The sequence below is a fragment of the Sphaerodactylus townsendi genome, linkage group LG11 (assembly GCF_021028975.2).
Source record: "Sphaerodactylus townsendi isolate TG3544 linkage group LG11, MPM_Stown_v2.3, whole genome shotgun sequence".
Taxonomy (NCBI): domain Eukaryota; kingdom Metazoa; phylum Chordata; class Lepidosauria; order Squamata; family Sphaerodactylidae; genus Sphaerodactylus; species Sphaerodactylus townsendi.
This window is the reverse complement of record NC_059435.1, coordinates 18,373,819-18,662,176: the sequence shown is the minus strand read 5'-3', so window position 1 is coordinate 18,662,176 and position 288,358 is coordinate 18,373,819. Positions and strand designations below refer to the sequence as shown.

General features: G+C 46.1%; 1 protein-coding gene across 1 annotated transcript; it reads right to left on the bottom strand.

Annotated features, from left to right (window-relative positions):
- Nucleotides 1–97,043: 97,043 nt before the first annotated feature.
- On the bottom strand, nt 97,044–262,356 carry GLI3 (GLI family zinc finger 3). Its single transcript, XM_048510456.1, has 13 exons — nt 262,320–262,356; nt 250,680–250,785; nt 200,775–200,977; nt 192,740–192,886; nt 179,914–180,115; nt 159,151–159,367; nt 157,325–157,441; nt 154,532–154,672; nt 115,402–115,551; nt 112,531–112,695; nt 108,860–109,150; nt 101,907–102,234; nt 97,044–98,749 (listed from the first exon to the last, which is right to left on the bottom strand). The coding sequence occupies exons 1-13, from the start codon at nt 262,354–262,356 to the stop codon at nt 97,107–97,109; spliced, it is 3,747 nt and encodes a 1,248-aa protein (XP_048366413.1). The 3' UTR covers nt 97,044–97,106.
- Nucleotides 262,357–288,358: the final 26,002 nt, after the last annotated feature.

Genomic DNA, 288,358 nt, shown 5'->3' with positions numbered 1-288,358 from the left:
TTGCAAATAAATTAGATCCTCTGAAGAGGCCAGCCACAGATGCAGGCGAAACGTCAGGAGAGACTGCTGCTGCTAGAACACGGCCATACAGCCTGGAAACCACACAGCACCCCAATAATAATTATTAATCAAAATATTAAAGCATAAAGGTTAAAAACATGCAAAGCTTTCCAGATGGCAACTGACATCCCGACTAAAATTTTTGTCCTGCTTTTCACTTGGTGAGCATTTTGGTATGAATTCTTCCAGTTGGGAGACTGAAGCATTTGCTGCCCTTTTTAGTGAAAAAGTAAATCAAAGACTCCAAAGAAGAGAGTTATCTGTTCATACATTCCAAAGAGGTGCCTTTTTGTTGTTTGACCTTCAGCACCACACTTCCATGGTGAGGCCAATTTAGCAGAAGCCATTTCCAACGGGGTTCTCTGAGGCAGCTGTTATAGTTTAGCATATCTCCAAGCCAGGTGGAATAGGAAAAAGCTTGCGCTGTCCCTGCTGTAGGAGCTCCCAGCTCTGACATTCTGTATCTCGGTTTTACCAACTTACTTTTTGACATAGTAGATGAGGATCCATTTGAGACTTGTGTAGTGAAATCACACTCAGCCATTTTGCACCGTTTAAATTTTCTGTGACTGAGAATGTAAGCATCTCTCAGTTTTCTATTAAGGCAGAAATTTACTTTATGATGTTGTGATTATTGTGATCTTCTTGGGTGCAGTTTTTAGAAGCCATGACGGATTATGCACAGCACAAATAAGACGTCCTCACTCTCCCCTTGCCCTGCCAGACAGCAATGGCAGCGGCAGGGTGAGTCTGCGCTGCACTTTTAAGACGTTGGTTCCCCAACTACAGAGTACAGCTCCAGAGTGGCTTGTGACCATCTTGCAGATGTGTGACATCATCAGAGGGAAGGGGGGAGGAGGAACAAGGTGATGCATCAACGCTTTCCTCTTGAAAGATGAAACTGGGGGACGTAGTGGCTTACAAGGTTAAGAGCTCGTGTATCTAATCTGAAGGAACTGGGTTTGATTCCCAGCTCTGCCGCCTGAGCTGTGGAGGCTTATCTGGGAAATTCAGATTGGCCTGTGCACTCCCACACACGCCAGCTGGGTGACCTTGGGCTAGTCACAGCTTCTCAGAGCTCTCTCAGCCCCACCTACCTCACAGGGTGTTTGTTGTGAGGGGGAAAGGGCAAGGAGATTGTCAGCCCCTTTGAGTCTCCTGCAGGAGAGAAAGGGGGGATATAAACCCAAACTCTTCTTCTTCTTCTTCTACCTCTTCCCAGTAGCAGGAAGTTAGCACATCCCCTCCTCCCCTCCTTCAGCCCACTCATTCCCTTACTGTGGTAGAGAAAAACCCATGCTCCCAGGTCAGCAGCCGAGGGCAATCTTGGCCTCTCCAACCCACATCATTGGTGGATCTGATTTGGATCCTGGCCTAAGGCTCTACCAGAGATGCAACTAGCTGCTAGCCATCAGTGACACAAGAGACAATGCACGTAGTCTTGGCTTATTGCTTCTTGGACCCACACCGGTAATGGCCATTCCTGTGGAAGTGAATCCTAAAAGGAAGAATAAGTGGAGAAATATTGTTTATTTATTTATTGTTTGGACTTTTATACCGCCCCATCCCCGAGGGGCTCTGGGCGGTGTACAACATAAAATATAATTATAAATAAATTACTAAAACCTTTAAAACAGCGATAACAGTAATAAAAGACGTCCGGACAACCCCATTTTTAAAATCCTCCCCAGGAGAGGGGGACGGCGAGTCCCATTAGATGATAGGCCCAGGTGTAAAGAGCCAGCTGGGGGGGGGCACCATTTCAGTGGCTGGTCCCTGCAAAGGCCCGGCGGAACAACTCCGTCTTACAGGCCCTGCGGAACTCACTGAGGTTCTATTCATGAGGTTCTATTCATGAAAAATAGAGCCCAAAGTGACGTTTGGTTTGCAAGATCTGAAACAAGGAGTTGAATTACCATGGTTAGGGTGAATTAGCACCCCCTAATTGAACTTTTTTGGCAGTATGTATAGAGACGTAGCCAGTGGTGGGATTCAGCCTATTCGCACCAGTTCGGTAGATCCGGTAGCTAACTTTTTGTCTAGTTTAGAGAACTGGTTGTAATCTCATCACTGAGTCCTTTTGGAACCGGTTGTTAAATTATTTGAATCCCACCACTGGACGTAGCTGTACAACTTTGTCCAGTTAGGATATCCGTACAGTAGTAAACTATGTCCCAAACTGCAGCCATTTACTGCTTGCTTTCCATACACAAAAAAGCACCCAGGGTACAAAATTATCCCAGACATCTATTCATTTCTTCATTAAGATTTTTTTAAAACCTCATATTGTGGTAAAAGGAGTAGAAAAATATGTTCAAAATATTACAAATTACTGATTATAGATGTTTCCCTCTAAAATCTGTGGAAGTTTCGGTTGTCCAAAGTCTCACGTTCTGAATGTATTTTTTATTGTTGCTATTAAAAAAAATACAGCTTTGCAAAGCCATACTAGTGTGAGTTATTCAATATGCAACAGGGAAAAGGTGGATTTATGCAAAAGAAACACACTGCCTCATTTCAAAGTATGTTTTCAACCTCTGGATGTTTTAGTCCTGTAACACACCATAACTTCCGCCACCTCAAATATTTCTGTTTATGAAGAAATTTTTAATCCAAACATACTTTGTGGTAGAAATATATCATATACGCAATACGTATAAGTTACATGCTTCATTCTGAATCCAGTCTTGGGGCGAGTTTCCTATCCCAGTTACATCTTTTTTGGTAGAATGCTTAGGGCAGTGGTTCTCAACCTTCCTAATGCCGCGACCCTTTAATACAGTTCCTCATGTTGTGGTGACCCCCAACCCTAACATTTGTCCATTTGACAGATGGAGAACACTGGTGCAGTGAGTCTTAGGCAACCCCTGTGAAAGGGTTGTTCGACCCCCAAAGGGGTCCCGACCCCCAGGTCGAGAACCACTGGCTTAGGGGCTTGGTCAGAGTTTCCCACAGAATAGTGAGATCTCAGGGACAATTCTCCATTTTGCATTATTGCAAAGGGTATTCATAGGCTGTTTCCGCACGGGTGGAATACAGCGTCCCAGGGACGCCAAAAACAGCAGCGGCGCAACGTGAAGCCGTTGTTTCCGAACCTCTCTCCCTGAGCGAGGCATTTCAGAAACAGCGGCTTCCAAACGCTGCCGTGCAAACGGCAGCGAATGGAAGGCACCATCCCCCCCCTTCCCAAACGCCTACCTTGTCTCCTGGCTTCCGGCTTGTTGCAGAGGCCAGGGGACACGCCCCCCTGGCCTGCGACTCCAGAGCCATTGCTCCAGGCTGTGTGTGTGTGTGGGGGGTGTCCCCTGGCTTCTGCGACGAGCTGGAAGCCAGGAGACAAGGTAGGCATCTCGGGCGCACGGGTGTAGCCTCAGCGAAGCGCTTCGCGCTCACTCCTGTCGTCCTCCTCCGGGCCGCCCATGCGAACGGGTCCCGGTAGGTGCACATTGGCATTGTTTATGCCGACGCACCCCCGCACTGTTGCGGTGTGGAAAGGGCCAGGGTGTCAACAGATCTTCTCCATGGAGGGCTGTCAAATCTATGTGGCCACTAGAGATCTGCTGCCATTGCAGGTGATCTCCAGTCAACCAACATTATTTCCCCTGGAGAAAATGACTGCTTTGGAGGGCGGACTCTGGCATTATCCCATGCGTTCCCTGGCTTCCCCAAACTGTGCCTTCCCCAAGTTCCACTCACATAATCTCCAGGTATCTCTCAACCCTGACCTGGCAATCACCTCTCCATGATTTCCCCTTGCAGTTGCCATCCCCCCTGCTTCTAGAGGCCTCTTTGCTGTTTTTTCCCCCTGATAGCAGTAGGTACACTGCTGTAGCATTTGATCATGATTGATGACACTGTGCACAAGCCCCTCCCAAACCCACTGCAGCTTTGGAACAGACATGGAGCTCCATGTGAAATCACCTATGACTAAAAATGGTTATGTGCTTTTAGCTCTCTCTGTTCTTCCAAACACCAGCAGGTCAAACTAGATGTGACATCAGTCACAGATCTTAGCTTGTATTTTACAGGTGAATAGCGGCCTCCATGACCCAGATTTGGACTGGGGTCTGGGAAGACCATAGAGAGGGGGCCTTTCCCCACTTTCCCCTCGGCCGCCTTTGCTGCGTGCAATTCCCAGCGCGCGGCATCCCTGGCGCACACCCAGGGGTCATCAAAAGGCGCCCTTTGCAAGAGCGCCAGGGATGCCTCGTGCTGAGGGGGCGCGACAGCGGCAGCATCGGGGCAGCTGCGCTGTCGCCGCCCCTCTCGTAGGGAGTGTCGGGGGATCCTGCGCTACTCTCCTCAAGTAGCGTGGGGCTTAAGGTAAGTGGGGAAAGGCCCTGGGTTTAACTGTTCCACTCCTGAATGGAATTGGCAATCAGATCTATAGCCCTTGCTTTACACACACAAAAAGGTTCAATTAAAAGGTTGCAGCTGCATGGGGAAGGACAGTGAAAACATGAAGGGGCCATTCCCTTTCTTTTCTTCCCATGCCACACTTATCCTAAGCCAGTGATGGCAAACCTTTTCGAGACCGAGTGCTCAAATTGCAACCCAAAACCCACTTATTTATCGCAAAGTGCCAACGCGGCAATTTAACCTGAATAACTCCCTCGAGCAGGGGCCAGCCTGCTGTAGCCTCCAGCAAGTCCTGCATGTGCCGCTCTGGGCCTCTAGCATCTCTGCTGCCTGCCCCCCCCCCCCCCCCCGGGCAGCAGCCACCTGGAGCACAGGCACCAGGCCCACCAGCTGAGTCCTCCCTGCTCGCTGAGGTGCATGCACATCAAGTCCAGCGGCCCAGGCCAGCCTAGATGTGTGTGGGGGGGCAATCCCCCCCACATAATGAACTCTGTGCACACGTGCCCACAGAGAGGGCTCTGAGTGCCACCTCTGGCACCCGTGCCATAGGTTCGCCATCACTGTCCTAAGCAGAACCCAGTATTGCTGTGATTCTCCTTTAAAAGATGTCAGCATGGATCCCCTTACTTTTTGTCTGTTTGGTCTTCCAGTTAGGTTGAAAGCTTGCCCACTATTCTCACCAGGACCTCCCTCCGCTATTCGGTATCTCTCTCGGACCAACAGTTATGTCATTCTGGAAATCCCTTTAAAATTGGAGTGTAACGATATGTTTACATCTCTGTCCTCTGAACCGGACTGCGCAATAAATGAATCAGATTTTCCAGTAGCTTCAGCAGCTGACTGAGAAAGTCAACACTTCAATAGCAATATCCTTTGGTGGGGAGTTTTCCCGTTGCTAATAAGTGAATCATATCCGCGTACAGTCACCAGATTAAATCAACAACCAACTCTTAGAATCTGAATTGGCTAGCCCTTCTAATATTTTGCCCAATTTAAGTCTCCCTTCCACAAGATAATATGAGCAAATAATGCTGTGGGATGAAATAGACTGTGGGAAGAAATAGACTCCAAAGATCTGTCCACCTTCTGCCTTCAAGTGTGATAAAATTATGTTTAAGAAAGTAAATCCCTTCACACACAGAAAAAGTTCTCCCAGGGCAAAAAATATATGCCAATGATACATGCATAGATTAATCCCGCCGAGGTCTTGTAGAGCAGTGATGCTGGCCCGTTGTAATGCTCTCCCATCAGCTGTGCTATCAGGGACGTTTGCCAAAACTCCCTATCAGCAAAGGCTCTGTGCTTGCATATAATGGGGACTGTCCAGACACTATCTATATATATATATATATAAAGCTAACAGTGACTTTGTTAGTCATGCCCTAATGCCGAAATGGCTGGACGGATCGCCTTCAAATTTTCACATGACATTCCTCCTTGTTGCGGGCAGGTAATCGGATCTTCAAATCGCTGAAAATCCATACCTGAGCCAGGTAAAACGTCTTTTTCCTGGCGCACCAGGCCATGAAGCTGGCTGTGTTTAACTGCCACCCTTAGAATGTTCGTGCAGCATGTCTGTGGCCTGAGGGGTTGGTTCGCCCTTAGAATGTTCGCGCAGATGGCCAGAGATAGCAGTGAAAACTGTAAATAGGTAATACTGGTAGGTAATACAAGTGGAAGTGAAACACATACATACTTTGCTGTGTGAGACATCAGGTGGGGTTCCTCCCCCTCACACGCAGGTAACTTTCACTCTCTGTGCCTCACCCACTGCTACCACACAACACACATACTCTCATACACATCCAGCTCATCCTCACACACCTCACTCTGCCCTCCCTCACATCCAACCACCACTTACCCACGTCCTCACCCATATCTGCCACAGCTCTCTTTTACTAAAAGCGAGCTGGAGTTTGCCTTTTTCTTCTAAGAAAATCTGTGGGATGGGGGGAAACCAACACTACTGACTCCGCTTCTTTTGCACATGGCCCTTTAAGAACCCAGGGAGCTGGCCTCGATCTGAACGCCTCATCACCCTGCCTCTGCTGCCTGACTGGGATAGCCTGCTTGCCCCAGTTCTTCCTTACCCAAGCCAGGACTGTGCGTGTCAACCAGCCTCATGGACAGCGGGATTCGCACTCTGGACAGTTCCGTTGTGGAATGGAAAGGGTTACTTTATACTAAAAAAACAAGACACCACCATATAACAATGTGAATTGAAAAGGGAAAGAGGGATTCCATTTGACCACCCCAAAAGGCTATGCTGCGGATCATTGGACCTACATGGACATCTGTGTGGCTATGGACTGTGATGGGAAGGGACAACTGTTACAGCAACATCGGCTAGGCTCCAGCTAGTAGTCATATTTTATTATATTGTCCCCTCCTCATGGCACCTAAAACAAAATAGCTATCTCCACTGTTAGCAAAAAAAGAGCACACATCCGATTTGCAGGAGATCATCTTTTTATTAGATAACACCAGTAGCGAGGTAACAGATCCAGTAGCCAAATTTCTTGACCTATATATAATCCAGAGATCCAAGTGTTAACTTACCTAATTCCTTTCTCCCCCTCTCCCCCTTGTTTTAGCTTTCAATTCATGTATTCATATTTATTCATAATTTTATTTTCATTACTTGTTTGGTGACTGAATTCTTCGTTGATAGAATTGTATTATTGTGCCAATAAAGGTTGCTGAGTTGAGTTGAGTACATGCACAGATCGTAGTCTGAATACTCTTTAATGCAGAGTAGTTATCCTTGACAATACAATGGTCACGTTCTTGTTCAGGATTATTGGAAGTGTGGTAACCATCTGGATTTTTTACCCTTCGTGATGGGCATATTCTCTCAATCCATCTATAATTGATCCAAAGCCATCTGTTTGAGAATCAGTAACCTAGAGGACTTCCAGTGGAATGGTGTTTACTTCGGTTGAGCCTCTGTGTGCTCCCAGACTACAAAATGCTGATAGGGGCTGATTTTCCCCAAGTTCTTATATTTTGCCTCCCCAGATATTGAGGACCTTAAATTTGACAGGCGAGCTAGGAGGTTTGGATTTTCGACCCACAAGTTTAGAAAAAATCCAGGCTCAGCAGTGTGAGCTGTTGTGCTTTTAGAAACAGCCTCTCCCCTTCTTTTTGTTTTACTCCTTGTTAACCTTTCCTGATCTTCTTTATTTTTACCTTTTCTTTATATTATTGTTGTTGTTGCTGTTGTTACATTTGTTATGTTTGTTCATGTTTACTTATTTTTTATTCTTTAACTTCCTTTTCCTTTCCTGTAATTCTTTGTCGATAAAATAAAAATTGTGTGAAAAAAATAAGAGAATCAATAACCCCTAGAGCATACTTACCATTATATTTTGGGGTTGGGTCCAAAGGTACATGTGCACAAGTCCATGATCCTTCCACTCAAGATTTCTGAGGGCAACCAGTCAAGATGCTGACCCCCATACTGAATCACACACTTTTCGTGAAGATCTCTTGACCCTCGGGGATAGAGCTTTGGGTGGAGCTGTGAAGATCACAGGAAGATGGAAAGTCCCATTGCACAAGTAAACATCCCACTTGGAGTTCATAGAATCAAACCCACAGGCTTTAATTGTTGTGACCTTTACATGATCTTTGAAAATAAGGGGAAAGTGAAGGGGCAGAGAGTCAGGGTTCAAAAACAGCAGAGTTTTTCCAGTCCTTGAATTCACCAGCCCTTGAATTCACTGCATTCCACCTACAGTACAATCATCATGCTACAGAACATGCAGCAAGAATCACGTTCATTGTGTTTGTGGCAGCAGTCCTGGAAAGGTGGGGTGGGTACTGGTGGGTTGGATCTATGACTACCTTCTACCAAGTCTCCCTCCCTCTGAGAGGCAGTGTGGGGTAGAAAGCCAGCGTGTCTTGGGTGAAAACTCTCAAATGAGCAGGCAGTTACATAATTAAAATTGGTTTTGTGTATTGTCGAAGGCTTTCACGGCCAGAATCACTAGGGTGTTGTAGGTCTTCCGGGGTTGTATGGCCATGTTCCAGTCGCATTTTCTCCTGATGTTTCACCTGCATCTGTGGCTGGCATCTTCAGAGGACCTCTTTCTTTCTTTCTTTCTTTCTTTCTTTCTTTCTTTCTTTCTTTCTTTCTTTCTTTCTTTCTTTCTTTCTTTTGGCTACCCCATCTCTTTGTTTATAGAGTTCATTATCCCATTGGAAGTAGATTGTAGTGAGGCAGTGTTGAAACAGGGCTGTGATGTCCTTAGGGAAAATCTGGTTAATGAGTGTGATGGTGTCTGCTATGGGGACCTTGGTGAATAGGGAGACCACATCAAAGCTGATCAGTTTGTCATTGGGGTTAAGTGTGGTAAGTCCAACATGGATTTGTAATTGTGCAACCAGAAATTTTGCCAAATCATATGTAGGGGAGCCGATGGTTTTATTAAAGAATGTATATTTTCATCAAATAATTTTTTCAAATGGCAATCAGAGATGTATCCAGTCACAGATGATTAAGTCATGTGGTTGTAAAAAGTGTCATTGACCTGTTGATAACAGTCTGAGAAAGGGCTGATAGCCTTTCCTAGGAATTTGATTGAATCATCAAAGAAGCTTATATTGTGGGGGAGATTCCATGAGCATTGATTATCATCCTGTAAACTTTAGTCATTGTTTATTGCCATGAGTGTGAGGAGCTCTGGAGGGCCACACAAGACTCCTGATTGTTGCCCTGGAGCATTCAGGCTGCCAAATTATTTCTTCTTGAAGGTACATAGAGAAATATCTGTCTTAATTGAGATTCCCAACCTATAATATCCATATGAATGAATTATGTCTTCATCTCTAATGTCAGAAGGCCAGAAGATCTTGGGGTGCAAAGGCATGGGTCTCATTAGGGGGGAAGGCTAGGCAACTGTGGGCATTACGCTGTCTTGCCTTAAAGACAAGAACTAGCACTTTGTTATATTTGATCATAATTTAACATAATTTGTTCAACCACTGATCACCTATGCTTGCAAGAATTAATATAAAACATTGGCGCAGGGGGAACTTTGCATACGTCTGTCATGGTATGTAGCCAGTTTTGTTTCTTTTCAATTTCACATGTTGTCACAATCATTGGTTTTGATTTTGCCCCATTTTCTTTGCTGATGTTAATGAGTTCCTTATGCCATTCCTTCGCCTTTTTTAATGCCATTTACACATATAGCCCATTTCCTTACTGTTTATATGTCATTTTATGGTACTTGTCATCTACACATAATAGATACAAAAATAATGTTGAAGATGTGTTAATGATAACAAGAAAAAGTATGTGTGAAAAAAGCACAAAATAACATAGATTCTGTTCCCATAAAGCAGAAATAAAATGAAAGGGAACATGTTTTTTTATAAATTAAACCCTTACAAAATTCAGCATTATCTCTACTAGCACAATATTAGTAGTCTACCAATAAGAGTACCAGAGATGTACAGCTGTCTCCTTTCAAGCAACAGCCACTGCCTATAAAACAAATATGCTTATTCTTTAGTTCAGTTCTTCATGATTCATTAAATTATGCCAAAATCTCAGACTTGACTAGGGGTACTTTATATTTTTGATATGTTCATATTCTGTTTTTGAGACAAAATGTGGGGATGTTGTTAAAGATTAAAATCAAGTTGCTAAAATTCAATATGTTCATATTGTTAGCAAACATAAAACAGACATACTGAATTTCAGCATGTTCATTAGAGAACACACAATCCATATACTAAAAAAATTAAGGAATCGGTTTTTAATCCCTGAAGCTGACAGCATCTATAACTTGACAATTTGGGGAGGGGTGTCGGGTGACTGTAAAATCTACACTTTTGCAAGGGTGAGAAACTCCTCCCCAGTTTTGGTGACTTCCACAGTTGTCCAGTTTGTTTGGTGACTGAGTAGCCCACAACTCTTGGGCTTCCTACTTACATAGTCAACCACCTTTCTAACTCACAATGGTACTTCAGTGGCAACTCAGCACATGGAATTGGTATGACAAAAACGTTTCTGCTAAATTTTTAGACAAAACTAATTTAGATAATTTCCAGTGGGTTAGATCCAACCACCTTTTCTGTTGATTAAAAAAGGAAGGGTTAGGGTCTAACCACACAAAAAGACAATGCTTCCTGTCTAACCACCCAAAATGACAATGCTGGTACCATAAGACCTGTGTGTACAAAAGTCAGATAGAATGGTAACTTTCGTATGGAAGAGTACTGAGTGAAGTAGAGTTTTAAAAGTGTGCTGGATCCAATCCATTGCTATTTCACCACAGCTATAGGTAGTTGCTTCTACATCTTTCTCTCTTTGTATGTGTTGAGGTTAGTATTTTTCAATAAATTTGTGAGTTGTGTTCTGGTTGTGTTCCAGAGTCTAAATCTAACTCCAATCTCATTTATTTGACACTGGTCCTTTCCACACAAACTATTTAAAATGCTTTGAGGCAAGAAACAAAACATTTCCTCCACTGAGTTCTGCACTGTTTTTACCCTCAAACGTTTTATTTCCAGCCTCAAAACATTTTAAATGAATCCCCTTTTAAAACAGTTCTCTAGCTGAATCATTTTGAAAATGTCTTCAGTTGCTGATTGTATTGATTGTATTGCCCATGCTTCTCTCTTTCCCTGAACTTCTTCCTTGGCGCCATTTTCTGAGGCATTTTCCCCACGGCCCATATATCCTGGGATAAGGAAGTGAACCATCTCGGTTCGACCATGATTTCCGCATGGCTTCCGGGTCTGGCTCGCCCCGCGCGATTTCTCTTATCCCGCGCCTTTCAAAAAAACGATGAAATTGACGGTTCTTTTTTTAAAAAAACACACTGATCCCGCTCCCATGCAAACACTACAGGTGGATTGGTTTATTTTTCCTGCCTCGCCGGCTGCAAACACTACAGATGGATTGGTTTATTTTTCCTGCCTCGCCGGCTGCAGCCAATCAGAACAGCAGAAAAACGGAACTGTTCACACATGCATGGCAACGTCGTTGAAGAAAATGAAAGTAAACTGGGGGCAGCACACAATCACCTGGAGTTCTTCCTCCTGCCTGAATGTGCTGACAGGCTGCCATGAAGAGGAGGAACCGAGATGAAAACATCCCGGTATGTATGATCCCGGTTTTCCCTTGGGATATTTTGGCTGGGGGGAAAACGCCTCAGTTCCCCCTCACATATTTATTTGCAGCATTTCTGTTTGTTCTTTTATGGGGGGGGGCAATCTTCGAAGCATCAAGCATATGAGTATAGACTGGAGCACAAGGCTGTGAAGCACTGAAGTATTGATCCAATACAGAACTGGGGGGGGGGGCGGGGGGCGGAATGGAAAAATCATGTAATGGCTGCCAGGAATTATTTTGAGGGGTGAGTGCAGACTGCATCTTTGTAAAGGGGGTGGGCATTGAAAGTGTTTTTGAAACATTTTAAGGGAATTTGTGCAGAAAAGGCCACTATCTGGTTTGTTAATATGTTAGGGGAAAACATTTCTCTGTGGAGAAAATTGGGTTAGCTGACTTTTAGCCTAGTGTCAGCAAAACATTTAAAAGTTCCAAAGAATGTGAGAGAGACAGGGTGGCCCTCTTTTCCATTACCATCCTATCTCCCATGTTTGATACATATTGGAATCATAAGTGCCATCTTCTTGAAAACGTTCTGTTCCCATTTGCCACAAATATTCCCTTCCTTTTCATCTTTTCCTTCCTCCAAATCCATAATAGGAAAGCCACAAAACAGTCTTATTTTCGCCTCATCCAAGCCCATCTCAGCTCACAGGCAAAGACTGCCACGAAAACCGCAGTTCATGAAAACAGATAGTGACGCAGGCTCAAGAATAAACACAGAACAATGCAACAGTCTACAAATTTGCGCCTTGTGCTACAGAGGCACAACGGAAACTGAAATTTTGTCTTCTGCTATGAAAGTTAGACTCTGTTGGGATCTAATAGTTCCCTTCCAAAAGCATGGCCTTTGTAAGTTTTTCCATCCTTGACTCCCATACAGAAATGAAGCCAAGTCATAGCATTCCCGCTGTAGATGGAGCAAAATTTCATCCAAGTTGGGGGGGAAATGCCATTTTGATCAGGACTTATTTATTGTAGACTTAGCCATTCATTATCCATTACTTTGTTCTTAGTATCACAAAATCATCTCCCCTGTAGGCAATGCCTAACAAATTAGCCAGAGAAATGACACTAGAAGGTTTCTTTCTTTCAACTCACTTATATCCTCCTTTAAGAGAAAGAGAGAGAAAGAAAGAGAAGAACGCTAACCGTAATGCCAGTAATTAGGTGTGATAGGATTTTTATTACAGTGAGATTTATTACAAATGCTCCGGTGGGTGGTACCAAATGTTTGAGCAGGTTTTCGAGTCCGTCCGAAATTTATTAAATATTGGTGATTATTATTGCAGGTTTCTGTTTTGGGGTCGCCAGGCTGATTTATTTGTATGAAAACCAAAAGGAAACATATTGTAACACTTTCAGTGTTGTTCTTGTGGTAGTGTTTCATAACATACAGTCGGCCAACGGCCTCTTAAAAACTCTTTACACTTTGAACAAAGAAAGAAGGAGGGAAGGAAGAGCAAGGAATGGAGGAGTCGAAAGGTCTGAGGCAAAGAAAATTCAGCATATTTTTTCTAAAGGAAATCTGTTTTTTTTCCATACCGAGTGCCAGAAGCTGTGCTCCTATATGAAAGTTTCTCAACTTCTAAGTAACATTGAATTAAATGAAGATATACAGCAGTCTCGAGCCCTGTATTGAGAATCTCTGTCCATGCAACCTATTGATCTCTACAATCAAATGAGGTAGTGAGGTCACTCATGTATCATCATCACTGGATGACAGCAATCTTATGACAGCTTATGACACTGGATGACAGCTGTCAACTTACAACCAACTTATGATGACCCAGTAAGCGGCTTTCAAGGCAAGCATGAAGCAGGGGTGGTTTGCCATTTTCTTCCTTTGCAGTCTTCCTTATCAGTCTCCCATCCAAGTACTAATCCTGCCTAGCTTCTCAGTTCTGACAATGGTCACGTTCTTGTTCAGGATTATTGGAAGTACTGAAACAGCAATGCAATTGTAACCAGTTACACCCTTCTAACTTCAAATTTAGAAAGGGAGGGGGAGTAAACTCTGCTTAGGACTGCATTGTAAACATTGCAGGAAGATCACCTCTTCTTTTCTGACATTTGTTTCAGTGGAAGCAGTTCTCCCAATCAGCTGCAAGTCATCGCCAGCCCAAACGCAAGTGCCACCATATCTTTGTGCTATGGAAGCTGATTAGCTGGTGTCTTATATTCTCCATTGTTGGAAGCACAGTCCAACCAGAACAGCTTGGTTGGATTTGATCCCTAATTATCTACATCCCAATATATTCCCCAAAGAGCATTCTGCACAGCAAATAGCAACTTGCTGGTGGCCCCTGGCCCGAAAGCTGTCCAGTTAGCCTTAACTAGGGCCAGGGCCTTCTCAGTGCTGGCCCCAACCTTGTGGAACACTCTGTCAAGTGAGACTCATGCCCTGCAAGACTTTAGTTTTACAAGGCCTGTAAGATGGAGCTGTTCTGCCAGTACTATGGTTGAGGCAGCAACAGTACCTATCCACTGAGCTGCCTCCCTATACCTTTCCCTTTTCTTTCCCCTTCCCTTTTCCCTTTCCCTGTGTGAATGTGGATTTTATGGAGGAAGCACAATTTTGATTGGTATGTCGATCCCTCTGAGGACACTGCAGTGCTGGGACTGATAATGTTTAGTTGATTTTTATTGTCATTTTAATGGCGTAAGCCTCCCTGAGTCTGCATAGGGAAGGGCAGCTTGAAATTGAACAAAATTAATAAATAAATTATTGATCAACAGCATCTCTATTTCATCTAGCCTGGGCTTCAGTTTGTTGGCCCTCGGTGCTACGGAGGATGCATTCCCTTGCCAGCAACTGCGTACTTGAAATGTTGAAGAATTGGAAGCCTCGTCCAAACCTTGAAGTGGCTAGAGATTATGCGGCTGCCATACTGCTACGTTGCCTCCAGTGGGAGTCAGAACACCCCCCCCCCCTCAAAAAACCCTCAAAGCCAGAAAGCCTTCCATAGGACTCAATAGACTGATGCCATCATTTTGGGTGGTGTGCGTTTGAGGGCCCAGGCACCACAGTCCCAGACCTAAACCCTGGGTGGAAACTGACTAACATCAGTTCCAACCCCGGGAATGCCCCAGCCTGCCCACCCCTGTGCTGGCATCCAATCAGTGTTGCTCTGTGGCAGCCCCGACTTCCGGGTGTCATCACAGTGGAGCTGAGGGGCAGCTGGATGCCAGCACTTTTTTCACTGTGCCAGCGGCGCTGCCCCTTAAGCTGCAGAGTGGGCAAATGTGTCAGTGTGAGGCTGCACCCCTTCCCCAAGTTCTCCCTCCCCCCTGGATGGGGCTATAAGAAACAATAAGGATGTGGAGGAGTTTGTATTTATATCCCATCTTTCTGTCCTGTGAGGAGACTCAAGGTGGCTTACAAGCTCCTTTTCCTTCCTCTCCCCACAACAGACACCTTGTGGGGTAGGTGGGGGTGAGAGAGTTCCGAAGAACTGTGACTAACCCAAGGTCACCCAGCTGGCATGAGTTGGAGTGCACAAGCTAATCTAGTTCACCAGATAAGACTCCGCCACTCAGGTGGAGGAGTGGGAAATCAAACCCAGTTCCCCAGATTAGAATCCACCTGCTCTTAACCACTACACCATGCTGAAAACAATGGCAGTAGCCATGAAAAGAGGAGCTGGGGAAGAAATGAAATTGCTTTCATTTTTTTAACATCCAAGCCTTAATATTTGGAAATACGCTGTAAGTCTTCAGATACCACTCACATAGCCTTTAGAAAACAACAGAATTGGGAGCAGGCCAAAGCTCTTTCCATGGCAGTACCCCTTATTTCATGATCGTTTTGCAATACAGTTTATATTTGCCTTTATTTTGTCATATATTTGCCTTTATTTTGCCAGGAGCAGCAGTGGCGTAGGAGGTTAAGAGCTCGTGTATCTAATCTGGAGGAACTGGGTTTGATTCCCAGCTCTGCCGCCTGAGGTGTGGAGGCTTATCTGGGGAATTCAGATTAGCCTGTGCACTCCCACACACGCCAGCTGGGTGACCTTGGGCTAGTCACAGCTTCTCGGAGCTCTCTCAGCCCCACCTACCTCACAGGGTGTTTGTTGTGAGGGGGGAAGGGCAAGGAGATTGTAAGCCCCTTTGAGACTCCTACAGGAGAGAAAGGGGGGGATATAAATCCAAACTCTTCTTCTTCTTCATTTAAAATGAGAATCTGAAGCAGTCATCCAGATGTATTGTCGAAGGCTTTCACGGCCGGAATCACTGGGGTGCTGTGTGGTTTCCGGGCTGTATGGCCGTGTTCTAGCAGCATTCTCTCCTGACATTTCGCCTGCATCTGTGGCTGGCATCTTCAGAGGATCTGATGATCTTCTGAAAATGCCAGCCACAGATGCAGGATCTGATGATCCTCTGAAGATGCCAGCCACAGATGCAGGCGAAACATCAGGAGAGAGAATGCTGCTAGAACCCGGCCATACAGCTCGAAAACCACACAGCACCCCAGTCATCCAGATTTTTAAAGGGGCAATCTGTAGTCGAGCAATGCCTGACTCTCCAGACTAAAAAGAGGTCACCTTGTATCGTGGCCTGCCAAAAGCCCATGTTTTTTGCCATTGTGTGTGATGGTGGGCGACAGCTTGGTATTGCAGAACTTGCCTATCTTTTACTCGTGCATTATAGCACTGACATTGAATGATGACTTGTGTGGCTATTTGAGAAAGGCTGTAAGGCAGTTGGGAGAGAGAGTGTGTATTCAGGGATCATCTGGATAAGCTCAGACTGGAGCCAACGGTCTCCCTTTCTCCGTGCGTCCGCCGCAGGTTTTCTTTTGCAGAGTTTTTCAAGGAACGAGAAGCCCAGATGGAGAAATAGGAACATCATGCATCACTGACAAGGGCGGGTGGGGAAACTCCTCTGTACTGCAATATCCCCTTTGCGGTGGCCAAGTGCTGTCGTCAAGGAGCTTTCCAGGGGCTGGGAAGGAAGAGGGCTGACTGCAGCCATTGTGTTTGTGCAATCCAAAATCAAGGAGAAGAATGTGGAGAAAACATTTGTCATGTAAACAATGAACTGTCTGTAGAAGATGAAGATATGCATAGTGACAGGAATCTCAGAAGTCAAAGCCACTGGCTAGCAAGGGAGATTTCTACAGAAGTGAATTTATAGTTGAGGATGTTGACTTCAATTTGCGTCGCCTTACTGGAAAAGACAGACTCCGCTGTAAACAAAGAATATACAATAGTTTATTAGACGCTTTCATTGGCGGGAGTTTAGGATCCATCGTAGAAGGGCAAACCTAGAACAGATTTCCTGTAAAGTGAGCTGGAGATGGCCTTTTATCCTCTGAGAACTCCAAAAAGCACTAAGCTCTTTCGTTATCTTTGTAACCATCTATTTGGTTTCTTCCTGAAAAGGACTTGGACAGATTATACTTACACTTGTCACCAATTTTCACGTAAAGTGAGCATGGCAGTTCTGGCTTGAGCAGAATGTTTGAGGATTTTTGAAGGAAAGAAGCAAAAATTCATCAAGACAAGCGACGTTTCTCGTTTTAAGGTGGGTGGAATGGTCCGCAGATTCCTCAAGTAGCCTTTGTGGCTCACTTAGGTGGATTCGGAAGATTCTGCTCAGCAGGAAATTTGGGGGTTTCAAAGGAAGCTAACTCTAGCAGACTTTCTGTCAGTGAACCAAATAATGAATTTTTGTATTGTATGTTAAATTATCCTCACATGTGTGTGTGTGTGGGGGGGGGTGTTGACTGAGGCTTGGTTCTCACTAAGATGATAAAGTTGAGTCTGAGATACGCCACGCAGGATGCAAGTGAGGCCTCAGCACAGAACTACTTTTTCAGCCGCTTGGCTGAGGACTTTTAGATTCTGGCTGCGAATTCCTTTTCTCTCGGACTGTAATTCCCTGCTCCACCGTCTGCTCTCTGACACCCATTCCAACCCCTGGTTTTCCATAATTGAAGAAAAAATGGCCTCTATCGGACTGTCAGTGGATTCACTTTGCCCTTTGTCCTATTCAGAAGCTTATAGGAAATTAAAAGGTCAACTATTGGATAGAGAGTTCTCTACCCTAATCACAGCAGCCAAGAAAACGTGCTCCCCCCTGTATTTTTCTCTCCCATTTGAATGGGGCCACTTGGCACACTACCTGTATTGCTTCATAAACCCTGCTCAAAGGAGAGCCATAATGCTCGCCAGGTTTAATGTTATGCCTTCTGCCTTGTTACATGGCAGATTTAATAAGCAAGAAAAGGCTAAAAGATTGTGCCCATGTAATGATGGCTCAGTTGAATCTCTGGCCCACCAATTACTTCACTGTCTCAGATTCAAGGAAATCAGATCCAAGTATGTGAATCTCACTCCTTTACATTTACCCGATCTCCCCGATCTATTTAGATTACACTACTTGTTGGACAACCCTGATCCTTCTCTCTGTATGATAGTGGCAGACTTTCTTCTGGAAATTACTAAATGCCAGTAGATTTCCTTCGTCCTAACATGTATATCCTGTATTGTATATGCTTTTTAATCTGTTTTTTTATTATTGTTGTACTGCTGTCTATGCCACTAAAGGCTTGCTTTAAAAAAATGTTTTTCTGTGATAATTTCAGAGGTTTCCCCTTTCAAAATACATCTGCTGAGAGCATTTTTATGAAGAAGAGAAGGAGGAGGCAGAAGAGGAAGAATTTGGAGTTATACGCCACTTTTCTATCCTGTGTAAGAAGTCTCAAGGTGACTCATAAACTTCTTCCCTTCCTCTCCCCACAACAGACACCTGGCGAGGTTGGTGGGGTTTAGAGAGTTCTGTGACAACTGTGACTAGCCCAAGGTCACCCATCAGGCTTCATGTGTAGGAGCAGGGAAACAAATTCAGTTCGTCAAATTCAGTTTGTCGTCCCCACAAACTGCGTCTACCTCTATGGCCTCCCCTTCTGACATCATGTTCTTCTCTCCTGGCGACCGTAGCAGCCCGCCCTTCATTCATGATTCGCCCCACAGCCAATCAGAACGTGGGGAAAACGGGAATGTTTGCGCATGTGTGGAAAAGTTTGCGTGGAAAATGCAAACAAACCGAGCTCATGCAAAATTAACTGGAGAACTTCATCCCAGTCTTAACGCTATAATGGGCAGCCATGTGAAGGGAGAAACTGAGATAAAAACAACCTGGTATGTATGATCCCGGTTCTATTCCAGGATATTTGGTCAGTGCAGAAAACGAACTGCCAAATCTTTAAGCACAGCTGACTTGAATTGGGATCCAAGATGGCGACACCGGGGAAAGACGCTAGCTGTGCTGCTACGAAAAAACCGTAAATTTACCTTGATTCTGCTGCTGTTATATATGGTTTTAAATAATTTTGACTGTGTAGTTAACAAGTGCCTGCAGTTGTGAGCTGCTTGAATCTGTGTCAAGGACAACTGTGGAATTTTGGAACCTAATTGAGTGCCTATCTTCAGATTACTGTGTGGGCAGCCTGTTAGTGATTTATGCTTGAGACCCCCACACTTTGCTCTCTTGGTCTCTAGACAGGCGGGGAGTTTAAAGCAACTACTCAACAACTAACAGGATTTCTATCTACCTAGTGGAACTATCGTGACTGGGTTAATGGCAGCTAGGATGATTGATCCCGGTTCTATTCCAGGATATTTGGTCAGTGCAGAAAACGCCTACTACATACAACAGGTTTGCAGAGGTGTTCCAGAGGTGTTTGCAGATGCTGAATTCCCGAACCAAAGTGGAGTATGCCTCACTGACCAGAACAACAGTGTCGCTTACGTTGCTGCAGTTCATCTTTGCACATTTAAATGTTTGTCACTTTTCAGAAGGCAAGAGTCACTGGAAAAAACAATAATGCTAGGAAAAGTTGAGGGCAGCAGAAAAAGAGGAAGACCTAACATGAGTTGGATTGCCTCAACAAAGGAAGCCGCAGCCCTTAGTTTGCAAGACCTGGGCAAGGCTATTAATGTTAGGACATTTTGGAGAACACTGATTCATAGGGTCACCATAAGCCAGAAGCAACTTGATGGCCCTTGGGGCATCACACACACGCATGTGTCAATTTACGCAACTCTAGATGGATAGTAAGCAGTAGATTGCTATCCTCATAACAACAACAATGTTGGTTACATCAACTATTTGCTACTGGTATACAGTGCCTACCTCTGCCAGTAACCTGTGGGTTCATGGTCATCCAAAGTCAAATGACCTGTGGGTGATTTATAGAGAGATGTCGTAGTTTTGTTATCGATTGCCAGATGGTGTGACAATTGAAGGCTGTGGCAACCTATTGGAGTCAGATCAATTGTTCACCCATTTCCTTGTCCCCTATCCCTTGTTCTGTGTTTGGCACCACCCCAACAAACTCTGTGTTTTATAGTGATGTGTTGATACTGTATGTTGTTGTGATGCCTGGGTTCTGTTAGTGGGTCTTCAGTCTGGTCTGTGGAGAGGTGTATGGGAAAGGCACTTTTGATGAGTTCATTTGGACTACACCATTGATAAGACTCTGAATGTTTGTTGCATTTATCTGTCTTTTATGGACAATTGCTTTATTGTAATTTGGTATGCCAATAAAGGCTTGTCTATGTTAGAAAGGTCTATGTGTCAATTTAAGCATTTTGTTTTCATATCAGCAAAAACAAACAAGATGAGATAATGTTCCATTGCATTTCAATGCAAACATGTAAAGATTCTTTAATTTCACAAATGCTACTTACCCTGCAAATGAATTGTCTTGGCATGGGGCAACAGGGTTCTAGACCAACGCTTTAATTGAAGCCCTTTGTGTGCGTGTGCGTGTGCGTGTGTGTGTGTGTTTAAAATGAAGAAGACCTGCCGAAAAAAGAAATTGTTATTGCAGCCAATTTAGGGACCTTCTGTCTTGAAAATCAACTAAAGACACTTTCCCACCACAACTTTCTTTCCATTATTACAAACTTGCATCAAGTTGTGTTTGGTTTGGTGTTTGGCCAAATAAAGTTTCTTGGGTCTCTGTAGCACAGGGTCTGACAGAAAGCATAACACAGAAAATACGTTCTATATTAAGCCTCTTTTCCCTTTTCCACCTTTTTCCCATCAGAAAATGTAAAACCAAAATATTGGTAATATAAATCCTTCTCCATTCCAGTTTTCGCTCTGGTTATTTATATGCTTTAAAGTTGAGGGTCCAAAGTTAGTAAATCTTTGTAGATGAACTTTCAGGCTGCTTTAGGAGCTTTGCAAAACAGCAAAAGATTGGGTTTTTTTACCTGGATGTTATACAGGAAATCAGATGCCAATGTTGCAGTAAAACCATTATTATTGTTATGATCCCATCAGAGTACATGTCACTTTAGAGATGGACATAAAACAGAGAAGTCTATGCCCCAAGGATCTACAAATTCAATTTAAATTCTGATAGACCAGTCCAGTCCAGTCCCTTTATTAGGCATATAATCAAGAAAATGTCAAACATTTCCAGATACACTAAAAAAATCACTCATTGTTACATTGTAAAACACGCCTTAAAAATATGGCAACTGCTTCCGAAATTTCTACACTGGAATTGTTCAGGAGCTTAAACATTTTTCTTTTAGCGGAGAATAGTGTGAATCCTGTTAGTAACAGTGCCCACAAGTCAATTCTAAAGTTGTTATACTTTGAACAATACAGCAAAATATGAGAGATTGAGTCCGATGTATAGGGACAGTACCGGCAGCGACGTTCGTTGTGTGGAATATTGAGAAAGCGCCCTTGGAGGTAGACTGAGGGAAAGGAGTTGCATCTCGCCCTGGTTATGACCCATCTACTCTTGTAATCAACTAGTTGTTCCAGATATACAGCTAGGCTTGTTTTCTGGGGAATGATCCCGAGGTACAGCAAGGAGCAAGAGCTTTGTGCTGTGCTCAGGAGAAATTGATATTCCATATCATATAGTCTGGTCTTTAGACGATGATAAATCTCCATGGCGATAAGCATATTCAGAGACTCCCATGAAAAACCCAAGAAGATTTTTTTTTCTCAATATGCAACCACCATTTTGAAAGCTGGAGCTCCCTCATTTCTAGCAAGGTTAAACTTTTCGGATCTGAACAGAAACATAAACGCAACCAAAACTTGAATGTTATAGCCCATGCCCTAGTTTCCAGAAATTCTGATAGTAGGGAAGACTTAAGACAGTGGGAAGGTGAAGGAGGGACAAGAGAAACAGGCAATGGGGTATCTATCTATCTATCCATCCATCTATCCATCTATCATCTACCTACCTACCTACCTACCTACCTGCCTGCCTGCCTGCCTGCCTGCCTGCCTACCTGCCTGCCTGCCTGCCTGTCTGTCTGTCTGTCTGTCTGTCAATCATCTATCTATCTATCTATCTATCTATCTATCTATCTATCTATCTATCTATCTATCTATCTATCTATCTATCTATCTATCCATCTCTCTCTCTCTCTCTCTCTCTCATCTATCTATCTATCTATCTATCTATCATCTTTCTCTCTCTCTCTATTTATCATCTCTCTCTCTCTCTCTCTCTCTCTCTCTCTCTCTCTCTCTCTCTCTCTCTCTCTCTTTATTTCCTGCTCTTCTCTACAATGGGGTCCCAAAGTGACATCTATAGATCTCATCTCCTCCATTTTATTCTCACGTCATTTTGTGAGGTAGGTTGGGCTAAGTCTGTGTGCTGGCTCACAGTCACTCAGTGAGCTTTCATGGCAGAGTAGGGATTCAAACCTGGGTCTCCCAGAATCTAGGTTGACGCTCTAACCACTACACCTCACTGCAACAACTCTGGCAAGTTAGGCTGTAGGAAGGAAATAGAAACTGGAGCAAGTTGTTGCCAGGATCAAATAAAAGAGCAGAATCCTAGCCTTTATTCTTTTTTGCATTGTAACATGAGGGCTCTTCCTTGTTAGAAACTGATCAGGGGCGATAGGCAACATGCTCATAAAATCAAACGAAAAGGGGCCTGCCCCATGGCTGTTCCTGGGTGGCCAGCTGTTCAGAAGGGTTCTCTGCAGGGAAGGATCTCTGGATCTCTGTGGGTTTTTTAGTTTTAATTTGGATACAATGTATACCTTAATAAATTCAAGTCACACAACCAAGTCCCCAGCAAGGCTCTCATCGGGGATGTTGCATAAGGTCATGAAGTATTTTTCCCTTTTATCACCAGCTACAGTTGCTATATACATTTGAGGTGAGAAGGTTATACGTCGGCTGTCTTTTGCACCTCTTTTCGGTGCTGAAATGCTCCCAGCAGAACGTTTTATCCCATTTTAATGAACTGGCTGGTCTTCCACCACCTCCTAATATCCAGCTCCATTTTTATAGGTCACCAGACCATGAGAAAATGTTTCTTAAATATTCCTTATTGTAAATTCTCCCCTCTGATCACACTTCCAGCCCTGGCCTTGTCTTAAACTATCCCTTTTGCCCATAGTTGTCTACTTCTAGCTCTCACTTTGACCTCTTCTAGCCAAATGATATGGGACCCATTCTCTCCATGTTTCTCCATCTCTTCCGATCCTTTAATCCAGTGTTTCCCAATCTTTTCGAGGTCAGGGTACCCTTGACCTCACTCTAAATATCTCACGGTACCCCTGCCGCCACCCTCCACCTTCCCCTCCCATTGCCCCTGCTTGCCACCCCCCCCACCTTTCCCTCCCAGGGTGAAGGGAAGCACTGGGGGTGGTGGCAGATGCTGACCTTGTGGCAGGCCCTGCCCCATGGGCCAGCTTCATGTCCTTGCTGGCGCCGGTGTGAGACACCACAAAAATGAGGGGGGGGGCGTAGTGTTGCCGCGGTACCCCTGAGACATGCTCACGGCACCCCAGGGTACCATGGAACCCTGGTTGAGAATGGCTGCTTTAATCATTCCTGCTGTCTGAAGTCCCACCAACTTCCTGTCAATTCAAACTATGTATAATCTGATGGTAAGACTCACAGCAATAGCTCCACAGTTCAGTTCTCCAAGCCTGACCCATCCTTAGTGCTGTTGCACTTCTGATGACTGGCATTAGCTGATCCTAAGGTGGGGCAGCTGCCAGGGCTCAGAAACTCTGGTGGGGCCCACAGCTGCTGACTAAGGACCCATCAGGGGTTCTGCTGCAGGGCCTACACATCTCCTGATACCTACACTCACAGCCTTCCACTGCCTGCGGGTGCTGTAGTGGCCACTTTCTTGGCTGCATATGCTGCCTAGCATCGTCAGGAAGGGCATGTGGTTGCCGCACAAAGCAGCAGTGCTCCTGATAGCCGTGGCAGTGTCCCCCTGCTGTACCCACTGACCAATAAGGTCAAGGAAATGGTGTGCAGATAGTGCATGCTTGCATGCAGAGAAGAAAGGCTGGTCTGGTAGTCAGCATGGAAGGCCCTGGGCACTCTCTGCTGAGCCCTCCCCTCCAACCTGGAACTAACAAAAGTAAAGTCTGGTCTGAAAAGGAATTATTTTTTTCCCTTTGTGGTAGCGAGAATTGCAGCTTTGGCCACCACACGCCCTTCTGGACCTCTGAGTCCTAGTGAAGTGTAACCAGATGAAAATAGGCTATGTTTGTCCAAAAAAAAAGAGAGAGAGAGACAGAAGCATTTGGATTTATATCTTGCTTTTCTCAACTGCATGGAGTCTCAAAGCGCCTTACAATCACCTTCCCTCCCTTCCTCAGAACAGGCACCTTGTGGGGTAGGTGGGACTGAGAAAGCTCTGAGAGAACTGTGAGTGGCTTGAGGTCACCCAGCAGGCTTCATGTGGAGGAGTGGGGAATCAAACCCAGTTGACCAGATTAGGGTCCACTGCTGAAGTGGAGGAGTCAAATCCCGTTCTCCAGATTAGAGTCTACCGCTCCTAACCTCTACACCTCTGCAGCCAAGAATGCTACAGAACCAGTACACAGCATCAAACAATATATTTTTTTTCCAAACACCAAGATGTTGGACTTTGTGTAATTAATTCAAAGATCATTTTCATTGCAGTAACCAAGAAACTTCCTTAAAGGATACAACAGCCCTCAGAATGGGATAGTATGGTGTCATCATTGGCATATAAACTAATTGGCCTATAATTGTCCAGACATGCTATTGGGTCTTTCTTATAGACTGGTACTATTATTGCTTTTTTCCAACTGGCTGGGAGCTTACCAGATGCATTCTCTGCTGTAAACAGTGTAGCAATTAATGGGGGCCACCACTGTTGGTTGGACTTTAGTAATTCAGCTGGAACAAAATTGGCTCCAGTCACTTTACCGTTTTTGAGTTGATCAATTAGCTTGGCCCCTTTCTCTACCTGTACTGGATTCCAATGGGGGATAGTACAAAGGACGTCTTTAAACGTGGAAATCATCATCTAACTCTTAAGAACATAAGAAAGAGCCTGCTGCATCAGACCAGAGTCCATCTCGTCCAGCACTCTGCTACTCGCAGTGGCCCACCAGATGCCTTTGGGAGCTCACATGCAGGATGTGAAAGCAATGGCCTTCTGCGGCTGCTGCTGCTCCCGAGCACCTGGTCTGCTAAGGCATTTGCAATCTCAGATCAAGGAGGATCAAGATGGGTAGCCAGAGATTGACTTCTCCTTCATAAATCTGTCCAAGCCCCTTTTAAAGCTATCCAGGTTAGTGGCCATCACCACCTCCTGTGGCAGTATATTCCAACTCTTACTCTTACTGTCTGCAAATAGAGCTTTAATGTGGCTTTTTCAGACCTTTAATGGAATAGTGTGACTGGGGGCATTGATACCCTGCATTAAGGAGCCATTTACAAGTCTGAACAATTGTTTCAAGTTAGATTACAACTGTATATCATGTTTCTTGTTCAAAAGGCAGCAGCTTCAAGCCATCAAATGAAGATCTGGATCATTATTGCCCAATGCAAATATATCATGATCTACTGTTACCTTACATGTACATACCATTATAAAACCATTTTAAGCATCCCCACTGCCATCAACTGATGATTTTATTGCCACACTCTCTGTTTGTTTTGTTTTGTTTTAAATGGTGGATATGGTTTTTGTAGCGGGGCGCTCTTACCATTACATATGAAAGTTAATCCATTGGGTAGAGATAAACTCTCCCTTGAGGTCTCTCTCAGCAGCACATCAAAACAGAATTACTGACACCTAGAGGGGGGGGGAAAGTGAGTCATTTCAGATGGCTAGATCCATTTCAACACGTAATCCTTTAGGGCAACTCCTCATAAAAATGAACACTTCTTGTGCAGTTTTCCCATCTCTCTCAGGCACATCTGCCGGTATTCTGTAAATCCCCCTAGAACCTCAGAAGTGGCATGTTGAATTAAACTAGTGATCCACCTAGTCCAGCATCATGTTTCAGCATCCTGGCCAACTTCTTGCCTTGGCGAGCCCACAAACTGTACAAAGGACAAGGCATCTTCTAATATTGCCTCTTAGCACTGGTATTCAGAGCCTTGCTTTCTCCAGATGTAGATGTTCCCTTTACTTACCATTTCTGCCATTAATGGACCTGTCCTCCTCCATGAACTTATCTTCTCCCCTGCTAAAGCCATCTATTCATGTGGTCATCATTACAATGCACTGGCAGTGAACTGCACAATTACTCTTTCAGCAAATAAGTAATCCCTTTTGTCTACCTTGATCCATTACCCATCCATTACCCAAGGAGCAGCAGTGGCGTAGGAGGTTAAGAGCTCATGTATCTAATCTGGAGGAACCGGGTTTGATTCCCCCACTCTGCTGCCTGAGCTGTGGAGGCTTATCTGGGGAATTCAGATTAGCCTGTACACTCCCACACATGCCAGCTGGGTGACCTTGAGCTAGTCACAGCTCTTCGGAGGTCTCTCAGCCCCACCTACCTCACAGGGTGTTTGTTGTGAGGGGGGAAGGGCAAGGAGATTGTAAGCCCCTTTGAGTCTCCTGCAGGAGAGAAAGGGGGGATATAAATCCAAACTCTTCTTCTCTTCTTCTTCAAAAGGTGCCCCTGTGAAAAACGTGTCTAATAAAAAGACAGACGTCACAATGTGAACACGAGTATCTATCAACAAGACCATGCCTACTGCCACGATCACCTTACTATAACTGGAAGAATTTGAATAGGGATATTTTTCGGTGTCATCATAGTCATGTAAAAGTACAACCAATAATATTTAACTTTGCATTGGAGACCAGGTAGATAATGATGTTTTGAATTCTTGGTCATTTTTTAAATGCATACAATACACGTAATGTTGTGATCAGCATGCAGAAGGATCCTTCACAGAACTGGGCGGTTGAAAGAAGCCCAGCTGGGATTTGGCAGACCAGAATTTAACTTGCTGAAAGTACAATGGCTGCTGAAGAACATTTTGTTGTGGGCCTGCTAAGACAGAGGCACGTGCTCCAAGGCTCACGAAGAGCCACATTTGCAACTGCTATATTTGCAAGCCACATTTACTTCCATCCCTCCACTTCAGAGAAGAAGAGTTTGGATTTATACGCCACTTTTTTCAACCGTTAAAAAGTCTCAAAGCAACTTGCAAACTTCTTCCCTTCCTCATTCAGACAACAGACACCTTGTGAAGTGGGTGGGGCTGAGAGAGTTCTGAGAGAACTGTGACTAGTTCAAGGTCACCCAGCAGGCTTCATGTGTAGGAGTGGGGAAACAACCCTGATTCACCAAATTAGAGTCCGCCTCTCATGTGGAGGAATGGGGAATCAAACCTGGTTCTCCAGGTTAGTTCGCTGCTCTTAACCACTATGCCACCCTGCTTGTAGCCTACCCATTCCTCTGGGGCAGATGGGAACCACCTGCCAACTACTTGGCAAAGACCTTGCCCAGTTTCCTGAAATATAGGGCAGGTGCCACATTGCGGAATAGTGCTCAGAAGAGTCACAGGTGGCATATCAGACACACGTGACTCCCAAGTGACTATCATTGTCTTAAGGTATGCCAAATTTACCAGGGAACACATCGTGCAATTAGAAAAATCTGGACACCAAAAATGCTCTATTTATTAGATCCATTAGGGTGTTGTTCTAACCCAGGGGTCTTCAAACTATGGCCCTCCAGATGTTCATGGACTACAATTCCCATCAGCCCCTGCCAGCATGGCCAAGTGGTAGGGCTCATGGGAATTGTAGTCTATGAACATCTGGAGGGTCATAGTTTGAAGACCCCTGCTCTAACCCATCATGGAAGCATCTCACATGATCACCATGACATATGGTTGCCCTGTTTATGCAACAAGATGTGTGTCATTCATGGTACCTTGGGGTGAATTGTTATTACTAGGGGTTTACTGTCTCAAATTAGGCTGGTGTTTCTATGCTCTCCTAGTATGTTACCTCATGGGAGAAGGAAATTTGGACCACCATGTGCTATGCAGCTGTATAAAGCCAGCTCTGTTTACAGGGGTTTTTTCCCTTTCGACTGTAAAACCTGTACTGTATCATAGTCTCCTGGTGCTTGCCCTACAAATTCACCTCATAGACCTTCCAGAAGGTTGTCATTTTACCTCAGAAGGCAAACAGGCTTGACATTCAGCCAGAAAGGATTACAGCATAATCCAATTCACAGGGAGGGCAGTTTCTTTTTTTAAACGGCACTCTTTTTCTGACATGCAGCCAAAAATGAATAAACGTTGCAAGAACGGTGAAATGTTTTTAGAAGAAATGGTGATGGACTTCGAAGGTTCATTTTCTATCAGTGACTACCCAGTGGAAAAGTGAACTTGATTTTTGACGGAGCAAATTAATGGACGGGGAATACTTTGCTTTTGTTATTTTATTAGAAGACTGGCAGATGGCAGAACTACCACAGTGGAGGGGAATCCCGAAACATCAAAATTTATAAGCAAGACAAAGACTTGAAAACAGACATCCTAAGTCAAACAAGTCAAAAGGAAAATAAAAAACTTCTAAATTATTTTTTATTTCATGACTTTAAATGATTTTTATTGCTTTGGAAGGAAGTTACAGCAGCAGAGAATGATTGAGTTCCAGCTAAGTCCTACTTGGTCATTTCCGCACGGCAAAATCATACCTGTGTACAACCAGGTTTTTTTAACCTGAGTCTGTTTTATCTGGGGTGTCCATTCGCATGGTTGCCCGTTTTTTGAAGGAATCCAGTGAAGACTGCGAGGAAATGCTCCAGTTTGTTTCGCACGAACCCAAGACTTTTGTATTTACATTGCAAGCATATCTGAGCATGCCTGGTGTCCCGTGTTCTGATTGGCTGTTGATTTTTTTGAGTGGCAGTTTGAATGAACATCAGAAGGGGAGATCAGGCAGCTGGGCAGGAAAAATAAACTGGGTCTGCTCCTGATTGGTGTTCGCATGGTAGCAGGCTCTAGCAGGGTCACCCCACAATTTTTTAAAAGAACCTCCAAACTGGTGGTTTTTGAATCCCCTGGGATGAGGGAAATATCATGGTGCAAACCCGCTTTAGGACCAGCAACCATACAAACATCTCAGCTGCACAGGGATATTTTTCTTGCTCAACCCAGGATATTTTAACAGTGCAGAAACGATCCTAGTCTCAGGACAAGAGTTAAACAGTGGGATGGTTCTCCCATTGAAACTGATGAGTCTTAGGCCCAATTCTTATCTGATCCAAGCCTTTGGGGGAAGAGGGGAGAAGGAGAATGGGGACAGTTGCTCCAGGTCTTCAACATCAACACAGTTCTTTTTCTCAGTGTCAGGTCCATTTCCTTGCCAGGCACTAGTAGCAGTCAATGAAAACGTAACTCCAGATCAAAAACTAATTTCAGGACTTCTGTTAGTTCCGCACGTCTGTTAGTTCCAAGGACGTACGTTTTTGGGCTTTTGACTTCAGTGGAGATCTTCTCTTACTGTCCTTTCCAGCCTGCAAATTTAATCAGTGTGCAGGCCATTAAATCATTTCACCCTTTTCTTTTTCTAACGTTCAGCAAGCAAAGCAATAGATTGATTAATAGATTGACTGGAGGAAAGGATAATGGAGTTTATTGTCTTGGCCTCTGTACTGTCCCACATGGCCAACTGTGAAGCATTTTAGATAGCATATTAAGAGGGTACATGCATAGTCTTGCAAACCTAACCGTGGAGATTGCAGATGCCATTAAACCTAAAAGGTTCTAAATGGTAATGTCTTTCTGATAGCGGTACCGTTGAAATCTGGCCACCAGGGCCTGGATAGCTTGACTCCTTTGTACAGGCAGGAGAGCTTTACCCACATCTGAATCTAGGACCATACCTATGAAGTGCAGGAGTCAGTTTGGATTTGGCTGCACTGACCACCAGCCCCAGGGTCTGGAAGACAGGGAGGGCAGTTGCCAACTGGCAGTGGAGATCAGCGGCTGCTGAAAACACCCTTGCTCCTTGAGGTGGCAAAGGAAGATCTGGAAGGTGGCAAAGGAAGATCTCCTTCCTAGTCAGATGACCTGGGTGGGGAAAGTAGCTAGTCCAGGCCTGTGGCTGGGGGAGGGGAGTACTCGCTAATCAGCTAAAGATCTTAATATACTATCTAAAATGTTCCATGGTTGGCCCTGCACAAGTGCCTGTACAGAGGACCACTCAATGAACAATAGTTATGGTCAGAAACACTTTTTACCTGTGAGACCATCACCCTAATGACTGATCTTCAACCTGTTTTCCAGGGAGGCTGTGGCATTCCACCACCCTATTTCTTGATGCAAACCTGCTTCCTGAGTCTTAATCCTGACTTTTCTCCATCTCCTCCAAGCAACAGGTGCTTCAGTCGAGAACTTCTCTCTGGAACACCACTTGAGGCACAAATTGCTAAAAGTATAAAGGCAAGCAGTGAGGATTTCTTCAAATATTATCAAGAGCAGAAAACCAGTTAGAGAAGCAGTTGGGCCATTGTATGATAAGTTAAATGGCTGCTTATGGAAGATGATGAGATGGTAGAGAAACTTAATTTGTTTTCACAATAGAAAATGTGAGGTCCCATCATCATAGTTTTTTTTTAAGTGTCTGAAGAATTGAGTTAGATTTCAGTGTTGAGAGATGAACTTCTAGGACTACTAGGTAAACAGAAAACTAATGTCTCCAGGTCCAGATGACATACACTTGAGAGTGCTTAAAGAATCTGGATGTGAAACTGTTGATCTTCTAAATGGTATATGTGTTATGTTGCTGAAGTCAGCACATGGGTTAAGGTGGTCATTAGACATTATATATTTGGAATTCTGAAAGTCTTTTGACAAGGTACCTCACAAAAGAGTCCTGAGTAAGCTTAGCAGTTATGGAACAAGAAGGAGGAGGAGGAGGAGGAGTGTGAATTTATATTCCTCCTTTCTCTCCTGTAGGAGACTCAAAGGGGCTTACTTATTCCTTGCTCTTCCCCCCCTCACAACAAACACCCTGTGAGGTAGGTGGGGTTGAGAGAGCTCCATAGAGCTGTGATTAGCCCAAGGTCACCCAGCTGGTGTGTATGGGAGTGCACAGGCTAATCTGAATTCCCCAGATAAACCTCCACAGCTCATGCGGCAGAGCAGGGAATCAAACCCGGTTCCTCCAAATTAGAATGCACCTGCTCTTAACCACTACGCCACTGCTGCTCCATTTAAGACAGGCTAAATCCATAAAGGGATGCAGCCAGCAGAAATAAATACAGATTTTCTCTATAGACGGAAGTGAGCAATGAACTTTTGCTGTCAGAAAGAATTTGCTGGACCTTCTGTTCCCCACACTCAAACCAAACTTCTTGTCTACCAAGAGCACATGATTTGCCCAAACTTGAATGTATACTTACATCTTGGTCAACAGAGGTTTATAGATATTTTTGTGGGATGGGTAATATGAACCCTTTTATTTATGTTAAGGATTTAAAATTAAACAGATTGCAAGTAGAAGCTGAATCCTAAACCATCTGGAATAGAACAGTGTGTGTGTCTGCAGCAGACATTCTTCCAGATCTAATAGGAAAATTCCTGTTTACATGTAATTCCTGTTTCTTTACCAGACAGCCAAATCATGAACCTTAAATGACCCTCAAGGGTTCTATGTAATTAGTGTGATTAAATTCCCAGCATGATTTTAGCACCAGAGATCAAAACCACAAATTGCCAAGGATTGCAGAGGTTGCAAAATAACACAATTGACATGATTATTTTGAGGGCTTTAATTGTTTCTGAACTATTACCTCAGGGCATGGTCATAATAGATTGCCAGTTGCTGTTTTCACTGTAAACCATTACAGAAATAGTTTAGTTCCAAAGGAAACCTTGACTGGGCTTGTTTATTTTTTAAAAACAACCCCTGTGGGTTAAATCAAGGGGTTTGTTGTAATGGCTGCTAATGAGAACTGTTATGTCATGTTATAGTTTCTATATCTTGATAGTCTTTTGCTCTTGGAGTGCTCGTTTTTTTTTCCCTGATTCATCCTGGCATAAATTACTCATCCTTAATCCAAAGTATCTCAGAGGATGCCTCTTTCTGTATAAACCTTTTTAAAACACAATTTAGAAGAAGAAGAAGAGAAGAGTTTGGATTTATATCCCCCCTTTCTCTCCTGTAGGAGACTCAAAGGGGCTTTACAATCTCCTTGCCCTTCCCCCCTCACAACAAACACCCTGTGATGTAGGTGGGACTGAGAGAGCTCCATAGAGCTGTGATTAGCCCAAGGTCACCCAGCTGGCGTGTGTGGGAGTGTACAGGCTAATCTGAATTCCCCAGAGAAGCCTCCACAGCTCAGGCGGCAGAGCTGGGAATCAAACCCGGTTCCTCCAGATTAGATACACGAGCTCTTAACCTCCTAAGCCACTGCGTAGGGCAAATAAGATAGTAGGACAGGAGATGGACAGGCTGGTCTAAGAGAGACAAGACAGAGGAGCGGTTTGGGGGGGAGGGGAGATTGTAACCAATCAGTGAGCAAGTTTACCTAAGGCTGTAGTCCTGTGCACATTTAACTAGGACAAAACCCTATCAAACACATTGGGGATTATTCCTAAGTAAACATCCCCCCCCCCCCCAAATTGCATCTTTGGCACTGCCGGCCCCTCCCAGCTTTAAAATTGAGTGCCACCAACATGGGTTTTTAGATTGTTGCTGTTTGAATTGTTATGCTGCTTACTTAATTTTATGGATTTTAGATGTGTTTTAAGTATTTATTACTGTATACTGTTATTGTGAATCGCCTAGAGCCCTTCGGGGATGAGGTGGTCTATGACATCTAAAGTAATAAACAAACAAACAATCACACACACACACGTCTTCCTTGTCATCTTGTCTTTCTCTCATAATTCCTTTCCCCCCTGCTGTTTTCCCAAAATAGAAAAATAATTCACTGTAAACACTGTAGGGGTGACATTTTTGAGGGACTTGTGTTGGTTCTATCAATATGTCTAATTCTGGATGTAGCCAAAAATGCACATCCATAAAACCACACAATGGGTCCATGGACAGAGAGGGAAACCCCCAGGTTTGCTGAAAGTACAAAAAGGGTTTTAAAATGTTGCGAGGAAAGGAGGTGAAATTAAATTTCCCTGAAATGGAGAATGCTGCCTGAGATCTTGCAGAATCTCTAAGATCACAGTTATCATTGAGAGTTGCTTAATAATCAAAATGCTGGAACTATGGCTTAGACAAGGAAGGTTCGGCAACAGTGATTGGAAGAGGAACACAATCATTAGTGGGGGCAAAGTAGAGAAAATACCAGGAAGAAAACCTGAGGAGGTGTGGAAAATAGGGCAGGGGGTAAAGGTTGGGGAAAGAGAGGTGAGAAATGGGGGAGAAACGTCTGCCAAAAGATGTAGAATAGGGAACATCTGAGAAAAGAGGGTGGAATGAGGGTGGAACGACGCCTGTAAAGAGATAGAGTGAAAAACCTGAGGAAAGAGAAAAAACCTGGAACAGGGGAAACAGGTTTGAGAAGAGACTGCAGAGAAGCTGAATGAATTCTTTGCATCAGTCTTCACCCAAGAGGAGGTGAGGAAAATTCCTGCACCTGAACCAGGAGGTGAATCCGAGGAACTAGCGAAGATAGTGGTAGACAAGGAAGAAGTTCTGGCAGCCATTGATAAACTAAATGCTACCAAATCCCCTGGCCCAGATTGCATTCATCCAAGAGTTCTTAAAGAGCTCAAGCATGAAATTGCTGATGTTCTCACATTAATATGTAACTTATCCCTGAAATCAGGCTCCATCCCTGAAGACTGGAAGATGGCCAATGTCACACCAATCTTTAAGAAAGGGTCTAGGGGGGGACCCAGGGAAATTATGGTAGCCAAAGTCAGTTTGACATCTGGTTCCTGGTAAATTAGTAGAATCTATCATTAAAGATAAAATTATTACAACATGTAGAAAAGCAAGACCTGCTGGAGGAAGGAGGTCCCAGATGGCTTCTTTGTAAGAGGCAAGTCCTGTCTTACAAACTTGCTAGAGTTCTTTTGAGGGTGTGAAACAGACATGTGGATAAGGGGGGGAACCAGTGGACATTGTCTACTTGGATTTCCAAAAGGCTTTTGACAAAGTTCCCTCACCAGGAGACTGTTGAGAAAACTCAGCAATGAAGGAATAAGAGGGGAAGTCCTCCCTATGGATTAAAAACTGGTTGAGGAACAGGAAACAAAGGGGTGGGTATAAATGGGAAGTTCTCACAATGGAGAGAGATGTAGGGAGTGGAATTGTCCTCCCAAGAGATCCGTGATGTGGGACCAGTGCTCTTTAACTTATTCAGTATAAAATGATCTGGAAGTAGGGGTGGGTAGCGTGGTGGCCAAGTTTGCAGGATGATACCAATTGCCATGTAGGGTGGTGAGAACCACAAAGGATTGCCAAAAAAGAGCTCTGCAAGCGGACCTTGATAGAATTAGGTGAGTGGGCTAAGAAATCGCGAAAATGCAGTTCAATGTAAAGCAAAATGTAAGGAAATTGATACACATAGGGGCAAAAAAATCCAAACTTCACATACATGCACATACAGGGGTCCAAAAAAGTGCTATCAGTCACAGACCAGAGAAAGGGATTTGGAGCATCTTAGTTGATAGTTCCATGGGAATGCCAACTCAATGCATGGTAGCCAGTGAAAAAAGGCAAACTCTATGCTGGGGATAATTAGGAAAGGAGTTGATAATAAAACTGGCAGAGGGGATTGTCATGCCCTTATATAAAGAAAACAGTGCAGATGCGACCGCGACTTGGAGTACCTGTAGTTCCAGTTCTGGTCGCCACATCTCAAAAAAAGGATATCGAAGAGATAGAAAAAAAGGGTGCAGAGAAGGGGCAACGAGGATGATTGAAGGATTGGAGCACCTTCCTTATGAGGAGAGGTTGCAGCGTTTGGGACTCTTTAGTTTGGAGAGGAGACGTCTGAGGGGGGATATGATTGAAGTCTATAAAATTATGCATGGGGTAGAAAATGTTGACAGATAGACTTTTCTCTCTCTTTCTAACTAATACTAGGAACCAAGGGGCATTCATTGAAAAATGCTGGGGGAAGAATTAGGACTAATAAAAGGAAACACTTCTTCACACAACGTGTGATTGGTGTTTGGAATATGCTGCCACAGGAGGTGGTGATGGCCACTAACCTGGATAGCTTTAAAAAGGGCTTGGACAGATTTATGGAGGAGAAGTCGATCTATGGCTACCAATCTTGATCCTCCTTGATCTCAGATTGCAAATGCCTTAGCAGACCAGGTGCTCAGGAGCAGCAGCAGCAGCAGCAGAAGGCCATTGCTTTCACATCCTGCATGTGAGCTCCCAAAGGCACCTGGTGGGCCATTGCGAGAAGCAGAATGCTGGACTAGATGGACTCTGATCTGATCCAGCAGGCTAGTTCTTATGTTCTTATGTTCTAGAGACAGACACTTGGGAAGAAAGTGGAGATGGGGGCATAGAATTTCCATCCCATGTGAATCTGGCAGATCCATACTTGTAAATCCATAACAAGTCACTCATGCTAGTATCATATGAGTGTATGAATAAATGTATAGATTGAAATACTGATAACAAGCAGCATTGTTCTTGAATGCTGTTTGAAGCTGTACCCAGAGCAAATGGTGCAGGCGTCCTCTTGGTTTGCTACCCACTATTTTGAACTTGGCATCAATGAGGACATAACTCTAGAACAGCCTCTTCCTGTCATGTGACTGTGATGTCACAGCATCATTGGAGCCCATGCTGCCCCGTGGGGTTAAAAGTGGGGTTGAAGTGAGGTTGAAGAACACTGCTCTATATTATCAACAACAAATGTCAAGATGCAATTAAAGTCTCTGTATCTGGAAAAACCACTGTTAAGATGGTGTTTCGTTTGGAAAACAAACCTAAAGTCTTCCCTCCTAAAGAATTGTCTGCTAAGAAGAGCCTTATTAAACACAACGAAAAGAAATCGCTGCCTGTTCTACCAGCAGAAAGGATAAACTCTGTGCTGTGTTTTCCCTTAATCTCCGTAATAAATGGGGATGGGATGAGAATCTCAATAACAACAACAGCATGTGCTTCATGCACCGTGACCGGACAACAAGTTCTCATTTTCCCAAGCACCTCTTTCGGCAGGAAAGGCCCGTCTTTATGCGTGGCAGAGCCAGCCTTGTAGAATTAACATAGTCCCGAACAGTCTGCAAGTTCTTGGCCCAAGATACGTTGAAATAAATCACGGAAACTGCAAAGTATGTTGGTACAATAATAACAGTGGGTGACTGTAATGAAACCAACGTTAACTGGTCAAATAGCACATCTGGGATTATTTTTGAGAAGCAGCGGCTGAAGAGCATGAAGAATGGCTTTTTAAAAAGGCAACTTATTTTAGGATTTTATAGGGAAGCCCCAACTTGCATAGAATGGCAGGAGTTAATATATCATTTGTGAACATGGAAGCTTAATTTGATGAGCAATAGGTGACATGTTTTATAAACTAGGTAGGAATAAGCACAGACCACCCAGAAGTCCTCGTTTTGCAAATGAATGGGAGTTGTGTACCGGCACAGATGTGGCTCCATTTATTTAAGCAGGGTGTGACAAACTGGCAAAGAGAGATTCAGGGAACCAACCAAAACAGTGCTCCAAATCAACCAATAGGAGCTGTGTACTGGAGATGGTAAGATCTGGCAAGAGGAAGTTAGGTTTCATGCGTGAAAGTTAGGTTTCGAGCGTGGACAGAAACGGGTTACTCTATAACAATTCTGTTGCAGAGATATAAGGAGAAATGCATGGGACTTTAAAAAAAATGAAAGCTGACAATTGAGAGAATAAGTTGCACATGTTGTTATAGTGTATTGATAAATCAATTCCTGGTTAAAAAAGCAAAAGAAGAACAGTATTTGGGGGGGGGATGCTTCTGGGAGACTGGAGCAGGGAAATCTGTCATGTGAAAATGCCATTGCCATTGTCGGCTTGGCTTCTGCTACTCCCATCACTGGTAGCGGTGACCTTAACTGGAGAGAAGGCCTGCAAAGTGCCTCTGAAGCTGCCAGCAGGGCAAGTAATGGCACTTAAGCTGGGGACCAGCTTCCTCTCCCTCCATCACATCTTCTGCTGAGGTCCCTTCCCTCTCCAGACCCTGAGTTTTCCAGGCTCCACCCAAAATCTTCAGGAATTTTCCATCCCAGAGTTGGTATTGGGAGTGTATGAAAAAAAAAATGGGTCCAAAATTCCAGAATTTAAAAAACCCACCCTAAAATGAAATCCAGAACCGGTAAGAATACTTCTGAAAGTTCAGGATAGTGAAACTTACTAAATTCTGCATCCCAAATGAAGGAAGGTCCATTCCACACGTTACAAAAAAGAGGTCTGTGGGGTGTCTTCAAAAGAGGCGACTGCCTCTTTTCACTCTGCAAACCCGAAATAAGATGTCCAGGGGACTTCTTAAAAAGAGGCAGTTTCTGATGTGCTTTCCAGACAGCAAAGGTGTCACAGGGGAAAAGACGTTTTTTCCCCCGCCCAACTGTTTTGCTCTCTGGTCAGTTTCATCCTCAGCTTTTGCCCAAAATTTTGGGTGCAGCTGAAAGGATTCTTCCTGCCGCCTTTTGCTGAAGGTTGCCCCAGGATGTTTGCTCTGCAAGCCGTGATCACGGGTGTCTTTTCAGCCCAAAAAGTACATAGTGAGCTATTTCCATAGCTATGCAGACACAAATACGAGAATCTTAGCCTCCCAAATGACATGTCTACTTACTACTGAGAAGCATTGGGCCCTCTGCAGACCAGAAAAAAGTAGGGGAAAACTAAGTTGGTCCATGAAGGGCAGGTCAACCCACCGCTTCTCAATAGGAGGTAGACAGGTCTTCTGAATGGCTAAGATGCTCGTCTGCATGGCTACGGAGATAGCTCATCATATATATATTTTTAAATAGGAAAACTATATATTGCCAGAATTGGCAAGACCAGCTGAGTACAACTATGTACTTTTGGGGCTGAAAAAAAGGCACCAGGGATTGGAACCTGCAAAGCAAACATCCTGGGGAAACCTTCAGCCAATGGCAGCATGGAGAATCCCTTCACAAAATGTCAGGTGCGAGCTGAAAGTGAAACTGACCAGAAAGCAAAATGGTCGGACAGGAAAAAATAAGATGCTTCCTGAGCTCTGCATTCCACACAGACAAGGCAGGAGATGTCTTGCAGGTGCTGTGGGGGGGGGGTGGTGGTGGTGGTGGTGCACTTGAAGCATTCTCCAAGAAAGGTGCCTTGAGCTAAAATAAGGTGTCCTGAGAACACCTGGGAAAGAAAGCTGTGTGGAGTGCCTTTCCAGGATGCCTTCTCTAGTGTCCCCAGTAGTGTCTTATTTAGGTTGTGTGGAACAAACCATAATTGTTTTGAACTGCACATCCTTACTCTGGTGTATAACTTAGTTGTAGCTTAAGTCTCTAAATGTTATAAGCTTGCCTGAGACAGTGTTTTCCTGAGGCATGTATTACACAAAACCTAACATCCCATTTGTCCTGACTCCTGATATTTAACGCCATTGTGTGTGCTCTTCTGAATCTTCTGGACCCCCTGAACCAAACATCACCAAACTTGGGTGGTATCATCATGACAGTCTACGGATGGGACCCTGAAATTTTGGTGCTGCTAGCTTTAAAAATGCACCGCCTGCAGGCCGAAATGCAAAAAACCACCAAAAAATACGCCCAAAAGCCCAAATACCTTGCATTCGGATTCGTTCATCTTCATGTAGGACATATTTGGCCTGATTTTGGCCCGAATATGGCCGAATTCTCCCAGATTCAGCCCGAATCTGTTATCTGTTGCTCCCAAATCTCCAAGTCTATTGGTAACCTTTGAAAAGTAAGCCAACCCATGCCTGTCAGTTTTACCTTAGTTATCAACCAAGCTTGACTAGCTTATATTCAGGCCAGATCCCTTCAAACCACCTTATCTGTAAATTTCCCACTGGTAATCTTGATGCAGTGTGGTGGGTGGAAACTGTATTTTGCTAAAGGGGAAGACCCTGCATGGGGTGGTAGCTAGGCCCGAGAATTCCAAGATTGTGTTGGTCCTTGGGTAGGCCCTTTCCGCACGGTGGTGGCATGGCTTTATTTACAGATAATTTATGCCGGTGGAGGTGTGGGAACTGCTTGCACGAGCAGTCCCGGCTCCCTTCCTAGCCAGAGAGGCGGCTCCGCATGGAGCCGCCTCTCGGTCACCCTCCCCCACTCACCTGCCTCTCCAGCATCGTTCTGGAGGGCTGCAGGGACCCGCCTACGCTGCCCTCCGACCCCTGGAGGTTGGAGGACAGCGTGGGCGGGTCCCTAAAGTCCTCCAGAATGATGCTGGAGAGGCAGGTGAGTGGACCGACGGGGAAAGGGGCAGCTTCCCTGCGGTGCAGTTCGCACCGTGCCGACGGGAAGCTGTCCCTTCTCAACAACCTCGCTCATGGTGCGAGGCGGAGCGAGGTGGGAAAATGGCGGCTTCGCACCACTGGGGGGGAGCAAGTGCCTCCTATGTGAACAGCTCCCTAGGGATGGTGTTTTTGCCGTCCCTAGGACGCTGTTTTTGGCCCGTGCGGAAAGGGCAGTACGCTGCTTGTGTTAGTCCTTGGGTACACTGGGCACCCAGCTAAGTATTAAACCTAAGGCTGAAGCTTCAAGCAGTGAGAGATAGCAAAATAAATATGATATGGAGCTGAGGAAAAAGCGGCCTCCATTCACAAAAACATGTGGGTGGGCTGTGATTGAGTGGAAGAGCCTCTGCTTTCAACACAGGTCCTAGGTTTAATCCTCAGCATCTCTAGTTAAAAAGGACCAGATAGCAGATGATGTGAAAGATCTCTACCTGAAACCCCAGAGAGTCACTCCCAGTCCGAGTAGACAATAATAACCAAGAGTCTGATTCAACTTCATCTATGTTCATGCATCTTACATGTATCCCCTGACCATGCAAAGTAGCAATACAGTGCAATATGAAATCTCCCTAAAAGGGATCCTTGCTTCAAAGACAGTTTTAAAAGCAAATTAGCAGAACAGCCTTGGTTAGAACTGAAGCCTTGAAAGAGGAAGTTAAAGAGCAACTCGAGAAATTCACATCCCGTAAATCATCAGAACCAGAGAACATTCACTGAAGGGATACGTGAGAAATTAAGTGTGAAGTAGCTGAGGTATTGGGGAGGAGGAGGAAAGAATGGCTTATATGTGTTTAAATAGAGCTGTTATTCCTGGAGATTTGCAAGCCTGCCTACTGTACTTATTTTTAATAATGAATCGGAGGAACATCCTGGCAGCTCTCACCTCAAACCAGGAAACTTCCTTTCAGTACAGAGAAAAGTTGCCGTGAATCAAGTCAATGCTAAACCACTACAACTTTGCAGAATTTATGGCTAGAAGGGCCAAACCCACACAGCCTCTATATGGAAAAGTCATGTCTTTCCTTTCCTGTTAGAAATATCTGAGAAAAGTAACTACTTTTTTGTGTTAGGTGGAAGTGCCCCTTTGAATACATACACACACTTAGATTTTCCCTGAGCATTTTAGCAGTAGTGTTTCATTGGCTATCTAGCTGTATGAAACAGCTTAAGAAACAATTAACGGTATGGGCCAATTTCAACCTAAATTAGGCACTTTAAGTCATATTGATTTCTATGGGAGAGAGTCAGCACAGATTTCTTAATATTGCAGTACTAAGAACTGTAAGATACTTGTTGGGGAACAACTCCCACTTAACACAGTGAGAATAAATATATTTAGTATTTTCCTATATCACCCGTCCCATTGATATGTATGGGACTTGACTGTGCTTTGGTGAGACTGTCCTTTTAAAAAATTACGATACAGTAGTGATTCGTGGACTACTGGATTATTGGCATCTATCTAACCTCGTTCTTGTTGGAAGAAATATCTTTTATAGTGGGTTTCTTTTTCTTTTTCAATTTATTTTAAAGAAGAAACAAAATAGGGAGGACAGTAAAATGAAACATAACCTATTATACAAATGAAAAACACAAAGAAATAAAAAATGAGCATATCCGAAGTTATTCAAAGACCAGAAAAGATACTAATGCCATTCACATTTATTATATATTCCCTATTTAAGTATTTCCTTTGCGCGCCATCATCTATTCATATACTTTTCCAAATTCTGACAGAATTAATCTAATATTACCTGCCGTACACGAGATGAAAGATGACCATTCTTTTCCAGATGGAGTGAAAAAAAGCACGTTTCCTCTTGTTTTTCTTTCACCACTGAGACTTCTGCCAAGGTTAGACAGCATGAAACCAATCCCACATCTGAATTTCTAATAATTCCCTAACTGTACCAAAACAACCCTTTCACTTTTGTATTTAGTTGTTATTAATTGTAGTAATTGTATTAAATGATTATTAAGTTTAATTTTGGTGATATGCAGGTTTTATGACACATATAGGCCCCTTCCGCACACGCAGAATAATGCATTTTCAATCCAGTTTCACAACAGTTTGCAAGTGGATTTTGCTATTCCACACAGCTACAAAGAGCATTGAAAGCGGATTGAAAGCGCATTATTCTGCATGTGCGGAAAGGGCCATAGTCTGACATATAGTTGTATCCCTAGCCCTTTCTGCACAAATCTCTTAAAACATTTATAAAATGTTTTCAATCCCCTCCTGCAGGCAACACCAAGTATAGCCATCTATGAGTTTATGAATGCATTGTGTATAGCAGCATTGGTAATATTTGCAGCAAAATGGCAACAACAGCTCAGAATCTGTGGAAAGCACAGGGCAGGGATATGACTTGAGGATTTCTATTAAGGGGCAGCAATGAGCTTTCACGGGAGGGCTTATTTTATGTAAGGTCCAAAAGTCTGCTCTTGGTTAGGCTAAAACTGAAAATGCTGAAAAATTCACTTACATTTTAAGAAAATTTGTTGTGATTACTTGCCTCATTATTTCTTTCTTTATACAGCAGTATAAAGCAGCAGTGGCGTAGGAGGTTAAGAGCTCATGTATCTAATCTAAAGGAACCGGGTTTGATTCTCCGCTCTGCCGCCTGAGCTGTGGAGGCTTATCTGGGGAATTCAGATTAGCCTGTGCACTCCCACACAGGCCAGCTGGGTGACCTTGGGCTAGTCTCAGCTTCTCGGAGCTCTCTCAGCCCCACCCATCTCACAGGGTGTTTGTTGTGAGGGGGGGAAGGGCAAGGAGATTGTAAGCCCCTTTGAGTCTCCTATAGGAGAGAAAGGGGGGATATAAATCCAAACTCTTCTTCTTCTTCTTCTCTTCTAGACCCATTTTTCTCCCCAATGGGAATCCAAAGAAGCTTATGACATTCATCTCCCTTCTCTATTTTTTCCTCACAGCAACTATCCTGTGAGGTAAGGTAAAGTGAGAAAGAGCGGGATTAGCCCTGCCACTCAACAATATTCTATGGTAGAACAAGAATTTGAATCCAAATTTTAATCCACAACACCTCAATGGCTGACATATAACACCCAGAGGAGCAGATATTCCTGTGGAATTGTCACAGATGATCCAAAATAATCACATTTGCAAAACTGTATGCATACGAGGGGGGAAGGGCAAGGAGATTGTAAGCCCTTTTGAGTCTCCTGCAGGAGAGAAAGGGGGGATATAAATCCAAACTCCTCCTCCTACTCCTACTCCTCCTCCTCTTCTTCTTCTTCTTCTTCTTCTTCTTCTTCTTCTTCTTCTTCTCCTCCTCCTCCTCCTCCTCCTCCTCCTCCTTCTCCTTCTCCTTCTCCTTCTCCTTCTCCTTCTTCTTCTTCTTCTTCTTCTTCTTCTTCTTCTTCTTCTTCTTCTTCTTCTTCTTCTTCTTCTTCTTCTTCTTCTTCTCTTATTATGCTGAAAAATACCTGAAGGAAGATTCAGACCGGAGTGTGGAAGACAGTGCAGCCCAGGAAAGTTATAGGCAACTAGGAAGAGAGCCAGCTTTTCATCACCAAAGACAATGCGATTCTGTATTACAGCTATCAAATGGTTCAGCAACTCCAGTGATACTGAAGGACTTGACAGAACCACTGGAATGAAGCACAGGCATGACCAGTGATGAGTGAGCCAAGTTTAATATTTTTTCTGTCTCTCACACTTGAAAACATCTTGTGGATCCAATGAGCTAAAAGCTGGAGCTTTCCTTTAGTCAACGCAAGGATCTCTTGACCATTAAGCATTGTAACTGTCCAACCAAGTACACCAGAGACAGAACATAGATACTAGGGCTTTTAGCAATTGGAGGCCTACAAAGTGGAAACACAAAACACAGCATCATAAGGTTGAAAGCGACTCCCATCAGCAGTAAGTTCAATTTCTCTGAATTCTGGCAGGAAGCACTGATTGTACAATCCATCAAAGCTTTAAAAACGTCCACTGAAGGAAAATCTTTATAAATCTTATTCCGTTGTCTCGATTTCCATACAATGCATTCCAAAAATCTGGTGGATGTAACCCATCAGAATTGGGGGTGGGGGTAAATGTACTGAGGAAAAGTCAAGTAGTAACTAGTTACATGTCCTTATTGTTGACCTTCCGGGTTACTGAAAAAATAATTGAAACAGTATATACTGTTTCTATATTCTACGCTTATCAGCTTCTAGAAAAAGCTCAAATGGAGACGGATTCATGTTTCTCTTATATACGATATCTTAGAGTCTGGGAAACTGCAACTTTGTCAAAACTCACTAATGCATAAGTAGGAAGACCAATGAAAGCTAAAATTGTGCCAAGGCAATGTTCTTTAGTTGAACACAGGAATGATAATACTGGTGTGTTATCTTTTATCGTGGTTGTGATATTCTGCTTGTTGTGTCACTCTGCTTGTTTTAAATAAGATATATATTCCTTCCCTTCCCCTTCCCCTTCCCTTCATCCTTTAATATTCCTTGACCTTCTTTTCCCTTTTCTGTTCTTCCCCCTTCCCTATTTTTTCCTATGGATGAGCAGTAGACAAGTTTGGGCTATGTAGTTTACTAGAGGAAGGTCCCTGTAGAGATACCGATACCATCTTTGTTTTGCCTGAACTGCTGGGAAATTTTAAGACTCTCTAATAATGCCAGTCTTTAGTCAAATTATAATATTATAAGGTTGTGTAGAAATGATCTGATTTGATTGACGAAACTATACTGTTGTTATTGTTTGCCACTCTGAGCCTGGCTTGGCCAGGGTAGGGTGGGATAAAAATCTAAAATATAGTGAATGTTAAAAAGAAGTATGGGTTTCCCTGATACCTACGCTGGAAAACATTTGTCCTTTGTGTTCTAAAATTGGAACCAGTCATGATGAGAATAAAGGACTAAGTTAAGGTGATCAGATGGTCATCTTTGTGAACTAGGACTGGCGGCCGCAGAGTGCACTGCCTTCTGGGGTGTTCCCATTTCCCGCCTGTGACAGGGCGGGAAACGGGAGCGCCCCAGAAGGCCATGCGCTCCTGCGGCCATGTGCGGGAGGCTGCCACACTGCCTTGCGCCCCAGAAGGCAGTGTGGCAGCCTTCCAAAAACCGGGACACTTGAATAAACCCGCAGGACGCGGGACAAGTTGTTTTAAGGCGGGACTGTCCCGCCAAAAGTGGGACGTCTGGTCAGCCTAGACTAAGTTCAGGAGACTTTTCACTGGAGCCAGCCATCTTAGGCCAGCTTTGTCCCTTGTCTTGTGTTATTTGTGCTGTAAAGAGAAGAGAAGCCCCATAGTGATTGTTCATGTTGATGGCTGAGGTTGCTCTGCAGCTGCTTTGGGGGGAATGACTAGGTCCGCTCATCCCAGGGAAGCCCATTTGTGCGCCCCCATGCCTACAGTTTTCCAGCAGCCTTATACTGATGAAAAGGACTCTCAATGACAATAGGGGGAGGGAGGTCTTTTAAAACAAATCTAGTAACGCTTTTGTTTGAAACTTTGCTTGCAAGCCACCTTGAGTAACCATATTAATAAAAAGGTGAGATAGAAATCCTCTAAATAAATACCCTGTGAAGGAGAACAGATGTTTCATATTTCAGCAGAATTCATCTTCTGGTAGAATGAAACCCAGATCCAGAGAGGGCAGTGATTTAAAGTTGAACAAGAGCTCACATAGCGATAAAGCTAGTTGACAATACAGATAGGTTTCCCTCTTCGAGCCTTTTAACACATCAAACAGCTGTTGACAACAGTTATTAACAGATGGTGGAGTGCAAATGACAATAAATATTTGTGATTAGATGGCTGATAGAACCTCTTTTCCTATTGGTAACGGTGAAGGTGGGCCCCTGTGCAAGCACAAGGTTGATGAGATGATGTTTCATCACTACCTTTTAGTAGGCAGACTAAGGCCGTTTCCACACGGCCATGCTGGGGGTTGGGTTGGCGTACATGACACCGACCCAACCCCCCTGGGGCCGTTCGCACAAATGGTCCCAGTAACAAACGGGAAGATGGCGCCGCGGAGCACCGTTGCCCGATTGACGTATCTTCCCTGCGGCCGTTCGGCGTGTCGCCAAGGCCAGGGGACACACCCACTGCCCTGTGTGACCGCTCCAGAGTCACAGGGCAGGGGGGGCATGTCCCCAGGCCTCGGCGACGCGCTAGACGGTCGCAGGGAAGGTAGGTCAATCGGGCAAAGGGGGGAGGGCTGGCGCCTTCCAGCCGTTGCCGCTCGCACGGCAGTGGCTGGAAGCTGCCGTTTTCCAACAATGGGAAAATGACGTGGGAAAATGATGGCTTCGCTCCACTGGGGAGGCGCGAGGGGGGTGCGGCTGCGAAGCAGCTACGTCCCCCATGTGAACAGCTCCCTGGGGATGGCGTTTTTGCCGTCCCCAGGGCGTTGTATTTGGCCTGTGCGGAAAGGGCCTATGTTTACAAGGTGGTTTGCCATAGCCTTCCCCAGGAGTCTACGCTTTACCCCTAGAAAGTTGGGTGCTCATTTTACTGACCACGGAAGGATGGAAGGCTGAGTCAACCTTGAGCCACCTGTCTGAAGCTGACTTCCATCAAGATTAAACTCAGACCGTGAACAGAGCTTGGACTGCAAGAATGAAGCTTACCACTCTACCCCATGAGGCTGGTGTTTTTCTCCAGTGCAGACCTCGAAATTGGCAGCCAGGTTTTCAAGAGGTCATTATGGTGGGTTCTGAAAAGCTTCCCATGAAGGTCCCACAACAACCAAGAAGTGCTCATTAAGCATTCTCGAAAACATGACCGCTTTTGCAGCCACCGAGTCCAAAAGAATATGGTTCAGGATCCACCGAAGTACTGCTCCAACCATTAACAATCAGTTCAGTCGATTTCCATCAAATGGCACCCATACGAGATACCAGGAAGAACAAGAGCTTGCCCCCATCTTTTGAACCTGCGAACAATTAAAAAATATATATATTTGAAATATTACCCCGTTGCACGGATCTGTGTTGCTCCTGACAGGCTGCCAAGTTCCAGATTAAGTGTAAGTCATTACTGAATGTTTTCCTCACATGGGAATGACTGGGATTGCTTGGTGTTAGTTTTGCCCTCCAACATTAATTCCAATTACCTCAAAACGCAAACATGCTCGAGTTTCCAGCAGATGACATTTCTCTTTGACATCCAACATCAAAGCAAGCAAAATAAACACAGGACAGTGACAGCATTAAGCCTCTAGTCATTTTTCAGAGCAGCTTTTTTGTTTTGTGTTTCTTTCTTTTTCTTTTTTTTCATGTTCTATTCCAGACGGGTTCCTCTTCTACAGGAGATTAGGGTGGGAGGATTGCAGCGCTTCAGCCTGATGAAAGCATTTTCCTTTCCAATTCTCTTAAAATAAGTGCAAGGGCAAGAGCGAGGCAGAGCAAGAGAAGAGGGAGGGAACGTCTGGTTTAGATCAGGGGTTGGCGTTGCGGTTTTTTAGAAGCCCTCTCTCCGAGACGTTCTTTGTTTATTTTTAGCTTTCTTCTGCATGCTTGTGGATGATGCATTCATGTTTTCAAACTGCCCTAATTCAAAGGGATCGGTAACTTGGCAATTATGGCAAATTTTGTGGTGTGCCTAATGAACGCAAATTAAGATCAGAAACTGAAAAAGTTCAGTGCAGGCTGGGTAGTTAATGAACTGCTAGGTTCATCTTGTCAGATGTTTGGTGCCCAGAAGTTTTGATGATGCTACTAGTGCTGCATGGCTGGTTCTGGGTGGGTCACTACAGAGGACTTCAGGCTTGAATTGCAGGTTCTCCATCCAGCTCTCTCTCTCTCTCTCTCTCTCTCTCTCTCTCTCTCTCTCTCTCTCTCTCTGTGTGTGTGTGTGTGTGTGTGTGTGTGTGTACCTGCAATTCAAACCTGAAGTCTTCTGTAGCGACCCATTCTATAATTCCACAATATATCTATATATATAAAAATCTAACAGTGTGTTTGTCCCTGATGGTCTCCCTCAGAAGCTGCTGGACGAATCGCCCCCAAATTTTCACAGGACGTCCCTCCCTGTTGCGGGCAGGTAATCGGACCTTCAAATCACCGAAAGTCCATACCTGAGCCAGGTAAAACGTCTTTTTTCTTGGCGCACCAGGCCATGAGGCTGGCTTTGTTTAACTGTCACCCTTAGAATGTTCATGCAGCCTCTCTGTCTGTGGTGTGGCCTGAGGGGTTGGTATGAGGGCTTAGAATGTTCATGCAGATGGGCAGAGATGAGCATTGAAAACAGTAAATAGGTAATACTGTTAGGTAATACGAGTGGAAGTGAAACACATACACACTTTGCCATGTGAGACGTCAGGTGGGGTCCCCCCCCACACACACACACATGCAGGTAACTTTCACTCTCTGTGCCTCACCCACTGCTACCACACAACACACATATTCTCATCCACATCCAGCTCATCCTCACACACCTCACTCTGCCTCCCTCACATCCAACCACCACTTACCCACTTCCTCGCCCATATTTGCCACAGCTCTCTTTTACTAAAAGTGAGCTGGAGTTTGCCTTTTTCTTCTAAGAAAATCCGCGGGGTGGGGGCGAACCAACACTACTGGCTCCGCTTCTTTTGCATGTGGCCCTTTAAGAACCCAGGGAGCTGGCCTTGATCTGAGTGCCTCACCACCCTGCCTCTGCTGCCTGACTGGGAGAGCCTCCTTACCCCAGTTCTGCCTTACCCAAGCCAGGACTGTGCATGTCAACCAGCCTCATGGACAGCGGGATTCGCACTCTGGACAGTTCCTTTGTGGAATTGAAAGGGTTACCTTATACTAAAAAAAAAAAAAAAGACAGCACCATATAACGATGTGCATTGAAAAGGGAAAGAGGGATTCCATTTGACCACCCCAAAAGGCTATGCTGGGAAATATTGGACCTGCATGGACATCTGTGTGGGTTGTGGACTGTGATGAGAAGGACAATTGCCACAGCAACACGTGGCCGGGCCCGCTAGTTCAGTATAAAACAACTAGATATGGTCATGTGATTTCAGTCTTCATTTTATTCTCCTTTCAAACCAGTGTCCATAATATATGTTGGATATACATGTACACAGTTTGGGGAGTGGCTGTGGATCACTGATAGAGCATCGGCTTTTCATGCAGGTTTCAGGTTCAATTCCTGTCATCTCCAGTCAAAAGAACCCAGAAGTAGATGTGAAAGACCTCTCTGCCTGAGACCATGAAGAGTAGCTGCCAGTCTGAGTAGGTAATAGTGATCTTGATGGGTTGAACTTTGTTTTTGTATGCGGCATAAGCAGGAGGAATACTGTCTGTGCAGAAATGGAAAACTTCAGCTATACCTACAATTGAACAATGGTGGGTGAAAGGGATGGAGAGGCCCAGATGGCCAAGTTAACTTCGCTACTTAAAGAGAAAAACTTAGGCTCATTCCGCACATGAAGAATAATGCACTTTCAAACTGCTTTCAGTGCTCTTTAAAGCTGTACGGAATAGTAAAATCCACTTGCAAACAGTTGTGAAAGTGGTTTGAAAACGCATTATTTTGTGTGTGCAGAAGGGGCCTTAGAAGTTCATGGGCAATTGGAAACCCTTGATAAAATATCTATACAAAACAGAAAAAAAATCGATGACTAGTCGTTCTGAAAGTTAAGGACTGTTAAGATAAGATCCAAGTGAGACTTTTTATCAATAACGATGCAAAAGATTTAATTTTATTTGGATGTGTAATGGCCAAGTGCTGAAAATGTAGGGTTTAAGGCTTAATATTCAGTGCAGAGGAAACCGGAAACATCTATGAAGTTAGTAAGTACTTTATTTGTTTCAAATTCACACTTTGGATTCTGACTTGAGATACAAATAATAATTGTTACTATCACAAGAAAATAATGACCTTGATGGACAAAGGATTTGATTCAGTATAAAGCAACTGGATACAGTCATGTGATTTCAGTCTTCATTTTATTCCCCTTTCAAACCAGTGTTTTCAGAGCCATGCATTTGTCCTGGTTTCTCAGTTGTGTTAAAAACTTGCTTTTCTTTCTTTCTTTCTTTTTTTCTTTCCTTTCCCATCCCAATGCCCATAATTTCTTCCAAAAGTTGCATGGGCCTTACAGGCCAGGATCTCCATTAATACAACAGTTACATGTGGAATGGAGGAGGACCTTTCTGATGGCTTGGGAAACCATAGAAGAAGGCAGCACTAATTTCTCTGCTGCCTTCTCTCCAAATGTGATTGAAATGATGCAATTACCAGGACTGCAGTCACCCCTATGAATGTAAGATGAATCAATAGAGGTCCTCTTCTAGGGCCAAATCAACCCACTTAGACTGCTGGAAAAAAGAAGGCTCTACCTGCCTTTGGATCTTCAGCTACCAGTATGCCAAAGATGGCCACTCCCACCTTTCGAGACCTATTGCATTAGATTATCCTAACTTCACTGTGGCTTTCTGTTCCTTGTATCACTTCATGGACCCACCTTCCCATACCTTTATCCTACCTGAGCGATTTCAAGCCTCCAAAAATTTCCTCATTGCTGCCAAGGAATACCCCATCTTTTTTTTTTTCAAATTCACATCATATTGACAACAACAACAACCTTTATTAGGCATATAAAATAGGCTCTAGTATGTTACTAGACATTTGTAATGTACAAAGCAAGAGTAAGATCAAAACACAGAGGAACTGTGTCTAGCATTAGATGTTACTTACAGAGTTCCATCACTTGTAAGAGAATTTTTTGCAACTTTTTACAATCTGTATTGTTTAACAGAAACCCCACAACAAAATTGTCAGAGTCTCTTCCATATTTGTCTAGGACCAGCCAAAGAGAGAAATTCTTGATATCTACATATCTTGGACAGTCAAGTATAATGTGGGCAAGGCAAGAGTCTCCACTTCATTTTTGCAGCATGGACAAACCTGATCCTGGAGAGGGATAGATAAATAGCGTCCCTTCATAATGGCAGATGGGAAAGTATTGCATCTGGCGCTTGCAATAATCCATCTCTGTTGGGGTTCAGTTAATAGTTCAAGATATTTGGCTATATGCCCCTGTTCAGGTACTATTCCGAGAGAAAGGGGAGATCATGATTTATTTACTTGCCCCAATAAGAAATTGTATTCCTGCTCTAAAAGTCTACTTTTTAAGGTTCGGAATATCTTGCTGGGTGACAGCATACAAAGATCTTCAAATAATAAACCTAGAGAGCAAATGTTTGATTTGAGTAGTTGATACCATTCAGATGTGAATAGGTCTGGGAGCGCAGTATGTATTATCCCAACTTCACTATGGCTTTCTGTTCCTTCTATCACTTCACGGACCCGCCTTCCCATACCTTTATCCCACCTGAGTGATTTCAAGTCTCCAAAAATTTCCTCAAGGAGTACTCCATCTTTTTTTTCAAATTCACATCATACTGATTTCAGAGATTTGATGCATCTGTCACTCTACACTCAATGGGATCTCAATCTGTTTATTTTTGTCTGTATGTTAGTACATTTTTGTAACCTGTTAGGCCAGTGTTTTGACACTGCTGTGTTTTCTGCTTGTGCCTCTGTTTATAGGAACTTCTGAGTGTGGGGAAGACTGGGTTGGGGGTCAAATTTTCCTCTATTGTTTCCTACAGGTTGGGAGGAGGCACCCCCTTTGGGGGCTCATAACATTGGATCTTCTGAAATAAACTTCACCAAACTTGACATTTCTTTGAAGGAGAGTTACCTGCAGCTATACTTCAAATATTGAATAGCACTGTCCTGGGCCCAGTGCTATTCAATATTTTTATCAATGACTTGGATGATGAAATAGAGGGCATGCTAATCAAATTTATTTATTTATTTTATTCTTTCGATTTGTTAGTCAACCTCCCGGAAAGGCTTGGGGGAATGTACAACATTTAAAATATAACAACAATAATTGAAGATTTAAAACAAAGGGCCTTTCCCCACTTACCTTAAGCCCCGTGCTACTTGAGGAGAGTAGTGCGGGGTTCCCCGGCACTCCCCACGAGAGGGGCGGCGACAGCGCAGCTGCCCCGACGCTGCCGCTGTTGCACCCCCTCAGTGTGAGGCATCTCTGACACTCCTGCAAAGGGCGCCTTTTGATGACCCCGCGCAGAGCACCGGGTTGTGGGGATGCCCGGGCGCGCGCCAGGGATGCCGCGCGCTGGGAATTGCGCGCAGCTACGGCGGCCGAGGGAAAAGGGGGGAAAGGCCCAAAGACACAGATGGCAATAAAAGCCCTCCCCCTTCCATTAACCATTAGCTCTCTTTTAATGGCATCATAAAAGCTAGGATGTTTAGAGATGCTCAACATTGCAAGGAGGTTGCAATAATCCTAGCTTTGAAGGGCTATTTGCAGATGACACCAAATAAGGAGGAGGAGTTAATATCCCAGAGGACAGAGTCAGATTCAAAATTACCTGGACAGGTTAAAGAGATGGGCCAAAGCTAACAAAATGAACTTCAACAGAGGTAAATGTAAGATACTCCACTTAGGCAGAAAAAAATTAAATGCTCAGATTTAGGATGGGTGACACCTGGCTTGACAACAGTACATGTGAAAGGGATCTGGAAGTCTTAATAGACCCCAAGCTGAACATAAGTCAGCAGTGTGATGCGGCAGCCAAGAAAGCCAAATGCAATTCTGGTTTGCATCAATAGGAGCATGGTGTCCAGATCAAAGAACGTAATAGTACCTCTCTATTCTGCATTGGTCAGACCTCACTTGGAAAATTGTGTTCAGCTCTGGGCACCACAATTCAAGAAGGGTATTGACAAGCTGGAATGGGTCCAGAGGAGGGTGACCAAAATGGTAAAAGGTCTGGAATCCATGCCCTATGAGGAGAGACTTGGGGAGCTGAGTATGTTTAGTTTGGCAAAGAGAAGGTTAAGGGGTGACATGATAGCCATGTTTAAATATTGGAAGGGATGTCATGTTGAAGAGGGAGCAAGCTTGTTTTCTGCTGCTCCAGAGACTAGGATCTAGGAGTAATGGGTTCAAGGTGCAAGAAAAGAGATTCCATCTAAACATTAAGAGGAACTTCCTGACAGAACTGTTCAACAGTGGAATACACTTCTTTGGAGTGTGATGCTCCTTCTTTGGAGGTTTTTAAACAGAGACTGGATGGTCACCTATCAGGGGTGCTTTGATTGTCTTTTCCTGCATAGCAGGGGGTTGGAATATATGGCCCTTGTGGTCTCTTCCAACTCTATGATTCTATGGTGCCTCTAACTTGAAAAAAACTCAGAGGCTTGAAAATATTCCCATAGGCTGAACTAGAGCCCAAAATGAAACAAACCCATTTATCAATATTGATATTCAGGTTTTTTCAGTCCAATGAACCCGAAGGAGAAGGAGGGAGAGGAAACTGGCACCAGCAAACAGGTGTTAATCAGCAAGCACCTCTCTTCCTTTTAAATGTTATGTTATACGGGAAGATCTGGCCTCCAAAGTTCTGAAGTTTTGGATGCTGATTTACTCCCACAAAAAAAGTCATTTAAAATTTAAAGGGACCACAGACGACAAGCAGATGATCATCTGGTAGACCATCTTCTGGCCATTATATCCCTATCCAATAAACCCAAATTCAAATGTTCCTGGTAAAAAAAATTTTTTTGATCACCCTTAGTAGTTATATTTAATTTTTTTGAAGCATATAATGAAAAATTTTTTTTAAAGGTCCACGTTATTTAGTATACCAGTGAGTCTGTTTTGTTAACTTGAAGTCCATCCTGACAGAATACATGCACGGACTACACAAGGACCATCTTGGATTATTAATTAAATTATTGGACTAGGATCTGGAACCCCAAGTTGTAAGTTACTTTGGGTATCCTTTGTGGAGACAAGTGTCGTATCTAAATAAATACATCTGGAGATCTGTTGCGATCTACTCACAAATGGCAGCACCCTCACAAACCCCTTATACTTAGAGTGGAGGTGCTAGTCCATGCTGTCTGTCTGGGTCATAAGTCACTGTTGGTGATACCACAGCGCGTGATACCTCTGAAATGGAACCAATGCGTCTGAAATGCCTACAGAATATCCACAGTGTTGACCCAATGATCTCCCCAACACCCCCGTAACATTTTTATTCCTTGCACATGGCATGTAATGAGCATTTTTTTGGTGTGCTCATGTAAAGTATGATGCTTGTGGAGGGCACATAAAAGCCTGTGTGCTGTTTTGTTTTTTTTAAACTTAAATCATGAGAACATGGTCACCATTGACAGAAACCGCCGGATCACTACAGGCCATGGCCCATGGCCTAAGCATCCTGTGGGAAAATATGGAGATCGTGGCCTAATCCCAAAATTCCTCACCTTCCCCAGTGCTAAATGACATCACCGTTTTTAAAGAGGCCAAGATGGTGAGATAATCGAACCTGTCAAGATGGAGGGGTGATAATGGCTAAGCTTTCCAAGAGGACCTCTACTGTTTGGTGTCACTGAAGGAATAGCTCTTTTCATTGCCCGTGGCATGAGGTCCTCGCTTTATACGAGCCCATTAAAGACTTTTTACGGCTCTAAGTAAAGCAAATAAAAATAAAATAACAGCAGTCCTCAGTTGGGCCCTAAAACACTGTTTCATTAAACTTTTGTAAAGTGTTTTCCACCACTTCATATGGGTTTCTAGGGGGGTCTTTGGCTTGGCCTTGTGGATCACCTCCCAGTATATGGAGGAATTCTTCAAGGGAGTGTTGAATCCATGCCAATGAAGTCTCCAACGCAGAGACATGCAGGGCTTCTATCTGGTAGTGTTCACAACAAAACGATTCAAGGTCCTAAGGAGACAAAACGATGCAGTCTCCTAGCTGCCCACATCACCTGCATCAGGAGACATTCTGCTAGCCAAATTTGTCAAGACAGCTCATGTTTCTCAGGAATGGTTAGACCTGCCCTTCAGCTGGAAGAGAAATGTTGCTGGAACCAAAATTATTGCTTCCTAAAGTGCAGTAATGTTTAGGTCAAAGGGCATGCTGTAGTCTTGAAAATCTGAAGTTTGTAGAAATGTGTCCTCTCCCCCCCCCCCCTAACATCAAGGACCTCATCAGGGCAAAGCAAGCTCTTTGAAACACCCATTGATTTAAATACTATAGTTCTAGTGCACAGGTGTCAAACTCGCGGCCCTCCAGATGTTATGGACTACAGTTCCCATCATCTCGATGTGGTCCATAACATCTGGAGGGTCACGAGTTTGACACCTATGTATCTAGTGCATCCCTGAAGCCTGTCTTTAAATTGCTTGGAATAGCCACCAAGCCTCATACTGGTGTAAGGCAGAGGCATACACACAACTTGCAGATGTACCGGCCTAGCATTTCAGTGATGCCACAACAGTGTAAACTTGGAACCCCCGAGACTAGACCATCAAAAGGTCCAGAAAGGAATGGTACCAGAGCGCATGCTGAGAGAGTAGTGGGGTTTATTCCATCTTTCAAATCCTCTCTGTTCATGTTACACCTCTGGAACCAATGTGGGGTTTTAGGGGCACAAATACTGTTGTAAGTATAAATATTCTCATCTTTCACCGTGGGAATGAAAAGCAGAACTGCCCCATCAGCTTCCTACCATGCCTACACAGCCACAACAGAGCTTAGGGTTCCTACTAAGTCTGAAGCCACCCACTGCTGTTTTAAGCATTCTTTGAACCCCAACCAACTTCTGTCTCAACTGATAAGGCGAGTGGCATTGGACAACCTCTCGGGATTCCTGGCTCACACACTTAGAGCACATATGAGGGGAACAATGGTGGGAACTCTAAAGAAAGGGAGCTGTAGAGCATCTAAAGATGCTCTATCTCATGAGTAACACCAAGGAGCAGAGGAAGCTGGAAGAGCATCTGTGTACGGACACTCTCTGTCATCTGTAGCTTGTACAGTGTGCAGAGAGCTTAAACATGTAGACGGTTCGGTGTTATTGTTGGACTTTACTTCATTGCTGCTTAATTTTTTTAAAAAAATAGAGCTGTATTCAGATAATCTCAAAAGCTTTTCTGCTGAGTTTCAATTTCTGTCTTTGGTCTCCCCAGTTTTGCAGTAAAACTGTGAAGGCATTGTGTATGTAGCTTTCTAAAACACTGTGTTGTTGTTTTTTTAAAAAAATGACAATTTAAAGCAGATCAAATGTAGTGTATTTTTTCAAGGCAAGTTACATTTTTCAGTGGAAGCGGGACTTAATTTTGGACCCAAATCTGGATGCTCTCAGGGTTCAGTCTGGGAGCCTAGTGATCTTTGTAATTTGGTTTGCAGCCATCATTAACTTGGATCCATCATTAACATCCTCCTTTTTAAAAAATCAAGAGCAAGCATTAAGCAGCTGTTGAGATAAGAATAATTAAGAACAATGTATTTCCTTGTACAGCTCCTCAAAGGATAACTGAACAAAATGATTGAGCATCTAATTCAGGCCACACACAAAAGATGGGCAATATTTAGTAACTTTTCAAAAAGGCAAGATAAGCTAATTTTGCTTTAGAACAAAGGGAGGTCTCTGGGCCTTGCATTTGTCAAAGGAACATACAATTTTTATCTGGCATGCATAATCGCAAAGAGGAATAACAGGCAAAAGACATTTAAGCATCTTATTGAAGAAGAAGAAGAAGAAGAAGAAGAAGAAGAAGAAGAAGAAGAAGAAGAAGAAGAAGAAGAAGAAGAAGAAGAAGAAGAAGAAGAAGAAGAGTTTGGATTTATACCCCCCCCCTTTCTCTCCTGCAGGAGACTCAAAGGGGCTTACAATCTCCGTGCCCTTCCCCCCTCACAACAAACACCCTGTGAGGTAGGTGGGGCTGAGAGAGCTCCGAGAAGCTGTGACTAGCCCAAGGTCACCCAGCTGGCGTGTGTGGGAGTGTAGCATAGAGGACTGATGTCCTGAGAGGAATGGCAAAAATGACTCAGAAGGCACGAGCCGGACCAAATTCAGCTTGGTTTCTGCGCTAATCTCCATTTTAGTCTACTATCTACTAACAAAAGTTTTAAATATGAACTTCAAACCAATCTAACATAGAGATTGTTAGAGATTTGTACATAGAGATTTGGATGACACTTCTGCTAAAAATCTGCTGGTGAGTTCAGTCAATTCCTGTTCTGAAGTGAAACATTTATTGGATAACATTTTTTTGCCTTCAGTTGTCAATGGGTAAATCTGCAGATAATTTCATACGGAACCACTGCCCAATTGGAACCATATTTATTAGGATCTGTATTTTAATTCTGCCAGATCTCAGTCTCTGAATGTCCCATGTAGCACTCCAAATGTGAATTCGGCAACAGAAATATTATAACTTCAGTGCAGAAGGGGCACAAACTTTGCTGATATTGACACTGACTTTAAATCTGAAGGTTGGATCCAGCTGCCTTTCTAATTTATATCATCTTTAAAAATCCTCCATTTTCTACCCTCTTTCCCCATTACTTTTATTCATGCAAGTCCAGAGATACCCAGTAGGGGTGTGCATTATTTTTTCTGGCATTTTTCAGATTCAGGCGTATTGGATGTGAAAAGTTTTGGAACAGCAAGCTGAATACTCATACCACTATTTTGGGGGAGTGGGTTTTTTTTTGGATATTTGAAAATTTTCAGCTCCATTAATGTTTATGGTGATTGGGGTAGGCTCGGGGGCAGAGGTGGGATTCAGCAGGTTCTCACAGGTTCACGAGAGTAGGTTACTAATTATTTGTGTGTGCCGAGAGGGGGTAACTAATTGGTGATTTTGCCACATGATTTTTGCCTTAGTTACGCCACTCCTCTCAGCAGTAGCGCGCAGAACTTGAAGCAGTCTAGCAGGAAGTGCACCGGCATGCGTGGCAGCCTGTGCCTGCGTGCATTCGTTTCCTGGCCAAGGACCGGCACAGCAGCTGCATCCTTATCACAGCCCCTCCCAGGAATGCCCCGCCCCCAGAATGCCTGGCCACACCCCTGTCGTGCCCCACCCAGCCCCATTGGCGTTATGCCACAGTTTGAATCCCACCACCATGGGATCCTGTTACTAAAATTTTTGGATCCCACCACTGCTCGGGGGGTGAGGTGGGGGTGCTGTTTTTCAAGGTAGAGGAAACAACTTTGCAGCATAGCTACAGGTGACTTTCCTTAGAAAAAACCCCATGCTTGGTCAATTTTGGATCAGGGATCCAATTTTATGGGTCCCAAAGAAGTTTTCAGTTGTTTCCCTTCCCTGGAACCCAGCAAAGCACCAGCCAAGGTAAACTTAAAGGGAGGATTTTAATATTTAAAGTCCAGTTGCCAGTCTCATGAATGGGATTTACATTTTTTTAAAGATCTTTTCCCTCTGCACCCTTCATGGGCTGTGGAAAAGCTGAAAAACTGGGGGGAAAGCCAGCTTTTTGGAGCTCAGTTTTTCATCTTCATTCAGATAGCTAGTTTTATTTTGGCTGAAAAAAACCAAAATGACTTTTTTCAGCTTCGTTTTGGTTCAGTATATCTGAATGCACTCCCCTAATACCCAGTATAGCTTCTTTTGGTGGCCAAATAGTACCCTTCCTTCCATGTTCACCAAGAGATGACCTGATTGGATCCCATCCAATGAGTTCACACATATAGATAACCAAATGCTTTCCTCCCCACCAATCCCTCCAAGGAAATGTCCTCATTTTCATTTTATCCTCCCAACAAGCACATGAGATAGGTTAGGCCAAGAGAGAGTGACTGATCCGAGGTTACCTTATGAATTTCATGACAAAATGAGAATTTGAACCTGAGTCTTCCAGATCCTAGTCCAGTACTCTAACCACTATTACACACTGCCTCTTGGTAATTTGTTATACAGTTTTTGTAATAAGAAAGGTTTTGCCATGTCCAGTTATGAAGTCAAATGATCTTCTATATAGACTGCAGCTTCATAGAGATGGAAAACGTTACTGTGCCATAATTTCATGTACCATGTAACGATGTCTTCCAGCGGTCACTTTTGGATACACTGGTTCTCAAATATCCAATGAGCTTTCATTTTTCATTGGACATTTCACCTGGATGAACTCTCATGAAATACTCAAAATATAAGGCAATTCCGGCTTCTAATTACAATTCTTTTCCCTGGACCCCATTTTCCCGTATGTCCGCTTACACATGTATCATCAAGAAAATAACTTGTTTCTAGAAGTTGGCTCCAAAGGATTTAAAGTTTAAACATTTTGGGCCAAATTTTCCTCTCGCTTTACAGGAATGAAATTCCCACAGTTCAGAATTTGCTCCACACATCAAGTCAAGGAGCTTATCTTGGAAAAGTAAATGATTATTTTACAGCTGGAGGTCAAAAGACCAGCCCCGCTTTGTTTTTCGATTTCCTCGCATTAATGCTCAAACTGAAATTCCTAGTGCTCCCCGTGGCTTTTCAACCAACCGGATCTCTTTATGTCCTCCACCCATCTAATTAAGGCAAAGACCCCCACTTGCCTGAAGGAATCAATTCATTATTGTTTTTACAACACAAAAATCTTTACAAGGTTACAGAGAATCCCCAAATGTGTATGTGTGTGCCTTACTACCTTGTCATATGGAGATTATCCCATTGATTTTATTATAGTTTAAAATCATAATGAAATATTTATTTACCCATAATCAGTTCCATCTGTCCATTACTGGTCATGTCTTTCCTTGTGAGAAAAGAGGTTTTCTGCTCGGTATATTAGCCCAATTTCTCTTTCGATCAAAATTTATACTCTGTGGTATGCTAATGCGGTTCTCTTCAAGGAGTGATCCCTGTGTCAGAGGCTCATTCCGCACATGCAGAATAATGCACTTTCAAACTGCTTTCAGCGCTCTTTGAAGCTGTGTGGAATAGCAAAATCCACCTGCAAACAGTTGTGAAAGTGGTTTGAAAATGCATTATTTTGCGTGTGCGGAAGGGGCCAGAGATTCATGTACCTCTGAAACCTCATCTTCTCTTTGATATATTTTTGTTTTAAATATGTATTTGGGAAGCCTAACAGCTACTTTAGACACCTCTAGAAGAACCTCGGCCTTTTTGTACTGCTTTTGAAATTCCTCTGTTTCAAAAGCAAGTTTCCATTTTGTTCCCTCCCACACACCAAAATCCCCTTTCAGACCAAAAGCAAACATGTTCAAAGGAAGATTAAGTGAGGAAGAATTAGCAAACGGGGTTTAGAACTCCAACCAAGGGGAAGAAACTCAGCTGCAAGCATCTGAAATATTTCTTTGTTTATTATATTCCGATGTCATCTCTTCAGAGTTCAGCTCAAGGCAGCTTACAATTTTAAAAACCCACAGTATTAAAACACAAGCTGTGAGACATAAGCAGCATTTAACAAAAAAAAAAACTATTTGAAAAGTAGAAGAGCAGACTATTAAATAGCTGAAAAGATCAACCCTGTAATTAAGCTTGAGTAAAAAAGGTATGTTATCACCTAAAAGAAAGCAAAGTATGTTCTAGGTGAATCTCGAAGGGGGGGCTGTTCCAGAGCTTCCGTGCCGCCGCAAAAAATACCATCTTTAGTTGCACCTCCCCTTTGAAAGTGTGGGCACAGAAAACCAGCTCTAAAAGGCATATCTTGTCCAACAGACTGGACAGTATGGGAGGAGATGGTCCTTCAGGTAGCCTGGCCCCAAGCTATTTAAAGATAATAGCCAGCACTTTGAATTGTGCCAGGAAACAGATAGGTAGCCAGTGTAGCTCTATCAGCACAGGGGGGATCAGTCCTTGTGACTAACCCTTGCCCACCACAATTCAGACCAAGAGGAGGAGGAGAAGGAGGAGGAGGAAGAGGAAGAAGAAGAAGAAGAAGAAGAAGAAGAAGAAGAAGAAGAAGAAGAAGAAGAAGAAGAAGAAGAAGAAGAAGAAGAAGAAGAAGAAGAAGAAGAAGAAGAAGAAGAAGAAGAAGAAGAAGAAGAAGAAGAAGAAGAAGAATTTGGGTTTATATCCCACCTTTCTCTCCTGTAAGGAGACTCAAGGTGGCTTACAAGCTCCTTTCCCTTCCTCTCCCCACAACAGAAGGTTCTGAACTCTTTTCAAGGCCAGCCTCATGTAGATTTAGTCATCTAACCTGGAAGCCTCATGTAGAGTGCATTCAGTCATCTAACCTGGAAGTGTTCAGAGCATAGATTGCTGTGGCCACATCACACTGTTTCAGGAAGAGCTGTAGCTGGTGATCCAGATGCAGCTGATAAAAGGCACTCTGTACCAAGTATGTCTCTTCCTCACTGAGGTCCTTGAATACTGGCACAGTACTGTAGCTTTGGCCCCAATAGCTCCACTACTGTCTCCCATCACCCCGTAGTAAGGGTGCTGCTTTCCCCTACTTCTTCATCTGGGCCCAGTGGTTGAGGTTGAGATATTTTTGTGTCCTACCTTACAAGCCACGACTACTCACTGTAGAAGTGATAAAATCTAAGCGTCAAATGATTTCAACGGCACGTTATCCACCAACATGCGGACCATTTGTTTTTAACTCCACATGCAACTGAGACTTCAGAAAACAGACCCAGTATAAAACCAGCCTTTTACCCATCACCAACCTCTCTTGAGCAGACGGATCTTCCTTCACGGCTTTCCTTATCCATTCCTTCTGTCCAGTCGCCGATTCTCTGTAACACAAGAGAAAGCTTCTGTTGGTGATGCAGCAACAGATAGAATAGAACCCACTTTCTCCCAGAGGCATAGCTCAAGAGGGTCAAAAGAGCAAAACCGATCCCCGGAGTTCTAACTACCCTGAAGGACAGATCTTTCGCGCAAGCTACAGTGGTACTGGTGCTTCTTTTCTCCCTTTGGTTGTAAATCAAAGAGCCACTTGCGTGAAATCAACAGTGGCGAGAGCACTGCGAAACTGGTATGAGTTGGAGGCTGAGCCCCGGCATGTGGTGGAAAGCGAATAGCTCAGCCAGCGAATGAATATGATGTGGCTTAGTGCAACCGTGCTACAGGAAATTGAGCCCTTCAGCACAGAGCATGTCATATTAGGTTAAACTCTTAAAGTGATTGGGGTGTAAGACAATCATTTAATTGAGGGGATGAAACCAATCTGGAGACCAAATGTTGCAGCGCAAGAAAAGACCTTTCAAGTTTAGGGCTCGGGATGGCATGCACATTGCCGAATGCAGATGGTAAGATTTCAGCGCTAAGCCCAAGAATGTTTTCACGGAGAAGCAACTGCACACTTTCCATGAAGATATACAATTAAATATGATCCCAGCTAAAAAGCTAGAAGCTAAATGTCACCCCATCCCTTTCCCTACTGCAGCCTGTTTCCAACATGGCTGTTTTCCATGTACGTTCCCAGGTTCTTCTCCTGATGTTGCCTCCTAGTACTGGTTTCAGAGGTTTGCTGCTTCTGTTTATAGAGGTTCTTTTTATGCACCATGGATAGTAGCCATTAAGGGATCACGGCTCCATAAATCTTTCTACCCCCTTTTGGGGTCATCTATACTTGTGGCCATCTCTATGTCCACGGTCAGTGAATTCCACAATTTAAATAACCTGAGGAGTAAAGAAGTATTTCCTTTTGTCAGGCCCTTTCCGCACGGGCCAAATACGACGCCCTGGAGATGGCAAAAACGTTGTCCCCAGGGAGCCGTTTGCACAGGGGGCACAGCTGCTTCGCAGCCGCTCCGCCCGAGCGGCGCGAAGCTGCCGTTTTCCTACCTTGCTTCCCCAGCGAGGTTTATGGAAAACGGCGGCTTGGAGCCGCTGCCGTGCGAACGGCAGCAGCTCCAATGCGCCTTCCCTCCCCCCGTGTCCGGTCCACCTACCTGCTCTGCGGCCCTCCAGCGCATCACCAAGGCCTGGGGACACGCCCTCTCTGCCCTGTGACTCCGGACCGGTCGCGCAGGGCAGGGGGGTGTGTCCCCTGGCCTCGGCGATGTGCCGGAGGGCCGCAGAGCAGGTAGGTTGACCTGACGACGGCGCGGCACAGCGCAGCGCCGTTTTCCCGGGAGGTTCTGGGACCGTTCATGCAAACGTCATGTATGCCAACCCAACCCTTACCGTGGCCATGCGGAAACGGCTTCAGTCTGGACCTGTTACCTACGCACTTCAGTGACTTCATCAACAGCTTCAGAACCACGCAGTTCCATGCAAGAAGGCACTCCAGACTATGTTTTCTTTTTGCTGTTTGCTTTACATGGGACCAGTATATTTTCATTACTGCTCAAGAGGCAGTTAAATGGCTGCTGCCTTTTGCCCAAGTGGGGAATGCCATTTTTCTCACCTTTCTCCCAGTTTAGATACTGTTTTGCACCCCATGATATCTAAGCTAATTCTCTGCAGTTTGCATGCACATCAAGTTTTTTATGGTGATACTATAACTGCAGACTTTGGGCTTTGTGTCAGTATCTTGGGAACTTACCCCCCGCCCCCCGCCCCACTTACACTTTTCAAATATTGAACTCAAAGGGGCTTACAATCTCCTTGCCCTTCCCCCCTCACAACAAACACCCTGTGAGGTAGGTGGGGCTGAGAGAGCTCCGAGAAGCTGTGACTAGCCCAATGTCACCCAGCTGGCGTGTGTGGGAGTGCACAGGCTAATCTGAATTCCCCAGAGAAGCCTCCACAGCTCAGGCGGCAGAGATGGGAATCAAACCCGGTTCCTCCAGATTAGATACACAAGCTCTTAACCTCCGACGCCACTGCTGCTCCTAGTGCCCTCCTAGTTCTGTTAGGTAGGCACCAGGATCCAAGCAGAGCATTCTAAAACAAAGATGGTCCAGCATATGGCAAGAGGTTTCAAGAACATGTAAACCTGCACAGTATTGCGGCATTTTGCTTGTTCTTGATGATGAATGTTACACGATTTTTCATGTTCTCATATCCCAAGTAGAAAACATTAGGAAAACGTTCATCACTCAAATCAGATGCAGTTTCTTTTATGGGATGTAGTTTTTTGTTGATTAATTTTGTCTTAAGTTTTATTTTAGCTTTCTTTATGTAGATTTTTCTGTATAGGGCTGGGATAGTATAAACGAAGAGTATAGCCCAACCAAAGCAGTGAATTGTTCAAGGGCATTTTGATCAGGTGCTGAGCTGAGCTGGGCAAGGCTGCCGTGAGTTTTCTTACATGCATCCAATTCTGTATAGAGGCCAGAACTAGGCTGTGCAGGACTAATCAAATATCGTTCCTTAAAGATTGATCCTATACACACTGGAAAACAACACAAAGACATTGGCAATATAATTACCATGTTTTACATCATTATTATTTGGGGGGGGGCTCCCTTCCTTTGGGGCTCCAGGCTGTTTCCGCACGGCCACGATGGGGGTTGGGTCGGTGTACATTACGCTGACCCAACCCAGGCAGAAAGAACTGGTCCCTTACGAAACGGTCCCGGTTGCAACAGGGAGGACGGCGCCCAGCATCCCGCTTGGAGCTGCGCCCAGTCCCCCAAACGCCTCACCACTGTGTCCCTCCGGCCTCTGGCTCGCGCACAGGCCAGAGTACGCCCCCCCCTGCCCCTGTAGCGACAGCTCAGAAGTTGCAGGGAGCAGGGGGCGTATCCCCCCAACCTGTCTCGGCTTGCTACCGAGACCTGAGGACATTTTGAAAGGGGAGGGAATAAAGCCTTCCAGCTGCTGCCGTTAAGCCGCGACAGCGACTTCCTTGCCAGCTGAAGGGAGGCGAGGCAACTCGCGGCAGCGGCTTTCTTGATGTACACCCCATCTTGAACAGCTCCCTGGGGGTTTATGGTCCGTGCGGAAAGGGCCTTAGTTGCATTGAGACGTTAGTTAAGGAATTTTTTAAAACACAGATTTGCTTATGTTTTGGATTTCACTCCATCGTTTAATGACTAGATTTTCTTTCTGTGATAACCACTGTACTCTGTGTCACCAAAAGAAAAAAAACCAAAATTGGGACTTCATTCACCACATGTTGGTTTTTGTTTTAGAAAATCTGTTGGGATCCTAGTGCCTTCCTAGTTCTGTTAGGTAGGCACCAGGATCCGAGCGGAGCATTCTAAAACAAAGATGGTCCAGCATAGGGCAACTAAAATTACAATTCTAGTTTTTTTTTTCTTTTGGTGAGACAGTGTTATAGGCAGGGAACAGATTAAAACCAGAAAGTTTTGGGCAGTAAGCCTGTGTACATTTACCTGGGAGTAAATCCCGGAGAACTCAGGGGGGCGGGCTTACCTGCTTAGGTAAACCCAGCTAAAATTGTCTTGAAGAGAGTTCAGAATGATCTTTCCATCTGTGGCGGTCAAATATAAAATAAATGAACAGGAAAAGAACCTTTCTTCTCTCCTGCTGCGCATCCTGCACCAATGACAGCTTCTGAGTTGCTATAGTAGTATTGTTAGACCAATCAGGTGACAGATCAAATATGGTTAATTGTCCTCCTATTTCACTGTATTAAATCATTGTAAAAATAAATGGTAAATTATAAAACTCTAACCCCATTCCCACAAATTGGGAGTCAAAATGTCCTCCAGAGCCAAAGTTAAGAACATAAGAACAAGCCAGCTGGATCAGACCAGAGTCCATCTAGTCCAGCTCTCTGTCTCATCAGCATGAAAGTCTACTCCAAGTCATGTGCTCCAAGATGCTAAATTCTCTAATTGGCTTTCTGTAGTCCAAAGGAAAATAGAAGCTTCTTTACACTATCTTCCGGCTAAGGAGGCTTACGTTATGAGGCTTCAAAGTCCAACCTCCTCCATTGGGAACTCCCTAATGGTGATGGCCAGAAAGACTTGTTCTCCCCTGAGCCTCCTTATTCCATTTGAATATAGAATAGAATAGAATAGAATCTTTATTGGCCAAGTGTGATTGGACACACAAGGGAATTGTCTCCGATTGCGCCTTAACAGTGTGCATAAAAGAAAAATACATTTGTCAAGAGTCATAAAAGATTTTGACACTTAATCATGTTGTACAGCACTTAATGATTGTCATATAGGTCTAGTAAGCAATCAGGGAAACAATGGTAGTAATGAAAACATAAAAATGTAAAAATCATAAAAATAAAATAAAATAAAATGTAATAAAATGTCAGCACAATTTATAGTCACTTCAGTCATAGGGTGGGAGGAGATGGGTAATAGGAATGATGAAAAAAGTGGTGCAGTAATTATATAATAGAGGTATATAATAAATAGTTTAACGTGATCGAGGGAATTATTTGTTTAACAGAGTGATGGCATTCGGGAAAAAACTGTTCTTATGTCTAGTTGTCATATGGCCATATGGCCAAATATTTGTCGCGACTGTTTAATCCTACACACAGGAGAGCCGTTGCTTTAGCAAGATTTAACGTCATGCCCTCTGCTGGATCTGGCAGCTAGGTTATGCTCCTGTTTGCTATACCGGGTCGAATCTGTCCAGCATACAATCCTGCTATGCCCTAAGCACAAAGAAATCAGAGCCAAATATTCCCCGTGCATTCCTCTGCTCTTGGATAACAGAGATCCTTTTGTGAAAATTCCAGCTCCGGTCCTGTGTTTAATGAAATGATAGCAAATGTCTTGCAAGAGATCATGCTCCATCAACACATCTGTCTATGTTCTGGAGTCTGCTTTGCTCTACAGGAGGCAGTTATTTGTTTTATTTGAATTACTCTTGAATTATGCCAATGAAGGCTTGCTGTTGTTATTGTTGTTATCTTTTAAGAGTCTCAAAGTGGCTCACAATCACTTTCTCTTCCTCTGCCACTTTGTGAGGTAGGTGGGCTGAGAGAGTTCTGAGAGAACTGTTGACTGTCCCAATGTCACATTTCCAGCTCCTTGTGCAGGAGTGGGGAATCAAACCTGGTTCTCCAGATTAGAGTCCACTGTTTATGTGGAGGAGTGGGGAATCAAACCCAGCTCTCTAGAGTAGTACCTGCCTTTCTTAACCACTACACACTGCTGGCTCTCAGAGCACTAGAGGGGGAATTATACCTTATGCTGCAGGAAGTACTTCCAGTACAAGGCAACTTTCTCCAGCCTTGGGAGCCTTCTTTCAAATTGCATTGGGCAAAGAGCCACTTCCGTTGGCTATGCTAGGCTGCAGTCCCATAACCTCAGTGGCCGCTTACCAAATCTGAAATGTCCATGTCTTCCGTTTCCCTGTGATATCTTGTCTTTTATCACTCTGTTATTAGAGGCTGCAACAATTTGCAAAAAAGACTTGGAAGCATCAAGCAAACATAGGAAAACTGGCAAGAAATCTTTCATGGTTGGATGCTTCAAGATGAGCCTATAAAATTAAGCAAGGGTGACTAAGAGGCCTGTTATGGTTTGCAGTGCATTCATTTATTTCTGGTAATACTCTGAGGCTCTGCTGTTCGATCAAACATTACATTGTAGGTAATCGGCAGCTGTGAGAAACATCATAGTAACATCTAATACCAGTTTCAGTAATAATACTATATTAAGAGATGGGATGGTTTCCCCTTCCTTTTGAAGAGATGGGATGGTTTCCCCTTTCCCCTTCCAGGAGCAGCAGTGGCGTAGGAGGTTAAGAGCTCATGTATCTAATCTGGAGGAACCGGGTTTGATTCCCAGCTCTGCCGCCTGAACTGTGGAGGCTTATCTGGGGAATTCAGATTAGCCTGTGCACTCCCACACACGCCAGCTGGGTGACATTAGAGCTGAGTCCACAGCTTCTCAAGGCTCTCTCAGCCCACTACCTCACAGGGTGTTTGTTGTGAGGGGAAGGAACAAGAAGATTGTCAGCTCCTTTGAGCCTCCTGCAGGAGAGAAGGGGGATATAAATCCAAACTCTTCTTCTTCTTTTGGTTCTTCCCCAGTGCAAGCTCAAGGGCGGTGGGGGTTGGTCACTCCAAAATATATATATGCCTGTTGCCTTCAGGACCCGTGCTGTGTGGGAGCAAGCTGAACATGAACAGCCCTCGTGTTGAAGCGCCCCAAGCAGGCGCTTGGATAGGGACCAGTCTTGTTCTTTCCACAATCTCAAAATAAGCAGGTACCTAAACCTTAATTTTTAGCGTTCTGAAATGAACGAATAGAACTCATGTACTGGAGTGAGAACGCTGCATGCTAGTCATTTAATACAATTGATCTGAGTACGGAATTTCAGAAATTAAGTTCCAGGTTCCGGCTGCTGGGTAACAAGATAGCATACAGCCCAAGCTAAAAATGTCTTATTAAAGACTGACAGAAAGTCAGGAAATATTTATTGCATTGAAGAAGAAGAAGAAGAAGAAGAAGAAGAAGAAGAAGAAGAAGAAGAAGAAGCAAAAGAAGAAGAAGAAGAAGAAGAAGAAGAAGAAGAAGAAAGAAGGAGGGAGGAGGGAGGTTTATATCCCCTTTCTCTCCTGTGGGAGACTCAAAGGGGCTGACAATCTCCCTTGCCCTTCCCCACCTCTAACAAACACCCTGTGAGGCTAGGTGGAGTGGAGACTGAGAGAGCTCCCACAGCTGTGACTAGCCCAAGGTCACGCAGCTTGGCGTGTGTGGAGATTGTACTGCGAGGCCTAATCTGAATTCCCCAGATAAAGCCTCCAAGCTCTCAGAAGCTGACAGAGCTGAGGAATCCAAACCAGTTCCCCCAGATTAGACACACGAGCTCTTATCCTCCTACGCCATTGCTGCTCTTTGACTGATTTTTTAAAAAACCACTGATTTAAAAATTCTGCATGCAGCCATATTATGATTCTCTTTAGTTTAAGGCGTTTATGTTTGCTTTAACGTTAGAGACCTATACAACAATTGTTCCTAAATGATGGGTTAATATCAGCCCTGCATAATTTGTGACCTCCAAAGCCAGGTATGATTCCTACCCACTTCTGTGGATGAAACATGCATTAGTCACGTACTGGATATTTTCCCCTGTTTTTGCCCAGAAGCAGCAGCTAGGTTGATCATGGCTGAAGTAGGCCACTATGTATAGTCAGTGAACTTTGTTTGGCTTAGTTCAGTGATAGAGACCGAGTGCCCAAATTGCAACCCAAAACCAACTTATTTATCACAAAGTGCCAACACGGCAATTTAATCTGAATACTGAGGTTTTAGTTCAGAAAAAATGGTTGATTTTGAGGCATGCGTTACTCGGGAGTAAGCTTGGCGGTAGTAGGTGGTTTTGCTTTGAAGCAACCGTGCAACTCTTCCAACGGGTGAATCACGACCCTAGGAGGGTTTATTCAGAAGCAAGCCCTATTGACAGCAACCGAGCATCCTCCCAGGTAAAGGATTGTGCTTTAGTTCTTCACATGTTAATCAGTGGGGTTTAACAGCACTTAACAGGGTTACCTACACTGCTTACCCAAAACTCGGTCTTAGGTTTAATGCTAATAGAGCCCAGCATTGAGCCAACCCTAGGCGTTATTGGTGAGGGGTTGGGGAAGGCCCACAAAGAGGGCTCTAAGTGCCACTTATGGCACGGGTGCCAGAGGTGGCACTCAGAGCCCTCTTTGTGGGCACACGCAAACAGAGTTGCCCCCAACGCCCCCAACAGAGTTCGCCACCACTGGCTTAGTTGGCTACACTGCCAGTCAAAGACGGGCCATTGGTTTAAGTTCCCAGAACCCTAACAAAAATGGAATAATGAGATACAAAGATGCTGCCGGAATATTGCAGGAGCGCAAATCTTTCTGAAGCTCTGTGGCAGGCATATCACCCAAGGAACTCTTGACTCTTAAGCACACACATCTTACAGGGGATAAAATTCTGCTTGTCTCCATTCAGAAGTCACAGATATTCTTTCAGGACTGCCAGTGTCTGAATTCACATCTCGTTTTCTTGAATGTTTGAACGGAGCTCTAACTAGAGTTTTATGACGAATGCTAAATATTTAGACCCAGATTGGAATTAGGTTTTTAATTAAAGCTTCTTTCGAAAAATCCCAGCAAAATTTGAGGTGAATGCTACAAGTTTTAAATGGTACTACCCAAATGAGGGCAGGTTTACCAAAGTTCAAAGGTTTGTGACACCCCTGTTCTTTTGAGGACAGATTGCTGTCGCACACGTATACATAGATAGTTCGGATTTAATTTGTTGCAACTGCAAATAATTCAGAACACATCGTAGTGGAAAGTTGTCAAAAGACATGTATGCAACAAATATGCACCCCAACCATAATTCGTGATCTCGTGTTCTTCAGCAGTATCATTTGTATATACTCTGTGCTTGCCGATTAAATCCATACGCACAACAAGGAATTTGCAGATTTTAGCACTGACCTCTCCCCCATATCCAAAGAAAATTTGAATTTCCATATCCAAAGAAAATCTGTTTGGTTTTTTTGTTCCTAAGTGACTGGAGCTACACATGGATTTATGTGGTAACGTTCAAAGCTGCACTCATTTTCATTTTAATTTCAGGGCAAACCTCACAGCCAGCTTTGGATTCTTTCAAAATTGCTGTCTCTTTATGACATGAAGCATGTCTGGTGGTGGGAAGGGGGGGGGGGAGGGATGGCATAATTTCTGAGATTAAAAAAGACAGGACTCTCGCCGCCTTGTGTCAGATGAGTGCTGGGGCCCAGAATGCACCTCGCTGTAGCAAATTCAATTGAAACGGGCAACCTTCACAAGCTGGCCCTGGGACGCAAATATGGGAAATTCTGTTTCGATAACCTGAGATCAGCTCTTTGAAAATGAAGGATAGCCCACATCCAGCTGTTCTATATCCAGTTGTTCGCTGCAGTATTTCTGCCTGCATCTATCTGCGTGCAACTCTGGTTGCTCTATTGAGCTAGGCACTGCGTGGTCAGCATTCACCCAGTTCATAGTCCCCCACCTGGCTAGATACTGGAGCATATGCTATCTAGCTCAGGAAGGGCCAGTTCTTTGCGGTTGAGTGATAACGGGTGAGACGAATCAGATGCTTCCAAGCGTCTCCACTGGATATTCGTTTATCCTATTGCCCTCTGATGGATTGAAATGGAACTGCTCGCATATTTCCTGTTCCTCTTCCAGACCAACGCACGCTTTCAAAAGAGTCTTGCAGGCTTTCATAAACGTTAACAGAAATTCCTTCAGGGTACAAGCCAAGATCTTTGCTAGTGATGTGCCCTATCCTTTTTTGTCCCCGCTCCCCCCCCCACACACACACACACACAACCAACGCTGCGGCTGAGTGGGGCATTGTGGTAGCTGCGCACAGTCAACCACAAATTTGTTCATTCTGCATGCATGCAAAGTCCAAAACCATTGGGAGCCAAATCCACACGCTCCATTCAAGAAATCAGGCCTACAGCAGTGTTACGCAACATGCGGCTAGAGGTTGGCCACTGTTGGAAGCAGAAAGTGAAATGTACCAGATTCCAGCCAGCTAGCCTGTTTGTCCAAAAGAAAAATGTTTTCCACAAGCTGTCAGCAATTAGCTTCCTCCCTGAAGTGGGTCTGTTGGCGCTCCTCTGTTGGCTTCCTGTTTTCACACGTCTCCCGTCAATTTGCTACACGGGAATGCATGAGGGAAATGTGCATGTCCCGTTCTGCATGCAGAAGTGTGAAAAGAGCCCGTACGCACGGTTACTCACACCTTCGCTGTCACGACTTCCGTAACGTATGAAAGAACAGTGGGGCTTACGCAACGGCTGGCTTGTTGCTGTCCTTATATCGCTCAGCCCCTTATTTTAAAAAAAACCGTTGACACATTTAGTGCTTCTTAAAAAGATTAATCGTCTAATTACAAAATAGACTTTAAAAGAAAAAAGGCAAAATTTAAAATAAAATAAAAAGGAAATAGGCGTCTGGTATTTTTTAACTCCCCCCACCCCCACCAACATGGTCACTGTGCCCACAAAATTCCCTTCTGCCTATAAAAAAGAGAGAGAGAAGTGAGTCACACAGTCTATCTTTGTGTCTTGGGAGAATGAAGAGGGTCCCCATAAAGGCAATTTGTGGAAGAGTTGGGAGAGAAACACAGAACTTTCAAGGTCAGCCAGAGGCTAATGAGGGGATTTTAATAGGGCGATTGTATTGCCCCAATTTCTGCCATCAAAGCCAGTCAAGAATGTTTATTTCTGAGGGACTGTAACCAGCGAGGCTCCGGTCATATTGATGGGCAATGCTGCCAGATAGCTCAAGGATGTTCAACATAATATGGACCTTTTTTCTCCCTGGCTGGTTGGGTGTTCACAGAGATTTAACCAAAATGTGGGTCCCACAAGGGACACTTTTAGCCCTCCCCCAAGGGCAGGGACTCTGCTGTTTTATTAAGTGGGCCTGTCAACCAATGATGATTGAGGACTTGCATGTTCTCCATTTTTCCCCCTCTTCAAAGATGCCTCTCTGTAAGCAAGCATTTTAACATTATTTAATTAGAAAGGCACCATTCCTGTCTCGGGGCAGCTCAGTGGTTTGGGGTTTTATCCCCCGTTCTCATCCTCTATTCCAGGGAGCAGTGGCAACCGTAAAATTCATATTGGGCTGACAACTTGGCAACTGACAAATCAGTCTGAGGAGGATAAAAATTTTTAAAATTGCTACCAAATAATTAAAAAGAACCACCAAGAGGGCTTAATATGAAACAAAACATATATCTTCCTTTGTTCTGTTTGTTTCTGTGAACATGGAAGAGGTCCCCCAGTCTGCTAAGCAAGAGGTCTTTAACCCATGTATTGGGATTCTCAAGTGGGTCTCAGAATCCCATTTTAAAGGGGTTTTTTTGAAGGACGTGTTTCTCATCAGTTAGATGAGGGTCCATGCCTCCTGCTGCTCTCTGTACATGAATCAAACCAGTAAGTCCCCTGTGTTTCGGGTCCCTTACCATCTATGGGACCTTTTTCCTCCCTCTTTGGGAGGGTTTTTTAAATAAGGGTTTTATTGCTGATGCCGTTTTATTATATTGACCACTGTGTTTATTTTAATGGGCTTTTAATTGTATATGTTATATATTTATGTTGTTCACTGCCCAGAGCCTTCAGGGGTAGAGCGGTATATAAAACTCAATAATAAATAAATAAATAAATAAAGTCAAAATCATCCAACATTAGAGAAGATTCCTTTGTAGCACAGGCAGGTTCACATATGTCCTTTCCGCACAACAGAAATAAAATGTAATGAGACTGGAAAATAAAACATTTCCTATGGGATTTCCACACAAGTTTTTGATCATAACGTCTGGCAAACATTTTATTTTTCCTCTAAATGTTTTATTCCAAAAAAAGTGCTAAATGAAGGACTTTTTTTTCCTGAAGCCATTTTTAAAATGTTGGCGGCTTGCGGTGCAGATAGCTGGAAACATTTTATTTTTCCCACCTGACTGTAAAGCTGTCACTTTTGTTTTCTCCATTGCTCGTGGCCACCATTTTCTGCAGCAGTTTCTCTGTGCCGCCTGCCCTTTTCTGATTGGTTCCCATGGGTATTTCCTTCAGTGGCATTGTGGCTGGCTGCCACTTCAGTGTTTGAAGTGCACGAATGAACATAGGTTTGCCTGCTGATTATGTCTACGTGTCATTTCCCCCCTTTAAAAAATTTTCGGTGACGTTTCTTTGAAGCCACGTAGACTCCGTAGCTTCAAAGTAGCTCACTGAAAATAAAGAAAGGGGGAAATGACACGTAGCCATAAACAGCAGGCAAACCTATGTTCATTCAAAACAGAGTTCATTCATGCCTTTCAAACACTGAAATGGCAGCCAGTCTCACTGGCCGTCAAAAGAACTGTTTTCTCCTCAAATGCTTTATTTGCCATGTTATGCGGACAAAAAAAGGCCAAAATGGTTCTTTTTAAAATGTTCCCCAAATGATTGAAATAGTCTGTGCAGAAATGGCCACAGTCTGGCTGCTCCTCTTCCTTTAACATTATTTATTTATGGAATTCATACCCCACCCTTCACAACCAAAGCTAGGCTCACGGTTTGGTGATGTTTCGTGACTTCCTGCGGTAAGCTTGCATCTCCATGGATCCCATGGTATTGTCTGGAGTTAAAATTTGGTACTAGTTCAGAAAGGTTGAAGACCACTGTTCTAATTCTCCTCCTGGCATACTCCCCCTAGGTCAGCGCCCAGCCAGTCATCTTGTTGCTATGGTAGCCACGCTACTGGGTACTCAGCCATTTCCAATTATATAATGACCCACCAATCAACTTCTCGAAGAGCCAGATACAGCAGTTTTTCAGAACACCAGAGATCTGACAGGTAGATATCTGGGAGGAAATTTGGCACGTGTTAGCATGCCATTTCCAATAATATGCAATGGCTGATCCTTCAGCAGGCCCCAGGCTAACAATGTTCCACAAAAAGAAAAAAAATGCTATGCATTATGTCCCAGGGAAAACTTACCGCAAGGAAGTGCCTGGGAGATCAGATGGATGTGCATGGCACAAGATGGTGCCACTCCTGCATGAAGTGCTATCACATGGAAGTGCCTTTTGGGGCATGTGTTCATGTTTGACCAGTGGGATTTGATTCAGCCTTCATTTTTTGCAACTGGCCAATTCTACACAACAAAGCTACGGACTTCAGGGTATTATCTTAGCACTTGCGCACATTTTCAGAAGGCATATATAGAAAAAAATTGACAAGTGGTCAGGAGTTCAACTGCCTTGATAGTCAATAATGTCAAGGACCAGGGAAGGCTGAGCAAAGGCAGACCAAGGGGAAACTGCACCCGGTGTGCACGTGTGCTCTGCGCCCCTGCCGTGGCATTACCTGTCCTGGCCCCAGAAAAGTGCAAACTTTTCTAATTTCACAACTGTCCAGGTTCCTAATGTGAGAAAAAACCAGAAAGCCCCGCCATATCCCCTCAACAGACTGGCCACACCTCTGCCGCTGCTTCACCCGGAGCGTTGCGCCCCCCTGTCCCATGGGCGTTACGCCACTGAAGTTGAGTGTACTTGAATAATATGGTCATGGATTTGGCACAACCCAGATCAGTTTAGGGACTCTCCAAGAACTCTGACCTGTGCTCTCATTTCTGTAAAATTCTCATCTAAGGCAGAGGCAAGTGGGCTGCCTCCAATATGGCCAAGTCTGGACAAACACACACAAAGAGAAACTCCAAGTAAACTGGAATCCTTTTTTTCCACAAGCCTAACCCTTCCTCCAGTCCTTCCTGAAGAGGGCTTCTTTCCCAATGACCCACATAAAATACATCCTTTATTCATTTGTTTAGAAACTTTTTCCCAGCAATGATAGTATGTGGTGTGTTCCAAAGCACCTGGGCTTTTAGATAAATCATCCCGTGTTGGCTTTAGAAGTTACCTTTCCCCAGAAATGGGAGCGATATCCAGCTTGTCCTAGTTCCTTTAGCCTCAGCTGATGCGCTTCATCTGCCTCGTAAGCTGAAGCTGGGCCAAGCTATCTTTATCTTTTGACAGAACGGCAGCTCCGTGAGCGCAGGGAATTTCATGTGACACTTCCCACACAGCAATCCGCTGTCCAGGCAGGAAGTCATTGATCAGTGGGTTTAAGGCCATGCGTACAAGAAATGAATGCGTGTGGCCTAGTGGCCCTTGAATAGTGTGCTAGGATGGCATTACCAAATCAAATGAAGGATGGGATTAGAATGCAAAGCGTGGGTCAGGTCTTGTTTAGAAAACCTGCCCGTTCTTTGGAGAAAAAAAGAGCTGAACAAACATTTGGAACTTCAATAATCTCTTATTACAAGCAACTTAGAGGAAGTGGTCCTTTTAATGCCCCCCCCCCCCCCAAATAAACATAAAATCTCAAAAGTCATTGGGTACTGTTTAGGAATCCTCTAGAAGAAGAAGAAGAAGAAGAAGAAGAAGAAGAAGAAGAAGAAGAAGAAGAAGAAGAAGAAGAAGAAGAAGAAGAAGAAGAAGAAGAAGAAGAAGAAGAAGAAGAAGAAGAAGAAGAAGAAGGAGAAGAAGAAGAAGAGGAGGAGGAGGAGGAGGAGTTTGGATTTATATCCCCCCTTTCTCTCCTGCAGGAGACTCAAAGGGGCTTACAATCTCCTTGCCCTTCCCCCCTCACAACAAACACCCTGTGAGGTGGGTGGGGCTGAGAGAGCTCAGAAGAACTGTGACTAGCCCAAGGTCACCCAGCTGGCATGTGTGGGAGTGTACAGGCTAATCTGAATTCCCCAGATAAGCCTCCACAACTCAAGCGGCAGAGCTGGGAATCAAACCTGGTTCCTCCAGATCAGAATGCACCTGCTCTTAGCCACTGCTCTTAGCCACTACGCCACTGCTGCTCTAAAGTATATAAGAAAGCATCCTATCTTGAGACAATATGGTTTTTAACAAGACGGGCGATTGTACAGTAAATGATTCCTTTAGAGAACATGTTCTCACTTACCCCTTTCATTCTAAAGCGGTTTATAAAGCGAACTGAAAAGATCCTTATAATGCAAAGTAGACTTATTGGGGAAAGAGAATAAGCTTCTAACTGAGCCTCTAAGCCCCTGAATGGCCTTTTGATAAAGATCAAGTGATTGTTCATGCAAAGGAGGGGAGAAATTGGGGCAGTTAAGTTAGAGAACTGATCTCAGTGGTAGAACTGTGGTGACCAGCCTACTCATATCTGCTAGTTTTGGGGCTGATCTCCATAGATCGAGATCTCCTGGTTTTACAACTGATCTCCAGACAACAGAGATGGGTTCACCTGGAGAAAATGGCTGCTTCAGAAGGTGGAAGGTGGCATCATACCCCACCGAAACCCCTCCCCTTTCCCAAACTCTCCCCTCCTCAAGTTCCACCACAAAAATCTCCAGGTACTTCCCAGAGCTGACAACCTTAACTACTGTGTTTCACGGTGTGCTCTCTCATTCCTTTCGGTTATGTGTGTCAGACAACTATGAAATACACCGACATCTCTCTGGCTCCAACTCTGTGCCTGCACAAAGATTATTTAGTGTTTTCTTGGTATATTGTTGGTACAGCTTAACAACAGAACCTTCTGTGCATAAACAAGTTATCGACGTGAAAACTTGAGGATCTCAGAAAACTCTGAAATGGGTAAAGAAACAACAATCATCTGTGCCTGTTGAGACTTAGCTCCTCCAAAATTCATTCATTCATTCATTCATTCATTCATTCATTCATTCATTCATTCATTCATTCATTCATTCATTCATTCATTCATTCATTCATTCATTGACTTAATAAACCGCTTAATAAACTGCTCTCCCCCGAAGGACTTTAGACTATTATAGCAAGGCAGCTGGAGCTGAAAACTGTTCATCTGCTGACTCATAGTCATGCAACTGCTGCATAAATGCCATAAACCCACTTGATGAGTTCAAGTACGGCCACTTCTGCATGGCACAATTGTACTGGGTTACAATTGGTATCTTACATCCCAGGTCTATTTTATCCCGGTTTCTCCCTTTGCATGGCTGCCCATTTCTGTGAAGGAATCGAGTGAAGACTGGGAGGAAATACTCCAGTTTGTTTTGCATGAGCCCAGGTCTTTTGTATTTACTCTGCAAGCATATCCACGCATGCGCAAACGTCCCCGGTGTCCTACGTTCTGATAACATTGTTATTTTCACAATGTTATTGATTTTCATTTCATAAAAATGCCAAATCTTTTTTTTAAAGAGCACTGTCATCAAGAGCTTTATCATGCAAATGATTAACCAGGGGTTTAGAAAGCAGAATGCTTTTTAAGGAATCCTTAGTTTAGCAAATGAGGCTTCTGATCAATCCCAACGTGTGCCTGGGAGAAGATTGCCACAGGGAGTCCATTGAGATGTTCATGTTTCTCCAGTCTTCAGCCTAGTATTAATTGCACACTTCAACGCTTCTGGCTGTTACTGCAAACAAGAGAAATGTCTTTTCCAAGTACAGAAGTATCGTGGGTTGCCAGATGGTCACAAAAACACTGGATGCATTTGCCCATGATTTTTTATTAAAAAAGGAAATTGCCCTCTCCCTTTATAGAGGCTTGTGAGCCACTGAGCCACTGACATTTTTAATGGCATGTAGGTAAATGAGATCTTCTTAAGCTTCTGTTAAAGTAATAGGAATTGTATTTTTTTTGCAAGGCAGTTCTATCCAGGACCTACTCAATCCTCGACTTATGCACATTCTACAAAATTGCAACATATTTATTGCTCTAATCTTTGTTCTAGAAGTCTTTCTTGCAGTACATCATTTCAAAGAAGTAAGGAACATGGGTCACATGGTAGAGGTATATAATATTTTTTAAATAAATCATTGACATTCTATTGCCTTATATGGTGGAATTATTTAATGAATGCTTAAATCAACATAGTATCCGTAGCTCTTGACTAAAAGGCAGAGGCTATTCTTCTACCCTGAGTTTCACAAATTGGTTCATACTGGGTTAATCTCAGTTTAGAATACAGATTATAAGCTGTGTCTGTGTCCCTCTCTAAGACTGCTTAAGATCAGATGATGGCAAGTCAATTTTAATTCTTAAGATGCAAAACAAGAAATGCCGGTTCTGCTTTCTGATCTGCAAGAGTGGATTTCTGCAGAAAACCCATCTGCTTGTTTGAATTTCAGCCAGTTCCTTTTGCATTGCTATTCTTTCCATATCTTACATGTTTCACCCCAGTAAAGGCAGTACTTTTATTTATACATTACTTTCTCTCAAGGATTATATGCTTATTTAAAAGTAAGAATTGCTTCTAAATAAATCGAATAGGACTAGGATGCAGGTTATCTATGCACATTTTGCTCAAATTTGTACTGCAGTACAGTGAAACCTCAGTTTTCGTTGATGTTGGTTATTGTCGGTTTCGGTTTCGTTGATTTTTTGTGTGAAAATGTTGTCTCAGTTTTTGTTGGTTGCCTCGGATTTCGTTGGATTTCACCGCTTTCATCGCTGTGCCACATAACCTCGTTGCTAATTTCCTATGTATGGAAATCATTGCCTCAGTTTTCATCGGTTTCGGATTTTGCCGATTGTTTTTGGACGGATTACCGATGAAAACTGAGGTTTCACTGTATGGATTTTGTAGTCCTATGTAGCAGTTTCGCAAATTCACACATGGATTTACATGAGGCTGAGAATGCATATAAAAGTAAATGTACTTTTACATAATCTTTTATGTTGGCATTTGGCAAATAAAATAATTAAACTGTCATCCAGCTCATTCACCCCTACATACAAATACTTGTTAAATGGATAACCAATTAATCATTTAAATGGATAACCATTAAATGGATAATGGATACTTGTTAAATGGATACTCAAATAGATAACCAAAATAGATAACCAAAATAGATAACCAAAATAGAAGCCAAGGCATCATGGCAAAAATAAAACGCCAAATAACATAAATATGTAATGAGCATGAAAAGAAAGATAAAAGGAATAAATGGGAGGAAAGACAATGAGGTGAATTAGGGACTATAACTTATGGTGGACTTTAGAAGACATTTCTTTAACATAAAGGTTAATGAGGAAAGATCAGATATGCTCAACTGCCTCTTGTATCTGTCTTTTACACGTTTATTTAATAAATGCAGTAAATCTATCAATGCCTCTGTTGCTGGAAAATGTGTTCCAGTTCATAGCAACAGTAATTGGTTAAAAAGAATGGGAGAAAGAGACCCACATGTGAGAGATTTACATTGCAAATCCTATACAGAACTTAAACACGAAGACACATCTTATCTTCTGTTAAAAGACCAACTGAACACCACAATTTGTTGTGCACACTGTTTAGTCACATTGGGTGGGTCTTATTCAAAGCTATCAGAATCATAGAGTTGGAAGAGACCCCCAGGGTCATCAAGTCCAACCCCCTGCAATGCAGGAACACAATCAAAGCCAACAACTTAACAGTATAGAAAAGCCATGTAGAATTTTGCATTCAACCAGTGTGGTTGGTTCTGAGTACACTGATTTTCAATTAGCTTAAATTTAAAAAACAAATTCTGCATAGGATCGCACAGTTTGGCACCTTGCCATCAGTGATACTTGAGAACATTTAAGGTTTGTCTGAATCAGGGGTAGGGAACCTGCAGCTCGAGAGCCGCATGCGGCTCTTCTGCCCTTGCACTGCGGCTCCACGAGCCGAGCCGCTGGCCCCATCCTTGCCCACCCTGCAGGCAGCAGGGCGGGTGCACCAACTGCCCGCGGCCGGCTGGGCCATGCCGCGGACTTCCCCTCTTGCCTGCCCCGTTGGAGCGGGGCGGGTGCCACTGGCCCCATCCTTGCCTCCCCTGCAGGCAGCAGGGTGGACGCATCCACGCGCTTCTCAGAATGAGCGGAGTAAAAGGTAAAAACCCCCAATATATACAGTGTTATCTTTATTTTAAATGCCAAAACTTATTTGCGGCTCCAAGTGTTTTCTTTTCCCGTGGAAAATGGGTCCAAATGGCTCTTTGAGTGTTAAAGGTTCCCTACCCCTGGTCTGAATGAATCTTCATTCTAATTCACCCAGAGGTCTCCAAACCAGGGACTCTGCAATCAAAGTTGTAGTACATGCTATTCAGTCTGTCACACCAATTCTTCCCTCTGCTACCTTTTCTTAGTGGGTCGTGGAAGAACGTTCACCTCCAGAATGTGATATCTTAACAGCCCCTCCTCATTTAAATTTTCACAAAGGGAACGCAGAAGGCCCAGGTGCATCGGAGTTCATCTGTGCGCTTAAAACTAAGCCATTCTTTGGCATTTTGGATCAGGTCCCTAAGTACAGCCTCAGAAAAGTTAAATAGAAGTTAAGAAGGAACAGTGAATTCCCAGCCAATATTTGCCTTGGGTGAGTTATTACTACAGTTACATCACGACTTAAGCAGGTGCAAGGAAATGTCTCCTAAAAGTGTATACTCCAGAGAAGTTGGATCAGAGGAAGCAGAGCAGGGGGAAAGGAAGGAAAGGGTAAGGTGGGAAGCAAAGGAGGATGTATTTCTTTGTTCTGGGATGCAGCCAACTAACTAACCACCCTTAGAGTTCTGTGAACCCCAAGAAAGATACCATATGTTTGTCATGGTTAGACTACTTTTTTAAACCCAGGGAGTCTGTTAATAATTTAAGAACACAGGTTTTTTTTCCGCCCCCCCCCGATCCAATGCCAAGTTGACCAAAGTTTTTACAACACAATGAATTCATTTCTGCTGTGGAGTACATTAACAAATGGGCAGTGTTAAGTTTGCATTTGGGAACTTCCTGGATGTAGAATTCAAGCCTTTCACTCTTGGGCTGCCGCTTCAGTTCCCACATCTGTTCTGGGAACTCCTGAAGAGGCCCCACGGAACCAAGTGACAGGGATTTAGCTTCCTGTTGGATATCTGAACTGCTCTGTAAGGACATGCGGATTCTGGCTGGTAGGATATGTGAACTTCTCTGTTTTGAGCATTTTCTGTCTTTCTCCATTTTTGAGACTAACTCGGGAGTTTCAAATGAAGATGTAACTCCAAGCAGGCCATGTTCTGAGGGAGGGAACTGGACCACAGTGGGAATGGCCCCTCCCATTGCTGTCCTGGCCCCACCTTCCTCTACCTGCCTTCAGCCTCACCTATCCAAATGTCTGCCAGCCACCACTGGTCAGACAAAAGAGTGAGGTAGGAAATTTCTAGGTAAATAAAACACATAAATACAGTTTTGGACTTTGGGTCAGTTTGAAGCACAGTTTGCTGAAAACGGATTCCCTGCTTTTTGAACAGAGCAGCCTCCCTATTGGCCAATACTGCATCTAAGCACAGCTCTGTTTGAGGAAAGATATAGCATTACCGAAGTGGATCATTACAGGAGGATCTGACTCCCTCTCCTGTGGGCCTCAGCATCCATACCATAAAGGCTGAGACACAAATCCAGTGGTGGGATCCAAAAAATTTAGTAACAGGTTCCCATAGTGGTGGGATTCAAACAGTGGCGAAGCGCCAATGGGGCTGGGCAGGGCACGACGGGGGTGTGGCTGGGCATTCTGGGGCAGGGCATTGCTGGGCGGGGCTGTGGCAAGGACGCAGCTGCTGAGCCGGTCCTTGGGTGGGAAACGAATGCACGCAGGCGCAGGCTGCCACGCACGCCGGTGCACCTCCTGCTAGATGCTTCAAGTTCTGCGCGCTACTGCTGAGAGGAGGGGTGTAACTAAGGCAAAAATCACATGGCAAAATCACCAATTAGTAACCCCCTCTCGGCACACACAAATAATTAGTAACCTACTCCCGGGAACCTGTGAGAACCTGCTGGATCCCACCTCTGCACAAATCCCTCTGATTTGTAGTTGACTACTGTCACTCAAGATCACGTCCACTATTTCTGAGGCCAGTTTTACCTCAGATGTAGGTGAGGCAGTTGCCAAACAATCATCTACTTGATCTTCTTGGGCCCCACTATGTTTATCACAGGGCAGTCTTAACCTTGAGGACTTTGGGGCAGCTTCCCTGGGCCCTTCACTGGGAGCCCACCCATGGAGGTGGGGCTGATAATGCCCCTCCCTGAGTAATTTTGGGATTTCATCCTCAAGTTTTGCCTGGGGCCTCAGAATCACTATCTATAATTTCCTGCCATCACCGGACCTGCTAGTCCTTACTAGCCATGAAAGGCAGGATGTGGAAAAGATTGCTTGCCACACGTTACTCCTTACAACATGAACCACAAGCCTGTGTGTCACGGGGGTGGGACAGGGTCAGTAGTCCAAGCACGTCTGGAGCATGCTATCCTCATGGCATGACATAGCTTTGTGGGGTATTTTGAAATGAGGCAGCATTTCCGCTGTTCTTCAGAAGCAAAGGGAGTCAAAGAAATGGGAAGTTGAATAGTTTAGCAGAGTCACCGAGGACACTGAAGTAGTCTGTTATCTGACAAGGAGTGGAAAGATGAAATGAAGCGTTCATGCAAAAATGTAAGTCCTCTGCCAAGGCTTACCACAAAGGGTGCTGGAGACCTTACGTGCACTCTCATCCGCGACGAATATGGACGAACAAGGAGGATTTGCAGAAAGTAAACAAACCAACATTTCCCACAGAAGTCAAATGCCTAGCTCTCCACAGTGCTTACAGTTACTTTGAGTCACATAGTTAACAATAAAGGCCGTTCGTCTCAATGACATTTCGCTTTGGAGATGCTTACATGCATTGTAATAGTTTCTAGAAATGTGCAGGAAGGAAGAACGCTGTCTTTCAAAGATAACCTTTGACTTGTGAGCCTCCAGTTTCTTCACAGTTCCTTCACCAGAACGGCTCTGCCTACTATCAATATGACAAACAGCCTGGAATGAGTTTTGTCTGTTATAAACCGGGGACCTCTTATTTTGGCAGAAATTCTGTGCTGCCTGGGAGGTCATCCTGCTTTGTTTTTGAAGGAGCAAGTGACAATGGGGGTCAAAAGCGCCCACTGTCAATTACGTATGATACACCAGGCATTATTTCACTTTGGCTCATTCAGCACGTGCAGAATAATGCACTTTCAAACTGCTTTCAGTGCTCTTTGAAGCTGTGCGGAATGGCAAAATCCACTTGCAAACAGTTGTGAAAGTGGTTTGAAAACGCATTATTTTGCGTGTGCGGAAGGGGCCTTTGAGAAACAGGTTGTTGGATTAGATAGACTGTTGGTCTCACTACCATGATTACCATGACTACCATGATGTCTGGCTGTCATGGGTTTTCCTGTTTATGTGGCCATGGTCTGGCCACACAGTGCCACGCTGTGCCATGGAGATAAACACGTCTTACCGTGACATGACTCTGAAGATGCGACCATAGATGCAGAAAAAAACATTAGGAGCAAAAACTACCAAACCGTGACCATACAGCCTGGGAAACCCACAACAGCCAGTTGGTTGTTGTGGGTTTTCCGGGCTGTGTGGCCGTGGTCTGGTAGATCTTGTTCCTAACGTTTTGCCTGCATCTGTGGCTGGCATCTTCAGAGGTGTATCACAGAGGGAAGTCTGTGACACACTGTGTCCAGTGACACAGATGCAGGCGAAACATTAGGAACAAGATCTACCAGACCATGGCCACGCAGCCCGGAAAACCCACAACAATCAGTTGAATCCAGCCGTGAGAGCCTTCGACCACAATAGCCAGTTGATTCTGGCCATGAAGACGTCCGGCTACCATCATGGTCTTACTGGCAGAATCCCTTTGTAAGTAGCTACTTATTTGCCAAAAACAAAACAAAAACCATCTTTACCTTTCTAACCTTCAGAACTACCTATTGCTGCATGCTTTATCAATCTTGGAGCATCTAGGTTGACTACCAGTTATCTTTTAGTCCCAGATTAAGGTTCTGAATTTGACCTATGAACTCCTTCACAATCTGACCAACATTTTTCCTAGAACGCCTTTCTCTACATGACACCATCAAGGTCTTCAGAAGAACATTCTTCTGTGCTCTCTGGTTACGGGACTGCAAGGCACTTTCAGCAAAGAAATCGGGGCTTTGTAAGTACAGCCCCAAAGCCCTTCTTTAGGATCTATCACCTGGCCTTTCGACTGAACATTAAATGTTTTAGGCTGCCATAGAACCTTTGTTTGTTGCCTATTCTGGTGGACTGGCACATCTTGGGCGTTTTCCCCACAGACAAAATATCCTGGGATAGACCTGGGTGAACTGTTGTTCACCGCCCTGAGTTCTTAGGGGGAGGGCGGTATACAAAACTAATAAAATAAAATATATCCCAGGGTGTTTTTATCCTGGTCACTCCCTTCACACGGCTGCCCGTCAGTGCGTTCAGGCCAGAAGGAGGAACTCCAGTGAATTATGCACAAGCCCCTGGTTTATTTTCATGTTCCACATGAACGTTTACATTTACGTCATTTACATAGTTTACGTAATTTGCATAGGTTTACGTAGTTTGCATAGATTCCGTTTTTGTGATGTTCTGATTGGCTGCAGATAAGGGGCGGGGGAAACCGGCCTGTCTCATGCCGTATTTGCATGGGAGCGGATTGGCGTGGGCTTTTTCAAAAGAACCACCAATTTTATCGTTTTTTGAAAACCACGGAATAAAGCAAATCTGGCGGGGCAGGCCCGAGTGACACCCAGAAGCCATGTGGAAGTCATGGCCAAACTGGGATGGTTCACTTCTTTAACACAGGATATATTTTCCATAGGGAAAATGCCTTGGGGTTGAACATTTTTTAATGCTTTTAAGATGTTTGGGGGTTTTAAGGTCCTACAGTTAATACAGACCAACTCAAGGTCATAAAATACTTTTTCTCCAGGCCAAAGTGGTCCAGTGATCTCTCTCCTCCCCCCCACCTTCCTTTGGGCATAAATCAAGGGTCATTGGGGGAGTGGAGGGAGGGAAGTAGCTGTGAATTTCATGCACTGAGGAATCTGGGTCCCTGTGTTTCTATGAGAAAGGTGGGATATAAATGAAGTAAATCAATAAATCTTTATACTTTGTGTGACTTGTGTGACACCCCCACGTGACCAAATGGGGGGTGCCCAGGGACATGTCAAAGGAAATGCAAATCCTCCTAGCCAGAATCAGTGCCATGGTCTGCTTGCAGCTTTTCTACTAGGCACACTGGTGTTAGACCCCTTCCGCACATGTGGAATAATGCACTTTCAATCCACAATTGTTTGCAAGTGGATTTTGCTCTTCCGCACCATACAATCCAGCTGCAAAGTGGATTGAAAGTGGATTGAAAGTGCATTGTTCTGCATATGCGGAAGGGGCCTTGGTGACTTTTGCACAGTTGGGAGGGGAGGATCAGCTCAGCCAGGGCTAGTGGCGGGGGGGGGGGGGGGGGGGCTGAGCCCTGCAGTGAAATACTATGCCATGCAGCATGATCTTGTGGATTCTGATTCCTAGAACTGACTTGCTAAGTTGGGCTAATTGCACACATTCTGGTTTTTCTTTTTGCTGGATGTTTTTGTGATAACAATTACAATGAACTGTGATTGATATTATCGCTTAGGCCAGAAATTTCTCCTCGCACCGATGTTATAAAGTTTACCACACTTCTGTACACTTAAAATATTTTCACCTGCTGCCTTAATTTGGCCTGGTGAGAAGCTCACCACAGGGTCTATTTTATACTGGAGATACAGAAATGAGAAAATGCAGAAAAAATTGGCTGGGAAAACCTGTGGAACAGTGTCTGTGGCCACATTTGTATACAACCACTAGATGGCACTATTCAACAAATTTTCATTTCATGCTAAAAATCCATTCCCTTTTCACACATTCCTGTTTTAGCCTAAGCATCAATTAAGACGCTACCTTGAAAGATAAGAACAGGTCTTCTGAGGGGCACTTCACTGGGTTTCCTTTGCACTAATGGAGATGCCTTCATTTTCAGTACTTTTGAAGAACTGACTCATATCCAGTAAACTACTTACTGCAATATGCTACAGCAGCCCAACATTCTTTTTTGATACCTCACGTTGGACAGTCTGCACAAATCCCTGAAAACGATTTGCAAACATTTTCACCCCCACAATTTGTCCACACTCAACCCCTTGAAAACTCTGTGGGCGTCATTTTGTGGTCATTCTTTTTTTTAATAAGCTTCTTACCGGTAGATCCTCTGGGCAGAGGCGTGGCTACGGAAAATGGAGCCCGGTGCAAAATCTGAATCTGCCTGGGAGGTAATCCTGGAATCCACCCCCAAACAGCATCACTTTCAATGGTGTTTAAACTAGAGAGCCCAAATTCTCCTTTTAAATCCACCTTAGAGGGAGAATCTGGGGTCCCCAGTTAAACAACATTGAAAGTGATGCTGTTTTGGGGTGGATTATCCCCCACCCTGAAAAGCATCACTTTCAATGTTTAAACTGGGGACCTCAGATTCTCCCTTTAAATCCATGCCTGGTGTCAGGGGTGCAATTGTTAAGTTAGCAGCACCAAACTTTCAGGGTATCTTTAGGAGACTCTCCTAATGATACCACCGAGGTTTGGTGAAGTTTGGTTCAGGGGGTTATGGTTTTGGTTCAGGGGTCCAAAGTTATGGACTCCCAAAGGGGGTGCCCCCTCCCCCATGGTTCCAATGGGAGCTAATAGAAGATGGGGCTACACATTTAAGGGTCCATAACTTTGGACCCCCTGGACCAAACTTCACAAAACCTGGGTGGTATCAGTAGGAGAGTCTCCCAAAAAATCCCTGAAATTTTGGTGCTGCTAGCCTAACAATTGCACCCCCTGCAGTCTAAAAACCAAAACAACACCTAAAAATATCAAAAAAAATCACAAACGGGGCGGAGCTTCGGACATGTAATAGGGGTTGAACCTGAGGACCCCGCCCCCTTACCTATGTCTTTGATATCTAGGGATAATGGAGCCTGGGGCATAATCTGATTTTTCTTCTGCGCCCCCATCCTCCCTGCTCCATTTTCCCTAGATACAATGGGAGGAGGGAAAGAAATCAAGCCATCTGCTGATCTCACAGAGGAGTACCCAGGTCTACCACTGGGTAGGCAGGCAGGGGCCCAGATCTACCACTTGGGCAGGCAGCAAGGGGCCCAGGTCTACTGCTGGGCAGGCCAGAAGGGGTTGAGTCGGCAGGCTGGCACAGGCTCTGGCTCCGGAGGGTCAGCGCCCTCCCTCGACCTAATGTGCCTACCTTAGATGGAGAATCTGGGGTCCCTAGTTTAAACACCATTGGAAGTGATGCTGTTTTGGGGTGGATTATCCCCCACCCTGGAACAGCATCACTTTCAATGTTTAAACTGGGTACCTCAGATTCTATCTTTAAATCCATGCCAAAGGGGGTGGATTTAAAAGGAGAATCTGGGGAAATTTGGGAGGGGGGTGCCTGCTATCAGGGGTGTAATTGTTAAGCTAACAGCACCAAACTTTCAGGGTATCTTTAGGAGACTCTCCTGATGATACCACCCAAGTTTGATGAAGTTTGGTTCAGGGGATCCAAAGTTATGGACCCTCAAAAGTGTACCCCCATCTCCTATTTCATTCATTTAGCCTTTATTTGGCATAAACAGTATAAAAAGTATAAAATCACATCTAAATCGCATCAAAATACAAACTTGCAACATATAACAAATTAAGTTGATTCCATCTCCTATTTGCTCCCATTGGAAATAATGGGGGAGGGTGCACCCCCTTTGGGAGCCCATAACGTCGGACCCCCTAAACCAACCTGGGTGGTATCATCAGGAGAGTATACTGAAAAATCTCTGAAATGTTGATGCTGCTAGCCTAAAAACTGCCCCCCTGCAGGCCGAAAACAGAACCAAAAATGCAAACGAACCTAATTTTTTGCACACACACCACACGTGACCAAATTGGGGGGGGGGGAGGCGCCCAGGGACATTTGACTGCCTATGTCCCCATAGCAGATATGCCCCTGCTACTGCTACATCTACTAACTGGCAATTCAATTAATCCCATTCACAGCTTGCAAAGGACTCCTCCATATGAGCACTGGAACATGGGGGGAAATTATGCTTCAATTCATTTGCATGGAAATCCTTCTCATATTACAAGTCCAAACAGAGGCGTTGGGGGCAGGGCGGGGCAGGGCGGGGCGGGGCAGGGCAGGAAATGGTGCCCAGGGCAACACCTGCTCTGGCTCTCCCCCATGCCCCCTCCCTGCATCCCACTTAATTTAGCTGATGGGAGCCTGCCACAGACTGCCCCTCGGCCTGGCCCACCCAGGAACCTCGGCCGGCTGAAGGAGCAGCCAGGTGGGGTGGGCTTGAGGGGAGGGGTGTGGGGGGGTCTGCCAGTCGACTGGGGAGTTGTGCAGAGACGCCAAGGCAATATAGCAGTGGTGGCGAACCTATGGCACGGGTGCCAGAGGTGGCACTCAGAGCGCTCTCTGTGGGCACGCGCGCACAGAGTTCATCATGGGGGGGGGGAATTGCTACACACACACACACACACACACACACACACACACACACACACACACACACACACATCTAGGCTGGCCTGGGCCGCTGGGCTCGATTATTAGCATTAAACCTAACACCTAGTTTTGGGGAAGCAGTATAGGTAACCCTGTTAAGTGCTGTTAAACCCCACTGATTTTCATGCAAAGAACTAAACTGCGATCCTTTACCTGGGAGTAAGCTCAGTTGCTGGCAATGGTGCTTGCTTCTGAGTAAACCCTCCTAGTGTTGCGATTCACCCATTCGAAGAGTTGGACGGTTGCTTCAAAGCAAGACCACCGACTACCACCAAGCTTACTCCTGAGTAACGCATGCCTCGGAGCCAACCGCTTTTTCTAAACTAAAACCTCAGTATTCAGGTTAAATTGCCATGTTGGCACTTTGCGATAAATAAGTGGGTTTGGGGTTGCAATTTGAAACATGCCTACTTCGGCTTTAGAGCTGAACAGATCTTTTGTTTCTCTTGCTATTGTATGTATGTTAAGACTGGGTGTGGCCAAAGATGCAAGTTAAAGGCCAAGAGCTGGAAGGTTCTTGGCTCACATCCTGTTGCCTCGTGACAGCCAATCAGTGCAGCCGGTGCTTCAGTGTATTCTTTGTTTCTGTAGCGGATGTTTAAACTGTTTACTAAAATTTTACTTTGGTAAAATTTTACCAGCCAATATGGCAGCGTTGCTGGGTTCCCCCTGGGTGATGAGGGAGTATGATTACCATACACAGGTTGGGAAACTTCCTGGAGATTTGGGGGTGAAAGCTGGGGGGGGGGGGACAGGGGCCACAGTAGGGTGTGATGTCATGCAGTCCCCCCTCCCCACCCCAAGCATCCACCTTCTCCAGCGGATCTGATCTCTTGCATAGAGATGAGCTGTAATTCTGGAGAAACTCCAGGTCCCAATATCCAGTGGTGTATAGCAGGTAAGTTCCAAAACACAAAGATATATCCTGCTGATACACAAGCCTCAATATAAAGTGCAAAGTGTGTTTATTGTGCTATCCGCGGGATATTTCTTTGTGTTTTGAAACTCGAGGTCCCACCAGGAGGCTGGCACCCCTATGATTTGAAGAAGAGTTTGGATTTATATCCCCCCTTTCTCTCCTGTAAGGAGACTCAAAGGGGCTTACAACCTCCTTTCCCTTCCCCCCTCACAACAAACACCCTGTGAGGTAGGTGGGGCTGAGAGAGCTCCAAAGAACTGTGACTAGCCCAAGGTCACCCAGCTGGCGTGCGTGGGAGTGTACAAGATAATCTAGTTCACCAGATAAGCTTCTGCAGCTCAAGTGGCAGAACGGGGAATCAAAACCTCCAGATTACAGTGCACATGCTCTTAACCACTACACCATACTGGCTCCCCAGTGGGGGAAACACAAGGTTAAAAACCCTAAATCAATCAACCAATCAAATGTCTTGAGGCTGGCCTTTTGAAGAATACACAGAGGTAGAAAGCAATGTATAGTACACAGCTCTATCCCCAAGCACTGGACTTTTCCAAAGGCTTGTGTCAGTTCAGAAACATGTTTGCTCATGAGTTCTGATGCGCACATGGGGCTCTCCCACTCATGAAAGATCTGGCTCATTTATTTTTTTAATTTTCAACAGGCCTTCTTTTAACTGGAGCTGCTGGTTGCTGTCCCCTGGGATGTTCTGCCACTTGAAACCCAGAGCTCTGGATTGTTGGATCTTCTGAAGCAGCAGTGGCGTAGTGGTTAAGAGCAGGTGCACTCCAATCTGGAGAACCGGGTTTGATTCCCCGCTCTGCCGCTTGAGCTGTGGAGGCTTATCTGGTGAACTAGATTATCTTGTGCACTCCCAACACATGCCAGCTGGGTGACCTTGGGCTAGTCACGGTTCTTTGGAGCTCTCTCAGCCCCACCTACTCTCAGGGTGTTTGTTGTGAGGGGGGAAGGGAAAGGAGTTTGTAAGCCCCTTTGAGTCTCCTGCAGGAGAGGAAGGGGGGATATACATCCAACTCTTCTTCTTTCTGTGTCTATCTTCACAATCATGGTGGCTAGAAAGGTGGCAACCGTTATTTATAGGTAACTCTTGCCCTCCCCAAGTCACTTTTAAAGATGAAGAAAAAAAAAAGCAGGGAACTTAAGTACAAACAATGTTTTTATTGACACTGTAAGAAACATTTTATTCCTTGTTACAAAAGGGCTAAATGGTTCTGAAAGCCCAAGTACAGCTGATATGTACACAGTGCTACAGACCCTTCCGAGTGATCTAAGGCTCAAAAGAGCATCAGACCATAAATGCAGGCTTATCAAACAAAGACCACTAAGGTCCCTTACATCTGAACTCTATTCCTACTTTATGTAAATGTATTTACATATTTTTTTTTTAAAAAAGAGAGAGATTACGCTTTTTATAAAAGTAAAAAACAAACAAAAAGCTGAGGTGGAAAAAAAATGAACATGGGTGTTTTTTTAAAAAAAATCTTACAGACCTGCAGACTGACAATAGTTAACTTTCCCAAATAGAACATTGAGTTCCTCCGTGAACAATAATATGCGAATGCCCAAGATTCACAAGACAGCATTCTGGACAATCTTATTAACACTGGTTATGTGCTATTTGCTGAATTGTACACATAGCCTTAGAACTAAAATTTGGCACTATTTTTGGTCGCAACCCCTCTGTGCCCCCCTCCTCCCATTTCATCAGATCAACTCAAATAAGGCACATCCATTACAAGAACAGAAATACTATTGAATGGTTAACGTGTACAGCTTGACAGCGTACAGGAGGACACATCTGTAGGGTTTATTCATCCAACAGCCTCGTGGCATTATTGGAAAAGGAAAACACATTTGAAACAGAAACAACCAAAGATCAGACGCTTACACTGAATACATAGTACCGTATTAGGACTTCCACTCAGCAAACACAGGAAGTCAAAACTGCAGCTTCAATGTATAACTACATTGCGTTGGGGATCACAGATATGCTGAGGTGCTTCTTAACTGGCCAATCATAGCCTTCGGACTGCAGATTTAGGTATAACATGATATTCATTTTGTATATCCCAACTGTACCTTGTGTAAACAACTGATTGGATCGAATATAACAAGAGCCCTGCTGGATCAGACCAGTGGTCCATTTAGTTTGACATCTTCTTTCACACAGCGGCCAATGAGTTGCCCCAAAGGGTCAACAAACAGAGGCCCCGGGCTTTCCCCTTAATGCTGCCTCTTACTTTCTGGAGGGTTCCTTGACCATGTATACAGAACCTTCTGTCACCATGGCTGGTACCCATTGATGGAGCTATCCTCTGTGAATCCATCAGATTCTCATTTCGAAATAATCTATTGCTCATGGTGATCACCACATCTACTGGAAGGGAGTTTCACAACTGTGGTGGTGGTTACATCGAGCAAACTGACACACCCAGGAATATTACACATGAAGGTCACCAAAGTAACACTCGCAAAAGTAAACAATAACCACAGCTGTTCCTATGCTGCTACGAAAGGCTAACGGAAGAAAAGGTTGCTGCCATTTCAAACTCAAAGCCTGTTCTCACATATGGATCCGTTCACTTCACTGAAGTGACATGTGCTGCCATATGTATGGCCAGCATGACATGTGATGATATTTTAGGTATATTGCACCATGAGTTATTCATAGGTGTGTTTGATGAGGTACGGCATTGAATTGTTGATCTGTTTTCTTCTTTACCCACTGTTAGAATACGGAGCAGGAAAAATAGAAAGCTGTTCATTAACTGGATTACACCTGGCCTTTGGAAATCCATCAGTGGAGGTGATCTTTTACAACGCTTCTTTAAAAACAGAGTCAGTCTTTAGCAAGGAAGAGGACATTCCCGCTGGTTGGGATCCAGAAAGCATGCGTGCTAGAAGGTTCCACGTTCCCCAATCCATCCACCAGTCCTAACTCAAAAAGCAAAAATTGGGGGGGGGGGGATTTCAGAAACAGTTTCTGACAGTATGACATATTGCAGGATACAAATAATACATAATACTCAGCTAACAGGAAGCCCAAGATTCTTGTCCTGAAATGCAGCGAGGATATGACTCAGCAATGTGTTTTGGTTAGATGTAGAATGACTCTAAAATCCGGCCCTCTTTTGTGTCTTCATAGTACCACAACAAGCAATTTTCAACCATTGTGAAGAGGGTCAAACAAATAAATAATATGGCCGACTTTTTAAGAACAGCTGATAGTGTGGGCAGAAGTTTAGTGGGACAACTAAAGTGAGGGGGAAAAATTAAAGCATGAGCTGAACAGTTAAGTCCTGGCCCTGTACCTATTTTCTCAAGTCTTAACTAACTTCCTAACTTATGGTAGGACTGCACTTGTAAACAGTATAGGCAGAGAACTGTAAAGTTAGACTTCCCGATTTGACGTTAATCTCACAGCATGTGGAGATTCAACAGAATGTCCTCTCACTTTGCTTCAGTGATTCTGGAAGACCTAGGCCTCTGTGTCAAGTTGCCAGTTGGTGCTATGCTGATAATGGAAGAATTTAAACTGAAGGAGCTGCTTTCTTTATAGCCGAAAGTTATGGAAATTATTCCAAAGGGGCACCCTTTGAAGCTATTCAACAGGAATGCACTGCCTAGAGCAGGGGTAGGGAACCTTTAACACTCAAAGAGCCATTTGGACCCGTTTTCCATGGGAAAAGAAAACACTTGGAGCCGCAAATAATTTTTGACATTTAAAATAAAGATAACACTGTATATATTGGGTTTTTTTTAACATTTTACCCCGCTCATTCTGAGAAGCGCATGGATACGTCCGCCCTGCTGCCTGCAGGGCGGGCAAGGATGGGGCCAGCGGCTCGGCCTCGCCGGCTGCCGGGAAAGCGCCCGCCCCGCTCCAATGGGGCAGGCGAGAGGGGAAGCCTACGGCACGGCCCAGCCGGCTGTGGGCAGTTGGTGCGCCCGCCCTGCTGCCTGCAGGGCGGGCAAGGATGGGGCCAGCAGCTCGGCTCGTGGAGCCATAGTGCAAGGCCAGAAGAGCCGCATGCGGCTCTCGAGCCGCAGGTTCCCTACCCCTGGCCTAGAGTGTGGCGGAGTCTCCATCTTTGGAGGTTTTTAAACAGAGGCTGGGATGGCCATCTGTCAAGGGTGCTTTGATTGTGTATTCCTGCATGGCAGAGGATTGGACTTGATGGCCCTTATGATTCTAAGCTCCATGACCCAAAGATAAAAAAGTACAAAATTCAGCAATGATCAACTGCTATACATTACCTTTACATATAACTGAGAGTACCTTCTAGACACAAACGTTATCTCATAGGGGGTTGCAATAGTCCAAATACTTTGGCTTTCTTAACGTTTGTAATAGTTTTGTCTAACATTCGTATCTTTTGCTGCTTTGTCCTCAGAAAGGTATAAAAAAATGATGGTAACTATAATTAATCATGCACAGAACAACAGACATCAGCAAGCTTCCTCGTCAACCCCTAGTAGAAATGTATGCCACTGCCCAAGAGAGAGTCTACATACCCAGGATGTCAGTGTGGTGAGTTATTTTGAAATGCTATGGCCTGTGTGTGGAGTACCACTCCGCAGAAGTGCTTCTGGTGGTCTTCACAGAAAAGGGAGGTAGAACATGAAGAAGATGGATTCGTTTCCTATGGCCACGTGAAATTATCAATCCAATCACTTAATCTAACACAATTATTACTAGATGCATTCAGGCAGGTTCAAATCATAGTACTACAATGCCGCTCAAGTTATAAATGTAAGAAATGTGGTACCCAAATGATGATATGCATGTTTGAGGGTTGCGTGTGTGAGGCTTGGCTGGAAGTGAGTCCTGTGCAGTGATTGGCCACAGTCCCATGATGGCCCCAGTGAGAGACTATTAGACCCTACCGACCGGTATCCGAACCACACCTTGCTGCAGCAATGGGTGGTATTGGGAGGAGCGAAGCTGAGAAGCAGGGGCCTTGGGCGGGAGCGGCAAGATGGTAGTGACCAGGAAGAATGGCAGCGCAGAGGCAGTTTGTGGTGAGCCTGCCTTGCTGACACAGGAGGTGAGGCCCTGTGAGGTCGTCGAAGAAGAGGATTTGAAGAAGAATTTGGATTTATATCCCCCCCTTTCTCTCCTGTAAGGAGACCCAAAGGGGCTTTCAATCTCATTTCCCTACCCCCAACAACACCCTGTGAGGTGGGACTGATAGAATTCCAAAGAGCTGTGACTCGGCCAAGGTCACCCAGCTGGCATGTGTTGGAGTGCACAAGCTAATCTAGTTCACATCTCAAGCGGCAGAGTGGGGAATCAAACCCGGTTCCCCAGATTGTAGTGCACCTGCTCTTAACCACTACATCACGTAATACAATACTGGCCCGCTGACTGTTGCTTCAGCAAGGTGGGCTCGGGGTGCCGGTTGTCCAGGCAGACTGGCTGTGGGTGGGGAGGGGGAGTCAGTGGGACTAATGGTCCCAAGCAGGGCTGTCACATGGCTTGGCTGGAAGTGAGTCCTGCGTGTCGATTGGGTAGAAGTGCGGAGGAGCCTGGGGGTAGGACCCAGCATTGCGGGGCAGGGGGGAAGAAAGGTAGGAGGGTTGGCCCCTTCAGTTGGTACACTTAATCCGTCAAGTTTTCTAGCCCCCTTTGTATCTCTCATTCAGTGAGCTTTACGGCTAGTTAACAATATTACATTAGAACTCACAATCACACATGGTTACTTAAAAATGCTTTAGCAGACTGCAATTAACTGGGCTTAATTTTTGCATTGGGCTGTGCCACAGCACAAGAGCAGCAAGCAAGAAGGCAGGGAGACATGAGGATAAATTGCACTATGGAAGCTACTGGACCTCCATACCGAGCATTCAAAGTGCGGCTCAGGTGACATAATGCCATTATACATCCTATTCAAACCTTCCTAGAGAAAAGAGTAGCTTCTTTATTGACTGGCAGACTCCGACTAATGAAGATTCGTGGGAAGATGGTATTGTTGTCAGGGTACGCTGATGTCTCCTGTTGGTACACTGATGTCTCAAAGAAAACACAACACGTAGTGAAACCAGATAGTAACCTGATGTGATATTTTGTATGTTTGGGTTACAACTGGCTTGGCTCATCCAAGACTAGCCCCTTTGGAATGTTTAGCCTTGGATTCCATGTGACAATGTCTACCATGCTCCCATCTGCTTTCACAATATTTTTTGGATCCCTCCTCTAACAGGATCTTCTGACTGATGTCATTCCAACATTCCACGTGAGAAGCTCCACGGTTCGAGTTTAACCCTCAGGGTTGTGACCTAGATAGCCCAGGCTAGCCAGATCTTGTAGGCTAAGCAAAGCTGGCCCTAATTCAGAGGTGTAGCTCCAAAGGGACCGGGGGGGGGGTGCACGATGGACTGGGTGCATGCCCCTGTGGGGGTGTGGTGAGGGGGTTCCGGGGCATTCCAGGGTGAACCGGGGGCGGGGGCAGAGGACACATCAGTGCACCCTTGCTACATGTCTGCCCTAATTAGTATGTGAATGAGGGACCTCTAAGGAAGACCAGGGTTGTGAGACAGAGGCCCGCAGTGGAAAACCACCTCTGAATGTTGCATGGGGTTGTCTTAGTCCACTGTGACTTGATGGCAAAAAACAAAATAAAAACCCCAAGGGGCTCCAATTAATGTGTGTGCTTATAATCAGGTGGACATCTCAATGGAGTTACTTGAGCTTCCAAATCTCTTTGATTATTGCATATTCTGCCGAGGAAACATGTCACCAAATGGAACTACACCTGGCTTAAAAGTGTGAATTGTGCTTAAATTTAAGTGTCAGATAAGAATGGTCACAGTTATACAAGACAGGCATTTTGTGGCAAACGACAAGAATGAGGATTATTATACTCCGGTGTTTTAGAAATAATAGGCAGCTAGCTGTTTTTCAGTTGCTTTAGAAGACGCCCCTTTTTCCTATAATATGTTTCAAGGTTTTTTTAATCTTTAGCAGTGGCTTCCAAACTGTTCTTGAATGGTGGCTTCCAACCTCTGGGAAACACATGAAGCTGTTTTCCACTGAGTCGGACTGTTGGTCACTCGAGATCAGTAACCTCAAAGTATGATATTAACTCTTCCTTGCAGTGATACTGCAGCAGGTAAGCTGATTTTTTTTTGGGGGGGGGGTTCTTTAAGGTTTGGAAGCCACTGAGTTAGAGAAATAGAAATTAGATTGCAAGGCAGTATAGATTTTTAAGAGGAAATCAAGATGTTCAAACCATGCACTTATCTTTTTCAAACAAGGCTTGCATGGGAGCAGAGCTCCTGAGAACCCCACAGTTAAACTCAATGCGTCTGCTTTATATATTTCCTTGGGTCATTTTCTGCCTTCGCTTTCGAACACAAATGTAAAGAATGCTGGCCCCCACAAGACTGTTTTCCTTTTGACTGTGCAGGAAGTTTTAACCTAATTTCAGCAGATCTTTCTTTAAACTGACATGCACATCACACATTTATATTGGTTTACAATGTCAGAAAACAACAACAAAAAATTAAAACAAAACAGAGCCATACAAACATTACAAATAAAAAAAAGGACCTGTGGGTGTAACAATACTGATTCGAAACTGAAATGGAAGACAGTTTTTCTTCCTAGAACACTTTAGGGTTTTATTAGAGTCCTTATTCCATAAAAGGAATATACTTGAAACACATCCCATTTAGGCGAGATGAGACTGCTAAAGTACTTAAAACAACTAAAAAAAAAAAAACCAAGTTCCTTTCAAAATCTTCCGTTTCCTAATTTGTTTATGTCTATTGCATAACAGCAAGAAACTTGCTTTCTTCTGCAAGCGAGGTCAACAGCGAATTCATGTCCCCAATGGCCATGTTGGTTGTGCTCATGGGCATTCCCGGGAATGTAAGAGACGCTCGGGGGGTGGTGAGGCGGGAGGAATTGCGGGAAAGATTCTGGATGATGCTCGGACTGAGGGCTTCTGAAATCAAGCTGGCGTGGTCCCCGTCGTCGATGATGGCGTCGAAATCGATCTGGACGCCCTCGAGGCTGCTGGCGTCGATGCTGTCAACTGTGCTTGTCACCTGGTTGGCCCCCGGCGAGAGCAACTCCGACGAGTTGGCGTGACCAGTCTCCTGCAGCATGCAGTTGGCTTCGGAAAGGGGGAAAGCACCTGTTTTCAAAGCTTGTTGGCTAAACCCTGTGGTTTGGTCATACAACTGACCAGAGTAATTCTGCGTGTTAGAGCAGAACGGAGTGGCTGACTTGGTCTTACGGACTTTCCGACCTTAATGCGTTGACCCTGCTTAAGAGGGCTGGCAGGGCATCCTTAGCAGCGATGTCCTTGTAGGTAGCGGCACCAAGTTGTTATTTCCTTAGCGGTTTTGCCGCCTATTGATGATGCATAGTAGCTTGCACAGGGGCTGAAGTAACCTTTTGGTGGATTGGCCCATACCGGACTAAGGACTCCGATGTTTATGTGAGAGAGTGGCTTATGTACAACCAACTCTGTGCGGCCTTGGTAAAAGGCTTTCTTGCTTGTGAAGGGGCTACTACCGGCTCTAGCATCATTTTATTGGAATGGTTTACTTCTTGGTAGTGGCTGACATCATCTGCTGGTGGATTATGGAAGTACTCCTGGACAGCCAGGTTTCTGCTCTGCATCCTGCTAGTAACGTTGGCTGGTTGCTCGTCTGATACCACCGGGTAGCCAAAGCTTTGCTGACTCCCATTTGCTGGCATGTTATTGTTTCTCAGCTTTTGCCCTTGAATCATCATGTCATATGCGTTGTCCACTAGCTGTCGGCCAATACTTTCGCCATATACCTGTGCCTTGTTTGACTGCGTGTGGTAAGAATTACTGGTATCGTTATTCACAGTCATGTTCTGCTGTAAACCGCAAGAGCCACTGTTGTCCAGAAGATGCTGGTAGCCATTCTGTTGGAGGGTATAATTTCTCTCCAGTCCATGGTGCTGCTGTTGGACTACCATGTTGTTATACAGGCCCAAGTTTTGATTTTGCTGGAGCATGGGACGCTGCCCACATTTTAATTTTGACGGAGATAAATCGGAACTTCCTGAGCTTACTTCATTCCACTGAATCGGCAGGTCGTTTTTACTGGCCTCAGAGTTGTTTGGTTGAGGGGACTGGTCAAAGTTGTTGTTAGTCATCGCAGAACCGTGCTGCACTTTGCTGTTGTCTAATCCGCCGTTGGGCAGCTGGTTGTACAAAACCTGATTCTGAGAGTTCAAATACTGGACAACGTCATCCGGCAGGAGATCCTCATCGTTCAGGCTGCCGTCCGCTTCCATGGTAGCCGTCTCCATGGCCACGTTCTCAGTGATGCTCGGAGGACAAGGAGAAGAGAAGTTGCGGAACAAGCGCCCGTCGGAGCGGGTGTAGTTCTGAAGGATGAAGTTACGCTTTTCCACGGATGGAAAAGCAGGAGGATTAAAGCTATTGAGACTGCTGAACCGCTGGACTCTGGGGAAAGACAGGTTGTCGGAGACTGGTCTCACGGGATCACTCGCTCTCCTTGTGCTATTGCCCAATACATCATGAGCCAGCAAGTGTCTCCTGCCGTAACAGTCTGTCCCACCGTCACTGCATCTTCGAGGAGAATTTGCAGGGGGCTGTGGAGACATCCCGGATTCCCTGCAGTCACCCAGAAGAGCCATTCTTGTTTTCAAGCTCATCCTCTCCATATTGGGCAGTGGGGTTGGCGGGGGTCCGCCAGTAGCTGCTGCATATTTTGCTTTCAGCCTGTATTGCTGGGCAGGGGTGAGGCTGAGAAGACCCGGCAAACCATCGCACTGGCTCACTTCGCTGGACCGCCTAGAAGCGTCTGTTGAAATCGGGTCGTAGGAGTCGGCAACGCTGAGGTTATGGAGCCTTCCCTCACCCTGTGAAGCGTCGCTGGATCTCCGACTGGACAAGCAGGGTGAAATCCCAGACGACCTGCGGCTGCTCATGTAGGCAGAACTGATTGTGCTGGTATTGCTGTCCCTTCTGTTCAGCATGTTTAGCACAGTAATGTCCATATGGGTGAGTTCGCTTTTGTGGGTGGGCAGGATGGTCAAATTTCCCCCTACGTGGCAGCTGTTGCTTGATTGAATACCTGGAAATAAATGTTTTGAACAGTGAATACATAAAAATTAATAGGCAGTCAGGAGAAGGGCAGAAAGCTCTTATGGAGCAGGTTGTGTCAAAAGCATTTCAAGAAAAGCTCCTGATGTGTCTTAGATTTTTGCACAGCTAAGTGGACAGCAGGGCCAACAGCATTCTTGGTGAAGTGAATGCTGAAGAAGAGGAGGAGTTTGGATTTATACCCCGCTTTTCTCAACTGTAGAAGTCTCAAAGTGGCTAACAAACACCTTCCTTTCCTCTCCCCACAACAGACATCTTGTGAGATAGGTGGGACAGAGTTCAGAGAGAACTGTGACTAGCCCAAAGTCACCCAGCAACCTTCATGTGTAGGAGTGGGGAAACAAATCCAGTTCACCAGATTAAAGTCTGCCACTCATGTGGAGGAGTAGGGAATCTAGTTCTCCAGATCCGAATCCACCTGCTCTTAACCACTACTTCTTCCTGCTTTTATAGCAGCCAGGGCACCCTATCTGTGGCTGCCAGCTATACCATTAAAGCACAACCAATCAGGTTGCACTCTGGCTGTTACTGTGGTGCTCTGGCTAACGGCACCTTTGCAAATTAACCCCGTAAGAGCCTAATCCGTCACTTATGTTCCACCCTCCAAGACATTGCAGATAGCGAGGTTTCCAACAAGCCTCGTTGGAGCAATGGTTAGGGACTTGTGACCACAATTCTTGTAGTTAAACATTTCAGTTACTTATGCTCTAAACCAGTGGTTCCCAAACTTATTTGGCCTACCGCCCCCTTTCCAGAAAAAACATTACTTAACGCCCCCTGGAAATTAATTTTTTAAAATTTTTAGTAGCAATTAAACAGAAAGATATATGTATTAATGTTTCTACCTGTGGCCATCACCGCCCCCCTGGATCGCTGCAGCACCCACCAGGGGGCGGTGGCGCCCACTTTGGGAATCACTGCTCTAAACAGTTAATATTAATGCAAAACATCAAACACTTACCATTTTTTTTGCAGTACTAACTTACCATTACCATGGTTTAAACAGCATATCATTCAACCTATATTCATTACATTCAGCATATTTTAAAACACCTGACCACCATGTTGACCCTCAAAGTACTGGCTCTAAGCACGATACTGGCTCAGAATAATACAAAACAAAGTATGTCTGGCTGTGTTCTCTGTACTTGGTAGTCCCCACGGTTCTCTGCACAAAGAGGCTGTGTGGACACGAGAGCAGCTCAGACACCAGCTTTGTGACATGGAACCTTGTGGCCACTATTTTGACCTTGTTCTCATGGAAGTGGTAAACCTGTAACTGGGCTAAGTTACTTTGGACTGCAGAGTTCACAAGGCTAAATGCACTCTTTTCCTGACACATAGCAAACCAGCATGCGAGCCTAGAACTTTCTCGCTGACTTCTAGCTTTCTATGTGTCGGGAGAGAATCTGTGCTATGTGGAACATTCCAACTGGCGACTTCTCACTACAGTCTGAAGTGATATTATCCAGACATGGGTTCAGTACCTCAAGGAGAAACAGGTCTACGTCTGCCTTAACTCCACTGTCCCAAGGGGGACTCCACCAAGTGAAACTATGAAATGATGCCGTATGTCTTTAAGCACGACTTTAGTAAATTGCATTTTAAATCGAACCAGATTTTGAGAAACGGATGCCAAAGCTGCAAAATATACAATTGTGGATATTATTTAGGGCAATCTACAAACAATCCCTAAATATATTTAGCCCACTACTCAAAACAATTTTGTTTCTTTGCCTTGTAAAATAAACAATAAAAATTATCTACTTTCATAGAGTTCCCTTTATTGGAATGGGCTAATGCCAGATAGAAGAAATACCACAAATATTTTCTGTGGATGACTGCAGCCGAATGGCTTATAGGATATTATGCAAGGATGCCAGGAGGAAAACTAGGCAAGATCAAAATCCTCCTGTTACAAAATAGGATCTGGATGTTCAGGGCTCAGTGTATTCAGGGTAATTTTGTTTTGTAACTCTATATGTGATGATTGTCTACCTATACACCTTTTGGACCCAAGTCCAGAGATTTACCACACCTTCTCATGACTAGCATAACTCTACCTTAGCTTCCCCCCTCGTTGTTTTGGGATACAGGACATCTTTTGAAATGCTGGTGTTTATCCAACTATCTTCAGAATTTGTAGGGAGAGTCTGCCCTGCTTTTCCCCTCCTGCTGCAGCCCCAAGACCAACTTTGTGTTCCTGGAGGACCAGTAGACATCTTGGTTGACATCTTGAGGTTGACCCTCAGGAGTAGCACAGTGGGGAGAGTACAAGTGTGTAATATGGGGGGGGGGGGGGGGACAACCAGACATTGCAGACTACTCCTCCAAGAACGGATGACTTGGAGAGCTGTGGCTCATGATTCTTCTGATTATATTGCTCAGTTCAGAGACCGCATTAACGGACCATCTTAGCCAGAGACAAACTTAATGATACTCCATGATCTGGTTTCAAGTTTGGAGGACTTTTTTGGAGGGAATCCAGTTTGGATATTAACTTTTCTAAAATCTTAAAAATCAGAAACTTTTCTAAAATCTTAAAAATGATGAGCACAAAAATACCATACGGAAGACCACAAGTACTCGCAGGGGACGGGAAATATCCCATCCTGGCTGCATCCGTCCCCGCTTCTTCCCCTCTTTTTCTGTCTACATTCCCTCTCCTTGCCATCTGCCCAACTGTCCCTTCCCAGTGCACCCAATTGGCCACCTGGTCAGTGTCTCTTCCAGTGGTGGGATTCAAATAATTTAACAACCGGTTCTGGTGGTGCGATTCAAATCATTTTACAACCGGTTGTTTATAAACACCATTTTAACAACCGGTTCTGCCGAAGTGGTGCGAACCGGCTGAATCCTACCACTGGTCTTTTCTCTCCATCCAATTTTTTCCGTCTTAAAATATTTTGATGCAGCCTCAAGATGTCAACTTCCCTCTCCCCCCCCATGATGTCTGCCTATGCAGTGTTAACACCCTAATCAACATTTTTTTTAAAGTTTTAAAGTTATATATATGTAAGTTTATACATCTATTTTTTGCAGACCATTTGCCGAAAGATTGTAACAAGGCCAAGGTAGACCCTCCGTCAGTATTATATATATAAATGATCCATGTAGCAAGATCTCACCGTTTCCTATGAGAGGTGGCAGTGCTGGGCCTCTGGAAGGGGGCACGGGGTTCAGTCTTGGAAGCACTCCATTGATTTGTTTCAACCTTTCTAGTTTGACTTGCTCCATCCATTTGGTCTCTGACATATTCCTCCTGGCTTGTAAGCCAAGTGCTGTGGTTGCTGTGGAAATGGTAGAGTCCATGATAGGGGTTTCATCTATGACATTGAGGTCTCCTACACTGCCTCTACTGGTCAGATTAAGCTCGATCCCATGGTTGGAATAGTTGCTGATGGGGGACTGTTCGCTGCTGCATGTAGACTGACCACCAGGGCTTGGCTGAGATGTCTGTTGGAAGGAGGAAAAAGATCGGGAACAAAAATAAGATTAGGATCAGAATGCAGCTTGGATTAGAGGAAGACAGGATAGTCACTGAACAAATGAATGTAATGCTTGCAACGTATCTGATAACTAATCACAATTCACTATTGAGAAAAGACTCATACCAGATGAATGGTCCATATAGCTTAGGATCAGAGGCGTAGCTGGGCCATACTGCGCCCGGTGCACATTCTGTGTTTTCCGCCCCGCCCCCCCCGCCCCCCCCCCCTGGTGCCCACACACTTAACTTAGTTCAGCCTGAAAGGGCAGGCTGGAAAAAGCGGCCTGTTCACTTGAGGCTGAAAACGGCCTGGTGGGAACTACATTTCCCAGGAGACCTTTTCCGCCCCCTCAGGCATGTGCCCGATGCAATGCGCACCCCCGTCCCCTGGTAGCTCCACCTCTGCTTAGGATAAAGATGCCAGAAAAGATGCTGCAAAAGGAGCGTACAGTAACACAGAGTATGAACGTCACAAGTACCCTGCAATCACATTACCTTTCTGAATCTTATGTTTTGGGAGGTTTTCTGTAACAGCTCTGATTATCTTGCACTAACAGCAGCTGGGATTTTAAATCGTGGAAATGTAAACAAACTAGGCATCAGTGAATGTCCGAGATGTTAAATATGTTTCTCATTTAGGAAAACATCCATGCATTTTTTATCAATTAAAACTCCTCCTGAGTGTACAGAAAGTGGTCCAGGAGCACCTCAGGTGGCACTTTGGCTTCAAAGACATGGTCAGATTGGATTGGACGCTGTCCACCATGAACAAAATGTATTAAAAAATTATCTGTGAATATCAATTCCCTGAAGCCTGGCTTATCAGAAACGGGGACTGCAGGTTAATTAGGCCACGTGGTGAATTTTTCCTGTCCCTGCAGTAACATCCAGCAGTTTTTACTGTATAGCAGATACCTTTGTAAGGTTTTTTTTCTGCATGGGGAGTGGGCACCCCCCCAAATTGGCAGCTGCAGGAAGCACAGCCATACACAATACCTTCTTCCTCACTCTGCAAAAGAATCACATGGCAAAAACACTGAATACATGATCCACTGGAAGGGCAGCAAACCCAGAGAAGGAGAGAGTGGATTTCTGTTCCAATAACAAGCCCTTCTTTACAATGGCATCACCCAATTTTTGAAAAGCTCCGCAGGTGCCAAGGCATCCCCAAGTGTCACAACATTGTGACCTTCCCCACATGAGCCCATGCCATACAGTAGATATTCCTAGATTCAGGAGTAGGATATCATTATGGGTATGCCACTTGGAGCCACTTCCATATGATTCCCTCCTCCTTCTTTGGAGGTTTTCAAACAGAGGCTGGATGGCCATCTGTCAGGAGTGCTGTAATTATGTGTTCCTGCATTGCAGGGGGTTGGACTTGGTGGCCCTTGGGGTCTCTTCCAACTCTATGATTCTATAGTTCATGCCCCATGTAACTCAGCTCTGCATGCAAGGGAGGGGAGGGAAGGGGACCCAGCATCTGGACCTGGCCCACCCACCCTAGGGAGGGAGAGAAGAGGGGAGGGAGGGGTGGCATGCAAGGGAGGGGAGGGGAGGGGACCCGGCATCTGGCCCTGGCCCACCCACCCTAGGGAGGGGGAGAAGAGGGGAGGGAGGGGTGGCATGCAAAGGAGGGGAGGGAAGGGGACCCGGCATCTGGACCTGGCCCACCCACCCTAGGGAGGGGGAGAAGAGGGGAGGGAGGGGTGGCATGCAAGGGAAGGGAGGGAAGGGGTAGCTGTTGTGGGTTTTCTGGACTGTGTGGCCATGGTCTGGTAGTTTTTGCTCCTAATGTTTCACCTGCATCTACAGCTGGCATCTTCAGAGGCATGTTATGGTGAGATGTGGCTTAGACAGAAACACATCTTACCATGACATGCCTCTGAAAATGCCAGTCATAGGTGCGGGTGAAACCTAGGAGCAAAAACTACCAGACCACAGCCCCACAGCCTGGAAAACTCACAACAGCCAGTTGATTCTGGCTGTGGAAACCTTGGACAATACTTAAGCTCTGAGTGCCTCTAATTTTGAAGTCTCTCTTCTATATGTGCCTCTATTTCTGTAATTTCCTTGTATTCTATACACCCTTCTAGTGAAGATAAATGTATCACGCTGAGTCACCTTTCAAAGGCCCTTTCCACACGGGCGGTAAAGAGCGCTCCAGGGACGCTAAAAACAGTGTCCTTGGGGAGGGGTTTGCACGGCCGCCGCCGCATCGCAGCAGTGCCGGCTTCGCAACCCCCAAGCGGCGTGAAGATGCTGCTTCCGAACCTCGCTCCCCCAGCGAGGTTTTTCAGAAGAGCGTCTTCCAACTGCTGCTGCGCGAACGGCAGCGGCTAGAAGGTGCCATTTCCCCTGCACCGTCCCTGAACGCTTACCTCGTTTTACTACATCATGCCTATTATTTAATTTTATTGTATTAGATTTTTAGCCAATTCCTTCCCATCAAGATGGGCTTGGGGCAGCTTACAACATCAGTTTACATAATGAAATCAAAACAAAACATCCGCTATATGATCTACCCCAACACTTAAAATCCTTCCGTTTTCTGGCGCCCTAAAACCAATACTGGCCAGACAGAGGGGAGAACATCTCTGGACGGGGTCATAAGGAAATTTCCAAGGAAGCTAAAGAATGAACAGTGGGGAGGGAGGCCAGCAAATTTGGCACTTTCCTGAACCATAGATCAGTTGGAACATTTTTGTATTACTGGCCCTGTGGAACTGAAGTAAGTCCCGAAGGGCCTGGGTTTCATTTGAAAAAGTGTTCCACCAGGCCAAGGTCAGAGTTGAAAAAGCTCTGGTTAAGGACAGCTAGACATTTTTCAAGGCAGGGCCTATCAGTAAGTTGTTACTCGCAGAGCATAACACTCTTTGGGCAGTATATTAGGAGAGACGGTTCTGCAGACAAAAAGGCTCCAAACCAAACCAAACCAAAATGAGGTTGAGGCATCCTTCCCACCATCTGAGCTTCATTTAACTAGAGATGTCAAGAAGAGAATTTGGACCTTCCGTTGGCCAAGGTACGGATACCTACTCATTCTGATCTACATGGAATGCAACCTGATAGAGTCGCCTACTGCTGAACCAAGGACTGTGACTAACAGTGGCTGTCCAGGATCTCAGGAAGAGTTCTTTCACATCCTTTGTTCTTAATCATTGTAACTGGAGATGCCGGGGACTGGACCTGGACCATCTGCCTGCGAAGCAGAGGCTGTACCATTCATCCCCACCCCTGCAATTTCTCCCACAACAGCTCACGGTATCAGAGACTCATTCCGCACATGCAGAATAATGCACTTTCAAACTGCTTTCAGTGCTCTTTGAAGCTGTGCGGAATAGCAAAATCCACTTGCAAACAGTTGTGAAAGTGGTTTGAAAACGCATTATTTTGTGTGTGTGGAAGGGGCCAGAGAGCATATGTATTACCCAACCCCAATCTCCCAAATCTGTCACTGAGAGATTTTAAAAACCTCTCCTGGCCTCCAATACACCACTAAGACTCAGGTTCATTCTGCATGGGCAGCAACAGGTTCATGAAATCTGTTTCTGCTGCTCTGTTGCCGTTTGCACGGCGGCTGCGGGAACCAGCAGGGATCAGGGGATTGTGGAGGAAGAAGGCAGCACGGAACCCTGTGTTTCAATGTGAACCATGCAGCTGAGAATCCCCGCCCCCCACCAGAGAATCCCCCCCACCCATCTTCATAGCATGACAGCCGCCTATCCCTCTAATGGCAGCTGCCTGGGGAATCCACCATAACTGTGGAGGGAAGGAGGAGGGATTGAACGGTCCTGCTTGTCATAGTTCGCACAGGCAAGCAGGAAACGTTTGCAACCCGGGTTTGAGGAAAAAACACACAGAATTAGGGAGTTTCATTAAACCCGGGTTGTGGCAACTAAAACGGGTTAGCAGTGTTTTGGGGGCGAGTTCTGTGGGAACTCCCCCCAAAATACTTTTTTAAAGGGCCTCAACCCATTTTAATTGGCTCATGCCTCAGGGAAACATAAACGGCTTTCTTAGTTACAAAAATCTGCATGACTGACTGTGACTCTACATTGCTGAGCTTCAGGGTCAGATGAACAGGAAGTTGTAGAGGAGGGGACAATTTTTCTAACAAGAAAAAGAGGAGGTGCTTGGATTTATTCCCAACTTTTCTCAACTGTACTGAGTCCCAACACGGCTTACAAACTCCTTCCCTTTCTCTCCCTACAACAGTTGTGACATAGGTAGGGCTGAGTGAGTTGTGAGAGAACTATTCCAAGGTCACCCAGCAGGATCCCTCTGTAGGAGAGGGAAATCCAACCTGATTCTCCAGATTTGAATCCACCGCTCTTAACCGCTACACCAAGCATTTATCCTTGTGATCCCTCTGGGGTCCTCAACTGAGTTCAATATTTTGAATGATTTATTTTAATGTTACTAATAGTGGAGATAAGCATTGAGCGATGCAAGCAAAATAAGCCCAACTGCCAATCACCAGAAACTTTGTTCTACCTTCCCTCTATCATTGGAGGTTTCGTCAGGAATTGCCCACACACGTTCAACCACATCTTCAGAGCTGTAAGAGTGAATACAGGAGTTGGCTCTTTAATTTCTTTTAAAATCAAGACACTGTTTTCTGTGCTCCATTCCGTAACTGGCACTACTCCTGTGCCCCTGTAGATTCACAACATACAGCTGACCCTGCTTTCAGGCATGCAAAATTATTTTGCTCTCAAGAACAGCCTCCTGAATATTCTCTTGCAATTTATCTGTTCGGGTTCTGAATTCCCTTTCCACTCTCAATCCGTATTGTCACTCTTATCCTGGGCTAATTAACTGGAAATATTTTTTAAAAAAATCAGGACTGTTTCAAAGATCGCAACAAAATGATCTTGAAAGCATTTTCTGCTGGTGAAGCCAACGAGCAGGTAAGTAAAGTCATTGGGCTGCAAACCTGACTTAAATATGCAGCGGCAATATTTAAATCAATCAATTAATAGTAAAGCCTCGCTGGGCAGCTGCATGTGTTGCATGTCATAGTTTCATGCCGGCTGAACAAAAAGAAATTGATGGCCAGAACTCAGAAGCCTGTTCTTGAATGTTCACAACGTTTAAGTGCATTCGCGAAACAGAGTGATCACAGATGTGAATGTGAATGAATACACATTTATACAGAATTAGACTCTTGAGCTAGTTGCATTACATGCCGTTTGGTGTAAAATGTCCCGTCTAATTATAGTCACAAATGCATTCGATGAATGTGTAACTACTAAGGCTGCCCCCCCAGCCCCGAATAGCAAGCAGGTTTTTTTTCCCCCGAAGAAACAATGAAAAAACCATAGAAAAGTTAAAATCCCCTCACCTTATTACCCACTGTCCTTAGGAAGTTAGAACAAGTCATTAAAGAGCATTAAATAGAAGAAACATTAGATTAGTACAAAGGCGACAAAAATGAAATGCCAAAATGTGGCAATCGGAACATACGCTGTTGAACATAACAGGACTTGCTTCTGAGTAAACATGCATTGGATTATGTTGTAAATCACGCACAAAAAAATGACACACTATTATTTATTTTTAGAACTGACTTTGGATTGTGAAAGATTTCACGATATATGCTGATTTTGTTTTCTACGTGTTCCTAAACTCCTGCTTTTTTTCAGAGCCATTCGGATCAGTCCCTTTGGCTAAAGAGTAACCTGACCAGGCAATATTTCACATGCTCTTGAAACTGATATACATGATAACTTTTGAGAACTGGGTGTTTTATTTCCCAAAGAGACCTAGATAAAGATCCTGCTCCTCCCCATATGTAAATTAATGTTAGATTCCAAGCTCTTTGAGTGTGTTGATTGGTAGGTCTAATTCAAGGGCCCCTTCCGCACGTGCAGAATAATACACATTCAATCCACTTTCACAATTGTTTGAAAGTGGATTTTGCTATTCCGCACAGTAAAATCCAGCTTCAAAGTGCGTTGAAAGTGGATTGAAAGTGCATTATTCTACATGTGCCGAAGGGGCCAAGGTGCAAACTGTGTGAGAATTCAGTCCAAACTTTCCCATTCTGTCTGTGATGGTGACTAGGGGCGTTTCCCCACTTACCTTGGTCCAAAGGTTGCTGCGCGCAACTCCCAGCGCATGCCATTTCTGGCGTGCGCCCGGGCTTCCCCATGACCCCGCACTCTGCGCAGGGTCATCAAAAGGCGCCGTTTCAAAAGGCACCAGGAATGACACGCGCTGAGGGGGCGCGACAGCGGCAGCATCGGGGCGGCTGCGTTGTCGAAGTCCCTGTAGTGGGGAGTGCTGGGGGACCCCGCGCTACTTGAGGAGAGTAGCGCGCGGCTTAAGGTAAGTGGGAAAACGCCCTAGGTTATTTCAGCCCCACTAGACACAGTTCCTTATCATTCATATTTGATAAGATTTTACATTGAAGAAAACTAGCTAGGGTGCTAGAGTTGCAGTAATTCACAACAAACTCTTGAATGATAAAGGGAGGGGGGAATAAAGGGAGGGGGGAGCCCTACGGGGGTGGGGCGGTTAATAAATCTAAATAATAAATAAATAAATAAATAAATAAAAATAATAAAAGCTCAAGATGTTGCATACCATTGGCTTTTCCGACTTGATGGCTTTAACCTGGAGGCATTCTTCACGCTTTGAGGTAGTGTTGCTGAGGTCTTTTTGCTCACCCATTGCACCCTGAGTCTGATGGCCTGGTGACCGGGATTGAGAATGGCTGCCTTGGTCTCTGGGGGGTGGATGTCTGGGGTGGATGTCTCCGCGCTGCTTCTTGGTGACATGCGCCTCGGGGCCGTGCACGGTCTTTACATGCTTTCGGAGAGAACTGGGGTCTGTGTAGCGCTTGGTGCACCCAGGGATCTTGCAAACGTAGGGTTTCTGCAAACGGAAAGAAATTTCAATGCTGGTTTTTGGTTCTTTCGCAAACAACTCGGCATGGTGCGCTTTGCCATCAGCTCTGCAATGGGGACACTTCTGTAATATAGCCCCCCCCCCCGCCCCCGATAGAGTTTGTACAAACTGCCTGTTCTTGGTTGAAACTCTTGAGCATTTTCTGTTTATTTGTCCAAAATATTCTCTGCTCTCTCTTATCTAAGACAAACGGCCCTTTAAGCTGAACTATCATGCGACTCTTGAATAGTGACGATCCTCTTATTCTGGAGAAGACTGCTCTGTTTTTGTTACAGGTTTTGGTCCTATGAATTATATTTTTATGTATGATCAATTTATGCCTAAGAAAGGTTTTCTTTGTGTTTTTTTTGTTAACTCGGCATTGTGACATGGCTGGGAGACGGACCAACTTCGTGCTACAAACTCAGTTTATTGCGGCTTCGTTCCCGTTGGCTCTCTACATTGGTTTTACAGTAAAATGAAATAGCCAAATGCGACTTGGAGATGTGAAGGCCTCAGGGGAAACAATTTGAACCTCTTTCCCTCCATTCTGCCAGAATGTCTCCAAGGAGAAAGCGGTCTATACGTGTGCCACTCCCTCTCCTTCCAGGAGGGTCAGGTGGGTCTTAACCCTAGAGCAGAGAATCTTCCCAAACGTTTCCTTTCCATGAGATCCGGGGAACAGAAAAGGAAGGATGATCGTGTGGGACATCTTGCAGTTGGATGCCAAGGTCTAGAACACTGTGACGTGATGCATAATATGATGTGATGCATAATATTCCCCAAGATCCTTGGGGAAAAGATATCAATCCTTAAAGCATTTCCTCCTGCTACAAATTTCTCATACTCTAATCTGATTTTCTTTTACCAAAGAAGTAAATCCACTAATTACATCAATGACTCATAACCAGTTACTCTGGAAGAATTCCCATCTTAGTTTACCTAGTCACTGATGAGCCACCAGGTGTCACTAGTAAACATCTCTGTATCGAAGTCTTTTCACTGCCCTTCTCATACAATCTATTTTTTTTTCCAAAGACAGTTTTTGCGCAAGAAATAACATGTCCCATCTTAGGTGAAGCTGGTCCATTTTTACTTTTTCTGCAGATGTACAGATAAGAAAGCGGCGAAGCCAGCCTCGTGCAAACAAGGTATCATGTGTGAGTGTTTTTCTCTGCACACGTATTTGCTAGAAGTGTCATATACCATTGGGCCCTTTGGAGTTGTAGAATTACAATTATTTTTGCCGCTGCACAGAAGCCCAGATCTGACACACCGTGGCCTGGTTCCAAAGAATTATGAAAGCAATTCCGTGAGCCAGAGCAGACTTTATTTGTACTTTTTTTTAATGCAAAGCGCACTTGAAAGAGAAATTTCAAAAGCAGCTAATGACATGGCAGAGAAGTTAGCTGTTGAAAGACAAAATAAATACACTTCACTTGGCGGGGGAAACTCCTTTCTGTCAGTCTGAGGGCCTTAGGAGATGTACATTTTTTTCAATGTTAGGCTGAAATTAAGCTTGTTCCCTCAGTCAGACTGCAGCTGCTGGAACTTATTTTCCCAAGTGATGGAGGAACCTGATTCCAATCAGAATAATGGTACAAGAGAAGAAGGGACTTCAACATTCCCCTCTGCATAGTTTCCCTGACTGGAAACAGCTGGCGGGGGGAGATGTTCCCTGTCCTTGACGGGCAGCTGCCATCTGACTGGGGCAAAAGGAGTTGAATTGGGGGGACCGGACCTGTTAAAAAAAGGTTACATTGGATTTTGCCTTCAGAACTGAGTCCATGTTTCCATTAGAGTATTTATTAAGAGCCCTTCGGGGGTGGGCGGTCTAATAAATTTAATAAATAAAAAATAATAAGTGCCCTTCTTAGGGAACAAACCTGCTAACCGCTGTCCCATCACCACTAACATTTTGTAAGATTGGGGCGCTGCGTGGTTTCCGGGATCTAGATCCTCTGAAGATGCCAGCCACAGATGCAGGCGAAACGTCAGAAGAGAATGCTGCTAGAACACGGCCATACAGCCCGGAAACCACACAGCACCCCAGTGATTCCGGCCGTGAAAGCCTTCGACAATACATTTTGTAAGATTTTTAGATGATTGTAATCAAAATGAACTATCACAGCACAATTGAGGGCTGGTCTCCTAAGGCACATGGCATTCCCGTGCTGGTGGTCCGAATTAGCCCTATGTATTCTGGGGATCAGCCCTGAAGTATTTATTTTATTTATTTTAATATCCTACCTCTCCTCTTTTGGGCTCGGGGCAGCGTACAACAATTTTAAGACCATAAAAGCATTGAGAACACTTGTACATGTCTCATCAATAAAATAAGATTATCCAGAGGTAACTAATTCCAAATCATCCCAACTTTGGCAGCAATACATCAGAGGGTGCTCAGTCAGTGTAATATAACAACATTGACAAGTTGGTGACCAAGAGCTGGTTAAGAGTTGGAAAGTCGACGATAGACAAAGGGGGCTATGCAGAGGCAGAGCTACCAGAGGGCTGGTGTGTGTGCGTAGCACCAGGCACATGCCTGGGGGCAGAAAATCACCCCCCGCAATACCCCACTCCCCCCCCCGCCCCCACACTTACCTTATTGAAACAGTGAAGGCTGGAGTAGTAGCCTGTTCCCATCAGGCTAAAAACGGCCTGGTGGGGAACTACACTTCCCAGACCTTGCGAGCCCCAAGGCCTCATGGGAAGTGTAGTTCCCACCAGGCTGTTTTCAGCCTGAAGGGAACAGGCCACTTTTCCAGGCTGAACTAAGGTAAGTTGGGGGGGGACAGAAAACACAGAGTGCGCACCGGGCACAGTATGGCCCAGCTACACCTTTGAGCCTATGGCAGTCAAGTTCTAAGAATACTGATGTAACCATACACTATTTTTCCCCTTATACCATATAACGTAGAGTTATAGGCTGTACCAGTTGGGGTCTATCCTGCCATTCCAGCATAGGGATGTTGCTTCATTTATTTATTTATTTTGTTGGGATATTTCAACAGCTTCAGCCGCAGCAGGGTGGCAGGCCACTGTTTATGATTCAGCAGCCGCAATCTCAGACATGCTTACTTGGAAAGAAGTTCCACAGACATCAAGGGGATTTCCTTCCAAGGAACTTGTTTAAAAAAAGCACCCCTACAAGCAGAATAGGGGTGCCAATTTTTTTTTGATAAAACAGCCAGGAGCCTTTTAAAACATATAAACGTGCCTTTAAAATGATTGATTGCTGCCTTTGAACAATATATATATAAAAACACTGGCTTCGTTCTTGGGGTAAGCATTTGACAATAAATTCTTCCGACAGCGTTCTGTCTGTAAGCCATTGGGGGATTTTTACAGCCCGTGTGCTGACTTACCTCATTGGAATGAGTTCTGTTCTGGTGTTTGGCCCGATCTGAGGCGTTGGAGAAGGCCTTGTTGCAGCCCTCGTGTTCGCAGACATATGGTTTCTCTCCAGTGTGAGATCTCAAGTGGGTTTTCAAGTTTTCTAGCCTGGAATAGGCCTTTGTACAGCCTTCAAACTGCAGACAACAGGAATGTTTGGGTTATTCCAATTGCTTGGGAAATGAAGGGAGTGGAGGAAACGTAATGAAATAACGTGGTATCAAGGAATGGCAGATTTCCAAGTTCAAATGCAATAACAGAAATGTTCAAAGTTTCTGTTTGGCAGAGAAAAATGGTCATCATCATCATTATCATCATCATCTGCTTATCATAATGTATAAACTGAACTATGTAAAATAAAAGGCTACATTGTATCAATATATAGAGCACTGTTGTTTTGATCCTGGTTTCCACCCTACCGTCCTGTCAAGCCAAGTCTTTCTTCTGGCCTGAAAATTGTTCATTGAACTCTTGGGATGGAGGATGGCTCAGTGGGATGAGAGGGTACTAAACATTGTAGCAAAATGTGATCTCCCCCCTCCCCCTCGGCCACCACTGCTTGCATTTGATCCATCTTGTGAACTTTCTAGATCAGTGGTTCTCAACCTTCCTAATGCTGCGACCCTTTAATACAATTCCTCGTGTTGTGGTGACCCCCAACCCTAACATTTATCCATTTTACTGATGGAGAACACTGATGCAGAGAGCCTTAGGCGACCTCTGTGGAAGGGTTGTTTGACCCCCAAAGGGGTCCCGACCCCCAGGTTGACAACCACTGTTCTAGATGCTCTTTGAGTATTCAGCGCCACAAGATACGGTGATGCTGCACAGTTTTGTTAAAGAAAGAGTGGACAAATTCATGGAGAATAACAATGGGCTCCTAACTCCAAGGACTATCTCTGTTGAGTCTCTGCTAGTCATTATAGGGAACTGGGATTTGTGTACAGATTCAGAGGACATGTTCTTCTGAAGGCAAATGGCTAAACACAAGCAACAGGAGAAAGGGGACTGTTGCCTCTACATCTTGCTTGTGGGCTGCTTGGCTCATATTGTTAAGATAATGTTGGACATTTGGCATCTCGTCTTATGTCAGCCCAATCCAGAGGGGGTGTGTGTGGCGGTAGAGCAGAGGCAGAGGTCAGTGCCACACCAACACCTCACAAGAGGCAATCAATGGCATACCTGCCAGGTGAGAAAGGGAAAAACCTCTTTTTCTCTCAGAGAAAAGGAATAACTAACTCCACCCTGTTTGTCGGCAAAATCTCTGCTGCAAAAAGCGGGTGTTCCCGTGCGGAAACTGTGCTGGGAACCCAGGGAATGCCCCTGGACTGCTTCCACCCATGTTGGCATGGCCTCCTGCAGCAGAGGGGCACCAGTGCATGTGGCAGCTTCCAGGTTCAGGGGCTGTGCAGTTGCACAGTGCCTGCCACCAGCATAATAGCCCCTCTGCCGGCACCTTCGCCCCTTGCACTGGAGGAGTGGACAGGTGTGTTGGCGGAACCCCGCACCTCTTCCAAGGATCCTTGCTCCCCCTCTTTGGATTGCACTCTGTTTCTATGAATTGGAGAGTGATTTGCACAAACTAGGATTCTGAAATACAATCAAATGAATTTTGGACTTGCAAAGGGGGAAATGGAAGGGCTTTACTGGGGAAAATTTCTCCTTTCTCCTACATAAGAACATAAGAACATAAGAACTAGCCTGCTGGATCAGACCAGAGTCCATCTAGTCCAGCATTCTGCTACTCGCAGTGGCCCACCAGGTGCCTTTGGGAGCTCACATGCAGGATGTGAAAGCAATGGCCTTCTGCTGCTGCTGTTGCTCCTGAGCACCTGGTCTGCTAAGGCATTTGCAATCTCAGATCAAGGAGGATCAAGATTGGTAGCCATAGATTGACTTCTCCTCCATAATCTGTCCAAGCCCTTTTTAAAGCTATCCAGGTTAGTGGCCATCACCACCTCCTGTGGCAGCATATTCCAAACACCAATCACACATTGCGTGAAGAAGTGTTTCCTTTTATTAGTCCTAATTCTTCCCCCCAGCATTTTCAATGAATGCCCCCTGGTTCTAGTATTGTGAGAAAGAGAGAAAAATTTCTCTCTGTCAACATTTTCTACCCCATGCTGATTGTCTTCTTGGACCTTCCCGTGCTCCTTTTTGAGAAGCCGATGCAATAGGCCTTCCTTCTGAAGAAGAGGAAGGCTGCATGCTTAGCTGAGAGCAGCATTATGATCAGTGGTCGGATCCAAAAATTTTAGTAACAGGTTCCCATGGTGGTGGGATTCAAACAGTGGCGTAGTGCCAATAGGGCTGGGCGGGGCATGACGGGAGCGTGGCCGGGCATTCCGGGGGCGGGGCATTGCTGGACAGGGCTGTGGCAAGGACGCAGCTGTTGCGCTGGTCCTTGGGTGGGAAACCAATGCATGCAGGTGCAGGCTGCCACGCACGCCGGTGCATCTCCTGCTAGACTGTTTCAAGTTCTGTGCGCTACTGCTGAGGAGCGGAGGAGGGGCGTAACTAAGGCAAAAATCACGTGGCAAAATCACCAATTAGTAACCCCCTCTCGGCACACACAAATAATTAGTAACCTACTCTCGGGAACCCGTGAGAACCTGCGGGATCCCACCTCTGATTATGATACAACCCAACGTGCTATCGTCACAAATTTGCCCTTGTCTATGAAATACAATAGACAATTTCTCAGTAGGTTAATATGACTAGTCCCACTATAGATTCAACAAATTGCCTTCCTCCATTGAGAAAACTTCATCAGTCGAAGGCAGTTCTCTGTGCCCAAATTGTTTAACCAGAAACGGAAACAAACAACTGAGCTGCTGACTTACGGTGCATTTGTGTGGCTTTTCTCCTGTGTGCCTCCTCATGTGTACCACCAGCATGTACTGGGCTTTGAACGGCTTCTGCTCTCGAGAACAATCCAGCCATCGACATACAAACTCTTTCTTCTCCCCGTGTATGTGGTCGTTGTTTATGTGCTGCAGGGGTACAAAAGAAATTAAAGTTCAGATACGCTGGCCCTTCGGATGTGTTTAAAACACCAGTGGTCTAATTAGGCCCAATTGTCTTTTTCCCCTCGTGACTTTCAGAAGAGATCTTCTGAATACAAAGGTGCAGCAGTACTCCTGTATACTGGCTACTGGGCTACTACTACTAGAGCCAGTATGGAGTAGTGGTTCAGAGCAGGTGCACTCTAATCTAGAGAACCGGGTTTGTTTCCCTACTCTGCCATTTGAGCTGTGGAGGCTTATCTGAGGAATCAGATTAGCTTGTGCACTCCAGCACATGTCAGCTGGGTGACCTTGGGCTACTCAGAGCTTTTCGGAGCTCTCTCAGCCCCACCCACCTCACGGAGTGTTTGTTGTGCGGGGGGGGGGGGGGGGGAGGGAAAGGAGTTTGTAAGTCCCTTTGAGTCTCCTTACAGGAAAGAAAGGGGGATATAAATCCAACTGTTATTATTATTGTTATTATTAATAGCAAACATGTTATGTCTGCTTATATAGGCTTGTGAGTTTTCATGGATTTCAACTGGGTTTGCACAGGCAAAGGAACACCTGGTAATTCATCCCTCTGAATAAGTGACAAAGGGAACATCTAGCTGCTTCTCATCTCTGCAATCCTATTGGCGGATTAGAGACATCTTCCTCCAGAGCCAGCATAGTGTCGTGGTCAAGAGCACGTAGACTCTAATCTGAAGAATCAGGTTTGATTCCCCACTCCTCCACATGAGCGATGGACTCTTATCTGGTGAACCAGATGTGCTTCCCCACTCCTACATTCTTGCTGGGTGACCCTGGGCAGTTCATTCAGAACTCTCTCAGCCCCTCCTACCTCACAAGGTGTCTATTGTGGGGAGAGGAAGGAAAAGGATTTTGTAACCTGCCTTGAGTCTCCTGACAGGAAAGAAAGATGAGGTACAAATCCAAAACTGTTCTCTTTTCTTCTCTTCATATGGGTATTAATGCAAGAACTAATAAAATGTCCATTATGGGTGGCAGGGACTGACAGTAGGGTGAGATTCAGTGTGACTCTGTGCACTCTGCCTCTCCAGACTCCCTTGTTAATAGAGAATGGATGAGGTCTTACCTCTGACTCAGGGGCAAAGCGCCCATGGGGGCAAGTTGGGTCATATGTCCCTGGGCGTAGGCCATCCTGTCATGTGGGGGGGAATCACCCCCCACACCCCTCCTTCCCTGCACTGACTCAGCTCGTTCAAGTCGGCACAGGGGAGGATTGGATGGCGCCCGCATGGGAGTGGTGCAAAGTTCTAAGCTTAGCTTAAGGAAGAAGAAGAAGAAGAAGAAGAAGAAGAAGAAGAAGAAGAAGAAGAAGAAGAAGAAGAAGAAGAAGAAGAAGAAGAAGAAGAAGAAGAAGAAGAAGAAGAAGAAGAAGAAGAAGAAGAAGAAGAATTTGGATTTATATCCCCCCTTTCCCTCCTGTAGGAGACTCAAAGGGGCTGACAATCTCCTTGCCCTTCCCCCCTCACAACAAACACCCTGTGAGGTGGGTGGGGCTGAGAGAGCTCCGAAGAACTGTGACTATTAACTGTATGCTATTAAGTACTACTAAGTAAGGTTCTAATCTTTGATTTAGTAAGCTATTAAGTACTACTTTGCTCAAGGAAGCCACATAAAATGTATCTTGAGCAGGCTGCATTCAGCCTGAACTGGTTAGTCAGATCAGTCCCATAGAATTCACTAAGTAACAGAGATAGATGGTTCCAAATAAAATTAAAATGCAATTAACTGACTGAATATAAAACTGACACTCCCATCACCATATAATGATTGCTATTATCATACAACAGTGCGTGGAACACCAATAAGTAATCATTTAATGGCACCTTCGTATCCTGCAAATACTGAATGTGTCAATAAAAGGCATGATAGATAACATCTTGGGAACAATTAATGTAAATTGCCTCTAATTATGCATTTGAAATTAAGCTGGAAGGACATTCAACAGGAAATAAAGAAAATGGGAGAGTATTAAAGCATGCACTTAATAAAAAAAGCACTGAAATACACCTTTTTAGAATAGTCAGAGCTGTTCATATACATTAGCTTGCAGTCCTTACAATAATTTATAATTTATTTATTTATTTTTGAGTTTTCTATACCGCCCTACCCCCAAAAGGCTCTGGGCGGTGAACAACATAGTAATATAACATACAATTAAAACCCAGTTAAAATAAACAACAGCGGTCAACATATAAAAACAGTGTCAGCAGTAAATCCTTAACAAAAAACCCTCCCAGAGGGGGGGAGGGGTCCCATAGATGGTAAAGGGGAGGTTAAAATAGGGGAGGGGAGGGATGGGAGGGGGAGGGGGCGGGGGCGGGGGCGGGGGGCACATCAGCGGCCGGACACTCCAAAAGCCCGGTGGAACAACCTCCAAATCTTACAGGCCCCTGGGCCTTGAAGAGACCTCACCGAGGTCCTGCAGAGGCCCCGGACAGTTTAACTAAGGAGGAAGAGTGTTTCCCACATAGCAGGCCGGAGCCAGGGCCAGGAGCATCGTGAAAAAGCCCTGGCCCGAGTGGAGGCCAGCCGCATCATTGAGGGGCCGGGAACCAACAGCAGATTGGCCTCTGCTGAACGTAGAGGCCTAGTAGGGACGTCTGGGGTAATGCGGTCCCGGAGGTACGAGGGTCCCAGGCCGCGTAAGGCTTTATAATCCTATAAAGAAATCTGCCAGTGGGAGTAGCACAGGACCATGTCAGTAGATTTGCCCTGGTGGAGGGGCAAATCTGCCAGCAGGCCAGTGCTGCAGCCCTTCCTGGCAGTGAGACAATGCTGCGCCAGTGTCCCTGGGCCCCTACTGTGGCATAGCATGGGTGGTCCAGGAGAAGAGCCAATATAGTCTCCTTGGGAGGGATGCAAGTGCAGTGCCAGTCGGGCACCCGCCCCTTGGATGGGTCTATTAGTTGGTTTTATTACCATCACCCACTGAATTAGAGCTGGGAGAAAAGCAGGATATATTTTAAATAAATAACTAGATTTTTTTTTGCCTGTGTTTTACTGTTCATCGTTTTGTTATGAATTCCTCAGCATGGATTTGGAAGAGGATATTTGGGATTGGTTTAATGTTTTGAGAGTTGTATACATATGTATAAGATCTGTGTACATATATATCACAAGTATGCCACTAGGTGGGGTCCTCCTTCAGGTTTCAGCTGCAGGCCATAAACTGTTGGGTGGGAATAGTTCACTAAGTAACTCATTGAAGTCAGACTTACAGACAGGCAGTAGTTGGATCACAAAAAGATAGCCAACTGAATAACTGTGCTCATGTTCATAATTATATGGCATCCCTGTGGCAAACAGATGTACATTTCTTATAAAAGCTAACTTAAAAAAAAAACTTTATTACCATTTGTTTTAAAGTTAACAACAGCACACACCGAATATGAACCAAACAGATGTGCTGGACTATGTACACCGTGTAATCTTTAAGAGTTTATGTTTCAAGTGCATATATCTCTGTAGTCCATTCATATTACATAGGCCTGCGCTGAGACTCTACAGATGGCAGATATTTTGAAAGTGAATCAGGGCAACATGGAGAGGTTTATGTGCACTCCTATTTCCTGAAAGAAAAATAAGTGAATGCAGAAAACTCAATCTATTAAATGAACAACTGGGCACATCTTTCTGAATTACTGTAAATTTATTTTGAAAAGTAAAGAAAAGGCCTGGCCTCCGTAGAGGAGAAGAACAAACGGAAAATAAGAATATATGAGTTTAACACTAACTCAGATGCATAATTCCACAACTGTGGAGTTTCTTCCACTGAATACCATTTTTCCCATTTGATAACCCATACATTTTACTGATTATTCTTCCATAGAAGCTCTAAGATCTGCCTGCTTATTTCATACACCATTTGAACAGGGTAGGTGTATAAAAGACACTATAACAAATACTACACCTTGACAAACATAAGCTCAATACTTGAGTCATAAACAAATGATTTACAATTGTGACAATTGATTTATAATTGTGACAGCCCCAATCTTCACTTCTTCTAATGATAAATCCAGGGGTATTTAAATCCAACAGGTAAAGTAACAAGAAGTTTATATAGAGAAGTGGTTCTCAACCTTCCTAATGCCACGACCCTTTAATACAGTTCCTCATGTTGTGGTGACCCCCAACCATAAAATTATTTGTGTCTCAGTTCCTAAGACCATCGGAAATATGTGTTTTAGGCGACCCCTGTGAAAAGGTCGTTCGACCCCCAAAGGGGTCGCAACCCACAGGTTGAGAACTGCTGATATAGAGGCTTCTTGTTACTTTACCTGTTGGATTTAAATATCCCTGGATTTATCATTAGAAGAAGTGAAGATTGGGACTGTCACAATTATAAATCAACTGTCACAATTGTAAATCATTTGTTTATGACTCAAGTATTGAGCTTATGTAGGTCAAGGTGTAGTTTGTTATAGTGCTTATTTCATACAGCTAAGCCACAGACGCCACATTGAGGACCACTAGGGGAAAATGTTTGGAAGGCTGCCCGGCACCTTGCAGAGAACTGCCTTAAACTGGTAATGGTGGAACACTACGGCCTCATTCCAAAACACCTTCTTTTATCCCTTCAATTCTTGTTTTGGAAGATTCAGTCGGAAAAAGAGTTCTGTGAAATTCAAAAACTAGAACAGCATCTTGTGAACATGAATCCTAAGAAAGATTATCCTACTCTTTCTGAAAAGTGCATGGTATTGAGGACACATAAATAGCACCATTTTGATCCAGATTAATCGTCACTCCCTGCAAAGCATGCACCAAAAAACTGCAGAAGTTCCTTTTCTTTATCACCCATGCAACGAGGGGGGAAAAAAGGAGTTGTTAAAACATAAAGGATTTAAGGGCAATCAATCAGCATTAAATTACATCCAGTATTTCCTCCAAAGCTGTATTCTTTAAAACTGTATCAAGGATCATAGCCTAAATACTAATGCTGAAAGTGGCTCAGTCCTCACTGTCAAAACTGTCATTTCGGGGGAGGACGGATGCAAAAAAATGGCAAAACTCCATTCCTTCATGCACTTATTTATTTATTGTAGCTGTTAACCACTATTATTACCCTGTAACTGTTGCTGATGGGAACGGGGAAGAAGGAGCTTGACCATTATTGCCGAGTGCGCCCCTCGCGTTGTGAAGTGTGCCCCAAATCATATCCATGGCAATGTAGTGCACTGGAATGCACATGATAAAGAGAGGGAGCGTCAGCCAGGTTGCCCCCACAACAAGTTGATGTCTTCCTGCACTCCCCCACCCCTAACCTCCATGTGGACAGCTTGCACACCCTTTCCCAAAGGAGTTCAGAAGTGCCGTAATGTTCCCAACTCTTTTAAAGAGGTTTAAAACTAAGGGTATTATCCAGGTAAAACCTGGCATACCCAAGTCCCCATCACACAAGAAAGTAAGTTCTTGCTTTCTCCATGAAGTCATATACAACTGCATGGATAAAATTTAATAAGGACAAACAATCCAGATGACATTTATGGACACCTATGGGCTTCAGGTAGCTTGAAAGGGAATTGAAGTCACAGCAATGGTAGTAATTGTCCACAAGTAAGTAGACATCTCACACCAAAATGTCTTATGTGGATGCAAACATAGGTCGTTTCCCCACTTACCTCGACCACCCTTCACTGCGCGCTACTCCCAGCGTGCGTCATTGCTGGCGCGCTCCCGGGCTTCCCCACGTCATCAAAAGGCGCCGTTTTGAGGAGCACCAGGAATGATGTGCGCTGAGGGGGCGTGACAGCGTCAGCGTCGGGGCAGCTGTGTTGTCGCTGCCCCTGTAGTGGGGAGTGCCGGGGGACCCCGTGCTACTTGGCGAGAGTAGCGCGCAGCAGCAGGTAAGTGGGAAAACGACCAGCATCACATAAAATAAATAAATGCTGTTTAGGTCCAGTTGAAATCCAGGGTCATCTGGATTTTTAAAATGATATACCTAGAATACATTTACGTCTTGACTGTATCACTTCTAAATGCTGCTCACATGAGACTGATGGCCTTCCCTTCTTTGCAATGTCAATAATCACCTTCCTTTCAAATTGAGGCCTGTTCCATCCGGCTTTTTACCAAACCTTGCCCAAAGATTCTCCTCCCGCAACTTTCTGTAATTCTCTTCAACCAATACACTGATTTGCATAACATTCAAAAACACAAATTGAGTTCAATTCACCATATTAATACCCTGATGTTCAGCCAAGATGGGATCCCAAAACAGCTGATCACAACTAAAATTCATCTCAAAGATACAAGGTACCATGTTAAGGTTAACAGTATGTGGGTTTGGCATGTTTGCAGCATGCAGTTCTAGCCTGATGTCTGCTTCTTGCATTTTGTGATGCTTCAACGCAAATTGCTTGGCTAGTTCATTCCTTCTTTTTAATCAAAACCAAATGCGGAAACATCATAAAAAAATAGTTATCTACAGAGAAATGTTGGGCAATTTTTCCTCTTAGGATCAACTTTCAAGAAGGTGCCACACAAAAAAAAAAAAATCCAGTGCTTTAAATTAAATCCCTTTTATGGGATTATTTCTTGAGCAACTGCCAAAAAAGGGATGAGCTGGCTAAAGAGCACAGGCAGCACGTAGGTATTAGGTGGTTCAAGTATTAAAACTCACATAAATACATGCGTTCCTTTGTATATATGCAACCAAACACCTTGACAACCAAAGTTCAGATCCTATTCATATTAAAGTGTTACACTCAATTTATTTATTTATTTATTTATTTATTTATTTATTCTTTGGATTTTTATACCGCCCCATCCCCAAGGGCTCAATGACACAAATGCACCACAGTCACAGACTAAGATCCATAGGGCTATATACGGAGTTCCTTCAAGGCAGCCATTCTCAACCAGGGTACCGTGGTACCCTGGGGTGCCGAGAGCATGTCCCAGGGATACCGTGGCAACACTACCACCACCACCCCCTCATTTTTGTGGTGTCTCCCACCGGCGCCAGCAAGGACATGGAGCTGGCCCATGGGGCAGGGCCAGCCACAAGGTCAGCAGCCACCCCCACCCCCAGTGCTTCCCTTCACCCTGGGAGGGGAAGGTGGGGGGTGTGGCAAGCAGGGGCAATGGGAGGGGAAGGTGGAGGGTGGCGGCAGGGGTACCGTGAGATATGAAGAGTGAGGTGAAGGGTACCCTGACTTCGAAAAGGTTGGGAAACACTGCTTCAAGGTATCAAGATGTTTCCTATAGAAAGGGAATGCATTTTTTTTGGGGGGGGGGGGCTTGCAAATACCAGTCTGGGATAATAAGAAGCTAAACTTTTTTTAAAAGAACAGATAAGAACAAATGTTATCCAGAGAGGGCTGGTGGGCTTTCCTAAAGAGGTATTAGGTGCTTTGGGGGTTGTGCCAGAGATAAGCCTGGAGCAGGGTATACTCAGCCTTCTGAACACGCACAGAGTGAAATAAGAAATGTGAAGTGCTTGGTCTGTCCTTAATATCTGAATGCTTGCCTTGTCAACACATCTGTAGAGGTCCTTTCCTTTAGAGCAGGAACTACAATTCCCATCAGCCCCTACCAGCATGGCCAATTGGCCATGCTGATAGAGGCTGATGGGAATTGTAGTTCCTGAACATCTGGAGAGCCGCAGGTTCCCCACCCCTGCTTTAGAGGTAGCAGCCTTCCCTGGATGCAACCTTCTCCAGAGGAAAGTAACTCCACTTGTGGAATGGATCCATAGGAGCCAACCCATGAACTCTTGCTCAGAGAGCTGGGATGAACAGGAGAATGATAAAAAATAATTTACAACCCCCTACCCCACCCCAACAGCCATAAAAGCAACCAACATGGCAGAGGCAAAGGAGGATGCTGGTTATAATTACAAATACGTCATGCATTTAAGAAAAAATGCTGATGATACATGCTACCGTTGAACCTAATGCATGAAGATATGTGCCAGACTTGTTTTCAGTTTATATTCATATGGCATCCATGATGACTGAAAGGAATCTCCAAATACCAAGGCAGCAAATTTCCGAATTGCAGTACTGGCTGGCAGGAACACAGCATCTTTGCATTTTATTTGACCACCAGAGCAAGTGGTCCGAATCCAGCAGGCTCTACTTATGTTCACCATATCTTATTTTGACTAATGATAACAACAAGGTCATAATCCACACAGCTCAGACGTCAAAATCATGGTTTCTCAAATTTTCTCATAACGAGTTTCCCTCAGTCAAGAAGAAAATCTAGTTGTCTATTATTTTATCTTTTGATCATACTATAACAGTGATAGCGAACCTTTTAGAGACCACGTGCCCAAATTGCAACCCAAAACCCACTTATTTATCGCAAAGTGCCAACACGGCAATTTAACCTGAATACTGAGGTTTTAGTTTAGAAAAAACGGTTGGCTCCGAGGTGTGCATTACTCAGGAGTAAGCTTGGTGGTAGTGGGTGGCTTTGCTTTGAAGCAACTGTGCAACTCTTCCAACGGATGAATCACGACCCTAGGAGGGTTTACTCAGAAGCAAGCCCCACTGCCAGCAACTGAACTTACTCCCAAGTAAAGGATCGCACTTTAGTTCTTCTCATGAAAATCAGTGGTGCTTAACAGCGCTTAACAGAATTACCTACACTGCTTCCCCAAAACTAGGTCTTAGGTTTAATGCTAATAATTGAGCCCAGTGGCCCAGGCCAGCCTAGATGTGTGTGTGTGGGGGGGGGGGCACTCTGTTTGTGCCTGCCCACAGAGAGGGCTCTGAGTGCCACCTCTGCATGACACCTGTACCATACGTTTGCCACCACTGTACTATAATCTCACACCTTTCTACCCCACAGAGTCCCACTAAAGAGCTTAGGACACTGTGTGTGATGTTTCCAAGGGCTACTCATCTTAGCCTCACCTTTACTAGAGAACGTTTGGTTGTGGTCGGTTTCCCAAGATCACTGGGGGAATGAGGGCAGCTTGTATTATTCTGAGCTACTAAACCACATGAGCTGATAGTTCTGGCAAGCTGACACAGGGGAGGGAATACCATATTGTTGAGCTGAAGCAGGTACAGGTTTGATTTGTGCCTGGATGGCGGAGACCATTAGGAGCTCCAAGGAAGCCATTCTAAGATTTCTTAGGAACAGAGGAACATAAGGATAAACACATGTTTAAAATGATTCTTTCCCCCCTCTGTGATCATAACTGTCTGTGACTGTCAGAGCCAGAGCTAATATATTGCAACAGGACAGGAGAGGCAATACTGGTCAAGAGAAGGAATGCCAAAGAATACAAAAATATAAGGATTTGTTCCACAGTCCATAGAGCTAAAATTAACACAGCCTTTCCGTTAGACACAAATTGGGGAGCGAGGAGACACAAGTAACTTACAGATTGAAGCAAATTGTCTCAAAGCACAATGAAAAGTACAGGCATGTATGCTGGAATTTCTACTTAACACCAGCATTTGTATTACTACTAGTAATAATTAAAGGCCAAAACTAAGACCTAGTTCTGAAATTTAGGCCCTCGTGAGGAGAATGAGATCAGGATTGGTCAACAGAAACTATCTGCCAAATTTTGACACAAACACAAACCAAGCTGTTATGGTTTGAGAAGATAACATATTTAAAGAACTTATTCATAATTTCTCTCATTATGCCTTGGACCTAAGAAGTTCTAATTGATTTATACTGGACTTTGCATCTGTTCTATAGCCCTTTTAACCTGCAAATTATTTTATCTCATTCATAGCCCATTGCTCTGTTCGCTACTTTGGTTCCAAGGACAAAAGGTAGTATACGAACATCTTAAATAAATACATATTCTTGAGACGGAAGAACACTGCATGCTTGTCTGTTCACTTAGTACAATTAGGAATCTATCTACCCTTTGAAAGTGTTTATATCAAAGAATGCAGTTGCCACGAAAAATAATGAAGTTGCCATAAATAATAAAGAATGAAGTTGCCTTCAAACAACATAAAACTTCCAACAGAATTCCCTTGAAAATCTTCCAGAGTCTGTGATCTACTTCCAGGTTCTTTCATTCTGATAATTACCTTTGGATTTCTCATGGTTTTTTGACTCCCTTGGTCTCCGCTATGGGAGAGAATGGCTAGATTTTAGTCTGCAAAACAAAGAATCTTCTGAAATAAGAGTATTATGTAAAACAGAAGCTTTAGTACAGAGTATAATAAGGATTTAGGGAGTTTCAATTTATAATGTTTTAACCTTATTACACCCGTGAAATGTCACATTCCATGGACTAGATCAGAAGGATTTTATTTCTTCCTAGCAAAATTGAATTCTGATACAACAAGCCACACGTCTTAAGATTATGGTGGGAAAAGCTCAATTTCTTTTGTATTAATCACATGTACTGGGCTCCCCTTTATGGCACAAAGTCCCAGTGAAGATGACTGGCACTAGCTTCATGAAAGTCCAAATAACATACTTCTTAACGCTGTGCCTAATATATGGCGTTAATGGTTACTAACCTAAATGGCTTGTGGAAAGAACTAGGCAAATTTAGAGAACAGGTCTTTTCATTCCTTTTAGCCATGATAGCTACATGGAATCTTCATGTAAAAAAGAAATATATGATGGGAAATAAATGGGGGACATCACCTTCCTGTACTCTGTGGTGGACTCTGCATGGCATATGTATAACAGGTTGCAGTCGTTATAAAGAATAACATTTTAAAGAATAACCTGGATAACTTTAAAGAGGGCTTGGACAGATTTATGGAGGAGAAGTCGATCTATGGCTACCCATCTTGATCCGAGATTGCAAATGCCTTAGCAGACCAGGTGCTCAGGAGCAGGAGCAGCAGCAGCAGAAGGCCATTGCTTTCACATCCTGCATGTGAGCTTTCAAAGGCACCTGGTGGGCCACTGCAAGTAGCAGAGTGCTGGACAAGATGGACTCTGGTCTGATCCAGCAGGCTCGTTCTTATGTTCTTCAAGAAACCTGTTTTCCTTTTTCCCATTCGCATGTGTACCCTTCACCCACTCAGGCAGCGATTGGAGCCTTCATATGGATTGCGCCTTCATATGGAGATGCTTTTCTCAGTTTAAAAATGTCCTGCAACACATGTGTAGCTTTGCAAGCATGCAGAATTGAACCCCGCAGCCATACCAATTGTCCTACGTAGTTGAGCATGTGCAACACAAAGAAGAAGGAAAGAAAAAAGGGACCTCTCCGGAACGGCTGGTGTAGACCTATATGGCAGCGAGCTGCCCTGGGGAGAAAACGTGCTTGGGGGACTTTGTACGCTGTCGGGCGCTTAGAGAATCTGCCCACAACGTGCCGGGTGACCTGTACAGAATGGTGGGCAAATTCTCCCTGACAGTGGATGGCACAGAACCTAAAGGGAATGGGTGGGAGGGGAATAAAACGTTTCCTGCCTGTTGTGTTCATGCAGGAGTTCCTCCAACCCGGGACTGTGCAAAAGGACTGTTGACTTGGCACTTTTCGAAAATCCCAGGTTGAGGGGAATAAAACAGGCCAAAGTTGTTTTGGGAACAGGACATCTGTGAAGCTTCCCCAGCCAAGGTTTTACATAACACAAGGCCTGTGCAAAATCCACCTATGTGAGGTTTCTGACGTATCTGCCTGGCTACAGATACAGATATGGAGCTCTCTCAGCCCCACCTACCTCACAGGGTGTTTGTTGTGAGGGGGGGAGGGCAAGGAGATTGTAAGCCCCTTTGAGTCTCCTGTAGGGGAGAAAGGGGGATATAAATCCAAACTCCTCCTCCTCCTCCTCCTCCTCCTCCTCCTTCTTCTACTACTACTACTACTACTACAGCTGGAAAGAGAAGGCTAGCCTAGCACCATGAGCCTTCAGGAGTCTGTAGGAACTTCTGGAACTTTCTGAAATGACAATGAGCACCACAACTAATCCTTGGTGACATGGTGGCTGGGTCAATCACAAAATGTCTAGAGCCTCCAAGCAAAGCTTGTTCCTACAATGAAGGCAGCTCTTTCCACATAGGTGATCCCTACAGATCCAAAAGCTCTTTCTGAAGATCCACTTGCACTAAGGCAAGAAAAGCTGGGTCCAGCTATTTAGAGAAGAGGTCGTGTGACTAGATTTTTAAAAGGGAAGGTTTCCTCCTCGCAAAGCCTAAGAGGAGGCTGCCCAAAGCCAGAAACACGAGGACAGGCTTGGAGCATAAAACTAGGGATAAGTTGCGAGCATTCAACTTTGATGAGCCCACCTGGGATGGCTCCTAAGCCAGCTGGTTGGGAGCTCCCTGTTGTCTGTTCTTCCGTTCCATTAAAGACTCTTCGGATTTTATCCCCCAAGACTCAAGAAGCATGTGGGCTGGAAGAAACCAATGGACAGCACCAAGTCACTCCCCTCCCCCAACACACACACACCAGCATGACATTAGGGATCTAGACAAGAGTGTTGATGTGCTTTTGAAGGCAGTTCTTATGTTCTTAGGTAAAAGTTGACAAAAGGAAAGATGATGGTACAAAAGAAGAGAGACTGTGTCCACGTAACATGTTTTCCCAAGAAAGCAGTGTTCAGGTAAAGATCTGAGTGGTTAAATAGCTAAATAAATGTGGACATCTCACATGCAAAAAAATGAGACAGCATGAAGTGTTTCAGGTGCAGTTCTTTAGCTAACCTACGAAGTTAACCTTTTATTGGTATACACAAAATACAAATTGTACATCTTCTGCGTTAACCTTAGGGAAGATACCAGTGATAGATTAGATTTTCTTTTGAACAGTAGAAGGCCTGATTCACATGTTCAGCTGATATGATGGACAATTTTCTATGTAGTAAATAAGAAACGTATGATGTATAGTCGAAGGCTTTCATGGCCAGATTCAACAGGTTGTTGTGAGTTTTCTGGGCTGGGTGGCCATGGTCTGGTAGATCTTGTTCCTAACGGGTTGTTGTGGGTTTTTTCCTAACGTTTCACCTGCATCTGTGGCTCCCATCTTCAGAAGTGTATCACAGAGAGAAGTCTGTTTCACACTGTGTCCAGTGAGAAGGGAAAGTTTCGTGGGTATATATTGTCCATGTCCCAGGGTGGGGAACCAATCAGTAAGTGCTTGGGTGGAACGACCACACAGCCCGGAAAACTCACAACAACCAACAAATGTATGATGTATTGTTTATGCGAAACTGCTGTGTCAAATTTTGTGTCATGGACTATTCTTTCCTTATTACATCGTGCCTCTCCAACCTGCATGATGAACTGATGTGATAGCCCATGCATGATACAAACATAGACTCATGAGCAGTGTTTACCAACCTTTTCGATGTCATGGTACCCTTGACCTCACTCTTCATATCTCACGGTACCCCTGCCATCTCCCCCACCTTCCCCTCCCAGTGCCCCTGCTTGCACCCCCCGCCTTCCCCCCCCCCCCAGGGTGAAGGGAAGAACTGGGGGGGGGGGGCAGGAAGTGGCTGCTGACCTTGTGGCAGGCCCTGCCCCGAGCCAGCTCCATGTCCTTGCTGGCGCCAGCAGGAGACACCACAAAAGTGAGGGGGGGAGCATTGCCACGGCACCCCTGGGACATCCTCACGGTACCCCAGGGTACCACGGAACCCTGGTTGAAAATCACTGCTCATGAGGCACACTGAGCTTCAGATGCTAAAAAAGGTAAGGCATCAGAATAATAAGAAGACATCTTGTGGCATTTTGTCCTAAACTTGGAAAGGCCCGTCTATGCCCAATCCAATAATTATGTGCTTCCCTAACTTCCAGTATGCATAATGATTAATTTTTTTAAAAAAAAAACGTTGAACTTACGTCATTAAGGCAGCATAAAACTTTAAGCCACTTTGAGGCTCTTAGAAGGGATAAAGTGCAACAGCTTCTATAAATCCTTAAAATGGCCCAAGATCTTAAGCTTCTTTACATTCGCACAGATAAACAGGGCCTGTTTGTTAATACATACTGGAAAAACAAGCAACACTACAGCTCCCTACCTACACTAATTTTTTACGCACTCATGCCAGTCGCATTTCCTCAAATTCTGTATGTTAATGATGATCTCATTTCTACCACATGGGCAGATTTTTTCACTTGGTAGGGATACCCCCTTTCTGTCCACGCAGCACTTTTAACCCAAATGGATAATCACAGGTTAAAGACTGATCTCAATGCACAAATAAATAACATACAAATTTCCGGGGAATTTACAAATTCAGGCTCTAGGTGGGTAAATCAATTGCACATATGGATTTTCTGGCTTCTCCACATTGAAGACTTCCTTTCCATGGAAGGGGTTCAAATCTAGCCTTTTTCACGACACGCTAATGTTCTAAGCATGAGGAGCTTATTGCTAAGTGAGAGGTCGTTCACACACAAGATAACTCGGTCTGAATCTGCATAGGCCTTGAAACAGCTGTATCGTATACCCTTGACCGAAGAACGGTACACTCCTTCTATCTGGGATGGTCGTCCTCTTCCACTGAGCGCGCAGCTTCGGGAGGGACGCACATGGAGCGGTGAGGGAGGTAGGGGACACCCGCCTAGCCAGCCAGATCAGCCGAATCAACCCTGGCGATCAATGGGGTGACAGATGTTGCAGCCAGATCGCCCTCACATCCAAAACAGCTGTATCAAAACGTTTTGTGGCTATCAGATGATAAACAGGATTGTAACTCCTGCAAGAGTACCTGACTGAGTCTAAAATGAACATGGTGAAAACTGAGACTGAAAATATCAGTAAATAAAATTGCCATTCTTCCACCAGCAGCACAAAGACCTCTTGTACCCTACACTCCTTTTCATCCTAGATGTTTGTTATTTGGCCCCTTACAATGATAGCCAATTTCATCTTTTGTTCAGCTTATACACCCCTCCATTTACTGTAAAAACTAATCCTGAATCATCTGGAGCCCCGGCGGTTTTCTGCGGTTCATGGTAGCACCCCAAGCCAAATTCAGCCTCCCTTTCATATCGAACCAAAGGATAGGAGAGCCAGCTTAACAAACTATATGACTTTTTGTGAGGGATTTTATTTATTAATTCAGAACATTTATTTAGTTTGTTTCGTTTGACTAATGAGACACCCTTCCCCATATGGGCTCAGGGTGTCGTACTGCATAAAATCCATTTCTATCTCCTTAGGTTCACAAAGGGATCTTCAATTAGAACTGAATTTTGCTTTACGTGAATTTTTGAAGACCACTCTAGATCTGAAGAGAGAAATTGAGTAAAAGGGGAATCAACGGACACGTTGAAATATGCTCCAATTAATGGTTATACTGTCACCAAGCATAAAACTAACACAGATTTCAAAATCTGACAATGTTCCAGTTGTGGGGCACTAATATATTAAAAAGATTCATGCACATATGTAACTTTTTTTACACAGCCCTAGGATATTATGGAAAATCTGTGTTTATTCCAAATTGCCATTTGACTCCAGCTATCAATAGCTGAATGTTTTCTTACAGGTTGAAAAAGGGGCCTCGTCTCTCCATATGAATATATCACCAATAAATAGGAACATGTTAATGTTCACAGACAGTGCTCAGACTTCCTTTTGACTCAATCCTCTCACAGATTATTTTTCTTCACAGAACTATTTTCCCGCCAAAAATGTTGCTTAAAACACAGCTTCTATCGCCATCTGAAATGTAAAGTCTTTTCTCCCTTCCGGTGCCTATTAATCAATCCTATTGGTGTTTTCATCGCCCATCGATAGGTTAACTATGTCCGCCATGTATGTTTAAATACTAAAGACGGAGGGGCCCCCAAGGATGCGTCAATTGTTGGCTGCTACACAAAGAAAACACTGTACTCTCTGCTGAAGAGCTTTCTGCAGCAATTTAAGCACAGTGAGGCAGACACAATATCCTGGAGAGAGGAAAACCTCCCTTATTACATTCCTGACCCGAGAAAAAGGACCTACCCTCAGGACATGCAGTCAATCTTCTGGGGGAGTTACAGAAAGGAAGCCATCTAATCTTAAAAATAAAGACAGCCGTTCATAATGCTGCATGACCTTCCTTCTGATCTCTCTTAAATTATATATAGTACTTATACATGCAAAATAAATGCATTTCTTTGGCTGAGCTGAAAGGGGGATTCCTTTAACTGATTCAGAGTCTCTGGGCGTTTATCTGAAAGTTTAGTAGTGAAATAATGAAGTGCTGGAAGGGTTATTTCCTGTAAGAGCACATCCTGTGGTGGGTTAACATGAGATGCATGTGTCCTCATAGGGCATCCAGTCGAATAGCAAAAAGGCAGCCCTGTAAAGGCAGTTACAGCCCTCCGGGGATAGGGCGGTATAGCAAGTTTAATAAATAATAATAATAATAATAATAATAATAATTATCAGAGAATGCAGGCTCGGAATAAGGAATCTCATGGTCTCATGCTAAGTCATGACTCAGTAAGCAATTTAAGTTTGTGGATGCTCAGGCCTCCCAGATACATTCATAAGAAGAAACGAGGATGTGCCACGTTGGCCAACGACTGACAGGCAGTGTGAGGCCACCAGATTGGCCCGGCAATGGATAACTTTTGAAAGACTACCCTTCTATCCTTGATTGCCTGCTGTACTTCAGGGACCATCCCCAACGCAAAGCTCCAGTAACTGGCTGCCTGTAACGAACTTGCCCCACCCTGAAGGGCTGGTGTACAGCAGGCCAAAGGGAGAAGGCCTTAGCAACAGCCAGAAAAAGAAAAAAAGGCTCCACAAGGAGAGAACCGACCTGATTGGCTGAAAAAGGTCCAGTAGCGTTTGGCAAGAGCTAGGGGGAGCCAGTGGGCTTACAGCACTGAGAGGAGAGTTGAGTGCTGATCGGAGTCTGTCAGAGAGCAGAGCAGAGTTGGGAAGCGGCTCTGTCGGGGCCTCCTGACAAGAGAAGAGATTCTGGACTCCAAGCTGAGCAGGAAGCTTGAGGGGAGTGTGTGGAAGGCCCTGAGTCTTGGTGGGGAAAGTGTGAAACCGCCCAGCTCCAGGTGCCTGGCAGCTAGCCTTCGCCCAGACACATAGTCTGTTCATCCCCTTTCTTGTTCTAAAACTCCAGCCCTTCATCACTGTGAAGTCCCAGTCCGAAAGGGGGCATTTTTTAGGCCTGGAGTAGGGGACTTCCTGAGGAGGGTGGAGGTGGCTAGGTGTGTGCCAGTCCTACCAGACTTCTAGGACTTGGGGGGTATATGAACGAGAAAGGGGTGTGTGGAACAGAGACCATCTAGGGTCTGTGAAGTAACATCTTAAGTGAAGTGCTCTGAAACCGTTCAGTTTAAAAACAATATTTCTCTGTAAATCAAGTTAAGCTAGAACAAACTCTCTCTCTAAAACCAACAAGCGTTAAACCTCTCCAGTTTACCTGAGAAGCCTTTGTGAAAGCCAGCAAATAAACGTTTCAGTTTTGTTCATTATAAAAACCTCTCCAGTCTTTTATTTGTCTGTGTGTCTGTGTTCCCCAGTCAGGGTGGTGACCTTGTGGAAAATCAGTATTGAGTGGGCTATATAGAGGAAAATATATTATTGGTGGCAGCGCAGAAAGTAGAACTTATATATAAGTGGCTTTCGTTACACTGCCCCATTCCTGGGTTGGAAGTCACACCCTCCTAACCTGGTTCAGTCTGACCATCATGTCTACTATAATGGTATGGATACTTTAACAAGTCTGGTATCTGAAGAAATGTGCACACACACAAAAGCTTACCAGAGGCATACTGGGGGGAAACAGCGCCCAGAGACATCTGTTCTCTGGGAGCCCCCCAGGGCTCGAAGTCGGGGTCCGGGAGTGGGGCGGAGCTTGGGAGGAGCCGGGGGAGGTCTTCTGGCTTCCTTGCCCCCGCCCATGTTGATGACAACATGGGCGGGCTGAGGGTACCAGAAGTCGACAAGGCAGCAGGAAGTCTTCCTGGTCATGTGGGGGGGGGATTTTGTTCCCCCACGTGACCAGCTCAGTGTCGCCTGGGGACAGAGGGTACCCCCCTGTCCCTAGGCAAATACACCACTGAAGCTTATACCAAGAATGAAACTTTGTTTGTTTTAAAGGTGCCACCAGGCTCAAACTTTTTTTCTGCTGCTTCAGACCAACACAGCTACCTAATTGAACCTATTAACAAGCTTTATTCTTTGTGCCTTCTCTCCCTGAAGTTTCTCCAGGTGAAATAATAATAATAATAATTTCAAATTAAAGCACCCATGTCCTGTGTAGGTTAGCAGATGAAATTAAACTTTCAAGGATGTCTGTTTGGGCATGGCAATCTTCCTGAAATTCATTTATTTTATAATAAAGCCCAGTCCCAATTGCATATCATCATTTCCATTGTGTGAGGAGGCTCACAAAATGACCTGGGCTCAAGAGGTATAATACAGAGGAACAACTCAACCACACAGGGGAGCCATTCATGAAATACTGTAAAGATTCATGAATGGATCCCTAGTGCATATTTACTGTGCATGAAATGCAGGGTTAAGCGATTTGGAGAGGGACCAGATGCAGGACGACTTGCAACCCATGACATTTCCCCAATTTTAAATCCTCCCCAGCTGCTAATGCCCCTCTAGGTCACCAGGGGATAGATGAAGATGCTTGAGTTTGGGGAAATGGGGCAGGGTGTCTGCAGTCCTGATACAAATCACACACATACACACACACACTGCCATCACATCAACAGCTAATGTTTGAAAATTTTTCAGGATCTCATCTACTATGACTAAAGAGGGAGACGCTTATTACTACTGAAATCAACTCTGGATTCAAATCCTACTGATTTGGATTGTAACAATATATTCAGGTGCGAGAACGATTCCCCAGTGTACACCCAGAGTGAAAGAGAAGTTGAACTTCATTTGAGTAGGAACTGGTAAACGACTGAGAGGATTATGGGCTACCATAGAGCTACACCTTCAAATATGTATATGTATTTCCCACTACAGTTCCCTTACCCTCCATTGTTTTTGACCATGGTAAGTGTCTGCCTCTCTTCTCACTTGAGTCTGTCTGTCCATGTCATGTAATCCAAGCTCCTAATAATTTCTATTGTTTGCTTGTGAAATCTTTGTAGGTTGCTGACATTTCTCTTAAAAAATAAGTTGCTCAAAAAACAGCAACACTCTAGCAGAACTGTATCCCCCATTAAATCAGAGCATTACTAGAAAACAATATTGGAAATAACATCATTCAAAGAACAAATCTAGGAGAGGACTCATTTTGGGTCAGAGCTTAGAAGTGAATTTTGGCTCCTGAATATAGGCAAAAAACCAAGAACGGATGCCCTGATTAAAATTCTGGTTCATATTTTAAAAGCATGCATGCACAAAAGATGGATTTCGTTTCCCTCATGCAACTACCGCATGTGGAATAAAACCGTCAGTGTTCCTTCTGTCAAACTTTAAGGAATGTCAATAATGCAGCCTGAAGGCTAGTTCTCACATGCCCATGTATCACTTGATTAGTGACAATTGAGCATGTAAAAAGCATCGCGCTGCAGATGAGATGGTATAGGAATACAGCCCAAGTCACTCCTTGAAAATTCAGTCATTAGAGAAGTAAATGAGCATGTGTGAACCAGATGCCATTCAGAAATTAATTCCCAGACTAGGCAGTGATACCAGAGCTAATGTGGCATAGTGGTTAAGGGCAAGTGGACTCGAATCTGGAGAACCAGGTTTGATTCCCCACTCCTCCACATGAGCAGTGAACTCTTATCTCAGGAACCAGATTTGTTTCCCCACTCCTACATTCCTGCTGGGTGACCCTGGGCTAGTTTTATCATTTTTAGTAATTTTATCAACATTCTGTTCATCTATATATACATGAAACCTATCAACGGAAGTTGAGTTTTTTAAAAGCATCACACATTGGTATCCTTCTACAACATTAGTGGATCTCTTACTCCATTACAGAGGTTTGATATTATTTTATTTGGGATTCTCTGTGTATGTATTGTTCATTGTTTTATTAAGAACATAAGAACATGAGAACAAGCCTGCTGGATCAGACCAGAGTCCATCTAGTCCAGCACTCTGCTACTCACAGTGGCCCCCCAGGTGCCTTTGGGAGCTCACATGCAGGATGTGAAAGCAATGGCCTTCTGCTTCTGCTGCTGCTGCTGCTACTACTCCTGAGCACCTGGTCTGCTAAGGCATTTGCAGTCTGAGATCAAGGAGGCGATCCGTCCAGCTGTTTTGGCGTTAGGGAGTCACCAACAAACGGATGGTTAGCTTTTTATATATATAGACAAGATACTGTCTTTGGCTCACTATATATATATTTTGACCTTGGGCAAGTCACAGTTCTCTCTGAGTTCTCTCAGCCCCCTCTTCCTCACAAGGTGTCTGTTGTGGAGAGAGGAAGGGAAAGGGGTTTGTAATCCCCTTTGAGTCTCCAAACACCTCCCCCTCCTCCTCCTCCTCCTCCTCCTCCTCCTCCTCCTCCTATTTGGCCAACCAATGCCCCTGATATCCTGGGTGAAATGTATTGTGCAGAGGTGCAGCTAGGAAAAATGGAGCCCAGTGCAAAATCTGAGTTTTGCGGGGGGGCCCCCCATGGGCAGCCACTGTGATGTTGGAATCCACCCCCAAACAGCATCACTTTCAATGGTGTTTAAGCTAGGGAGCCCAGATTCTTCTTTTAAATCCACCTTAAAGGGAGAATTTGGGGTCCCCAGTTAAAACAACATAGAAAGTGATGCTGTTTTGGGGTGGATTCTCTCCCCCTCCCGAAACAGCATCACTTTCAATGTTTAAACTGGGGGCCTCAGATTCTCCCTTTAAATCCATGCAGAAGGGGGTGGATTTAAAAGGAGAATCTGGGGGAATTGGGGGGGGGGTACCTGCTGTCAGGCATGCAATTGTGAAGCTAGCAGCACCAAAATTTCAGGGATTTGTTGGGAGATCCTCCTGATGATACCACCCAGGTTTAGTGAAGTTTGGTTCATGGGGTCGAAAGTTATGGACCCTCAAAGGTGTAGCCTTTATCTCCTATTAGCTCCCATTGGAAATAATGTGGGATGGGGCACCCCGTTTAGGAGTCCATAACTTTGGACTCCTTGGACCAAACCTCACCAAACCTGAGTGGCATCATCAGGTGGATCTCCCAACAAATCCCTGAAATTTTGGTGCTGGTAGCCTAAAACTGCGCCCCCTGCAGGCCAAAAACTGAAAAAACACTAACTGAAAAAAACCACAAATGAACCTGCAATTTTTATGCCCCTACACAAGGGGGCGCCTGGTGCAACACTCACCCCCTGGCCCCCTGGTAGCGTCGCCTCTGGTAATGTGCAGTGCAAAATGAGAGGCTTGGGGCAGAGCTCATTCTTGCCTACTTGAGATGCATTCCTAAATAGTCTTTTCCATCTGATGGGCAGAGTTGCATTATCACAATTATGTCCACATATATTTCAGTTGCAATTCTACCACCTACAGGAACAAGATACGGAATTCCTTCTGCACTGATAACATCAGCGTTGCTATTCACATCTGAGAAACAGCGGCCCGTTCACCAAAATAAAACAGATTTCCTCTGCTTTATTTTTACAACGTAAATTCAATTTCTTCGTTATATGGCAGTGTATCACAGAAATAAACCTGCAGTAGTAATGGCAGATGCCCCCCTGGGGGGAAGGTTGGAGAAGTGGGATGGAAATGTACACACAAAAGCCATAACAACGTCGCCTTAGATCGCACAACTTTAACCGTAACAATAAAAACTAAACATTTTTACGTTACGGTTCAGCGTTGGGTTTGAGAAACAGACCACAAGGAAGGTTTGTACCCACAGGCTCTTTGAGTTAAAGTGTAAGAATATATCCCAGCAGTTTTATATCATTTTATATTAGAAGAGACAAACTACTTAATCTCATGAGCCAGTGTATAAATCTAAGAAATGCTATCGCTTGATGGAACAAAACAGGGCAATGAAGAACTGTTTTTAATACGATTTTGAAGAGTTCCAAACGCCTCCATTGATCCAAATCAACATCCACATGGCTTAGCAAAATGGGCATTTTCTTCACAAAAGGTTTGCGCTGATCATGATAGCACAAACTGGCAAGTAACACAGCTGGAGGCCAGCTGGAGTGTTAACTATTCATGGAATTTACAGTACATGTATGCACACCAGTCAAAGCCAGTGCGGTGTGGTAGTTAAGAGCGGCAGACTCTAATCGGAAGAACCAGGTTCAATTCCCCGCTCCTCCCCATGAAGCCTGCTGGGTGACTTTGGGCCAGTCACAGTTCTCTCAGAACTCTCTCAGCCCACACAGAGCCAGGCAATGACAAACAACCTCCAAACTCTCTTGCCTTGAAAACCCTACAGGGTTCACACACGCATCCACACCACTACCGCGTTCTTTTTTTCCTAGTTGAATTTGTGATAGAAAGGGCTAGTTCTAGGGCTAGTTGAATTTGTGATAGAAAGGGTAGCCAATATGTCCTCTGAGATCATATGCTGAAAAGCACAATCAGGAAAGGCTCTCTAGATGGAATCTTGTAGAATCTCCTGCTAAAGAAGAGACAGCAGAGCTGGTAAAGGACTCGGCCTGCAGACTTGGAGAACTTCAGTTAGACACAATAGACAACATTCAAGAAACTTTAACCTTGCTATGATTCAAATAAGGCAGGTTCACTAGTTCATCTGGAGCAGTGATGTCCCCTTGGTTCTCAACTAGCAGCGGCATTGGAGAGTGAGGAGGTAATGAAATGGTAGAATTCTGAGCAGTGACGAAGGGAGGGGGAACTGCGCCCGGGGCATGAACTGCCCCTGAGCGCTCTCCTCACCCACAACACGCCCCGCCCCTGACACCCACCAGCCCCACCTCCCCGGATGTCCCCATTGCAGCTACATGCCCAATTCTGAGGCAGCAGAATCGCAGAAATTTGATGTGGCATAATAAACTACGCCAATACATTACAACTTCCTAGGCCTCTGGGTGAGGCTCGAATTGTAATGAAGGCCAACAACCAGCTAAAGAGCTGGCAGCTGTGAAATCTACAACAACAACAGCAACAACAACAACAATAAACAACTACACCAATACATTACAACTTCCTAGGCCTCTGGGTGAGGCTCGAATTGTAATGAAGGCCAACAACCAGCTAAAGATCTGGCAGCTGTGAAATCTACAATTAATAATAATAATAATAATAATAATAATAATAATAATAATAATAATAATAATAATAATAATAATAATAATCCCTCTCTGTACATATGCCACTAATCCCACATGGAGCAGTGAAAATCTTTCTCCCTTGTGCTGACTGGAGTTTTCACTTGTAAGTGTGGGTGCGTCTTCATATATATTACAGATGTACGAATGCACCTAAAATATATATGAATATTTTTAGACACTGTATCCTCAGTTCAAAACTGTACCTCCGTTTCATTGTACCGCTGCATTTTGCTGCTTGCATAGACTGAGCCAAAGTTTTTCAAGACCCTGAACAGTATAAGAAAAAACTGAGCTCAAGATCTACCCCTAGAACCTTAAATACTTGGCAAGTTAAAGGCTTATGCACATGACAGGGGGTCATTTGCACTGAAAAGGAAGCATGAAAATAATCTTTGGCTACAAGTACCTATATATGTCCTTAATCACAGATGACCATGGAAGCAATTCTGGAAGGAAGAGTGTGAGCAGGGTGTCTCAAGGCTACTGAAAAATGCTGAGGTCGGGGTGTGAGGAGGCAGCTAATGAACAGACGGACATAGCTCAGCTGTTTAATCTTCTCCTTCCATCTGAAAATTTAGTGTTTTCTTACCTGCCACTTTGTTTCCCACTACTGGTCTGTCTTTTAGCGCTTCCTTGACACATGTAGGAGAGGGTAAAAGCTAATGAGCGCGGGTGTCAACACAATATAAATTACAGCAAAGGGGAAAACTTGATGCATGGCCCAGGATCTGAAAGTAGAACGTCCACCATTGTTTGCGATTATGGATCACATCACAATCTAATAGCAATTTTTATTTAATCAATAATTTCCATGCTGAACAGACAGGCCTGTTACAGAGGATCGACAAGCAGGTACTGATAGCAACGGGGCTCGTTATTAATCTTTACCCTGCCAGCTTATCAGCCAAACTACTGTAAAAGCCACCACCAAGATGGATTTAAAAGCAGTTTCTTCTCTCCTCTCCCCCCCCCCCCCCAAGCCCCCACTTCATAGCTCTGTTGCTTTTCAGGTACCTAATGCTTCGTACTTCCCACATAAAATATATTTGGAGGAACGTGAGGCTTGAATTACACAAAAAGGCAATTCATATTAAGCAATTTCACAAATCAGTGGGACCTAGCCCAGTGCTCAGTGCCATTATAGGCTAATAAATCATACTTTCTCTTTGAGATGTCAATCGCCAAAGCCCTTTGTAAAAATGTTGGCATCTGTAATTCAGCAAAGCCTTTTCATCTTGAAATAAGATGCTCCAGACTGATAACAAGAATAATCCTCTCTTGATCAAAAAAAAAATCTGCATTTTACCAATTAAAGCTGCTGCCAGAAGCCAAACGGGGCAGCACGGAGACTCCACTGAAGTTTATCTCTGCTAAACACAAGGAGGAATACAGTTAAAGCTTTGTTTCATTTTCAGCTTGACTACTTTATCTCACTCTAAGAACTGCAGCATCTCGGCCCCGGCGATACCGTAAGAATGGTATACGCGGGACCCCATACCTACACTACAAGCCACCGCGGCTACTCACTCCTGACAAAGACACCACCCATTCATTTTCCAGATTAGACACCCGACACCTTGAAGAAAAGTCACAGCGGCCTGAGAGTTTCCAAAAGGGAAAACTGCTGGATTTATTACACCACGATAAAAGGATCAGATGCGTCCTTCTATTAAAAGGTTGTACAAACAAAGGGCACTGCAAAAAGCAGCCCCCCCCCCCCCGCGCCCCAAAGTATGATGTGAACTAACTTCTGAGCCAAATGCACTACATTAGATGCCCTACTTGTTTAGAATAAACTTGCTGGTGTGCTCGGTGTAGAATATTAAAAACATAAAAGCTCTGTCGGATTGAACAAAAAACCCGTCGAGCCCTAGTTCCTGTCTCCAGCGATGATCATCCAAACACTTCTCAAGCAGAACAGGGAGACAACTGTTGTCTGTCGACTGCATCTATCAGTTGGTGGTATATCGCCTCTGGATGTGGTTATTTGATCTAACCATTTGGAAATCTATCCTTCGTTAATTTTTCAAGTCCATGTCAATCTACGTTAATGGCCAGCACGGCCCTTTGTGGCAGTGACTTGCGTATGTGGGTTTTGCGTTGTGAGATGAAGCACCTTCTTTCTCTTTAAATGTCCTGGTAGACCATTGGTAGCAATTCTGCCAGGGCCACCAGAGTCACTTGACTAGGACCATTCAGCCGGAACGACGATTGGTGTCTCCTGTACCATCTCTGCTTGGCCGAGGTTTGGTAGGAGGCAACTGGTGAGCTGATGCACCTGGCGGGGTCTAACCCGAATAGCTCCTGTAGGTTGTAGAGCCATATGCTTCACTCAGTTTGGCTTGCTCTGGGGGTGTCATGGCCCAGCCGGGGTTAGCTGTGCCAGGGGACCCCAAAAGACTTCTCAGTTATGGAATTAGACATTGGCATCACACCCTTTCCTCCATGCAAGACCAGACTCAGAGCCGTAGCCAGGCACAAACAAAAAAGCCCCTCAGCCCCCCAGCTGCAGGGGACCCAACATTGGCATGCCCCCCACAACTTTTCCTGAGCCCTGCAAGTAGTGCAGGAGAAGGCTGTGCTGTGACTTGCATGAGACGAAATGCAGAGCTCGCCTGGCTGCTCGGTGTCAGCCAGCCCTTAGCAATGGTCGGGGGAGCACTTGAGGAGAGAGTCTGATGCATGGGCCAGGTACACAGAATCTCTAGCTGCCAGATGGGTGCCTGGCTTAATGGAGGCCAAGAGAAGAGCCACAATGTAGTACCAAGATCTCCACTATGTGCCAGTACCATTGAGCTTGCTGTGCTTCACACAAAGTCTCTCAACCTGACTCCGGCTTGCAGTTCGGTTTCTGCTTGGTATCTCACCCCTCTCAGCTTAGACCTCTGTGCGTTTGGGAAGTCAGTGGCAGTTCAGGCTGTGATCCGCCTGGAGAACGTGCGTTCAACACAAGGGCCATTTCAAACTCCCATTCTGCCCTTGAATCTAAGGCCAACGGGTGGTTCCAAATTCTAGCATTGCCATAGAGAATTTGATCATGCATAATTTCAATGTCATAATTGTTTAAGGCAACGTTCTGCTGCACAAGACCGATTAATACTAATCGAAGCTGTATAAGAGCACTGCAGGGAAAAGAATATTGCCCTGCTGAAGTCAACCCAGCACCAACCTGACTGAAATGAGTAGACGATTTTGCTCAGCTCCCCACTCATTTCAACAATATTGCCTGGGAGAGTCTACTGCTACATTGTGCCCTTAATCACTACTGAAGAAGAGAAGAGTTTGGATTTATATCCCCCCTTTCTCTCTTGTAGGAGACTCAAAGGGGCTGACAATCTCCTTGCCCTTCCCCCCTCACAACAATCTCCCTGTGAAGTGGGTGGGGCTGAGAGAGCTCCAAGAAGCTGTGACTAGCCCAAGGTCACCCAGCTGGCGTGTGTTGAAGTGCACAGGCTAATCTGAATTCCCCAGATAAGCCTCCACAACTCAAGCGGCAGAGCAGGGAATCAAACCCGGTTCCTCCAGATTAGATACACGAGCTCTTAACCTCCTACGCCACTGCTGCTCCTCTACTGGCAACACTTATACCTGCATGCATGACCAAGCACCTAATGACTTAATTTACATGTTAGTATACCAATCCACATTGTATAACAGCAATAATTATAATCTTCTCGGTTAGTACAGCATGTTCTTAGGACTACCTCAATACAAACTGAAATATGTTAAATTGGATCCAAAGGTTCTTTTCGGCTACGCGAGAGTCTCCTTCCGATATAGAAGAAAAAGTAGAAGGGAATCCTTGGATACCATCCAAAGAAGTTAATATTAATCTAGAAGACATCAACCAGCAATAAAAGAAGTACTTATTCATTCAGCCAGCAATTTTGCTCACTCCTTCCCAACATCTCCACAGGGATAATGGCACTTTTCACTAAACCCAACTAAAATATAAACAAGCCTCCTTTCTATCTCTCCACCGCGACCAAAGGCCTAAGCTTTGCAGCCAAAAGCTATGCCCTATAAAGACATCTCCGAAGAGTTCTGAAAAACATTTCGGCATGGCCTTTTACGAAGGGGGAATAGCGCTGGAATTGAGGAACGGTGGCTGAGAATCTCTCTCTACCTTCCCTTCTCAAGCAGACTTACAAAGTGCATGAGATAGTCCAAAATGAGCTCCCTTGAAGCCTGTAACCACCAAGGCAGGATTTGTGGGAGAAGGCAGCCTCGTGTTATTACCTGCCCAAATAACTTGGAAAAGAAACATAATATGGCAAATACGACTGCATTACAGCTGATATATTTTATTGCCCACCTGACAACTGTACATTGGGTTTTTAAAAAAATGCTGGACTCTGTCTATGGTTGGGTCAGTTGTCATCTTAAACACTGGACCAAAGAAACCACTAACCAACGAGTGCAGCATATAAACGTTCCGATAAATAGTTTGTAGACATTATTCTGTACGCAGCACTTCACTGCCAAGGGGTCAATGCACAAATCAGTCAGTAAACAGGGAACGTAACAGCACAGTACAAACAGTACACAGTTGGATATTCAAGAATGAATCCTGCTTACTTTCAGGTGTCTTCTGTTAATGATGGATCACAGCAGAATTCTTATTATTCCCAGTGGAAATTCAATACCATTTCCCATGGATTCTTGCCTTCCTGATGACATGGCTACTCTGTTCACTTTTCTTGGAATACATGGCTATTCTGTTTAATTATGAAGGGGCATTCTTGCTCTCTTGTTTTTTTTAAAAAAAGCAAAATTTAACAAAGTTGAATTAGCTGAGGGGGGTTTTTTTTGCTCCGCTTACTAATGAGCAAAGGTGGACTACTAATTAAAAACTAAAGCTATTTCAAGAGCAAACCTTACATGCATAGAAGATTTGGATACGAGAAGATTTGGATTTTATCTGAAATCTTAATCATTTGTTTCCTAGTGAGCATAAATTAACTTTAATTGTTTTACCCAGTGTTAATACTGAACGTGAAAATGTCTTAGAGCCCCATTTGGGGGGAGGGGCCCAATCCACTGGTGGAAGTGGTGACCGACTGGTGGATTTGCCTTCTCTGCGGCACTTACCCTGGCCAAAGAGTGATTCTGATGGCCACTGCCCCCCCCCCCCCCCGCCAGTGCTGGGACATGCCACTACTGGCATAGCGGGGCCTCCTGGGCATTTTGCTAGGGGCTGGGAATTCAGACTTAGGCTGCCCTTTTGGGCAGTGTAACTCTACTGAGTCCCATAGAGGCTTCTCAGCAGTGGGGAGACTTTTTCACTTTTCGAGCCTCCCCAAGCCCCTGGTAAGCCTCGGGGGGGGGGGGCTGAATGCGGTCACAGTGCTGCGGTTTGGCACCTGACTCTTTGACAGGGCTGCCCATTTGTTCCACATCCCCGCCCTCCACATCAGCAATACCTAACTAGGGGCGTTTCCCAACTTGCCACGACCCCCGTATGCCCCGCGCTGCTCTCGGTGCACGTCATTTCTGGCGCGCCCGGGCTTCCCCACAACCCCGCGGTCATCAAAAGGCGCCGTTTGGAAGAGCACCAGGAATGACACGCACTGAGGGGGTGCAACAGTGGCAGCGTTGGGGCGGCTGCGTTGTCGCCGCCCCTGTAGTGGGGAGTGCCGGGGGACCCCACGCTACTTGCCTACAGTAGCGCGAGGCAGAAGGTAAGTGGGGAAAGGCCCTAGGTTTGCATATTACCTGCATTTTATTTTTTTTCCTTGTGAGCATAAATTAACTTTAATTATTTTACTCAGTGTTAACACCGAACATGGAAATGTCTTCACTTATTCCACATTTCCCTCTACATATTCTTTTTTGAATAAATAGTCTAAGCTAAGCAAATAAAATTATCCATTTCTTATTTTCCTTGGAAGAGCAAGGCTGAATTTTAAATTTGTTGGGTAAAACACATGCACATCACATTTAAATTTGGTCTCTAGTTCCTATTGGTGAAAGATGAGCATATCAGCATGGAATTCACCTAGTCCAGTTCTGGTATTCCACAGTTCAACATGCATTTGATGTTGGGAAAGGGAATCTCGCATCATACAGAGGCACAAGTAGGACAAAAATACTTAAAAGCCCCAGCTCAGCAGCACCTGCACAACCCAAATTGCTTCTTAATACGCAGCAGCATTTTGAGATTAATGTACAGATCTCCAACTTCACTTATTTACATGCATTGAGTGGAAGGGGTCCACTGGAGCATTTCCACAGATGGAATGATTTTCATATGCAGAGAAGAAGAAAAGGAGTTGAATTTATATCCCCCCTTTCTCTCCTGTAAGGAGACTCACAAAATCCTTTCCCTTACCCCCCCCCCTCCCCACAACAAACACCCTGTGAGGTGGGTGGGGGTGAGAGAACTCCAAAGAAATGTGACTAGCCAAAGTCACCCAGCTGGCGTGTGTTGGAGTACACAAGCTAAACTAGTTCATCAGATAAGCCTCCACAGCTCAAGTGGCAGAGCAGGGAATCAAACCCGGGTCTCCAGATTAGAGTGCATCTGCTCTTTACCACTATACCACGCTGGCTCTAGTCTAGAGCATAACTTCCCCCTCCAGCTGCAGTCCCGAATTCCTCTCTGCCCACATACACAAAATGTGAGGATTATTGGCCTGCAGAAGAAGATGAGACCGTCACAGTCCATGGATGAAAGTCTCACTTCATTTCAGCACTTCAGTAGATATTGAAACTTGATCTGTAATTTGATTTAAATGTGAGATCAGCCACATGCAAGTAAGTTTCTGTTACAAGATCAATATATCCAATATCTTATGCCTTGCATCTGGGGAGGGCGGTATAAAAGCATAATAAATAAATAAATAAATAAATAAATAAATAAATAAATAAATAAATAAATAAATAAAATAGCAGTTCAACCAGTTTTGAGGGGAACCTTAGGATGCGACGGGGCCCATTCTGACTGAGTTGCTAATTTTTGAGAAGACACTCAAAAGTGGTGTCGTGGTTAAGAGCAGGTGAACCCTAATATGGAGGGACCGGGTTTGATTCCCCACTCTGCTGCTTGGGCTGTGGAGGCTTATCTGAGGAATTCAGATTAGCCTGTACACTCACACACACGCCAGCTGGGTGACCTTGGGCTAGTCACAGTTCTTTGGAGCTCTCTCAGCCCCACCCACCTGACAGGGTGTTTGTAGTGAAGGGAAGGGTAAGGAGTTTGTAAGCCCCTTCGAGCCTCCTATAGGAGAGAAAGGGGGGATATAAATCCAACTCTTCTTCTTCTTCAAAACCACACAGATTCGGTTTAGAAAGTCACAAGATGGGGACAAATGGTTCTTGGCAAATTTATTCCTAATTATTATATACCTTGCTGAAGAAATGTTCCACAAAGAGTACAATTATAGCCTGTCTCAGAAAAAAAATGTTAGAAGGGTTGAAGATTAAGGTGACCAGATGGTCACCTTTCTGAACCGGGACGGGGGTAGGTGGCCATGCGCGCGGCCGCAGGAGTGCACTGCCTTCTGCGCTGCCATTTCCTGCCCTGTCACAGGGCGGGAAACGGCAAGCCCCAGACGGCCGTGCTCCTGTGGTCGCGTGCGCGGGAGGCTGCCGCACTGCCTTGTGCCCCAGAAGGCAGTGCGGCAGCCTCCCAAAAATTGGGAAAATTTCAATAACCCGCGGGACGCGGGACAAATTGTTTGAAGGCGGGACTGCCCCGCCAAAAGCGGGATGTCTGGTCAGCCTGTTGTAGATTCCTCTGCCACAGAAGTCAACATGCTGGACCTTTTTTGGTTGTAGCATGCTTCGCCTGGGTCCTAGTGCCTACCTAGCCTTGCTCCCCGGCAACATCCATTTGAAAGCAAAATAAATTCTCTTGTATCAAAGTACCATGTTCAATAATGCACAGAAGACAGTTTTTGACAATGGTAGCATTAAAAAATGAATGATAATTCTCATATTTGTTAGGAACTGCTGCACCTCAATTGACCATACCAACATCTTTTTCTGAAACACAATATAGTAAAACCAATTTCTTCTCCTTTTTACCTGGGTTACATGCCACCTCTCCAGGGAACCTGACCAAGGTGGCTTACAGTATAACATGATAAAATCACTTAAAAAAACACCAGTCATTGAAAACTCAGTCAGAACATAAAACCGGGGGTGGGGGTGGGGGGAGGAATAACAGCCTAAAATAATTCTCATATAACACTCCTCAAGCTAGAAGCAGATGGCAACAGCTACTTAAAAGATCAACTCCCTAATTAAAAACCAAGTAGACAGCAAAAAGAACCACACAAAATAAAGCAAGACAGATTCCAGGCAAGCCGAAAGGAGAAGAGCATTCCACAGACACGGTGCCACCACTAATAAAGTCTGGTCTCTGGCAGTCCTATCTCTGCATGCAAGGGCACAGAGAGCAGGACTCATGAGGAGAATCTAGTTATGTTTTAGAAAGATATTTGAAAGTACAGGAGCAAAGTGGCTCCATCTGAACCCACGTAACGCACATGTTCAAAGAAGAACATACTTGTACTGGTTGTTTCTGCAAAAATGGGACACATGGAGTACCTTTAAGGAAAAAGCACAAAGTCGGGGGGGGGGGGGGGGGGGTGCATCAGTGGGTTTGATTCACTGCCAAAGACTACTTATGCAGACTTCACTAATTTTTGCATCACCTCTTTGGCAAGCTACAGAATTCAGCAGTGGTTTACGCTAAGGATTTTCAAGGCCACAAAAGGCATATTCACTGCAAACATATTCTTGACTTGTCTGGATGAGAAAAGATGCAGCCTGAGAGGGAGCAGGGAAAGTGCCGGAAGGTTACCGCCATCGCAGGCTACACATGTAAAACAGCTGCAAAGCAACCATGAGGTGCATCTGGATTTACTTACCCTTGAGACCAAGAACACTTATGCAGTTACTTCTGATGAGGGTTAGAGGTCTGGGATGTAATTTTCTTGTACATATTTTAAGAAAAACATTCCACATTACTGCTCAGTGTGTGGAAAGGAAGAACAAGAGGGAGACAGAAAAAAAAGAGGGCACGCCGGGGCAGAGATTTGCCCTTTTGCTCTCTGAAAACCGTAGGAACTGTATAGATGTCGACTTGGCGAGCCTGGCTTGTTTGTGTTTTGCCACTGAACCCAAGAGAAGGTTAATTTTTGGTGCACTTATGAATCAGTCAAGATGGACTTCAAATCTAAGACTCTCCACCATCTTTCAGAAGCTGTAAAGAAGTTCTGTTCACCCAGAAGGGCCATTCCTGGATACCTACCGTGTTTCCCCGAATATAAGACAGTGTCTTATATCAATTTTTGCTCCCAAAGTTGCGCTATGTCTTATTTTTCAGGGGATGTCTTATTTTTCTGTGTTCTGTTCGTCGGGCATGCTTCCAAACAAAAACTTTGCTATGTCTTACTTTCGGGGGATGCCTTATATTTCGCACTTCAGCAAAACCTCTACTATGTCTTATTTTTCGGGGATGTCTTATATTAGGGGAAACAGGGTAGGAGAGCCACCAGCATTTTTACAGTGAAAGATAGGATGGGGTAGATGGGGTGTCCGTTGCAAAGTGTCTGCTAGCGATACAGTTCCTACTGAGCTGGACAGCTTGCCGGGTTGACATTACCAGAAGAGCATCTCAAGTTAGCACATTATACTGAATGCAAAAAATATAAGTGTATTACCAGATGGGCATCCTCAATTGTGTATTTTACACACAGAACAGAATGAGATGTATTTAACTGCACGGAATCCTCTAGAGTGCACAAACAGCATAATCTGCTAAACAGTTTCTGGTCTAGGAAGCCTATGAGAATTTTGAAGCCTGCCTTTGATACCTTGGCCAATAATGCTGCTTCTGCTCCACGAGCCCTCTTGGCCATCGTCATAATTATGATGATATTCCCTAGTACAGTATTTACAAACTGTATTCTAGTGAGTGCAACATTTCTTCGAAGCTCATCGGAAATTTCCAGTGACAAGTTCAGTAATGAAAGGCAAGCTCTCCAGCAAAAACAGCTGGCCCAACACCACCTATCTCCCTCTGAAATATACAGCTGCTCAGGAACATTGAGAGCAATTGGGTTGCGCCCCCTACAGCACAGGTGTCAAACTCGCGGCCCTCCAGATGTTATGGACTACAGTTCCCATCATCCCCTGCCAGCTGGCAGGGAATTATGGGAACTGTAGTCCATAACATCTGGAGGGCCACGAGTTTGACACCTGTGTCCTAAGCATGTGCAAATTCTCTGCAATGCACATGTCATTCTGATGCAAAAGTCCCTGAGAATATGACGAAATGTGGAAACCAGGTTGAAATGTAAAAAATAGGTCAGTTGGAACCCCTTGGCTCTGTACAGCAGGTATTCAAAATCTTCAAAAGGTTATTTACCGTATATACCCGTGTATAAGTCGACCCGCATATAAGTCGAGGCACCTAATTTTACCACAAAACTGGGAAAACTTATTGACTCATGTATAAGTCGAGGGTGGGAAATGCAGCAGCTACTGGTAAATTTCAAAAATAAAAATAGATACCAATAAAATTACATTAATTGAGGCATCAGTAGGTTAAATGTTTTTGAATATTTATTTCAAAGAAAAAAGTAAACCTAGTTTCAGTAAGTCTCTCGATTCCTCCCTTTAAATCCATTCAAGGTGTGATTTAAAGGGAGAATCTGAGGAAAAATTGAGGGTGCCTGTCAGGGGCGGAATGTTTATGTTAGCAGTACCAACATTTCAGAGCATATTTAGGACACCCTCCTGATGATACCAGCCAGGTTTGGTGAAGTTTGGTTCAGGGGGTCCAAAGTTATGGACCCTCAAAAGGGTAGCCCCATCTACTATTAGCTTCCATTGGAAACAATAAGGGGATGGGAGCACCCATTTGGGGATCCGTAACTTTGGACCCCATGAACCAAACATCACCAAACCTGGCTGGTATCAGCAAGAGATTATCCTAATGATACCACCCAGGTTTAGTGAAGTTTGGTTCAAGGGGTACAAAGTTATGGACCCTCAAACTGTAGCCCCATCTACTATTAGCTCCCATTGGAAACAATGGGGGCACCTCCTTTGGGGGTCCTTAACTTTGAACCACCTCAACCAAACTTTACCAAACTTGGCAGGTATCATCAGGAGTGTCACCTGATGATACCCTGAAATCTTGGTGCCGCTAGCCTAAAAACTGCACCCCCTGGAGGCCAACAAAGTAAAAACCCTAAAAAAATTAAAAATACAGCTGACTAATGTATAAGTTGAGGGGGGCTTTTTCAGCACAAAATGTGCTGAAAAAGTCCACTTATACATGAGTATATACGGTATTCATTTTTATTTTATTTATGTTTATTATTTATTTATTTTATTAATTACTTTTATTCACTGCCCTTCCCTTTGCTGGGTCAGATTGGTTGGACGGTCAATACATATGCACAAACCTGAATGACCAGGAAAACTCTTTTAGACTCTTTCTTGATTCCCAGAGTTTTATTGATTGATTGACTGATTGGATTCGTATCCCACCCTATCCCCGCCGGGCTCAGGTGTAAACTCTCTCCTACCCTTTTTTCCAGTCTGTTTTTCACAGGTTTCTGGATCCGGTCAGAAGCTGGAATATTTTCCCACAACCATCTTACTGAATTTTAAGTAGTTCCGTGCTTCGCCACTATAACTTGCTCTGCTATTTTGGGTTGGAGAATCCTTATTTTTCGTGGATTACTTGAATTGTTGAAGTTTCTTACAATTAAGCCCTAACACTTGTTGAGAAGTCAAGAAATCCTGTGATTTTTTAAATCTTGGTAGCCTTGAACAAATCGTGTGTTGTTGTTTTTTTGGTTTTTCTCATACCCTACAAGAGGTTCACTATGATCAGATCTGGGAAAACCTTGACAGGCGTTACAATAAGCAAAATTTCCTTAAGTTAGAACCAAACACTCTGCAGGGATTGTTTATATGGGAGAGCATTAGGCATGTGACCTTCCCACCTGCCGCCTGACATAGTTCAGCTCATTCTACCAGAATCCATTTTGCCATAAATCCAGAGTGGGCGTACAATGACACTGGGCAGTAGATGGGAAAGATCTGAGAGTTAGTGTGGTGTCGCTGTTAAGAGTATCAGACTAGTCTCTGGGAGACCTGAGTTTGAATCCCTGCTCATGCCATGGAAGTGTCCTTGGGCCCCTCACACTGTTTGTTGTGAGGGGGGAAGGGCAAGGAGATTGTAAGCCCCTTTGAGTCTCCTATAGGAGAGTAAGGGGGGATATAAATCCAACTGTTCTCCTCCTCCTCCTCCTCCTCCTCCTCCTCTTTGGGTATGCATCCCAATCCAGCCAAGTTTGTGTGTGCTAAATTGCTCATCTAGCCCCATGGAAAAACAGATGGGTACATCTGCTGCAGACAGAAATGCACATCCCAGTCCCGGATCTGAAGTTTTGTGCAATAACAGCTAGGTTGGGGGCTATTCTACGTCACCGCTAAAGACAGCTCACAAATCTAAAGTCTTAAAAGGTCTGCGGTTTCAGCATATAATTATCGCTCTCTGGTCCTCTGCAATCAAGCTTTCATCAAAGGAAGGATTTCTTTTTCTTTCCCTTTTTTGGGCTACCAAAAAAAAAATCAATGTGAGAACACCAGCCACAACAATAAACAAAGAGGCTGTTTGAATAAAACTTTTTGTACTTTCAAATTAAAAAAAAACTGCTAATGCTACAGCTTCACAGTAATAGCGAAAAAGGCAGAGGGCCCCCCCCCCCCCCCCCCCAGATTTCTGGCTGCCATTGTATTCATACTTAATGATAACGTCAGTCCTTTCCTTCCGGGGGAGATTTTCCTAAACCAGGGGTAGGGAACCTGCGGCTCGAGAGCCGCATGCGGCTCTTCTTCCCTTGCACTGTGGCTCCACGAGCCGAGCTGCCAGCCCCATCCTTGCCCGCCCTGCAGGCAGCAGGGCGGGCGCACCAACTGCCCACGGTTGGCTGGGCCACGCCGCAGGCTTCCCCTCTCGCCCACCCCGTTGGAGCAGGGCGGGCAATTTCCTCAAGGTCGGGCAAGGCCGAGCCGCTGGCTTTCGAGTCCTTCTTGCCTCGGCCTCTGCAGGCAGCAGGGCGGGCGCATCCATGCGCTTCTCAGAATGAGCGGAGTAAAAAGGTTAAAAAAACCCCTATATATATAGTGCTATCTTTATTTTAAATGTCAAAAATTATTTGCGGCTCCAAGTGTTTTCTTTTCCTATGGAAAACGGGTCCAAACGGCTCTTTGAGTGTTAAAGGTTCCCTACCCCTGTCCTAAACAAACATTTATCTTGATGTCTAACCCATTCCGCCCCCCCAGCTGCAATCCCCCCCTCCTTATAATTTAAAAGCAAAGGGAAAAGATGAGGTTCTACCAAAAGCAGATTTAAAGAGTGATGGGAATGCACAGTATCTTATTAGCTTCTGGGTGTCGGAATAAATTTTATCTCGTACTGAAAGCAAAGATGTGCGCTGTTCAGCCCAATTATAATATCTGTTGAGCAAAGAAATTAATTAAAGAGCGGCGGCAGCGGGATAAACAGCTCAGGAGCAAACACGAGTATCAAAACAAATAAGATCTTTCTCTTTTTTTTTCCTGAAAGGAAAGATTTTCAAACAGTAATGCAAGTAGGTAATCTTTTTGTTGCTGCTGTTGTTCCGGGGTTCCCTGCATTGCAAATGAGACTGGCAGGAAACCCAGCCACTTAGGTCAGAGTTCTGGCCTCCAACTTGGTGATTTGCTAATGTGAAACACATGCATCCCTTTTTTGCCCAAAGTTCAAATAACCCTGGAATTCCAGCCGTGCAGCTCAGCGACTGAACCAGAACAAGGGCAGAGCTTGTCAGGATTTAAGAGCTTTCCGCAAAGCCCTACAATTGCAGTCGGCACCCCATTCCTTAGAAGGATATCAATTATAGATAGTGAGTTGCTTTAGCAAGGGGAGTCAGCTGCTGTCAGGCACTAGATAGACAACCATGAAGAATCATGAATCTTTCTATTAACTGTAAGGGAGAGGGAGGATTGGGAGTGTGTGTGTGTGGGGGAGGACGGAGAGAAAAGGATGGAGAGGTGCTATAAATAAGGCAAGCCGCTCTGAATAGTTTAGCACGTTGCCTCTTAGAGCATGCATGATGAAACATTTGAACCCAGGTGGACAGAACTTAAAAAAATAAGTATCAAGCTGCTGGAAACGGGTGTATTGTCAAAATCTACCTTGGCAGATGTGTTTATTTTTCCCCCCTCAGGTGGGTCTGCATGCCAATTTTATTTTATCCACTCACAGGAAAAGATGGTCTGGATTACCAATTCACAATGTACCAAACTGCATTTTTGAACAGTAAAAGGCACGAGTCATGGAAAAGGGGTGAATAAAAAGCACCATCTGCTTCCATTTAGGATGAGCAACGCCAGTAGTCTGATCATAAACATCTGAACTGCGGCATATACCTGAAATGCTACTGTAACGCCCCACCAACAGCAGCAGAACATTTTGGTTTATGAGACATATTGCCATGAGAGTGGCTACATTCCACTAATGGCAGCATCTTCTTCGGCAATGACCTTCGACCTCTCAGTCTTGGGGAACTCTTTACATGTTGAGTCATCTGCCATGGAAATTCTGTAAGCTGGAGACTATTCCGGAGGGCATCCTCGACAGTTTGTACTCTCAATTTACACAGAAGTAGAAGCAGAAGGAGAAGAGAAGTGTTTGGATTTACACCCCACCTTTCTCTGCTGTAAGGAGACTCGTGGCTTACAAGCTCCTTTCCCTTCCTTTCCCCACAACAGACACCTTGTGAGGTAGGTGGGACTGACAGAGTTCTGGGAGAACTGGGACTAGCCCAAGATCACCCAGCAGGCTTCATGTGCAGCACTGTGGAAACAAACCTGGTTTCCCAGATCACAGTCCACTCCTCTTAACCACTACACCACTCTGGGTCTCAGAAGAGTGATTAAGTCCAGTAGGTTCCACCACCACCACCATGAGAACATGTGCCCAAACAGCAGTGTAGGTAACCTTTCTCTTCTTATGCAAGAACACTTTTTAAAATAAGTATTTATAGTTTTAATATAGTTTATCCTTTTAATTATAAATATCTTATTGACTTTCTGATGGTCTATGCCTGTAATAAAGATTGGGAAAAAATCATTGGGAATTATCAACATTCGAATGTGAATTTTAGCTTGTACCCTGTTTTGGATATTCCTCGTAACATACACATTACAGGTGCCGTTAAGAAGGAAGCAGGATTGTGAGATCTATCAGTAACTATTTTGCTTTAGGATGTATTTTCCGTTCAGACAGTAAAGACCATACAGTTTAGTCTTCATTCGAGAGAATTACACTAACACAATGCATTCTTATTCCACCCAAGTAATCCACTTCAGCTTATACACACAAGAGTAAATTGATACGTAAAAATGCACCACAAATCCTTTCAGATTGTGTAGGGGGGAAAAAACTGTCCAAAGCCTTTTTCTATTGTTGCAGTCCCACTTGAAAGGGGAGGGGGGGAGAGTCAAACTTGGCAGGAGGTTAATAATAACTCATGTTCAGCTTACTATTACTCAATAACTATCAAAGTCTCTGATTCAAAATAGTATTTCGTGGCTTACAGGATCACAGCCATTACACTCTCTATTGAAGACTTTATTGAATTTTACACTAAGCTTTAGCTGACTGAACAGGTCAAACATTACTGCTGGGAGTTTTGCTTCATTCGCAGAAACTCATAAAACCTCTTGCCGGTTGGCAATGCTGTTTGCTAAGAAACTTGACTCAGCAAAGGGTCAGAGACCCCGACCCTGCAGGAAGAAAGGTCACATAGTTTTCCAACTGGGCTCCTGAATGCCATTAACTTACATGCACTAGCTGCTCCTGCGTGTCAAACTCTCGAGAACAACCCTCCCAGTGGCAGTTTGTCTCGTAGACAACTTCGGGCTCTTGTTTGCTTTCATCTTTATCCCCTTCCTCTTTCACTAAGGTCATTCCTTCAGGCGGTTCCTGGGGAAAAAAAAGGGGGAGAAGAGGTAGGAGAAAAGAATTGGGAGGAAAAGAGAGAGAGAGAAAAAAATCACCAAGCTTCACAACTAATAGAAAGGACATAGTTTTGTGGCGGTTCGAGCAACTCGTTCAACACCTTCAGGTAAAATCCAAAACCCACAGCCACGCTCATAAAGAAAAATGGAAGTCGTCATGCAGTTGCTTCCATTTGTTCCAGCACGGTATGGTGGTTAAGGGGTCAGACTACAACTAAGGAAACTCAGGTTCGAATCCCCACTCGCACTGTGGAGGTTTGCTGAGTGACTTTGGGTCAATCACACACTCTCAGCCCTGACCCCACTAGTATTCGGATGGGAGACCTCCAAGGAATAGCAGGCTTGTGACGGAGAGGTTGGTGATGGCAAAACACCCCTGAATGCCTCTTGCTTTGAAAACTGTATGGGGTTGCTGTTAAGTCAGCTGTGATTTCATGGCAAAACAAAAAACCCAACAAAATAAAAACACACACAAAGTTTTGAGAGCAACCCTAAGTAGGAATATTCAGAAGCAAGTTCCCCTTTATTATTATTATTATTAAGTTAACTCCCAAGAAAGCATTCTTAGAACTGCAGGCTTTGATGTCCAGTCTGGACTTCCTCTGTTCAAAGTCTTGCTCTTCTACAGGTGCAAAACCCAGTTGGCAAAATGAGCCGACTTTGTAGAAATAAAATACGGAAATGCTATCATTCTAATCTGAGTCTGGTTAGTGCTGAACCTGGCAATGCAATTCTAAATCAACCTGTACCCTTTTAAGTTCATTGAAGAATCACTCCAATCTACGCATAATGACTCCAATCAACGCATAATGACTAAATATACAAAGTCAGTCTTCTCTGGTATGAGCGAGTCTGTGCCAAAGGAACGATGACTGACAACCGCAAGCTAAATATTGGTGTTGGCCAACCAGAACAGTGAGAAATAGATTCCATTCCCTCAGTTATGGCTTCTCAACTGTCCAAGAGCTACAATAGTTTTTTTCAGATTGCTACTATATGTGTGCATAAATCTGCAAAGTAGTAGCTGTACTACTTTGCTTTATCTCTAAAAAGTCAAGTCTGACCTGTTCCCAAGTGAAAACGGTAAGGCAAACTTATTGGAGTGATTAAGGATTTGGGGTCCAAAAGGAAGAAGGATTTGGATTATACCCTGCCTTTTTCTTCCGTAAGAAGACCCAAAGGGCTTACTAATGCCTTCCCTTCCTCTCCCCACAACAGACACCTTGAGAGATGCGTGGGGCTGAGAGTTCTAAATATACAAATATATTTGCATATTTATATTTAATGATAGTGCCTAAAGTGGCTGAAGAAGACATAACAGTCGGAAGTTGTTTTTTCCCCGGGTCAATACTCCCACCACCAGCCAAGGATTTCTCTATCAACATCTTAATGTGTGTACGTTCATCTATAATACATAAAACTCATCTACGGAAGTTGAGTATTTAAAGGCATCAGACATTGGTATCCTTCCCTTCCAAACCATTAGTGGATCTCTTTCCAAGTTTAACTTTATTACAGAGACTTGATATTATTGTATTTGGGATCCCGTGTGTGTGTGTATTATTCATTGTTTTATTGTTGTTATTTATAATACGTATACATTTGTTGGTTGATTCAGAGTTGTGGTTCTGTTATATAAACGTTTTAATTATTTTCATTAAAAAATAGGGTTTTAAAGTTCGCGCTAGAGCCAGACAGGTTCTTTCCCCTTCTGTAAACTAACCCAAGGTCACCCAGCAGAAATGTAGGAGAGGGGAAACTAATCTGGTTCACCAGACAAGAATCCGCTGCTCGTGTGGAGGAGTGGGGGATCAAATCCCGTTCTCCAGATTAGGGCCCACCTGTTCTTAACCACTACACCGCGCTGGCATGGCAAACAAAACCTGCTTCTGTTTTGCTAAGTATCTGACAAGAGAAGCTTTGACAAACTATACAAAACGTATAGTTTGAAAAACTTGCTGCTTTTTAAGGTGCTACTGGATTTGAACCTTGCTCTTTCACCGCAGACCTTTCCCTCCCCTCCCCTGCATGCCACACCTCCCCTCCCTCTGCTAGAGTGGGTGGGCCATGTCCAGATGCCGGGTGCCCTCCCCTCCCTTGCATGCCACCCCTCCCCCTCTCCTCCCTCCTCTAGGGTGGGTGGGCCATGTCCAGATGCTGGGGCCCCTCCCCTCCCTTGCATGCCACCCCTCCCCCTCTCCTCCCTCCTCTAGGGTGGGTGGGCCATGTCCATATGCTGGGGCCCCTCCCCTCCCTTGCATGCCACCCCTCACTCCTTCCTCTTCCCTTGCATGCCACCCCTCCCTCCCCTCCCCCTCCCACCGCTAGGGTGGGTGGGCCAGGTCTAGATTCATGCAACGGTCACCTCCAGGTTAAAGTACTGTGGGCTTGCCTTTAGCCATGATCCGGAAATTGAAACTCATGCTATCTACCTGAAACTGATCTAAGCATAATTATTTAGGCAAAGATATTCATGTTCAATTCTAAGGATAGAATCAGGGCTAGGTGAGTCATGGCTAATGCCATAGGTCTGGAAAACTAAAATGTGCTAATCGTTTGTAACTGATTAAAAGTTAAAAGGGGGGGGGGAGAGTTGTGAAGCCCTTGAACGTTTTACCTGCAAGCTTCCTGCACCTGGGCTGGGGAGGTCATCGTCCGGTTTCATCTTGGAACGCTTATTATGCATCGGGTCACCAGTGCTGCTCACAGCCGACTCACTCGTAGGTTTGTTCTGCTGCACAAGGTATACATGTTGGGGAAAAGGCAATTAGACTGAAACCCGAAAACATGACACTAAGACAGATATGTGCAGACTCCACAAGTTTGGTGAATATGTGTAGAAGGGAGCAGAATTAAGATTCTTACTTTCTACTCCCCTTCTACACATACTAATGCAGGGGTCACCAGTCTTTTTGATCCTATGGGCACCATGTGATGTGCACAGTTACAAAATAGCTGCCATACAATAGCTACTAGCTACTAACAATAGCTGCCACACAATAGCTACTTTCTAATGGTCCTTCTTTCAGCATTTTAGTTAGTTTACTAATCCCGCATACTCCCACCTTTTATTCAGTCATTTCTCCTCAGTCTGAATCTTCGACATTTTCCAGCTTTTAGCTAAAAGTTTCCATTTTTTTAAGCACACTTTTCGTGACTATAAGACAAGTGGAATCATTCTTATTTTAATAACTTCAATGTATCAAAATAATGCGTAATTAGGTAAATTCCCTCTAGGATCTCAATTCCCCAAATTTCATATTTAATATTTTTTGAACTAAACTATGAACTAAACCAGTGGTGGCGAACCTTTTGCACTCCAGATGTTATGGACTTCAATTCCCATCAGCCAATTGGCCATGCTGGCAGGGGCTGATGGGAATTGTAGTCCATAACATCTGGAGTGCCAAAGGTTCGCCACCACAGAACTAAACTATGAACGGTTTGCCAGAACTCCTGAACCTTTTTACAGAACCACCATGTATGGAAGTACGTACTGATATTTTTTTTTACACTTCCAACAAACTGAGGAACTTCTGCACACATTTTCAAAACTAGAACTGGCGTGAAATGCCATATATGGAAGACTTTATAATAGTTTTCTTTCAAATTCATACTTCATGTAAAGTTATTTCGCCTCTTCCAAGATTTTTCCCAATCTTCTTTTGTTATATTTTCCCCCCAACACTCCTAAGGTTTCTGGCCCCAGGTGCAATTCAAAAGCAATGAGATCAATACGAGCTTCCCCCTGCATTCCTTTACTGCAGCTTCCTTTACATTGTGCCTGAACATCTTCAAACTGTCAGATCCAAAACACAGTTCGAGGAACAGAACACTCTGTCAATCTGATAGCATGACAAATGCCAGGTAATTTATAATCAAATATTGCATATACTGCAGCCCTTAAGGAACTTGTTAAGAACATAAGAACATAAGAACTAGCCTACTGGATCAGACCAGAGTCCATTTAGTCCAGCACTCTGCTACTCGCAGTGGCCCACCAGGTGCCTTTGGGAGCTCACATGCAGGAGGTGAAAGCAATGGCCTTCTGTTGCTGCCGCTGCTCCTGAGCACCTGGTCAGCTAAGGCATTTGCAAACTGAGATCAAGGAGGATCAAGATTGGTAGCCATAGATCGACTTCTCCTCCATAAATCTGTCCAAGCCCTTTTTAAAGCTATCCAGGTTAGTGGCCATCGCCACCTCCTGTGGCAGCATATTCCAAACACCAATCACACATTGTGTGAAGAAGTGTTTCCTTTTATTAATCCTAATTCTTCCCCCCAGCATTTTCAATGAATGCCCCCTGGTTCTAGTATTGGGAGAATTGTGAGTATTGTTAGCCAATCTGCTTGGCCGCTGGGGTGATTAATTGCCAGCACTGACAACGTAGTTGGCTTTTTTAAAAAAAGGCACGATGCAAAGACTCTCATACGAACACTCACCTGCGTGGACTCCGATGGACCTGAACTGATTTGGACAGGATTCAATACACTTGGGATGCCAGGAATAGGCCTCTGCGTAGGAAAGGTGGGGGCCGGATGGATGAGTGGCGGGCTGTGCCCAAAGGCTGAGCCCAAACTTTGCTGGCGGCTGATGATTTGCTGGTGCATCTGCTGGAGGGACACAGGCGTGGGAGGGTATGTGAAGCTCAGGGCAGGGCTGCACGGAAGGGAAAAAATGGAACAAAATAAATCAATCACAGCATCAAACGAAGAGAGGAGAGATTTTAGTGTCTTCAAAACAAGAATTTTAAAAATCATCTTGGAAGCTACATACATCAGCAACTGCACAGCTCACAGTATTTCAACCCACTGTTAATTTTTTTAGATTAACTGAAGGACAAGGGTATCTAGATAGCTGAACAAAAAAACAGTATGAAGAAATTAGGATAACATAGTACTTATTGTTTATATGCTATTTTCCGGTGGTTTTTTGTGTTGATTTACGATCAGAATATACTTTTATGGTTGCATGTATGTTTGTATCATGTATGTATTTATATCATGTATTATTCATCCCTGGAAGCAGAAGGAAAGGACACGGTACAAGCTGAACAAATAAAACAAAAATAAAGCCATTTGTATTTTTTAAATATCACCAAAAGCACTTCATGAAGTAAGTCACCCCTTCTGATATGTCTCCTGTCTGGAGATGGAGTTTGGGGGCGGAGCCAACAGTATAAAGATGGAGTTGGTCAGGCCGGCTTCTCAGCTCGATCCTGAGCTCAGCCTGGCTTGGGCCAAGCTTTAAACTGCAGGCTCAAAGACTGAAGTTTAAAGCTGGATCCAGGAAAGTCGAGCACAGCATTGAATGGCCCCGCTCTGCTTTGAGCTCCACGTGGGGTCTGAGGTGGGGTGAGTCTGGCTCAGTGTCCAACAATATCCCTGCTCCCAAACTCCACGTGAAGTTTGGACATGGGCGTAGTTGGAGGGACAGCTCGGCAACGTGCCCCCCACATGACCTGGCTCGGTTACACTACTGTGTAGTGGTTAAGAGTGGTGAAATCTAATCTGGAGAACCAGGTTTGATTCCTCACTCCTCCACATGAGTGGCAGACTCTAATCTGGTGAACCAAGTTTCTTTTCCTGCTCCTACACATAAAGACTACTGAGTGATCTTGGGCTAGTCATAGTTCACGCAGAACTGTTTCAATCCCACCAACTTCACGAGATGTCTGCTGTGGGGAGAGAAGGGAAGCAGTGTGTAAGCCGCTTTGAGACTGCTAACAGTTGCTGTCGACTTTCCTTCAATGTTCTTAAAGTACTGCCCATGGAGTGGCTTGTTTAGCCACTGCTCCTTTTGTGTTGTAAACTGTTGGACTCTATACTCTTCTTTTGATTCTTTGGCTTTCAGCATCTCAGCCTTGTGGACTTCTTTCAATGCTGGCTCTTGACTTTCTTGGATGTATTCTTTCAGGCCTCTTTTCTCTTCCTCTGCTGATTGCTTGACTTGGAGCAGCCCTCTTCCTCCTTCTGACCTTGCTAGGATGATGATGATGATGGTTGTTGTTGTTGTTATTGATACTGATACAAAACCAGTAATACACAGCAAACAAGATCACTAGGCTGGATTTTGTATTAAACCACACGTTGGACACATGTTGGACACTTTATCGATGAATATGCGTGCAGAGCCGAGTAGGGTGGCCTTTTGCAGCTGACATATGATGATTCTGTCAGCGCCGATTGTTTTTAAGTGTCGTCCAAGGTCTTTAGGCACTGCACCCAGTGTGCTGATCATTACTGGGACCACCTTTACTGGTTTGTGCCAGAGTCTTTGTAGTTCAATCCATAAATCCTCATATCGTGTTTTTTCCAGTTGCTTCTCATCAATTCTGCTGTCACCAAATTTAGTATACCGCCCCATCCCTGAAGGGCTCTGGGCGGTTGAACAGGGTTGCTGAGCTACCTTTCAGACATACAAGGAACAAATTGTGCTGGGGCCCAGTGGTGGGATCCAAAAATTTTAGTAACAGGTTCCCTCGCCAGCCCTCAGCAAAGGGGGCGGAGGCGTACCTAGGCAAACCTGAGCCCTGGGCAAAACCTGAGTTGGATGCCCCCCCATGGGCAGCCACCCCACCACGACCCCAAAAAATTTTTTGCACCAGGTCATTTCTAAATCATCATCACATTATAGAAAATGCCCCAACTCACAAATTTGAACACAGCAATGGTGAAACACACAGGTTCCTTGATAGAGACTGGTGAGATGAAAGGTACGAAAGGCTGAGAATCAATGAATTGCAGTACCTGAAAGGGATTAACCCAGTTCAGGGAGTTACATTATTAGTCGCAATTGCTATATGGAACCTTCACGTTCAAAGGCAGTATGCCTCTCGGGGAGGCGAGGGCGTGGAGATGGAAAAGCGGACCCAATTAGTAACCCCCTCTAGGCACACACAAATAATTAGTAACCCACTCTCGGGAACTGGTGAGAACCGGCTGGATCCCACCTCTACTGGGGCCCGATTTGTGTATGGAGCATGGTGCGAGGGGAGGAGGAGCTTCAGCCTGCCCTCATGCACTATTTTCCTGAGCTATAATAACTGTGGCGAGGGGCACTGTTTACCCTGCTGTGGGGCCACAAAGGCTGCAGTCAGTACAAGCCCCTCCCTCCCCCATGCTATGCTTCCGAGCTGAAATGGAGCCTGGCACCCTTGGGAAAATTACTTCCTCAAGGTCATATATGTCTGTAAATGAGGTCTGAGGTATCATATCGGCTGGGCCTTAGGATCACACTGTAATTAAAACGGATCAGTGATAAATGAAACTTGAGACATCCGAAGTACTGGAGAAATTCAGTCACAATGAGGAAAACTTTTATTTAACATCCAATATCTTATTTGGTGTTGTTATAGTAGTTAAAATACGGAGGTGCTAACCACTTAATTTTTTAAAATATACACATTATTCATACCTTTGGGAATGTTTTTGGTAAAAGAAAACCCGTATGGTCAGAGAAACCTTATTGTGTCTATGAGATTATGAACTTCAGACTAGGGGGGACGGTTTTGAATTCCAGATACCATCCCTGTATAGCTGCACCCTTGTATTTTAAATAAAACTTGATATAATGTCAGTGTTAATATTAAATTGCAATCATTATCCAATACATACCATTGTGTTAAAGCTACAACTTAATGGGGGCCTATGTGATCCCAGAATCAAGTTAGTGTAGTGCCTTTTTCAAGTGAAAACAATTTAAAATTACAAATGAATATGGAAGGCACGAGTGGGTGAACATGGAGTATTATATATAGTGTTTTAATGAACCAAACAGAATAGTTACAACACTCTGATCTCTGTTTCCTGAAAGGGAAAGGGCGTGTGTTTGTGTGCGTGTGTGTGTTAAATCATTGTGTTCGGTGATGAATGGCTTGTACACTGAAGAATAAATTGAACAAACTAGCATAGAGCTCACTGAACATGAAATCAGCTATTAGAAGAAAGCTTGTGAACAAATTCTGAAGCTGATATGCATCTTTTGATTAATGTTCTATCAATCATCCATAGAAGCTACCTTAGCTAAGTCGAGCTGTAATCATTCATGGCTGCTTACAGGAACCCAGGCAAGGACTAAGGGACTGCAAGAACGGAATATTATTACCAATTTCCTTCTCACTCTCACTGTGAACCATTATCGTTTTGGGGACATTTCTGCCTTCTTTTATTAAAAGAATACAATGCAGAATGAAGGCATTTATAGAACTCTCCCTGGGTATTTTTTAATATTATTCTGTCTTAAATGGGCCAACTAGAGCAAAGGAGAGATCACCTCACTGATAAAAGTCACTTATTCATACTATACCCCAAACCCTCTTTATGGACAACAGTCAAACTGAAAAAAAACATGCATCCTATGACTTCTTTTTTACAATGGGTTAGAGGAAAATACCGCATTCTGTTAAGAGTAGTACTTTCAGCTAATGTGTTGAGCCACAGCACTAATTATGTCAAAAGGATTTAAATTTGTGTTAAACTCATCACTGGCATCACAATACACCATGAGCCTTGCAAAAAAGGATCTGTTCAACAGTGGCATAGCAACAGTGGCGTAGCGGTTAAGAGCAGGCGCACTCTAATCTGGAGAACTGGGTTCGATTCCCCACTCTGCTACTTGAACTGTGGAGGCTTATCTGGTGAACCAGAGTAGCTTGTGCACTCCAACACATGCCAGCTGGGTGACCTTGGGCTAGTTACAGCTCTACGGAGCTCTCTCAGCCCCACGCACCTCACAGGGGCACAGGGGGTGGGGCGGAAGGGAAAGGAGATTGTAAGCCCCTTTGAGTCTCCTCACAGGAGAAAAAGCGGGAGGGGGAGAGGTTATACCCAAACTCCTCCTCCTCCTTCTCACATAATTTGATAGGCACTAAAAATGCCTAGTAGATTTTTCTAAAACTAACAAAGTAAATATTTGTCAGAACATGTGTAAATGTTTAGATGAGCAAAATCTAAATGACAGCTGGACCCTCCTTCTAACAGGTGCAGTGTGCAGATTAGTACCAAGCGCACAGCTTGTACCGTGTGCAAACCTGATAAGGTGAGGGCACCTGATTGGTACCACTTTTGTATATAGTTAGCAAAGACAGCAGTGTGATGTGTGCCTACAAACACCTGTGGTCTGGCGAAGCCCTTTGTTAGCAGCAATAAATAGAACTGCACTGGTGACTGTGTGTCTATCCGTTCTTGTCTACATTGTGTCCTGCAAGGTGGTCTACTCTGAGTAAATCCGCTGCTTCAACAATATTGCCAAAGGCTTTCATGGCTGGAATCAACTAGATGTTTTGGTTTTCCAGGCTGTGCGGCCATTGTCTGGTAGCGGGCAAAATGCTAGGAGCCAAAACCGCTGGACGCAGCAACCTGGAAAACCCACAACAGCCAGCTAAGAGACTATGCATAAAAAAATTAAAGAGGATGACAAAACCCTGCAATGATCTGTTTGATTTTTAGGGTCTTTCTTTCCATAAAATTATTTTTTTAATGTTATGTAACCAACAATAACTAATCCGGGAACATTTTTGTCATGGTACTGCTGTAAGGTGTTCCTTGGGAGCTATAGTAATGAAGTGATTACAGCTATTATCATGCATAATGGGCTTTAATAGACATTTATTGGTGTTTAACTGAAAGGGGGAGTGGGTGCTTTCCCACTGGAATATTTCTACATTGAGGCTCATTGATCACTAATTTAGAGGGGGGGTGGGGAGAGAGAGAGAGGTTAATCCATCAGCTTCCTCAACCAAACGGCAGTGATAGAAATTCTTTAGGTGACATTCCGTATGGTCTGAGCTTTCCATCTTTGCAAACAAATGAGTGATATGACAAGCATGGCGTTCAAAACACATTTAACCAATTGATTTTCTCTCTCCCTTGTAATAAGATCTAGAGACATATGAAAGAGTGGGCCATAAGCCAAGATTAAAGAAATTGCTTCACACAGAGGAATGTAACAGAGCAACATTATCAATAAAAGTGCTGTAAAACGCCATGTCACCTACCCTTTTGCTCCATCTAAAGTTTTGTTATTGCAATAAATAGCTATTATTGAACAGTTTGCCTTTTTTACTACAGTTTTTTTTTTCTTGAATGTTATTTCAGGTCTGTTCTTAGTAAAGAATCCTTTTTTTCTTAAATTGTGTGTTTGTTTTGTTTTTGCTGTTGAACATCCAGTTAGAAGACAATGGAAAATCCCGGTTATTCATAACTGAGAGGAACAAATCTCCAGATATACAAATATTAGAAAACAATCACTTGAGCAGCATGTTCCTAAGCATATTCAATGAAGAAGAGGAGTTTGGATATATACCCCACCTTTCTCTCCTGTAAGGAGACTCAAGGTGGTTTACAAACTCCTTTCCCTTCCTCTCCCCACAACAGACACCTTGTGAGGTAGGTGGGACTGAGAGAGGTCTGAGAGAACTGTGACTAGCCCAAGGTCACTCAACTGGAATGCAAGAGTGTGGAAATACATGTGGTTCACCGTCTTTTACTCCTACATGCCTTTATCTTTTAACGTTTAAATATCCTTTACTTCGGATTTTATTAAGCACAGTTGATACAGAGGATTTTTAATTGTGAGAAGGGCTTTGCAGAAGTCACAAGCCTTTATTGGCATAAAATAAACATACAAAATCAGCATACAAAATTTGCCCATTATTGCTCACAATTATAGACACTGGTACTAAAATACTAAATACTAAAATATATACATGGTCCTTCTGTAACTATAGGACATTCCTTCAGCTAAGTTAACTCACTTAAACGTCATCGGATACTGACAGAAGCTAGAAAAATTACTGCTGGCTATATGTGGTCATAATACATAGACATTGGTTGGTATTCATCTAGACTTACGTCTATTATTGTTAGCAGAAATTTTGCTACATTCTCACACACTGTGGGATCCATGTTGTTCAAAAGCATAGGTATCTTAAGAGCATCAGTTAGATTGTTATACAGAAATGGGATAAGTGCAGATTGTGACATTCTGATTTTTGCAAACCTTACAGGGCTTTGCAGAAGCTGTTTTGACTGAGTGTTGTTGCTCACTATCAGTCTAGCTAACAAGCCAAGGATAAGGAAGGCAATTATATCGTAAATGAAAGAAATACAATGTGGTTCACCAGATGACCCTCTGCCACTCAGGTGGGGGAGTGGAGAATCAAACCCGGTTCTCCAGATCGGAATCCACCTGTTCTTAACCACTACACCATGCTGGCTCTATGGACTGCTGGATTCTATGCGGCTTACTCATCCCAGCAGGGAAGTCTAACATTACAGAGCCAAAGTAGATGTCATGAGTGCAGATCCTGGCTTGGGAGAAGGACCTGCATGCAAGTTAACCACGAGCAAGACCAGGATTCTGCACTCCTCACTCACTGGCCCCTGTTGTTCTTCAAATGAGACCTCTGGCTCCCAAGCAGAAGTACACAACTGCCCCCAACACTTCTAGCGTAGCCCTCAGTGTCCTTGCATCTTGATTTAGAAAAAGAAGAAGAGTTGGATTTATATCCCCCCTTTCTCTCCTACGGGAGACTCAAAGGGGCTTACAAACTCCTTACCCTTCCCCCCTCACAACAAACCCCCTGTGAAATAGGTGGGGCTGAGAGAGCTCAGAAGAACTGTGACTCACCCAAGGTCACCCAGCTGGCATGTGTGGGAGTGTACAGGCTAATCTGAATTCCCCAGATAAGCCTCCACAGCTCAGGTGGCAGAGCGGGGAATCAAACCCGGTTTCTCCAGATTACAGCACACCTGCTCATAACCACTACGACACTGCTGCAGAAATTATATTTATGATGTAATCTGAAACTTTGGAAAACCCTAAAAACATAAAATTGCATGGTACTCTCTAGTACACAGTCCATTGTATATGCACATGTAAAAACAGGATCATGAAGGGTGGAAATGAGAAGTTATGGCTCTATAGTTCTTCACCATGGCTACTTCTTCTTAATTAACTGGATTATACAGCTCTCTTTGCCCACAGATGCACATGTACCCTGTATGGCACTACAGGCTTGGCAGGAGAAAATGTTATCCAGCATACAAGTAGAAAGATGATGGATATCAGAACTGTGCGATCCAGATTGAGAAACTCTGGCTAGCTGAATGAGCATGTTGTGAATGACTCCTACAACCGCAATGCCGGAGTTTCAAAAGAAGCCTAATACACAGTCAGGCTTGAAATATGAACGTTTCCTCCTGTGTTATTCAAGCCTAATTTGAAACCATATGGGACCGCCTCCATCCTTACAAGACTCAAGATCGCTAGCTGTTCCTCCACTCTGGGCAGTAAGAGCTGTCATTACTGATGCTTTCTCAGTGGCCGCTCCTGTTCTATTGATCAGCCTTGCAAAGATTTCAGGAGCTCTGTAAAGGAGAGCTCCTTTTCTGACTCGATTGTAGCGACCCTTGGGTAGAGGTCAGTTAACGTGATAGGGAAGGAGTAACGGCTCGCTTTCCGTCTCTTTTTTATCTCGGATATATTTAAGACGGTTTTTAATGATGTGAGTAACTGCAGTGAGTGAATTTCTGCAGTGGGCTCACCATTACGTATATGTGTACTTGCTAATATGAGAGATGAACAGGAAAATGTTCAGTGAAAGAAAACATATATGAAGAAAGGGAGTGGTCTAAATCAGTTGTAAGGTGAATGAAATGCATCATCTCTGGCTTCCGTAGTTTGTCCTCTCTTTTCTTTCTCTCTTTCTTCCACTCTCCTTTTTCAAAATAACTGTTTCGGCTATAAATTCAAGAGCAGGATTTATTCTCATCCCCAATACAGCTGTAAAACACCAGCACCAATGACTTACAGTGGCCACCATTTTGTTCCCCCAGATTTTCTTTACCCACACTTCCTCCAAATGACAGGCATTAATCTCTGACTTGGTCTCCAAAGCAATATCCCTACACTTGGCTCTCAGTTTTCCATGTTGTGCCTCTACAAACAGCTTGCTGCACAGAAGATCTTCAGCTAGTGGCATGCAAATGAAAACAGGAATATCATAAGCAGCAGCAGTGAAAGCAAACTAGGAAAGCAAATAAGAATCTGCAAAGGAACAGACTCATAGGGATCTATTATGCCTGCTGGAAGATAACTGAAAATTCTCTTAAAGCCATCAAGACGGGCCGTAGCGCGGGCTTCCACGCCGCAGGAATTCGCCCGGCGTGGAGGTGGAGGGCCGCTCGAGAATGGTGACATCGCGGACGGCTCCTGGAGAGGTCGGTAGATTTTGCAGGCGTTCAAGATGGAGTCGCTTTTTCCTCTCTCTTTTTTCTTACAGAGTCGTTGCCCAGTGCTGGTTCTCCTAAGCTCACACGCCCTCCCTCCGGACTCCAGGGTCGGACGGCTGTGCCAGGGAGGGACTTAGAGGCCAGCAGGACGCATGGCTTTCACGAGGTACATGGGAAGGGAAGGGGAATTAGCACTCCCCGGGCGGCGCAGTTCGCACCGCCGCCACGGGAAGACGCTTCTCAACAACCCTGGTTGTTTAGGCGACCTGACGCCGCCTCTGGGGAGTGCAGTCAGGTCGGCGCTGCTGCGTTGCAGCAGCGCCGCCTGTGCGAACGGCGGCCTGGGGGCGGCGTTTTTACCGCCCCCAGGCCGTCGTTTTTGGCCCGTGTGGAAAGGGCCTTAGAGCCAAGGGATCTTACTTCCCTCATTCTGCAAGTTAAAACTACACTGCAGGTTGACACCTTACTTGCAAAGAAGATATATCAGTTAATTGAAGAGGATTGGAGCAGCAACATTTGCACGAACGGCAACCTGCACAGAACCACCAAGAAGAGGAGAAGTTGGGATTTATACCCCACTTTTCTTTCCTATAAGTAGTCTCCTGTAAGGAGTCTCAAAGTGGCGTAGGAGGTTAAGAGCAGCAGTGGCGTAGGAGGTTAAGAGCTCGTGTATCTAATCTGGAGGAACCGGGTTTGATTCCCAGCTCTGCCGCCTGAGCTGTGGAGGCTTATCTGGGGAATTCAGATTAGCCTGTACACTCCCACACATGCCAGCTGGGTGACCTCGGGCTAGTCATAGCTTCTCGGAACTCTCTCAGCCCCACCTACCTCACAGGGTGTTTGTTGTGAGGGGGGAAGGGCAAGGAGATTGTAAGCCCCTTTGAGTCTCCTACAGGAGAGAAAGGGGGGATATAAATCCAAACTCTTCTTCTTTTCATAAGGTTGCCTATAAACAAGATGCTGTCATCAAGAGGACTGGTCTTATCTTTATGATTTCAGGGAAGGAGGAAGAGAAGAAAAGATGAGAAGGAATATTGGAGAATTGGCAGGGGTAGATCCCTCCCACCATCTTGACAAATCAGTCAGAAGATGAGAAGGTAAAACTGAAAAGTAAACAACAGTATGTTGGCGACAGAGGAGAAATCTGAACGCTGGTACACCAACCAAATCTTCCCTTAATTTTGCATGATGGGTCAAAAATTCAGGTTGACTTTAATATAAAATTCACATTGAAATCACATTCAATAATATTTTTAATTAGGCACCTATTCCACACCCAGAAGACGCCATCTGGCTAGTTTATCTAGACTTATATGAAGATTACAATATGGATTAACTTATATCAGGGGTCTTCAAACTATGGCCCTCCAGATGTTCATGGACTACAATTCCCATCAGCCCCTGCCAGCATGGCCAAGTGGTAGGGCTCATGGGAATTGTAGTCTATGAACATCTGGAGGGCCATAGTTTGAAGACCCCTGACCTATATATTTAAACAGTTTTATCCCAAATTTTCCCTCTGGCAGAGGCTCAAGGAAGCTATGATGGGTTTGTGCATCCAAAGACTCCCAAGAAAATATATTTCTGTGCACGGATCTTACTTGATGGATTGGGCTAAATATATTTAGTTGTAGAAAGAGAACATAAATTTAAAAACAACATCCTAACAAAGCTTTTGATTCACAGGGCAACACTTAGACCAAACAATATTTTTAGTACAATTTAGGCACATGTGTAACATTCTTCAGTTGCCTCATGTATTTGATTTGAATTGGTTGCTTAGTCTCAGCTCCAGCCTTCTATTAGACAGAATTCAGAAAGGTAATGTTTTAAATAGTTTCCTTCCAGTCTTTCAGTATATATATTTATTTACAGTAAAATATGGAGCCGGTCCTCATATTGTCCAGCAATACAGATATAATAAATCCATGATAAAAGAATACAATCAAATATCAAGGCCCCAAAATCAAATATTACGTTATGAAAAATTCTCAAATGAACCATCCAATAAGCATCTTATAGGGCAGTGGTTCCCAACCTTCCTAATGCTGCGAACCTTTCATACAATTCCTCATGTTGTGGTGACCCCCAACCATAAAATTGGTATATATAAAATATGAAAAGAGCATTTTCCGATGGTCTTAGGCGGCCCCTGTGAAAGGGTCGTTCGACTCCCAAAGGGGTCACGACCCACAGGTTGAGAACCGCTGTTATAGGGCTTCAGGCTGTTTAAAATATAAGGGGGTGTTGTGAAGAGGGAGATACATTTTAGGCCATGAACTTCTAGCTTTTTGTCTGTTCTTGTATGGAGAACTCAGAAGACTCAGGATGAGTTTGGTCAAGGTGGGGCTATTTTCAGGTATCATTGGCCTTCTGGGAACCAGGCTGAGAATACTGACAGTCTTCATTGCCAATATAAAAATCAGTGGTCAAATGCCTCTTTCACATTATGTGGAACACACAGGTCCTTTAAAAGGCAGGGACAAAAATTGCCTGTGGATTCCTGGATCGGGAGGGAACTTTGTAGGCAGACCAAAAGAATCTTGTAAAGTCAGTTAGATGCGCATGCAAAAATGTTTGTGTTAAGGGGAAATATAAAATATATCGCTGCTTGGCATTTTAACTGTTTCAGCTGTCTATTCAATATCTCAGTCTTTTGTATTCAGAAACAATTACAGCAATGTCCCTCACAATGCAAAATGGATCTCCTATAGTAGCCTACAGTTCCAAATAATATTTAGCTGACAAAGTGATGACTGAGGTCTCCACAGAGACCACTGCGAAACAGTGAAACTGGCAAAAGATAGTGCAGACAGCCCCAAAATTAGCCAAGAGCACGGAATCCTAATAATGTTTCCACTACCGCTTTGCACAGAATAACCTGAAATATCAAAGGCAGTGAGAAAGAATCTTTAAGTTGTGCAGCCTACCGCTTTCAAGTAAAAGGACCAAAAGAAAGCGCCTCATTCATGTACTACTTGAAGAAGAAAAGAGTTTGTATTCATACTGTGTCATTCTCTCCTGTAAGGAATCTCAAAACAGCTTACAATCATTTTATCTTACCCTCCCCACAACAAGCACCTTGTGAGGTAGGTGGGGCTGAGAGAGTTTTGACAGAACTGTGGTTAGATCAAAGTCGCCTCGGCAGGCTTCATGTGCAGGAGTAGCAAAACAAATCTAGTTCACCCGATAAGAGGTCATCGCTCATGTGGGTCTCCAGATCAGAGGCCTGTTCCGCACATGCAGAATAATGCACTTTCAATCCACTTTCACAATTATTTGCAAGTGGATTTTGCTATTCCGCACAGTAAAATCCAGCGGCAAAGTGGATTGAAAGTGGATTATTCTGCATGTGTGGAAGGGGCTAGAGTCCACCGGTCTTAACCACTACACAATGCTGGCTGTATGCTTGCAGTTCTGATGTGCTAGAGGAACGTTAAACCCACCCTTTCCCTCTTCCCACGTGTGAATCAGGGCTCTTCTGCATGGATGCCTACGCAGTTCAGACAAGCTCTCCTCCTCAAATACAGGGAATAGCGCAGAAACCACACAAATAAAACCACTGCAGGAATTGACTGTTAGCATTAAACCTTCTGATTAGGAAGTATATCATTTGCATAGAGAATAGAAAAGGGAACAATTGCTCCTCCAGAACAGGGAAGCATCATGAAAAGACAAGTTTATTTCCAGTAGATTTCAATGTAAGGCCCCTTCCGCACATGCAAAATAATGCGTTTTCAAACCACTTTCACAACTGTTTGCAAGTGGATTTTGCTATTCCACACAGCTTTAAAGAGCACTGAAAGCAGTTTGAAAGTGCATTATTCTGCATGTGCGGAATGAGCCTAAGATTGTGTTAGTTAAGAGCCAACTGCTTTCTATGTATATCTTTGTGCAAAAGTTGAGCAGAAACAGTCTGAGTTCTGCTGGTATTTAGGTTTCAGATTTAAGTATTTCTAAATTCTGCAGCAGGGGTACAATTACTCCTGCCTTTTTTTTTTTTTTTTTAAAGGGGGGGGTATCTCTTTTAATGTATTTTTGCTTCGCTCAAAGGATGGCAGCCTTAACCCAACCACTTTATGTTCAGGTTCCACTGCTGTGTCAGATTTCAGAAGAAACTTTCCAGCAAGGAAAACTTTAATTTTATACCATCTTTCAACAGTCCTCCCCCCGCCCCGCCCACACTTTAATTCAATGTTCCCATAACTGCAACTCTCTTCCATCTTTAAACCTGTGCTCTAAACTGGAGGTAAAACGGGTCAGAAAATTACATTTCAATTACATGAGGAGATTACGTTTCATAGAACTCACTTCCAAAAGAAGAAAAACCGACTTTATAATCAAATCCAAACACTGTGGCTTCTCTGCGGTTGTCCTCCTAAGGAGGCCTTGTAGATTCTGGTCACAGTTCTGGAATTTACCTTAGAGCGACTGTTGCTAACAAGATACATTCTCGTTTGTATGCTTATGTTTAGATTAAAAAAACAAGGGTCCCCAATGTGATATCTGTGGGAGCCATCGTACTCACCAATATATTTCCTGAGCTGACCAAGTGTTTTTTTAGAAAGGATTCTGACTGGCCACTAGAGATTTGATTGGCTTTGCAGATTTTTTTTAAAACGTTGTTTCATGATCTGTGATACACCTCTGAAGATGCCAGCCACAGATGCAGGCGAAACGTTAGGAACAAGATCCACCAGACCATGGCCACACAGCCCGGAAAACCCACCACAACCAGTATCCTATTGACTTCAGGCCCCGAGCTGATTAACTATGGCTCATTCCGCACATGCAGAATAATGCACTTTCAAACTGCTTTCAGTACTCTTTGAAGCTGTGCAGAATAGCAAAATCCACTTGCAAACAGTTGTGAAAGTGGTTTGAAAACGCATTATTTTGTGTGTGCGGAAGGGGCCTATGCCAGGAGTATCCAGAGACTTTGTTCTAACAGTTGAGTTTTTTGTACTTAAAAGAAACTAGCCTCTTTTGAAAAAAAATCTCCCAATTTTTTACAACAGATAAACAAATTACATGAAAATGTGTTGTCTCCAAGACCCAGGAGTTTCCCTGAAACATGTATGAACTCATGGGACTGTAATGCACTCTGAAATAAGCCTTTTCGGGATTGTTTGAACAGTTCCCTCTGGTGTCCAGGGTATGAATGCAAAACAGAGATTAAGGTTATTTTTCTAAAGATAAAAATAACGTTTATTTTTTTAAAAAAACATTTTTATGCTGCTTATTTTGGATGTCTTTAACGCTCAATTTAGCAGCGAACAGTCAAAAACAAAATATATTTGGCAAAATTACAGCATCTAATGAAAAATAAAGATAATAACTGGGAGACAGACTAGTAGTGACAACTGTATTTCATACACCCACTCGTTTCTAAATATGGCAGACATGAGGCTCCAATCTATAGGAATTTCAGCGGGGTGGTGGTGGTTATCTGTTGATATTTAATATGCCCCCTTATGATTGTATAGCCTTTCATGTACGGAACTCCCTGCAGGGACTCCCTTCCCATATTTGTGCTGTCTGCTCTGATTCCATCGTGGCTAAATTTGCTTTGGCAGCCATTTTAGGAGTTAGTAATGCCTTACTTTAGAGAAGGGGGGGTGGCTAAAACTTGGAGACAGACTGATTCACTGAGCCTTTCCCCACTTACCTTAAGCCCCGCGCTACTTGAGGAGAGTAGCGCGGGGTCCCCTGGCACTCCCCACGACAGGGGAGGCGACAGCGCAGCCGCCCCAACGCTGCCGCTGTCGCGCCCCCTCAGCAAGCGGCATCCCTGGTGCTCTTCTTAACGGCGTCTTTTGATGACGTCGTGGGGACGCCCAGGCGCGTGCCTGGGATGCCACGCGCTGAGAGCAGCGCGCGGCATAGGGGGGATCGAAGAGAGTGGGGAAAGGCCCACTGATGGGGTATCTGCATGCTTACTCACTGCCATGGGGGCTTGCAAAGCGAGGCATCCACCTAGATTTATCCATCTAATTTCATCAGCAAGGTCAAGTCTTCCTGAGTATAAAATCTAATTGCCATCAAGCAGTCAAGCAGGCTAGATTGCTTTTACTGACCTTGCCTGAATCTCCTCCCAACCTGCCTCAGGCATGGGTGAAGCATCCACCCTGCCAGTGTAACCCCCAGGCCCAGAATGGGTTGGCCCAGAATGGGTTGACCCAGTAAGGGGGTGGAGACTCAGAGCAGCAGAAAGGCTGAAAGAGCTCTTTGCAGAAGACAAGGCTACCAGACTCGGACCTTGATTTCTATAAGCCCTTAACACCTTGTTAAGGGTTTTCTTTTGTGGTTGTAATGGGTGAGAGTTCTCCTGGAGACCTTCATCATGTTGCAACCTGTTCATCAAGCCCTTGGAGTCTTCAGGAGCCAGCCAACTTGCAAAGAAGAATTTGGACTTGGCAATATCAGTAGACTGTAAATAGAAGGACTTGAAATGCAACCTGAACAGGACCTTGAATTGTAACGTTAAATGTTGATGTTTCAAAAGTGTTAATTGTAAAGAAAAGTAAACCATTTTGTTGTTTAAAAATTGTTGTAGCAACTCATTCCAAGTACTGCCCCACAGAACCCACAAGCTGAGGTTACACCAGCTCTCTTCATCCACCTTGCCTGGATGCAATTGCCTTTCATTGCCTTTCTGGGGAGCCTTCCCCCCAACTTAATCAAAGCCATGAAATCGTGGACTCCTTTACAATTATTTATTCGATATTCCATTGGGGTGGCTGTTTTGCCAGCCAAAATTGTGCAGTCTTATCCTTCTGCCGGCTCAGAGGTTGTCTTCTCTTCTGGAATCAGCAACTCTTCTAACTATTCCCTCGGGACCTTTAGAAGCTCTGTCTAAAAGTCCCCAATGCTGAATCTCTGGATCATCTAAATCAAGGGGGTCCAACTCTGGCGCTTCAGATGTTCATGGACTACAATTCCATCAGCCCCTGCTGGGAATTGTAGTCCATGATGAGAACTGTAGTCCATGAACATCTGAAGCACCAGAATTGGATACCCCTGATTTAAACAGACAATGTAATCCAATCAGCTCAGCAGACGTCTCCATTCCCTCCTTTTCTCTTAAAAACTCTCCTTTCCCCGTCTTTAAATTCACCCCGCACTTCTCCTCGTGGCCATTCCCTTGTGCAGAATCCTCAGAGGTTTGGCTCTCTTTCACTTTTTTCTTTCTCTCCTCTCATATAACATTTTTATATGCACATTCTCCTGAACACAACAGTTTCACAATCCTTACGCTTGAGTGCCTTTTCCAATTCCTGTACATTCCCACATTTCCTCAGTAATCTAAACCTTGCTCTGGAAAAGATTAAGTTGCTTTGTGGCTACTGGTAGCCTATCAGAGGCACACTGAACTTTCCTGCAAGCTATCCAGATAATGATCCTCAAATCACATGTTTTGCACCCTCTAATGGACAAGTGTGTCAGTTTTCCAAGTCAGGCCCTTTCCCCACTTACCTTAAGCCCCGCGCTACTCTCCTCAAGTAGCGCAGGGTCCCCTGGCACTCCCCACTACAGGGGCGGTGACAACGCAGCCGCCCCGACGCTGCCGATCTCGTGCCCCCTCAGCGCGCAGCATCCCTGGTGCTCCTCGAAACGGCGCCTTTTGATGACCCCGCACAGAGCGCAGGGTTGTGGGGACGCCCGGGCGCACGCCAGAGATGCCGCGCACTGAGAGTAGCGTGCAGCAAAGGGCAGCAAAGGTAAGTGGGGAAACGCCCTCAGTCAGGCAGTGGAAGAAATTTCCTCGTGACACTGAATTTAATTCTCCCGAAATGGTTGCAGCTCTCGATGAGCGTCCTGAACCCAAGTAAGGCCTCTTCTGCCTGGGCCAATAAACACGGGTGTAAGATGCTAAAAAAAAAACCATTTGGGAGGGGGGGACTTCGCCCAGATCCCGCCTCCAAAACGAGTCTGCCCCGTGTTATTTCCTCCAACCTGTTTTTTTAAAAACTCACCGAACAAGAACTCCTTCTAAAAAATGCTGGGATGCAGCTACTCCTGAGTGAACGGCCAGGAAGGAGGCACTTTATTTGCCTCCCTTTCCCTTTACAGATTTTTTTTTTTTTTTGCAGCTTGCATTTGCACAGCTACGCAGATGCAGCTGGTCATATTGTGGGACATGGGCATGGCTGTGGGGGTTCGTTTGTGTATGCCTGCATAGCTATGAATGTGTGGGAAGTAACTGAAAAAAACCCAGACAAGTCTCCGTGCGAAGGCGCAACAGCAACCCAGACTGTTTCCATGGGCTCCAATTGCTGCCTGCATGGATGCTTCTGAACGCAAAAACAGAAAAACGGGTTCCTTTCTCACAACTGCAACCTGTTATACATTTGCTGTGTGGAAGGAGCCTTAGAGAGCCCATGTGTATCTAAGGATACACGTGAAAGGGAGCAATAATACTGTGCCATGGAGTAGCTTGACAAGTTCAGATTCTGAGAAAGCTCATCTGTTCAGCAACGGGAGAAATATCTTGGTATCATCTCTGCGAGCTGTATGACAGCTTGGCTGAGCTTCTGTTCCCTCCTCTGTTACAGGTATTTAAGTCTAGCCATGGTCAGAAATATAAGGCAAAGGGCAAGAACTGAAGGGCTCCTGGACCTTGACTTGCGACCTGTAGTCTGGGATGAGCCAGGCCGGTGGATCCAGAACCAGAGCAGTACACTGAAGTAGTGTACTGTTAGTTTTTTCAAATTAAACAATATTTTAGTATTTATTCTGTGAGCTGCTTTGAGTCCCCAAATGAGAAACTGGGTAGAAATACTTGAACAAATAAAACAAGTAAAGCTTTCACAGAAAAGTCTGCCTGTACAGTTTTTTTTCATCCTTGTAAATTTTGATAGGAAATACTGAAGAACTTCTGCCCTCTGTCTGTGCAACCCTTCCTGAAGAAGAAGAAGAAGAAGAAGAAGAAGGAGAAGGAGGAGGAGGAGGAGGAGGAGGAGGAGAAGAAGAAGAAGAAGAAGAAGAGGAGGAGGAGTTTGGATTTATATCCCCCCTTTCTCTCCTGTAGGAGACTCAAAGGGGCTGACAATCTCCTTGCCCTTCCCCCCTCACAACAAACACCCTGTGAGGTGGGTGGGGCAGAGAGAGCTCCGAGAAGCTGTGACTCGCCCAAGGTCGCCCAGCTGGCGTGTGTGGGAGTGTACAGGCTAATCTGAATTCCCCAGATAAGCCTCCACAGCTCAGGCGGCAGAGCTGGGAATCAAACCTGGTTCCTCCAGATTAGATACACGAGCTCTTAACCTCCTACGCCACTGCTGCTCCAAGCCCGCTTGGCAATAGTTCGTGGTAGAGGTTAATCACATTCACTGATAGGGTCCAGTTTTTCAACAGTTTCAGAGCTTGTTTACATCATCTGTAAACTGGAAAGGACATACTTGGGCAGTGAACAAAAGCGAAGTGCCCCAACATGTTTACGTAATCATGTATGGACCTAGTTCTTGCAGCCCTTCCTGATCTTGAACCAATCCTGTTATGATTTGCAACAGCCATCATCTTACTGTGACATCCCAAACTCCACAGACACGGCAGGCCACAGTCACCAAAATCTCTCATCTTGTGACATGCAACATGTTAGGCCTCTTGGGCCCCTTCCGCACATGCAAAATAATGCGTTTTCAAACCACTTTCATAACTGTTTTCAAGTGGATTTTGCTCTTCCGCACAGCTTTAAAGAGCACTGAAAGCAGTTTGAAAGTGAATTAGTCTGCATGTGCGGAATGAGTCATTTATATTTTCACTCATGCATAGTCTTGGTCCTTTTTCACTTTCACCTAAGACTTTCACTTGATCCTGTTGATTTAATTGGCTTCAGCAACCCGTAAGCACGAGTGGCAAAGTATACGATTTTGGTCTAAGCATGTGTTCCTCCATGCAAAATAGTCACATTTCTCCATGAAAAACAGTCACTGTCAAAATCACAGCCAAATTGCATCCGATCTCCCTTCTAGATTACAGCTGGGACTTGAGAAGAAAGCTCAGTTGATTTTGCCTTCCTGTATTCCCAACCTTCCACCCTTGACCATTCCAGTTCTTCCTCCTGCTGTTCAAACCGGCCTCACCCTCCTGATCCAAATTGCTTAATCTCTTCCTAGTTTTGTTTAGCTTAATCTCAGCCAAGCAGCAAGGAGAAAGTAATCAGATACAGCCAAAAGAAGCTGTCTGTAATTAACAAGACCTTGTTAATTTCTTGTTTCTGCTCAGGCAGCCTGGGCAAGCAGGGAACGGAAAGGGTCAGATATCAGAGAAGAAGAAAAAACCCCGGAATGCTTGCAAACTTTGAAAGAGCCCTCAGAGGAAATTTTACTTCACATAGCAGAAATGTTGCCAGCTTTTGCAATAGGCTTTCTTCAAGGGTCTGCCTGTGAGGCTGGGAAAATTTCAGCCATCTTTTCTTCTTCTCCAAGGCAGGCACAGGGTTGAAAGAGGACTCACAGCAAGTCACTTATCTGCAGTGTGAGCCTCGCTTTCTCCCAGCTGCACAATCAAAATGAATTAATGACATTAAAAGCAAATGATTAAGCAATTAGCATTCTTTAAGTTTTATTAATAGTTTTCACGATCAGGCAAAAATGCAAAAAAAAAAAAAGGCTAATGATTCAGATGGGCTTTTATATCGAGAATGCAAAAACGCTGCAAACCTGACTACTCATGTATCTCTAAAGCAGCTATCTGTAAACTAGCTAGGGACAAAATCTCAAGGGACTCAGTGAAGCATACTTCTGAGCAACCCCGATATGGAATCAAGTTGCACACCGCCAGAACAGCCGTCCCCCACAACCTTTATCTAAGTCAGTGATTCCCAGCCAGGGTTCCGTGGTACCCTGGGATGCCATGAACACATCCCAGGGGTACCGTGACAATGCTACAGCCTGCCCCCCACCCCCGGAATCAAATGGATTTTGAAGGGGGGGGGGTGGTTGGAAGCCTCATGGGCTCCCTTTAAACAACATTGAAAAACAGCATTGTTTTATTTGCCTAAATTCGGCGTTGATTGGGGAGGGGGTAGATTTAAAGGGAACTCTTCCTTTAAATCCCCCCAATCCATGCCGAATTTAGGCAAACAAACAAAGCGGCTGTCAACACTGCTTCCCCTCCCCTCCCCCTGCTTGCCACTCTCCCCACCTACAGGCCAAAAATGGAAAAAAACCTAAAAATGCAAAAATAAATAAATAAATCAAACGAACCTCAAGGGTACCCTGATATATGAAGAGCGAGGTCAAGGGTACTGCGACATCGAAAAGGTTGGGAAACACTGATCTAAGTACTCTTGCTTAAGACGGATTGTTGTGATCAGCTGAAACATCGGGCTCCGCCAACAGTACAACCCCAAACAAAGTTATACTCTTTGAAGTCCACTGAACCCAGTGAAGTTAGAAGGATGCCGTTCTGCTCAGGATTGCACTGTAAGAGCATTTTAGGAACAGGCATTTCAAAGCTGCAACGTACTTCAGGGGAAAAAAACGAACTTCTTGTTGACTGAGATGTGGTATTTTGGACTGAAGGTTTGGACCAGTGATTCCCAACCAGGGTTCCATGGTACCCTGGGGTGCCGTGAGCATGTCCCAGGGGTACCGCAGCAATGCTAATAGCCCCCCTCACTTTTGTGGTGTCTCCTGCAGGCACCAGCAAGGATATGGAGCTGACCCAGGGGGCAGATCCTGCCGCAAGGTCAGCAGCCACTTCCCACCCACCCCCCTGTGCTCTCTTCACCCTTGGAGGGGAAGGTGGGGGAAGGTGGGGGGTGGCAAGCAGGGGAACTGGGAAGGGAAGGTGGGGGGAGGATGGCAGGGGTACCGTGAGATATGAAGAGTGAGGTCAAGGGTACCATGACATCGAAAAGATTGGAAAACACTGGTTTGGACTGAAAGTGGATAATGAAGTCACTGCTTATTCACGGTTGCAAGGTTTATACCCATCAAGGATCCCTGCAGTTTTGCAAGACCTTACCTTATTGCACTTGCGGATAAGTGGCCGTAAGAGCCACTTGCTGATGAGCTGCTGCGGGAGTTGTTGAGAATTGTGACCAAGGAGTTGGGAGATGTCCGGATCATGGTCTGAAGGTCAAAGCTATGATCAGACAGCGGAGATAGGGACAGCGTTCGCTTTCGGCTGGGTCTCGCTGACAACCTGGGGCTCGGAAACCTGGCGCCTGTTATATAAACAAAAACAATTATCTACCCGAGTACTCTACCTTCTTTATATATCACTACTGGCAATGGTTATAAAGAGTCACCACCACAAGGAGACGCGCCTTTGACAAGCCCACTCGTTCCGCTTATGATGTACTGGCTGCGATCGAGGAAAATTAGGAAGAAAAATTTATCTTTCCATTGCTTACCCCAGGGGAGCTCTGTTTATTAATGCGCCAGCAAAATGATAAATGGCTAAACAAAAGGGAAAGACTTTTATGTGTTATCCCTCTCATTTCTGGTGATTTATGAAGCTGATGGCTACTTAGACATTCACATCATTAATTCACTAGAAGCAAGGAGATTGAGTGGTTCAAATCCAAGCGACTGGCAAACCTAAAGCCTAATCGTAATAATGAAAAGACCCAACGAGGACTCGTAAAACACAAAACACAGATCAAGATTCGATCCCCCCCCCCCCTTCATTCATGATTTCTGCTTGGATAATGCTATATCAAAGAAGTTATGAATAAACCACACCCTTTGCAAAACATGTGAATTTACATTCGCCCTTCCTTTCTAAGAAGTCCAAAGTGCAATCCAGAGTTACACTTTTCTAAATCCACTGAGATCAGCGGGTTCAGAAGGGATTAAATCGGCACTCTCCGTAGTATACTAAGATTTGTCCTAGATCGCTGATTGAGATCTGGGTGAAATAAGGATTTGAAACTAGATATCCCATCATACACATGACCACTGCATTTCGTTTACGCCACGTGACATGACTATTCCTCATTCATACAATTGAACGAGGCAACCTATAGGATTGTATTACCAATTTTGCACTGTTCTTCTGTACAGTTATGCTTAGACTCAATGTGGTTTTAGTGGTTACAGTACTGGATTAGGATCAGGGGACAGCATGAAGTACGGAAGCTCCCTCAATGACTTCAGGCCGGTCTCTTCCTCTTACTGTGACTTTAGAAGAAGAAGAAGAGTTTGGATTTATATCCCCCCCTTTCTCTCCTGCAGGAGACTCAAAGGGGCTTACAATCTCCTTGCCCTTCCCCCCTCACAACAAACATCCTGTGAGGTGGGTGGGGCTGAGAGAGCTTCGAGAAGCTGTGACTAGCCCAAGGTCACCCAGCTGGCGTGTGTGGGAGTGCACAGGCTAATCTGAATTCCCCAGATAAACCTCCACAGCTCAGGCGGCAGAGCTGGAAATCAAACCCAGTTCCTCCAGATTAGATACACGAGCTCTTAACTTCCTACGCCACTGCTGCTCCTTTATCTTATAGAGATAACTTATCTTACAGAGTTCTTGTGAAAATAAAGCAGAGGATGGAAGAAGACGAAGAGTTGGTCAAAGTGGCTTAAAATTGCCTTCCCTTCCCCTCCCTACCGCAGGCACTATTTGAAATAGGAGGGGCAGATAGAGGTTGAAGAGAACTTTGACCAGCAAAAGGTCACCCAGTAGGCTGCATGTGGAGGAGTGAGGAATCAAACCTGGTTCTCCAGATTAGAGTCCACTGCTCTTCACCACTACACATGTATGCTAAGCTCACACAGTGTGCGACTAAAATGTGGTAGCTATCTTTCAATCAATGTGTGGACTGGAATGCATTGTGCATTTTTTTTTTAAATGAAGGCTGGATCTTTTGAGAGAATTAACTCTGGAATTCCCTTTTGATTGCCAGGGACAAGCACATTGGTTCTGTTGTAGTCAATGTGAGAGATTTACAGTCCAACAGTACTGTAACAAACTAAGTCCATACAATAGAATCTTCATGAAAGCAGAAAGATCTTTATTAATATGGCTAGATCAGTCATAGTCCTTGAGAGAACAATATCAAAAGTACAGACAGACATCAAGAGAACTTCGGCCCAGCCTACTCAGATACTTTCACACGCAAGGCCAGATCATTCTGGGAATAGCGCCAAGCAAAAGATAGCACAAACCGAAACAATGAAAACAGGTGCTAGCAAAAACCGTCACATTCCAATCCCCTCTTTACACTTACACAGTTATCCCAGTCTCAGTCCAATTATTTAAATGGGCTTGAGCAGAAGGAACTCTGCACAGGATTGCCTGTGAAGCACATGGTAAACCTACCCACTGACATCAAGTTGACTTAAAAGTGTTAATCTTGGATTGGACTGGGCTCAGGCTTAGCTACACCTTGTTTTCACCTATTCTGACAATTATACTGCTAAAATCTTTCTCAGTTAATTTAAAAAGAAGAGGAGGAGGAGGAGTTTGGGTTTATATCCTACCTTTCTCTCCAGTAAAAAGACTCTAGGTCAGACCTGGGCATTATACGGCCCGCAGGCCACATCTGGCCCGCCGGATGACCCTGACTGGCCCCCCTGCCGTGCTGGGGAGCGAGGCGTCTTTGAAAGCCCCGCAGAAGCCGGTTGCCTTGGCTGCCGGCTTCTGCGGGGCTTTCAAAAGCACCTCGCCCCCCTGCCTTTGGCCCGGCCCTCCACAATATCTTCTGTTTCTTATGCGGCCCCATGGAAAAAATAATTGCCCACCCCTGCTCTAGGTGGCTAACAAGCTCCTTTTCCTTCCTCTCCCCACAACAGACACCTTGTGAGGTTGGTGGGGCTGAGAGAATTCTGAAAAACTGCCCAAGGTCACCCAGCAGGAATGTAGGAGTGCGGAAACACATCTGGTTCACCAGATAAGCCTCCACCACTCAGGTGGAGGAGTGGGGAATCAAACCCGGTTCTCTGGATTAGAATCCATCTGCTCTTAACCACGACACCACACTGGCTTTAAGAATGTGTCCCTGCCTATCATAAGCAGGACTACTCTGTACCCTACCCATATCCATTCAGTGGGGCTTACTCTCAGCCCAGTGTTCTTAGGCTAGCAGTGTTAATGTTCGATGTTTACTTTTGCCTCTCCCTTCACTACTAAACTTTCGTTTAGACACAACGAAATAAGAACATTTCTATTGGATGATGCCAATAATAACATTCCTAGTCCTGTATTCTTTCTCCGGTAAGATCTGGACCAGAATTCCCGGGGAGAAAACGTATAAGAGCACATGGCGCTCATCAAGTACCGGGTTCTTCTGGTCTTCCTCTGCCCAAAGTCTCAAATTTGGTATTTGAATTCTCACTTCATTGCTCCTATCGCTGTGTGATCTGATCTCTAGTTAGGCTTCCATCTGGGTTCATTTTGGAATTCTCTTTGGTCTTAACCTCGTTACAGATAAAACTGCCAACAACCGTGTCAGTTATCTTTGGCATCTGCCTTGTGGTTATTTTCTCTCTTCTTCTACATCTGTGTAACCAGCATGCGTCCATGTTGTTCCAATCTCTCTCCAGATACCACGTTGACGAGTCAGCATTTAAAAGTGAATGTAAAGGGGTTTTTAAAAAACGAAAAACAAAAACCCAAGCTCCTTATAATTTAGCTTTTTTCATCTCTCTTTTATGGGACTGCTACTTTACTGTGTGGCTGTCTGCTACTTTGTTCAATACAGTGCTTTGATATTTGAGAACAGTGATGTCTTTCGTTTTCCTTAAGAGTAGAAAGCAGTTAGCAAAGCTCGTAAGAATTGGCTATTTCATTAAGGAGGAAGGAGAAAAAAGCTCCATTCCAGAAATGACAAAACCAAAACCTATGCTTAAGTAACTTTTATCAGACAACAGTACAAAGGGGTAAGGGTGGGGTGTAGGAACCAGACTTTGTGGCATCACATGGTACCACTCTCACTTCCACTGCATGAAAGGGAATTCCTCAAGGAAAGATGGTACTGGCCATCATTGATGCTGTGTCACAATGCAGGGTCCAACTTCGATTCTGTGCCATTTAGTAACAAACAGTAAGCCTTTAGGCATTTTCATGTGACTTTAATATTATTTATTAATTAAATTTCTGTACTGCCCCTCCCCTTTTGGGCTCAGGGCAGTTCACAAACATTCATAAAACATTTAAAACAGTCACTATAAAACTAACTATAAAACTATAACAGGAATTAAATTTAAAATCGATGCATTCCCACATAACTAAGACGGCACATTTTAATTTGAAATGCATCATCAATGAAATGCATCATCAACGAAATCAAAGTTAAAAATCAAGCATGTCATTCTTTGCATTGTACCTGTGCATCTTCCTCCTGACTGAACAGCTAAGAGGAGCTGATGCCCCATAATGTAAAACATGGAGTCAAACATGTGGTCCAGGGGCTGCAGCTCACCCCTTGAGAGGGCTTATCAGGCCCCCGAGTCAGCTGAGGCAGCCCCCCACAATGCCCAGCCTGACCAAGTCACATTTATGTCATATCCAGTCCACAAAAAATGAATTCAACATCCCCTGCTATCTGAGACACACACAATGTAAGAATAATTATTGGCAAGATAACAGACTTCTGGATTCTGGGCTGGAGTGGGTAGCTGGACACACTCTGAGTCTTCTAGAGAGAGGGGAAAAGATAGCCTCCCAATGAAAATAATAAAAACCAGTATTTGAATAAACATTGCTGTTAACACCAAGCCAGGTCCATTAACGTCCAAGAGCAGAGGAAAAATGTGGTAGTTGACATATTGACTAAATTGAAGAATAACTTTAGATGATGCACTAGGAAAAGAGTCAGTGGAAGCCAAATTGGGTTAGCATTACCGAGTCATGGTTACCCAAACAAAATTATTGCATTCCCATTGCTCTCGGATTCCTGGCAGCACCTTTCCTGCCCACAGAAGGGAAGCAGCGTAAGAGGAGTAAGATGGACATGGTAAGAACATCTTAGACCAGCGGTTCTCAACCTGTGGGTCATGACCCCTTTGGGGGTCGAACGACCCTTTCACAGGGGTCACCTAAGACTCTCTGCATCAGTGTTCTCCATCTGTAAAATGGATAAATGTTAGGGTTGCAGGTCACCACAACATGAGGAACTGTATTAAAGGGTCGCGGCATTAGGAAGGTTGAGAACCACTGTCTTAGACATTATTACAGAAGATTACAGTATCGTTGTTAGTTATGTATATTCCACCTGAAGTATTCCCTCTGGCTGTTGGAAGGCATGAGTCCCTGGGAGATGCTCGAGTATGGTGGGCACACCCCCGGAAAAGGGTATTCCACACTCCCTCGACTGACCTCTCCTTCCAAAATGTGGATTCGGAGAAACCGCTGAGGTTGTAGGACCTCCTGGCTCCAATGTGTACGTGCAATTGCCAAATCCTTTGCCCAAATCCCCCTGCACCCTTTGCCCTGTTGATTGTCTTGCATCCAGGTGCTGCAAACCCCTGCCTGCCTTGTTTGTTTTTCCTCTTGTAAACTGTCAATAAAAGGGCTTGGGGAGAAACGGGACGGCAGAATTGCCCCCTGCATCTCTCACTTGGCGAAACGACATTCTGTCTCTGCTGGCGTAAGACTACATCTGGCCCCTTCCGCACATGCAGAATAATGCAGTGGATTTTACTGTTCTGCATAGTAAAATCCAGCCTCAAAGTGCATTGAAAGTGGATTGAAAGTGCATCATTCTGCATGTGCGGAAGGGGTCTCTGTATATGGCACTTTGTAAAGTCACAATGGCTAAAAAGGAGAAAAAGAAAAAATGGTCATGTTCCTGCTGTGAGGATTTTATAATCTGGTGAATTATTTCTGTAATGTAAATACGCCAATTGATCTGAGGAGTTTCCGAGAGGCTATTTCTGTAATATAATTCTGTTCATTCAGCTGAGGAGGGTCCAAGAGGTTGATCCAGAGCAACCTGAAAACAATAGCAAGACAAACTAGGGTAGATCCCAAAATGCAGTTGGGGACAGAAGTGTCAGAGCACTGTTGTAACTGGCGTCTGATCATCAAAATCTAACTGACAGATATCACATGACACAGCCTCATTCTAGGTTTAATTGGTAAAGAACTGTGATTGGTCAGTAAACCAGATATAAGGCTGCGGTGTATTTAGGTCTGTGAGACACTTGTCTTCGTACTGCCTGGCGGAGCACTTTGTCTGTGTGAGCTATACTTGTGAACTAATAAAAGTAGGACCGCTTCTGTGAAGCAGAGCTGCTGTGTGTGTCTGACTTCCTACTGCGTTCCAGTGTACTGTGCAACTTTGCTACAGGGGCTTCACCCCGTACCTTCACAGGAAGAACTTCCACTTGTGCAATGTGACCTTCCCACCTCCTCTTGCATCCTCAACTGCCCCTTTTTGGAGAAGGAGGATCCCAATCTCACTATTGCCACATCTGATTTTCATTTTCCTTGATGAGATGACGCCAAGTAGGACTGACTTTTTAACACAGCACAACACTGAAGGTAGCACTTAGCTAATAAATGCACGCGGGGGCAACTTTATTGTTGTTTTTCAGCGTCTTAATATTGGCTTCCTGCTAATTGTTTTGTTTTTCCTTTTCTCATCTAAAATTCTGACAAAGAAGAAAGCGGCTTCTTTGGCATGATGAATGGTAGGACATTCAGATTCCTGCTTAATGACAACTAATTTACTGTACGACCATGCAAGTTAAGATAGTTTTTAATTAGTTTTTACAAAGTAAAAGGGTAGCTTCAGTCTCTGTTTAGATAAAAGCAGCGAGTGCCTGACTAAACAAATTCTCATCAAATGGAGAAGGTGAGCCTATATGACCTCCCCACAATTTACTCTTAGTTTAATTCTCCATTTACTACTTAAAAAACAATCAATTTGAATAATACCGCTGCATACGTGTGCGTTTTTTATACAGGAAACAGGCCTTAATTGAAAAATCTTTCCTGTAATGAATCTCAAATGTGTGATCATCAGTTAGAATTTTTTCCAAACAGAAGTGTACATTCAGCTTAGTGGAAACAGGGAGGGGGCTTTCTATGAGTCTTCTTGGCACAGCTGCTGCCCACTCCTTCCTCTCTTGGAAGGTCACCAGTGGCCAGATAGATCTGTGCAGAAGGAGAGGCCAAGAATATTTCTAGTGGTCCACCTGGATTACTGTCACCTTGCTCAGCCCCATGCAGACACAATCAGTCGCCAATAATTCTGCAGCTTAGCAGAGGAAAAGGTAGAGGGTTGGGTCCAGGAATCTACTAGACCGGCTCTTCATGCAATGATCAAGGATCTTTACCACTCTATCCCATCCCAGCAGCAGTGGCGTAGTGGCTAAGAGCAGGTGCATTCTGATCTGGAGGAACTGGGTTTGATTCCCAGCTCTGCCGCTTGAGTTGTGGAGGCTTATCTGGGGAATTCAGGGTAGCCTGTGCACTCCCACACACTCCAGCTGGGTGACCTTGGGCTAGTCACAGCTTTTCGGAGCTCTCTCAGCCCCACCCACCTCACAGGGTGTTTGTTGTGAGGGGGGAAGGGCAAGGAGATTGTAAGCCCCTTTGAGTCTCCAACAGGAGAGGGGGGATATAAATCCAAACTCCTCTGCTCCTCTTCCTTCTTCTTCTTCCTCTTCCTCCTCCTCCAAGGCCAGGAATATTGATTCAGGCATGGCTGGTAGGCAGCACCCATACGGGCAAGGATGAGTTTTGTCCTTTTCCCCTCAGCCAATTGACCATTTGCTGACTGATTGGTAGATCTGCCCCAACTATTCGTTTTATTAGCCCAGGAGTTACTTGGCTAATGTTCAGCAATCAACTCCTCGGCATTGAACCCTGTCTAATGGCCTACTTTGATCCATTTGTATTTATACTTTTGGGGACACTTTTTCTATTAAAAAGAATAAATTGATGCATTGGTATATTTGGGTATAGTCAGGTATATCTTTTTGGACATTATATTGGTGGTACATGTGAGGGCAAATAGGCAAGAGAAAGACAAAATAAATACATCTTTGGAGTGCTTTCTTCATGACCTGCAACTTCCGAAAACACCTCCTTAGGCTGGATATACAGAACCTGATTCGTTTAAAGACATCTTCCATGGAGTTCACATAAACTTGATTGTCCATATACACTTTTGAGCATCACTGATGGTGCCTTGCGATCTTGGAAGAAAACCTGCTGAATTCATCTGATCAAAGGCGTCTGATGAACAGGCCAGAAAGTGCTGTCAAGGACAGCTGATCTATGGTGACGCCATAGGGCACAGGTGTCAAACTCACGGCCCTCCAGATGTTGTGGACTACTGTTCCCATCATCCCCTGCCAGCATGATGGAGGGGCGTGAGTTTGACACCTATGCCATAGGGTTTTCAAGGCATGAGATGTTCAGAGGTGGTTTGCCATTGCCTGCCTCCATGTGGGCTGAGAGAGTTCTGAGAGAACTGTGACTGGCCCAAAGTCACCCGGCAGAACTGCAATTTGGATTCCCCACTTTGCATGAACGAAGTTCCCAGTGACCATTGTGGAACAAGAGTTTCGTGAACGCAAGTGACTCTGTCTATTCTGAACAGCTCAGGACCCAGGTATGAATGCACAAAGCAAATCCCTTCCAGGAACCCCCAGCCTCGTGTGGGTGAATTCAGAAACTCTCCACAGGGGATTCTGCAGGGAATCGCTTTGAATTCAAAATGATCTATCAGTGCACCACATGCATCACTAAGGCAGAATAAATCCCAGGAGGTCCACCAGCAACATCACTGACACATGAAAGGGTGTACAAGTACTTTACACCTGCAGTCTGCACTGCATGATATGGGACCTTCCTGCCAGTCTTAGGGATTCAAACCAGGAGGCAACAAGACTCAGTCCATTCTGTGCATGCCGCAGTGGCTTTGGCTACCTGCAGACCTGTACAACACCCAGTCAGACCAGGCTCCAGAACAAGATAGGCATCCAAAACCATCTACGAAAATAAATCAGTAAACAACCCATTTCTACTGGTTGTTGTGGGCTTTCCGGGCTGTGTGGATGTCAGCCACGGATGTGGGCGAAACGTTAGGAACCTGCCAGACCTCGGCCACATAGCCCGGAAAGCCCACCACAACCAGTTGAGTCCAGCCATGAAAGCCTTTGACAAGACAACCCATTTCTAGTTTGTAATTAGTTAAGTTCCACAATTATTAAAGTCTATCCTTTCTGAGCCCTTCGGGGATAGGGCGGTATACTAAATTTAATTACTACTACTACTACTACTACTACTACTACTACTACTACTACTACTACTACTACTAATAATAATAATAATAATAATAATAATAATAATAATAATAATAATAATAATAATAATAAAAATGATAGCCAGTCAATCTGGCATTCTGCGGTTTGCTATTGGCTAGTTCATGAAGCAAGGAGATTGTGTGGTTCAAATCCTGTAAGGAGTCTCAAGGCAGCTTACAAAATCCTTTCTCTGCCTCTCCCCACAACAGACACCTTGTGAGGTAGGTGGAGCTGAGAAAACTGTGACTAGCCCAAAGAACTGTGACTAGCCCAAGGTCACCCAGCAGGACTCCAGCTCACTAGATAAGAGTCCCTCTCACAGGGAGGAGTGGGGAATCAAACCTAGTTCTCCAGATTAGAGTCTACCTGCTCTTAACCACTACACCATGGTGGCTCTCAAACCACGGGCGGAATACAGCGTCCCAGGGATGCTAAAAACAGCGTCCCTGGGGAGGGGTTCGCACGGCTGCTGCTGCTGCATTGCAGCAGCCCGAGCGGCACGAAGCCGCTGTTTCCGAACCTCGTTCCCTGAGTGAGGTTTTTCGGAAACAGCGGCTTCCAAACGCTGCCATGTGAACAGCAGCGGGTGGAAGGAGCCATTTCCCCCACCCTTTCCTGAACGCCTTACTGTCCCTCCAACCTTCGGGTGCGTCGCCCAGGCCAGGGGCCACCCCCCCCCCCCCGCCCTACGACTCCAGAGCTGTCGCGCAGGGCAGGGGGGCGTGTCCCCTGGCCTGGGCAACGCGCCGGAAGGTCAGAGGGAAGGTAAGGTGTTCGGGGGACAGCACAGCCTCTGCGCAGGCTGCGCCGTCTTCCTCACCCCTACTGGGACCGTTCGTGTGAACCTGCATGAATTTGCATGAGACCACAAAGGGAAAAAATAGTGAGCCCAGTGAACCTTTCAATGATGTGAATTTGTTTTTTCTGCCAGTTCATTTCAAATATGGGAAAAACTTGAATGTGGTAAAGTTAGCGCATTTGAAGACTATTTTCCACTAGAGCCGAAAATAAGTGACTTCTCATTGATTCCTCTAGTCATGCATCCCACCTGCACTCCACAATTTTCTTTCATTACACCTCTTCAAGGAACAATCATAAAATTGAGTTGCCAATCTTACAGAGTCACTGATTCACTTTGCAAACAATGATCATTTTTGCGCAGGGAAGTATTAAAAAAAACAAATTTTTTTGACTGAACACCTACAGAACTGCCTCCTCATATAGCTACAGTCATCCCATGTTCTTCATTGTCATTTCTGGTCCCCTTTCCCTGTTGTTTTGTTTCACAATTTAGATTCTGGGTTTCTTGAGAACACAGTCTTGGCATTTTTATTAGTTTAAGAAACTCTGGAAAGTCCCATGTATACTAATAATACCACAGTATTAATAAGAGTTGACACCTCACACATTATAAATGACATGCACTTCTGGGTCTGGTGTGGGATGCTTTGGAGAGTTTGGCTATCTTGCTGGTCAAGTTTCTTGCTGGTGTACTGGATGCCTAGACCACCAGCAGGTACCTTGGCGGACCTATTAGAGATCATGTCGGACTGGGCCTTGATGTACCCCAGGCTGATTGTCTTGGGGAATTCAGCAGCCCTCTCGTCAATGTTATTTAACATCTACACAAGACCCCTGGTTCAGCCGGTTGAGAGCTTTGGACTCAGTTACCCTCAGTATGCTGATGACACCCAGCTTTAATTGTTGATGGAGGGACAGCCAGCTGCCGCCCTTAACATTTTGACTGGGTGTCTGGACGCTGTGGTGGAATGGGTGAAAAAGAGCAGACTGAAATTGAATCCATCAAAGACAGAAGTCCTGTGGCTGGGCTGAGGGAGGCCGGAGGGGGAGCTTACAGCACCTGTCCTATCTGTCAAAAGCTTGGGTGTGACCCTGGAGTCCTCCCCATCAATGGAGGCCCAGGTCGCATATGTGATCAATGTGGCCTTTTTCCACCTGCGCCAGGCTAGGCACTTGTTCCCTTACTTCAGTGATGGGATTCACATAATTTAACAACCGGTTCCGGTGGTGGGATTCAAATAATTTAACAAGGTTGTTTACAAGCACCATTTTAACAACCGGTTCTGCCGAAGTGGTGCGAACCGGCCGAATCCCACCACTGCCTTACTTGTTCCGTTCAGACCTAGCTACAGTGATCCATGCAGCAGTCGCCTCCAGGCTGGATTACTGTAACTCGCTGTTCACTGGCCTGCCCTTGAGAAGTTACAGTTGGTTCAGAATAAAGTAGCGAGGGGCCTTACAGGGACCCCAGTAAGCCTGTTGGAATCCTCTGTCAACTGAGACCGGGGTCCTGTAGGGCCTGCAAGACAGAGATGTTCCACTGGGCTTTTGTTTGAGGCAGTGACAGTTCCTCCAACTTTCTGACACTCTTAAATTCAAGTCACCCTCCCCACTTCTGTTGATATAAATTTGAAATAAATTATTGTGCCCATGTAATGCTGGCTCAGATGAATTTCTGGCTCACCAATTATGACACTGTCTCAGATTTAAGGAAATCAGATCCAAGTGTGTGAATCTTACTCCTTTACACTTACCCGATCTCCCTGATTTATTTAGATTACACTACTTGCTGGACAATCCTGATCCTTCTCTCTGTACGATAGTGGCAGACCTTCTCCTGGAAATTACTAAATGCCAGTAGATTTCCTTTCACTTAACTTGTATTTCCTGTATTGTATATCGATGTCTTTTACATCAGTTTTTATTATTGTTGTACCGTTGTCTATGCCAATAAAGGCTTGGGGAAAAAAAATTTTTGAAATAAATTGGAATCGGTGCAGTATTAGTTGGCTGCAGATAAGGTTTTTTATTAGCCTTTTAAAATGTTTGCAGGGTTGACCAAGTGCCACCTTGCAGGGTTTGCAGGGTTGACCAAGTGTCACCGCCCTGAGCCCCTCGGGGGAGGGCGGTATAAAAATGCAACCAATAAATAAATAAATACAAAATTATTGTTTTAATGTTTGCTGATATTTTTAAATTTATTAACTGCTTCATGGGTGCATTTTTTTAGATCTTGATAGCCTCTCTGAGGCCCCTTCCACACATGCAGAATAATGCACTTTCAATCCACTTTCACAATTGTTTGCAAATGGATTTTGCTATTCTGCACAGTAAAATCCAGCTGCAAAGTGCATTGAAAGTGGATTGAATGTGCATTATTCTGCATGCGTGGAAGGGGTCTGAGACTGGCTAACAGGCCGGGAAAAAGCAGATGATCAAAGTCCAATTGAAAAACAACAACAAGGAATGTGAAGTCCCTGGACAACAGTATCTAGATCCTCTGAAGATGCCAGCCACAGATGCAGGCGAAACGTCAGGAGAGAATGCTGCTAGAACACGGCCATACAGCCCGGAAACCACACAGCACCCAAGTGATTCCGGCCGTGAAAGCCTTCGACAATAGTATTTGATTGATTGATTGATTGATTGGACTTTGTAGGCCGCCTCACCCCCGAAGCCAGAGGTTCAAGTTCAGTCTCCACCAAAGACAGTCCCGTGGCATCCTTACATATCATACATCAATGTGTCCTTCCAGCAAGTTCAGGATCTTTTGTTGTAAGAGTACTACTTACTGTCCATGGCGTGGAGATATTCCATATGAAGGGCACCAGCTCCCGCAGTGGCTGCTGACGGAATTATGTCTGCGTATGGACTGCGCTGACCTGCCAATAGAGCCATCTGATGATAATATTCAGCCGGACTAACACCAGCATGTGGAACTAAAAACAGGACAGAAAACACACCAATAAGTGACATATGGTAAAAAGATCACAAAGTTTCATTTCATTTCATCCTACTGCCTATTACACTGGAGCTTTAAATATACTGGAGCTTTCAATATGTGCACCCTGCAAGGAGTCCACTATAAACCAGGCGTGATGCTGGGGGTAAAGATCCTGCTAGCACTCTACTCTCTCTAAAGGTACTAAAAACATAGGTGAAGCCAGAGGTTCAAGCTCTTGCATGCAAGCAAAAGGGCTCTTGGTTCACAGCCTGGGGCAGCTTCATTGTACAGGACTGGGGTGTGTTTGTTTAATTGTATTATTTGTTTAAATTGGTCAATTGTTCAGTATTCTTTTGTGAGCCTTCAGGGACAAAATGAGGAAAAAAATTCTGTAAACAAGCAAATAAACAAATATTGGCTAGGAGTAGTAACACAAACGCATCGTGATTTCAAAAGACATCCCTGTTTTTAAAGGAGCTCCTGCAGAATGGGTCGGCAAAATAAAAAAAATGCTTCAGCAAGCTAACTTGACAGTGCAGTCCTAAAATCTGCTCCACCCTTCTAAACCTGATGACTTTCATGGACTTGGAAGGGTACAACCCTGCTAATGGATTACACTTTAAAAGTCTAATAATAAGAGGAGAAGGAGAAGGAGTTGTTTGGATTTATATCCCCCCTTTCTCTCCTGTAAGGAAATTCAAAGGGGCTTACAATCTCCTTTCCCTTCCCCCCCCCCCCCCAACAAACATCCTGTGAGGTGGATGGGGTTGAGAGAGCTCCGAAGAACTGTGACTAGCCCAAGGTCACCCAGCTGGCATGTGAACAAGCTAATCTGGTTCACCAGATAAGCCTCTACAGCTTAAGTGGCAGAGCAGGGAATCAAACTCAGTTCTCCAGATTAGAGTGCACCTGCTCTTAATCACTAAACCACACTGGCTAAGGTGATCTACTGACTACGCAAAGAAGGATGCTTAATTCTTAATACTTAATTAACAGGTTTTCAAAAGCCTGGGCAAGATACGAGACATGAGTATTTCATTCTACATAACCAAAGGTTTCTTTCTGAGCAAAAGAACAGAGAGACAAACCCGAGAGAGAACCTGAAAATGGTTTGTCTCTCTGTCAAAATGGCCCGCAGAAAGGACAAGCCGCCTTCTGCCTTCCCACATTACGTCCTTCAGATCCCAGCCTTTATCCATGTCAGATGATACAATACACACATGAAAAGTTTAAATATTCACAATCCAATAATCGAGACTGGCAAGGAAACAAAAGAACTTTATACTTTCCAGGAACGAAAACTTAACTAAGGAAGTTCAACGCATTAAAAAAAAAAACCCTTTGCAATATGCTTTACAGCATAAAGTCCTCCTCATGCTATTTTTACCATCCATAAAATGGGAAAGAAAAACATTGGGGCCAAATTTCTTACAGGAAATCATTGATTTTAAAGTTTTACAGTATGAGACAACTGCGGTATCTTTCCAGACACGCTTAAAATACTTCCTGAGCTTTCTGACATAAGTGTCTGGGTTAACTAACAATAACATTGGCTGCAAACTTTAAAAGGAAAGCCCGTAGAACTTGCAAGAGCATGAAGCGAGCGTATAAAGATAAATTACACAACTAGAATTCTTGTGCCCGAAAGATGTGTTAGCTTGTAAAAAGAGGAAAACCCTTTACATTTCTTCCTAACCAAAAGAACGGAGTCAAGTAAGAGTCTCTTGGTAAGGAGCCAGTCTCGTTTCACTGTGCAATGTAGACACCGTGGAAGTGTATTGGAAAACCTGGTTTTTTTTTCTGTAGTAAGATGGTTTTCAAACTGTGCTGTTTGTAACCCTGGGCTCCTTGGAAGCTCCCAACCATTTCCCAGCGAAAGGACCAGAACCACCTTCCCTAACAAAAACAACCTTCCCTAAGAAAGAGGAAGCCAGATGCTATCATCATCATCATCATCAATAACCTTTATTAGGCATACAAAGTAAAGAATAAATTAAATAATGCAGTAATATAAGCAGGTCATGTTCCTTCCTGTTTTCCTTGATTCCATACAGCAATCACTTGCAGGAGAAATTCAGCAGTCTTTTCCAATGTCTCCTGTTCCTTGCTATTGAGAAGGAAGTCCATTTGCAAGTCAGCTGGACAAGTTAGTGCTTTGTGGTATGTGGACTGTGGTAATATGTATCTGATGTTTGAATACTTAGGACAGAAGAAAATCATGTGGTTTAAGGTTTCTGCTTGGTTCAGACAATGGGGACAAAATCTTTCATTGGATGGGATAGGGAGTAGTTGCCCCTCCTCTACTGCTGATGGAAACACATTGCCCGATGCTATCAATCTTCTCCTGCTAAGCTCAGCAACAGAACAAGTTCAAGTCGTTGTATGGCCTGCTCTTGATCCAGGTGGGCTGGGAACAGGTCTGAGAAGATGTATCGTCGAAGGCTTTCATGGCTAGAATCACTAGGGTGTTGTGGTTTTCCCAGGTTTCCATCTTCATGCCAGCCACAGATGCAGGCGAAACGTCAGGAGAAAATGCTACTGGAACACATGGCCATACAACCCGGAAAACCCACGGCACCCTAAGTCTGAGAAGCTTTCTGTACGCACTGGGGAAAGGCCTCTCCAAAATTCCCAACAAAGTTCAGGGGTTCTGTGCAGACATGCAGCAGTTTCTCAGGACACCAGTCAGTGTGAGGTCCTCTCCTTTTTGCAATGAAACAGACAATATCATCACATACCATAGAAGTTAGATTTCAGAGAAGATGATTTCTCACCTGTGGATCCGCCCCCCCCCCCCGAAACATCATTTTCTTCTCTATCCAGGGGTCTGCAACCTGTGGCTCTCCAGATGTTCATGGACTACAAATCCCATCAGCTTCTGCCAATTGGCCAATTGGCCATGCTGGCAGGGGCTGGTGGGAATCGCAGTCCTTGAACATCTGGAGAGACACAGGTTGCAGACCCCTGCTATAGCAAACATTTTTTTTTAAATATGCAAACTACAATACTATTCCAGAGGCAGGGTCTATGTGATTACTTTATGACTCACGGTAAACTCTGAGTTGAGGTTTCTCCTCAATTCTCATTTGTGTGGTGCCCAGTTTTGATCAAGATTATGGTGAACATCTCCCCTGCCACCATTTTTCTGAGCTAAAAAGTAACCCTTAGATCACCTGGGCAGGTTGGGAAAATGGTGTGGGAGGGCAGAAGGTAAAGTTGCTTCTCCTTCCATGAGTATCATGGTCCTTATACAAATTCAGCACAGCGGGTATGGGAATTTAGAAGAACTTGCAGCTCATGTCTGACTATTTAACAAAGTGGGGACCTCAGACCGTACCTGCACGCTCTGTATTGTGTGAATCAGCTGCCAAGCTAATTTTCTGTGGCATAAGAGTAACAAACAAGTAAAATAGGGTGGTTCATAATGATTAGCAAAGCACAGCTATGAAGATCTAAGCAAGTTTGCATACAGCTCCTCAACTTGATCTAGATGCACTGAGTGCGTAATTGGAATGTTCTTGGTTAAAATTTTTAAATATTATGTCCTGATGTACAAATGTAGCTTTTGCTATGAGCAGAAATGGACGTGCATGTCCCTTGCATTTATGCTGTTTGTACTTCTACTGTAAAGGTGAAGGAGAACGTGAGTAGAAGTGAAAGATGTGCAAGCTTTATGTGGATGAGCCCCTGTCTCCTCACGTCTCTTGCAGGAATTTCCCTTTAGAAATGACAACGCGTGTACAAAAAAAGGGGATCTCTATGGGCGTTTTCCCACTTACCAGTAGCTGCGCGCTACCGTAGGCAAGTAGCGCGGGGTCCCCCAGCACCCCCTCAGCGCGTTTCATTCCTGGCGCTCTTCGAAATGGCACCTTTTGATGACCCCGCGCCCCAGCTTGCTGAGGTGCGCGGGGTAGCTCTTTGGTAGCACACCAGAAATGACCTGCGCACTGAGAGCAAGGTGCGCGAAAGCATAGAGGGGGGTCGTGGCAAGCCCTATGTCTTTTCGTTGCTATCCTAAAAGCAAAGGACAAATGAAAAGGAGACCAACACGCGTATAATCCCTTAAATTTAATATTTTAATGTACAAAGCGAGATTTAGAGCATTTAGTGTTTGTACCCCCAGAGGTCCTTCTCTAGTTAGGTCTCCTTGTACAAAGAAGACACATAATGTTATAGTTAGCATATGTCTTTATGTTTATATGAGGCAGAGAAAGAGGCTCTGGAGATATCTTTCTAAAGACCCACTGTATAATATTGGTAATTATTGAAAATTACTTAAATTACCTAAAACTGGAAATCCTTTGCAGACGACTTATTGAAAACATATTCAGAGAAACAACGGAAGGATTCGCGATTCAAATGAAAACAGCGTATTAGATTCAGACAACTTTTTAAGAAGAACTAAAAGTGAAAAAAAAGTAGATATTAATTATAAGCACAGAGTTAGAATTATGCTTGAATCCTTAGTGACGTAGCTGGAAGTCAACATATATATGTGTAGATCTTTGTATAGGTGTTTTTTCTTTGTTTCTTCTTTTTATTCAGTATTGATATTGTAGGGGGGAGGGGGACTAAATTGGGATTTTTTCCTTTATCTTTCTATGGCCGTTTCTGCACGGGCGGAATATGGTGGCCTGGGGACGACAAAAACGCCGTCCCCAGGCTGCCATTCGCACAGGGGGCGCCGCTGCTTTGCAGCCGCGCTGCCCTCGCGCCGCCCGCCCGGCGTTTACAGAGTGCGCTGGGAAGCACACTTTTCTGGAAACGCCGGCTGGAAGCCGCTGCCGTGCGAACGGCAGCGGCTTCCCGGCGCTTCCCACTCCCTCCCTTCACTTGCCTGCTCTCTGGCCCTCCAGCGCGTCGCCGGGACCTGGGGACACGCCCCCCTGCTCTGCGATGCGGAAGCAGGCTTGCAGGGCAGGGGAGGCGTGTCCCCAGGCCCCGGCGATGCGCCAGAGGGCTGGAGAGCAGGTAAGTCCACCGGGCGACAGCGCCCAGCGGCGCCGTCGCCCCGGTTCTTTCTGGGACTGTCCGCATGGAAACGCCGACCCAAGCCCTTCCGCCTTCGTGCGGAAAGGGCCTATGTATGTGTTATTCAGATGTATAAATAAAATAAATAAAAATTCTCAGGAAAAAAATCTCAGGAAAAAAAAATAAAACAAATATTAAAAGTTTCTCAGTAAAGTATCTGGGCTATTAAAATTGCTGAACTTTCATTATCACTGTTAAAAATGCCTTGCATGTGTAATGCAAGCTCTGATTGACAACAGGCCATTAAAATTTATTCTCATAAGAACAAGCACCCACAAGTAATGGATTATCTGTAAAGGTATATATTCTTACATGTGAGGATTAATTAGTTACGGTATTATCCATTTGAGCAGCGAGTACAGCTCATTTTTCAAATTCAGCTAAAGGCAGATTGTCTCTGTTTTGTAAATCTGCTATTTTCCAATGTGGTGGGAAGGGCTTTCCTCTTAATTGAAACGATATTTTAATTGTCTTCCTTATGTATTAGCTAGCTAATTTGACCCATTATAGCTCAATTTAGCAACAATCATGATTTTGAAGACTCATACTGCCTTTTTGCTACCATAAAGTTAACAGAGCCCAAGTTATACTTCATCTTTTTTTGTTGCTCATCCATATAAAATTGCTACTAAAGTCAAAGTCTATTTTCTTTTCTCAGCGAGAATTGTATATGTTTAGTTGCTATGTTATTATGGAGAGCCAGCATGGTGTAGTGCAAGGGTCTGCAACCTGTGGCTCTCCCGATGTTCATGGACTACAATTTCCATTAGCTCCTGCCACCATGGCCAATTGGCCATGCTGGCAGGGGCTGATGAGAATCGTAGTCCATGGACATCAGGAGAGCCACAGGTTGCAGACCCCTGGTGTAGTGTTTAAGAGTGGGTGGACACTAATCTGGAGAACTGGTTTGATTCCCCACTCCTCCACATGAGCAGTGAATTCTTATCTGGTGAACTGGATTTGTTTCACCGCTCCTCCACAAGGGTGACCTTGGGTTAGCCACAGTTCTTTGGAACTCTCTCAGCCCCACTTACCTCACAAGGTGTCTTATGTGAGGAGAGGAAGGGAATGGAGCTTGTAGGTCACCTTGAGTCTCCTGACATTTGAGAAGGTGGGGGGTATAAATCCAAACTCTTCTTCTTCTACGTTAGCAGGCAGCCCCCCCCCCCCCCATCTGAGTTAACATTTTCTGTATGCACATGATTTGAATAGTTCAATAAACGTTCAAATCATTCTACATACATGTGTAGAACCACAACCAGGAGGTGGAAGAATTGACTAATGTGATAAGAAAAACAAGTGGATCCTAATAAAAATGGTAGGGAGCATATGTTAAATTTATCAAAAAGTATTCAGTACTATAGACTGAGGCTCTGCTATAAGCTCTGAGTGACAAGAGGCTCTGTGGGTTGCAAATTGGCTTGTACGGTTGAATAAATCTTTCTTGAACCCTCGGGTGTTGCCTTTTCCATCGTTTTGCGTATGTCTAGAAGCAACCTTATGACAGAGTTCTCAAGTTCACACCCAGGACTGGGATTCAGACACTTAAAGTGCAGCAGAAGACACTGCGGCATCAAACCAGTGGGTGGGACAAGGTAGTCATGACGAATTTGCCTGATTGATGTCTATGGGACTTAGCCTTACCTACCTTTAGGAGGATCCTGGTTGTTTGCGATCTTAAAGGAGCAAAATTCAACGGGCGGATCTGATGGTTCTCTTCTGCCGTGAAGAATCTTGCTGGAGGAAGGAGTCCTTCCTCCAACAGAGGGAATCTTTGTCCAATGAAGCAACTTTTTAATCTCACTGAAAGAATCTTCCTCTAGTGCAGTGATGGCGAACCTATGGCACGGGTGCCAGAGGTGGCACTCGGAGCCCTCTCTGTGGGCACATGCACACAGAGTTCATCATGTGGGGAGCGGAAAATCACCCCCCCCCCCCCACACACACACACGCACCGCTAGGCTGGCCTGGGCCACTGAAAACAATGTGCGTGCACCAGTGAGCAGAGAGGACTCGGCTGGCGGGCCTGGTGCCTGTGCTCCAGGTGGCTGTTGCCCGGGGGGGGGGGGGGGAGAAGAGGCAGAGATGCTAGAGAAGCACAGAGCAGTGTGCATGGGACTTGCTGGAGACTAGAGCAGGCTGGCCCCTGCTTGAGCAGGTGGGGCAGAGGAAGAGGGAGCCAACCGGTTGGCACTTTGTGATAAATAAGTGGGGTTTGGGTTGCAATTTGGGCACTCAGTCTCAAAAAGGTTTGCCATCACTGCTCTAGTGGAAGATTCCTCACTTAGCAATAGGGAACCAGTTGATCCAACCTGCACCTCTTAAATTTGAATCCAAAGAAATCCCTCTGTTTAATTCATTTCCCAAAAATATCTGAGATTGTCAAACACTGCATCTTTTCCAATGAAGTAAAATAGAGCCCCATGGCCAGGGTGCTATGCTGGAAACAGCTTTTTTTTTTAAGTGTCTCAATTAAAAAGCAGTCTGCATGCCATGAATTGCTCTCACCACGTTTCTCCTGCTAACTTCAGCAACTTCTAATCCACATTGCTATAAGCAAGATGTAATGTATCCATTATGTTGTGATCCACAAAAGAAAGGTATTGGAAGCAATAAATATTCTTCAGTGTTTAACTTTTTCTTTTTTAATAAGATGGTACCTTTGGTTGATGTTTCAATGAAATGTACAAATTACCAGCTACGGGCTGATGAAGTATTGAAACATTTATGACATAATAAATGTGTGACAAATCAGTTGCAGCTGATTGGAAGGAGGTGAAGAGACACCATGACAAGATTAATGTAACGGTTGCCAAAAATGACAGCAAACAAGGAGCCGGTCTGAAACTCACCATCCGTAGGGCTGAGTCCACGAGCCGCTGAGATCATAGACAGAGACGGGCTGCTGTGTAAGGAGCGAATGTAGTCCATGTAAGGGTTAATATATGGGTGAGGCGGGCTGAAGGGAGACTCGGACGCTGCAGGGTTCCTATGCGGGGAAATTCTGATGAAGGGCAAGTCCGAGTATGTCGGGCTACTTGACAGAGCGGAAGGCCTGAATTATAAAGAAAATAAAACACACAAAAAACGCATGTTGCTATTTTTCCTCCTTTAAAATTATCTGGCATGTACAATAATGACTAACAAAGAAAAATGCATATCGAAACAACATTTAAAAAAATTCTTGAAGCTACAAATTAGTTTATTTTCACTACATGGACCAAAAAAAAAACAAAAAAAACGGAGATGTTCTCTTTTTCTCCCAGACTGTCATCAATACTTTTCAGCTCAACGATCAACTCAATATCTGTTAAATATGCCCTATGGGGGAGAGTGGCATATAAGTTTAATAATAATAATAATCCCGAAAACACTAGGGCAAATCGACAAAATTAACATCTGTCAGATTCCGAAGACAGCCTTGCTGGGATCTGCATAAATACTACATCCGTACATTACAACTTCCTAGGCCTCTGGGTGAGGCTTGAATTGTAAGGAAAAGCCAACAACCAGCTAAAGAACTGGCAGCTATGAAATCAATCATCATCATCATCATCATCATCATCATCATCATCATCATCATCATCATCATCATCTACTCAAGGCCAAAAGACCAACAATTCACCAATATTTAGGGAATATGAAGTCTGTATACTACATATTAACCAGTGCTACATCTCGTAACGATGGCAATAACATCGTGTTTTTAGAGCATTTATATCACTTTTCGCACCATTTGCTCAGTAACCATTACAACAGCCCTATGTAACAGCAAGGGTTACCGTTCCATTACTTTAGTGTAGATCAGGGGTAGGGAACCTGCGGCTCTCCAGATGTTCAGGAACTACAATTCCCATCAGCCCCTACCAGCATGGTCAATTGGCCATGCTGATAGAGGCTGATGGGAATTGTAGTTCCTGAACATCTGGAGAGCCGCAGGTTCCCTACCCCTGGTGTAGATGAAGCAAGTAGCCAGTGGCCTTTTGTTCACTCACTGCTTTCGGCACGGCTACTTGCCTCGCAACAGTGTTTTCCCATTCGGAGGGGAAGTCACCTGCCATGAAGTGTCCCCAGCCGTGCCGATGCGATCCGCCATTTTGCCCACCCGCCACTTACTTTGTATTCTTGAGCCTGCCGCCTTATTTTTTTCTGTGTGCTGGCAGTGAGGGTCTATCACTGGAGCAATAGATGATGTCCATTTCAAGAGCGTATTGCTCCAGCGATGGACTGGCAGTGTGAAAATAAAATAAAAACAAACCAGCAGATTCTGCCCGGAAGAGATGTTGTGTGGGGGGGGGGGGGAGTGGGGAGGAGCTAGAAAGCATGAATCAGGAGTAACACTTCCTGAATCTCTTTGCCTTCCCTGCGAAGGGAAAGAAAAGCCACACTTTGGCCGGTTACTGAGCCGCAGAGCTTATCTGATCTGACAGCACAGTGGCTTCTGAAGAGGGCAAAATGAGTGCATAATCGAGAATCCAACCCGATGGGAATGTGAGCTCCATGCGAGGCAGACCACAAGTGCGCAAAAGGCCCTTCTGACCCGAATGAATCTCAGATCTCAATCTTACCACACTATGCCAGCTCTGAACCCCTGATATGAAAACATTTAAAGTCAAAGCTAAGCACAACATTTGAGATAAATTGAACAAATTTAATGGTTCTGTGCCCTAATGAGGCATATGGGTTTTTAAAAAGTATAAATGAAACCCGCTATGATTCTGCAGGGAATCATAGCACCTGCAGGGAATCTGCAGCACCTAAATTCAAACAAGTCTATAGCCGTGCTTGACTCCATTACAGCCCAGCGACCGTGCATTCTTGTTGAATTCCCCCAAACCGCAAGCAAAAAAATTAGGACATAATAATTAATTAATTAAAAATATTTATAAGCCTGCCTTTCTCCTGACTAAGTCAGGACATAAAACAGCACTCCAAACAAGGCAACTTTCTTTTATACGGGCATATTTATGACACACGCATAAGATATGGAGACCTGAGGAATACGTTCAATGAGATCCTTGTTTCTTGTGGCCACCAGCCAACTCCTTAATGATAGGTTTGATTCCTATTTGCTGTGTGCCACTTTAGGGCCCGGTGAGAAACTACAGATCTGGGATCTTATCCTCAGCATGGGTTGAGTGGTATAGAACCATTTTCATCCACTGGCTGTCTGATGCCACTGCGTGTGGGAAGCCAGGGCTGCCAAAAATCCTGAATGCCCCCCAAAGTTCTCAGTGCTCCTCAAGATTTGTAGAGCACCCCCATGGGACTCAGAAAGTAAACTGGAAAGGATTACAAAACTGGACTGGCAATTAAACAGACTCCTGTTACAGCCCACAGTGTTAGCCTTCTCAAGCCCAATGTGAATCGGCCGTCCCAAAAAGGGAAAGAATTCTCTCAATGACAGGGAGCAAAGGTGGTTTTCACGCACCTTTAGGAGTTATCAGCCCCCAAATTCCCCCTTACTTAATTAACTTTATGAATACTTTTCTGCAATTAAAAAAATCAGCCCTAGAATAGCATTGTATCCATATAATATAGGAAAATATATACCAGGTTCTCTGGCCATGAACTCCCCACCTGCCAGTCAGTTCTCTAGCATTCCGCACATGCACTCATAGCATGAAGTTCCCTCTCCACACGAAGACTTGCCTTCTTTTCTCTTCAGAAAAGACCCAGCGTGGTGTAATGTTTAAGAGCAAGTAGACACTAATCTGGAAAACCGGGTTTGATTCCCCACTCCTCCACATGAGTGGCAGAGTCTTATCTGGTGAACTGGATTTGTTTCCCTACTCCTACATTCCAGTTGGGTGACTTTGGACTAGTCACAGTTTGTTCTGAATTCTCTCAGCCCCATGTACCTCACAATGAGCTCCTGGCACTCAAGGAACGTGTGCATTCTCTTGAAGCCAAGGTGGCAGACCTGGAGAAGCTGAAAGAGGCAGAGAGGGTGACAGACGAGGCTTTCAGGGACTTAACAGCCGGGTCCCACTCCCAAGGTGACATCTCTTCAGATGTCATGGAGAATGAAGGTCTTGGGGACGGAGGGTTCCAGTCTGAGGTGGGGGAAGATGCTCCCTTAGATGGGATCCCTTCCTTAACCTGGTGATCAGCTATCCCTTCTCGCACTCGAGGATACCCCTCAGGAGAGTGTGGGGGCTCCTTTAGTAGTGGGCAGGATTCGATCATTAGAAATCGTAGAGAGTTGGGTTTTTTATTGAGAGGTGTGGATGACCGCGATGGTGACTCTTCCTGCCTGGTGCGAAGGTTGCGGATGTCACGCTTTCGATCCTGTGGATAGGCTTTTAGACAGTGCTGGGGTGGAGTCAGCAGTTGTGGTCCATATTGGCACCCGCCAACGCACATTGGGAAATGTCGCAGCAGGGAGGTTCTTGAAGCTAAATTTAGGCTGCTAGGAAACAGGTTGAAGATCCAGGACCTCCAAGGTGGCATTCTCAGAAATGCTACCCGCTCCATTAACGCAGGGCCCGAGAAGGCTAGGGCAAGCTGGAGATACAGGGTCTCAATGCTGTGGATGAGAAGGTGGCGAGGTGTTAATAGGCAGAGGGCTTTAGACTTGTCAGGAACTGGGGGGACCTTTTGGGACAAAGGCGGAAGGCCTGTAACAAACGGGACGGGCTTCATCTTTAAACCAAAGAGGGAACCAGGCTGCTGGCGCTCAACATTAAAAAAAAAAAAGGTGGCAGAACAGCTTTTAAACTGATCACTGGGGAAAGCCGACAGGGAGCTGAGGTGACTTCTCAGTTCGGAATACAGTGCATCTATGGGGGGATGCAGACAGAGAGGGAGGTTTTTTCTAAATCCAACCACATACAAGCGAGGAACATAGCAATGTGCATGTGACAAGGGATAGTGTCTACAAAAAAGACTTGAGGGTAAAAGCACATAAATCCCAGGTTAAGGACAGGGGAGACAGGGGTATACAGGTGTCTCTATGCTAATAGTAGAAGCATTCGACCTAAAATGGGGGAGCTAGAGTAGAGAGTTTTGAAGGAGGACTTTGATATAGTGGGCATTACAGAGACATGGTGGAATGAGGAGGAACCAGTGGGATTATGCTGTTATACTCAGGCTACGAGAAAGGCTCCTATAGGAAGGGATAGGACAGGGCGCATTGGAGGGTGGAGTTGCCCTTTACATCAAAGTGAGCATGAAAGTATCACATAAAATAGACAATCTGCAAGGGGGGAGCTGGTCTCTCTACAGAATCAACTGTGGATATCAATACCGAGAGTTAGTGAAGGACAGTTTAATATTAAGGAATATATTATCATTCCCTGACCAAAGTGCACAAGAAGGATTCTGAGATGGAAAAAAAAAGAAATTAGGAGAGGCCAACAAAAAAACAAAAAATGTAGTGGGTGAATGGGTGATTTTAACTATCCCCATATAAACGCTGGAAAAATGCATGTTCAGGTCATAGTAAGGAGAGAGCATTCCCTGGATATGCTAAATGACTGTGGCTTAGAGCAGATGGTTGTGGAACCAACCAGGGGAGAGGTGATCCTAGATCTAATTCTATGTGGGACCCAGGACCTGGCGGGTGCAGGAAGTCCAGTGTTGTTGAGCCGATAGGGAACAGCGACCACAATGCTGTCAGATTCAGTATCTCAGCATGCGAACAAGTGACAACTACTAATGTGTAGTTACATTCGCCTTTCAGAAAGGGTAATTTCTTAAAGATGAGGGAGGATAGTGCGCAGGAAGCTGAAAGGGAAAATCAAAGAGGGAGTCAAGAAACTGTCCAGGATGCTTGGAGGTTATTTAAAAACACAGTAATAAAAGCTCAGCTGGAATGTGTTCCAACAGGTTAGAAAAAAAAAGGGAAAAGCAGCACCCAGTCCAAAAAAAGAAAGCCACCATGGTTAACTTTCTAAGAGAGGTTGAGGGAAATTATCAGAAAAAAAGAAAATGTCTTTTTAGAAAAATGGAAGTCCAGTTTGACTGATGAAGAAGGAATATGAGAGGGAACACAAATGGTGGCAAAAGAGAAGCAAGTTAGCTGTAAGGGAGGCAAAAAAGGATTATGAGGGAAAACAGCGATGGCTGCGAACATCAAGACTCACAGCAACAAAACAGTTCTTCAAGTACATCAAAAGCAGGAAGCCAGCAAGGGAAGCCGGTGAGGCCCGTTAGATGACAAAGGAAAACAAAGGGTGTGCTTAAAAGATGGCAGGGAGACGTTGCAGAGAAGCTGAATATGAATTCCTTTTGCATGCTATGTCTTCACCCAGAGAGGAGGTGAGGAAACATTCCTGCACCTGAACCAGAAAAGCTTCTTAGGAGGCTAATCCGAGGGAACTAGCTTAAGATAGTGGTAGACAAGAGCAGAAGAAGTTCTGGCAGCCATTGATAAAAGAGCTAAATGTTACCAAATCCCCTGGCCCAGATTGCATTCAACCCAAGAGTTCTTTAAAGAGCTCAAAGCATGAAATTGCTGATCTTCTCTACTCTTTAATATGCAACTTATCCCTGAAATCAGGCTCCCATCCACTGAAGACTTTGGAGAGATGTGGCCAATGTCACACCAATCTTTAAGAAAGGATCTAGGGGACCCTGAAATTACAAGGCCAGTCAGTTCTGACATCTGTTCCTGGTAAATTAAAGTAAGGGAATTCCATCCATTAAAGATAAAATTATAAAACATGTGGCCAAAGAGAAAGCAAAGACCTGCTGGAGGAGGAAAGGAGTCAGCATGGCTTTTGCAGGAGGCAAATCCTGTCTTACAAACTTACTAGAGTTCTTTTGAGGGTGTAAACAGGCATGCGTGGACTTCAGGGGTGGGAAGCCGATTGGACATTTGTCTACTTGGACATGGATTTCCAAAAGGCTTTTGACAAAGTTCCTCACCAGAGACTGTTGAGAAGAAACTCCAGCAATGAAGGAATAAGTGGGGAAGTCCTCCCTATGGATTAAAAAAACTGGTTGAGGAACGGGAAGCAAAGGGTGGGTATAAATGGGAAGTTCTCACAATGGAGAGATGTAGGGAGTGGGTGTCCCCAAAGATCTGTATTGGGGACCCAGTGCTCTTTAACCTATTCATAAATGACCTGGAAGTAGGGGTGGGTAAGCGTGGTGGCCAAGTTTGCAGATGATAACCAAATTATGTATGGGTGGTGAGAACCACCGAAAGTTGATTGCTTGAAGAGCTCCAAAGCGGACCTTTGTGATAAATTAGGGTGGAGTGGGCTCAGAAATGGCAAATGCACAGTTCAATGGTAGAAATAAATGTAAAGTGATGCACATAGGGGCAAAAAAAATCCAAACTTCACATACATCGCCTACAGGGGTCAAGCTGCTATCAGTCACAGACCAGGAAAGGGATTTTAGGCTATCTTTAGTTGATAGTTCCATGGGAATGTCAACTCAATGCATGGCAGCTGTAAAAAAAGGCAAACTCTCTATGCTGGGGGATAATTGAGGAAAGGAATTGAGAATAAAACTGCAAAGATTGTCATGCCCTTTATATGTAAAAGCAATTGTGGTGCTGACCGCACTTGCGGAGTAACTGTGTCCAGTTTCACTGGTCACGCATCTCAAAAAAAAGGATATTGAGGAGATAGAAAAAGTGCAGAGAAGGGCAACGAGGATGATTGAGGGACTGGAGCACCTTCCCTATGAGGAGAGGCTGCAGCGTTTGGGACTCTTTAGTTTGGAGAGGAGGCGGCTGAGGGGGGATAGGATTGAAGTCTACAAAATTATGCATGGGGTAGAAAATGTTGACAGAGAGAAATTGTTCTCTCTTTCTCACAATACTAGTACCAGGGGGCATTCATTGAAAATGCTGGGGGGAAGAATTAGGACTAATAAAAGGAAACACTTCTTCACGCAACGTGTGATTGGTGTTTGGAATATGCTGCCACAGGAGGTGGTGATGGCCACTAACCTGGATAGCTTTAAAAGGGGCTTGGACAGATTTATGGAGGAGAAGTCGATTTATGGCTACCAATCATGATCTTCCTTGATCTGAGATTGCAAATGCCTTAACAGACCAGGTGATCGGGAGCAACAGCTGCAGAAGGCCATTGCGTTCACATCCTACATGTGAGCTCCCAAAGGCACCAGGTGGGCCACTGTGAGTAGCAGAGAGCTGGACTAGATGGACTTTGGTCTGATCCAGCTGGCTTGTTCTTATTTTCTTATGTTCTTATGTTCTTAGGTGTCTGTTGTAGGGAGAGGAACTGAAAGGAGTTTGTAAGCCCCCTTGAGTCACCTTACAGGAGAGGAAGGGGGATATAAATCCGAATTCTTCTCCTCCACCTCCTCCTCCACCCGCCATGGCTTGGTCATAACCCATCCATTTTAGTCAGGTTCTATGTTGTCGGAAGGGCTAGGATGGCCTGATCCAGGTTGGGAAACTCCAGATTTGGAGATGGAGCCTGGTGAGGACAGAGACTTCAGTGGAGAACAATGCCAGAATACACTCTCCAAAGCATCTATTTTCTCTAGCGCAAGGGTCTTCAAACTATGGCCCTCCAGATGTTCATGGACTACAATTCCCATCAGCCCCTGCCAGCATGGCCAAGTGGCAGGGCTGATGGGAACTGTAGTCCATGAACATCTGGAGGACCATAGTTTGAGGACCCCTGCTCTAGGGGAACTCTGCAGTGTGGAGATGAGCTGTAATTTCAGATCTCTGGTTCAATTGAAAACAAAATTATATCCAGGGAGTTCCGAGTTTGCTGAACACTGCAAGACAGACTTCAAGGATGCTTCACTTGAGTGGTCCATGGTACAATCAACTGGCAATTGACCAAAGATCTTCCATGTGTTTGCTTTTCAGTGCGGCCAAGCAAGGCATTGTGAAGACAGATCAAGAATCTGTTAATTAACCACACCACTACTGCTGAATGCAAACAACCCTTATTTCTGAGCACCAAACTGTGAAAATGTAAGAAAATAACAGAGGCGCCAGATGTTGTTGGCAAAAGACTGCTGAAGAACATTTCAAGCCCTCTGTTATTATAAAAAGGAAATAGCCAGCCCGGCGAAGACGGCCCTTTGTCACCCCACTTCAACAACCCGATACGTGGAGATGACAACAACATTTGCAGCCATCAACACTGCGAAGCTGGGCAAGGAAATGGTACTCATTGGGAAAGGCTGCAGCCGCCTGCCCAGCCAACCTGCACGTTCTTTGGCAAAAACATTAATTAGGCCTGTCATGAATGCGCAGCGGCCCAACAGAATGACCTCGACTAAATGATTTCGGGCCCTGTTTTCTTCTATTAATTTAGCACAGACGCAGTAAAGTCACAGGTAGCAGAGGGAGCCGCAGATGGCAGCAAACTGCTTTGATGTTATAACACATGCATTTTTTTTTACAATCCAAGTTTACAATCCAGTAATATATAGACAGGGGGAAAAAATAATATTAGTTAATAATCACGGTGTGTAAAGAGCTAATCACTTGTTTTTTGAGGTGAGAAGGAATCGTTGTCAGGTAACCAGGCAGAGAAGATGTGTTTCAGTGGAGGATCAAGATGAACCAGATACTGGTTTAGTCTCCATGTTCTTACTTACTTACTTACTTACTTACTTACTTACTTACTTACTTACTTACTTACTTACTTACTTACTTACTTACTTATTTATTCGATTTTTATACCGCCCTATCCCCAAGGGGCTCCGGGTGGTATACAACAAAATTAATACAAACAGGGGGCAAACCATACAATTAAAACAACAACAGCCCATAAAAGCTCCAACATTAAAACATACTACATTTCATTAAAACAGCGGTAATATCATAATAAAAGGCACCCGGTGAATCCTTTCCTTTAAAACCCTCCCCTAGGGAGCAACTGGACTCCTCCGTAGGAGGATAATCTTGATGTAATCGAGCAGGGGCGCCATACTCAGCAGCTGGTTGCTCCAAAGGCCCGGCGAAACAACTCGGTCTTAGATTATCACACTTTCCTAGGGAGCGTTCTATATGGTCCCTTCAAAGCTCTTCCGTCTTTATATTGCGCTTGTGAAAAATCCATGTTTACAAATTAAATGGTTAAGAAATAATGGATGAAGCAGATGAAAAGGAGATGATAACCAGCCTATATTCCCTTTTCTGCCCCAGGAGGCAGTTTTGGTGGCGCTCAATGCGCAAGGATATCGATGCCTATATCAGGGGTTGCCCTACCTGTGCAATGGCAAAGAGCAACCCTGGCAAGCCACAAGGGCTCTTGCATCCGATACCAGCCCCTGATGGCCCCTGGAAGGTCATCTCGATGGATTTTATCGCTGACATGCCTGTTAGCAATGGCATCCTGACATTTATATTCATTCCATCAATTATTTTATAGTCACAGGAAAGCCTTGTCCAACATTGAGGCCATGTAAACATTAAATAATATTGACAATGATGTGATACATTGATCTTTGGGGCCAAAATACTGCCCTCAACTGAATCAAATCCTGACATATATTGCATGAGGCCATAGCCATTAAGCATCCACGGGAAGTATCTATGCTGGCATCAAATTTTCAGGCACACGGATCTATTTATTAACATTGCAAACCATAGTTCAAAGTCAATATTCAAAGTGGTTTACAACTTAAAATAATAGAAACTACAGTCAGTTAAAACTAACATTTAAATCAATAAAACAAACAACTCCCTCTCCCAGTAGATTTAAAAATAGGGTGTGGATTAATTCATTTTTTAAAAAAATTGTTTGATGTGCCATGAAGCAATTTGAAGTTCCATTTCCAAGCAACAAACATGTATGAACCAAGTCATAATACCTAAACGTCTGCAGTATTTACTTATTCATTTAGCTCCTTGGACCATCAGAACAACAACCTTCATGCAGTATTTAAAAAAGTATTTTAAAAAAGATTCTCTGCATCTGCCAATGTGAAATCTGGCTGTTTGGCACACAACTGAAGACCCTAAACGTCTTAGCATTCAGAAAATCATCCCACACCACTGGCAAAGAGTTGGGCTTAATAAAGATTTTAAGGAGGCAGCTGGGTAGGCTGAGCACCCAGTTTTCTGCAACACATTTCTGTATCCTTTTTCTTTCCCCATAGCTAAAACTCAGGTCCTTTCCGCACCAAACGGTGCGGAGTGCGTCGGCATAAACAATGCCGATGCACCCCCCTGGGACCGTTCACATGAATGGTCCCAGGAGGGCGGCAGGTGGCGGCACAGCCTTCACACAGGCTGCACCATCGCCAGCTCGTCGCAGAAGCCAGGGAACATGCCACTGCAGCCTGGAGCGATGGCTCTGGAGTCGCAGGCCAGGGGAACATGTCCTCTGCGACAAACAGGAAGCCAGGAGACAAAGTAGGCGTTCGGGAAAGTGGGGGGGGGGGGAGGCACCTTCCAGCCACTGCCGTTTGCACAGCAGCGGTTGGAAGTCGCTGTTTCCGAAATACTGAGCGAGGTTCAGGAACAGCGGCTTCGGAAACAGTGGCTTCGGAAACAGTGAGGTTCGGAAACAGCGGTTCCCTGAGCGAGGTTTGGAAACAGCGGCTTTGTGCCGCTCGGGGGTTGCGAGGCCACTGCCGTTGTTGCAGTGGCGGCCGTGCGAACCCCTCCCCAAGGATGCTGTTTTTAGCGTCCCTGGGTCGCTGTATTCCACCAGTGCAGAAACAGCCAATGTGATTTTTTTTTAATCACCAGTGTTTTCTCAGATTCAGCCATATAACAACAACAACAAATGCTGAACCATTGGGAGCAGAATCAAAGCAACAGAGCAGCAAATATGTGCAAATCAATGCAACTTGCATGATTTATTCTGCTTACAGAGTTTGGATTTAGTGGGTGAAAAAGGAGAGTAGAGACCTATCAGGCAGCAAATATGAAGGACAGGTGGGATAAATAGAAAGGAAGAGTTCAAGTTGGAGGATTTGGGTCCTGTTAATTTTTTTTAGAAAGAGCCAGCCTTGTGTAGTGGTGAAAATGACAGACGAGGACCTGGGAAACCCAGGGTTGAATCTCCACTCTCACCATGAAAACTTGCAGGGTGACTTTGGGCCAGCCACAGACTCTCAATCCCAACCCTGATAAGTATTTGGCTAAGAGCCCTCCAAGGAATACCAGGGATGTGACTCAGAGGCAGGCAATGGCAGACCAAAGCAAACAACATTTTGCCCTCAAATCTTCCACCTTCCCTCTCATCTGGTGCGGAAGGGCCATGTGGTGCAGCCACACATGTCTCCACAGGAGAACAGATAACGCCAACGTCCTTGCAAAGGCATCGGTAGCCTGCCTGCATGAATCTCCTGTTTACACAGCGCGATCGCTTCCGACTGGATCAAATGTACCAATTAGTGGGTGTCTTCGGGGAGTATTTCCAGATGTGGGAAGAGTTTCTTCCCCCAAAATAACTGCTAACTGCCCATGATGGTGTGACAGAAATTCTAAACAGCTGAACAGCTGAAAAGTAATTTTTTCTTTCTAAAGTATCAAGGCAAGCAGTTCTCTTTATCTGCCAGTGCAGAACGTTGCCCTCCCTCTGCTAGACCTGCAGCTTCCAGACGATGGGAGAGGTTGAGTGGTTAGGAACCCACATGAATCCTGCTTGATCCTGTAAATGTGGGACTGCACTGAAGATCAGTGGTGTACCGCTAATGGAGACATGGGGTACGCCATGACCCCAGATGCACGCCACTGAGCCCCTCCCCCCCTCCCAGCAGGCCGAGGGAGAGCAGGGCTCGAGACAGGCGGCCCAGGTGCCCTGCCCTCCCTGCAGGCTGGCTCAGGAGCCGGTTTACCGCAAAGCCTGAACCCCGCCCTCCCTGCTGGCTCCCATAAGTGGGGGCAGGGTGAGGGGAACTGGGCTGGGGCTGGGGCATGGAAAGCTGGTATGCCACTGCTGAGGATAGAAGATGAACAAGCAGTTTAGATTCAAAAGTTCTGCTCCATTAAGTGCAGAGCCTTTCCTAAGGAAAGGAGCCTTCTTCCAATGGAAGAGGCACGTTCCACCAGTTAAAGTCCCTCTTCATCAAAGAAAGATTTATTGCGATGGGGAAAGGTCCCACTGTAAGTAGAATGAAATGCTTTGATTGAACCTATAATTTTGCATTTATTCAGCACATTTCAATTAATGACAGCACCACCCCCTCTAGAATATGTTCACCTACGTAATGGCTGTACCTTTTTTTTTTAAAAAAAGTCTCTCTAATGTAGGTTATGCCTAAAGAGTAGGTGGAAGGAGGGATCTGAAGTCTGAGAAACAGTGACTTGCCTAAGGCTACTAGAGAATTTGTGGTGACATGAACATTGAAGTTTATCAGCTCCCGAACATTATACTATATTAGCTTTCAGGGGAGTTCATAAGATTGATGCATGTCCTGAGGTTATGGGATACAGGTTTTGTCTAGAGGAGGTCCAGAAACTAGGGAAGGAATAACTTAGATTAAATGTCTTAGGTCAAATGTCCAGTTTGTACATTCACCAGAACTGATGAGAAGCTTTTACCATGGACTGTTCACACAGGTGGAAAATTAAGTGTTTCAATGTGCATGCCATGGAGAAAGACAGAGTCCAGTCCTCTTAATGACATGCTGCTTGCAAAGTGAATACCTCCACTGGGTTTTACATAAACATACAACTCACAAATATACACACATCTGCAGCCTAAACCCACCTTGATCACTTTTAAAGCACGGCACAGTCCACAAGTAGTTCTTACTGCTCAAGCTGGCTGAATAAATAAATGAGCCTAAAGTCACAGTACCGTCCATGCATGCACAGAGGTTTATTAATTCTGAAAATGTCTATGCCAGGGATCCCCCATCTTCTTGAGCCTGTGGGCACATTTGGAATTCTGACATAGCAAAAAAAAAAATGGCTGCTGGAGAATGCGGAGTTAGTCGGAAAATGATTGTCACAGCTTAACTTCAGTGTAGATCCTTCTGCTGTTGTGGTAGCTGCTGCCAAAGCAACAATTTAATAAATGTGCACAGACAATTCAATCTCCAACAGCCGTTCAGAAGCCTTGCTGGACCAAAGCCCTACTTGGATCAGCCCATTTCCTAAAAACACACAAGCACCAAAAAAGGTTTTGGTGGGTTCCATGGCACCCATTGGCACCACATTGGGGACAGTGAAAAACCTGAATGAATAGAAATATACACCCCGCTTAGCAAACCTCGATATACCAAAGTGCAAACGTTTAATAATGTGAAAATGTGAAAAATGTGAAAAATATTACATCAAAATATGAAAATATCATTCATTCATACACCACATTCATACCTACAAACTCTCATACAGTTGATACCTCTCTTTTTTAAAAATAATATTTATTAAGATTTTAATAACAAATAGGGGATCACATTCCCTCTTGGTAATCAACCAGTTGTACAGGGAAAAAATATTCATATAATTTTAAAATAGCTCCCCACTTGGAGCTTCGTACATTATCATGATTAACTTCACTTTCCAACTAATATAAATTTAGCATTGGTCTTACATAAAGAAGAACATTATAATAACAAAACTAGCATGTGAGCATCTATTGACACTCACTGTATCTATATTCTATTATTTTACATCTGATAACATCTACCACTTGTTACATTAGTTTTGGTAAGATATTCTACTTTTTTACTACCTCGTCGTTTTACAGATTGAAAAGAAATAGTTTCTCAAAGGATTCCATACTTCTTCATTCTTCCTCTCTTGTTAGGTTTGCTTAATTCCTCTTTGTAGCAACAAGTTTAAGCGCTATGCTTCATAATACAGTGAACTAGAGCTATTGCAATAAGATATAATGTAAGAGGAGGTATCAACTGTATGAGAGGTTGTAGGTATGAATGTGGTGCATGAATGAATGATATTTTCATATTTTGATGTAATTTTTTTTCATATTTTTCACATTATTATATGTTTGCACTTTGGTATATCGAGGTTTGCTACTCAGGGGGCATATTTCTATTTATTCAAACCACACTGGGGACCCCTGTTCTATGCTGTCTCTCCAGAGAACCTCCTCGAGATTGCTTACAATGTAAAAAAAACCCCAAGATTCTAGAAAGTCAGTATCAATAAGCTATTCAAAACGCAGTATTAAAAACTCAGTCACAGCACAGAAATACTAAAGAACTTAAAATGAGTCTCATAATATAGTTTTCAGGCTATAACTATGAAAATGATGTAAGACTCCTTAATTAAAAGCCCGGGTAGAAAAGAAACCTTTTGGCTTTGTGCCTAAAAGAAAGGAGGTAGATGCCAGGCTAAGCCTCAAGGGGAAGACCATTCTACCTTTCCTAGAAAAGCCCTGTCTGGCCACAACCAAAGAAGTGACTGAAGGCAAGGTCAGAGAGAGAAAGGCTTGTCATTCAAGCACCCTGGTCCCAAGACAGTTAGGGTCTTACAGGTAAAAGCCAGCAATTTAAATTGTGTCACGCAATAGATGGTTAGCGAACATTTTCACAGTACAGCACGAATTTATGTATCTAATCCTTTTCGACCCAGGCACAACATACACAAATGAGCCATCGAGATCAAGTGGGTTTGGGTACAACCGAGTCGCACGCTTACAACTGAATCACTGAAGTGTTTTTAGGCCTTTGAATGCCAGCCTGAATCGGAGGGGCATATAACATTCCACCCTCTTCCACACCTCTTGGGACTTGTGATAAAGTCACTCAAATCTCAGCTTTCCCCGAAAAACGTGTTTTTTTTTCCTCCTTCATGTTTGCAGAACAAACCTTGTAAATATGACTTCAGCATATGGCTAGAGAAAGCTGAAAAACCAGGAGGCAAATAAAATGAATTTCAACTGTTATTATTTATACAATTAAGGGTTTAGGGAACTATTTTCATTATGTTTATGAGCCTGACTCAAATCCCAGGACATGGCAAGAGCAGGAGTCATGGTTAACTAAGCTAGCTAGAGGGCACTGGGTTTTGACCGGCCTCATGCACCTTCCCCTGTGGTTTAGCTGTATATGAACCTTGCAAGCTTTTTGCTTTTTTAGCTGGTTATAGTGCCCCAATAAATTTTTGAAGTACTCAGATTAATATGCTGGTGATATAAAAACATTCATTTTCCTCATATATCCTAGTCAAGAGCCTCCAAGGATGGATTTTCTAGCAGACACAGTGCCAGGAGTTAGCAGACATCACCAGCCGATGACCTCCCCTTTTTCCTCAGTACGACCTCTAACTCCTTCTCCCAATCCTTGTTTCCAATCCAGAACAGTAAAGTATTCCTGTCCTCTGTTCCAGACCCCTTGTGAGACAGGTGGGGCTGAGAGAGTTCCGAAGAACTGTGAATAGCCCAAGGTAACCCAGGAGGCTTCAGGAGAGCCAGCGTGGTTTAGCGGTTAAGAGCACGTGCACTCTAATCTGGATTCTGCACTCTGTCACTTGAGCTGTAGAAGCTTATCTGGTGAACTAGATTAGCTTGTGCGCTACAACACATGCCAGCTGGGTGACCTTGAGCTAGTCACAGTTCTTCACAGGGGTTTGTTGTGAGGGGGGAAGGGAAAGGAGTTTGTAAGCCCCTTTGAGTCCCCTTACAGGAGAGAAAGGCCCCTTCCGCACACGCAAAATAATGCGTTTTCAAACCACTTTCACAACTGTTTGCAAGTGGTTTTTGCTATTCCGCACAGCTTCAAAGAGCACTGAAAGCAGTTTGAAAGTGCATTATTCTGCATGTGCGGAATGAGCCAAAGGGGGGATATAAATCCTCCTCCTCCTCCTCCTTCTCCTCCTCCTCCTCCTCTTCTTCTTCTTCATTGAGGAGTTGGGCAACAAATCCAGTTCACCAGATAAGAATCCACTGCTCAGGTGGAGAAGTGGGGAATCCTAGGCCCCTTCTGCACACACAAAATAATGCGTTTTCAAACCACTTTCACAACTGTTTGCAAGTGGATTTTGCCATTCCGCACAGCTTCAAAGAGCACTGAAAGCAGTTTGAAAGTGCATTATTCTGCATGTGCAGAATGAGCCCCAGATTAGAGTCCACCACTCTTAATCACTACACCTCTCTCCCTCTCAATATGTGTGTGTGTAAGTAAAACAAAACATGCCCAAGGCAGCAGAATAGGAGCCAAAAGCAGCATGAGCCAACCAAAATAGGTCCTTTAGAATCTGAATGACTCGGTAGCTCTCTGACTGAAATAAATGTGACTTGAAAATAATTATCACTGGCTGGATCAAGGGTCAAACTGCACAGTGCAATTTGTAACATGCTGCGTCTGGTTTCCCTGACAGGGCTTAGTCTGAGAGACGAGACACCAGAGATGACAGAATTCATTCCAGTATCAGAGCTGGTATGCCTCTTTAAATCAGTTGCTGGCAAGTACAGGCAAGAGGATGCTGTTGGAAGCCTCCTGCCTGCGTGCTTCCTAGTGGTGGCTCGCGGGCCACTGTGTGAACAGAATGCTGGACTAGATGCGCCTTGGGTCTGATCTAGCATGGCTCTTCTTGTATTCTAATTTCCCAAGTGTGAAGGGATCTAATTCAGGTCAGGATTAAGATATAAGGGAAAGGGGTTCCCAAATGCACCGTTTTCTAGATACAAAATAGCCCCAGAGGCATTATGTGCCCCTATTGGGAATACACCGTAATAGTCCTGTCTTGTCCAGGTCTCCGCATTTTGTCTTCTTTATTCTTCCAAATTCCGAAATGGCTTCAATAAGAATGGAAGCATTTTGAAATACATATATTCCGAAGACAGGGGTGTCCAACTCTGGTGCTTCAGATGTTCATGGACAACAATTCCCAGGAGAGAATTCCCATGAGGAAGGGGAGAAATGGCCAATGGCCATGCCAGCAGGGGCTGATGGGAGTTGTAGTCCATGAACATCAGAAGCACCAGAGTTGGGTAACCCTGTTCTAAGAGCCTGAGAAATGAGCACCTTCACAATTGACATCTGTCTCAGGCAGTCAGGTTATAGGAACCCCAAAATTACCCATTACAATTCATAATGGCCATTTCCCCACTGAGAAATTAAAGCCGGATACAACCAGATTTCAAAAGAAACAGCACCTTTTCATCGTGGTTTCTCCCTCCCCACTGCAGCTGTGTCTAGTGAAGACCTCGATGTCTATTGTGGATTCAAGCAATGTAACACTCCCCACAAACATGCGATCTGCTCGGCGGGTCTGTTCTTCCTCATCCTGATTGGCTGCTGTGTCGTGTTAGGGTGGGAACTTTTTTTAAAAAACCTTTTTTTCGCACAGCTACGTGGCTACGTAGATGCATAGGCAGTATTTCCCCACCTTCTGATTGGCTATTGTGCTGGAGCAGGAACACTACTCTGCCCCTGATTGAAAATTCATGTTATTCTTCAACGTCAGTTCCATATTCAGGAGCACCCTCACCATGCCAATGGAGCTGGGGTAGGTTCAAGAGTGCTGATGAGAAGTTGGACACCATGGCCAGACATCGTAGGGTGACGCAGCAACTGGGCACCAATGGATTTGCTCTTTTGCTGGGGTAAGTGCCCCAGGGAGGGCATTTCTGCTGGCGTAGGCTCATGCCCCCCCCCCAAATTGGACAGCCCGATACCTAGATGGGGAACCGTTCTGTAAACTGTATGTACGGCATTCTGTATGTACAGCACTTCTTTGGGATAGCATTGTAGAGGATATACCTACAAATGCATGTCTTTTCTAATGAGAAGTTTTTACCTATTATTTCTTTTTTACAGAATGACATACAAGTAAATTATGTTAAAGGCTCAAATATTTTGGATGCTGCACTCTGAAGAATTGGCACAACTCATGCTAAACCCCCCCCCCCAGTGCATTAAAAACTTTACACTATTTACGTTGTTCACTGTGACTCAACCATCGTCACCACCACCACCACCACCAGACTGAAAAGCCTCTTTGTTAACCATACTTTGAGAGTTGCAAATTCTTTATATGACTGGATATATGTTGAAATTAGCTCATGTGTGCCATGAAATTTTTTTTTATTCCCTTGAAGTCTCTTGATGTGTTTAAACAGCCTGTCAAGACTACATTAGCGTGCAGACACATAATACCCCCCCCAATTGAGAGGGTCAAAGAAATGTCACCAGCCTTCTCTCACTTAATGTTTCTAAGCTAAGCTAATTTAATAGGCATTTGTTTAACATGTCCTCCTATTTCACTAATGCACTGAGAGAATGAGAAAAATTCTATCCCAACCAGTTTTTGGGAGGCTCTCTGGCCATTATCTGAGCAACTGATGTACTCTGTGTTGTCATTAGAGTCTTCAGTTCTGAAATTATATCCGGAACAAATGATATGGTCTGCACGAATGCTGATCGGAGGTGGATGGTGATTGATTGGGAGAAGGCAGAACTATGTAGCAATGCAAACAATATAAAACATACCCTCGCACAAAGCCACGCATTTAAATGCTAAGGAACCTTTCACCACAGACTTCACGGCCATTAGATGTTTCCAAATTAACAACATTTCTCACATCCAGGTCTCTGCGTTTTATCTTCTTTATTCTTTCAAATCCTGAAATTGCCTGGATAAGAGTGGAGGCTTTTTTATATACATACATTTCTAAGAGCAGGCTGAACTTTTAGGGGAAATTGAAGAGGCTTTCTGTCAAATACAGCTAAATCCTGCCTTTCTATATCAAAAACCCTTTGCTAGAAAATTACTGTGCAGATGATAAGGCTGAAAGATATAATAAAAAGTGACTCGACTCAATTTACACTGCAATATTGGTATGACTGAATATTTTTCATTCAGGTGACTGATAAAATCACTAAACTGTATTGGAGATAAATAAAGGAGGCTTCTGTCAAGAATAAACACCATTAATCATGAAGTCTCACCCTCAAGAGTGGCTGTGCTATGCATCTGCACAAATACGCCACAGCAAGTGGCATGCAACCACTCGCCCCGTTCCTGTTCTTTGGTTAAAGAATGAGAAAAACCTGCCTCTTTATTCATGTATGGATTTCTGCCTTTTCAGAGGCTGGCAATGCATTCACCAGACACCAGTCTGCAAAAATGGATGTGCAGTTTTCATAATGGAGAACTGACTCATTTGGGCACTCTGCACAGCTATTATTGTGGACAACGGGCTTCGTTGTGCCTCGTGTGCCGCAGCCTTCGAGAGCCTCAGAAACACAACTCTAGGCGGTATCGTACAAATCGGAATATGGGCACACCACATTCATACATTAAATTATTAATTTAAAAAAAAGTTTCCCCTTCAGTCGTGTTCGACCCTGGGGTACCACTGCAAGCAGTGATTTCACAGGCAAGCCGTTTTTGTGGGGTAGTTTGCCATTGCTTTTCCCGGCTGTTCTTTACCCCCTAGCTATGAGCTAGGTCAGTGGTGGCGAACCTATGGCACTCCAGATGTTCGTGGACTACAATTCCCATCAGCCCCTGCCAGCATGGCCAATTGTAGTCCATGAACATCTGGAGTGCCATAGGTTCGCCACCATGGAGCTAGGTACTCATTCACCGACCAAGAAATGGATGGATAGCTGAGTTGACCATGAGCCAGCTGCCAGGATATCTGACCCACAGGGGGATTGAACTCCTGACTGTGTGAGTGGTAGTGCAAGCACTTAACCACTTTGCCAGGCAGCTCCTAATAACTAATTTAGCTGTACATAAACCTGCATATACAGTTGCCTTCCCTGCTTTTTTTTTTTCGCGCACGTCGGACAAAATTAATCACAAGCTTTGCTATCTATTCAGGACAGTTCTCTGTAATAGCAAATACGAGGTACCCACCCCCAGAAAAGCCACGAATGTTCACAGTATACCTAGATATCCCTCCATGGTAGAGAGGGCAGGGGATTATTTTTTAAAAAATATGTTTTATTGTACAGTTTGAAATAATCATTCTATTTACATCTTTCTGATATAATTTCCAAACAATACATTTTCCCTTTTTTTCCTTCCACCCTCCCCGAATATTATGTTTTACTTTTCTTTAACCAAACAGCAGTAAGTTCATTCGTTGTTGTCTGGCAGGGGATTATTTGAGCTAAGTTAATTTTGTCTGTTTCACATATTTAGCACAGCGTAACACAAACGTCCTTTGCTTCTACGACATTAAACATAAGCTGCCATTGAGTTTCATGTGCTCCAGGATTGTTGCCATTAAAAACTGTGTTGGGGAAGGGAAACCTATCAAGACATTATGTCCAAAATGGTGTCAAGATCCAATGGGAAGCTCTCTAATAATAGTCATCATAATTACTGCCTATTAGAAATGGTCTGCTGATTTTAGTAGGGATAGCCAAGAGCAATCTATTTACTGTGATTTGTTGTGGGTTTTTTAAAATTACGCTTTAAACCACAGTGTAGGTAAGTGTGAAGGCGTGGCAAGATATAAATATGTCAAATGTTGGAAGCCGCCTCGAGCCATGTTGGAAGCCGCCTCGAGCCCCTTGGGGAAGAGGCGGCCTATAAATTTGAAATATAAATAAAATAAATAAATAAATACATAAACCAACAGTCTGAAAATTTGACTTTAAATCAGTTAACTCCGAATTAAAAAAAATTAGGCTTGGATGCTATACTTCCTCTCCGCTTGCACAGCTTTTCCTTCATTATAGAAAGAGTCCTGTGTTGTGGAGAGCACAGCATGCTTCAAGAAACCTAGGACTTTCTCTGCTGCAGTGTCAAAGCTACAATGGGGAGGTGGGGGGCACCACGCCCCGAGCACGTGCCATTGGGTGGGGCGTGGGCGGGTGTGGGTCGTGCCCCGGGTGCAGTTTCCTCTCCCTCCACCCCTGCTCTGCTGTATACAAAATGAGCTGCACAAGAAAAGAGAGTTTTACTGAAAGGATCACGTTCCTTACATGTTAGAAACTACTTCATTGGTATACTTTAATCCCCATAAAATACCAAATTAACTTGGAAACTCAGCCCAGTAATTCCAAATTATTTAATTATCTTTGCTACTTATTTTTATTTGCTAGTTCACAAGATTCCATCATCCTTTAGCACAGTGGTTCTCAACCTTCCTAATGCCACGACCCTTTAATACAGTTCCTCATGTTGTGGTGACCTCCAACCCTAACATTTATCCATTTTACAGATGGAGAACACTGATGCAGAGTCTTAAGCGACCACTGTGAAAGGGTCATTCGACCCCCAAAGGGGTCGGGACCCACAGGTTGAGAACCGCTGCTTTAGCATGACCAAGAAATATTTATGATTATATACCCCAATGGTGTCCCTGAATGCTCACCTTTATTAAATACTGTATAAGTAGGCCAATAATTCATGACTATATTAAAAGTGACAGTATTGCTCTTAGGTAAATGTATATGCGGGTTGCAGTCGGGATAAAGTAACCTGCTTTCCCGTTTTTGTGTTCACGTCCATCCGTGCAGGCAGCGATTGCAGCCCACCGAAACAATCTGGGTTGCTGTTGCACCTTTGCATGGAGGCATGTCTGTTTTTTTTTAAAAAAAATTTACCTCCCACAGATGTGTAGCTAAGCAGGCAAGCACAAATGAACTCTCGCAGCCACGCTGACGTCTCACGATACCACAATACGACCATTTGCACCTGCGTGGCTGCACAGATGCAAGCTGTGACATTTTTAAAAAGGAAAGCACAGCTGAATAAAACGCCTCCTGCCCGGCCGTTCACTTGCAAGCAGCTGCAACCCAGGATTTTTCGAAAGACTCGCAAATAGCACAATTCTAAAAAAACTGGTTTGGGGAAAATAACATGGGCAGACTTACTTTAGGGTCAAGATCTCTGTGATGTGCCCCCCCCCCCCATGGGTTTTGTCCTATTTTAAACCGGTGTTTATTGGCCCGTATAGAGTAGGCCTCAGAGATGCTGTCATGGCAGCTGAAAAACCTACCCACCCACCTAGAAGAAGAAGAAGAGTTTGGATTTATATCCCCCCTTTCTCTCCTGTAGGAGACTCAAAGGGGCTTACAATCCCCTTGCCCTTCCCCCCTCACAACAAACACCCTGTGAGGTAGGTGGGGCTGAGAGAGCTCCGAGAAGCTGTGACTGGCCCAAGGTCACCCAGCTGGCGTGTGTGGGAGTGCACAGGCTAATCTGAATTCCCCAGATAAGCCTCCACAGCTCAGGCGGCAGAGCTGGGAATCAAACTCAGTTCCTCCAGATTAGATACACGAGCTCTTAACCTCCTACGCCACTGCTGCTCTTAACCTCCTACGCCACCTACCTACCTATGGGTGGCCCAGACTCAATTCACAGGAATTTTGTGTGAAGATGGGGCAATGTACACCTGTATGCAGCACAAAGAGATATACTGGACCCTGGTATATAGGGCTTCCCCTTCACCCACACATTCTTCATCCATCGTTTTTCTGGTTGTGACATAAAAAGGAAAACGGGAGAAGAAAAGTATGGAGGGTGTAAAGAAAGAGAACATTGTTTTTAAAAAGAAGCAAACTCAGTGGATTTTGCATGATGTTTCAGCTGAGTCACTGACAAAATAATTTAAAGATCATAGTTGTAACCGAGCCCTTGGTGTTATTCAGCAAAGAAGAATCAAATCCCTCTGAACTTGGAACAGCCTTACCGACAAATAATTAAGGGAAAATAATATGGAAAAATCAGAAGAAATTCCCCCTCTTCCCCTCCTCTCAAAAGTGACTTACACACAGTGCAGTCTTCTTGAACAATTAACATTCTCAATGTACTACTGGAACTTTCCTTCTTTAACCTATCTCCATGGCATTTCTGTGGAAGTACCTTGAGTATAGGAAAAACCTTTGAGTACAGGGAGAAAAAACCCTTCAACTAGCGTAGAATGTGGCAGCCCAATTATTACAACTATTCTGTGAAAGTTCCATGACTACCTATGGGCTTTGAGGTTCAATTGAAATTTATGGCCGATACTTTTAAGGTCCTTTGTGGCTTCAGAGCCACACAGTCACAGCACTACTTCTATCGTGTTCTCATGTAGCAATCACCCTCTTTAGAGTGTGGCCTGTTTTGCAAATCCATCCTGTTGCCCATTTTTAGGTATTTCCAATTGGAATCCCCTGTCAGAGCAATTCAGATGGGGGGTGGAAGTGGCCGAGGACTCCATGGGGACTTCAGGTGGCACAGTAAAGAGGGGAAGTTTAAATCCCTCCAGCCACCTGGATCATCCCATAGGACAAACAGGTTTATGCCACATTTTTGTGTGGCATAAGTCCGAGGGGCTGGGGGCTGGTGTCCCCAGGCTGGAACACCCCCAAAAACAACCCATCCCCTCCTGTGCTGGCGTTCCACTTGGATGCCGCAACAGCTCTGCAGCAGCCCAGACTTCTGGGTTTGCCCCCCGCAGAACTGTGGGGTGGCGGAATGCCAGCGTTTTTGCACCCTCTGTGGGTGCCCCTTATGCCTGCAGAGGGGGGCAAACAAATTGGCACGGCCCTCTACTGCTTCCACAGCTCAATCCTACCCCCTTCCCCCTCTGGATTTGACTGCCCATATTGGAAGGGCTTCCTTGAATGTATCAGGAAAGACACCACTTTGTTTAGCTTGGCTACACTTTGTGGGGTTGAGCTATTTAGGCAGGTCTTATCAGCTGATGACTAAAGTTGATGATGAGATTAATTCATTTTAAGACACTGCAGATTTGTGTTTTAATGACTGATGTTTGCTTGTTGTATCACATAAATCCTATGAACATTTTAACTTGCCACCAAGTCCCCTGTGCAAAAAAGAATAAAAGTACTCCCAAGTAAATAAATGACCACTGCTCCATCCTAAGGCGGTCTTTGGGCAGACGTTTTCCAGCCAAAATCTACACGGTATGCCATCTGGATGGGCTCATTCCCCACATGGCCACCGCACACCCATCAGGGCCAGAAATCAGAGTTACCATTACTGTGAACAACTGCTCTTCAAGTGGTCACAAACAAGGAATAAGAGTGATGTCCAGATGCGGGGGGGGGGGGGGGGTGGTTTAATAAGTGACAGTAATTGATTTGCAGAGATCTTTGCTACAAGACTTCTGGACTAAAGTCTCTTTACAACGAGGGGAAAATATTGTGTAAACCAGCGCTCCGCGATGGCCTGAGTAATAGATGTACTATTAAAACGAAGTAAAGTAGTGCCCTGCGTACTAATGAGGTTAAAAAATGTACTTAGGTCATCATGTTTAAGGTACTTAACAAGCAGTTTGCCTGCTTGGCACAGGCCAATAGCTAGCTGGAGCTGTGGCGTAATCACGCAGGCAGGAAGCAAATCGACTGGAAGAATTAGGAGACTTGCGGCCCTTGAGGAATGTAATTCATGCGGAAAAGCAGTTGCCAGAGTGGGACACAGGACCGAGTGGGAAGGAAACAAAACAAACAGCCTGACAAAGAAAACAAAAGACTCTGGAAGAAGGGCTTTTCCAGGGCTTGAGTACACTGAAACTTCAGTGGGTGCCCATCATGAAAACCCCATCAAAGGGAGGCCTCTTTGCAATCAAATACACCCACAAAATGGAGTGCTGAGTTAAAAAACAGTCACCAGAATCCCTTAAGGTATTTTTAAAAAAATTAAAGCAAGAGTTTTTTTTAAAAAAAAAACTCGGGTGCACAAGAGACAGATGGAGCAATGATAATCCAACAAAGAGCCACTGTTATGCTAGGAAGAAAGCTGAAATCCTGATGATTATTTATAATTTTTTCTTCCCCCCCCCCCCCTTCCCTTCATAGATCATAGGAAAACAACAAGAACCGATGCTCGAGAGAATTAGCCACTCCTTGCTAGTGTGTGTTGATATATACACGTATGTTATGGCAAATTCAGACACAATCCTCATTTCCTTGGGCAAAAGTCTGATGCCATTTACTGTGATTACAGAACGCACAAGGGTCTTTTTCAAAAGGAGTATCAGATTTGGCCTCTCCTATTGTTGTGGGGGAGGGAGAATTTCTGTGAGAAGGGATGACGAGAGTGAACGAAAACCAGCCTAACAAGGACTTCTCAGTTTATGTATTACAATGATGGGCAGCAAATCCCAGGGAAACAAATCTAAAATTATCAGACTTTTAGAACAGACGGACAGATTTCACAGTACCAGCGACAGAGAAAATGGTCAGGAAACTCTGGTGGATTCTGCACAACACATTTATAATGAGCTGCAGTCGTTATAAATGAACCCGTTTTCCTTTTTTCTGTTCACATGTGTGCCATTCACATGTGCAGGAAGCGATTCGAGCCCATGGAAAGAATTTGGGTTGCTTTTTCGCCTCCGCACAGAAACGCTTCTCTCTTTTTTTCAACGCATGCGTAGCTGCGAAGACATGCAGAAATTAACTCTCACAGTCATGCTGATTTCCCTGCAATCTGATTGGCTGAACCTGGCACGTTCAACATGCAAAAAATTTTTTCAAAGAGAGAGAGAGAGAGAGAAAAAGGACCGTCTTGCCATGGCAAGGAAATAAGGAACGTGTTACTGTAGATCTATGAGTGAAATGGTGGTTAATACTTGCTGCCATTGGGAGATAATGGGCTTGGGGGACTGGTATAATGGCATGTGGGCAGAATCTTCACGACATGGCGGATGGCAGCAGACATGAAAGTAAAAGGGGGGAAGTGGGGGGGGGGAATCGGCTGGCGGAGGGCAGAATGAAGCGTTTCCTGCCTGTTGTGTTCACGAGGGAGCGCCTTCAACCTGGAATTTTGGGGAAAGATCGCTGGTTTAGAGATTTTGGAAAACCAGGGTTGAGAGGAATATAACGGGATGAACTTGTTTTGGGGGAGAGAGCTGAGCAAAGTTCTTCCCCAAAACGCTATTTATAACGTTCTGAAGACGTTATATTTGTGCTTTCTGGAATCCACCACTGCTGGCTTGCTTTGAGCCACTGTATCTCATGCTCATTGTGTTAAGCTGCCTTCAGCTTTTAACAATAAAAGTAAGGGAACATAAATACTAAAACAGCTAATGAGAACGAAGTATATGACATACAGTATAATCCAATTTTGAGGGCTTTACTCTAGTCCAGTGTTTCCCAACCTTTTCGAGGTCAGGGTACCCTTGACCTCACTCTTCATTTCTCACGGTACCCCTGCCGCCACCCTCCACCTTCCCCTCCCAGGGTGAAGGGTAGCACTGGGGGGGGTGGCTGCTGACCTTGTGGCAGGCCCTGCCCCATGGGCCAGCTCCATGTCCTTGCTGGCGCCGGTGGGAGACGCCACAAAAATGAGGGGGGGCGGTAGTGTTGTCGCGGTACCCCTGGGACATGCTCACAGCACCCCAGGGTACCAGGGAACCCTGGTTGAGAATGGCTGCTCCAGTCTAGACCTACTGTTTTCAGTGGACTTGTACTGAAGTAACGCTGCATAAGGTTGCTCTGTCAGCTGTAGGAATGTAACAAACCGATTACGTTAGATCAATGGAGTAGGTATTGGGGTAGCATTTATAGATAAATCCCAAATACTAACATCTGGGAGTACAGTTTTAAAATGTTTTACAGAGGGTATATCACTCCACTTATATTAGCTGAAATTGGTAAATCTAATGTCCCACTAGGCTGGAAATGCAAGAAAGAAATAGATATGTTTCATCATGTGTAGTGGTCTTGTGACAGGGTGTTGGAGTTTTGGAAGAAGATTTATGAAGAGGTAGTGTGTCAGGACCAGGTCCCAATCTCTGTACTTCCAGTAAGTTTCAGTTTCGTTTTCCACAACAACTCCCGTTCCCGCCACCGCTAAGGACCGCCTACTGTACACCCTACATATACTGGAACTGAGGGCAAGAACCCTCAGTTTCAGCACCCTGTAGCTATGGCGATACAATTCAATAAAGTTCATTCCTTTTATTAAAGTCGACTTTGAGTGTGTTCAGCCTTACACAGTGAAAGTGGTAGGATGTAACTTCCCCATGTGTCCCATCACTTATGTATTGGGTCCAGCGTTGTTTGCAGATCAGGCATTAAGGCCACCTATGCCTGTGTTAGTCCACATGATGATGGCGGCAAAGGTGGTATTGGCGCAGATGTGGAAGCCAGACAAAATACCTGAGTTGGAAGAGTGGAAACTTAAAGTACATCACTATTATACGATGGTGGATAGATTGGCGCAATTCGTAATCTGCCTTATGAAACATACAAACAGAATTGGGAGTGTTGGACAAGGTATATTATCCTGGAGGAGAAGGTAAAAGATGTATCTGTAGTATATTAAGAAAATAATATCTTCTAAGTTATAATAGAGCAGTGGTTCTCAACCTTCCTAATGCTGCGACCCTTTAATACAGTTCCTCATCTTGTGGTGACCCCTAACATTTATTAATTTTACAGATGGAGAACACTGATGCAGAGAGTCTTAGGCGACCCCTGTGGAAGGGTTGTTCGACCCCCAAAGGGGTCGTGACCCACAGGTTGAGAACCGCTGTAATAGAGTATAAGATGGATATAGAGTTGTGAGGAGGATATAAGATGTTTAACTGGAATGCTTGTTTTATATTTGCTCATTATGTTTGTTGTATAAGTAGTATTCTGTTATACTGTTATGATTTTATAATGTGTATCATATGTCAGTTAGAGGTCAATTATATCAAAAAAATCTTAATAAAAATTAATATGGAAAAAAAAGGAATGTACCCTCTGCATAAAGTTCACCTATGTTAAAACCAATATGAGTTTTATTACAGACTTCAGTTGGAAGGACAGAGCTATATACCAGTCTTTTAAAGTAATCCTCCAAGCATGGGTTCATTGAATCAACTGTATCTCTTCAGGGAATATTGGGGAGGGCGTGCAAATTAACGATGTCTAATAAAAGCTTCTTGGCCCCCTATCTATATATCATTGATTCTTATGAAGTAGCATTAGCTAAACTTTGATAAAACCAAACTAGTTATTATTTCAACAAGTTTGAGCCTCTCTGCTTGCCTTATGTATTTCCACTAGCAGAGAAGGCATTCTTTATTCTGGCTAGCTGCCTACTAACATTATCAGGTTACCTCTGCATGCACACAGACTTCAATGTCTGCTTTGTGATGCTAACATATTTTCAGGCTTAAAAAAAAAATCCATGCCATTTCAAACAGCTAAAATAAGTCATGTTCGTAATATTAAGCAACAGCCCTCTGGGATTTCTGTTTTAATTACCATTTTACATGCTGTAACGTGAGCTTGTGAATTAAAAGAAAATAAATGGGAGAAGGTGCCTGTAAATTTCCAAGTCAAATTCATTTCTTGAAATATTAAATGTCTCGCTGATTACAGATTTGCTACTAAGAATCTGTGAAGAAAGCAAGTGTTTAAAAAAATGGAAAAGTTAATAATTGTCCTTATTAGGCATTGGTAATGTTCATTATTCCATGAGGTTTTCATTTCTGCCTTGACCATCAAAAACTAAGACTCGGTTCCATTCTTTAAGATTAGCTATTGTGTTGATTATCAGCAGGCAGTCCATTAAAGTTGTCATGTAGTCCAAAAACATACGTAAAATGTGATTTAAGGTCACTGGTGACACAACCTTTCAATTTAAGTCTCAGTATGTATTTTCAGGCAACATAATACCAGCATGAACCCGTTCTACAGAGAAAGCCTGATTACCCCTTTTTACACCAGTTCTTACAGAAAAGTCCTCGTCTAAAATTTACCACAGGGTTATGTCAATACCACCAGATACTTATGCATATTCCCTACTATAGATAAGGGTTGCTCATACAGAGATAGCAAGTTCTACTCAAGTACTATTCGACGACTGCTCTCATGTGCCATTACCTTCAGATGTTCAGACCAGTAATGTCACTTGAATGTTTGAGGAATGAAGGACTTTAATACCAGTTTAAGCATTTCAACAAAAAATGGCATTTTTAGTGGTAAATGTTTTACATGCAGGATACATGAATATGATTCTAACCTCCAGTAGGGCATACAAGAGAGACCAACGGTCAAAGACACAGAGAGAAGAGACCAATGCATATTTTTAAATTTCTTTTTAAGGAACGAATATGTCGTTTGGAGGTGGGGAAGAGATGGTGAGTGACCACTAGCCCAAACTGTGATGAATAATGTTGAATACAAAGGTTGCCGTCAGTTCACAAGCTAATAGATATATTAGCACTACTTCCACCTTTGTTTGACACAGATCATTCCTGTAAAATGAAGAAAGCTCACTACTGGCTTTTTTGTTTAAAAAATATTAAAGATAACTTTTAGGTCTCTTTGAAGCAAGATTTAACATGAGTGGAAGAGTTGTACTTTTCTTTCTTTTTAAGCCTGTCACACTCCACTACCCCACAGGCCACCGCAACAGGTTTGACAGCCGCTTCTATAGAGCCAGCTTGCTTCTGGTTCACTGAACGTGAATACCTCAGTCAATATCTGCTCACTTGCTTAATACTGCTGACTGCAGCACAAAGAACCCAGGAATTTTGCCCAAGAAGCCGCAGCTCAGAGTCTCCACAAGAGCACTATATTCTTTACCGCAGATAAGAAAACAATATACTGGATTCTATACAACATAAACATAGATACAGAGTTAGCAGGACACGCTTTTTTATAGCGCAATCCCACACAGAGTCACTCCAATCTAAACCCAAAGAAATCAACTGCTCAGAAAGGAATAACTGATTGCATTGTTAACTTGCTAAATGAGAGTATTTTGTTCAACAACTGCATCCAGCTTACTATATCAGATTGTTCAAACATTAACTTACAGACCCCAGTTTATATTTATTTGTTATTATTATACACATAACAACGCAGCACAAGTGTCTGGAATTCATCTCTGAATATTGAGTCCTTCCCAAGGACCTAGGATAGTAGAGGTATTTGCATAGAACAGGGGTAGGGAACCTGCGGCTCTCCAGATGTTCAGGAACTACAATTCCCATCAGCCCCTACCAGCATGGCCAATTCCCTACCCCTGGCGTAGAATATGTGCAGTTCCTAGAAGTGCTGCTTTCTGCAGCTTGTGGACTGATGTTCTATTATTAATAATAGAAGTTGAACGATTGTGGCAAAAAAGAACAACAGTAATCCCACTAGTAGTCAGTGCTCTAGGAGGAATCCCAAGAAATCTTGAAAAACATATGGAAAGCCTAAACTTGGACAGAACATCAGTCCACAAGCTGCAGAAAGCAGCACTTCTAGGAACTGCACATATTCTATGCCAGGGGTAGGGAACCTGCGGCTCTCCAGATGTTCAGGAACTACAATTCCCATCAGCCTCTGTCAGCATGGCCAATTGGCCATGCTGGTAGGGGCTGATGGGAATTGTAGTTCCTGAACATCTGGAGAGCCGCAGGTTCCCTACCCCTGTTCTACGCAAATACCTCTACTATCCTAGGTCCTTGGGAAGGACTCGATATTCAGAGATGAATTCCAGACACTTGTGCTGCGTTGTTATGTGTATAATAATAACAAATAAATATAAACTGGGGTCTGTAAGTTAATGTTTGAACAATCTGATATAGTAAGCTGGATGCAGTTGATATAGTAAGCTGGATGCATTATTATTATTATTGTTGTTGTTGTTGTTAAATTAATTAATTTTATATACCATCCCTTTCCTTCAGGGTTTGGGTCTGTTCGCAACAGTTCATAAACAAGATAAAAAACAATAACCGTAAGTATATAACACAATGGCGTTTCAAATCTATACTTTCTAACCAGTTCAGATGGCAAATGTATCTCATAAACAGTGAGTTCAAAAAGGGAGAGGATAGAAACAATTTTTACTTAATAGCAGGAGCAGCAAGAGAGATGGTGGACAGTGGAGGCTGGAAATGCTAACCACTGCTGTCTCAACCATGCATTAAAAAACGCATTCATATCACCATCACACAATCAACTGGACTGGGCTTCATGGTTTGCTCTATAAACATACACATGTGCCTGGATTTGCACCAAAAGTTCATACACATTTTCAGAGGACTCTTTTCAGAGTGCCGACCTAGAGAGGGACAGCCCCATCCAAATGGGAGGGGGGGGGCATGGGGCTGATGCGACACTGCTCCACAGTTCCCATTAAGGCTTTCCAGAGGCATGGAGAGGCTTGCAAAGTGCAAAAGTCTCCCCACCACCAAGAAGCCTTAAAGGGCTGCCATGGACCTATGCCACCCAAAAGGGTGGCTTATGTCCAAACTGCAGCTCGCTGACGTAACGTTGGGAGCTGACAAAGGGTGGCTTGTCCCCTGGCCACACCTTTTGCCTGCACTCACTACACCGGCAGTGGCAGGTGCCCTGGGACCCCCACACCAGGAGGATCACCTCTCTGCCAGGGTAAGTGCCCCGGGGAGGACAAATGTGCTGGCACAGCAGAGCGCTGCTCTCAAGAGCGGATCCCCCTCCTTGGATGGGGCTCCAGGTGTTGTAAAGTATGCTGGTCATTGTATTAGGCCTGAAGTGGGAAGTTCCAGCTTCAAATCCCCACTTGGACACTGTGGCCTTGGACAAGTGACAGCTGCACAACCTGATCGTCTCAAAAGGAAAGCAATCCCAGTTCTACATCCATGAGTTCCTTGGAAGAAGGGTAGAATAGCCATGGAACTAAAGAAAAGTTAAACTCTTCCTGAGATATGATACACTCATCTTTGTCCCATACTGGGGTCTCCTGGCTTTTGCGTGCCCCTTTTTTGTATTTTTGCCCCCTGGCCCACTTCCATCTTTCACAGAACTGAAGTCTACAGAAGTCCCCTTTCAAGGAAAAGTATACCCCATGCCATACTGAACTGTTCTATGGGTTTCTAAGAAACACCCTATTATTTGCCAGAAACACAATCTAATTTTTAACCTGTTTTGCAGGTGCACTACCAATTGAAAATTTATGAACTATGATCATGAGGATCCATATACACTGCTGAAAAGGTTACTAAAACCACACAAAACCTCCATTCAGTTTTCAGAATGATGCAATACTCTGCACCCAAGCAGGAGTTTTGGTCTAGACTTTGGGCTTCCTCTTTCCCAGTTCATAAGAGGCTGGTCGCTGGAAAAACTATTTACAACTGATTTTCCAATTCCACCATGAGGCACAAGCCTTGACATATGGCTCAACATACAGGGTGTTAATTGGCTCTGTTCCCAACCCTGGTTCATGGAATTCAACAATGGCCTCTTGGAAATCACATGAAACACAGGACACATATTTTCATCCCTAATAGTGCTTTTTCTTTGTCGTGCCCAAGGCCCTCTGTTTAGCATCATCATACCATGCAGACCGTTACCACAGAGGCACCTAGCAAGATTTTCCTCACACAAACTCACTCTACTACCTGAGAATTACAGGTAGACTTTACTAGTAAGAACATTTTCTGCTTTCCATGAGCATACAAGAATATATTGCCAAACAGCCTCAGAATAGCCAAAATAAGGGCTTTATTTAATCAAATGACCATTCTCCCTCTCTGGGCTTCTGTCTAGTTAAGATACAAATGCTGCAATCTTGGATCCAACCCTCCAAATCAGAACTTTCACTGATCTGCTACGACTGATTGCTGCACATTCCCAAGCAACATATTTACATCAAAGGCTACGTGGATGAAATGTTATATAAGTTAAACACTATCGTTATTGGTTGTTGTGGGTTTTTCCAGACTGTGTGGCTGTGGTCTGGTAGATCGACCAGACCACGGCCACACAGCCCAGAAAACCCACAACAACCAGTTGCATCCAGCTGTGAAAGCCTTCAACAATACTATTGTTAATTATTATTATTATTATTTATTATACTTGTATACCGCCCTCCCCCGGAGGGCTCAGGGTGGTGAACGACAAGATATACAAATAGAGCACAAAATAAATCAATAAATACCAAAAATACATAAATAAATAAATATGGCTCTATACACATGTGTTGCTATATGAATAAGAATATATTCTGCAAGAAAGAACACTGGGGAAGGCTATGGCTTAGTGGAAAAGAACTTGTTTTGCATGCAGGAAGTACCAGTTTGAGTCTCTGGCATATTCAGTTCAAAGAACCTAGATAAGAAGTGTTGCAAGAGACCCTCACCAATATCCTGGAGATCTAATGTCAGTAAGCAACAATTCTAACTGACACAGACCAATGGCTTGATTTGGAATAAGGCAGATTCAGTTGTTCAAAATCTATAGTATTGTATCTAATAAAAGAAGGTTATTGACAAGTTGGAACAGGCATCCAAAATGATAAAAGGTTTGGATTCCATGCCCTATGAGGAGAGGCTTAGAAGATAGGTATGTTTGAACGTGACATGATAGCCATGTTTAAATATTTGAAGGGATGTCATCTTGAAGATGGAGCAAGCTTTTTTCAGCTGCTCCAGAGACTAGGACAGGGACTAATGGATTCAAGGTACAGGAAAAATAGATTAGGAAGAACTTCCTGACAATAAGGGTTGTTTGACAGTGGAATATACTGCCTCAGAGGATGGTGGACTTGTTGGAATAAGCGACTTCTGCATGCCTGGACACTGGGGGGTGCTATGTATCTCAGAGTGAGTTAATGTTGCCTCTCTTGTTTGCCCTCCTTGTCTGGGCAAGGAGACTGCCCACTAACTTCCTTTCTTCCCCATGCTGGTTTAACTTCTGTTCTAGCCTTTGACCTGAGCGCATGGTCAATGGCAGCCTGCCACAGTGGGGCTTTCCTACTGTAGCATCCTCTCACCTGCACACACGTGATGGCGCGTTAGTTGTGCCCACTTGTCGTAGGGAAAGTAATCTCTTTAGACTAGGGTTTCTCTCTATCTACCTTTTTCCTGGAACAAAGCTGTGAACTGGAGATGCTTGAATAAATGTAAGTTTTACCTTTTACATTTATCTCTTGGGAAGTTTCTATAAACTGCACTCACACACACTACTGGGCAGATCCATGACTCCAAATCTAAACGAAATCTAACAGGACTCTCCTCCTTTGGAAGTTTTTATACAGAGGCCATCTGTCAAGGGTGCTTTTGATTGTGTATTCCTTCATGGCAGCAGTTGGACTTGACGACCCTTGTGGTCTCTTCCAACTGTACGATTCTATGAAATGTACTTGAGGAAAAAAGTGGTTTTCTGGAATTCTGTTACGTTTCACAGAGTCAGCTTTCGGTTCTGTGAATTCCATTATAGCTGGGGGCAAACGACATGTTCAAGTTTTTAACATACTGGGTTCATGTTTCCCTAGACCCAATTCAAGTTCCTTCAGCTGCACAGCAGCTGCAAAGAATATGTTTTTAAAAAATAAAGGCGAGCCCAATTAGGCAAAGGAAACTGAGGAGGAGCAGAGTTCTTCTGAACAATCCTTCGCTCCTGGGGTCAGATTATACACTCAGTGGAATCAAATACCAAGCTTTGTACAACTTCTGTGCAGGGCATTCCATGCCTGAACATCCATTGATGAAACCTCCCTGCCCAAATAAAAGTAGCACAGAGGAAGTATGTCTGATGAGGACCAGAAAGGTCTGGGTTCAAATCCCCACTCTGCCATGAAACTCAATGACTTTGTTCCTATTCCTATTACTTTGTCAGTTATATAGAGATGCAGCAGCGTGAACGTGATTTCACTTTATTTTTCTTCACTTCATTTTTTCCACCTTTATACTTATAATAAAAGTAGAACATTTTTCAGCTGCTCAGTTAAAGCACCTCTCAGTCAGGCAGATCACTACGTTGGGGAAACACAAAATAAACCCTTTACCTTCTGTGAGAAAATAATGACTTAGGCACCAGAGGCTTGATAACATTAAAAGATGAAAAATGAAGTTCTTATTAACAGGAACAGTGAAGACAGTTTGGGCAAAATATAATAAAGATTATAAAACAGGAACTGGTAAGCTGAGATGTTATTATTTACAAGTTGCTTCTGTATCTTGCTGCACAGTAGTTACAAGATGACTTAAGTCACTAGCTTAGTGCCTTCAAGATGTTACATTCAATTTATTATTTACAAATATATACACACCAGTGTAGGTGACGTAATATTCAGTTTGTCCTTTCACTTATTGGAAAGATATTTAGTTTACCCTTAGTTAAGAATTTCAAAACAGTTTCTTCAAACATTGACTTTTAAGACAATCTCTCCTGTCTACACGTTGCTTAGCAGAGAAGGAATTCCAGCTAACCCTCAGAAAGCCAATTTCCTCTCTCTCTACATCACTATGGCCTTTTCTGCACGGGCCGGAATCACCAATTCCTGCCCGGTAAAACATCGTTTTTGGGGGGGACGGTTTGCACAGGCGGTGCTGCGAATACAATGCAGCACCGCTCTTTCCCACCCCAAACGATGTATTCCAACCTCGCTCCCCGAATACGTTGTCAGAATACGCTGGCTTCTACCAATTGCCGAGCGAACGGCAGTGGGTGGAAGCCGGCATATTCCCTGCGCTGGCCCCAAACGCCTTCCTACCTTGTCCCAGCTTCCGACGCTCTGAGGAGGCCAGGGGACACGCCCCCTGGCCTCTGTTGATGCAGCCATCGCGCTAGCCATGGGGGCGTGTCCCCGGCCTCCTCAGAGCACCAGACGCCCGGACAAGGTAGGAAAGCGTTTGGGGGGCTGCGCGACTGTGTGGTGCCTGCTCCGCCAGCTGTGCAGCCCATAGGGCCGTTCATGTGAACGGCCCTAGGGCTAGCATCGGCATTAATCATGCCAATGCAGTCCTGCAAATCTGGCCATGCAGAAACGGCCTATATTAGGATCCCACAATTCACATAAGCTTCATTACTTAGTATCTGAGTGTGGGTTCTGCTCAGAAAAAACACTAAGCAACTCATTTGTTTAATTAGTGTCACTGTTTTGTTAACACCAGGGACTCAGTACAGATTCCTTATTTTAAACTGACCCTTCAGTCCCTCAATCAGAGTAGCTTAAAACCAACATAAAACGGAGCCCCTTTCGCACACAACTGCAGACTCTGGCATTCTGATCAGAACTCTCCTCAAATCTCCTCGCACAGTCTTTGGAACTCCGCTTTTTCCAGCCAGCCAATCACAAGCAGTCCTGACAACTTCTTGTGGGCTTCAGTCTACCTGCAGTAAATAGGGCTAAATGTTGGAATTCGTCATAACAGCCCATGGTTGATACAGTAATCAAGGGGAACTTCTTTCATGCTACTTCACTGATTTGTTTGAGGGAATGGTCCAATTCTGGCTTTCCAGAATGAAAATCAAACAGAAGAACTGTTCAAGGAATCACTCACATGTATGGAAACTTTACTGAACAATATAAAAATTTATAATAATGTATTGTTTTTTTTCAATTTAGCAAAATTATAACAATGTTTTTAGTTTTGCTGAAGTGGTGTTTGTTGTGAGGGGGGAAGGGCAAGGAGATTGTAAGCCCCTTTGTGTCTCCTACAGGAGAGAAAGGGGGAATATAAATCCAAACTCCTCCTCCTCCTCTCCTCCTCCTCCTGCCCAGCTGCAACCCAGGATTTTTGAAAAGACTCGCTAATAGCGTGATTCTCAAAAAACCTGGTTTGTGGAAAATAACACGGGGCAGACTCGTTTTAGGGGCTTTTTAAAAACCATCCTACACTCAATATTTATTGGCCCATGAAGAACAGGCCTCAGTCCACAGAGGCAGGTGATGGCAAACCACCTCTGAAATTCTCTTGCCCCGAAATCCCCGTGGGTCACCCTAAGTCAGCTGTGACATGATGGTACTCTCCACCACCACCACCATTAATATTTTACTAATATTCGACTGGTCAATTGAGCTAATAACTTCTCAGCAGTCAGATGCCCACCCCTACAGAGGTAGCCCGGGGGACAATAATTAATGCATAACCCTTGAGAAAAATTCAGACATCATGCATACATGAGGAGGACAGATCTTATTATCCTATTAATTTAAAACATCTGCAAAATTGTGTCCCAGAAGACAATTTGGAAAATTCATCTGGAGCAGAACACAACTGCTTGCGTACGGAAACTGAGGCATGTGGGCATGATCATACAACACCTGTTTTGAAAAAAAATCATTGGTTACCTATGTGTTTCTGGGCTCAACTCAATTCTTTCCCAATACAGCGATTTCTCAGCAATTTCTGATTGTTCTGCCAAAGAGCTCTAGATCAGCAGCAATCTAGTTATGAACATTTGTGGCACTACCCTTGTCTCAGAAGAGGCTACATTACAGGGGTGGCCAACCTATGGCACTCCAGATGTTCATGGACTATAATTCCATCAACTCCTGCTAGCATGGGCAATTGGCCATGCTGGCAGGGGCTGATGGGAATTGTAGCCCATGAACATCTGGAGTGCCACAGGTTGGCCACCCCTGGACTAGAAAGATGCTCGTTTTGACAGGCATTAGGAAGCAGTGGTGTTTGGAGACGGGGCTGTGACACATCAAGTATTTAGGCCTTGTGGTTATTTTGGACAGCTTAAGAAGCTATGGGCTGCTTCGTCTCTGTCTTATTGTTTTGCTTGTATTCATCGTGTGCTGTGGTTATTTTGGTATATGCTGTTTTGTAAGCAGTTCTGAAACTCCTTGAATAGGAGGGGGGAGGTGGCACCAAAATGTTTTTAATATGTTTTAATAAGTAATTATGAGAAGCCTTCATTAAGTATTATATCGATCTTGCGAATGAATCACTCCCAATCTAAGACCTACTTGTTTTCCAGGGTGGTTGGATTATGAAGGTTAAAACTTCTAAATTACTGCTTTCCTACTAAAACTTTTCCATAGGAATCAATGTAAATCCAATTAATCTGTTTTAGGCACTCCAAAAAACATACCAAAAACACATTTTTGGTGAATAAACATAGTGTTTAATGCTGAAAACAGTAACAAACAATAACACTAGGACCCACTTCAGAGCCAGTGGACCAATGTCGCACCAGAAAGCTGTCCAAAGAGGTCTGTTTCTGACGCCTCTTTAAGATTTGTCTGAAATGGGGCAAGACAATGTCATTAAACAAGTTGCAGACACGGCCTGCAACAGCTTTGTCCGGGTGATTTTTCTCCACAAACCCCTGCACCTTACTGCAAATTGCTGAAAACTGAGACAAATCAATGAAAACCGAGACAAATTTTTCACTGAAAAAATCGATGAAAACCGAAACCAATGAAAACCGAAGGCAATGAAAACCGAGGCTCCACTGTATATTTAAATTATATTTTATATCTCCTTTACAGTTTATCTTTTTCTTATTGCAAGATGCCTTTAAAACATGGAAAGGTACGGTACGCATATTTTAAATGAATAAGGCTTAAGAAAACAGGTTATTTTGCAATACTGTTCTAAAAAGACAAATGGTTCCTGTTTTTAGAAAAGCAAGACACATGCAAATCCTTGTGCTCTTTAAATGCTGCTATTGAAAAACAGTTTAAGTTTTATGCCCCTTCACGCTAAACTGCAAAATGAAGATGTACAATAGGAATACCAGGGAATCTAAACAAGTCCTAACAAACAGGTTTCATTAACTGAAAGTGACACATTTCAGTACATATTCATAAGGCTGGGGGTGGGTGGGTTATTATCTGGCTGTAATTGCGGTTGTTCCAACACCTAATAAGCTATGGTTGGAAAAACAAAGGCAGGTTAATTTGTGATTTCCTCTACTCATTTGGAAGCAAATTAAGTGTCAAACAGCTAATACAGAACATATTTCATTTTATGAGATTCTAATTTAATTCTGCACCATATCGTTGATGCCTTAATATGGGGTGGTTTATCTAAGAAGAGGAGTAATTTATAAACCCTTTTTTCAATGGAATCTTTAATGATAGCATATGATAGCATAATTACAGCAGTGACTGCTTGTCCTAGTGTTCACTACAACATCTGACAGCAATTCCATCATCAAGCTAAACCCTTATTTTGAAGAGTTTCTGACTCATATTTAAGTAATTTTGCTCCTAAGTAAAATGGGATAAAGAATATGTGTCCTCGAGTAATTAAAATAACTTGCTAAGGTATCATTTATCTCCCTCAGTGAGATCTATTAAGAATACTCCTCATTGTTTTCAGCTTTTGTTTGGCTCTTATGAAGTTTAAATTCCTAGACATCCTCATGCAGTTATGAGATATTTCAAACACCCTACCCCTCTTCTCAAATCTATTCCGTTCAAAATAGGAAGGAAGGAAGGAAGGAAGGAAGGAAGGAAGGAAGGAAGGAAGGAAGGAAGGAAGGAAGGAAGGAAGGAAGGAAGGAAGGAAGGAAGGAAGGAAGGAAGGAAGGAAGGAAGGAAGGAAGGAAGGAAGGAAGGAAGGAAGGAAGGAAGGAAGGAAGGAAGTGCAAATCAACTAATTAAGTCTTGTTGATCTGATCTGACATTCTATGTCATAGGTGTCAAACTCACGGCCCTCCAGATGTTATGAACTACAGTTCCCATTATCCCCACCAGCATCATGTTGGCAGGGGATAATGGGAACTGTAGTCCATAACATCTGGAGGGCCGTGAGTTTGACACCTATGTTCTATGTCATCAAGCTCAACAGACAAAATACCCAGACCCAATGACTCCTCTCCCTTTTATGGGAAAAGATTTTCCCTCCCAGATGCTACTTAAGAAATGTGAAGGTTTGTTGAGGCAAGTTGGATCTCCTTTGGCCTGGTGATCACCAGTTAAGTTGGAATGTGATGATCAAAGTGCTCTTTGGGGGATGTATCAGGAGAGGCAGTCCTGTAGGTATGTAAGTCCCAGTAGTATCAGAGTATGGTGCTGGGGGTCTATATAAAGCTTTTGGATGAGATCATCTGGAGATCTGGGCTGGCCTGCCATCAATATGCAGATGATACTCGGGTCTATCCTGGGCTGTCAGCAGATCCCAGGTAGGCTGTAGAAACTGTGAGCAGGTGCTTTCTGACTGTATGGTGGCTAACAAGCTGAAACTTAATCCTGACAATACAGAGGTCCTACTGGAGGGGGGGGGAGGGAGGTCTGACCAAAGAACGTGGGTATCTTCTGTTCTGAATGAACATAAGAACATAAGAACATAAGAACAAGCCAGCTGGATCAGACCAAAGTCCATCTAGTCCAGCTCTCTGCTACTCGCAGTGGCCCACCAGGTGCCTTTGGGAGCTCACATGTAGGATGTGAACGCAATGGCCTTCTGCGGCTGTTGCTCCCGATCACCTGGTCTGTTAAGGCATTTGCAATCTCAGATCAAAGAGGATCAAGATTGGTAGCCATAAATCGACTTCTCCTCCATAAATCTGTCCAAGCCCCTTTTAAAGCTATCCAGGTTAGTGGCCATCACCACCTCCTGTGGCAGCATATTCCAAACACCAATCACATGTTGCGTGAAGAAGTGTTTCCTTTTATTAGTCCTAATTCTTCCCCCCAGCATTTTCAATGAATGCCCCCTGGTTCTAGTATTGTGAGAAAGAGAGAAAAATTTCTCTCTGTCAACATTTTCAACTTTTTTGAATTGTTTAAATGCCTTTATGTTGGCTGCCTTATGGACCCTGATAGGTTGGAAATACAGCATAAAAATGTCATTCATTCCTTCATTCCTTCATTCCTTCATTCATAAATAAAGTGCTCTTTGAAGTCAAGAGACTTCCAGGAAAAGCAAAGAGAGGGACATGCATACCCCACAGGACAAACAAAATGCAAGAAATTTTAAAAAACCACATTAGGCCCAGAAACACCTTAAAAATGCAGATACATGAGCACAGTATATTATTATTATTATTATTATTATTATTATTATTATTATTATTATTATTATTATTATTGTTGTTGTTGTTGTTGTTGTTGTTGTTGTTGTTGTTGTTGTTGTTGTTGTTAGTTTTATATACCGCCCTCCCCCTGAGGGCTCAGGGCGGTTCACAACAGGTTAAACAAACATTAAAATATAATTTAAATATCAATTATATAAAAAACAGAACCCATTTTAAAATGTGGATGGCGTCTGACTACTCCCCTCCCACTCCTTGTGCCCATGGGAGGCCAGATGACATGGTAGATGTATCTATGATACTTTTAACTAAATTAAAACTACCATTAAAAACTTTCAGGGCAAAGCTTCAAAATGTGGATTTAAATAAAAATATCACCATCCTAAAATATCACCATTGGATTCAAAGTACAGGAAAAGAGATTCCACCTAAACATTAGGAAGAACTTTCAGATGGTAAGAGCTGTTCAATAGAGGAATACACTGCCTTGGAGCATAGTGGAGTCTCCCTCTTCAGAGGTTTTTAAACAGAGGCCCCTTCCACACACGCAAAATAATGCGTTTTCAAACCACTTTCACAACTGTTTGCAAGTGGATTTTGCCATTCCACACAGCTTCAAAGAGCATTGAAAGCAATTTGAAGGTGCATTATTATGCATGTGCGGAATGAGCCAGAGGCTGGATGGTCATCTGTTGGGAGTGCTTTGATTGTGTATTCCTGTGTGGCAGAGGGGCTGGACCAGATGGCTCCTGTGGTCTCTTCCAACTCTATGATTCTAAGAAAACTGACTACATCTTGCTAAGTGGAAGTGCCTGAAAACAGTACAAGGATGACAGTCTCCAGCACCTATCATGAGAATGGGATTGCAGACACACCCTCGACCCAATCTGTAAATTGCCTGATTATGTACTTGCATTTGATTAAAGAGCTCAGGGTGGCTCCTGGTTTTCTAGCACAGCCTATGATTTCAGAAAGAACGGCAACTCAATGAAAGGCAGACAGCATACTTAAGTACCATCAAGGACGTTCTTACTCTATGAGAACTGGCACTACATATGGTCTCTCTAACAATCATTTCTGCTTATAGCTGCTTGTGTTAAGAAATCTCTATGTTGAAATGGGCACTGAACATTACAAATTAGCCAAATCTATACATCTACGTGGGGGGGTTGGAAGAGTATTCAGTGAGTATCCAACCCACCAATCCCCAGTTCGTACGCACTGGCCCTTTAGTCTCCCTTAACAGAGATGTCTGGATTTGCTTTATATTAGTTCCTTATTTATAGCACTGATGTGCCCACTCGAGGTGACTAACAATCAAATTCTCAATCAAGCAGGACATGATCAATGTTAAAACATCAATGAATAAAAAGAAGTACAGCCACCTGATGTACATAAATCTTCCAGGGTTCCAGAATAACAGAAATAACTTCACAAGGAATGGTTGGCACAGAGGAAAATAACTAAATGAGCAGATACTTTTAACTTGGTACCGGAACTAATTAAATTAAGAAACAGGCAGACAGTGGAGAAGTTACACCAATGGATTGCCACCACAGATAAAAGCCCAGTTTCTCATAATAACCCACCTGTCCTTTGTCCTGTTTCTTTCTTCTTTCTCTTTCCCATTTCCCTCTTCTCCTTTCTTTGCCCTGTTTCTCTCTCCCCATTTTTCTTTCTCTTTCCCCCTTTCTCTTTCTCCCTCCTCTCTCTTTCCCTTTTTTCTCACCCCATCTCTCTTTCTCCTTCCCCCTTTCTCTTTCCCCCTTTCTCTTTCTCCCCCCTTTCTTTCTCTTGTTTCTCTCTCCCCCATTTCTCTTTCTCCTTCCCCCTTTCTATTTTCCCCTTTCTCTTTCTCCCTCCTCTCTCTTTCCCTTGTTTCTCTCTCCCCATCTCTCTTTCTCCTTCCCCCTTTCTCTTTCCCCCTTTCTCTTTCTCCCCCCTCTTTCTTTCCCTTGTTTCTCTCTCCCCAATTTCTCTTTCTCCTTCCCCCTTTCTATTTCCCCCTTTCTCTTTCTCCCTCCTCTCTTTCCCTTGTTTCTCTCTCCCCCATTTCTCTCTTTTCCCATTTGTTTTCCTCCTCTTTCTCACTCTCTTCCCCCCTTTCACTCTCTCCTTCCGCTTTCTCTTTGGATGGGGATACACTACTGAACAGTGAACAAGATCTTGAGGTACAGTTGGTTAAGTTACATATGAGGACCCAGTGTGATGCAGTGGGGTGTATCAATAGGGGCATAACATCCAGATCACAAGAGGTTGGGAGACACAGTTTGAGAGCTTGTCCTGGGTGCCATTTTCTGTAACCATGCCCCTGAACTCAGTGCTGGGGTGGAGGCACCTGCTCTCTGAGCACCGGGCTCAGCCATTTATCACGCACTGGCCCCCCGCAACCTCCCTCCCTCCTTTCGGAGATTTTCAAGTGTTAATAAATTAAATGTTAAAAAAATGACGTATATGCAATGTAGCATTTATATTAATGAAGTATTAACTGGAGCTCATTTTATCTTGTGAGTTCTGAATGTAAATAAATATGCACCGCTTGTTCGTCTTATTATTCCATTGCTTTTAATCGCATTATTGGGTCGTTTATTTCCAGTTATAACATATACATTTGAAATAACAGCAACTGTATTAATTACAAACATTTTGCTAATAGAGCGGTATAATTTCAGGAAAATTAGTTGCTAGGGAGTACGCAAGTGAAAAAAAGGTTGGGAACCACTGGTCTAAATATTCGCAATCCAGATGGGCCAAACTGCACAGCTGGTCTGACCAGGGCAGTCATAGTGCCAACCAGAGGTGGGATCCAGCAGGTTCTCACAGGTTCCCGAGAGTACGTTACTAATTATTTGTGTGTGCCGAGAGGGGGTTACTAATTAGTGATTTTGCCACGTGATTTTTGCCTTAGTTACGCCCCTCCTCTGCTCCTCAGCAGTAGCGCGCAGAACTTAAAGCAGTCTAGCAGGAGGTGCACCGGCGTGCGTGGCAGCCTGCGCCTGCGTGCATTCGTTTCCCGCCCAAGGACCGGTGCAACGGCTGCATTCTTGCCACAGCCCCGCCCAGGAATGCCCCGCCCACGGAATGCCCGGTCATGCCCCCATTGTGCCCCACCCAGCCCCATTGGCGATACGCCACAGTTTGAATCCCACCACCATGGGAACCTGTTACTAAAATTTTTGGATCCCACCACTGGTGCCAACATGACATTAATGTCCACCACATACTTGTATTTTTAAAAAATGCCGTGGCAACACTGCACGATAATGGAACACTGCCGGAGAGATGCAGAGATTAATTACAAAGATCCCGGAAAGAATACAATAATGGAGAAGAGTAGCTGAACCAAAAAGTAACACCATTCAGCCTCATGGATCAATTACTTTGAGTCCACGGTACTAGGCAGTGGATCAAATTGCTGAAGTATTTAATGCCTTTTATGTGGTCCCAGGCAGGCGGGAAAACAAGAGCATGTTTAATAAACCCCTGGTGGACCACCACCAATTCCTGGAAGGCAAAGTCTGTCTTGGTGAGAAACATCTTGCACCTCTGCACCAAATGCTGACTAGTATCGTATCAAATTCTCAACTCCATCCTCTCAAATCCGCTGAAATAATTCCCTTTGACTATAACAGAATTGTGATTTTTATGGGTAACAAAAGAAAACTGAGGAGGAACTGAGTGCTTCTGAATAATCCTTCGCTCCTGAGGTCAGATTATACACTCGATAGAATCAAATGATAAAGCTTTGTACAACTTCTGGTGGGACGTTCCATGCCTGAACACCCACCACTGAAACCTCCCAGCAAAAAGAAAAATAGTGCAGAGGAAATATGTCTGATGAGGAACAGAAAGGCCTGGGTTCCAATCCCCACTCTGCTTTGAAACAGCGACTATTACTGTCTCTCAGACTAACTTACTTCACAGAGTTATTGTATGACTAAAACGGAGAAGGGAGAATCACGATTCTTACCCTCAGGTTCTGGGAGAAAGGGCAGGAGAAAAATGCTAGGCTAGGTTGAAATGTCTTCTTTGAGATGCTCGATTGGTTTAGTTAGGGGTTGGTTTTTTTATGGGAAAGAATTCAGACATGCAGTCCCTTGCCTGCAGTTTGTAATAATACAGGGAAAAACTTTACCGCTGTATCCCACTGAATGTTTAAATTGTCCTATAAGTATTTTGATCTAGATCATTTTCCACCATGTGTTTTGGAACAACGGATGTAGTCTAAACATACCAGCTATTTTGCCATGAATACAGCTTTCTGTACCCTGTGGCTAACAGTCTTAAGAACTATAAAGCCATTTTCTGAATCCAAATTCTATTCTGGCTCATTCCGATACTGACTCAGATTGAAACCTAAATCAGATCCAAGATCCAGTATGCTGTCGGCATATATCGAACGAGGCCCAAGCGCAAATCTCTATTTTAACGGTAGCTTGTTGAGTGATTTGGGGCCAAACATTCTCTCTCAGCCTAACCTAACCTCAAAGGGTTATTGTGGTAAGGTTAAAATGGAAAACAGAGCCATGTATGATGTCTTCAGTTCCGGAGAGGAAGGGCAGGATAAAAAAAAGTACTAAATAAGTACACAACACTGAGTAAGACCTAGCGAATTCACTGGGACTTGTTTCTCATTTAACACGCTTAGGATAAGGGTGGGGTGGGGGGGCGCGGGGAGGCGCTCAGCAGAGCACGGCTGCTCTTTCCAAGCTGTGCATTCCATTATTCTCATGATGCATTTACAGATATCTTCAGAAATGAGGTGCGCTGGGTGTCTTTAAAAGGCAGAAAACAACCCTTTGAGCTGGTCTATTTCAGAGCTTTCAAGTGCATTTTATTGCACAACTGAGAACAATTCAAATAACAACAGACGCAAATAACCTCAATGGAAAAATAAATCACTGGTTCCTGGAAGCCTCCTCTCTTCCCTGCCTCCCCCGTCCCAACTATAAATACCCAGTTTTTCCTCAATGCCCAAGGAAGACGGCAACACAGATTTATTGCTAACCTTCAGGCAAATTTCTACTGAAATTACAATTTGGTTAATAAGAGACTGATCCAAAATAACTGCCTGTAAAATATCGTGTGTGTACTTGGGCATGTAGTTAGGATTGTTAATATCAATTAATTCTGCTCACAGAGGAGGACTTGTTTTAAAACAACTTCATTTCTTTTTCTCCAGCATATATGTAATTACACGGCTGTAACTAATAGCTGTGGCAAAGCAATCTGCCATCTAAACAACTAGCATTATTCTTCAAAGTATTACTTGTGCTTTTCTTCTTTTCTTTCCAGCGCGAGTGGGGGATTATTAGAGATGATTAAATGTATATATCAAGCTTTTTAGCAAAGGACTAAACCAGCTTGTGGCTTGGGGTTTTTATGGATTACAGTGGTTCTTTCAGATTGTGAAATCCCACCCCCTAGATATGTTTTTCCTCCCTTTCTCTGTTTTTGGCATTCCACTCTCCATCCTCAATAAGGCAACGTCTAACTCTACATAAAGATTCTTTCTGGAAAAAAATAACATGTTATCGCTGGTATTTTCCTTTATCTTAGTGTAAACTGCGCGCTCTGTCAGAGTTGCCATTTTGTTTCGGTGACAATCCCATCAATCAACTGATTGGGCCTGAAAGTATACAACAGACGAGGGTTATAAAACTCGACCAAAAATTTTCATTACCTTTCATAGCTATCGCTAGGGAAAGGCTTTTTGACATTATGGGATGTTTTTAACCAGGAAGAATTCCAAGAAGTGAAACAGAAAATTGGGGGTGGTGGGGTGGGGAGAGGGACTCAACAGCAACAAACAGACCTGTTTTGCCTAGTGGTATTTTACCAGGTTTGGTTCTTTTTAATTTAGTGCTTTTAGAATGACAGGCCGCAGAATAAATGTCAGCAAAATATATAGGCAACAGTTGCCGGCTACCTATTATCAGGCACACTTAGCAAAGGCAGTGGCACCGTTTTGCTTCAGTGAGCCCACAGACAGATAAACTCCAGGCACTACAAAAGTAAATCTTGCCCTTTGGTTGTACAAGGAAACCTTTGCAAAGGTACAGTAAAACTTTGAAGCACGGCAGCTTGCAAATCAAGAGGCAGCTTTTGGAATGCACACTTCCTTATGAGGAGAGGCTGCAGCGTTTGGGACTCTTTAGTTTGGAGAGGAGACGTCTGAGGGGGGATATGATTGAAGTCTATAAAATTATGCACGGGGTAGAAAATGTTGACAGAGAGAAATTTTTCTCTCTTTCTCACAATACTAGAACCAGGGGGCAGCCATTGAAAGTGCTGGGGGGAAGAATTAGGACTAATAAAAGGAAACATTTTTTTCACGCAACGTGTGACTGGTGTTTGGAATATGCTGCCACAGGAGGTGGTGATGGCCACTAACCTGGATAGCTTTAAAAGGGGCTGGGACAGATTTATAGAGAAGTCGATCTCTGGCTACCAATCTTGATCCTTCTTGATCTGAGCAGACCAGGTCCTTGATCTTAGCAGACCAGGTGCTCGGGAATAGCAGCAGCAGAAGGCCACTGCTTTCACATCCTGCACGTGAGCTCCCAAAGGCACCTGGTGGGCCACTGCGAGTAGCAGAGTGCTGGACTAGATGGACTCTGCTCTGATCCAACAGGCTAGTTCTTATGTTCTTATAATGCTTCACTCTGGTTCCCAAAATCTATTGGAAGTCCCTAGCCCGAGAGCAGTCTAATTGCCCTTTTCGGTCCTGGCCCTGGACTGGTGAAACTCTCTGCCTGAGAAGACTGGCCTAGTTCCATAGGGTCTGCAAGACAGAGATGTCTGCCAAGACCATGGATGAGAACTTTTGGCTGCTCTATTACATTCACCATTTCCCTGGCATTTTCCCAGCATCCACCTCCTCTTCAGTATGCTCCCCTTGATCACCCTCCTCACTTACTCTGTGGGGCTATTAGTCTCAGGAGTCAATTCTGCTGAGAATTTAGGGAACTATCTTATTTGCATTCCATGGATTTTAATCCATTTTAATTGTTTGTCAATCTATTTGTTGTTACCCACCTCAAGTCCCACTGAAGTGGCCAAGGAAAAGGATATAAATCTATAATAAGTAAATAAGTGGATTGTGCAAAGACCTGGACGAAAAAGAATTCCTCACCATACATTAATCCTCGAAATTGCAAATTATTCTGAATAAGAAGCTAGGTAGAATAAGGATGTATTCAGGCCACCTTGAGCTACACATTAAAGCACATTTCCAGGACTCCTCCAAACTTCCATTCAGTTGACAATGGTAGGAACTGTCATGATATATAATAAAATAAAGGTTCACAAAAGGTTCATGTTCTAGTCAGCAGAAGTTTGCCCAACAAAGAGGCCAGAGACAGTCAGTCTAGCGACAAGTGGCTACAATTAACCTTTAACATGATTGGTGAATTCAACTGTGACTCTTGACCAATGAGAGGCTGTTGCCGGGTCGGGGGGAAAGTGTCCTGCTTGTTGGATGTAAAAGAACCAATGCATTGTATATGCTAAGTTCAGTGTACGTTCTGAGTCTAAGGCCCTTTCCATACGGGCGGAATATGGTGGCCTGGGGACGGCAAAAACGCCGTCCCCAGGCCGCCATTCGCACAGGGGGTGCAGCTGCTTTGCAGCCACGCCGCCCTCGCGCCTCCCGACCGGCGCCAAGCTGGCGTTTCCAAACCACGCTTCCCCAGCATGGTTTTTTGGAAACGCCGGCTGGAAGCCGCTGCCGTGCCGGAGGGCCGGAGAGCAGGTAAGTCGACCGGGCGACGGCGCCCGATGGCGGCGTCTTCCCGGTTCTTTCTGGGACAGTCCATGCGGATGGTCCCGGCGTCATCGGGTCGGCGTCAGCAACGCCGACCCAAGCCCTTCCGCCTCCGTGCGGAAAGGGCCTAAGTTCTGAATGTTTAATGTTCTGAGTGTTCACTGTGCTCTTGCTGAAGAGTTCTGCATAGCTCAGGGGTAGGGAACCTGCGGCTCTCCAGATGTTCAAGAACTACAATTCCCATCAGCCTCTGTCAGCATGGCCAATTGGCCATGCTGGTAGGGGCTGACGGGAATTGTAGTTCCTGAACATCTGGAGAGCCGCAGGTTCCCTACCCCTGGCATAGCTTTATAGTCTTATACAGAATAGACTTGTGTAACCTTGCAACTGTTAAAGTAAAACCTTCCTATGGAAAAAACATCTTGCGTGGAGAGTATTCTTTTCCAAGAGTGCTAGAAGGCTGCAGTGAGTACAAGAAGACTATAGACCATCTCATCTTACCAGAGTGACTCCACTTTAAACTCTGCTGATAGGAACAACACGAGGACTTTGTCATTTGGCTAAACAGTACGGCCTTTCACACGGTTGCTTTTCAAACATCCTATTGTGGGAACAGAACTGAACTAACAGAACGTAAAATTACTAGGAAGGTATGCCATGAATCTGCAACCATTTTCTATTCTAAATTAGATTAATATAAAAGACAGGATGGGGCTTCTACAGAAGACTGGAGGAGCTGGACCACAGCGAGGCAGGCAGACTCATCACAGTCATCCACAATTACTTAGATTTGTTTGCTTAAAATGATTTCCCCAAAGTGACTTGTCTGGAATAAGAACACATGTGTGGAGTAAGAAGTCTGACTCAGAGGCAGCTGGAGTCCCCACAGCTTAGCCATTAAAAATCTGAAGAAGTGTTATACAGGAAGGTGATTGGACGCAGTGGCAGAGTATATGCTTTGCATGCAGACGGTCCCATATATATATATGAATGAATGAATGAATGAATGAATGAATGATTGTCTCATTAAGGCCACAAGGCCAGCAAAAAGAAAACAAAGACGAATTCAAATTGTACATATATACAGCAATCCATTGTAAAAGCCTCAACTTACAACATTATTACAACCTCCGGCCCCTTCCGCACACGCAAAATAATGCGTTTTCAAACCACTTTCACAACTGTTTGCAAGTGGATTTTGCCATTAGGCACAGCTTCAAAGAGCACTGAAAGCAGTTTGAAAGTGCATTATTCTGCATGTGCGGAAGGAGCCTCCATCATCTAATACTGCTCCCTGTGTTAGAATGGATCTGCGCGCATTATATACTAACATACAAAATTTAGCTACCTGCAGAGAAGGTCCCATGTATAATCCATGAGATCCCAAACTAGAAATAATCCCAAGTAACAGATTTGGGGGGAGGCTCAGAGGAACTACTGCAGGCAGAGCAAATTAAAGATAGAGGCACTAATAGTATAACTTGGCAATTGCATATGTTTATATCTTTTTTCAGATGTTCTTTAACATGCCAGGTTGCTATTGCTATTTGCAAACGTTTGTACTTACACATGCAGCGGAGGAATGGGAGATGGCTCATAATGGTAGCGCCCCTCGTGATGTCTTGCGTCAATTGGTACGGGAGGGTGGAATGCTGGGAAAAGGTGAGGCGGATCTGCAAAAAGAAACATGGTTCCCAAGACTTAGTGTTATTTCTAATCCTTAGCCATGTACATTGAAAATAAGATCCAACATGCAGGGCTGTGTGAATGTGGTCCGAAAAACGTTAACATTCTGTACCAAGAAAATATGGATTTTGCACAAACAGCATCTAGGCGATAGTACGGTCTATGCGCAAATTATGCAAGTGCATAATTTGTTTTGCATAACTTTTTTGCATAATTTGTTTTGCATAACTTTTTTTCCTCTTGGGTAATACATTCTGCTGGTTTTGCGATCGGAGCTGTGCAGGGCACGGACACCTGTACCCAACTGGACATCTTATTCAGCACCCCCCCCCTCTCAGATTTGAGAAGGCATTCTACTTTAACATCACCCTCTTTTTTTATGAGAGCTTAGATTTCACAGAACGCTGATTTTGTCGTTTACTTCCACATTTTAACATTCTTCCGGCCTTGTCAATAACATTTAGAGGTGTACGGTGAGGACAGCACTAAACTGCATCCAAAATACCTTTCATTTGCACAAATCCAAGCCAAGCACAAGAGACAGAGGTTGGTTCATCCAATTTGCCTTGGCAAGCATGAATATTCATGTATTAATTTTAATATTCTCTTTTCATAGCTTTAATGGAAAATTACATAAAGAAGTCTTTAATAAATAATTACAGCGCGCATATGTGAAGTGTCAGATCAAAGGGATCAGCTACCCTTTCATAAGCACACCCCTCATATTATTTATTTTTATGCGGAAGAAAGGAGCCTCAGAGAAACATACATTTAAAAAATTGTTAAACAAAGTATATAAAATAGGAGTATTCAAAACACTAAAAGTACAGAGTAATACCTGAACCACTATGACTATATGATCAAGAGAATCTGGACGAATACAAATCTGGTTGATTACTAAGGAGTATAAGGGTGTTTTTTTAAATCCAACTGTGTTTCATGAAAGACAATATTATGTAACCTAAACATATCATGCAAATTAAATGAATATGGAAATAATAAAAAGATATTAAGAGCACTGAAGCCTCACACACCAAAGTCACTGAAAGTTTAGCTCACCCCCATTTGGGCTTCTTGAATTTCCACAAAAATTATTCACATATTCATCTCAGTGGCAGGGGCTGGAAATCAGTTGTTTAATGAAAGCTATGGCACAAAGGACATTGAATCCATCACAGACTACAAAGACTGTCCCAGAACAGCAAAATCATTAGTTCTAAATAACTATACTTGTTTAGGTTATTAAAAAGATTTCACTCTGTTTTTCTCCTTCCATGTGACCCAAAGCAAAAATTTTGAATAAACTACAAACAGGAACAAACGCATGTAATAACAACACAAGACGTGAATAAACACTAGACTCACTACCCTTTAAAAGCTCACTTGTGCAGTGCAGACGTGTACGATTCCCTTAAGGCCAAGAGGTTAGGTGCCCTCTTAACAGAAGCTCATGGATAATCAGGGTGGAAAAAAAAATCAGTGATTAAAAAAAACTTTTTAAAAAATCAGATTTAAAACATTTAATTGGATTTTAAATTTAAATCGAAATTTAAATAAAATGCTTTTTTGAGGAAAAATCTACCCAAAGCTAGTTTAAATAGCTTCTGTTTAAGATACATTACAGTCCAAAGATTATTCATTGAGAAATAAGTGCTAGTTTTTAATTACATAGTGTGAGGTTGTATATTCATGCAATGTTTAATTATTTTGGTAAATGAATTCTATTAATCCATTCACAATGTTATGCTCTTCCAGTGGCTTCTGTAAGATTATTTTGGGCAATTTTTCTATCTAGAAAACATTATTGCTGACACTTGGTTTTCCAGTTCTCAAAACTGTGAATTTGCGTCTGCTGAGATAACATGCCTCTTCTTCACAGCAAAAAATGGTACAAAGAGTTGCGAAAAACAGCATAATCCTATTGTTCATTTGTGCATCTATATAACAGAATTGACCCCTTATGCCATAAGTGCAAAAATTTCAAGAAGTTCAATGAATAGAAGATTGGAGTGGAAAAAGTCTGCACAAGGAGCTAAGTGTGAGGAGGGCAGGACAAGCTGTAAAAATGAAAGTGTAACTTTTTAAGCAGAATACTCCAGAAGTCCTGGGATGTTTGTGTGTCTAGCCTGAGCTTTATCATATTATCTTCTCCCTGGAAGAGGAAATCTATAATGGCAGCAGGCTATAGAAGAGATCCAGTTTGGATATATTTTGCATGCAAAAGGCAAACACTGCATTAAGGAAAAGCAAGTTCTGGTGGTTCAAATGAAACTGGAGATAGAGAATTATGAAATTATTGTGTGGTAAACTATCTGTGTATTTCTAACAGTATAACCAAATCAGTAATTTTTTGATCTAACTGTAAAACTAATCCAAAAAGTTATTATTCTAATAATGAAATCTTCATCTGGTTGTAAATATTAAGATAAGGGTGACCAGATGGTCACCTTTGTGATCCGGAACGGGGAGGCGGCTGCGCACAGCCGCAGCAGCGCACAGGCTTCTGGGGCTTGCCGCTCGCCGCTCTGTCACAGGGCGGCAAACGGCAAGCCCCAGAAGGCCATGCGCTCCTGCGGCCGGGCGCACGGGAGGCTGCCGCACTGCCTTGCGCCCCCAAGGCAGTGCAGCAGCCTCCCCACAATTAGGACAATTTGTAGACCCCACGGGACGCGGGACAAATTGTCCAAAGGTGGGCCGGTCCCGCCAAAAGCGGGACGGCTGGTCAGCCTATATTAAGATCATACCAGCAAGTATGAATCATTACATAGAAACCATGATTTAAATCAGACTTACTGGCTATTCTTGCTGACTAGTGATTTCAACTGCGATTTCAACTCTGATTTCAATCTATTTGTTTTAAATCAAATCCACATTTAGAGAATTCCATAAAACTGTACATACAAACAACCGAGGGAGCCAGGCTACATAAATTTTCATCTGACCGTAAGAGGGAATAGTCAGGATAAGCTGACTTAAGGATCAGAAGGGTTATTTTTAAGGTATGTGGGTTTCAAATGATGAAGGGCTTTCAAGGTAATAACTGGCAACTTGAGATTTTAAGATAGGCGTAATGGGGCTGAGCAATCACCTCCAGATAGCAATTCAACATCCCATAGCTGTTCCAGATTCCAAAATGCAGCCCCCCCCCCCCCCCCGGTGCGTTTTAGAATCTAAAAATTACAACAGCATGCATCTCTTCGGCAAGAAAGTTCATGTTCAAAGTAGCTGATAAAAACTGGGGGGGGGGGGGGTTGTTTTCATGCTAAGTGGGTTTTCCAAAAAGGTGCTGGGTCCAAGAAAACTCCCCAATTCTCACAGAATATGCTAAAACAGTGGTTTTCAACCTGAGGGTCGGGACCCCTTTGGGGGTCGAATGACCCTTTCACAGGGGTCGCCTAAGACTCTGCATCAGTGTAAAATGGATAAATGTTAGGGTTGGGGGTCACCACAGCATGAGGAATTGTATTAAAGGGTCGCGGCATTAGGAAGGTTGAGAACCACTGTGTTAATATAAAACTCATCCCCACACATTCAGAGTAGGCAGCTCTCTGGTTTACCAAAAAAAAACAAACCCCTACATGTCTGTCTTTGATTATCTCACCTACTATGTCTTTTGGGGTAACCTAGATAAGATGACATCAGTCTGATAAAAGTTTTAGCAGCAAACAGGGCAAGAAAAAGAAGCCAGGTATATCAATTACAACCACAGAATGGTTGGCAACTACACAGATGTCAAAGGAGAAAAATGACAGAAATTGAAGATTACCCTAAGTTTGCAAAGCAGGGAGATAGAAAGCACCAAACATATGCATATTCCATCAAGAACTATTATTTTAACTTCACTTTACAGGCCTACTGGCTTCAAAAGTCTCACCATTACTGTCAATGCTTGTACGATGTATGAGTCACTCATGTTTTCCTTACATAAGTCACATGGAGAAACAATTATCCTCTTGTAAGCTACACAGTGGGTCACAAGAATGGAATACTTTATGTTCAGAAAAAAATCCAATTGCAGAAGAGGAGAAAGGAAGTCATAGGCTAGGAGAACAGTAACTAAATTGCATACAAATATTCCTCCATGAAGTTTTGAAAATTTTGAAATCATATCAAGCTAGACACTTTAGAAGTACCTAACCCAGTGATGGCGAACCTATGGCACGGGTGCCAGAGGTGGCACTTGGAGCCCTCTCTGTGGGCATGCACACATAGAGTTCGTCATGTGGGGGGCAGAAAATCACACACCCCCACACACACATCTAGGCTGGCCTGGGCCACTGAGCACGACATGCGCGCACCACAGTGAGCAGGGAGGACTCGGCCTGGTGGGCCTGGTGCCTGTGCTCCATGTGGCTGCTGCCCGAGGGGGGGGGGGCGCAGAGGAGGCAGAGATGCCAGAGAGGCACAGAGCGGTGCATGCAGAACTCGCTGGAGGCTAGAGCAGGCTGGCCCCTGCTCGAGCGGGTGGGGTGGAGGAAGAGGGAGCCAACCAGTTTTTCTAAACTAAAACCTCAACATCCAGGTTAAATTGCCGGGTTGGCACTTTGCAATAAATAACTAGGGTTTAGGTTGCAATTTGGGCACTCGGTCTTAAAAAGGTTCGCCATCACTGACCTAACCAGTTAGTCTCATACTTAGATCTGGGAAGCACAGGTGGGCAACAATGTTCTTTAAGGAGCCTCCAAACTCATGAACAACGAAAACTGAAAATTTGGAAGGGTTATCCCACGACAAACCATTATCAGTGCTTAATTCAAACTGAAAGCCTAATGTAGAATTATAGGGGTTGTGTATATAATGATAACCTACCTCACCCCCAATAATGTTTGGTAAAATAAACACAGAGTATAACATCATGATGGTGAGCATTTATTCACCTTCTACTCACAACAGTCAATGAAATGGATTAGTGGTGAGGAAAGACTGGTTTTGAAGGAGTCACATGGTGCATTTTTAAAATCAATATCCAGCTAACAGTCAACTCTACTGTGTTATCAGACGGACCTGGGAAGGGGGAAGGGGTATTGCTGTTGTCAAGATTGCAGTATCTCTACTTATCCCACCAACCTTAGGGGTGGCCTAGGAATGCAGTGCCAAGATAAATTCCATCCTCTGCATTGACTCAGTGTCATCCATAAGGAAAGAAACCTGCCTGGACTAGCCTCCCACCAACATCAACTTGCAAAACAACTTGCCTCATCTTTTCAAAAATGATTAGGAAAAGACAATACCTTCAACCTCAGAGAACAGCTCCCATTCTAGAAGATCTCACCTGGGATTTATTTTTCATCTGTTCTGGGTAGGGTAACTGCCGCTAACCCCGCTCTGTAGATCTTGCAATTGGCTCTATAGCACGATCTGTCAGATTTAGATTTCTCTGCCCGGATCATTCTAGACATCTCCCAACTCTTTTATGGTCACTCACTTTCATGGTAAACTGCAGAGTTGGGTTTGTTCATGGGTGGGAGAGGTTGACAAGGGACAACCTTTTTGAAAGCTTCAAGGAACTTCACTATGCACACTTCCACAGGATCTTAAAATCCTAAAGAGCATTCTGGATTTCAGTAAGATTCATAAGTCTCCATGGGTGGACCACTTTAACTGGGGGCCCTCTCAATCAGGGTGTTGAAGCCACATTCACCTTGGTGTTAAATAAGTAGTGGTAAGACCATGGTTCAGAGCAAATAGCCAGCCTGATATCAGACCTTCCCTCAAAAGCTCAGTGCAAAAAAGTGTGACCTCCTTCATTCATTAAGCCAGTCACAATTTGGGAAGGCCCAAGACAGTCAAATATGCTATAAAAGCCTGATGAGGGATCCTCAGCATGTATGTTGATGTCCTCCAGAATTATCTCCAGCACCACATCCAGCACCACATCCAACAATTCCTCTGCCAAATCCTAGAAGGTGCCACTTGGGGAATCAGTGATCAATCTCCAGCACCACATCCAACAATTCCTCTGCCAAATCCTAGAAGGTGCCACTTGGGGAATTAGTGACTGGTAGACAATAATGTCTAATCTATCATTAGGCCCTGATATAAAAAGCATACAGTCAATGTCTGGGATAGTTTGCACTGGAAGTCTGCACAAGTTGAAATATTCATGGAAGAGGATAATAGCCATACCTCTTCCATGGCCAGTTGTACATGGTTGGTGGAGGACCAAGTAACACTATTGTCTTCTACAACTGTGTTCTGATATCCATCCTCAGCATTTGAAGTTGAAAAGGTAAACTGAGTTTGCACATGCTCTGTGTAACTGAGAGATGTTTCCCAGCCAAGATATTATGAGGAGCAAAACGGAAGCTAAATAATTTTAAACCATACATGAGCAAAGTGCATCTTAAAAAAATAAAAAACCCAACAAAAACGCACAATTAAAACGATTAAAACTAGAACTACAATACACATACAAAGACATAACAAAAGTTATAACATTGGACAGGAAGAAGGGATGACTGAAAGAACGCCAAGGAAAACAAAACATAATGACTGTATTCCTGGGCTGTGACATAGCTTTCTGTGGACACCAGAAGAAATCTGTTTGAGGGATACACTATCCAAGGGCATATGGGAACAGGTAGGTGCAGAGGTGGGATTTGTCATAAAGGGCCAGCCTTTGGCAGGAATGCTCGCTGCCTGTCTAACCTCTGTAGCATACGGAGAATTGATGATACAAGGACTCCTATTTTCCCCATGCCTACACTAATATTGCGCCATACCAGATCAGGGTGGTTTTTATACATTATTTTATTTGTTTGTTTGTTTGTTTGTTTGTTAAATTTTTACCCCGCCTATCCTCAAAGGGCTCAGGGCAGCAATATAGCAGAAGCAATACTTAATTAAAACAGCAGCAAAAATCCTAAAACGCTATAAAACAGCTAAAACCATATAAAAACAGCTAAAACAAAAACAGCTTAAACATTAAGCAAATAACAGCAGCGATTCAAATGCCCAATATGTGCAACCATAATTACATCTCAACGGATACAGTCGCCACATTACTAGAGAACTCCCGTAGACGGGAATGGCTGAATATCACATCGGATTTTGAACAGAGCTATCAGTTCCTAGTTCCCATAAAAAGGTCTTTTCTTTCTTTAAAAAATTCCCAATTCTTTAGATTCTGCCTCTTGCACCACTTGCTTTGCCAATACATTTTGGACTGCTCTTTCGCCTTGGAAAACTGCAGTAAGTTGCTAATGTGAACTACAAAGTATTACTTACACTAACATTTCTTAATGCCTCTGTCTCCTTGCCCCCTTCCTCCCTGCAACATAAACATTTGGCCTTGATCCCCAGTGTACTCCACATGGGAAAGTTCTCTGCGGCAGTGCCAACCCCCACCAGCTTCCAGGAGGCTCAGAATGAATTATAGAGACTCATGGGAACACACAGCTGACAGACGTGGAACATTTTCTATCACTCACTAGCCCCAAAGGTCACAGGGCAGTCTGAAATCAAGAAGGAATGTGCTGAGGGAAGAAGGGGGGGAGGGAGGTTCACAAACAAAAAAGACACAGAGATTACAATCCACAACTATTTAATCTGGAGGAGTTTCAATGACAAGCCACAGAAGAATACAGAAACTACCCCAAGATAACTGCAGGGTAAGATGGGGGTTGCAATTTAGCTACAAAAAGGAATCCATTTACGTCTTTTATGAGAAATGAGTGGGGATCGTGCAGCCCAATCCAGGCGGAGTGGGGGTGGGTGAAGCACGTCCTGGAAATGGCACGGGCCCATGCTGACACGTTTGCCCACCCCCATCGGCATAAGTGGCACCTACAGTGGTGGGAAGGGCAAAGAGGCTGAGGGTCAGAAACCACATAGCTCATGGTGCCCGACCCCAGAAGAGGCTGCCTCCCTCAGAGCACAACAGAAGATACTAGTGCGACTGGGGGTGGGCTAGGGGCATTCCTGAGGCTGGAGGTGACTTTAGTCAGCTTCCACTGGGCTTTCAGCCTACAAAAGCCCTCCTCCCTGGCCACAGATTTGCGCCACTAGAAAGTGTGGAATATGTCCTTTTAAATGTTTTTTTTCCAGGTGGCGGGGGGGGGGGTGTTCACTTTCCCACACCACCTGAAACCCTTTTGGCAGTGGCACGGTGGCACTGGAGTGGCACTGACCCTGCCCACCTCACTCTCTGTATTTGGTTGCCTGTTTTATTAGCACCCAAGAATAATGAAGATAAAGAACTGTACTTCCAGTATTGGACACCCTTCGTGCACATCATTCTGTTACAACCCTTACAACCGCCCTGTTAAAACAGGCTAGTGTTATTCACCCTGTACTGCAGATGAGGGGTAGGGCAGGTTGAGTAGCTACTGAATGTCTATAGTCATTAAAGGAGTTTATGGTACAGACAAGATTTAAACTACAGAGCTCCCAAATTACAGCCCATTCTTTTACAGTGCAATCCTAAACACCATTAAACACTTCTAAGTCCACTGACTCAGATGGGTGTAACTGTTTAGGACAACAGTGTTAGTCACTAATCTCTGGAAATAAAAGAAAAGATACCACTGCATTAACTTGGTTTTCTTATGTTTTAGAAAGCAGAATCTGTATATATATTACCCCATGTGCTCTTTGACATTTTGAACTGCTTTAATTGCTATGTTTATTCCCAGAAGTTCACTGAGCAGACAAGGGAAATCATAGCTTCAACTTGTGGCATAAGAGTCCGTACACTGCATACAACGCAACATGAAATCTTATCCTCAGTATATTGCTTCCTATTCTTCTGTTCTACTACTAAACTTAAAGCCAACAATGTGGGGAATCTGCCTGCTGCTCCCGTAAACATACCATTACTATCTACAATCTCTCTCAGCCCAAATTGTGAAACTAAAAGTATGAAGCCCAAATCTTACTCCTTTCCCCCTAAATCCATGTTCCACTAGGGTTTTTAATGAGAAATGAAAGAGGAGGAGGAGGAGGAGGGTTGGATTTATATCCCCCCTTTCTCTCCTGCAAGGAGACTCAAAGGGGCTTACAAACTCATTTCCCTTCCCCCTCACAACAAACACCCTGTGAGGTAGGTGGGGCTGAGAGAGCTCAGAAGAACTGTGGCTCGCCCAAGGTCACCCAGCTGGCGTGTGTTGGAGTGATAAGCAGGGAAGCCACCCCAGATAAGCCTCCACAGCTCAAGCAGCAGAGAGGGGATTCAAACCCAGATCCTCCAGATTAGAGTACACCTGCTCTTAACCACTATGCTGCTGAGAAAAAGGATCTGCCAGGGAAGCTGGATCCTTTTACTTTATCCTTAATTCAGCTCACCCTTTTACACAGATAGCATTCACTGAAAGCCAGACAGGTATCTGTCCTGACAGAATGATGTAGATTTTTCAGGCACGAAAGAATTATGATCACTTCACAAACTGAAACATCCATACATGAAAGGGTGTCGCCAATGGATCGCTCACTCTGTGCACAAGGCTGAAAAATCACGGCACGGGTAGCTCCTGATGCGCACACTGGGTTTTAAAAAATCCCTTTAAATAGGTTTGATGTTAATTGCCGCAAGGCAGCCCTTGAGTAACTATAATGGGTCACACGTATCTATGAACATATGACAACATTCAGTGGTGGGATCCAAAAATTTTAGTAACAGGTTCCCATGGTGGTGGGATTCAAACTGTGAATGCGTGGCATGCCAATGGGAGCTGGGTAGGGCATGACAGAGGTTATTGGCTGGGCATCACCGGGGGCGGGGCATTCCTGGGTGGGGCTGTGGCAAGGACGCAGCCGCTGCGCCAGTCCTTGTGTAGGAAACAAATGCACACAGGCGCAGGCTGCCACGCACGCCGGTGCACCCTCTGCTAGATTGCTTCAAGTTCTGCGCGCTACTGCTGAGAGGAGGGGCGTAACTAAGGCAAAAATCACGTGGCAAAATCACCAATTAGTAACCCCCTCTCGGCACACACAAATAATTAGTAACCTACTCTCGGGAACCTGTGAGAACCTGCTGGATCCCACCTCTGACAACATTACCTGAAATTTTAAGCAACATACTCTTGCCCTAAAACAAACTTGGTAACGAGTCTCAAACAGCACCTCTGCGTAAGCCTCCTGCATTAAGTTCCTCGTTGAATCTTGGCTGTACTTTATTTGAGTTTCTAAGGAGAGGAAAAGAGAAAGGCAAAGTGTTCCATCATTGTAACAGAGCTGTCTGCATCTACACAGCATGACGAGGAGAAACCCATATAGCTGGCGTTAACCATAATTATCCAGCTCCGAGTTTATTATTTGCACACGAGCAATACAGCTGTTGAACATCATAACTCAAGCGGTATGTGTAATAAGTTGCCCGCGCTCTAGTCGTCTCCTGTTGCAGCCCTTGACAAAATACCACATGATGATTTTTCCAAAGTCAAGCTAAAACTGCTGAAGCAGAATAAAGTGCCACTAAACCTGGCTACCCCCTATTTATCATACAATTTCCTGACTGATGGTTTCACCAACCAGCTGCTAAGTGCTGTGTACTCTACTGCCAGGAAAGTAACATGCTAAATGGGAGACAGGGAGAATAATGTACTAAACTGGTGGAACCAGTTTTACTACGGGAATTAAAATCCTTCTGCACACAGGTAAGCAGTAAATCCTAGATGCCTGTAGGTGCAAAAAAAAGGGGGAGTCTTTGAAAAGCTCTCAATATTTAAATGGAAATAATCTTCAAACAACTGTATGAAAAGGCACCTATTGAGAGGGCTCAGCTTGGAGCAGACTGGAAACCATATTAAATATGTTACTTACATGGAAAGGGTGTTATAGCTGCAAGTCTGGTTTTCTGTAGGTTCATTCTACCCAATATAATTGTTTTACTGTAGTCTATCCTGACGAGTGAGGAAGCCCTATCTCTTCTTGAATTCACATCTCCCCAATTCAACATATTTTGAACTGAATAAATTACTCATTGACGGTGATTTCCAATGGTGACTACAAGAAAGGAGCAGTTTGAAAACAGCAGCGAAAGCATCTGGAAACATGGTGCCAATACTAACAGTGAGACAATCTCTCCAGTGTAGTGGTTTTGAGCGGCGGACTCTAATCTGGAAAAACAGGTTTGATTCCCCACTCCCCCCCCCCATGAGCAGCAAACTCTAATTGGTGAACTGGGTTTGTTTCCCAGCTCCTCATAGAAAGCCTGCTGGGTGACTTTGAGCTAATCACAGTTCTCTCAGAACTCTCTCAGCCCCACCTATCTCACAAAGTATCTGTTGTGGGGAGGGGCAGGGAAGGGAATGTGATTGTAAGCCGCTTTGAGACTCCTTGTGGTATAGAAAAGGAAGGCATCAAAACCAACTCTTTGTCTTCTCCTTAAGGTATCTGGTCACAGATTAAAGTGAATTCGCCTATTAAAAATATACTGTTATACTACTGATAATAACAGTACTCTGGAAATTAGAATCCTGTATTAAATCAAGTTCCAGGCTAACCTGATCTCATCAGATCTCAGAAGTTAATCAGGGTCAGCCCTTGCCAGTGATGAAGGGAGGGGAAACTGCGCGCCGCCTACCGCCCTGCCCCGACACGCCCCACCACGCCCCCGACATGCTCACGCCCCTCGACATGCCCACGCCCCCGACACATCTGCAATGGCAGTGCCCGGGTGAGCCACCCCGAATGGCCCCATTGCAGCTCCGCCTCTGGCCCTTTCTCATACGTGCATGACAGACCAGCTAAGGAATACCAGAGTTGCTATGCAGAGGAAGGCGGTAGTAAACCACCTCTGAATGTCTCTAGCCTGGAAAATCCTGCTGGGTTGTAATAGGTCCGTTGGGATTTGATAGTACTTTACACACACATTAGACCACGTCATTGACAAGTATTACATGAACCTGCAATGGCTCATAAATGACGAGTATGACAATGCCATTCTGGAATCTTATAGTGCATGGGAAGTACTGTTGACTTAGCAAATCCATCCAGGCTACCAACTGGAGGTTAGGTGGCTTCACCACACTGCTGGAATTGTACTAGCGTCCTCAATGCATGTGCCACAGAGCCACTTGCCAGCTCATTTTGATTAGCAAGCTGGGCTGTTTCTGTACCCAAGCAACGGGTCTGAGCCCTTGAGACACAAACAGTGCCATGAGGATCAGAGGAATGGAAGAAGGCAATGGGTGATTCATCCCTGCTATCCATCACCTCCTGATTTGCACAGCCATTAGCCAGGTAAGTCTATTTGATGTGAGCACCACAACTAGTACTCACTAGTGCTCCCAATGTTTGGGCAAATACAACCTTTATCCACCACCTTCAGCTTCTGTTTAAGGCATATCATCATAGGTAAGTGGGCATCACATTTTTTTACACTCAAGACATAAACGGCTTCCATCCTGGGTACATCCACTCATATATTTAGATTAAAAGAAGAGCTAGTAGATAAAAAGTAAGTGAGGTAAAATAACTTTTTAAAAAACTTATCTTAAAAATGCAGAGGAGCTCGTCAGGGAGCGACCGCACGGAACGGCAGCCGGAACTGGACTCTCTCCACTCATATATTCTTGCCTTTACACTGAGGTCAGAGGAAAAGAACTGTCTGGCTATCTTGTCCCCTTCGGAGGTAAGGGGGCTCGGGGAAGCCTGGAAGGGCTTCTCAGCAGTGGCCCCTGATGTGTGAAATGCCCTCCCACCTGAGGTCTGCCAGGCCCCTAATCTTTTGGAGTTTTAGTGCCTGACCAGGACTGGCCTCTTCACCTGGGCGTTTGACTGATCCCCCCTGCCACTGGATGGGGGGGCTCAAAGTATCCTGTACCCTCCTCCCACTTTGGGTGTTGGTTGGCGTGGGAGTTTTAGAGTCTCGAATGTTTTATGGTCTTAGAATTAGCTTTATAAAGGTTTTACTGTTGTATGGGATTTTATTATGGTTTTTACTATAACCTTAGACTATTGTAGAGGGCAGGGAATAAACGATAACAACGACAACAATGATGACTGGCTAACCTCAAAGGTAGTTACAATACACGTCATTCAAAAACCTTCTCAATGGCAAGAGTACTCACATCACATGGGGAGGAGATGCAAACAATCTAGTTTCAGGGCTTAGTTTTCACAATTACAGATAGCAATTTATGTAACTAAACACCTTACCTATGTATATATTTTGATAATGCCTTTGCTGCCTTTACAGAGACCTACTTGAGATAACCCACAATATACAAATACAAGAAAAAACCAACAATAAAATGAGCCATAATAATAAGCCATGTATACAACAGCCTAAAACAATTATCAGTCATCAGGCTAGAAGCAGACCACGAAATGGGAAGAACAGATAACCCCTGTATGTGTTAAAGAAATAAAGAACAATAAGGCAGGTTTCAAGGGGAAAATATTCCAAGCACAAGATTCCACTACTAAAGATGAAAGCCTCTGACTTTTCCAGTGTTTGCTTTTTCCACTAGTATTTTCCATTTCTAAAGATTCCTTGTTTTGTTAAAGTAACAACAGTGGATGCCATTAAAATATTATGCAAGCACAACAGTTTCAAACTGGTAATTAATGTTTTTGGGGGGGAATTGCCACTAAGTAACAGCTGACTTTTGGTGACCCCATAAAGCAGCGGTGTCCAACTCTGGCGCTTCAGATGTTCATGGACTACAATTGCCAGCAGGGACTGATGGGAATTATAGTTCATGTGCCAGAGTTGGACACCACAGCATAGAGTTTTCAAGGCAAGAGACATTCAGAGTGGTCTGCCACTGGCTGACTCTGTGTCATATCCCTGGTATTCTTTGGAGGGCTCCTATCCAAATATTTGTCAGGGTTGAGGTTCAGAGAGTGAGACTGGCCCAAAATCACCCAGCAACTTTCCATGGAGTGAGTGGGGATTTTAATGTGTGTTTCCCAGATCCTCATTTGACACCACTACACCATGCTGACCCTCTAATTAATATTTATCATGTGATTATTTCTAGGAACTGAACAGGGGGGCAAAGTTATAGACCCTCAAAGGTGTAGCCCCATCTCCTGTTAGTCCCCATTAAAAACAATGGGGGATGGGGCACCCACTTTGGGGGTCCATAACGTTTGACCCCCCTGAACCAAACCTCACCAAACTTGGGTGACATCATCAGGAGAGTCTCCAAATGATACCCTGAAATTTTGCTGCTGCTAGCTTTAAAAATGCACCTCCTGAAGGCTGAAATGCAAAAAAACCCCACAGAAATACAAAAAAAATTAGAAGGATCCGAATTTTTCGGTTATACCCGAATATTCAGGTATATCTGAATATGTTATTTATCTTATTCAGGCATACAGATAATTTTATGCCCAAAGAAATCCGAATCCGAATTTTACTGAATTTATAGGCAATTGACCAAGCCTAGTTAAGAATCCACCAGATGGGCTGCGCATGTCAACTAAAAAACAAAGCTAAAAAACGCAAAGCAAATTTTTTATTCTTTTCATCTAAAGGAAAAGTTGTAAAACAGTAGCTTTAAAAATGTGCAGTGAATACAAAATCATAAGGTGCATTTCCAGATACACAATAAAACAAGAAAGTACACGTACTAAAAGAAATACTAGCTAGAAAATATAAGGTGGCCAGAACTTTGCGTAAGCAAAGTCGTACAAGCAAAGTAGAGACAAAGTAGGCAATAGTCAAAGGAAAGCTAGCTGCTAACCCTGATAAGATTAATTTATAGCATAAACTGGCCACATCAAATAATTACCAATTAACCAATCAGGTATCAAGTTATTGAGAACTCTCTGGAAGATAAGCAAGTTACCCCACCCTTTTAAAACTTTCAGTTAGGGTTTTAGCCAACCGGTTGGATCCAGCTGAAAATAACTGGAGATCATTTCATCCCCATAATGGGGAATCTGGCCTTGCTGGTGGTACTTCTAAGCTAAGTGAAAAACAAGAGAGACAAAAACCAAGATTTTGTGGCAAGCTTTTCCAACAATCAAAATGGAGTCTCTTTGGACACAGAAATATACAAGCAAAATGGTTATTTTCTTCACAACATGGAAAAGCCATTCAGTTATGTGAATCTGACTCTGCTATCAGAAGCAGTACAGCCCAGACACAGGTTTAACATCTTAGTGGCAACTAGGCCTAATTCCATCACAGAAAAACTTACTAGGCATGTCTTCCAAGAGCCTCTAAACTGAGAAGGAAGTTGAACCCAACAGAAGGGGGGGGGAACTAATTTAACTCTGCCATCTTGGCCTTGAAGCTTGATGTTTGACTCTAAAGCCCATACCTTGGAACCCTCTTCTAAACCTCATGCTTTCAACTCTCACCTTTCTTCTCAGCCTTGATTTCATCTCCAACAGCGCTGAGGGCTAGAGTATTGTTTCAACTGAAAAGGATATGTTCTCTTTGTCAAACAAGATACTTCCCCTGGGTTTGAAAGCCAGACTTTTCAATCTACTTCATAATGAATAAAACAGAATCTTCTAAGAAACTTTAATGATAATAACATTTTCTATAAAAATGTCAAACCAAAGGCAATCTTCTTGGGAGGCTTGCTGAACTGAAGCCCTGGGTGACTCAGACCAGTAGGAGTCCTTTGACAGGCGTACAGGGTTTCCTTTCTGCTCTTTTTCTGATTTATTATTTATCCAACTAGATTTGCACAATCAATATTCCAGGACTGTCTTTGGAAATATCCAACATGCATTCTGTTAATACACCTGCCATTAGTGCAAAATGCAAAAATTATGCTTCATGTTTTTGCAAAGAGGGGACCAAATTAGTTACAAAAAGTATAGCATGACTTGGATATTTACTTGATTTGTGTATGCTGTAAGATTGCAGAACTATTTAAGATGGAATATTTTAATTAACTAATTTCTGTGTTTTCAGTTTAATGCTATACTTTTGTGAGGTAAATGTAACAACCAATGGCCAGAAACAATATATTTGACTAGACTTGAGAAGAGGGGATGTGATGAGCAGGAGGCTGTCCCGCCCCTGATGGGAAAATCAGCCACTCAGATGAGCCCATAGGAGTGCTGCTCCAGTTTCCAATCGCCTTCTAGAAGGGGGGTGAGATGTTAGGAGAGAGCATGAGAAAAATGTTGTTGAGCTTTGCTTTGGGGAGAGTCTTTACATTGTCTTTATATTGGCTTCCCCCCTCCCAGGGCTACACAGCAAGGAGAGTGGTGCTGTTTTTTCTTTAAAACTCACCAGTCTAGAATAACAGGACCTTTTTTCCTCCAGGTGGCCCAGAAATCCCTGTGCTGCTCCCCCACCCCAAAATTCTCTTCTGCCCCCCCAACACCCCAAAATTCCTCACTGCCCCCCTTGATGGTTCCACCACTCTCAGGGGGGATGTACATCTCACTTTGGGAATCCCTACTCCAAATGAACAAATCTCCTTAGTTGGTTATATATTAATACAGCCTCAGTGATTTCAATAATCTTGTGAACCAAAACATTACCTCACAGGAGTGGACCCAAAGCCTATACACTCACTATCTGTAAAACACTTGGAAACTGAGGGAAAGGTTTATAGTTGAAAAGTAATCTAGATGCCAGGAATCTTAGGAGGCTGTGTGCATTCCCTCAGTAGGAAGAACAGTCTTGACACAGGAGCCTCATGCAAGGCTCTATTCCAGTGGTGGCGAACCTATGGCACTCCAGATGTTCATGAACTACAATTCCCATCAGCCCCTCCCAGCATGGCCAATTGCCCATGCTGGCAGGGGCTGATGGGAATTGTAGTCCATGAACATCTGGAGTGCCATAGTTTCACCACCATGGCTCTATTCTATAAGAAGAACTGCAAACAATCTCTCCACACGGCTAACAACTGTCTGGTAAATGCACACAACACTTTAAATTATGTGGAAACTGAGGTGTGGAACAGCTGGAGAGCTTTCTAGGCACAAAAATTAAATTATAGGTGTCAAACTCGCGCCCCTCCAGATGTTATGGACTACAGCTCCCATCATCCCCTGCAAGAATGGCTAATTGCTAAAGCTGACAGGGGGTGATGGGAACTGTAGTCCATAACATCTGGAGGGCCGCAAGTTTGACACCTGTGAATTAAGTAAAGAACAGTTAACTCCTACTCCTCCTCTATGGAGAAAGATGAAATATTTTGCAGAGGCTGCTGGGTAGATCCGCTGTAGTCCACTGAGGCCCAGTCAGAGAAGGGGAGACTCTCCAGAGCGAAGAGAACGATACCACGACTGTATGCCTGAGCACAATATTTTACTTTTTCCACAGCCGTCTGCTTATATGGAAGAAAGTAAAAGTGTGAATGGGAAATGGGGGAGAAGGGTTCTAATCTGATGTCTTATGACAGCAAAGATCCCAGTGAAGACTGTACTACCAGGGATGTGGGTGCAAAATTTTTCCCAAAACAAAGCCTGCAAATGTAGCCTTTTTGACTATTCAACTCAATGGCTCCTGCCGGGAGAAAGCAAAAGGACTATAGTCTGGCGATGGTGGGGGGATATGACTGGTTTCCCAGTTGTGCTCCACTCTGCAGCCCATTTTATCCTTGGAAAAAAGGAAACTGACTAAATCCAGGACTACCAATGCTGTGGAGCAAAGATTTGCACCCACCAGACTACGACGACTCCATTTTCAGGAGAAGGCTTTCTTTCTTCTCCAGTGGAGGCTCTGAGAGTTCTATTGTTTTTATTTTTACTTTAGATGCTATTTTTCCTCATTCATGTCAGGAAAGCCAGGTTCTTCTATTTCTCTACTGAGTGTCAGACAAGCTTTTATCTCCCCACCCAAATTTATCCCCCCACCCAAATTTATCCCCCCACCCAAATTTATCCCCGATGGTGGCTTTTCACAACCATAGCTATTGTGTAGTGCCTCAAGATTGCCTGTGCTCAGACCTCTAAGTGAACTTCTGGCACAGAGAGGAATGGGAGTGTTAAATACTGACACTTGTGATTGGCAGGTCAGTTGGTGTCTCTATGGGCGTTTCCCCACTCACTATGATCCCCCCTATGCCGCGCGCTGCTCTCAGCGCGGAATCCCTGGCGCACACCCAGGCGTCCCCACGACCCCGTGCTCTGTGAGGGGTCATCAAAAGGCACCCTTTGCAAAAGAGTGCCAGGAATGCCGCACGCTGAGGGGACACGACAGCGGCTGCGCTGTTGCCGCCCCTCTCGTGGGGAGTGCCGGGGGACCCCGCGCTACTCTCCTCAAGTAGCGCGGGGCTTAAGGTAAGTGGGGAAAGGCCCTATGTTGGCCAGGTATAGGTACTAAATACCTCACCTTCTTTCTTTCCCTTGTCAGCAAAGTAGCACTTTCTAATTATTGCACTCCAGTTCAAACTGGAGTCCTCCAGGTGGAGATTTTGGTATAACCCCCAGCACCCCAAGTTTGGCCCTGACAAGTGTAAAAGAAGGGGCTTTATATTCTTCGCTCACTGCCACCAAAATAAATTAAAGCCCACAAAAACTGATTTTAAATGGTCACCTCCCTGACTGGGGATCACACAGACACAGACAGGACAAAAAAAAATAACTGGAACGAGTTTTTAAAGTTGAACAAAAACTTAAACTTTTACTGCTGGCTTAACAGAGGCTTCTCAGGTAACTTTGAGAGGTTTTACACTTGTTGGTTGCAGAGAAAGTTTGCTTAAGCTTAACGGTTGCAGATAAAGATTGTTTCTTAAAGCTTAATGGTTGCAGGCACTTCACTTAAGTTACAAGAATGTAGGAACACTCGCAGGTGTCGCTTTACTTAAGGTTTTGTTTCAGAAAAAGATGTTTCAACAAAGATGTTACTGTGGAGGTTTCACACTCCCTCTTAAAAATAAAGTTTTCAGTCCGCTGTTCCTCACCACAAAATAAAACACCCAGTCTACGCCCAGTGGGATTCAGGCATACAGCCTCCCTCTCCCACAATCCTAAAACTTGGCTTCTCTGCCACAGGATTTGGGCCTCCCAAAGACTGGTGCTAAATGTGGAGGACAGACTTATAGACTGATAAGAGGTTTCCCTCACAAACAAAACACCTGAGGGTGGACACTCTCCTCCAAACTCAGGGTTTTAGGTGACTGAATAGCTTCCTCAGCTATTCCTAAACAACAGCCGTGAGAGATCTGGCGGATTCTCCTCACGCTGCTACCCTGTTTCCCCTAATATAAGACATCCCTGAAAAATAAGACATAGTAGAGGTTTTGCTGAAGTGTGAAATATAAGCCATCCCCCGAAAGTAAGACGTAGCAAAGTTTTTGTTTGGAAGCATGCCCAACGAACAGAACACAGGAAAAATAAGACATCCCCTGAAAATAAGACATAGCACATCTTTGGGAGCAAAAATTAATATAAGACACTGTCTTATATTCGGGGAAACACGGTACCAAAAAGCACCCGAGGGCACACAAGCTCACACCGAGCCAAAAAGTCAAAAGACTCAAAGAAAGAACCAAGATTCAAGAACCAAGAACCCTTCAGCACTCTCGCTGACAGTATTTATAGTATCTGCCTATTTTCCTCTGGCCGATCAGGGCTGGCCAGGGCTTAACTCTTTCAGGGGCGGTTCCATTCTGTAACCTGAATGCAGGATAAATGCATTCGTCACACAAGCATATCAGAAAGAGATCTTCAGGCCAGGACACTCTTCTTTGTGGTGGCTGTTTTTAAGAAAATGTGAATGGGGCACGATGGAATCCCTTTAGACTGGAGAACTTCAGAGTTTGCTTCGCTCATTTCGTTTCTGCCACTGGCTCTCGTGCGAGTTTCCAAAGCTCATTTCTTTATATTGTATATATAAAAAATAACACAGAGGATCCAGAGCAAACATCAGGAAACAGAGCATTATTCCAGCTGGAATTCCCATCTTGGCAAGGCAAAGCAGTGAGACCTAGTATTACTTGTGCTTGGTGTCTTTTTTACCACCTTTGTGTTTATGCAAACCAAAACACTTTGTGGGAGCACGCCATATTTGTTTTCAGTGGCTCCCCAACAATCTGGGTGCCAAACGCTCAGAGGAGTAACTATCTGAGCTGGAAGTAAAAAGGGGCTGGAAATGATTTCATTAACTGGCAGTCACCAAAAGCTCCTTATTATGCTGGCTTTGCTGCAGGTATTGGCTACATGCTGCTGGCTGCCTTTCAACTGGAGTGCTTTATTGCTTTCCACAGTCATTGCAGCTCTACAACGTTCATGTTTAAAGCAGCGACACAGTTTAATTTTTAAAAAATGCTTTATTGGTGCTGGTTTTTATTTATGTGAAGATAAATGTAACACATAAACATGTTCAACATTCTTAAAAGAATGCTATATAGGACCCAAATTTGATATATTATTTATCTGTTCTCATTCAAAACGTACTAGAACAGGGGTAGGGAACCTTTAACACTCGAACAGCCATTTGGACCCGTTTTCCACGGGAAAAGAAAACACTTGGAGCCGCAAATAATTTTTGACATTTAAAATAAAGATAACACTGTATATATTGGGTTTTTTAACCTTTTACTCCACTCATTCTGAGAAGTGCATGGATGCGCCCGCCCTGCTGCCTGCAGGGCGGGCAAGGATGGGGCTAGCAGCTTGACCTTGCCAGTCGCTGGGAAAGCACCCGCCCCGGTCGAACGGGGTGGGTGAGCGGGGAAGCCCGTGGCACTGCCCAGCCGGTCACGGGCAATTGGTGCGCCCGCCCTGCTGCCTGCAGGGCAGGCAAGGATGAAGCCGGCAGCTCAGCCTCGCTGTCTGCTGGGAAAGCGCCCTCCCCACTCCAATGGGGCGGGCGAGAGGGGAAGTTCGCAGCGCGGCGCGGCGCAGCCGTCCGCGGGCAATTGGTGCACCTGCCCTGCTGCCTGCAGGGCAGGCAAGGATGTAGCCGGCAGCTCGGCTCGTGGAGCCGCAGTGCAAGGGCAGAAGAGACGCATGCGGCTCTCGAGCCGCAGGTTCCCTACCCCTGTACTAGAAGCTGCACAATAAAGAGGCAGAAATGGCCTTATCATGACGCAATCATTTAACTGCACAGAAGGATGGTAGGACGCTTACTTGGGTCTAGTTCTGTTGATCCACTCTACTCTAACCTTGAAGTATGATTGCTGAAACACGCTGAGGTGAGCTCTCAGAACGAAAACCTGCACACTTCAGCTCGTGCAAAATGAGGCTGTTTTGTCTTCTAATGAGAATGTTGTGATAGGAACACACAACTCTTGCTTTGCAATAACTTCACAGGCTGCCTATTTGCTTTGGAGTTTAATCCACGATGCTTGTTCTAACTTACAACACCATGATGTGTCACCTGGGACATCCATATCTGAAGGACCACCTCCTTATATATGCACGAATGTGGCTACTGCAAATCAACTTTTACTGGCTCTTCTGCCCTTAAGAAGTGTAGGAATTTCCTCAGCTTGGGCCTTTTTGGTTGTGGCCAAAACCACAGGAATTAGACAAGAGAATACAATCTCTTCTGTCAATCTTTGTCAAGTGTAAAGGAGTTTTGTATGAAAGAGCATTCCACTGAGGATCTGGAACTGTCAATAAGAAATATGGTTGTCTCTTAAATTAAGGGCATTTAAAATCTCGGGCTAGTAGTTTAGGCTATTTTTCCTAGCAGCTACTTTACTTTTGATTAATGCTTTACTTATGTTATTGATGCCCGTTGGTGTACTTTGTAAGTTGCCTTGGGTCTGCCTGGGGAAAGATGGAATATAAACCATTCATTTGCTCTGGAAATCTTGGCGCTTGGGAAGAGATATGCCATTTGGATCGTCAGACGCAAGCAACTAAATTCTCAGCCATGATCTGAACTTTATAAAAAGACAATTTATTCCCCACCTATAAATTAAAATCTAAATAGACAAGACCTATAAAGAAAGAAAATATGTGGTGGAAGCAATAAGATCAAGTAATGCTCACTTACACGTCATACACGATTAAGAATGGTGATTACTAATAATGGAAAATGCCCCTTCAGACAAAGTTAAGTTTTCAAACACTATTTCCAGGATCCCAGAGCCTTTTGGTGAGGAATTTCCAGAACACCAACTTGTAATACAGAGTCACATGGCAACTACCAAAATATTGGGATAATCACAAACATTCTTGTTAAATTATACCATTATTCATATTGGCCTCTCTACACATACCTTTGACAATCTATCATCAGAGTCTTTTCAGGTCATTGCTCAAGAGCCAACGGAGCATGGGAAAAACAGATAAAATGATAAAGAGGACATTATCCAACCAACCAATGTTCTAAAACGAGGAACAGTGTTCCAAAGGCCCCTGAGTCATAGCTCTGCAAATGAACCCCTTCCAAGGCAACACATCTTCCAGTCCTAAAGGAACATGTATATACTGTAAGCCAAGCATGGCCATGAGATAAATGCACTGTCTCCGATTAAAGCAGGATCATGTCATCCCCCTTAAGGAGGGACAAGCTAGGATACACCATATCAAGAAAAGGTAGATGCATTTCTATCCTACTCCCAGCCCAGCCTACAGTGTGTCATCTGGGAATACTTAGCACAGTGATGGCGAACCTATGGCACAAGTGCCAGAGGTGGCACTCAGAGCCCTTTCTGTGGGCACACGCGCACAGGGTTCATCATGCGGGGGGGCCCCCAGAAAATCACCACACACACACACACACATCTAGGCTGGCTTGGGCCGCTGGGCATGACACCCCGCGGAGGGCAGGGAGGACTCGGCTGGCAGACCTGGTGCCTGTGCTCCGGATGGCTGCTGCCCAAGGGGGGGCAGAGGGTTAAATTGCCATGTTGGCACTTTGCGATAAATAAGTGGGTTTTGGGTTGCACTTTGGGCACTCGGTCTCGAAAAGGTTCGCCATCACTGACTTAGCAGGTCTAAGCAACAAGCTGCAGCCTAAAAATAAACATTTTTTTAATGTCTGATGACTAAGAAATGTATGCACTGCCATATTTTAATTGACCTTCTGTAAGCACATGGGATAACAGTGGCTCCTTTTCTCTATATGATCATGAAGGTCGCTGCTATCCAATTACAACTGGGGAAAGAACCTGAAAAGGAGGACACACTGGATTGGGTCCAACCAGCTTTTCTGTAGGTGAAAAAGAAAGGAAGTTCTCAATAAATAAAAGCTATGCTGAGGATCATGTGACCAGCACGTACAAAAACGATGCGTAACTGTGGCAGGAAGGGGAATTGGGCGAAAAAGATAGCTTGCGTGCAATCCTATACTTTTCTGTAGACAATCTGATTAAGATAGTCATACAATGCTTTTTTAAAAAAGATGTTTTTGCTTCAGAGGCACAGCTCCAGGGGTGAGGGGGGAGGCGACGCACTGGGTGCGCGCCCTTGTGGGGGTGTGGCGAGGGCATTCCGGGGGCGTTCCGGGATGGGATGGGGCATTCCGGGACGGGGGCAGAGGACACACCAGTTCACCGGGCGCTTTCCCCCCTTGCTACGCCTCAGGTTTGCTTTAAATTAAAATACAGTGTAGTTATTCAGTGTATTAAACATTTATTAAACATAGCTGAAATACAGTGCATGCTTGATTTCAGTGGAAAAGAGCAAAGACATTTTGGGAAGAAGTACAGTTCTCTCACATGTTCCTGCCTTGGAATATTTTATGTCACCTCTTTTAATTCATCCGTGGTTCTACATCACAAACGCATGTGTACTGGCTCAGAACAATTCAAAACAGAAATGAATGGTCAGAATGTCATTTGGAAATGTGGGCTTTCCTGGAATGCGTGGCAATCTTACTTTGCCACAGGCCCTTTTCCCATAACTTCTGGGTCCTTGTGGTGTTCTTTAACAAACTCAATAACGTGTTCTCCTCAAGAAAATGACAAATTGGGCTCTGCCAGAAAACTGACAAAAAACACACACCCTCCCTCGTTACTTCGAAGGCTCTCTCGGCACTGAAAACCAATTTATCTTTTTCTCCTGCCAGCGTCCATTCTAGGCTGCATTTGCTACTCCTCCGACTTCCTTGCCCACTTACATGTCCACCATAGCTAAATTTCACACCCAAACAAGCGTGCCCAAGAGAGCAATAATGGCCGTCCATTCAATTTCCAATAAGCTACCCTTATGCTGGAATCCGGTCTGTCTGAACATGTGTGGATGATAACTTCCCATATGCACATCTTTTCCTTCTGTGGTGGTAGCAGTAAACTAAATAACGCCTGAAAAGTTTATACTACTGCCTATAAATCAGTCCTAATGTGCCGACATTTGCAATTCTTAAAATGCATCAGTAACTTTTCAGAATAATGAGAAAATGGAATTCTTAAAACAAGAGTTCCCGATGGCTTATTAAGGCTGAAATCATAGAGCATGACCTCAACTACATTCCGTCATGCAGTATTCAAACACATTTGCTTTCACAGCTGGGATTAATCCACCTCCTGCAGCCCATGAAGACAAGGAAACGCTGCACTTTGTCATAACACATTTCAGTTCTACCTACGTTGGCCAAAGGAACTTGTATCAGGAGCTCACGAGCGTGGAGCATGAATAAACACTCTATTTGCCAATGTGGCTACCATGCAAGTGAAGGCAGATCCAAAAATAAGCATGACATGCCCAATGCCAAATATTAACACATTCCTGGAACAGTGTACAGAATGGGACCACGTTCTGTCATTAGCTATTGTCATTACATGAAGTGGAGAGGACCAATGGCGTAAAAGGGGTGGGGTGCGGGGAGATAAATCCTTAGATCTAGCAGCAGGTATTAGTTATGATGTCTAAATGGAATATCCGTGATCAGAGGCTGCGTATGTCTGAATATCAGTTTCAGGAGGCCATTAACAGAAGGGTAGAATGCCTACTCGGAGGAGATATGTCTTTACTTGCATAATCCTCTTACTTGTGAGCCGTGTTGCCCTTGCGACCTACTCATCTTAATTTCTTCTCCTTTGAGTCCTGCAGTGCTAAAGGCTTTTCTCTCCCATTATGCTGGAAGGCATGCTTTTTGTATTATCCATTACTGTGCTGCGAAATTCCATAGAAAATTGCCATTTAACTTCTATTACTAATGTAAACCCACCACCTCCCAATGTGGCATCTGCTTACATTTGCTGTATCTCTGCAGTTTGCTCTCTGTTAGAACAGTAAAAAAATAAATAAATCCAAGGTAAGGAATAGATTACCTTTCCTAATATAAATCTCATTATTTACGCTTTCTTGTAAAAATGATATTTGTGTTTCTCCGAGCATGAGCTTGCAACTGTTTTCCTTTCCCGCCAAATCTGATTTTTCTTTCCGGATAAAATGTCTTCGGCACTGTACCAAGGGATGACTCTGTGCCAGACATTTTACTTTTTCGACTTCATTTCTTTTGCCCACAAGCTTTGTAATGTTTTCCGAAGAGCGATTTAGTTGTTTAAGACCGCCTTATTTTTTTTATTTCAGATCAACTCCCTTCGTTCATGAGTGTATTTTTACAGATAATGTCTCTTAATAACTTGGTTGACTTACTCGAGACTGAGTAATTCAATTTATTGCCAGGTTTTAATTGCCAAGATCTCTTTTTCTACTTCGAAAAGGTTGGTTTTTCCAGTCCTTTCTTATCTCTCCAATAATATTAAATAACATTTCCGCAATAATTACTGGATATTCATTCAATAATCCCTCAATGCATTTCTCATGTGAACTTGTATGCAATGACCAATGGCTTTGATTTGATAGAGGGTAAAACTAAAATTTGAAACAAGGATGCTCCTACTCTGAAATAAGACCAAATTACTTAAAGACTACTTTACTTTCATACATAATTAGGGTCACAGAGTGAAAATACAAACTCTTCTGGACAGTGTATCATCGAAGGCTTTCACACTTGGAATCAACTGGCTGTTGTGGGTTTTCCTGGCTGCGTGGCCGTGGTCTGGTAGCTTCAGAGCCACGTCATGTGTTTCTCTCCATGGCACTGTCATTCAGACAGATTTGTCAAGTAAATGGGCACATAAGCTCTGATTCAGACATCCCCTCACAAGTGGGATATCAATGCAAGAATAATCCATCTCTCTTATCTACTTTAAATTAATGCATAAATCACTGATATGCAGACCTGCATGTGGATCTAATTGTGGGTAAGGTCTACAAATCAGCAACTTTACAATACTAAACATGTGGGTAATACATATGATACATCAGCAGGGTCCTAATTACAATGTAAAAGTCGAATCAGGACACAGAATTCTAACAGGCAGAATATTGGAAAGATTCTGAAAGCGGAGTCTAAACTCTCCAAATGCTTTCTATAATATTTTTTAAATGTCCTGGCTTCTGAACTCATCTTGTATCTGCCTCATGACTTTGAACTTCAGCAGTTTGCAGCTCCTTGTCTCTTGTTTGCCCCCTTGGGCTGAGTGCAGGAGAAGAAGACCTCTGCCTCATGTCCCCAGCTGACAGTAATTCATCAAAAGAAAACAAGTTGCAGAACTACAACAGCAAAGCTAATTCACATTATATCTAAAATAAAGCAGCTTATTCCTAGTAGTTTTTTTACATTTATTTTATTTATTTATACTTTAGATTTATTTGCCGCCCTACCCCAGAGGGCTCACAGTAAGTACACAATAACAATTAATAATATGATATTAAAACCAGCAACAAAACAACAATACAACATTCTAATGAAACCATAAGTAAACTCAAAATTAAAACTCAGATGGTGATAAAAACCCTCCCTTCCCTCCTCCCCCCAAAGCCCACCGGAGGCTGGGACGATGGAATCACATTCAGCCCAGCTGGCCAAATGCCTGGCGGAACAGGTCTGTTTTCCAGGCCCTGCGGAAGCTCAACAAGTCCCTCAGGGCCCTGGTCTTCCTAGGACAGGGGTAGGGAACCTGCGGCTCTCCAGATGTTCAGGAACTACAATTCCCATCAGCCCCTACCAGCATGGCCAATTGGCCATGCTGACAGAGGCTGATGGGAATTGTAGTTCCTGAACATCTGGAGAGCCCCCCCCCCCACCCCCCCACCCCCCCCCCCCCCCCCCCCCCCCCCCCCCCACCCCCCCACCCACCCCCCCCCCCACCCACCCACCCTCCCCCCCTCCAACCCCCCCCCCCCCCCCCCCCCCCCCCCCCCCCCCCCCCCCCCCACCCCCCCCCCCCCCCACCCCCCCCCCCCCCCACCCCCCCCCCCCCCCGCCCCCCCCCCCCCCCACCCCCCCCCCCCCCCACCCCCCCCCCCCCCCACCCCCCCCCCCCCCCACCCCCCCCCCCCCCCACCCCCCCCCCCCCCCACCCCCCCCCCCCCCCACCCCCCCCCCCCCCCACCCCCCCCCCCCCCCACCCCCCCCCCCCCCCACCCCCCCCCCCCCCCACCCCCCCCCCCCCCCACCCCCCCCCCCCCCCACCCCCCCCCCCCCCCACCCCCCCCCCCCCCCACCCCCCCCCCCCCCCACCCCCCCCCCCCCCCACCCCCCCCCCCCCCCACCCCCCCCCCCCCCCACCCCCCCCCCCCCCCACCCCCCCCCCCCCCCACCCCCCCCCCCCCCCACCCCCCCCCCCCCCCACCCCCCCCCCCCCCCACCCCCCCCCCCCCCCACCCCCCCCCCCCCCCACCCCCCCCCCCCCCCACCCCCCCCCCCCCCCACCCCCCCCCCCCCCCACCCCCCCCCCCCCCCACCCCCCCCCCCCCCCACCCCCCCCCCCCCCCACCCCCCCCCCCCCCCACCCCCCCCCCCCCCCACCCCCCCCCCCCCCCACCCCCCCCCCCCCCCACCCCCCCCCCCCCCCACCCCCCCCCCCCCCCACCCCCCCCCCCCCCCACCCCCCCCCCCCCCCACCCCCCCCCCCCCCCACCCCCCCCCCCCCCCACCCCCCCCCCCCCCCACCCCCCCCCCCCCCCACCCCCCCCCCCCCCCACCCCCCCCCCCCCCCACCCCCCCCCCCCCCCACCCCCCCCCCCCCCCACCCCCCCCCCCCCCCACCCCCCCCCCCCCCCACCCCCCCCCCCCCCCACCCCCCCCCCCCCCCACCCCCCCCCCCCCCCACCCCCCCCCCCCCCCACCCCCCCCCCCCCCCACCCCCCCCCCCCCCCACCCCCCCCCCCCCCCACCCCCCCCCCCCCCCACCCCCCCCCCCCCCCACCCCCCCCCCCCCCCACCCCCCCCCCCCCCCACCCCCCCCCCCCCCCACCCCCCCCCCCCCCCACCCCCCCCCCCCCCCACCCCCCCCCCCCCCCACCCCCCCCCCCCCCCACCCCCCCCCCCCCCCACCCCCCCCCCCCCCCACCCCCCCCCCCCCCCACCCCCCCCCCCCCCCACCCCCCCCCCCCCCCACCCCCCCCCCCCCCCACCCCCCCCCCCCCCCACCCCCCCCCCCCCCCACCCCCCCCCCCCCCCACCCCCCCCCCCCCCCACCCCCCCCCCCCCCCACCCCCCCCCCCCCCCACCCCCCCCCCCCCCCACCCCCCCCCCCCCCCACCCCCCCCCCCCCCCACCCCCCCCCCCCCCCACCCCCCCCCCCCCCCACCCCCCCCCCCCCCCACCCCCCCCCCCCCCCACCCCCCCCCCCCCCCACCCCCCCCCCCCCCCACCCCCCCCCCCCCCCACCCCCCCCCCCCCCCACCCCCCCCCCCCCCCACCCCCCCCCCCCCCCACCCCCCCCCCCCCCCACCCCCCCCCCCCCCCACCCCCCCCCCCCCCCACCCCCCCCCCCCCCCACCCCCCCCCCCCCCCACCCCCCCCCCCCCCCACCCCCCCCCCCCCCCACCCCCCCCCCCCCCCACCCCCCCCCCCCCCCACCCCCCCCCCCCCCCACCCCCCCCCCCCCCCACCCCCCCCCCCCCCCACCCCCCCCCCCCCCCACCCCCCCCCCCCCCCACCCCCCCCCCCCCCCACCCCCCCCCCCCCCCACCCCCCCCCCCCCCCACCCCCCCCCCCCCCCACCCCCCCCCCCCCCCACCCCCCCCCCCCCCCACCCCCCCCCCCCCCCACCCCCCCCCCCCCCCACCCCCCCCCCCCCCCACCCCCCCCCCCCCCCACCCCCCCCCCCCCCCACCCCCCCCCCCCCCCACCCCCCCCCCCCCCCACCCCCCCCCCCCCCCACCCCCCCCCCCCCCCACCCCCCCCCCCCCCCACCCCCCCCCCCCCCCACCCCCCCCCCCCCCCACCCCCCCCCCCCCCCACCCCCCCCCCCCCCCACCCCCCCCCCCCCCCACCCCCCCCCCCCCCCACCCCCCCCCCCCCCCACCCCCCCCCCCCCCCACCCCCCCCCCCCCCCACCCCCCCCCCCCCCCACCCCCCCCCCCCCCCACCCCCCCCCCCCCCCACCCCCCCCCCCCCCCACCCCCCCCCCCCCCCACCCCCCCCCCCCCCCACCCCCCCCCCCCCCCACCCCCCCCCCCCCCCACCCCCCCCCCCCCCCACCCCCCCCCCCCCCCACCCCCCCCCCCCCCCACCCCCCCCCCCCCCCACCCCCCCCCCCCCCCACCCCCCCCCCCCCCCACCCCCCCCCCCCCCCACCCCCCCCCCCCCCCACCCCCCCCCCCCCCCACCCCCCCCCCCCCCCACCCCCCCCCCCCCCCACCCCCCCCCCCCCCCACCCCCCCCCCCCCCCACCCCCCCCCCCCCCCACCCCCCCCCCCCCCCACCCCCCCCCCCCCCCACCCCCCCCCCCCCCCACCCCCCCCCCCCCCCACCCCCCCCCCCCCCCACCCCCCCCCCCCCCCACCCCCCCCCCCCCCCACCCCCCCCCCCCCCCACCCCCCCCCCCCCCCACCCCCCCCCCCCCCCACCCCCCCCCCCCCCCACCCCCCCCCCCCCCCACCCCCCCCCCCCCCCACCCCCCCCCCCCCCCACCCCCCCCCCCCCCCACCCCCCCCCCCCCCCACCCCCCCCCCCCCCCACCCCCCCCCCCCCCCACCCCCCCCCCCCCCCACCCCCCCCCCCCCCCACCCCCCCCCCCCCCCACCCCCCCCCCCCCCCACCCCCCCCCCCCCCCACCCCCCCCCCCCCCCACCCCCCCCCCCCCCCACCCCCCCCCCCCCCCACCCCCCCCCCCCCCCACCCCCCCCCCCCCCCACCCCCCCCCCCCCCCACCCCCCCCCCCCCCCACCCCCCCCCCCCCCCACCCCCCCCCCCCCCCACCCCCCCCCCCCCCCACCCCCCCCCCCCCCCACCCCCCCCCCCCCCCACCCCCCCCCCCCCCCACCCCCCCCCCCCCCCACCCCCCCCCCCCCCCACCCCCCCCCCCCCCCACCCCCCCCCCCCCCCACCCCCCCCCCCCCCCACCCCCCCCCCCCCCCACCCCCCCCCCCCCCCACCCCCCCCCCCCCCCACCCCCCCCCCCCCCCACCCCCCCCCCCCCCCACCCCCCCCCCCCCCCACCCCCCCCCCCCCCCACCCCCCCCCCCCCCCACCCCCCCCCCCCCCCACCCCCCCCCCCCCCCACCCCCCCCCCCCCCCACCCCCCCCCCCCCCCACCCCCCCCCCCCCCCACCCCCCCCCCCCCCCACCCCCCCCCCCCCCCACCCCCCCCCCCCCCCACCCCCCCCCCCCCCCACCCCCCCCCCCCCCCACCCCCCCCCCCCCCCACCCCCCCCCCCCCCCACCCCCCCCCCCCCCCACCCCCCCCCCCCCCCACCCCCCCCCCCCCCCACCCCCCCCCCCCCCCACCCCCCCCCCCCCCCACCCCCCCCCCCCCCCACCCCCCCCCCCCCCCACCCCCCCCCCCCCCCACCCCCCCCCCCCCCCACCCCCCCCCCCCCCCACCCCCCCCCCCCCCCACCCCCCCCCCCCCCCACCCCCCCCCCCCCCCACCCCCCCCCCCCCCCACCCCCCCCCCCCCCCACCCCCCCCCCCCCCCACCCCCCCCCCCCCCCACCCCCCCCCCCCCCCACCCCCCCCCCCCCCCACCCCCCCCCCCCCCCACCCCCCCCCCCCCCCACCCCCCCCCCCCCCCACCCCCCCCCCCCCCCACCCCCCCCCCCCCCCACCCCCCCCCCCCCCCACCCCCCCCCCCCCCCACCCCCCCCCCCCCCCACCCCCCCCCCCCCCCACCCCCCCCCCCCCCCACCCCCCCCCCCCCCCACCCCCCCCCCCCCCCACCCCCCCCCCCCCCCACCCCCCCCCCCCCCCACCCCCCCCCCCCCCCACCCCCCCCCCCCCCCACCCCCCCCCCCCCCCACCCCCCCCCCCCCCCACCCCCCCCCCCCCCCACCCCCCCCCCCCCCCACCCCCCCCCCCCCCCACCCCCCCCCCCCCCCACCCCCCCCCCCCCCCACCCCCCCCCCCCCCCACCCCCCCCCCCCCCCACCCCCCCCCCCCCCCACCCCCCCCCCCCCCCACCCCCCCCCCCCCCCACCCCCCCCCCCCCCCACCCCCCCCCCCCCCCACCCCCCCCCCCCCCCACCCCCCCCCCCCCCCACCCCCCCCCCCCCCCACCCCCCCCCCCCCCCACCCCCCCCCCCCCCCACCCCCCCCCCCCCCCACCCCCCCCCCCCCCCACCCCCCCCCCCCCCCACCCCCCCCCCCCCCCACCCCCCCCCCCCCCCACCCCCCCCCCCCCCCACCCCCCCCCCCCCCCACCCCCCCCCCCCCCCACCCCCCCCCCCCCCCACCCCCCCCCCCCCCCACCCCCCCCCCCCCCCACCCCCCCCCCCCCCCACCCCCCCCCCCCCCCACCCCCCCCCCCCCCCACCCCCCCCCCCCCCCACCCCCCCCCCCCCCCACCCCCCCCCCCCCCCACCCCCCCCCCCCCCCACCCCCCCCCCCCCCCACCCCCCCCCCCCCCCACCCCCCCCCCCCCCCACCCCCCCCCCCCCCCACCCCCCCCCCCCCCCACCCCCCCCCCCCCCCACCCCCCCCCCCCCCCACCCCCCCCCCCCCCCACCCCCCCCCCCCCCCACCCCCCCCCCCCCCCACCCCCCCCCCCCCCCACCCCCCCCCCCCCCCACCCCCCCCCCCCCCCACCCCCCCCCCCCCCCACCCCCCCCCCCCCCCACCCCCCCCCCCCCCCACCCCCCCCCCCCCCCACCCCCCCCCCCCCCCACCCCCCCCCCCCCCCACCCCCCCCCCCCCCCACCCCCCCCCCCCCCCACCCCCCCCCCCCCCCACCCCCCCCCCCCCCCACCCCCCCCCCCCCCCACCCCCCCCCCCCCCCACCCCCCCCCCCCCCCACCCCCCCCCCCCCCCACCCCCCCCCCCCCCCACCCCCCCCCCCCCCCACCCCCCCCCCCCCCCACCCCCCCCCCCCCCCACCCCCCCCCCCCCCCACCCCCCCCCCCCCCCACCCCCCCCCCCCCCCACCCCCCCCCCCCCCCACCCCCCCCCCCCCCCACCCCCCCCCCCCCCCACCCCCCCCCCCCCCCACCCCCCCCCCCCCCCACCCCCCCCCCCCCCCACCCCCCCCCCCCCCCACCCCCCCCCCCCCCCACCCCCCCCCCCCCCCACCCCCCCCCCCCCCCACCCCCCCCCCCCCCCACCCCCCCCCCCCCCCACCCCCCCCCCCCCCCACCCCCCCCCCCCCCCACCCCCCCCCCCCCCCACCCCCCCCCCCCCCCACCCCCCCCCCCCCCCACCCCCCCCCCCCCCCACCCCCCCCCCCCCCCACCCCCCCCCCCCCCCACCCCCCCCCCCCCCCACCCCCCCCCCCCCCCACCCCCCCCCCCCCCCACCCCCCCCCCCCCCCACCCCCCCCCCCCCCCACCCCCCCCCCCCCCCACCCCCCCCCCCCCCCACCCCCCCCCCCCCCCACCCCCCCCCCCCCCCACCCCCCCCCCCCCCCACCCCCCCCCCCCCCCACCCCCCCCCCCCCCCACCCCCCCCCCCCCCCACCCCCCCCCCCCCCCACCCCCCCCCCCCCCCACCCCCCCCCCCCCCCACCCCCCCCCCCCCCCACCCCCCCCCCCCCCCACCCCCCCCCCCCCCCACCCCCCCCCCCCCCCACCCCCCCCCCCCCCCACCCCCCCCCCCCCCCACCCCCCCCCCCCCCCACCCCCCCCCCCCCCCACCCCCCCCCCCCCCCACCCCCCCCCCCCCCCACCCCCCCCCCCCCCCACCCCCCCCCCCCCCCACCCCCCCCCCCCCCCACCCCCCCCCCCCCCCACCCCCCCCCCCCCCCACCCCCCCCCCCCCCCACCCCCCCCCCCCCCCACCCCCCCCCCCCCCCACCCCCCCCCCCCCCCACCCCCCCCCCCCCCCACCCCCCCCCCCCCCCACCCCCCCCCCCCCCCACCCCCCCCCCCCCCCACCCCCCCCCCCCCCCACCCCCCCCCCCCCCCACCCCCCCCCCCCCCCACCCCCCCCCCCCCCCACCCCCCCCCCCCCCCACCCCCCCCCCCCCCCACCCCCCCCCCCCCCCACCCCCCCCCCCCCCCACCCCCCCCCCCCCCCACCCCCCCCCCCCCCCACCCCCCCCCCCCCCCACCCCCCCCCCCCCCCACCCCCCCCCCCCCCCACCCCCCCCCCCCCCCACCCCCCCCCCCCCCCACCCCCCCCCCCCCCCACCCCCCCCCCCCCCCACCCCCCCCCCCCCCCACCCCCCCCCCCCCCCACCCCCCCCCCCCCCCACCCCCCCCCCCCCCCACCCCCCCCCCCCCCCACCCCCCCCCCCCCCCACCCCCCCCCCCCCCCACCCCCCCCCCCCCCCACCCCCCCCCCCCCCCACCCCCCCCCCCCCCCACCCCCCCCCCCCCCCACCCCCCCCCCCCCCCACCCCCCCCCCCCCCCACCCCCCCCCCCCCCCACCCCCCCCCCCCCCCACCCCCCCCCCCCCCCACCCCCCCCCCCCCCCACCCCCCCCCCCCCCCACCCCCCCCCCCCCCCACCCCCCCCCCCCCCCACCCCCCCCCCCCCCCACCCCCCCCCCCCCCCACCCCCCCCCCCCCCCACCCCCCCCCCCCCCCACCCCCCCCCCCCCCCACCCCCCCCCCCCCCCACCCCCCCCCCCCCCCACCCCCCCCCCCCCCCACCCCCCCCCCCCCCCACCCCCCCCCCCCCCCACCCCCCCCCCCCCCCACCCCCCCCCCCCCCCACCCCCCCCCCCCCCCACCCCCCCCCCCCCCCACCCCCCCCCCCCCCCACCCCCCCCCCCCCCCACCCCCCCCCCCCCCCACCCCCCCCCCCCCCCACCCCCCCCCCCCCCCACCCCCCCCCCCCCCCACCCCCCCCCCCCCCCACCCCCCCCCCCCCCCACCCCCCCCCCCCCCCACCCCCCCCCCCCCCCACCCCCCCCCCCCCCCACCCCCCCCCCCCCCCACCCCCCCCCCCCCCCACCCCCCCCCCCCCCCACCCCCCCCCCCCCCCACCCCCCCCCCCCCCCACCCCCCCCCCCCCCCACCCCCCCCCCCCCCCACCCCCCCCCCCCCCCACCCCCCCCCCCCCCCACCCCCCCCCCCCCCCACCCCCCCCCCCCCCCACCCCCCCCCCCCCCCACCCCCCCCCCCCCCCACCCCCCCCCCCCCCCACCCCCCCCCCCCCCCACCCCCCCCCCCCCCCACCCCCCCCCCCCCCCACCCCCCCCCCCCCCCACCCCCCCCCCCCCCCACCCCCCCCCCCCCCCACCCCCCCCCCCCCCCACCCCCCCCCCCCCCCACCCCCCCCCCCCCCCACCCCCCCCCCCCCCCACCCCCCCCCCCCCCCACCCCCCCCCCCCCCCACCCCCCCCCCCCCCCACCCCCCCCCCCCCCCACCCCCCCCCCCCCCCACCCCCCCCCCCCCCCACCCCCCCCCCCCCCCACCCCCCCCCCCCCCCACCCCCCCCCCCCCCCACCCCCCCCCCCCCCCACCCCCCCCCCCCCCCACCCCCCCCCCCCCCCACCCCCCCCCCCCCCCACCCCCCCCCCCCCCCACCCCCCCCCCCCCCCACCCCCCCCCCCCCCCACCCCCCCCCCCCCCCACCCCCCCCCCCCCCCACCCCCCCCCCCCCCCACCCCCCCCCCCCCCCACCCCCCCCCCCCCCCACCCCCCCCCCCCCCCACCCCCCCCCCCCCCCACCCCCCCCCCCCCCCACCCCCCCCCCCCCCCACCCCCCCCCCCCCCCACCCCCCCCCCCCCCCACCCCCCCCCCCCCCCACCCCCCCCCCCCCCCACCCCCCCCCCCCCCCACCCCCCCCCCCCCCCACCCCCCCCCCCCCCCACCCCCCCCCCCCCCCACCCCCCCCCCCCCCCACCCCCCCCCCCCCCCACCCCCCCCCCCCCCCACCCCCCCCCCCCCCCACCCCCCCCCCCCCCCACCCCCCCCCCCCCCCACCCCCCCCCCCCCCCACCCCCCCCCCCCCCCACCCCCCCCCCCCCCCACCCCCCCCCCCCCCCACCCCCCCCCCCCCCCACCCCCCCCCCCCCCCACCCCCCCCCCCCCCCACCCCCCCCCCCCCCCACCCCCCCCCCCCCCCACCCCCCCCCCCCCCCACCCCCCCCCCCCCCCACCCCCCCCCCCCCCCACCCCCCCCCCCCCCCACCCCCCCCCCCCCCCACCCCCCCCCCCCCCCACCCCCCCCCCCCCCCACCCCCCCCCCCCCCCACCCCCCCCCCCCCCCACCCCCCCCCCCCCCCACCCCCCCCCCCCCCCACCCCCCCCCCCCCCCACCCCCCCCCCCCCCCACCCCCCCCCCCCCCCACCCCCCCCCCCCCCCACCCCCCCCCCCCCCCACCCCCCCCCCCCCCCACCCCCCCCCCCCCCCACCCCCCCCCCCCCCCACCCCCCCCCCCCCCCACCCCCCCCCCCCCCCACCCCCCCCCCCCCCCACCCCCCCCCCCCCCCACCCCCCCCCCCCCCCACCCCCCCCCCCCCCCACCCCCCCCCCCCCCCACCCCCCCCCCCCCCCACCCCCCCCCCCCCCCACCCCCCCCCCCCCCCACCCCCCCCCCCCCCCACCCCCCCCCCCCCCCACCCCCCCCCCCCCCCACCCCCCCCCCCCCCCACCCCCCCCCCCCCCCACCCCCCCCCCCCCCCACCCCCCCCCCCCCCCACCCCCCCCCCCCCCCACCCCCCCCCCCCCCCACCCCCCCCCCCCCCCACCCCCCCCCCCCCCCACCCCCCCCCCCCCCCACCCCCCCCCCCCCCCACCCCCCCCCCCCCCCACCCCCCCCCCCCCCCACCCCCCCCCCCCCCCACCCCCCCCCCCCCCCACCCCCCCCCCCCCCCACCCCCCCCCCCCCCCACCCCCCCCCCCCCCCACCCCCCCCCCCCCCCACCCCCCCCCCCCCCCACCCCCCCCCCCCCCCACCCCCCCCCCCCCCCACCCCCCCCCCCCCCCACCCCCCCCCCCCCCCACCCCCCCCCCCCCCCACCCCCCCCCCCCCCCACCCCCCCCCCCCCCCACCCCCCCCCCCCCCCACCCCCCCCCCCCCCCACCCCCCCCCCCCCCCACCCCCCCCCCCCCCCACCCCCCCCCCCCCCCACCCCCCCCCCCCCCCACCCCCCCCCCCCCCCACCCCCCCCCCCCCCCACCCCCCCCCCCCCCCACCCCCCCCCCCCCCCACCCCCCCCCCCCCCCACCCCCCCCCCCCCCCACCCCCCCCCCCCCCCACCCCCCCCCCCCCCCACCCCCCCCCCCCCCCACCCCCCCCCCCCCCCACCCCCCCCCCCCCCCACCCCCCCCCCCCCCCACCCCCCCCCCCCCCCACCCCCCCCCCCCCCCACCCCCCCCCCCCCCCACCCCCCCCCCCCCCCACCCCCCCCCCCCCCCACCCCCCCCCCCCCCCACCCCCCCCCCCCCCCACCCCCCCCCCCCCCCACCCCCCCCCCCCCCCACCCCCCCCCCCCCCCACCCCCCCCCCCCCCCACCCCCCCCCCCCCCCACCCCCCCCCCCCCCCACCCCCCCCCCCCCCCACCCCCCCCCCCCCCCACCCCCCCCCCCCCCCACCCCCCCCCCCCCCCACCCCCCCCCCCCCCCACCCCCCCCCCCCCCCACCCCCCCCCCCCCCCACCCCCCCCCCCCCCCACCCCCCCCCCCCCCCACCCCCCCCCCCCCCCACCCCCCCCCCCCCCCACCCCCCCCCCCCCCCACCCCCCCCCCCCCCCACCCCCCCCCCCCCCCACCCCCCCCCCCCCCCACCCCCCCCCCCCCCCACCCCCCCCCCCCCCCACCCCCCCCCCCCCCCACCCCCCCCCCCCCCCACCCCCCCCCCCCCCCACCCCCCCCCCCCCCCACCCCCCCCCCCCCCCACCCCCCCCCCCCCCCACCCCCCCCCCCCCCCACCCCCCCCCCCCCCCACCCCCCCCCCCCCCCACCCCCCCCCCCCCCCACCCCCCCCCCCCCCCACCCCCCCCCCCCCCCACCCCCCCCCCCCCCCACCCCCCCCCCCCCCCACCCCCCCCCCCCCCCACCCCCCCCCCCCCCCACCCCCCCCCCCCCCCACCCCCCCCCCCCCCCACCCCCCCCCCCCCCCACCCCCCCCCCCCCCCACCCCCCCCCCCCCCCACCCCCCCCCCCCCCCACCCCCCCCCCCCCCCACCCCCCCCCCCCCCCACCCCCCCCCCCCCCCACCCCCCCCCCCCCCCACCCCCCCCCCCCCCCACCCCCCCCCCCCCCCACCCCCCCCCCCCCCCACCCCCCCCCCCCCCCACCCCCCCCCCCCCCCACCCCCCCCCCCCCCCACCCCCCCCCCCCCCCACCCCCCCCCCCCCCCACCCCCCCCCCCCCCCACCCCCCCCCCCCCCCACCCCCCCCCCCCCCCACCCCCCCCCCCCCCCACCCCCCCCCCCCCCCACCCCCCC

Bases quoted from the DNA above. Each gene is read 5' to 3' on its own strand.
- GLI3 (XM_048510456.1), bottom strand. From the start codon at position 262,356: ATGTCGGGGGCGTGGTGGGGCGTGTCGGGGCAGGGCG. The intron at 250,786-262,319 runs GTAGGCGGCGCG...TTCTTTTTGCAG, and splicing joins GGGCGTGTCGGGGCAGGGCG to ATCCGCCTCACCTTTTCCCA. The intron at 192,887-200,774 runs GTGAGTTTCAGA...TCCTGTTTTTAG, and splicing joins TGGACTCAGCCCTACGGATG to TTCCACATGCTGGTGTTAGT.